This window comes from Crinia signifera, chromosome 2, assembly GCF_055691185.1.
Source record: "Crinia signifera chromosome 2, ASM5569118v1, whole genome shotgun sequence".
NCBI classification, from domain to species: domain Eukaryota; kingdom Metazoa; phylum Chordata; class Amphibia; order Anura; family Myobatrachidae; genus Crinia; species Crinia signifera.
The window spans coordinates 188,123,731-188,350,298 of record NC_139218.1 but is presented as its reverse complement, the minus strand read 5'-3'; the positions used below and the strand labels follow the sequence as shown (position 1 = coordinate 188,350,298).

The 226,568-nt window shown below is 43.2% G+C and overlaps 2 protein-coding genes across 4 annotated transcripts; both read left to right on the top strand.

Moving 5' to 3' along the window:
* The first annotated feature begins 1,894 nt into the window (after nucleotides 1-1,894).
* SERINC2 (serine incorporator 2) lies at nucleotides 1,895-64,884 on the top strand. The gene is made up of 10 exons (XM_083173378.1): nucleotides 1,895-2,028; nucleotides 22,655-22,816; nucleotides 42,353-42,531; nucleotides 51,768-51,847; nucleotides 51,989-52,126; nucleotides 56,712-56,881; nucleotides 57,571-57,661; nucleotides 60,247-60,382; nucleotides 60,657-60,863; nucleotides 64,266-64,884. Exons 1-10 carry the CDS (start codon nucleotides 1,990-1,992, stop codon nucleotides 64,402-64,404), a joined length of 1,341 nt encoding a protein of 446 aa, XP_083029504.1. The 5' UTR covers nucleotides 1,895-1,989; the 3' UTR covers nucleotides 64,405-64,884.
* An 8,784-nt stretch (nucleotides 64,885-73,668) lies between these two features.
* On the top strand, nucleotides 73,669-202,221 carry HIVEP3 (HIVEP zinc finger 3). Of its 3 annotated transcripts, none has more exons than XM_083173377.1 (8): nucleotides 73,669-73,913; nucleotides 111,413-111,474; nucleotides 159,251-164,384; nucleotides 169,400-169,533; nucleotides 185,263-185,438; nucleotides 186,061-186,159; nucleotides 192,254-193,074; nucleotides 197,011-202,221. In XM_083173377.1, exons 3-8 carry the CDS (start codon nucleotides 159,669-159,671, stop codon nucleotides 197,458-197,460), a joined length of 6,396 nt encoding a protein of 2,131 aa, XP_083029503.1. In that variant the 5' UTR covers nucleotides 73,669-73,913; nucleotides 111,413-111,474; nucleotides 159,251-159,668; the 3' UTR covers nucleotides 197,461-202,221. The 3 variants fall into 3 exon arrangements, with proteins under 3 accessions (XP_083029503.1, XP_083029501.1, XP_083029502.1); XM_083173375.1 differs by having other exon boundaries at nucleotides 169,397-169,533; XM_083173376.1 differs by lacking the exons at nucleotides 73,669-73,913; nucleotides 111,413-111,474 and adding an exon at nucleotides 143,995-144,062 and having other exon boundaries at nucleotides 169,397-169,533.
* The last annotated feature ends 24,347 nt before the right edge of the window (nucleotides 202,222-226,568 follow it).

Sequence of the window (226,568 nt, the reverse complement as noted above, 5' to 3'; positions counted from 1 at the left end):
CGCGGCATTGAAATCTGCAGGTGCACAGTTGTATTGATTACACACTGACACATTTGAAAAGATCCACAGGTGGAACTAATTTTGAGAACCTGTGCAATATGCAATCCTATTGGCTGGGTGTGTCATCCAATACCTGCAGGGACAAGGAAACATGTCTTTACGATGTGCTGTGATGGCTGCTGGTGGTACTGTGCATGCCGGACCTCGAAGCACAGAGGCCTCTTCAGGTAGAGGATTCCTGGTGAATCTTGCCAGAACTGCATCCTCCAATTTGCGGAGACCAATATATTGATATGTAGCATTGCATCCCCCATACAAACCTATGAGGGATTTGTCTGCCCGCGGAAATGAAGGGATACTTGCAGCAACCCTCCTTCTTATATTCAAGTGTTACTTAATATTTGCTGCTAACCCCCTGAAAATGGGTATTTCTGGGGATATAGCCACAAATATACTATGATAGAGCAGCACGGATAGTTTAATGGTTAGTATTACTGCCTCAAAGTGCTGAGGTCGTAATACGATTCCCACCATGCCCCTAACTGTGTGGAGTTTGTATATTCTCCCTATGCTTGCGTGGGTTTCCTCCGAGTACTCTGGTCTCCTCCCACAATCCCAAAAATAAACTTGTAGGTTAATTGGCTCCCAACAAAAATTAACCCTAGAATGTGTGTGTGTGTGTGTGTGTGCACGTGGTAGGGAATATAGATTGTAAACTCCACAGGGGCAGGAACGACTGATGTGAGAGTTCAAATATTCTCTGTAAACGCTGCTGAATATGTGTGCACTATAAAGATATCTGGGTACTTGTGTACTAGCACGGCGCCCATCGCATCGCAGACCATGCGATGGTTTGCGATGCGACGCGATATCGGCCGATTTTGTACAATGGCATACAATTTTAAAATTGTATGCCATTGTATATGGCATACAATGCCATACAATGCGATGCGATTATAAATTGTATAAGCACCCTAATGGGTGGTTACAATGGTTAAATGCACCCCCATACCACCCCCAAGTATAAACGTGAACCCAAAGCATGGCAAGCGGCGGCGGTACGCGTCCTACGACCTTTTCATACCCCCACTATCCACGGCGGCGTGGAGTTGAGAATAGAAAGTGTGGCGAGCGCAGCGAGGGGACGCGGATACCTTCACAGGTATCCGCGTCCCCTCGCGGGCTTCACAGGTATCCGCGTCCACTCGCCACGCTTCAGGCTCGCCACACTTTCTATTCTCAGCTCCACCCCGCCGTGGATAGTGGGGGTATGAAAAGGTCGTAGGACACGTACCGCCACCCCTCGTGGGCTCGCTGCGCTCGCCACGCTTCGGGTTCACGTTTACACTTAGGGGGTGGCGTGGGGGTGCATTTAAGCATTGTAAGCACCCATTAGGGTGCTTAAAAGCACCCATTAGGGTGCTTATACAATTTAATATCAAATATGAGTTAAAATCGCGTCGCATCGCATTCGCATCGCATTCGATTAAAAAATCGCCCGCTAATTATCGGGGCGCCGTGTTAGTACACAAGTACCGATAACTGTTAATAATAATAATAATAATAATGATAAATATGCACAATTCTGCGCTGTGCCAATATCTAATCGGCAAAATCCAACATGTTGGTAATGCTCAATTCACAGTTTTTAACCCAATAGCTGTAAACGGCAAATTGATGATTTTATGCCATTGATTCAAATTGCAGATCGTATTGTGTGCATATTGTTCAGTATATGCAACAGCCTGTAGAATCGGTTATTTGGAGCATTTGCATAAGCAGCAAAAAATCCTTACAGTAATGAAAAGTATCAAAGTGTAATTGAATTTGTACGAAAATAATCAGAGCAAATCCGAAAGATTCCGGAAACTACCGAGAGCGCTGCCTGGGTATGGCCGGGCGTGTTGCTGGGGGCGGGGCGGTAGAGCTCAGTGTCTCGGAGTGTGAGTTTGTGGCCGAGCAGTGCTGCTGCTGCTGCTACCCCATAAGATGGGTGCGTGCTTGGGAGTATGCTCGCTGCTGAGCTGTGTAAGTAGTGGATCGTCTTGTCTTATCCTTATTTAAAATAATAATGTAGCCATTCGGTGTGTTTGGGGTTTCTCCCCACTCTGCATCCTTGTGTAGCTTTGTCGTCGCTGATGGACTCAAGTTTCATGGTAATAATGCATAACACTGACTCCATGCAGTAAGGGAAGACACCTTCCCTTATATATATTTAATGTTATGTTCTGTACTTGATCATGATTGTAAACAGGAAGAATACTGTCTGTGTTAAAACTGCATGTATCAGATTCCATGCTAAACTTTCTGGACAGTTTTTCTAAATGGCTACTGTATATCTATAGAATGTCTTTCCAATAATAACCTACTGGTTTGACTTTGACTAATAAAGTCAATGTGTTTGACATGTATACAGCACAAATATATGTACTTAATGTAAATCTGTTTTATAAAGGAGCTGTATACTGTATATCTAATAATGATAACACTTTTTTTGGTACTTGTTTCCTAGCACGGCGCCCACTAAGCAAATAGCTTAGTGGGCTATTTTGCGTAGGAAAATCGATGCACTGCGATGTCCATATCCGAAGATGTCCGAAGCGTGGCGAGCGCAGCGGAGCACGTCCTCTGACCTTTTCATACCCCCACTATCCACGTCGGCATGGAGTTGATTTTATATAGTGTGGCGAGCGCATCGAGCCACCGAGCCCAAAGCGTGGGGAGCGGACGCGGAATACATGTAAAGTAATGCGCATCCGCTCGCCACACTATATAAAGTCAACTCCACGCCGACGTGGATAGTGGGGGTATGAAAAGGTCGGAGGACACGTACCGCCGCCGCTCGCCACGCTTTGGGGTGGCGTGGATAGTGGGGGGTGTTTTAGGAACACATTCACACCAGCCATATCATACATCTGAAGATATGGAACATCGCATCGCATGCAAAAAGCGCATGCAATGCGATTTCACTACGTTAGCTTACGCCGAAAATCTGGGCGACATGCAAGGAAACAAGTACCCTTTTTTTTTCTTTTCATTTTATTAAAAGTTTTTTTTTTTTTATTGATGTTATTCATGAGGCAGACACCAACATGTTGTGCAATGAGATTTTCATGTGACAGCAGTCTTGGGTAACTGTGATATTTGTAATATACACACTGTTGTAGTTCATTGATTGCAAAGTATCATAGCACATTTTGTATATGAGTATTTGTGAGTATTGAAATTATATAGGTTCAGGATCATTAGTTTATTACAGATCTGTGTTCAACCAAATGTATTAAGTCAGAAGTTCTTATCTGCACTGTGATAATCATGTGTCACACAAGTGATCCTTTGGATGTATTTCAATTATTTAACAAAGAAACAGAATTTGAAGGCAAGAAATAACCACTCGGGTCATCTAGTCCAGTGGTTCTCAAACTCTGTCCTCAGGACCCCACACAGTTCACGTTTTCCAGGTCACCCAACAGGTGCATTCATTACTGACTGACACATTTTTAAAGATCCACAGGTGCAGCTATTTATTTCATTTGTGTTTCTGTGAGGAGACCTGCAAAACATGCACTGTGTGAGGTCCTGAGGACCGAGTTTGACATCCTGTGATCTAGTTAAACTATTTAAAAATGAAGATATGATAAATGGGCCTCTTGTATTGTATCTTCTATGTTTTGTTTTTATATCCAATGTGTTTCTCCATAACCTCAGTTGTTGGTAAAACACGTGTTATATGAAATCCCAGCAGAATGCGGTCGCATCCTGGTAAATATTCTAAAGGTCTGCCTGTCATCACCCCCCTCTCACAGTCTTAACCTAACTTACTCCGCTGCTTACCAGAGGGATCTCTCATGATTGGGGGTCTAGCAGAATAAATCCCTCTTTTGGGGTTAACAGGGCTTTTTTCTCCTTAGTGCTATTAACAGAAGGGGTTATTACCATGGAGTAGTTAACATGCTATAGTTCCATGAATGCGATCCATTACAGGATGGAAAGGTCTTCTTTCCATTCCACAGCCGTGTACAGATTCTCCATCTCAGGATGACTTAATGTGTATTAAAATATGAAAAGAACAGGAAAGTTGGTTACTTTTCTTAGCACCCGTTCTAGCCCTGCCCCTGTATATCTCTGCAGCCTCTCCGGACCACTGGCGCATGCATAAGAAAAAGGTGCCTTCACCTCCCCTATTTGCACACCAGACCAGAGACGCAAGTGCCCAAAATATGACTGAAACTAGGATTTTTGTCACCCAGGGTAAGGCGGTAATTTGGCTCTGCTCCCCCAGCCCACCCCATGTGTGCACACATGGGTATAACATCCAGCACCTAAGGCATGCAAACCCCCCCCAGCCTTTCCCCTAGTTGCGGCCCTTGCCTGGGTACCTGTTCGCTTTGCCAGCAAGGTAAGTATACATGATTTGCTACTTAGCCAAGCTATATACTGTATCACATAAAACTGATGCAATATATAGTGAAAAGTAACAATTTATAGAGACCAAACATTATGAATAGAGATGGGCAAAGTGACTCGCTAAAGAGAGTGGAGATCGAAGAGTACTCTGTGAAACGATCCGATTCTTTTGGGGACCTCACTGGCTCACTTTAAGAAAAAAAATTGCTTATTTACAGTTTGAGTGTACTAAATGTAGTATCTGTTAATTTTATTTACCTATTTATTGATTCTAGTAATGTAAAGCGAATTTCATACATTAATCTCAGAACAGTAAGCAGAACAGCTGAAAATGGATAAGATCCCATATGCTGCCGGCCGGACCCACTTGTCCGATAAAGCCGCTAAAATTATTATCTCCACAGCGTCAGGCCTCAAAGTGTTCAACACCACACACACACACGTGTGTAAATTAAGCCAGACGGGGAGACCGTTTGATACCAGACAATGATGTAGCACACGGCTGTTAGAGGTCACTGGTATAACAGAGGTGTCATACACCAGGAAGTAAAATAAGTGGGAAACACAGACAGATGGAGCCCAGCTCACTGGGGGCCAGATGCACTAATCTTTAAAAGTGATTAAATGGAGAGTGATAAACCACCAGCTAATCAGCTCCTACCTGACATGTCACAGACTGTTTGAAAAATGACAGGCAGAAGCTGATTGGCTGGAGGTATATCACTCTCCATTTGATCACTTTTGAAGCTTAGTGCATCTGGCCCATGGTCTTTACTTCATGAATCTGGTGCTGTCAATTGAAAGTTAAAAGTACTACACAGCCCAACAAACGCAGATCTAATAAATGAAAAAAACAAACAAACGTGCACTGCCTAGCCAAAGTCTGTGAGTGAGAATGTGTAGTCATGCTACACACCTTTCTGTGATACTATGCTGCTTCTTAACTGGGTACACTCCTGTGAGCAGCAGCATCAAGTCCTCTGCTGGGACCTGTGGTGCTTCCAGATTGTTCTGCAGCAGCTCTGCCCCTGTTGTGATGTAGCACTTAGCAGCTCTGCCTCCAATGCAATACTCTGGACTAGAGATGGTTCGTTCGTGAACGAACCGGATCTTTCGAACGGATCCCATGAAAGAACGAATGAGCCGCCGATCCCAAAAAGGTGATACGTTTCAGTTTACAATGCATTTTCCTGATCTCAGTGCTGCAACCTGTGGCAGCTGAGATGTACTACCTCTGTAGACTGAGTACAGTGCTGTGACTACAAGTGATAGAAAGATTAGCTGCTGCTGCCAGGGATGGCCGTCGGTGCAGACGCCATCGATGGTTGCCATCGATGGCGATTCTGCACCCAGCCATCGATCAGTGTTTTTACTCGGCCATGTATATTCCCCCTTTTTTAAAAAGCGAGCCGAGGATTTGTCTAAAAGATACGCATCTTTTCACGGAGAGATCCGGCGGATCCCGGCTCAGCTTAATGAGCCGTTTTGCCCATCTCTACTTTGGACTGAGTTAGTACAGCTCAGCTGCCACAGGTGGCGGTGCTAAGCACAAGACATGGTGTGGATTGCACTCTGCGGAGCTGAACTACAGCCCTGAGTCAGTCAGTACACTCTAAAGCTGTGTACACACAGTGCGATTTGGTCGCAGAGCGATTTTGGCTTAAAATGCTCAGCAATATATTGCTTAGTGTACCGTTTTAATCAGCGACCAGCGATTTTGGCTGAAAATTGCAAGCTATTCTGTCTCTACCTCATTTTGACTAGAAGTTTGCTGGTGCATTGTGCACCAGTGACCACCAATTTTTAGCCATAATCGGAGGAGCATGCTCCTGAGACCATGAAGGTATGGCCGTGGGAGTGCGCTCCTGGTGATTTATCTCCCACAGCAAATTATATCACTGGCAATATGGTCGCTGAGTAGAGCGACCATATTCCCTTCTGAGTAGAGATGGCTAACCCCCCTGGAATCCAAATGGGACACAGTCGGTCCAGCTCGCTGTCACTGGTGACATTTGAGGGTAGGAGAGCACAGCTCGGCACACTCCTCTCCTTCCTCTCACTTCCTTCCCTGTGTCTGGGCCGTCAGCAAATCAAAGCTTGTGGGCCGGCTCCTGTTTGGGTGCTGGCCCGCAAGCTCTGATTGGCTGACGGCCAAATCACAGGGATACACTGCGAGGGGAAGGAGAAGCGTGCAATACGCTCTCCTCACCTCAGAAGGGAAGCGGGCAACGGCGGCTGTATTTAGAATATAAAAAAAAGCATGAAAGCTTAATAATTTGATGGTCCCTCACCATCTAATGATTTCTCCAGCCTTCGCTCTGAAAAGTAAGTCTATACTTCAGATCCGCCGAATTGAGGGCATGCGCTGACGTCATGTGATGTCAGCTGCCTGCCCCGAGGATGCATGGGCACTCCTGCATTCGCAGAGTTACGCCCAGCGTTTTCCAAAATGCTGGGTGGTCCCCTGCATCCGCCACATGCCTGTCCCCTTCCTGCGTTCCCTCTTGGGGTATGCACATAATTATAATATGCACAAACCCACACCATCGGCTGGGGGTGCGAATTCGGACCTGAGCGATTATGTCTGAATCGCCCTCAGAGTACCAACCTACCAGCCTGTCAATGGCAGCTGGAAGCTTTAATGATAATGTCTAATGGTATAATATCTCTCTTCACTTTATTCTTGTTCAAGCTTTGATAAATCACCCCTAGAATGTTACCGACTGATTTGTCTTTAAGAACAACTGAAAGAGGGGTTCCCTCTCTTCCTAAAGCCTAAGTTGATAACAAAGTGCTTTATCACCTTTATTGCATGTGTCACTTTGGAGATTTTAAGCAAGTGTCTTTCTATCCACCCTCACTTTCTCCAATCTGAATCCAAACCTACATACTGTGTAGCCAAATGGACATGGACACTGTTTTAAGTGCACTACGTCCCCTCGCTGCGCTCGACAGACTTCGGGCACGGTGTCTCGCTGTGTTCGGCACACTATTTTATTCTCCTACCATGCCCTAGTGCAGCGGTTCTCAAACTGTGGGTCCTGACCCCAAAGTGGCTCTCGACCTTCTCAGCATGGGGTCGCGACTCCATGTTGCTGACCATCAGGATGATGACTTTTCCAATCTCAGTCAGTGATTCAAGGAGTCTGAAATATCTGTTTCATTGTCTGCTATTTTAGACTCCTCCCATCACTTTGTGCCTCCACAATGCTGCCATGTATGTGCCGTCTGCTGACTACACATGTGATGTGATGACGGATCCGATACGATTTCCCGGCGGTCGGGATCCCGGCGGTCGGAATCCCGACACTGGAATCCCGACCGCCGAAATCCCGACAAGGGGGGGACATGGATCCCCCCCCCCCTTGCGGGCTCGCTGCGCTCGCCACGCAGCGGGCCCGGTGCCTCGCTACGCTCGGCACGCTATTTTATTCTCCCTCTATGGGTGTCGTGGACACCCACGGAGGGAGAAAGTTTCGGGATTTCGGCGGTCGGGATTCCAGTGTCGGGATTCCGACCGCCGGGATCCCGACCGCCGGGAAATCAACTGCATCCCGTGATGACCTCCTGCAGTAATTTGCTGGGGGCCTGTAATTTATTTTTATTGTATGATGGAGTCCCAGAACAAAATAGTTTGAGGACCCCTGTTCTAGTGGATGGTAGGGCATAAAATACCGCCTGTCGGCACATGATGGTTTAAAAACCAGTGAAAACCCCCATGTTGACCTTTTGTCTGGCGACCTAACCCATGTGGCGACCTTGTCCCATGTCGAGCTAGACACCTGTTGACCTTGTCCCATGTTGACCTTCCAGTATGTCGACCATCTTAAGATCCATTTGGCCAAAGCAGGACAGGTCCCATCTTAGAGTTAGGTCTAAATTAAAGTGGCCTAAAGGACCTTGTCACATGACAGGGGAGGAGAGGGGGCGGAGAGAGGAGGGGCAAAGCCAGAACAAGGGCCCCAAATGGACCCTCGAGGGATCTCGTCTACTCGGGTAGGGTGGCTCGCTCTGCTTCGCTCTCTACCTGGTTATTAAAGGCAACCAGTGGTGACATAGATAGTGAAGGAGCAAGCCCTCAGCCTTGCTCCTCCTCCTGGGTGTGAAAGGTACTTTAGCCTACTAGAATTTAGCAACTACCATCATCTTAGCTGGTGCCCCTTTTAATTGCAGCTAAACTTATAGCCAAGAATAACTATATAACTTTGTCTTTGAGAATTTAGCACTAGTTTTCAAAACAATATATAATCTCAAACCATAGAACTGATGATTTAAATATAAAAGATCACCGAAATGTAATATTACTTAAATAATGAACTGTATAATATATAGTGAAGGCTCATACACACTATAATATTATCTTTCCAATCTGGCTGGCTGTAATGGAAATCTTGGGAGCAAATGACAATTGACCATTTGATCCTAAACATGGAAAACAGACAAAAATGGTCGTTCAGACACATTTGTTAAATCTGTTTATACAGATCACTGGTTTTGGGAGCAAATGGTTGATTGTAATTTGTTCCCAGAAATTTCCAGATTTACATTACAACCAGCTAGAATGGAAAGATAGTGTTATAGTGTGTATGGGCCTTTAATAAAATTATTATACAAAACCATACTGAAAACCTCAAAACCTGAGCATTGAGGGTCTGGATCAGAAGTGGGCAGAGATGTGGCAACATATATTGGTGGTTGCCTGTCTGTGACTTCACGCAAATGTCGCTACAGAGCCCTTCTTGGTTGTATTCTGTGTTTGAATGTGGAAGAACGGAGACGCTATTGTCGGCAGCCATAGTTGCTGGTGCATCTTCAGACACACCTTTGGTAGCACCATCCATGCTTGTACCAACCCCATTGTAGATGCAGTTTTACTGTCCTTGTGTTGCCTTCTCCTAAAGGATAAGCATCTGGCCATGTAATCAATTTTACAAAAGCTCACAAGGCTCACCTATAATATAGGCTGTACATGCACAAAGCCAAGATCCACAAATTCCCATCACTTTTCCTTGGACAGTTAATTGTTAGCTGGTGGCAGGTGCTGTTGGGTCTCCTTCTGTTCTCTAGAGACATGACCGTATACAAGTGTGGTGAAGATAGCAGTGTCCTGATAGGTAGCAACCAATAATGTTGTACCTAGGGGCACCCTGACCACTAAATCTGCCCCTACATGTATCATTAGATATGTGTTACCTTAGTATGTTGATGACAGAAGGTATCATATTTCCAGCTATGTTCACCGCACCCAGAAACTTGATAATTATTAATGTTATTTTGGCTGATTCATATAATCACATGTTAAGGTCCCGGAAATATTCCTATCACCTCCGGGAAGAAAGTACATATTGTGACAGATTTCTCAAGAAATAGAAAACAAAGAAAAAAGAAACACAATGCAACACTGTGAAGAAGCACAGACTGAAATAAAATCTCCAAGCATCTAGATAGAAGGGATAGTTTTTACAGCAATCAAACACAATTGTAACATAGATTGTATTAGAATACTACAATTACCACATTCAACTGTTGAGCAATTACATAACAAACATTGGTTATATATAAATAATAGGTTGGAATCTGCAGATTGTTTGAGGTATTTGATTGAAGCCATCGTATACTATCAATTTAGCTAGATTGCACTATAGACAAGTGAGCACCCTTTTCGTATGGAGCGACAAGCCAACTATCCCAAATTTTATAACATTTGTCTGGTGTTTTCCTGGAAATATATACACATTTTTCATGACACACTACAGTGTTTTGCCAAGGATATCCAGGAACCTACATCGGGTCCAGTACGAGCCATTCAAGAAAGAGCCACTGATACCCTAGCTATGGCACATATGTTGTCGATGTAACGCTGAGAAGGGGCATCCAGTATTTCCTCATCTATTACAGAGTGGATACAGACAAGGGGAGTAAGGACGTCTGCTGTGATAACTGTAGAGACTAGAATCTTTATTACCGCCTGCCAAAATACATTCACTTTAGGATAGGACCATAGTAAGTGCCAAAAGGTACCCCTCAGTGAGCCACATTTGGGACATGTAGGGTACACACCAGGACGACCACCGTCATCCACGACCGATAGACGACCATGGAACGATTTCCCTTGGACTTCCCGGGAGCTCCCAGGCAGTCCCCAGCAAACGATTAGCAAAAATTGTGGGTTTTTTTGGCGGAACGACCTAGATCCGATCCCGATGCGCCCGTGATGGTCGTTAAGACGGTCGGATCGCTGGTTTTTGTTTTTTTTGCAAGAACACATGCGACCGTCGTCAGATTGGCCTTTGAAATTTAAATGAAGGAGCTGGACTAGCAGTGGGGATAGGAATAGCAGCAGCCATTTTTAAACCAGTGTATTTCTGCTTTGTTACTAGTGAGGCTTGGTTTATACCTGCTGAACATAGCTATTTACACATTACTTTGTTTTGCCTGCCATTACAAAGTGTCTTTTAACCCTGCACTATGGAGAATGCAGTGATGGGTAGTCACCAGCAACATTACCTGCTCTATTATGCAGTGCTGAACCTCAGGCGTCAGAGGGCCCAGCGCAGGAGAGCAAGATCATGCTGGACAAAGCAGTGGCTACTTCAGCGTCAGACTCGTTCGCACATGCCACTGTTTAGGGACATCAGGGGAAATAACCCAGACGACTTCCGGAACTTTTTGAGGATGGATGATGCCACATTCCAGGAATTGCTGCGTCTGGTGACTGCCCACATCGAGAAGCAGGATACCAAGTATCGTGTGGCTATCCCTGCTGAGGAACGGCTGGGGTGACCCTGAGGTTTCTGGCGACAGGACGGTCTCTTGCTGACCTGAAGTTTGGATCCCTCATCTCCCCGCAAGCTTTGGGCCTCATCATCCCGGAGACCTGCAAAGCCATTGTGAAGGTGCTGCAGTACCAGTATTTCAAGGTAAGGATGAAAAATACACCGTACACTTTATTGTGCAAACAAAATTTTTTTATTTATAATTTAGGCCTAGGACAGAAACAGGTTATTTAGGCCTTTCATATGTAAAACATGTGTAAATAGTAAATAGATTTATTGTGTCAACACAAATATATTATAATACCATATAAAAGATATTGTACAAAAAAACACACTATATATAAACATTTAAGTATGTATGACCCAGTTTAAACTTTCCCAATAAGTACGGGCTACTGTGTGGCAGAGGATGTTTGCTGCAGATATGTATAGGCTGCGGCCCACATGGCGCAGATGTAATGGTCCCGGCCCCATTGATGTGCGCCATACGCCATGTGAGCAGTGGCCATCACATACCTGCAGCTGAGACCATGTCTGTCGCACAGTACCCCATACTATTGGCAAAGAAAAAAGGGCAATAAATTGAGTTTGCTCTCCAGATTAAGGAGAATCCTGTTCTCCCTCTGGTAATGCAGGTACAGGTAGCAGCATATACGTAGAAAACAAAGAAAAGACACTCAGGTAACTTATGAAACAGGCCCTTGTGTGGCAGAGGATGTCTGCCGCAGATATGTAAAGGCTGCGGCCCACATGGCGCATGGCGCAGATGCAATGGTCCCAGCCCCATTGATAGAATAGAATAGAATAGAATCAACTTTATTGGCCATGTGTGCTTGCGCACACTAGGAATTTTTTGTGGATTACAGTGCAGCATCAAGCAGGGATGAAAAGGGGGGGAGGGAGACATTACATATATTACATAAAGACATTACAAGCATTTCATTTCTAGCTACGACTATGGTGGTCAGGTCGCCAAGTAGGGACACGTTGTTTGGCTGTTGATATTGGGATTGCATTCGCTTTGGTTGGATTGTTCAGGTGATGGACGGCTAACGGAAAGAAGCTTCTTGCTGATCTGGACGTTTTGACGGGGATGGACCTGAACCGTCTTCTGGATGGTAGGATGTCGAACAGGTTGTGACCGGGATGCAGCTTGTCGTTTGCAATCTTCTCAGCACGTTTCCTTACCCTGGATGAGAACAGATCCCTTATCGGGGGGAGGTCGGTCCCTATGATCCTTTCCGCAGTCTTCACTACCCTCTGCAGTTTTTGTTTGTCGTTCTCGCTTGCGCCACCATACCAGATTGTGATCGAGGAACATAAGACAGACTCCACGATGGCGGTGTAAAATACGCACAGCAGCTCCTTTGGGATGTTGAATTTCCTGAGTTGCCTCAGGAAGAACAGGCGCTGTTGGGCCTTTTTGATGTTTGTGGTTATGTTTAATCCCCATCTTAGGTCACTGGACATGGTTGTCCCTAGGAATTTAAAGGAATCAACCCGCGACACCACTGCGTTGGCTATTGTTAGCGGGGCTAGTGCATTTGTTTTTTTCCTGTAGTCGACCACCATCTCAACTGTTTTGGTGGGGTTTAGATTGAGGTTGTTGCTGCTGCACCACTGTGTCAGCTTCTCCACTGCATGCCTGTACGCGGTCTCATCACTATCCTTGATTAGGCCGATGATAGTGGTGTCATCTGCGAATTTGATGATTTTCACTGACTGCTCAGCTGAGGTGCAGTCATTCGTGTAGAGAGAGAAGAGCAGAGGGGAGAGGACGCATCCTTGGGGGGCTCCAGTACTGATTGTTCGTGTGCTGGACGAGAAGGCGCCGGCTTTGACCACCTGTTCCCTTGCCATGTGAGCAGTGGCCATCACATACCTGCAGCTGAGACCATGTCGATGGTAAATGATAAAATAGCCTATATTTTAAGACAGATCCTCAAAAACAGGAGACTCTGGATCTTTTATCAGTAAAGAACTGTAGAATTGACGGTACTGGGAGGGTTGAGAAGGCTGTGTAGGTGTTGACTGGGTATGTGTTGGAAGTGTGCTCGACTGGCCTGGTACGGTGGCAGGCGGAGTAGGCACTGGTGATTCTATTGACAGAGGTGGTTCTGGTGCACTACCCATGCCAACTATTTTAGTGCCACTGTTGAGATACCCTAAACTGCCATTATACACCAACTCCATGCATAACTTTTCAAATGTAAGTTGCTGGTCCGGAGCCATGTTGCGAACACACTCTGCCACATAAGTGAAGTAGTTGTCATGTTTGTCCGGGTTTCTTTGCAGGACTCACTGTGCCCGCATCATAAATTCTTCATGTGCTGCTGCTTCTCCTTTTTTTCCTTTGCCACATATTTTTTTTGCACGGAGGAGTGGTGGAGTGGGTTCCAGGGTGGGTGGCGGAGTGTGTGCCGGAGTAGGAGCTTCGCTCGATGTACATGCATTATCTGATAGGACAGACAGGTCTGGGGTTGGAGGTGGGTCGTCAGCAAGCTGTAAAAAAAATTGAACATGTTTACTAATCAATTCTATTTACTTCTAATTTCAGTTCCCTACCAGCGTGAATGAATGGAAAGTCATCGCAGAGGAGTTTGAACAGCGATGGAACTTTCCAAATTGCGGTGGAGCCATTGATGGCAAACATGTCCGCATAGCCCAGCCTATCAATAGTGGTTCCTACTACTTTAATTACAAGGGCTATTTTAGCATTGTACTAATGGCTGTGGTTAATGCGAACTGTGAGTTTATCTTCCTGGATGTAGGAAGGAATGGCCGTGCTTCGGATGGTGGCACGTTCATGGACACAAAGTTCTACGAAAGGCTCATAGCGAACACCCTTCACTTGCCGTCTGTCCAGGAAACTAAACAGGAGCTTAACTTTGTGTTTGTGGCAGACGAGGCTTTTGGCCTGCACAAGCATGTCATGAACAAAGGGGCCTGAACCATGACAAAAGGATCTTCAAATACAGGCTATCCAGGGCACGTCGTGTTGTGGAAAATGCTTTTGGCATCCTGGCTAGCCGGTTTTGCATTTTCCACACTGCCATTACCTGAGGGTGGACAAAATAGACTGGGTTGTCACGGCGTGCTATGTCCTGCACAATTTGCTCCCCAGAAAAGCCACACAGCAAAGGGCTACAGGCACAGCACTCCAAGAAGACCAAGATCTGCCAGAAGAGGTAGTGCAGATATCCTCCTTGCAAACCCCAACACAACACTTCACAGGGAGTGCACAAGCCAAACATGTGAGGGAAGAGTATATGGCCTACTTTAATGGGGAGGGGGCTGTGGATTGGCAGGAGGAATCAATTAGATAGCCAACAAAGTAGACTCACCAATACAGACTGCGAATTATCCTCCTCATGCGCCGTGACTTCTTGGTTTTCATGTTCGACCATCAGGACTACTCCTGTCCTCATCGACTCCTGGCTGAGGGTGAACGTCAACCTGTCGTAGTACCAGAGCAATGTTTGATACATCTCGTCGACTCCAGTACCAGACTTCTTTGCAGCCTCCACCTTCTTGTGTTCCTTCAAGAAAACCGTGCACAGATTCTAGATGCGTTTCCGCACCCATTCTACATTGGCCTCTGGGTGAAATGGGAGACTGTAGCGAGACAAGTCCTCCAAGGCTTGGTTTCTTTTCATTTTATTTGAATACTCCTTGGACTTGGTTCGCCACAGGCATTCATGGGAACGATACTTCTCGATGAACCCATCTAAAAATTCCTGTTCTTTTGCGTTGGACATTGGGACTGTAAAAAGATAAAACCATTTTAGTTTATTATAGTTATAGCCATGTTTTGTTTCATATTTAAATTTTTATAGTTATAGTTACAAATTTACCTAGTTCATATGTTTTAAGTATTTAAAATGTTAATAAACTTTTATGAAAACCACTATACATTTTATTGTGCAGATTGCTATTCACACAAACAGGTGAATGGGGCCTAGCAGAGAGGAGTGCATGGAATACTGCAATGGCACACACACACACACACACACACACACACACACACACACACACACACACACACACGTGAATGGGGCCTAGCAGAGAGGAGTGCATGGAATACTGCAATGGTGGACAATGGTTATATCTATATATATATATATATACACACACATGGGGCCCACCCAAGCAAACAGTGACATGGTCGGGTGCACGGTTGCCAAACCAGTGCTCTATACACACTATATACTGGTGGCAACAGTGGGCATGCATAGGAGAGCATTGCGAGTGCAAACATACCAGGTGGTTGTTCTGGGAGATGAGACAAGAAGGAGAGTCCAACTGCTGCGCCAGCACTGTTTTGCTATGTTGAAAAACATGGCGCCAGGGGGAATGTTTAGAAAATGACACTCAAATAGGCTGGATCAAACGACGGACGCACCGACGGACGAGACTGCAAAAAACACTCACGATCTGCATGCGATTGACGGATCCTACCTGCAGCACGTAGGACCAAATAAATGACAAAAATGCACAAAAGTACATACAATCTGCATACAACCGGTCGGAATTGGATCTAAATTGACAGAATCGGGCCCTAGTCGTCCTGGTGTGTACCCAGCATTAGAATCATTACGCCCACCAATTCACCAATTAAATGAACCAGAGTAATATATACTTTATGCAAAATAATTAGGTGTACTTTTTGAAAACGAATTGAAGTTGTGGCAAGACGAGAGGCTCCCAGAGCATCTTCCCATACATCTGATAATAATGGACCCAGATCGGCTTCCCATTTAGACTGAAGGGTAGGGAGTGCATCAACATGATGAGCCCGGAGCAGACCAGTAGATGACAGATGTTTACAAACCAGCGTAGGTGGAATAGAGTGGAATTGAGACATACTGTACATACATGCCAAAGCTGTAAGTAACGATAAAAGTGAGCTGTAGGAATATTAGGTACTTGTGTAATATCACGGCACCAGGCTATGCTACGTTTTCAGTGCGTAGTCAGCATAGTGACTCAGCAGCAGCCCTGCATAGTCAGCTTACACAGTGCCCCTGCCAGCTCTCCCGAGGGGGGGCAGATTGTGCTGCCTGTGTCCCTGGGAGCCCTCCTACTCCGGTGCAGGCAGCGAGGCTTCCATCTCTCTGCCGGCTCCCTGCGGCGTGCAAATTTATACCAAGTCTTGTGTACTAATTATACCTGGTGTATTTTAAGTGTGTTTAAGTACTTAGTACTGAGAAAGGATACCGCTTACCTAAACTGTGAAATTCACTTATTGTCCATCAGTTTGGGATTAATCTGGCAAATGCCTCCATCTCAAACCCCCACTAACCATGCCAGCCCGAAGCGTGGTGAGCGCATGCGTTACCCATCCTCCTGACCTCTTCATACCCCCACTATCCACTATCCACATTGGCGTGGAGTTGATTTTATAAAGTGTGGCGAGCCGCCGAGCCCAAAGCGCGGCGAGTGGACACGGAACACATGTAAAGTAATCGCTTCAGCTCGGTGGCTTACTGCACTTTTTAAAATCAACTCCACGCCAACGTGGATAGTGGGGGTATGACAAGGTCGGGAGGTCACGTAATGCATCCCCACGCTTTGGGCTGGAGTGGATACTGGGGGTGTTTCAGGAACACATTCACACCTGTCATGTCAGCCAGGTTTAAATGGTCAATGGTGCCCACACAATGTAATAAGCGCTGACTACGCTAACTGCGTAAAGCTGACTGACTACGCTAACTACGTTAGCTCTGGCTAGGCGTGAATGGGTGGGAACACTATTCTACACTGACTGCGTTGGGTGTGCGAACACTACGCTGATTCTGACAGCGCCACTACGCTAACTGTGTAACGGGCGCCATGCTAATACACAAGTACCGAATATTATAATCTATTTGTAATTGGCCAAAGATTTTTAAAAGTACCCGACTGGTAAATTGACCAATTGACTAGACACCCCAGCAATGCTAAGCTTCTTTAATCTACAGGGAAGAAAACTCCCAAAAAGTATGTGTGTGAATCAAAGGTGTATTTCGGTCCCAACCCTTTCCCTGTAACAAGTATGTATTTGTTGCTAGATCGGAATTGCTTGCTTTATTGACTACAGATTAGCTTTTAAAAACAAACAAAGCTCTTAAATACATTTTTTTTTTTAGAATAAGTTAGTGACCTATTATTCACTTATATTATTTATTTCTTATGTCCTTGCCATTCATGATATAAATCCATAAAAAGTTTTTATGTGGACGTTGTAGTTGTCTTCTTGTAATGGGGATGTTACCACTTAAGGCCCCCTTACACTTGTTCAATTTATTGTTCAACAAATTGGACCTGATTGACTCGAGATTTAGCCTATGTGCAGGAGGATCAATCTCTTGGTTCTACCCAATAGCACAGAATAGAGCATTGTGTCCTACAAATCAGGCACATAAGATTTTGTCAGACAGGCACATCAGATCTTGTCAGATAAATTGACTCAATCCACCTGAATTGGGTCAAATCTCACACAATCTCACAAGTGTAAAGGACCCTTTACACCCCTTTTCCAACCGAGACAAAAATCCAGGGTGGACCCCGATCAGCTTCGTGTGTAAAAGGGATCCTGAAGAAAAAAAACAAAAAACACTGGTCCATTTCCCCACGAATCCTACCCTAGTCCTGACCAGGGTTGAACACAGGACCCAGGTGGTGGGCCCAGGTGGTGGGCAGTGTAAACAGGTATGCCGGGTCATCCGACCCGGCTCCCATTTACAGCAATGGGGATGCCCAACCTCCAGACAACAGTGTCCTGCGGTCAGTATGGAGGTTGAGTGGGAGGTGCACACAGCCTCGTCTGCTGTGTTGTGCAGACAGCAGCGGAGGCAGGGAGGAGGTGAATGGGTGCCTGTGTGGCATCCATTTGTCTCGGTGGCTAGGGGTGCACAGAGGCTGCGCGCAGCCCAGCAGCTTACCTTGGTGCTAGGCTTCCCCCCCCAGCGTGAAGGTCCCAGCAATCGGCAGTCCCGGCGCTTGGAGATGTCATCCTGCACTCATGTACAGTGTAAACGGTGCCATCCAGGGAATGTTCCGGGTTGGCACGTGGTCTAATTGGGGAAAATCCCAGATCCGACCCATCCGATTGGAACAGTGTTCTAAATACCCGGTCGGATCTGGGATTTCTGTGCAAAAGCAGTATTAATTATACTGGCGATCAATTGGGACTAGGGATGCCAATCCCGGGGCATTTTTTTCAATCCCCGGATTCGGGATTGAAAAATGCTCAATTCCGGGATTGGCTTCCCTATTTAAAAAAATGCATCCGGGCGGTGTGGCAGCTGTCGACCAAAGTAAATGTGTCCGTGTCGGGGAGCGGCGGTGCAGCTGTCTGGTCTGCGCAGCGTGACTATGACATTGTGTCACGCTACGCAGAGCAGCCTCGGAAGAAGCCAGGCAACATCTGAGTAGGAGCTTAGGCGCTGCCCGACATTAGATGGCGCATGCGCCATCTAATCCCGAAATCCCGGGATTGGAACTTCCAGTCCCAGGATCCCACCGATCCCGGGATTGGCCACCCTAATTGGGACTTTTGTAACCAGTAAAAATGTTATGCTCTAATATTCAAAGTAGAATAGAGTTGTGTTTATTTTTCGACCCTTCTATTTTATACAGACCTGGTGGAGCTATATTTATTTATTTATTACCAGTTATTTATATAATGTGCGCATATTCTTCAACGCTTTTTACAGAGAAAAGTTGAACATTCACATCAGTCCCTGCCCCAGTGGAGCTTACAATCTATGGCCCTTATTCAGATCTGATTGCAGTACAAATTTGTTCTCAAAATGGGCAAAACCATATGCACTGCAGGAGGGGCAGATGTAACATGTATAGAGTTACATTTGGGTGAGGTGTGTTGAAACGGAAATCTAAATTGCAGTGTAAAAATAATGCAGCCAGTGTTTACCCTGCACAGAAACAAAATAACTCACACAAATCTAACTCTCTATACATGTTACATCTGCCCCACCTGCAGTGCACATAGTTTTGCCCATTTTGAGAAAAAATTTGTACTGCAGTCAGATCTGAGTAAAGGCCTGTATTCCCTACAACATATGCATGCAGATGCATTCATTCTAGGATTAATTTTGTTGCAACTAATTAACCTACAGTATCAGTATATTTTGGATTATGGGAGGAAACTGGAGTACCGGGAGGAAACCCACGCAAACACGGGGAGAATATACATATTCTGCACAGTTAGGGCCATGGCGGGAATCAAACCCATGACCTCAGTGCTGTAAAGCAGTAATGCTAACCATTACACACTCTGTGCTGCCAATATATCATTTAATAAATTTTCTTTTGAAACCTTGTTTGTCAACATTTAAATGGATGTATACAAATGCCCAGAATGATATTTCTGCCTCCTGGTATTTTTATAATTCTTCAGAATTTAATCACTTAAAAGCAGAATTGTGTATGGATGACCCATAATCTCTAACTATGTTTAACATTCACATAAATCCAAAGTCATGTGTGCTCCATTTAACTTTCAAATGATGATGCTAAACGCCTGAGGGTAAGAAGTATATCAGGAGAGCAACCTGCAGGGGTGTATGCTGAATGTCTACAAAAAACATATTCATATTCATATATTTGGTTCATGCTTCATATTTTACACATCTGTTATCATATGACTTGTTGCTTCCTGCTTTAAATAGTCATTTTTATTCCATCCAACCAACTAGTTGGATGGGGTGTGGCTCAGTTGGTCACCAGCAAGTTGTTAGACAGTCATCAGATCAACACCATTAGGTCGACAGGGTCATAAGGTTGACATGGGTTCGGATGACAGTCAAAAAGTTGACATGGGGGTTTTTCCCACCACGCCCTAGTGCAGCGGTGGCCAACCCGCGGCTTGCGAGCCGCATGCGGCTCGCCACGCTGTAATGTGCGGCTCCCGTCCCATCGGCGAAGCGGGGTTTTGAATTTGGCGCCAATTCAAAACGCAGCATCGGCGGCCAATAGGAAACGGCCGCGGGGAGCCAATCAGCGCTCGCCGCGCCGTTTCCGCCCCGCCCCCCGCGTCTGACATCAGACACTAGGCCCGTGGGCACATTCGGGCCCTTCCGGCCTGTGGGCGCATTAGTCGGGCCCTCTTGGCCCGTGGCTCATTTGTTTGTTGGGCCGTCCTGGCCCTTTAGTTAGGAAGCTGGGCCCTCCAGCATAGGTGTTGCACTGTGGGCAACACCTGTGCTGGAGGGCCCAGCTTCCTAACTGTGGGGGCATATGATGTTTAACACTGTGGGGGGCATATAATGTTTGGCACTGTGGGGGGCATATGATGTTAAACACTGTGGGGGGCATATGATGTTTGGCACTGTGGGGGGGGGCATATGATGTTTGGCACTGTGGGGGGCATATGATGTTTGGCACTGTGGGGGGGCATATCTGGCACTGGGGGCATAAAGTTTTGTCATGTGGCCACTCCCCTTGTGTCATATGACCACGCCCCTGACCTCTCCCCTGGTCACGCCCCTTTTTGGCGCGCGCGTCTTCGGCGGATGTCGGCTCTTTACCTCTGACCGGTTGGCCACCCCTGCCCTAGTGGATGGTAGGGCATGAAATACCACCTGTTAGCTAAAAAAGACATTGAAAAACCCCATGTCGACCTAATGACCCCATGTCGACCTAATGACCCCATGTCGACCTAATGACCCCGTCGACCTAATGACCTAACAACTTGCTGGTGACCCAATGACTATCACCTTGGATGAACGTTTGTGTAGTGTATGGCCACTATTAGTGTGTGAGCACGTTTTAATAATAATAAATTCAGTGTAATGGAGCCTACACACAGAGCGATTTAGGGGCATTTTCTAAGCGATCTCACTAGATTAACAGATTATTTTGAAGATTTTTTTTTTTTTTAAGTTCTTGTAATCATCTATATATGATTAGTGTCCGTGAGTCTCTGAAACACTGCCATCTGCTGGCAGGGAGTGATACTACATCTCTTTCTCACACATGCACAACCACAGAAGGTAGCAGACTATGGGGCAATCATACATTTTTTGTGTAAAGCTGTGTACACACGGGGGCCACATATCGCTGGTAATATGGATCCTGAGCGACCATATTGCCAGTGATTTCATGTGTTGTGGGAGATAGTCAGGAGCAAGTCTAAATAGCTCCCACTGACAGCCCTTCATGGTCGCTGGTCGCATAGCCTCCGATTATGGCTAAAATTTGCTGTTGCACAATGCACTGTGCACCAGCGACCAGCGATTTCTACTCAAAATGCGATAGAGACAGAATGAGCCAGAATAGCTTGCAATTTTCAGCCAAAATCGCTGGTCGCTGATGAAAACAGTACACTGAGCAATATATAGCTGATCAATATATTGCTGAGATATTGCAAGTACACTGAGCAATATATTGCTGAGTGATTTTAAGCCAAAATTGCTCAGCGACCAAATCGCACCGTGTGTACACAGCTTTAAGCCGTGTACACACGGCAGTGATATGGGCTATAATCGCTGGAAATATGGTGACTGGCAACCGTATTGCCAGTGATGGGAGTGTGCCATGGCGATAAATCGCCCCATTCTAATCGCTGGTCGCAGGAGCTTGTTCCTGCGATCAGCTAACTACCTCTGCGGCACCCCCTGGCAGAGGTTCCTTTTCATCTGCGACCATCTCTGGTCGCTGAGCAATATATTGCTGAGCAATATATATCCCCCGTGTGTACGCACCTAGTGTTTTATATATCTGTGTTATTTCTCTTCACAAGCTTAGCAATACCCTCTTGTACCCTGCTGTGTGTTAGAAATTTCCTAATGAGTTCTTGTTATGTATCTGATATTAGAATATATGAACTGACCCGTTGATAGTTACAGAAATGTATCCACTTTCTAGAACCCCTGCTCTATACAGTAGTTTTCATTCTGCCTGAAAGCCTTGTAGTTTTTATTCACACACAGCTATTTTCAGTATCTTGGTATCCTTTACCCTCCTTGAGGCCTCCATACCTCCCAACTTCTGTGATGATGAAGCGCCCGAAAAGGAGGCGGGGCATATGCAAATGAGGATGTGGTTTATGCTAATTAGCCGCTACCTCATTTTCATACGAGAATAGACGCTGTGCGCATGCGCACAGCGTCTATTCTATTAGATTGGGGGGGGGGGGGGGGGTCTCCCAACTGCCAACCCCGGCAGCAGGACAATGCCTGCCGCGGGTGGGACAGGACCCGAAAATCGGGATTGTCCCGCTGTAATCGTGACAGTTGGGAGGTATGGGCCTCTCATGCCTGTGCATCAGCTGGCCCCCATAGGCCATCATTACCCATTCATCATTGAGAAAGCTTCAGATTTGTACTGCAGAGTTTCCTGTGCTCTATAGTTCATCACAATCTTCTTTCCAAGTATGCATTTAGTACATTATTTATTTTTCTACCTACATACATGTCACAATGTAACCCACTTAGTACTTATTGTTGAATTCCTGTCTCATTCTGTAGGCCTCCTGTCTCTGCGGTACAGCACCATGCCTCCTATGTGGATGTTGCCCATCTACCAAGAATTCAACAGTTACCCGCCTGACGTTCTCCTTCTTCCTCCTCCTTGGAACACTTGTGGCCTGCATTATGATCATACCCGGAGTGGAAAATGGAATTAATAAGGTACATATACAGGATGGTATAAAGTATGGGATGTGCCTAGCCTTAGTGGGCTCCCATGCTTCTATATGTACAGCATGCTCCTGTACATTGCCACTTGCAATCAGCCATACATTTTGGTAGACCGGGTAGGATATGACATTGCTGATCACTTTTGAGCAAATTGTTTCAGTGAATATTTCTGTATGTGTGTTAAAAAAAATGACAGAAGTGTGACCGGATGAAAAAATGCCTGATTTACAGATGTCCTCCGTGCGCAACACAAGGTACCTGGTGTGCAGGACCTTTGCTAATGTGGGGATCTCTCTTTTTTTTTTTTTTTTTTACTTCTGAAAATGCTTCTTAATCATAATGCAATGTGACCAGGATGTATGAGGAGATCATCCTGTATAGTGTGTGTGCGCTGCGTCTGCATGCTGAACAGAACTTGTATTGGAGAAAACTCAGTTGTTTACAGATGTACAAGTGTTATGCATCAAATGAATCAGTATCCTTGTGTGTCCTACTCACATTGCATTGTGATTAAGATTAATTTTTGGTAAAAATATGCCCCACCAATTGAAGTTTCTCTCTCAACATGGTGTTTCAATTGAGGTAGTTTAGTGCGACTCGGCCCTAGACATGTTGGCTTGAACATGCTGAAAAACTTTATTAAGGTATCAGTACCAGTAGTAGTGACCTTTGTCAGTTGGGGGAGGTAGTGGGGTGCTGGTGGTAGGAGGACTGGGTTGGAGGAGTAGTAGTAGTATTGACACATGGCTGAGATTGGGAAGGTGGGGAGTTGATGGTGATAGGAGGGAAAAGATAATGGTGGTAGTAGTGACAATGTCAGCTAGCGGATGTGGTGGAGGTGATGTGGCGGTAGTAGTACACATAGTAGCTGGGGGAGGTAGTGGGAACAGGTTAGGAGTAGTAGAAATGACACATGGAAGTTGGTGAGGTGGTGGGGGTAATGCAATGAGTACAGCGCTGAGCTGTGCTCCTCCCTGCTTCTGCGGCTGTGTTTACCCTCGTCTATGGTGACAGGAGAATGCTGCTTTGTCAAAGGCCATATCAAAAGCTAGCTGCAGTCACAGCCTTGGTAGGGGAGTCCATGCTGGGACATGTAGTTCTACAGGGCTACAGGTTTCTTATATTCACCTTCTCCTGTACACTAAGACAGCAGCAACTTTCCACACAGTCAGGTGTATGCAGCTCTGTGGCAGCAGCTGTCGTACAGGAGACTGAGAGCACAGCAGCCCCCAATGTTAAATGTCAGGTGGTCTACCCACATGGTGCCACTTCCTGTGACCCCAGCCCACAAGGCTGATTCAGGCCTCCTCCTGCACCTGGCATGGGTCCCTGAAGCCCAGCTGTAAGAGGCAGTCATTCTGCATACTCTCATACATAGAATCCGATGGCAGATAAGAACCACATGGCCGGTTTAGTCTGTGTACAGGCAGATGTTCTGTCTGGCGACACCCAAATAGTACCAACTATAATAAAACAATGAGTAAATGGAAAAGGATTGTCCTGCAACCTTTTTGGGCCTACACACGTAGCAATGGGAGCTTTGTGCTGAGCGATCCAGCATCACACAAATCACTCAGCATAGATTGTTTAGCACACAATATTTATCCCAGTGATAGCGATGCGCAGGGTCACTTAGAAAATAGGCAAATATCGTTACGCGTGTAGGCCCCATTTCTTTTTTTTTTTCTCATTATTTATTCATTTATACCCTGGGCGTTGGACTAATACCCTAAGGGGGGTATGCAATGTGCCGCCGCTATTTCCCACGTGGGAAATAGCGTCGGCTCCCTATTCAATGCTGTCATTAACGACAGTATTGATGCAGGATCACGGCAGATCTGCCGATAAGAGCCGTGGATTGTCGCGATCCCGGCCGCAGCTCGAAAATCCAGTGTGTTTTCATGGCTACGCCCCCTTTGCGCCCCTCGGCTGGTGGGACATTGAATCCCGTTTGTCGTTATGTGGTCAATCCGACCACAAACGGGCCAGGATCACGGCTGTCGGCGGGGATCGACAGCCGTGATCCCAGATTGCATACCCCCCTAAATCTTCTGTATACCTTTGTATATTAATAGTTTCTGGAGTGAAGATATGAACACCCATTACATCTGTGCTTCTATTTAACCCAATTAAATAAATCTATAAATAATCTATCTAAGTTACATAGACCCCTATAGAGCAGTGTGTAAGTGCACGCGCACAACACCAATTGAGTTGTAGGCATGGCTACATCTGTACGTCTTATCCATTGCCAGAGAAACAAGCATACACGCAGCCATCCATTCTGCTTACCACCCAGCACTCCTAATCTGTCCAGCCCCCTTAATATAATATAAATGTACTGCACCCCTTTTCACTTAATATAAATGCACAGTAGTCTGCAACCCAATACAAATGCACAGTATCTCTCAGTATAGATGCTCACATAACACTGCACCATTATGCCTTAATATAAATGTTCTGCTCCCATACAGCACAATAACATAACTACATAGTTCTCTGCACATATAAATGTTTTGTATGACATAAGAACTTTGCGCCCAGGTACTCTACATATAAATGTTCTGCACCCTATATAGAAGTTTTCTTAATTTCTCCTAGTTAAGGCACCCATAAACAGCGTGCAATGTGATGCGTTGCGTGCTCCCACGGGCATCACATTGCACAGTACAAAATGTATGTGCTGCACATACTTTTTGTTTTGCCCACGGATCACATAGCACTCAAAATGCATGCAAAACGCACACGTGCGATCCACGGCCATGCGATCCGCCCGATAACGCGTTTCATTGTACGCTGTTTATCGCAATGTGTATGGGCACCTTTAGGCTCTCTACCGCATGAAAATAATTGTTCTGCACCCCAGACAAAAATACCCTGAACCCCAGGTAGATATACTCTGCTCCACAAATGAAAATGCTGTGTGCTTTACATAAAAATGCTCTGCATCCCCACAGCCCCCGTAAAGCCCCCGGGTACTCACCCTCCACAACCAGAACCAGGAAAAACAGCAGCCAAAGAAGGGAGTTAGGAGCTGTAAAGGGGTGAGAGCAGGAAATATAAAGCAATGGTGGGGGAGGAGCAAGCCACTGAGGGCATCCTGTAACCAGGCGCGGCCGGCCTGGTTACAGGATGCCCTCAGTGCCCACACACAGCCCTGGGGAAAAGACTGCCTATGCCACTATAAAACAGGGTTGACGACTTTTTAAATCTCCTCTCCGGGAGAAGCCAGGAGAGAAGACTTTCAGGAGACGTTCTGGGGCGGAGCTTGAGCATGACATCTTTAAGCCCCGCCCACATGTTGTAAAATTACCCGATTTGCCCATGAAAACGCTGGGCGTACGTATGGTAATGCGGCCGTGACGCACGTGTAGAGGGCGGACAAATGACATTGCTGGATGTCAGCTGCCCGCCCAGATCCCTGCTTTTGCACGGAGAAATGCCCGTGTGGTCTGAGGTGGTTGCGGGAGCTGGCGGACCACTCGGTCCTGCATTCGATGCTCTGCGACCATCGAATGATGGGGGAGGTTCCAAGAGATGGAGGAGGTGTATCTGTAAGAAATACACTCGTGCTCCGTGCGGTCAGCGGATTACCGCATTCGGACGGAGTGAGCGATCCGTACGAAAGGCGGGGTTTAGGACGCACGGTCATGGCCGCATATTCGGCTCCGGCCGCACCGATCAGAATAAGGGCCCATGTGTACTGCTGGTGGGGCTAATGTAACTCGTGCAGAGAGAGTTAGATTTGGGTGAGTTATTTGGTACTTGTGTATTATCACGGCGCCCATCGCATCGCATACCATAAGGCATACGATGGTATGCGATGCGATACAATGTTAGCAGATGTTATACAATTTCAAATTATATACCATCGAATTGTATGGCATATACAATGGTATAAGATTTTAAATTGTATAAGCACCCTAATGGGTGTTTTCAATGTTAAATGTGCCCCCTATAAGATAAATAATTGTATAAGCACCGTAATAGGTGCTTACAATGTTAAAAGCACCCCCATGCCACCCGTGCTATCAACGCCAACTCGAAGCGTGGCGAGCCCACGAGGGGCGGCGGTACGCGTCCTCTGACCTTTTCATACCCCCACTATCCACGTCGGCGTGGAGCTGACTTTATATAGTGTGGCGAGCGCAGCGAGCCACCGAGCCCGAAGCGTGGCGCGGACGCGAAATACATGTGAAGTAATGCGCGGCCCCTCGCGGGGCTCGCTGCGCTCACCACGCTTCGGGCTCAACTCCGCGCCGACGTGGATAGTGGGGGTATGAAAAGGTCGGAGGACACGTACCGCTGCCCCTCGCAATTTTAAATCGCATCTCATTGCATTGTATGCCATATACAATGGTATACAATTTTAAATGGAATACAATGCCATATGACTGAATATCGTGGGCGCCGTGATAATACACAAGTACCAGTTATTTTGTTTCTGTGAATACTGACTGCATTATTTTTACATTGCTATATAGATGTAAATTTGAAGTACAAACCCCACCCAAATCTATCTCTCTCTGCACATGGTTTTGTCCATTCAAGAGAGAATTTGCTTTTGCAAATGAACCAGAATCAGGGCCTATGTCTGGTATCTCCCAATCTAGGATTGGAGAGCTTTGACAGAGCCAAATTCAATGTGAAAGGATTAACGGCAGCAGGTATGACCTAATGGGAAATGATCCAATGATGTCTAGAAATGTCGAATGGATTTTGAGTACTGATTTGTTTCACTGGGCATTCTAGTTAAAGGCATTTAGAATAGTACAATGTAAAGACCTAACTTACTATGGTAGAACTAATAGTTCCTTTTTGCATCAAAATCAAAAGAATTATTGAGAGGCTACAGACCTGTTTGTTTTGAATAAAGAATTTTATGACCAGAATTTAAGTGAATCTATATCTAGCACAGCTTAACCATGAACTCATTTTCCAGATTCTTATGTAGGGTACACAACATAACAATCATGATCGGGAGATGATCATATGATGGTCGCACGATCTGTTGGAGCACATGGGGATTATTCTAGTTCACTTGCAAAGGCACGATCACTCTGTAATGGACAAAACCATGTGCACTGCAGGTGGGGCTGATGTAACAGGTGCAGAGAGAGTTAGATCGAAAAACAATATTAATCTCTCGTTCTTCAGGAGTGAGATGTGACTGGCCCAACTGAATGGGTTTTTGGGATCTGTAAGTGGGACAGAGAAATGAGGAGTAGTACATTTAAAGTTTTTTTATTGTTGGGTTGGTCCCTTTTCCTTGGAATGCGTCCTGAAGCAAAGATTCACTTTTATACAGATGAAAATGAATTCATACACAGTGGATAGTGATTATATTGCAGCAAGTTCATTCTTGATATGCTTTGTAAACCCCTGCCAAAATAAATTGCAACCAGAGCATTGTACAGTAGTTCCACTGACTGACATATATAAGTCTTCAGAACTGTATGGCATTTTGCCCAACCAATTCCTTCTCTGAAATAAATGGAGAGCTGAAGATGAACATGTCACATTGTTAAAGGCATCCATAAATAGCTCAATGGTTTACAACCACATTTAATCTGTGTCATGTCTTCCTTGTTATATACAACATTGATGCTGGACTTCCAGGGCTAATACACACATTTGCTAACCTTTGAAAATAATATAAAAATCCATCTGTTAGTACAGTAAATGTGTGTTTTAACCCAGGACGTCCAACATTAAGATTGAAATTATTGTTACAGATGTACCGGGTCTCATCTTTGCCGCCAGGCCGCCATGGCGGAGGCTCTGGCGCATCGATATTCTCCTGGCGCTGGCGTCCGCCAAGGGGTGTGGGAGCCACCACTGGGTGGCTAATGCTCCATCAAGCTACAGTCGGAGTGATGTGCCAGTGGTATCCCGCTATTCGCCGTAAAGAGCGCGCTTACAGTATGAGACGCTCGTGCACAATGAGCCGCTCGTAGGAAATGAGACGCTCGTGGCCGTAGGAGTGAGCAAAAGGGCTACAAGCTGTTCACGTAGCCGTAATGTGTAACAGTAATGTGTAATGTGTACAGTATGCAGCTGAAGGCAACCGCCTCCTCCCCTTCCAGACTTGACCTACAGTACACAAAAGTACAATACATTATATTACAGCGCTAATCCATGTAAGGGATGCAGGGATTCGTGTTTCGCTGCTAGGGCTGCAGATGCCACTGATTGTATGAGCAGCACTCCACAGCCTGTACATATCAATGTGCTGCGTAGGTTAGTGGTTAGCTGCGCGGCTCTTCATGCTTGGAGACCCGGGTTCGACTACAGTGACATCCTTTTTTTCCCTTCTATTCCAATATTTTGTAGAGTGATATTTAATAAAACCAGACCATTAAACGTAAAAGTGTTATTATACATTTATAATGTTTCCCTATAGATTGTAAGCTTGCAGCAGGGCCCTCCTACCTCCAAGTCTGTCTGTTGCTACAGTACCCAGTTTGTTTTATCACTGTCTACAATTGTAAAGCGCAACGGAATCTGCTGCGCTATATAAGAAACTGTAAATATATAAATAAATGTGTCAGTCAGTAACGAGTACACCAGTGTCCCAGCTACTGCATTGTGTGGGTTCATGAAGTGTTGGTATACTGTACAGTAAGAGGACTTGATTTAGCTACAGTACCATTGCACTAGTGTTGTCTCTTGCAAGGAGTGATGTCTATGCAACTAAAGTCAATCGCCTCCTCCCCTCCCCCCCAGGGGTGTAGGGGGTCGGCTAATACAGGACATTACACCACAACATCTCCTGCAGAGCTAATGTAATCCACGAAGGGGCGTGCCGTCTCAGACGCTGCCGCGACTCGGGACTCGCAAAGGGGTGGGCCGTCTCAGACGCTGCTGCGACTCAGGTTGCGCCAAGGGGCTGCCCGTCTCAGACGCTGCCAGGACTCGTGTTTCGCCGCTAGAGCTGCAGATGCCACTGATTGTATCAGCACTCCACAGCCTGTACATAGTGTATCAATGTGCTGCGTAGGTTAGTGGTTAGCTGCGCGGTTCTTCATGCTTGGAGACCCGGGTTCGACTACAGTGACATCCTTTTTTTCCCTTCTATTCCAATATTTTGTAGAGTGATATTTAATAAAACCAGACCATTAAACGTAAAAGTGTTATTATACATTTATAATGTGTCCCTATAGATTGTAAGCTTGCAGCAGGGCCCTCCTACCTCCAAGTCTGTCTTGTTGCTACAGTACCCAGTTTGTTTTATCACTGTCTACAATTGTAAAGCGCAACGGAATCTGCTGCGCTATATAAGAAACTGTAAATAAATAAATGTGTCAGTCAGTAACGAGTACACCAGTGTCCCAGCTACTGCACTGTGGGTGTTCATGAAGTGTTGGTATACTGTACAGTAAGAGGACTTGATTTGGCTACAGTACCATTGCACTAGTGTTGTCTCTTGCAAGGAGTGATGTCTATGCAACTAAAGTCAATCGCCTCCTCCCCTCCCCCCCAGGGGTGTAGGGGGTCGGCTAATACAGGACATTACACCACAACATCTCCTGCAGAGCTAATGTAATCCACGAAGGGGCGGGCCGTCTCAGACGCTGCCGCGACTCGGGACTCGCAAAGGGGCGGGCCGTCTCAGACGCTGCTGCGACTCAGTAACTCAGACTACAGTAACATCTTTTTTTCAGCCTGAATTACTGCACAACAGTACAGGTAGAGTACTACTGTACAGTATGTTACAGGGTGGACCTACACGTACAGTACTTTCCGGTACACGTGGTGGGAGCCCTGGTGTTACACTGTACAATACTTACCAACCGCACTGGGTCCCGTCTCCTGCTGGGTGGAGGTGGAGGCCGTCAGCTCCTCCTGGCTGGGCGGGAGGCTTTCGGATGCTGCAAATGTAAAAAAAAAAAAGACAAAATAAAGAGACTGTACCGTACAGTAGAGTACTGTAGCGAGGCCGGAGGAAAATAACTTCCGTACTGAATTAGTGTAAGAATGGGATTCTTCACCATTAGAGCAGTAACATTCTGAAAGTCATTGGCGGTGGGGGCGGTTACAGCAACTACTGCTCATTAATTTTAATCAAAACTGGATTCATTTTTCTTCTACGATCCCCATGGCAGCCATACATTGGGATATTCCCTTCCCCCATCAGAGCAGACAGGATTGATTTCTCTCGGGACCGCCCACCTTGGGTATAATAGACCCCTCCTCCACCTCCACTGTATCTTTTTTCCTGTCTCCGAGTTAGAGTAGACAGAGTAGACTATTATTTTTTGTTTAAAACAGGGTTACCTCGGCAGCATGGAGCTGAAGGGGTGGCTCCCCGGGGAGAAGAGGGCGCAGGTGACCAGTATAACTTGTCTCCCTGCGTACACAGACCCTGCCGCTGGCTCAAGGAGGATTCTGAGGTAGACGCTCCAGTCAGGACAACTGGTCTCCCACGTGTGGTTTCCCCGCAGCGTCAGCCCCGCTGGAAGCCGCGGCTGCACGCGACAGCATCTAAAGGCAGAAGGGGCGGAAGTGTCGGGTTCGCGTCACTTCCGCCCATAGACGCTGGTAGCGCGTCTCACAATTCAGTCCCCTGGAAACACGGGACGGCGGAATTGGTGCCGCTCGGCTATCCTGAAGTACACGCAAGTTTTGGCGGCAACCCAGGGGTTAAATAGCCGCTGCAATGGCTACTTCAGCGGCGTGTATGGTGATTCTCAGCGTGGAGTATTACACTGTGTGCTGTATTTGCTACCATGGATGCGCCTTCTCCCCAGAAGCCGGATGATGCCCCAGTGAGGTAAGCCCTTTGGTTTTGGGCATCAGTTGTTTATTTTCAAGGTAGATATTGAGTGTAGCTTCTCTCTTGTAGTGTGCCTGTCTCTCCTGTGCACAAGAAAAGAACAGCTAAGAAGAAATTCATTGAATCCATATGCATGACATGTGATCAGTCCTTCGCTTCAGCACAGAAGAAGGCAATTTGTGATATATGTGAAATAGCACAATCTAAAGTGTTAAAGAAATCTGAACACACGGAGGTCATTAAGGAGTTAATGACCTGGCTGAAAGAGAACTTTGTCTCTAAAAATGAGTTTACCCAGAGCCAGTCAGTAAAGAGGTCTCGAGTGCAGGCTGAATTCACACCTGAGGAGGATTCTTCAGAGGAATTAGAATGTGAGGATAAGGGTTCGTCGGAGGAAGGCGAACTAGAAGAAATCAGAACATTCAACCTGGACCTGGTAGAAAACCTGTTAAAGCACATATACAAGGCCATGAACTTTAAAGAAATTGCATCTACCTCTGAAACTAAGGACCCACTGTATGAAGACAGGGACAAAAGAGGCAGAACCTTTCCTGTAAATAAAGTCATAAGAGAAATGATACTTAAGGAATGGGTCAGCATTGACAAGAGAGTCACCCTTGGGAACAGGGTGGAAAGGATGTACCCGTTTAAAGATGAAGAATTTCTCGGCTGGTGCACTACACCCAAGGTAGACGCGGCGGTGGCTGAAATTACTTCAAAGTCCACCATTCCGGTAGAGGACGCGGCGGCATTTAAGGATGCCATGGATAGAAAAATGGAAACTTCGCTACGCAAGGTTCATTCAGCGTCAGCGGGCTCCCTGAAAACTAATGTGGCGGTGGCATCGGTAGCCAGGGCGATTAGATTGTGGACCTCTAATCTAAAGACAGATATGGAAGAGAAAATATCTAAACAGTATCTTATCAAAAATCTGGACGTTATACAGAAGGCTGTTGACTTCCTGTGTGAAGCTTCTCTTGATGGGGTCTCTTTTGCAGCAAAGACTATGGCGGCAGGGGTAACAGGCCGCAGGGCGCTCTGGCTAAAACCCTGGAATGCTGACGCTAATTCCAAAAATAAATTAGCAAACTTACCCTTTGAAGGAAAATTTCTATTTGGATCCAAACTGGATTCCATGATACAGAGGATTTCAGGGGGAAAATCTGTCCGCTTACCCCAAGAGAAGAAGAATCGGTTTAATTTTCCCGCCTCCACAAGACAAACGTACAGAGAGGCAAAGACATATCGTCCGGGGAAGACGTATTACAAAAGAGGAGGTACAGGTACCTCTAGACAGGCATTTCGTCAAAACTTTCGTGGCAGGTACCAACCTGATAAGGATTGGAACCAGAAGGGAAAATTATGACTATCTTCAAAAGAACTGTATTGGCGCCAGACTACTGAGGTTCGTGACGACCTGGGAAGAGATAATAAAGGACACTTGGGTGCTGAATATAATCCGTCACGGCTACTATATCGAGTTCGAGACAGCACCTCTCCATCACAGATTTCTAAGATCAAGGATACCAAGCGTACCCGAAGAAAAGAAAGCCCTACTTCTCAAATTAGAGCAACTCCTACAGACGGAGGCCATAGAGGAGGTTCCAAAAGAAGAACAGGGAAAGGGCTTTTATTCGAATCTGTTTCTGGTAAAGAAACCGAATGGAACGTTCAGAACTATCCTGGATCTCAGAGATCTGAATGTCTACATAAGACAAATAAAATTCAAGATGGAGACCCTGAGTTCCATAGTTATGGGAATAAAGAGAGGAGACTACCTCGCATCAATAGATCTAAAGGATGCATACTATCATATCCCGATAAATCAGGGGCACAGACAATTCCTCAGGTTCTCGGTGGCCGATCAACATTTTCAATTTACCTGTCTGCCATTTGGGCTGAAAACTTCTCCGAGAGTCTTTACCAAAGTACTAGTTACAGTGATTGCGACGTTGAGACTCAGAGGGATTCAGGTATGGGCCTACCTAGACGACCTACTCATCGCAGGAGACTCTGTGAAAGAAACAGAGGACAATGTAAGGAAGACTATAAGTCTGCTACAACTTCTAGGTTGGGTGACAAACACAGAAAAAAGCCAGACGGTTCCGACACAGAAGATACAGTTTCTAGGGGCTATGATAGACACGGTCCAGTTTCAGATATCCTTGTCGGCCGAAAGATGTCTGAAGATCCGAGAGCTAACAAATCTAATGTTACAGAAAGACGACTGCCCTCTGAGTATGGCTGTCCAGATGTTGGGTATGATGGCATCCTGTATCAGGATCATCCCGTGGGCGCAGTGGAGAATGCGACGACTTCAGTGGGCCATCATCCCATTACAGAAGAGCAGCTATGCCGATCATCACCGGTTCAGACTAAGTCAAGAAGTAAGACAAGACCTAAAGTGGTGGCAACAGGGTCTAGAAGAAAGGAGTACCAGTCTAAAGGATCCTACATTCCGAATACTAACTACGGATGCCAGTCTGTCCGGGTGGGGAGCTCATATAGAGGGAAGATCTATACAAGGCTCCTGGACAAGGAAGGAAGCAGGGAACTCCTCAAACATGAGAGAATTACAAGCGGTCTGGGAGTCCATACAACTCCTAAACGAAGACATTCGCCATTCACATCTGAGAGTAATGTCAGACAATGTGACAGTAGTGTCTCACATAAATCACCAGGGGGGCACAAGAAGTATCAGACTCATGCAGATGTCAGAGAGGATACTGACCTGGGCAGAAGACAACCTGGAGTCCTTGTCAGCAGTGTATATTCCAGGCAAGAGGAATGTACTAGCAGACTTCCTGAGTCGAGAAGTGATATCGCCAGGGGAATGGGAGCTGAATACAGAGGTCTTTTCTCAGATAGAAAAGATATTCGGTACCCCAGAAGTAGACATGATGGCCAACTTTCGGAACAGAAAGGTGAACAACTTCTTCTCAAAATCATTTCATCCGCAAGCCCTAGCCATGGATTCCCTTTCTGTGAAATGGGACTTCAAACTGGGCTACATATTTCCCCCCTTTCCGATGATCGGGAGAGTCTTAAAAAAGCTGAGGGAAGATCGGGTCGAAGTAGTGGCGATACTGCCCTACTGGCCGAGAAGGCCCTGGTTCGTCAGTGTTCTAAAGATGGCGGTGCAGGAGCCGTGGTCACTTCCCAACAGGCAGGACCTACTGCATCAGGGTCCGGTCTATCATCCAGAGCCAGCAAGGTTGTCGCTAAAGGCATGGAGATTGAGCGGAGCATATTAAGTAGGCATAGCTTATCATCCCAAGTTGTGGAAATGATGCTGAAGGCCAGAAAGAACATTTCTTCCTTATCCTATTATAGAACTTGGATCAGGTTCATTGAATGGGGTCAGTTCAATGGTGACTTTTCATCGATACCAACAGGTAGAGTCCTGCAGTTTCTATATGATGGCTTTCAAATGGGTCTTGCCCCAGCAACAATAAAAGCTCAGATCTCTGCCCTTGCAGTACTATTAGATAGGCCTTTGGCTGAAGAAAGACTAATAAAAAGGTTTAATAGAGCCATGAGGAGGATCAGGCCGCCAGTCAAGGCTATAGTGGCACCGTGGGACCTAAACCTTATGTTAGCAGTATTAGCTAAACACCCCTTCGAACCGTTAACAGAGTGTCCTCTAAGATACCTAACATGGAAGACGGTGTTCTTGGTCGCAGTCACCTCGGCCAGAAGAGTAAGTGAGCTCCAAGCTCTATGGATAGAGGAGCCTTATCTTATTATCTTCCCAGATAGAGTGGTACTTAGAACACATCCTGAGTTCGTACCTAAGGTAATATCTTCATTTCACCTCAATCAGGAGATTGTGTTACCTAGCTTCTACCCAGAACCGGAAAATGAGGAACAGCAAAGTTGGCATACACTGGATCTTGTCCGGGTCATTTCAATATACCTGGAAAGAACTAAGGCCCTTAGATCGACCAAACATCTATTTGTCATTCCGAGTGGTGTCCGTAAAGGGAAGGAACCAGGAAAACAAACCATATCCAGATGGATAAGAGAGACGATCGTGGCAGCTTACAAACTGGAAGGAAAGAAAGTACCTCCCATAGTACAGGCACATTCCACTAGGGCAGTCTCGGCATCATGGGCGAAAAGGGCCAAAGCTTCAGTGACCGAGATCTGCAAAGCCGCTACCTGGTCGTCAGTACACACCTTTGTAAAACATTATGCTCTTGATGTTTCTCTGGCCCACTTTGGGAAGCATGTTCTCCAAGAGGCAGTATCTGCGGATTCCTCTGTATAATAAAAATATTCATGCATAAATTTACCCTCCCGTTTATTTGTCTTGGGTATGTCCCAATGTATGGCTGCCATGGGGATCGTAGAAGAAAGAGTCGAATTATACTCACCGATAATTCCTTTTTCTTCCTAGAGATCCCATGGCAGCCACTGATTACCCTCCCTTGTATTATGATGTGTTTTCTCTAGGGACCTTGGTACGGAGACACTCAAAAGATACAGTGGAGGTGGAGGAGGGGTCTATTATACCCAAGGTGGGCGGTCCCGAGAGAAATCAATCCTGTCTGCTCTGATGGGGGAAGGGAATATCCCAATGTATGGCTGCCATGGGATCTCTAGGAAGAAAAAGGAATTATCGGTGAGTATAATTCGACTCTTTGGCCACTAAGGGAATCCTACAGTACTGTATACTGCACTGTACAGGTAGATACTGCACTGTACAGTATGTTTTTACTCAAGTCAACCAACTGAATTGTAGTGGACAGTATCTACAGTAACTTGTAACTACTGAGTTACAAGTTACTGTAGATACCGTACTGTCCCGTACAGTTCAGTTGGTTGAACCTGATGGACTACAGTAACATCTTTTTTTCAGCTTGAATTACTGCACAACAGTACAGGTAGAGTACTACTGTACAGTATGTTACAGGGTGGACCTACACGTACAGTACTTTCCGGTACACGTGGTGGGAGCCCTGGTGGCCAGTGGCAGTTGCAAAGTTGCAGGGCTGCAGCACAGTCCAAAATTCAGATAGGGGAGCACAAACTACTGCCACCCCAAACACCAAAGTCCCTATTTGAACTTTGAACAATTGTGCAGCCCCACCTCTGCAAGTGGCACTGGCAAGGAAGTCCAGGAGCAGAGCATTTTGTGGCCACTGGAATGGGTCGTGTTGGTACTGTAGGTCCTGTACAGTATGCCACATGTTTGAAAGTCAATATGCAATGTTCTGTACTACAGTATACTGTACTTTAACTGCACCAAGAATACTGTACTGTACTTAGTGGCGTTGACGCCTCTCCTGCGCCGTCATCCTGCTGATCCCTGGAAAAATAATAAACAGTACAGTACAGTATAATGACTATTTGAAGAGTCCTCTCAGATGTACAGTACAGTACTGTAGCAGTACACACCCACACAGAGCCGCCAAGAGAAATCCTGGGCCCCGGTACAACAATTTCCTGTGGCCCCCACAGACAGAGCTCCTCTGAGGACCTGTTGTTACGCCACTGCTTCCAAGGTGGATACAGGGACACACATTTACGCCGTAATGCCTATTACAGTACACATGTCACACATCCATTACATACTGTATTATACCACATGCCATAATGCTCGTTACACGCTACTGTATGCCATACACGTAATACCTACAGTTTTACATATTTTACAACATACCATAATGGCAATTACACATTATTCCACACACCATAATGCTCATTGCATATTAGGGGGTTAACATGCTCGTTGCCATGGGATTAACCTGCTCTGCCAGGTGTTACATGCTCTGCCAGGGGGTAACATGCTCATTGCCAAGGATTTACAGTACATGCTCTGCAAGGGGTTAACATGCGGACATCCAGAGTTGGATCTCAGCCCCAGCAGCATGCAGGGAGGCAGCAGACACAGAAAAGCCAGCCACCCACCTTCCACCCACCTTCCACAGTGACCTGGACATGGGTTGGGAACCAGGGCTGCTGGGATGGGAATGTGGGGAGTGGGGTGGGCTGAATTCTGCAGAGTGGGTGTATTAACGCAGGAGTTGGCCTCTCTCTGACCCAGCTCCTCCCAGCACCCAGAGACTCCCAAGTCACGTGGCAGGCCTTGGAGATGGAGAGCGGAACAACGCTCAGAAGGACCTCTGTGATACTGCTGCCCCCACATCTGCACTCCCAATGCCACTACTGAACAGCTGACTCTGGTGCACTCAGACCCGGCGCACTCGCCAACATTTTTTTTTAAAAAAAAACCTCTGTCCAGATCAGGGCACCCCTGACAGGTCCAGGCACAGATAAATTGTACCTGCTCCCCTCTCGGCACCCCTGCCCCCATGCTTCTACTGTAAGTGCCACATTCACAATCTCTTTTCACAATATCTCCATACTGTTTACAGTAAAGTATGGAACTAGACACACCTGTGCAAAATTCTACTAGCAACTACTGTATAATCTCCCTGAAACTCATTTTCAAAAGGAGGCAAGTACAGTATGCTGTACAGTAATCAGCACATTAAAAACAAATATGAAATCCACCATGGCAACAAGTAGAAAATATACAGTAGCACTCAACATTGTACAGTACTTACTTTCCCTTAGGGAGTCCAGTAGTTGGGGCTCCCGACGAACCAGGTCGCTCCACCTGCGCTGGAGGCTCCTGACATTCCTGTCCCTCCGGAATCTGTCCCTGATGGCCTGGCTTGCCCCCTGGTAGGCCTCCACAACCTGACGATTGGAGACCAGGGGCCTGTCCCGCCAAGCCACCAGGGTGAGGAGCTCCCCTGTCCCGAAGGGCCTCGCTCTCTGCCTGCGGTCCGCCATAGTGCAGCAATGCAATATTCAGTACTATATATTACTACTATAATGGCGCTCTGCCCACGTGCGTCCTGAGCGGAACAGCGTCGCATTTCTGTGCGCCCGCAAGAGTAGTGAGTACAGTAGTTTATCACTGGCCAGTGATAAACTACAGTACTTTATGAACAGTACAGCTTGCCGGACGCAGCATTGTTGTATTAAAGTACAGTATTATACTGTATATTGTAAAAGAACTTTAGAACACTACAGTATACTGTACTGAGACGTACAGTATTAGCGTCTGTGCCGCTCCGGTATACACCACAAGCGCCCATGACCAGTACAGCTTGCTGGACGCAGCACTATTGTATACAAGTATTATATATTGTAAAAGCATTATATTTTATATAATACTTATACAATATACTGTAAACTGTAATACTATAATATAAAAAGTTTGGCTGTACACTATCTACAGAATACTATAGTACAGCTTGCTGGACGCAGCACTATTGCATAAAAGTCTTATACTGAATATTGTAATAGAATTACAGTATACAGTACTGTTTATTAGTGAACTCAGTGGCTGTTTATTAGGAATGTCAGAGACGCTCCTGCGAGGCAAATAAAATGCAGCTCCTCTCCATCTCCTCCAAAGATACGCGATCACGCTCGTGCAGGCGGCGTAAGAGAGGTGGTGACTTGGCTTGCAAGGGATAATAAAGTTCCTGTGCCTCATGCACGCGCTGCAGCACAAATTTTACGCATGCACAAATGAGATTTTCAAAAGTGACATCTGGTGGTTAATCTGTGGTATTGCACGCCACGGCGAATCGCCAAGCTTGTAAAAGATATTGCTAATGCCGAGCGCCACGGCCGCCATGGCGAAAAAATCGCCATAGGCTGCAAAGATGAGAACTGCTACATCTGTACTATTATTTTTTGTAAATTGACCTTTAGTAAATACATCCCCAAGTCTCCATTGCATTTTACTCTTTAACATGGTCCTCAACCACAAGCGATTACAGGTTAATGTTCGTTAGATGACAAACCTTGTTTGAGAGAAGGTCATTGATAAAAAAAAAAAGATACAAAAAGTAATACAGACAGAATGATATATCAATTGTCTGGTACCCTATCTATTTAGGACATATGTATGATACAGTACAGTATTGCTAATGTTGCATTAAAGTCCTAGCTTATGTATGTTTAAAGAAAGAAATGCAGTGGGACTTGTGAATCACAATTCACCATGTTAAGGTGCATACCCGCTTGAATGTTTTTTTGACCAATATCGTTCAGAAGGGACCTTCTGAATGATATGGTCAACATATCGGCAAGTGTGTATGCTACAAATGACCATGGAAGTACATGCCAGGCGTTCATCGAGGTTGGTCGTCGACTGTGCTGGCAGGTCAGTTTAGTATATCTATTACAAAAAGCTATAGCATCTAGCTGTACTGTTTGTCACATCGTTCAGTGTGAATGCACATTATCTTTCGTCTAGGACACTGGGGAAGTTCAACATCTTGCAATATACACATATTCCAGTGTGTATGCCCTTTACGGTTACTCATTTCGCAGCCAGATCTCTTGCTACCATTAGTAAGACTGCAGAACAGGAAAAAGAGGGACAGTGATAGCAACCTCTCCAGCAGCTAAATTCAGATCCTATTCCATTAGAACATAATAATGGCTTTCTACAGCGTACACAATGTTGTTTTTCCTAGAGATACACTTGAGTATGAACTAAGATGGTTCAAATTATTGATTATTTGTCTGAGCCAGTACCAAAGTTGTTTGTGTGCTTCTATTGGACTGCACTCTTGACGTCCAATCCACTTTGCTGGAGCACATTGCTGCTATGTTCCAGCCTTTCTGCAGTCTGCTGTTGTATGCTGCAGGCTGCCGGAGCTCTGCAATGTCTCTGATGTGGGGAACTGATGGTGGCACTAGGCATCCACCACTGCACATACTTGTTCTGAAATCTAGCGGAAAACCCAGCATTGGTGTGGCTGCAGAGAGGGACAACTAAATATTAATGCCTATAGTTTTGTTCAGCTGTCCACATACTTTGGGCCATATAGGCTCCTACATGCAGTAAATGATGACATTTGCTTGCACATCAGTTATCTATAGGTATAATATAAAAGCATAACATTTGTTTTATAGAAATAAAAAGATCTGTGTCTAGTTCCCGCAATCTACTAAGACTTGGAAAAACCTATCTTGGCAATAAAACACATTGGAGCAGATCTATTAAGCCTCAGCAAGAGACAAATGCAAGGGTGATAAAGAGAGATAAACGTCCAGCCAATCACCTGCTAACTGCCATGTTACAGGCTGTGTTTGAAAAAAGACAGTAAGGAGCTGATTGGCTGGAGGTTTATCTCTCTTTATCATCCTTGCATTTTTCTCTTGTTAAGGCTTAATACATCTGCCCCAATGTACTGCTTGATTCTCACTGAATACATTTTACGTCCACATACCTACATTAACCTTCATTATTTGTTCCACACTTTTGTTTAAATTTTAGCTGCATGCAATTTAAATCTGTAGTTAACAGTCTTCATTTAATCATTGTCTGAATTGATCACAATTGTAAGTGTTTATTTCCTTAGTAAATGTAACAGTGCTACATGAGAGATATTTGTATATTAATCGCAAAACAGAATCTAAATTTTATCTTATCTGGTCCCGTTGGCTTTCATCAAAATATTCATCGCATAAGATATAATTTTATTAATTAAAGATTAATTATTAATTCATGTGAATTTGATAACGCTATCTGTTCGATTGGAAGATACCACTACTAATGTAACATATAATTTATTACTGTATTGATATGTGTTTTTTTACTTTATTTATTTATTTTATTTAATTTTTTTTTTTGATTATTTATTTTATTTATTTTCCTTCAAATTCAATCGATAAAGTAGTTTATGTTTGCTATGTTATTCTGTGTATCGAAAAATTTAAATAAAAATCACTCAATGGAAAAAACAATTGTAAGTGTTTAGCACACTACAGGGTAATTCTATGGGATTGCTAATTAAATACAGAGCACATAAGTTTTCGTTGGACATCATTTTTCAATAAGTTCATGTTTCCGCTGTGTTCTCTTCCAGTTAAAATATAACTAGTGCAGTTTAGGCCTGCATTTATTTTGTCTACCTTGTGTGTTCTGTTTTGGTGAACACTGTGACTGCTTGCATATCTAAAATCATAATTGTCCTGACAAACAATTCTATTTTTTACCCCTTTCAACATGAATGTGCATCAATGAGTTTTTGCTCATTGTAATGACCCCTTAAAAAAAAAAAAAAAAAAAATCCCTGCATCGGGTTGGACAGTGGACACTGGTAATAATTGTGTTAAGGGGCTGCGTAAATTGGTAACCTGGGTCATCAGACATGGGACCTGTTTACAGCATGGTAATTGGTCAAAAATTCAATGATCTGAACAGTGTCTGGGAAGGGAGAGATTACAACCTCCCGGTATGGTTTGGACCATACTGGTTGTTACCCAATCCAGACTTCATACTGGAAGGTTGTAATCTATCCATCCCATCCATCCTGGTAGGACCCCCACCCCATACATAAATTGCCAGTTCAGGGTACATTCGGCACTTGGTGAGGACATCATCTCTTAAGTGCTGACACTGCACCCATGTGCAGTGTGTATGGCCCTGATCCAGGAATATCTAGGGTCTGTTCAGCAGTGGAAACAGGGTATGTCCCGGGTTTGACCCGGTTTGAAACACTTTTCCAAGTCCTGTGTCAGACCCGGGACATTGGTGGAAAAGGGATATTAATCAGTTCTTCTACAGTAGGTCTTAAATTCCCTTCTTTATGGGAACTCGCTCTGTTGGACAATTAGATTGCATTAGATTCCTTTTTTATATATTGATGTAAGATTCTTGAATAGATACATATCTTGCCGCCTTTATATCATTGTTTCTCTTCTATTCTCAGGTCCCTTGGGTCTGCTCCACATCTACATCCGTTGCTGGTTCTGTGAACTGTGGCCTCTTTTTTGGTCACCAAGCTGTTTACCGTATGTGTTTTGCTCTAACGGCTTTTTTCTTCCTCTTTGTCATAATAATGATCTGCGTACGGAGTAGCCGGGACCCAAGAGCGTATATACAGAATGGGTGAGTGTGAGATTCTACAAATGAAGACACAGTGTACTGAGATTCTGTTGAATTCAGAATTATTTTAATCTTTTTTTTTTTTTAATAAACATTTTTATTAAATTTCATAAACATTTCAGTAGCATACCATTTTTTTTTTTTTCATTTCATGATTTACGGGTTTATAGTGCAGTTTGCTCAGTTTACAAGATGCAGACTTGTTTATCAAAAGAAAGTACACGTGTGAACATAGAGGCTAAAAAGGAAGTCGGTGTTCTATATCGGATACCATTTATGTGTGTTCCAAATGTCAAACTTTTACAAACACAACCTAAATTAGACCTTTTTCTTACCTATACAGTCTAGTTTACACAATAGAAAGTGCAAATTATACATGATTAGTCTCTACACCTATTGACCATATCGACCCATTGATTGCTACACTAATAACTTTCTGGATCCCGTAGGAAAATGTACTATGCAAAACGTTAAAAAAAAAACCAGTAAGATTTCCCGTTCATTTCAGTGGACACTGCATTTGATTAGAGGCTGAAACACCATACAAAGTATTCCAAAAAATGCTCAATACGATTATAGAAGAAAAATAGATGTACTAAGTCCTAGAAAACCTTGGCAACCAGTGCCTACTGGAACAGTTCCAAATTAGTATTTTATTGCTGTGCACCAGTTTTTTATTTTTATCAGTGAGGCTGAAGTCCAGCCAGTCTTTACCAGGGAGAGATGTAAACATAGTTTGTGATTGGCTGAACTTTTCCCATTCATTTAAAAATATAATGCTGTCGATTTTGAATAGGCATTGTGCCCATAAAAATGCTTAGACTACTCAAAAAGGAAAAGCAACAAATTTACTTATTACATGCTGTATGGTTTTCATTTTTAAACAAAATCACCCTGTAGCAGATTCTTAGTGATCATGGGATGTGCGTCATGGGACAGATCAGAGAGTGAACTCTAGCAACTGTAGAAACTAAATTTAACTCTTCTCCATTCTTGGAGTAAAGCTGTTTTGAGCGAACACTATAATTTAAAGTTTAAACTATGTACATATGCTTGAGCACAAGTGATGTAGTATTAAATATATATATGTAGTAATTGCACCCTATTGCTTCCAGTTCAATATTTGCGTCTAGCACTGTTCTAGAGTGACTTACATTCTTGCGCCAGTGTTGAGTCTCACTATAAAGCATGACAAATGTAGGAGAGCTACTTCCAGGCTGTGGGTTATATACAGAGCCAGATTAAGGTCTAAATGGGCCTGGAGCTGAAAATGATCAAGGGCCTATTATGCGCAATAATAGGGGTTGTGGCCAGCACCTAATAATGTGTGGGGCGTGACCAGTGTTCTGGTTGGGAGGTCTGCTCATGGGTGTGTCTGTATTTGTTTAAATACTTTCAACTAATTATATATGCCTGGAAAAGGCAGGGGGCTGGCATAGGAAAAATGCAGGATGCCGATGTCCTAAGATACTTGCGGGGTGAGGCAGCACTCCAGTCATAAAAAAAATACTGAAAGCCGAAACTTGGTAGACAACATTTCAGCACCTTTTATGTGGTCACCTAAGTTTACCATAACATATACCCCTTATACAAATCATGACACACAATAGTAACCCCCTTATACTGTACTTGCCTCTTACACATTATGCAACATGGAATGAGCCAAAATTCACACCGATTGAGCCAAAATTCACACTATGCCACATGGATTAAGGCAAAATTCACATTTTGCCACATGGATTGAGCCAAAATACACACTATACCAGGCATGTCCAAACAGTGGCCCTCCTGCTGTTGTGAAACTACACGTCCCAGCATGCCTTGACATAGTTTTAGCATTCCCTAATAGCAAAACTGTGGCAATGCATGATGAGACTTGTAGTTTCACAACAGCTGGAGGGCCATAGTTTGGACATGCCTGCACTATACCAAACAGATTGAGCAATAATGCACAATATGCTTCCTAAATAGGGTCATTGCGCGCCAAAGGTGCACATTAAAAATTTACACCATAATGCCCATTACATGATAAGCCTCCCACCATAATCTCCATTACGTATTATGTCAAACACCATAATGCCTATTAATAATTATGATACATAAGTGTTGCTTATCTACATGTTCATTGCCAGGGGTTCCATGCTCGTTGCCATGTGGGATTACATGCTCATTGCCAAGGGGAATACATGCTCGCGGTAACTGGGGTTCAGCCGCTGCCGGGCAGAAATGTCAGCCATTGACAGCCGGGCAGAGAGCAGGGGGCTGCCCAGCTGTATTCAGAGCACTGCATGTCCCGGCTATTTGAAATAATACCCCTTTCACACCAGAAAATGCAGGGATTTACCCGGGAATATGGTCCCAGGATCATGCAGGGACATTCCCGGACTGGCCCCTTTTGCACCAGCCTAGTCCCTGCATTTTCTGGTGTGAGGGGGAGAGAAAACCACACCCGGCCCCTTTTAAACAACCAGCTATATCTTCGGAACCAACTGAACCATTTACATGTAGGCTTCGAATGATTTTGGTCCCGTGAAACTGGGCCGTTTGGTTCCAGATAAATCTGTCCTCAAACAACATGAACAGCCATGAAATTACATTTCAGAAATGAAAAAAAATTGGTTTACCCGCAATATCTCTAGAACCAATGAACCCATATGGACCAGGTGTCAGATTGAAGGCCCAGCAATTTGGGTTCGACTGAGATCAACCTCGAGCTGGAGGGGGAACTGGCAGCCGTTGGAACCGGGTGGAGGTTGGAATTAGCGGGTCCCATGTTATCCTATGGGGAAAACGTTCCAGGTTTGCCTGCCGGTATCTCCAGTTCCCGGGGGCTAGCGACACTGGGCTGAACTCATTGGAAAGCCCTGACCCTCAGCTACAAAATGGGCCTATTTGGAGAGTGGCCTCTATAAAGACTGTGGATGTACTGAGAGCCCTACTGAGGGAAGGTACATCGCATGGCACTCCAAGGACTTTACACCACTGAGAAAAAACTGTGCTTTAATCACAACGTTTCAAGGCTCCTTGGCCCCGTCTTCAGGTGTACAGTGTGTGTGTGTGTGTGTGTGTGTGTGTGTATATATGTATATATGTATATATATATATATATATATATATATATATGAGATAGCAGCGGCACTCAGGACTTAATCAAGCAAACAAACGACTCGTAGCCAAGACCAGTGACGTTTCAGCCCCTCAGGGCTTTTATCAAAAAACAGCTTACACAAATGTAAAGAGTGAGATTACCTCTATTTATAGTGCAACATCAGTGCTGTAAGCAGGGACCGCGGTCACACGTGGACGCCGATGGCGCTGTGTTGGTGACGTCACTGTCAGTGAGACCGTTGCCGCAGCAACACGTCTGTTCGTTAGAGAGAGCACTAAAGTTTTGTTGAAACTGAAGAAAAAAAAGTGAGAATGTGCTTTTGAATGCTTGTGTATGTGAGCCGCTGTCACTGCTTACAACACGGGTGCTAACACACAGCAATAGATAAAACAGTTACGTGAAAACAAACAACTTAAACATGAGTAACATAGGATAGAAATGGACAATATACTTATAGATGAATTAAGAAACAAAGACAGTGTCATAGAGCTAATCTAAATGAAAAAAAAAAAAAGAATGTAAAGAAGCCTAATTTCAAACTCCTGTTTAGCAAAAAATGAAAAATGATCAATATTGTAAGCATGGATCATTAGAATAATCAAAATCTATAACTGCTTATTTGTATATTTTCAAAAACAAGGGTATATTGCTTAATACTTATTGCTAAATTTATTTAAGTATTTGGGCCGCTATTTAAGCTCCCAACTGTCAGCAAAACATAATGTGATGCTGCATTAGTAATATAATGATATAAAAAACGCAAATATGAGCACTGCGCTCCAGTATTCGTGAGCACCAGCTACATTCGGTGTCATCTCACTGTGGGACAACTCCTGCTATCATCGTATTCACAAGAACCAGTGGAGACCCAACTGTTCGTTGAGGCCTCGGGGGGCCATAGTACCCAACTTATGGATCCAGCGGGTTTCAAGCTGCAACAACTTTCTCCCCCTGTCTCCTCCTCTCACCAATGGTGGAACATGGTCAAGAATCATGTATTTGACTGTGGATAAAAATAAAAAAAGTAAAAAAATTTTGGCCGATAGTCAGGTCTGATCCAGACCTTAATCTGGGCAACAAGTCACTGATGCCAGCGTTTAGGAAAGGGAAAAGTCTACGGGACCATCTGGTAAAAACAGATATTACCAACATGGGTAAAGCACCAGTTACCACCTTCCTTGGCAAAACAAGGAATGGGTGCTTTAAATGCCCAAACTGCACTTCTTGCAGTTTTATGCAAACGGGCTCCTACATTACCCATCCCTACACAGGGAGACAGTTCCCCCTAAAACATTTCCTAACATGTACAACAAAATTTGTCGTTTACATTATCTTCTGCCCCTGTTCTATGGCCTATATAGGCAAAACTGAGAGAAAATTTAAGGAGCGCATGTCTCAACATCGCTCCGCTATTCGGGCTGCCATAATCAAGGGCACTAGTGATCAACCACTGGCCCGACATTATGCCAAAGCTAAACACCCACTATCCACAGTCAAATACATGATTCTTGACCATGTTCCACCATTGGTGAGAGGGGGAGACGGGGAGAAAGTTGTTGCAGCTTGAAACCCGTTGGGTACTATGGCCCCCCGAGGCCTCAACGAACAGTTGGGTCTCCACTGGTTCTTGTGAATACGATGATAGCAGGAGTTGTCCCACAGTGAGATGACACCGAATGTAGCTGGTGCTCACGAATACTGGAGCGCAGTGCTCATATTTGCGTTTTTTATATAATTATATTACTAATGCAGCATCACATTATGTTTTGCTGACAGTTGGGAGCTTAAATAGCGGCCCACATACTTAAATAAATTTAGCAATAAGTATTAAGCAATATACCCTTGTTTTTGAAAATATACAAATAAGCAGTAATATATTTTGATTATTCTAATGATCCATGCTTACAATATTGATAATTTTTCATTTTTTTGCTATACAGGAGTTTGAAATTAGGCTTCTTTACATTCCTTTTTTTTTTCCGTTTAGATTAGCTCTATGACACTGTCTTTGTTTCTTAATTCATCTATAAGTATATTGTCCATTTCTATCCGCTGTTACTCATGTTTAAGTTGTTTGTTTTCACGTAACTGTTTTATCTTTTGCTGTGTGTTAGCACCCGTGTTGTAAGCAGTGACAGTGGCTCACATACACAAGCATTCAAAAGCACATTCTCACTTTTTTTTCTTCAGTTTCAACAAAACTTTAATGCTCTCTCTAACGAACAGACGCGTTGCTGCGGCAACGGTCTCACTGACAGTGACGTCACCAACACAGCGCCATCGGCGTCCACGTGTGACCGCGGTCCCTGCTTACAGCACTGATGTTGCACTATAAATAGAGGTAAGCTCACTCTTTACATTTGTGTAAGCTGTTTTTTGATAAAAGCCCTGAGGGGCTGAAACGTCACTGGTCTTGGCTACGAGTCGTTTGTTTGCTTGATTAAGTCCTGAGTGCCCCTGCTATCTCCTATATGCATTTGGATCTATGCTTTGGCTTCATCCCCGCTGAAGGCACCAGGCGCTAAGAGAGTATTTCATGAATGGAGTGCCAGCCTTATTGCACCTTGTATGTATGTGTATATATATATATATATATATATATATATATATATATATATATATCTGTCTTAATAAAGCTACTTTTTACTTCGATGATTCTGTCTGGAGTGCTGCACACCAAGATTTCCTATATATATGTATGTGTGTGTGTGTGTGTATATATGTATATATGTATATATATATATATATATATACACATATACATACATACATACAGTGGTCGAAGTGGAAATTTTTAAGTGGGGGTATGGAAAAGTAAAGAGTGAATATAGTGCGCACCTTCGGACACCCCCCTGTCCATCAACGTCCCCTGCCAGACTGCCCCGTTGTACAGGGGTATTACAAAAGCACAATATGCGCTGCTGAGTGATCAGAGAGCATCTTCAGATTAAAGTGGCGGTATGGCATACCCCCGTATACCGCCCCACTTCGACCACTGTATATATATATATATATATATATATATACATATATAATGTGTCGTGTGTGTCTGGCACTCAGTTCTGCAGACCCCACTTGTCGGGGTAATCCAGTAATGCCGGGGTGCCTTCCCACAATAAAATAAAAGTGCAGGTGTTCCTATAAGAAAGAACCAGGCGGCACTCCACGGGCTTGTGCAAAAGAGCAATGATGTTTATTTGCTCATCATCAACGTTTCAAAACCCGTCCGGGTTTTTTCTTCAGGATAAACAAACAACTAACTTATAAGCACTTGCGGCAGGCATAATAGGATAGTCTTTGGCGAACCTATTAGCCATCGCAAATTACTGTTGTTAATAACATATCCCTCTAGGTATGAAGTGTTTTTGTTTATTGTGGGTCCATTCCCTAACACATCTTAGTTTAAAATTTAGGGGGAGATTCAACTCCATTGTTGCTCAGATCGGGCATCCATTATTTTATTAGCACCCACATAGCATTTAGCCCTGAAAATCAGCTTATCCCATCTAACGTGGTTACTCATTTGGGCACCTACACCATAAACATATTTATTTACTGCCTCAGGGAGTAGGGAGAACAGATCTCTCTCCCGTAGCTAATCAGTGTGCCCCCCCGCCCCCCCCCCCCCCAAAAAAAAAAAACCTTTAGTGCCTCTCCCACTTTAGTGCTTCTCAAATTATAGCACACTAAGGGTACATTTACTAAGATGGGATTTACATAGAAGCATAGAATTTGTCGGCAGATAAGAACCACTTGGCCCATCTAGTCAGCCCCTTTTTTAAACATGTTACCTCAAACCATATTTGATCCTTATCTCTTTGTAAGGATATCAATATGCTTATCCCAAGCATGTTTAAATTGTTCTACTGTATTTGCCTCTACCACCTCTGATGGGAGGCTATTTCACTAATCCACTACTCTTTCTGGGGGAGATTCTCTAAGAATCTCCGCCCCCCTTCGCCGCCCATCGCATACTTAATTATCGCATATGTTGTAACATATGCGATAATTAAGGCAAAGGACAGCTCTTGCGTTAAGAGCTGTCCTTTGCGGTGGGAGTCGCCGGGTCCCAGCAGGTCCCGGCGGCTCCCCCCTCCCTCACACACCCGGCGCTGCTGCTGCTGCGCCGGGCTCTCCTCCTCCCTGCACCCGGAAGAGGATCAGTGCAGGGAGGAGGTCACAGGTCCGGGCAGCACTGCGCTGTGCTGCCCGGACACAGGTGAGGGGGGAGGGGGCGATGCAGGGCGGCGGGGGGCCGGCGGGGGGCGGCGGAGGGATGCGGTAGAATCCCATTGGCTTCTATGGGGCATCGCCAGATTTACAGCATCCCAAAATGCGGTAAAAACCCCGATAACGGGGTTTTTACCGCATTTCTTGTTTAGAGAATCTCCCCCTCTGTGAAGTAATTCTTCCTCAAATTTCCCCTGAATCTTCCTCCCTCTAGTTTCATTGCAAGCTCCTGCAACCAGCTGATCATAAGGGGGCTAAAAACGGGAGCGCGCACCCAGTGATTTATCACCGGTGCACACTCCAATCGCTGGCAATATGGTCGCTGAGCCAGTTCTCCTCTCCTCATACCATTCAGTATTTTTAAGTGTAGCTTCAATCTTTTTCTGAAATTCTAGAGGAAGGGTGGACACATAACGCTCCCAAGTTTAAAAAAATGTAGGGGTACGTTTCTCCCTTATAGTGAAAAAATGTTGTCACTAATAGGATACCCTCAGCCCTCTAAAACTATGATAAGAGAGTACTGTTAGAGGACTTACTATTTTTTAACACTATCCTCACTGTAACACTGCTCTTCATCTATGTTCTGTTGGATTTCCCCCACAATTTAGATCTCCCCTGTTACCTATTTGTTGACCTTTTTTGTTAGGAGGAGGGGCAGTCATTTCCTTCTGTTTAAACCAAGCCTGTGTGGGTCATAAGTCTGTTTAAGGAGTGTACTTTGGTGCCAAAATAATAAAGAATTGTGGTCATCCCATTCACCTTATGCATTTATTCTATTGTAGAATCCTTACCTACTACTCAAGTGTCACTGTCTACAAACCAGTAAAGGTGTGGAGTTCTAGAGTCTAAGGAAAAAGAAGTGACAAAAAAAATAAAAATACAATGCTCACATTACATGTCCAGAGCACACAATAAGTCACAATGGAAATTAATAATCCTTTATAAAATAACTATTCCCTGAGAATATCTAGAGGTCTCCTTGTTCTTTAAGTTCTACTGTACTAACCATTTATTTTTATTATATTATTATATTATCATTAGCTCCTATTTGAAGGGTACATGTTTAGTGTGGCAAATAATTTTTTAGGTACTTGTTTCCTAGCACGGCGCCCAATCTTATACCATCGCATCGCATGCAATATAGCGGCATGCTATTAGACTTTTAATTGTACAAGCACCCTGATGGGTGCTTTCAATGTTAAATGCACCCCCATTGGCAACGCCACCCCCACTATCAACGCCAACCCGAAGCGTGGTGTGCGCAGCGGTACGCGTCCTCAGACCTTTTCATACTCTCACTATCCACGTCGGCGTGGAGATGATTTTAGATAATATGGCGAGTGCACCAAGCCCAAAGCGTGGCGAGGGGACACTGATTACTTTCCATGTATTCCGCGGGGCTCGCTGCGCTTCGGGCTCGTATTCCGTGTCCCCCCACGGGGCTCGCTGCGCTCGCCACGCTTCAGGCTTGGTGGCTCACTGCACTCGCCACACTATCTAAAATAAACTCCACGCCGCCATAGATAGTGGGGGTATGAAAAGGTCGGAGGACGCGTACCGCCACCCCTTCGCGGGCTCGCTGCGCTCGCCACGCTTCGGGTTTGCGTTAATAGTGGGGGTGGCGTTGACATTGGGGGTGCATTTAACATTGTAAGCACCCATCAGGGTGCTTGTACAATTAAAAATCGCATCGCATGCCATTTGCTGGCATGCAATGCTATGCGATATTTCATTGTACAAGCACTCCTGTTAATAGAACATGAATATCGCATCGCATCGCACACCACTAACTATGCTATGCGATGGGCGCCGTGCTAGGAAACAAGTACCATTTTTTATTGTCACATATATTTAATATGTTCTGTAATGGTGTTTTTTTTTGTATGTTTTTTCCATCCAGGTTTTGGTTTTTTAAGTTCCTGATTTTGGTGGGAATCACTGTTGGGGCATTCTTTATACCAAGCGGAGTATTTAATACAGGTAACTTTTCCTGCTTTTTGTCCTCTCACCTTTGTGTTTGCTTGTATTACTTATTCCTCTCATTAACATAGTCAATGTATCACATGCTGAGCGCTTCTAACTTCTCTACTTTTCGTAATTATGTTATTTCCTCCCATACAGTGTGGTATTATTTTGGCATGGTTGGTGGTTTCCTATTCATCCTTGTCCAGCTCATCCTGATTATTGACCTTGCCCACTCTTGGAGTGAGTCCTGGCTTCAGCGGGCTGAAGATGGCAACACCAAGTGTTGGTATGCTGGTAAGGCTGGACGCTTTCTTTTAAAATACACAAGTACATTGTTGTCATCAAATAAAGGATCATTTGTGGAAATAGTGATAAATATTGATATTTTTTTTAATTGTTTTTTGTGTTTGATGTACAAAATGATTTTTCTAATGGTCAGGTCTATTGACATAAAATTGACCTATAATTGAAAGCCTTCCGAATCTTCTAAAACAGCTGCTGTCTACAATGGTTCAATGTTGTATGCACATACTGTATATTCAAATTGCCGTATTGAAATGTGTATATTGTCTTTTTATATTTTCCTTTTTGCTAACTACTGTAGCGTAACATTAAAGCATACTTTTTTTTTTTTTTTTAAGTACTTATTTTTGTTTCCATGTAGCTGGAGGACTCCCACAGAACTGTTGCCTAGTCCTCTCCCTCTTTATTAGAGAGTCTTTAATTAGTTTGTTGATATTCTGAATATGCTCAATATTATGAGATTACAACCATTTCATTACTATAATTACAGTGGAAACTTTAAATATTGAGCATAATCACAGTCTTAAAATAAATTAACCACTCTTTCGCAGACTCTGCATCAACCAAATAGCTTTAAAAAAAAAAAGTATCTTTTTATGTGTAAACCCTAAACTAGCATTACAAACAGATTAAAAAAAAAAATCAAAACAGACAAAAAATAAATATATAAACATAACAGACAATTAGAGCCATATTTATATTGTATGAGACTCCCTGCACAGCCGCCGGACCACACAGACTGGCAACTCAAAAAACGTGGCAGCCACCGGAGCGTGGGCTGGCTGCCGCAGGACGATTTGTACGTTTTTTTTTTTTTAAATGGCCCCCGAGGCATTATGCCTCAATGCAAAGGGCCCTTGGAACCCAAAAAGTTCCCCACCCCTGCAATAACAGAATAATCATTGCATAGATAAATAGAAGTATACACTGTGATAACTGCTTAAATGCATAAAGTGACAAAATCTAAATTCTTACATATTGAAATATAGTTACATAGTAGATAAGGATGAATAAAGACTTGCGTCTATCGAGTTCAACCCGGGTTTTAATAGCTTATCCCTTGTAAAAGACAGAGTGTGAATCATTTTTAAAGACAGAATACGATTCTTATTAGTACCCCTGGATGTTACTTATTTTATTTATTTATTGTGTGCGCCGACACCACCTCTCCAGGAAGAGAGTTCGACTGCACAGTTTGACTGCTCTGACTGTAAAGATTTTTTTTCTTTTGAGGGAACAAAATCTTATTTTTTCTAATCTAAACTCGTGCCCTCGTGTCCTAGATTATTTTCTTGCAGTAAAAAAGTGTGACTGACAGTTCCTTATATTGACCCTTGATATATTTGTACATGTTGAGCATGTCCCCCCTTAAACGTCTCTATAACTATAACGTATGAGTTATAGTTACTTGCAAGCCCGCTCAAAGAAAATTATTCAAAAGCTAGATGTAGTTTCACTTGCTGGCAACAGATGGCAGTGTTTCAGTGACACACAGACACCAGATATATGCATTTAAGCCTGCATCCCCCTTCATGGGACCCCACTTTTTTGCAGGTCCTAACACTATCGCTCAAAATGCCTACAATACACATAGCTATGACATTAATGTTGGTCTAAAGCTCACAGCAGACTGTGCTTTTAAAGGTGAGCAGTTACCAACACACCTGTCACTGGTTAACATAAGCTATGAAATATAGGTTAAAAAACAGGGTGCATGAGAGAATGTGACCACAATAAGACTAATAAAAAAAAAATGAATCTAATAAACAATATATGCACTAAACATCGGCACTCCTGGGGTCTAAAATAACTCAGTTACGCGTGGCTTCTTAAGGCAACATTTCAGTGACCACTTTATTTCTGCGTCACTTTTGTCAAGACAAAAGTGCCGCAGAAATAAAGTGGGCACTGAAACGTTGCTATATATATATAGAGATATATATAGATAGATAGATAGTAGGATGGATAGAGAGCGCCAGAGGTTTCCACCACCTTATGTGCAGTTGTTAGATATTTCAGGTATACAAATAATAAAGAAGTTTTCAAAAATTTAACATATTTTATTAAAACGTTGTAAAAAACGTGTGGTATCTCAATTATTTTGAAGACCGTAACAACCCAACGCGTTTCGTCTTTAGAAAGACTTCATCAGGTTTTTTTTAAGATAGACACAAAAAGAATACATGGAGATGGATCAAATATTTTCAAATCATATGATGGAACTCAATTTTATGAAAGAAGTCACAATCTTTAGTTGGTAATGAAACTGATTTTGAAGATTACAGATCCATATGAAGTGAGACGATTGTTAGTCCCATATTCAGCCCCTTCTAGATGTAGAGAATCTTAAAAGGATAGTCAGCACTTGCCGTATGGTAAAAATATGACTCGAAAATTTCATGGACTGGACTGTGTATACGCTCTTAGGGGTCAAACGTGGACCTCAGTCTCTTCCAGATGTTATCTATGGATAGGCAAGATGGTGAAGGTGGATCTAAGTCCGCACAAAAAAACGCTGCTATGTAGACACTTGTGTAGTGGTTTTTTGCAATAAGGTTCTGCACACAAGTAGCAATGTGGGCATCAGCAACGTCCAAAGATTCCCACATTGCTACTTGTGTGCAGAACCTTATTGCAAAGAGCCACTACACAAGTGTCTACACAGCAGCGTTTTTTTGTGCGGACTTAGTTCCACCTTCACCATCTTGCCTATCCATAGATAACATCTGGAAGAGACTGAGGTCCACGTTTGACCCCTAAGAGCGTATACACAGTCCAGTCCATGAAATTTTCGAATCATATTTTTACCATACAGCAAGTGCTGACTATCCTTTTAAGATTCTATACATCTAGAAGGGGCTGAATATGGGACTAACAATCGTCTCACTTCATATGGATCTGTAATCTTCAAACTCAGTTTCATTACCAACTAAAGATTGTGACTTCTTTCATAAAATTGAGTTCCATCATATGATTTGAAAATATTTGATCCATCTCCATGTATTCTTTTTGTGTCTATCTTAAAAAACCCCTGATGAAGTCTTTCTAAAGACGAAACGCGTTGGGTTGTTACCGTCTTCAAAATAATTGAGATACCACACGTTTTTTACAACGTTTTAATAAAATATGTTACATTTTTTAAAACGTCTTTATTATTTGTATACCTGAAATATCTAACAACTGCACATAAGGTGGTGGAAACCTCTGGCGCTCTCTATCCATCCTACTATCCATACCTTTTCATCTCCCACTAACAGGGGGGGGGTCTTTTTAGAGCAGCAGCCTTCTGTGTGGTGCGATTAGAGTCACTCCTAGTTGTATGTATGTATATATATATATATATATATATAATAAAAAAGGGGTTAGTTGACCCCGAAACATTGGGATTTTTACCACTAAATTATGCCTGTTTTGCAAAGACCTTGAGAGTGCCTCCGTTTCTTTTTTACTGTTTGCTATCCATATTATCGGGAAGGCACCTGGGCAGCTGATTGCATTTGCGGAGAGTGCCGGACTGATTCATGCTCCTATATAATAGCTAAAGAATTAAATCATTGCCAACACTGCTGTTGATAAGTATATTTATGTGAGAGACTCTGCAATGGAATAAGCAGAGTCTAACCATCTTGTCCAGATTTGGTCAAACTTGAGGTGCTTACACACGGAACAATGCCAGATGCGATCTGACATCGTTCACCAGTGTATGAAATTGTTCATCGTGCATACACACGGAACAGTTTAAAGATTGGCAGGTACACACATTGTTAACGATGCAAGGAACGATTGGTTGTTCCCATTGATCGGGAACACACACATTGTCCTTCAAATTGTTCCGTGTGTACACACCTTTTAGAGCTGGCTTTATTTACCATATAGACCCATTTTCTCATGAGTAATAGACTATTAGATTACCCTATGCTTTAAAGGAAGTGAAATCAGGGCTGTGATGTGCCAACCACAATCTATCAATACAGACTTTCACCAGGGCACACATATTAGTGACCTATTGTGTTTCTTCTATGATCTCCATGGCAGCCATTACTTAGGGACATTCCCATTTTCCTAGATTTAGACCTGATGATTTTTTTCCAATAAGGACTGCCCAACTAGGGTATATTGCAGTAATGGCTAACCTTGACACTCCAGCTGTTGATGAACTACACATCCCAGCATGCCCTGCTACAGTTTTACTACTTGGCCATGCTAAAACTGATGCAGAGCATGCTGGGATGTGTAGTTCAACAACAGCTGGAGTGTCAAGGTTAACCATCACTGGTATATAGCCTCACCCCTCCTCCTGCTCTGTGTCTTTTCTCCTGTCTCCTAAATGTTTAGACAAGGTAGAATAGATTTCCCACTTAGACCATGTATCTGTCTCACTAGCCCCTAAGATACATCATTTGGGAGTAAGCAATGTGGAAGGTATGGTCGTTTCTACAGGTTTAATGAAAATGTTGGATAAATAACCTCCCAGTGCTCTTGTCATTGTATAGATGAAAGAATAGATGATACTTTCTGTAATTATCTGTCTCTGTATGTGGTCGTAGAATAACTTTTATTTTTTTGTCGTCTCTAGGTCTCCTAATATGTACAGTGCTGCTCTATGCTGCCTCAATCACGGCTATTGTTTTCTTATATATTTACTACACCAAACCAGACAATTGTACACCCAACAAAGTGTTCATTAGTTTGAACTTGATATTCTGTGTTATTGTTTCTATAGTATCAATCTTACCCAAAGTTCAGGTAAGAAACTCCCAGTAAGTTGCCATTATCAGTACTGTACTTATTGGCATGGAATACTAAGCAGTATGTGACAAGTGTGTATAGCAGACACGTCTAGAATGGCTCACATTTATGCTGTGATTAGCACAAGGAAGTTTGAAATTTACCAGAACCTCAAGTGAAAGTGTTGAGGTCTATGCTATGTTGACATTCTGTACTGTGTAGGTAACAGTGATACAGAATGAGAAGTATCGCTGCAAATTGGTGCACATACACATTCAATATAAGAGGGGGGGGGGGGCTTATATTGAATGTGTATGTGCACCAATTTGCAGCGATACTTCTCATTCTGTATCACTGTTTACCTATGCAGTACAGAATGTCAACATAGCATAGACCTCAACACTTTCACTTGAGGTTCTGGAAGGTCAATGTCAGTGGGTGGCAGTGGGAGCAGTAAGCTAAAGTTTTGTATGCCTAGGGTGCTGAAAAACCCTTCACCAATCCTGAAGGCACCCCCCCGACTTCAGTACTCCATGGGATATTATGGTGGATATCACAAACTTGTATTTACTTGTGTCTTTTAAAAGACATTCTCTTCAATATGTTACAGAATAGCAAATACTATAATTTTGTTCAGCCATTGTATACAGGCTATTTTTCAGTCATTGATCCTTCAATTAGCCTTTATTGTTCTCATTGTTTTATAGGAGGTTCAGCCACACTCTGGATTATTACAGGCATCGGTTATAACCTTGTACACCATGTTTGTCACTTGGTCTGCTATGGCGAATGTGCCTGGTAAGTGTGTGTGTGTGTGTGTATGTATGTATGTATATATATATATATATATATATATATATATATATATATATATATATATATATAAATATATATATATACTGTGTAACATCCATTCGCAGGCCCTGCGAATGAATATCCCTTGCGAATGGTGGGCCGGCGTACCACCATTCGCAAGGCGGGATCTGGTTGACTCACAAGGATGCAAAATGTGCATCCGAGCAAATGAACCAGAATAACCCTCAAAGACCAATATGTTTAGAAATATCCATATCCCGAAAAGAATAATGAGTTCTCCTGTTGAAACATTACTACATTTTGCTGTCTCTTATGGCTTGTGCACTGGATACCGGAACTCCCACTTCGGTCCGGACCCTTGCTGATGTCTGCTCCATCACATTCCCTGTAGATATGGAAACACGACTGCAGGGGTGCAAAGTGTAAACAAACTTGTAAAGCACCGTGTGTGTGTGTTTGAGATACAGGGAATTTTGGATGATACTGTAGAATCAAACTCGCATTAAGAGTGCTAATGATAATAATAGAGAACATTTGTTACAACATATACCGGCACAAGAGTAACTTGGCATAAAGCCCGCTCCGAGCCACCGTCAGGCGGACCCACTTCATACTGGTTCTTTAATGCTTAATACCCTGCTGTAGCTGGATCTGCCTGCTGCGTTACTAGCTGCTGGATGGAATCCCTGCAGTTGTCAGAAGGTATTCTATATATATATATATATATATATATATATATATATATATATATATATATATATATATATATATATATATATATATATATATACGGCACCATAAGATCCATGGTGTCAGTTATACCTCCCAGTGTATGGGCCAGATGCACTAGGCTTCAAAAGTGATAAAATGGAGAGTGATAAAAAACCAACCAATCAGCTCCTGCCTGACATTTTTCAAACACATTCTGTGACATGGCAGGTAGAAGCTTTTTGGCTGGCTGTTTATCACTCTGTATTTTATCACTTTTGAAGCTTAGTGCATCTGGCCCTATGTCTTAAAAAGAAAAATTACTTATTGAAATGAAGAACCTATAGAAATCTGCCAATCCCTCCTTGCACAAGTCCTGCTGCTGAATACCATCAGCAGCTGTTTGTTTACACTTTGCGCCCCTGCCCCGGGTTTCCATGACTACAGGGGACAATGATGGAGCAGACATTAGCAAGGGGCCAGACCGGAAGTGGGAGATCCGATATCCAGCTACTAAGCTGTGCGAGATACAAAGATGGAGGGACGGTCGCCTTTTCTCTTTGTACTAATGGTATTTAAGGTAGAGGTCGTAATGTATCACGTTTGCATGGTTATGCACCTTCACAAGGGTTGGTGAACCCCCGAACCATTGGTTTGTCCATTATTATGCACTTTATTTGAATAGAAAAACTTTTTCAACCTATTGCCTGGTCTCTGAGTGGACCATCTAGATGCTGCAACCTTTTCCAGGAGGCACCTGAGGAGTTGTCACAGTGCAAATACCAATCCCCTTGTTAAAAAGAAAAAGAACACAAGCAGAGCTGATTATACTGACCAGTGTAATGTGCATTTAAATTTCCCAAGTGCCTAAGTTGCAGTGATATCAATAGCCTACTCTATAACATTAGCACTTGCTAGCTGTTCATAAGAAATCTTCAAGTTTTATATAGACCTCATACAGTTCTAACCAAGCGATTCATATAATAAAAAGTACCTCAGTCTTAAATCAGAGTTGTTCCAGATCCTCATGGGCGATCTATAAGGGCTCATCTATAGATTGACCAGAAGGCTCAAGTTTTACAGTCCCAAACAAAGGTACCCCCTCATTTGGATTCTCAATCTGCATCCATGAAGATACCAAAGTGTATGGATTAATTCAGTCCTCTTGATCCTCTTCACTGTGTAAGGTATTACAATCTGTTGGTTTTAGGAATAGGCAGTGAACTTAGCCAGTGTTGGTAGTGTCTACTACAACATCAGAATGTAGACATTGATTTCAAATTCATAGTAAATCTGATGGGAAAATCTAGCCCATTCCATGAATGCTCTAAAGCTGGGGTGTTCAAACCGGTCCTCGAGATGTACCAACAGTTCAGGTTTTCCAGACCACCTGAGGATCTATAGAATGAGTCTGTTGGGAATGAATGCAGCACATATTTGAAACTGTGATCTTTCGTAACTACTACACCTGTGTTGCAGTTGGGTCGTCTGAAACGTTGGTAGATCTTGAGGTGCTGAAACTTAGTGATTCCCAACCCCTCTCCTTAAGGCACGCTAGCAGTATAGGTTTGAAGGATATCCATGCTTGAGCAAAAATGCTGAAATCAATATTACTGAGGTACTAAATAATTCACCTGTGCTAAAATATGGCTAACCTTAAAACACTGTTAATGTGTTTTGGAGACCGAGGTCGGGATACACTACTTTAGAGCCAGAGGTTAATGTGCTTCCTAAGCATGCATAAACTAAGAATGGAAATAGAAGTTTAGCAAAGGCTCTATAGTTTGTTTTTAGACAAATAGAGGGTGTTGAAGTAATATACTTAATTATCCGATGCTTTGCTGTGCTTGTTTTCTCAGATCAAAATTGCAATCCCACATTACTGGCTATTGCGAGCAATGGAACCGTGCCAGCAACCTCTACTGCGGTTCAGTGGTGGGATGCTCCAAGCATTGTTGGACTTGTGATCTTCATTCTATGCACTCTGTTCATTAGGTGAGTTGTATATGGAAAAAAAATCAGCCTGTCCCATAGAATTACAGCTTTGGGTGGTACCACAGTTCTTGCCATTTTCCTGTGTCCAAGACCCCTTGTGCCTCCTTCTGCTACACAAGCTTCTTGGGCCATGCCCTCAACACCAGGAATATAACGAAATATTTGTAGGTCCCTTGTAAGGGCTGGTGAAACCCTGTGCACAATTGCTAGTCCTTGGCCGAAACCTTGGGTTTATGTCGCCACTCTTATTGTGTTATCTCTCATATGCTTACAGCTTCCGCTCCTCCAGCAACCAGCAAGTGAACAAGCTGATGCAAACAGAGGAAAGCTCTGGAGAGGGTGCAGTCCACAGCACTGAAGATGGGGTGCACCATGCATATGACAATGAAGAGGATAACGTATGCTACAATTACAGCTTCTTCCATTTCTGCCTTATGCTCGCCTCCCTCTACATCATGATGACGCTAACAAATTGGTATCTGTGAGTACATCTCTTTTCTTATCCAATATATAAACAATACAGAAGTATATGACCATGATCACATTTCACTTACTCCAAAGCAGTGGTTCCAAAACTGTGCCTTGGAAGTATATCCTGTTCACATAAGAGCAGTAAGCTATTGCTGCATGCCACTGCCATTGCATACATGGCATGGCATTCAGAAAGCAGGTATAAAGGAAAAGAATCCTGGCATGCTGGCCACAACCCTGAAATGTGACCATGGACTTGCAAGATCAAATGTGCATTCTTATCTACTCTGTTTTATGGGAGCGCCGACCTGTCTGAAACCAAGTTGATTCACAGAATAGCCGCTGATCCACATGCTTATGTCAGAAACGTGTGCAAATCCAACAGGTTTTGGCCCCGCTTCCGACAATCTCAATCCGAGATACGGTACTTGTTTCCTAGCACGGCCACAATCTTGTGGATCGTGTACCTTTAAGTTAAGGTACACGATCCACACGATGGACCCGATTTCCTTTGAAATCAGGTCCATTTTGCCGGCTAAGGCACAATATCGGGGGCATCGCGTCGGTCGGGACCATTAACATTGGTCCCGACGCGACCGACGCGATGCCCCCGATTTTTCCATAGGCTTCAATGTTAAAATATTTTTTAACATTGAAATCGTGAGAAAATGTGAAAAATGTGAAATGGGCCAATATGACCCATTTCACATTATAGATGTCCCCGTCGTCAACCCACGATAGACGCCAACCCGAAGCGTGGCGAGCACAGCGAGCCCACGAGGGGCGGCGGTGCGCGTCCTCCGACCTTTTCATTCCCCTACTATCCACGTCGGCGTGGAGTTGAGAATAGAATAGTGTGGCGAGCGCAGCGAGCGGACGCGTATAACTTCACAGGTATACGCATCCCCTCGCGGGGCTCGCTGCGCTCGCCACGCTTCGGGCTCGGTGGCTCGCTGCGCTCGCCACACTATTCTATTCTCAACTCCACGCCGACGTGGATAGTAGGGGAATGAAAAGGTCAGAGGACGCGCACCGCCGCCCCTCGCGGGCTCGCTGCGCTCGCCACGCTTCGGGTTGGCGTCTATCGTGGGGTGGGGTTTACGCCGTTAAATTTGGGTGGGTTGGGAATATTTTACATTGAATCCAATGTAAAATCGGGTCCCAGGGACCCGATTTACATTTCATTCAATCAAAAAATCGGGTCGGTCGCGTCGATCGCATCGCATGCGACCAAATCGCATGCGATGCGATCGACGCGATTTTTCCGACACGACCACCCCGATGTAAATCGGTGTGGCCGTGCTAGGAAACAAGTGCCAAAAAATAATAATAATTGTTCCCCTTATGAATAAGTCGGAACCCATTCCGACCTAAATCAGTTGGAAACTGTCATCTTTCCGACAAGACAATAGTTTTGACTATAATTGAATCTAACCCTATATGCTTTTTTGGCAAGCATTGTTTTAAAAGACCACCAAAAAAAGAAAAGGGATACGGTCATTTGGTCTACAGCATGATAGTCGACAAGCATTAGGTTGACGTGGCTCTAGGTTGACATGGCTCTAGGTTGACATGGCTCTAGGTTGACATGGCTCTAGGTCGACACAAGCATTATGTTGACATTGCTATAGATCGACACAAGCATTATGTTGACAGTGTCTATGTTGACAGTCAATAGGTCAACATGGGATTTTTTCATGTTTTTTTTGAGCTGACGTACCAACAGGCGGTATTTCATGCCCTACCATCCACTAGGGCGTGGTGGGAGAATAAAATAGTGTGCCGAGCGTAGTAAGTCACCGTGCCCGAAGCATGGCGATTGCACGCAGTGTTTTTTTCGGTGTTCATGTCGACACGACGTGCTGAAAGGGGGTATTTTATGCACTACCATCCACTAGGGCGTAGTGAGAGAATAAAATAGTGTGCCTAAAGAATACTTTACTTCCATGTTGACTGTGTTGACATAAGGGGGTCAAAAACCCCATGTCGACCTAATGACCTGTCGACCTAGTACCATGTCGACACATCCCCATGTCGACCTAATGCTTGTCGACCAACTTGCTGTAGACCAAATGATCCCAACCCAAAAGAAAAAGAGGTAAAAACAAAAATGGCAACAAAAGGTGTTTTAATATAGAAAAAAATATTCCCAAATAAATGCCATACAATAAATTTTTCCGAAATTATACTTCTGCAGTATACATTATTATAAGGGCAGTGTAACATGGCAGGTTGACCATGGCCACCAATCCGGTACTCTTGGCTGTCTTTAGTCTGTCTATACGAAGGCAGGCATTCCCAAAGTCAGTCTTCGAGGCACATTAACAGTCCAGGTTTTAGCAATGTCCATGCTTGAGCACAGGTGATTAAATTAGTATCTTATTTTGATTTATCCATGTACTGAAACATGGATTCCACTAAAACCTGCTCTGCTGGTGTACCCGGAGAACTGAGATTGAGAATCCCTGTACTAAGGGTCTGATGCTAAGCGGTAAGCAAAAAAGAGCAAGTGCCTCTGCCAAGACCATGCACTGTATGTTGTGTTGATGTAATGTTTGCATGGAGTTCTAGATTTAAGAGGGGTGTGTGCAAACTGAAATACATTGCAGTGTAAAAATCTAACATTGTGGGCTACAGCAGCCAATATTTGCTCTGCATGCTAAAGAAAAATAAATGTTTTTGCAGTGCTTGCAGAGTACCATGGTTTGTTCAATGTTATTTGGTTTTATCACTTTGCTACAAACTCAAAATCTGCCACTAAATTGCTAAATCTGCTATCCTATTTCTTCCCTGGAGTTATGGAATAATATCATCTGATTAATATTCCAAAAGTTTTATTTATTAACTGTAGTAAGGCTGGGGCCACACACAGCGGCGCAGCAGGTATTGTTCAGCAGGAGCCGGAAGGAGTCTGCACGCAGGATCCTATGTGGTCGCCCAGGCATTCGCGGCAGAGTCGCAGCTGCTGGTCCTACCACAGCATACTGTGGTTGGACCGGATGGCGGGATGACAGAATTTCAGGGAGAACACAAACAATTCAATGTAAGTGTTTCCCCTGAAATCAGATTGGCAGTGGCCGGATTCTGTTCTGCAGTGACCCCCACACAGCCTCCTTGCGGCCAAACAGGTTCCACTGAACGGGACCTGTGTGTGGCCTAAGCCTTTAGTTTATTAATGTATAAGTTGTGTCCCATCCCCTCAATGTATGCACAGTTGAAGATTGGGCATTAAGCCCCAAATGCTCCCACTGTGAGGGAAACAAGACAGACTTCAAAGAGAGGTGGAGGGGTGGGGTCAGCCAGAGTGGAAGGTTGGGACTGACAGTTACTGAAGTGGCTTGGCATATGCTGAGTTCAATCAATCACTATATTATATTTTAACGATCAAGCATTTATTGTTTATTATCCCCAGGCCTGGCTCCTCTGATGGCTCCCTAAGCAGTCCCTGGTCAGCAGTGTGGGTGAAGATATCTTCCAGCTGGGTTGGACTCCTCCTTTACCTGTGGACATTGGTTGCTCCCGTGATACTCTCTGACAGGGACTTCAGCTGATCTAATATAGCAACAGACCTTCATGTCTGACTGATTCTGTTTTTGTTTCTTAAATCTAAATACCTCATTCTGCAACATTTGGTTAATTTCCTTTTAGACCCAAACTAGGTAAAATGACATTCTAGAAGCTGCTAGAATTAAATGTCATCTTTAGATTAAGTGTTGATCCAATCATGCATCCCACATGTTTTGTATTGAAGGCAGTCCAAAGCACATGGCTATGTATTTTTATTATAATTTTTTAACATCAGTTTTGCATAATAATGTCATACATATTTATCTAGTTTGGTCCTTACAGCCCTGCAGCGCTGCCCCTAGGATGGAATGAAATGCACAATCGTGTAACTGTAGAAGACATTAAACTATTACCGGAAGCCTTACAGGAAGTCTTGAGTCCTGATTTTATTTACTTTTGTAAAATATATTTTTGTATTATGTTTTGATGTCTGTAACATTATAAATAAACTGTTGTAAATGTTATTTTTGTCACGTTTCATTAAGACAATATGGGCCAGCTGTATCAAGCTTCAAAAAGTGATACAATTGAGAGTGATAAACCGCCAGCCAATCATCTCCCAACTGCCATGTTACAGGCAGGGGTTTGAAAAATGACAGGTAGGAGCTAATTGGCTGGTTGTTTTATCACTCTCCAGTTTATCACATTTTGAAGCTTGATACATCTGGCCCTTAAGCTGTAACCACAGTGAATACACTTATCATTTCACATCTTGAAGTTCAATGTGTACAGTTGTAACACTTCAAGAAGTGGTTGCGCTAAGGCGTATTGTTCCTGTCGGAATCCTTGGTAATATCACTGTAAATTTTATAGGCTGTGTACTGGTTTTGGCCACAAAAGCTCGGTTTCCGATGTGTGTAGATAAAAGGGTCCTTTTGACAATATTTCATATACTGTATATGGGGAGCAATATTAGTCGGCCATATAAATAAAGACATAAGTTACTTTGGGCCAGATGCACAAAGCTTCAAAAAGTGATAAAACGGAGAGTGTTAAACAACCAACCTAATTGCCATGTCACAGACTGTGGGGCGGATTTATTAAGCTTGGAGAAAAGATAAAGCACCAGCCAATCAACTCCCAACTGTCTTTTTCAAACACAGCTGATTGGCTGTGCTTTATCTCCTTTTACCTTTTCTCTGCTTTATCTCCAGTTTATCTCTACTCCGAGCTAAATAAATCTGCCCCTGTGTTTGAAAAATGTCAGGCAGGAGCTGATTGGCTGGCTGTTTATCACTCTCCATTTCATCACTTTTGAAGTTTAGTGCATCTGGCCCTTTATCACTAGAGGGTAGCAAAGAGCAGTTAATGGAAACAACATCACTCTCATGGATGTGCTGTATGAAATGTGACAAACAGATGGCAGTAGTAACAATGCCATGGTAAGGCACAGAAAATCCAAAGTGTGACAGTCATTCCAGGTCAGTGTGGTGAGGTGTCAACGGAAAGACGCTATAGAGGTTAGGCTTTTAGCCCAGGACGTTTTCTAATTACTTTTAAAGGCCTATTTATCCAGAGAAGAGGTCTGCAATCTGTGTTGTTGCCCTGCCACCCCCCACCCTGATATATCTAAATTATCCAAAACATTTATTTAGTTTGTTTCTTATATAGCGCAGCAGATTCTGTTGCGCTTTACAATTGTATTAATGCACTACTAAGGCATGCAGTACTTACTTTATGCAGAAACATGAAAATATGACCATTTCTTTTATTGATCTGACATAGAAGGTGGACCGCTGTTGCCAAATTGTTACTACTTCCACAGGAATCTCTATTTGGACAATAGTATATTACCTACCAATGTGACTGTCAGAGCTGATTCTTAAGCTGCCCACACCCAGATCAATATATATAATAAATATGGCCACTTCTGACCAATTGGATTGACCGATCATTTAAAAACTTCCTTTGTGTAGGCATGATAACAATCCAGTGCGCTCCCCACTGGTTGTTCATCTAGCTCACTGATCCATTGAATATGATGAACAATGTGCCAGTGATGGGTTAATGTTTGCAGTCATTAAACAACCCATCTAATCCGTGTGTATGTATATGATATTGTTTGGCCAGGAGTGTTCTGGATTTCAAGTGAAAGTGACACGTAGGATTTAGGCTACCTGATTTTCCTGGGAATCATATATATCCCATAGCAGGGGAAGTGTGATAGAAGCCCATAGGCTTCTATTGGCAACTCTGGTTTTAAAATAGTGTTGCCCACTGCATACAAGCCATACGGCTTGGTGCATAGGGGTGCTGCGGCCAAATTTCCAAAAACTGCATCTTCTTGGGGATTTGGCTGCATTTTTTACTTTGCTGCATCACTCCCAATGTGTCTGAACAATACCACTTTGTCTTGGCAAGTTAATGAATGTCCACATTGCAGTCCACATACACTTCTGATCCATTACTGCTGACTGCAGGTAATGTGTTCTACATATGTTTTGTGCATTAGCCTACTATACCATACCCTCCAACATCTGAAGGGCAGAAATCGGTACACATTTGGAAGGGGCGTGGCCATTGACAAATGGGCGTGGTGAAAGGGGCGTGGCCCCTTTCCGAATGTGTACTAGGCTTTTTTTTTTTTTTTTATAGTTAAACGAATGGGATATAGCACCCGACTGAGGAGAGAAATACAGATGAATTTGCTGTCAGCCTGCAACTTGCAAACACATTAGTGATCCTCTGTTGTTGGTCAGCGTTGCATTGTGTTTATTGGTTGGTGCTGGGGTTATCTGTGTGGGGGGGGGGGGCTCCCCCTTATCCCGGGGACCACAACTTCTGGGAGTTAGTGGGCTCCTGCATTCCGTGCCCCCTCCTCCGGCTGCTGCTCCCCTCCCTGCATCCTTTGTGTGATGCGGACAATATGGTCGGGGGCTCGCAGGCTGTGAAGGGGCCAACCTGTGGCTGAGGCTTCCCAGGTGCACTACATTCTCCAGCATGCTGTGCCACACCGCTTGCTGAGACTTGCAGTCCCACACTCTAAAAGAACTAGTCACTACTTGCCAAAGTCTGCTGGTAGTAAGATGGCAAGGTGGGGTAGTTACATCTGCTGCAGAGGTCTCCATCTCCTTATACAGACAGAGAGCTGTGTGCTGCTGGTTCGGTTCACTTTACCTTAGCCGGTGCCGCCTCCCACCTCCCCCCTGCGCTGTGAATGGCCGCAGTGCAAGCCTAACTCTGCAGCCAGCCCCTCTTCTCCTGGCGCCGCCTTCAGTAATGGCAGACAGTGTATATATGAATCGTTTACCCAGACCGTGACGGAAGGAGGCGCATCCTTCCGAACAGGAGCACCGTGATCTTCAAAAACCGGTACATTTCTATTTAGCCGTACAGACCGTTAAACGGTACTGTACCAGCTAAATCAGGGTTGCCGACTTATAAATGCTCCTCTCCGGGAGAAGCCCGGAGAGGAACTTTCCTTACCCGATCGGGGGGCGGGGCTTGACTGTGACGTCATTAAGCCCTGCCCCCATTATGGGAAACAGGAAAAATGACTGATCTCTATGGAGGGGGCGGGGCTAAAATGACGCGATTGTGCCATTTTAGCCCCGCCCCCTCCTCTGAGACCCGGGGATTGCTGCATTTAAATGCCGCGATTCGGGGGGCTCAGGAGGGTCCCCCAGATTCCGGGAGGGTTGCCCACCCTTCCGGGTGGCCGGGGGGAGGACCCGATTTTCGGGAGACTCCCGGGAATTCCGGGAGGGTCGGCAACCCTGAGCTAAATCGGTACAGTTGGAGGGTATGCTATACAATGTTCTTTTTTTTTTTCAATTTGGTTGTATCATGGACTGTTTATGGTCCGCCCGTTTAAGGAGTGAAGCTCCATCCAAATTAAAAACGCATCGGCCTGATGTTAGAGCTCCAGTTTCACATTAGCCACTTTGGATTTTCAAATTGGAACTAGAAAGAAGCAGGATACATTATATTGCTAAATAGGGATGTGTATGGGTCATTGGATAGACCGATATTAGGTCGACATGCATTGGGTCGACCACTGAAGTTTGACATGCTTGAAAGGTCAACACAAGCATTATGTCGACAAAGGCTAAGTTGAAAAGTTTTTGTTTTTTTCATGTCGACATGGTCACCGTCTACGTGTACTGAGTCGCTGCACTCGCCATGCTTCAAGCGCGGTGCCCTGCTCCAATCGGCACATTATTCTAGTCTCCCTCCGTGCCCTAGTAGATGGTAGGGCATGTCAGCATGCCAGTTAAAAAAAAAAGGTGCAAAGTCCATGTCGACCGTGCCATTGTTGACCTAAGGCAGGGGTTCCCAATGGTTTTGAATCACGGCACCCCAAAGCATTAGAAATGTTTTTGCGGCACCCCTAGGCTATAGGTTTCTCATTGAGAAAATCAGAAACAAATATTAAGTTAAATAAATTGTGTATATATCTCATCCTTAGGATCAGTTATGTGGTAATGGACAGGATTCCCTTCTGTTTGTCCACAATTTGACTATTATAATGGACATAAAAACTTTAATTTGGTCCTGCACCCCTGCAAGTCCCCCAAGGCACTCCAGGGTGCCACGGCACACAGTTTGGGAACCACTGGCCTAAGGCTTGTGTTGACCTTCCAACCATGTTGATCTATTTCATGTGTCCACCTAAGCCATGATGTCCTTCAGTAGTTGACCCAATGCATGTCAACCTTGTATGTGTCGACCTATGACCGGATACCGTGGGGATATCCATACCAATTCCAAAATATAAAAATGTGTCACCATATTGCAGTGGTTCTCAAACGCGGTCCTCAGGACCCCACACAGGTCACGTTTTCCAGGTCACCCTGCAGGTGCACAATGGCTTATGGCCGATGACTAATACATTTGCTATCGATAGGGGAGAACCAGATGGTTTTCCTACATCTATGGCACAGCAGAAAGATGTTTCTTTTTTCTTCAAGGTGCCGGGGCATATTCGAAGGAATAATAAGAGATAGGTGGGCCTTATTCAGATCTGATCGCAGTACAAATTTGTTTGGAAAATGGGCAAAACCATGTGCACTGCAGGTGGGGCAGATGTAACCTGTGCAAAGAGAGTTACATTTTGGTGGGGGGGGTGCTGAAACTGAAATCTAAATTTCAGTGTAAAAATAATGCAGCCAGCATTTACCCTGCACAGAAACAAAATAACTCACACAAATCTATCTGTCTCTATACATGTTACATCTGCCCCACCTGCAGTGCACATGGTTTTGCCCATTTTCCAAACAAATTTGTACTGCGATCAGATCTTAATAAGGCCCAGTATCCAAAATTTCTTAGAACAAGAGAAGGTGATAAGTAAGGCTCTGCATGGGTTCGTCAAAAATAATTGTCAGACTAATTTAATTAGCTTCTATGACAGGGCTGGGCAACACCGGCCCTCCAGATGTTAGTGAACTACACATCCCAGGATGCTTTGCATTAGTTTAGCTATGTGACCATGCTGAAACTGATGCAAGGCATGCTGGGATGTGTAGTTCATCAACATCTGGAGGGCTGGTGTTTCCCAAGGTTCAATATTGGGACCCACATTGTTTAATATATTAATTAATGACATAGTGAGTAAAATCGCAATATTTGCGGAGGACACAAAATTGAGGAAATTAACTTGAGAGGATGAGGATACACTAAAAGGTACTTAATAAACTGAAAAGGTGGGCGGAAAGGTGGAAAATGCAGTTAAACGTTGATAAATGTAAAGTAATTAATTATGGGAACAAATGTTAACAAGCTACTTATAGGCTAAATTGAGTTATTATAGGGAATTCTGCTGTTCAAGTGCAGCAGCAAAAGCAAACAGGACACTGGCATGCATTAAAAGTGGAATGGATCCAAGGGATGCCAATGTGATAGTGCCTCTTTACAAGACATTTGTGAGACCACACTTGGAATATTGTGTTCAGTTCTCGGCACCGCACCTTAAAAAAGGACGTAAATTAATTGGAACAGGTACAGACATCGGCGACTAAGCTAGTAAAAGGCCTTGAATCACTAGAATACAAAGATAGGTTAACCAGGCTGAATATGTTTTCACTGGAGAAATGGAGGTTGAGGTGATATTAGTATGTTCAAATACAGGATTGGGAATTATATGGAACTGGGAGATGATTTGGTCACTAACAGCCCTATACTTAGGACACATGGGCATGTACTTAGGCTCGAGGAAAATAAATGGTACTTATATGTTAGTTGGGCGCCCACTAAGCTATTTGCTTAGTTTTATGCATCCCCTCACCACGATTCGAGCTTGGTGGCTCGCTGTGCTCGCCACACTTTAGAAAATCAGCACCATGCCGACATGGATATTGGGGGTATGAGCATACTTACTATAGTGGGCGCCCTAGTTTTAGCTATCGATGGTCATCCTTTCTCTGACTGACTGGCCCAAAGGCAAATCAGAATGTGGGGGCAGGGCTTCCAGGTTGTCAGGGGCGGAGTTATGCTCCATGTCATGGTAACAGTAATTAAGGTTGAAAAACCTGTTAGTCCATCAAGTTCAACCTATTTGACTTGTAACTACTGACTTGAGTAAGTCATATCTATAAGATTCCCCTAGTGACCAAAAATGTATCGAGTTTTGATTTAAATTAATTAACATTAGTTGCTGTAACCATCCCCACCAGCAATGAGTTTTACTGCTCTAATGGTGAAGAATCCTCTTAATTCAGTATGGAATTTATTTGGTACTTATATGTTAGTTGGGCGCCCACTATAGTATTTTGTGAGGAGACCTGCAAAACATGCACTGTGTGGGGTCCTGAGGACCGACTTGAGAACTTGTGCTACGTAGTATAGTCTAGTGATAGTAGTATAAACATGGGGTGAGCAAATTTAAGTAAAGGGAATGCAGTGTAATCAAACTCTGCTAATGTACACTACCACAGTTATAGGTGCGTGGTTCTTTTATACTGCTGGATACCAAGGTTTTTTTATTGTAGATATGTATTTTTATTTTAGAGGTTGGAGGGCCCTGCTACAAGCTTACAATCTAATTTGGGTAGAAATTTTTGTTTGTCATATGATCCCATACATTTACAGGATTTTGTTCCCACCAGATAGATCAGACAGAAAATCTGTACGTGTGTACGCATCTTTAGTGATATCCAGGCTTGAGCACAGGTGATTTAATTAGTTCCTAAGTGATTCTGCTTAAACCATCTGTGCTGAAGCCTGGCTATCACTAAAACCTGCACTGTTGGTGGGGTATGGGTAAAAACCAGACCAGGACAAAACCCCTGAACCAGACATCAAACTCTGCATTTTGGAGCTTGTAGCGTCCGGTCCGGGTGGTGTCCTGTCCTGGGGGGCTGCCTGTGACACCTGTCACCAGGTAGAGGAGGAGGGGTAGAATAAAGTCTCCCTGTATGGTCCGGGCATGTAGAAAAAACCAGACGGCCAGACCACACGTGGAGGCTGTAATCTCCCCTTCCCCATGTCCCCGGTTATAGCTATCACAGGGACCCCCGGACCCTACAAGCTCCGGACTGCAGATTTTGATGTCCTGTCCGGCGGTTCGGAGTCTAGTCCGGGTACGGTTTTTACATAGTCCCCTGTTGGTGTGCCTTGAGGACCGTGGTTGGGAATGCCTGAGCTACAGTATCAGGGCCGGACTGGCCATCTGGCACTTCTGGCAAATGCCAGAAGGGCCGATGGACTTGTGGGCCGGTTTTGTGCATATTACTAAGGGCAGCGCGGTCATTACAGACTACAGATTGACGTCATGACGCCGCAGCGTCATGATGCACCAGTGTCAGAGAGCCGCGCCAGCGGGGGTAGCTGAGCCTGAGGTGCCGGCCGCGGGTGTCAGAAAATGAAAGGTCCCATGGAGAAGGCAGAGAGAGCCGTGTTCCCCGCTCTGCATCCTCTCTCTCATTTCTGCTGTCCTGCCGGTCTGCGCTGCCTGTCACAGTGTGTGTATGACAGGCAGCAGCACCAGAAGCCTTACACACAGAGCTGATCTGTACCTCCCAAATGTCCGCGCAGGCTGGCTGTAATAACTGCGTCTGCCTGCTGCTTGATGGATTTCTCTGCTGCACGGAAGTTTTCACACTGCACTCTGATTACAAGCCCGGCCCTCCCCCTCTACAAGATGATGCTGCTGCTTAGAAAGATTTAACCCTCTGCCATCCTGGTTTTTACAGTAAGCTTCAAAAGTGTGTTTAATTTTTGTATGTGTGTGTGTGTGTGTGGGGGGGGGGGGAGTAATAGGAATAATGTATTGTGTCATATTTTGTAGTGGGCATTACAGTTTGTGCCACAGTGTGTAACGGGCATTATGGTGGGTGCAATGATGTGTAGTGGGCATTATGATGTGTGCCAATGTCGAAATGTGTGATGGGCATAATGTATTGTGTCATAGTTTGTAATGGGCATTACAGTGTGTTCCACCATGTGTAATGGGCATAACTGTGTGTGCCACCATGTGTAATGGGCATTACAATGTGCTGTATAGTATGTACTGGGCATTACAATGTGCTGTATAGTATGTACTGGGCATTACGGTGTGCTTTATAGTATGTAATGGGCATTATGGTGTGTTCCATAATGTGTAATGGGCATTATGGTGTGTTCCATAATGTGTAATGGGCATTATGGTGTGTTCCATAATGTGTAATGCCTCCTTTTTGTGATGCCACGCCTCCTCTCCATGAGGTCACGCCCCCTTTTCACAGCGCAAGGGTCATGTCTGTATCAGGTGGGCCTGTGTGCTGAAAAATGCCAGGGCCGATTTCTGATCCCAGTCCGGCCCTGTACAGTATAGGATATTATTGTTGGTAACAAACAGGCTCGAATGCTCGTCTGAACTCTTTGAAGGTTCTGGGTGTACAGAGAGATTACTCCCTTGAGTCAGAGGGATAAGAAGAGGGGATCTGTACCTGCAGCATGCGGATCATGTGGCACACTTGCTAAATACAGTAGAGCGCAGGCTGCACTGCAGCCTAATGGCCAGCCCGAGGCCCTGACTCCCGCAGCCAGCCCCCATGTCCCACGCACAGGCGCTGTCATTTACTGTCACACAGCGGCCGCTGCTCCTCCTCCCCCCGCGCCCGCACATCGCACAGTCAGCGAGGGGACGCATTACTGGGAGTAGGTCACATAGGGTTCCCCCCTGTTATGGGCGCGACCCAGCACACACACTACACACGCCAGACCAATTCCTGTGGGCTGTAAATATCTAGCGAGCTACTACTACGTTTCAGACGGTGGCTGCTGCTGCTGCTGCTGCCGCCTCTGCCACTCTCCCCCTCTGCACCGCCTCCCCAGTGGGCGCGGCCAGGCTCTGGATGACAGCGCCTGAAGGCGGGCTGTACCATTTCCCCCTTGCAGGGGTTCTCCATGTAGGTTGTAGCGGCTGGGCACCAGGTGTGAGGTGGTGGGATGTGAGCGGACATGTCAGCCCCGGCTCATCCAGCTTCTCTGCCCGGGGCTGCCTGCTGGGGAACGGCGGCTGCAGCAGCGTGACGTCATCACAGCTCTGGGCTGGAGACATGACATCATTTGCGTGAGTGCAGCCTGACAGGGCCTCTCTGTGTATACAATGTCATCTGTGCATTGTGTTCCCGCATATGTAGCTATGGATGTGTGTGGTCATGTAATTTGCATGGGTACATTGCATTAAAGTGACCCTATACTGCTGTCATTCATCTTATTCTATTCTGTCCTTAGTAGTGGGCTGCGAAATCTCTTCCAGCAGGTACCAGGTCTCATTGTAGTGGTCTCATTGTTTATGATGACACCTGTCATATGGTTCATTTCATCATGGCACACATGTTTACATGCTGTAATAATAATATACAGCAGCCGGATCATAGGTTACAGCTTGTTTGATGTTTTTCTTAAAATACAGTCCATGTATAATTCTCATTGTCTGTTACCAACTTATTCTCATTTTGTTTGTTTTTTTTTGTCACATGAAGCCTGTTCCATTATATACAAAGTGGTTTGCCACTAAGCATAACAGCTCATCCCTCTCAGGACACACATCATTTCCACAGGCGATTAGGTCCTGCTTAAATGATATGTAACCTTGGTGTAATCACCTGGCCCCAAAATAAAGTGACCATTTATATAGCCATACCTGACATAGGATTGTATGTAACAAGCATGATTCGTATGTAACTAGCATGTTTTATAGTTAATTGTATATGATGTGCTCAACTCACTTCAATTCTGTCATTAATGTATCTATTATTTTATGCCCCATTATTATTATTATTTTATTTGTTATCTGTGGGTCCTGTTGTAAAAGGTGCATGGCCTTTATTTACTGTACTACTGCTGTAACCAATGCATGCTCTGTAATCTAATCACAGCTGCATTGCAAACATTACCAAGTATTTCCTGTCAATCTACAAATACCTGTAGCCTCTTGGTTATTCCATTAAAATATTGATCATTTCACTATATAAACAAACACCTGTAAAATAATTCCACGGGTACTGCAAGTACTATATGAATTTTATACATCTCTATCACAAGCATAACACGCTAGCTAAGAAGCTTTCTTTTAACTGTCAGCTTAGTGTTCTGGACTGTAATCCAAAGGACAAAGAATAGTTGAATAGAATTATTGTGTTGGTCAGGTGCCTGTGGAGATGGGTTTGTCGGGCTATTTTACACTCTTGTCTTTCTAGTCTTTCTTTGCTGTAACAGTACAAATAACCATTGTGTAATTTAGGTTGTCCTTCCAACAAAATATTTTCAGGTCTATATTGAAACCCCTCCAGCGCAGATGTTTGGGCTTGGAGAGCGATACAATTGTGAGAAATAAAGTTCTAGCCAATCAGCTTCAACCTTGCATTTAACCGATGTGTTTGAAAACTCACAGGAGCTGAATGGTTGGTACGTTATATCTCTCCAAGCTTTGATAAATACCCAATTAATGTACTGTTCCCAACAATGGCTTGCACCATTTTAGCAATGCATTTAAAATGATAGAATGAGACATGCCTTATTTCTGATGCACTAATGGTATACATGCTGACTGTTTTATGATCCCCTCAGATAGATCCCAGGAGTAGCTCATTGTGGAATGCTCCTGTGGTGCTATTCCATTTGTATGCAGACGCTACTACAATGACCCAAACCGCTTTTAGCCCCACTTCACTTATTACCGTCAGGCTGGTCTACTCTACCAGACATGCAGGAAAACTCACCAAAATCTGTGGGTGTACCAGACATTCCAGGAGAGTAGGCAACTATGGTTAGTGATGAAACAAGCCAAAGCATTTTTTCTATAATTTAGCCTAAATGCGATTTCAGCTATTTCTATACCTTGAGTATAGTGAACATCTTGAGTGGCAGGTTGAACATCCTATATTTTTCTTAATAATTAAAAATGTTATTCTTAAGGCTTCATACCATATACTTACAGTATATAGTTTTTTTTTTTAAACAAACAAGTTTGGTACTGGTTTAACATTTATTTGATAATTTTTTTTTAGAATGTCTTCTAAAACATAAGGAGAGAGTAACTTCTTAAGGTGCTCATACCCGTTTCGATTTTAGTGTGCTGTGCGTTTTGCACTTTATTGTTGCTGTGTGATTTTGGCACTTGCGATTTTAGCCTTTTTTTTTTTTTTTTTTACGTTTATAGTCACCTAATGGACATCGCATCGCATCGCATGTACTACAAATGTGATGCGATGCGATGCACAAAAAGTACTGCCTGCACATACTTTTTGTGCTATACAATATTGTACCTGCGCATCGCATCCCCGCAGGAACACGGTGCGATTATAAGCACATGCGATGAGTTTTGAACTTTAAAAGTTCAAAACGCATGCTATAATCGCAACGTCTATGGGCACCTTTAGTCAGAGCCTTGCTGTTGATGAGAAAAACATCCTGAGGGCTGTCAATGAATTTTGCAAGGGCAGGCAGGTCAAGCGTATTCATATTGAACGAATAACCACAATCAGGGCTTAAAGTGGTCCTGGAGAAGTGCTGGAACCCACTTCCCTATGCCATATAATTCCTCTCCCCTTTCCTGTTAGGCAGAGCCAGGGCCTGTGGTAGGATTTTTGGCATCTCCCTGCAAACTATAATGCATATCTGTTAGAATGACTGTGCAGGGCCAAGGTGAAGGTTGCACGAATTCCATTTAACCATTACAGATGGTGGAACTCATGGCCTGATTCAGATATGATCGCACAGGCACAAATTCACAGTAAGGTTAGCATCCGGCCCATGCCAGTGAAAACCTGCCTTGCAAATGTATTATTTATTTATTAACAGTTTCTTATGTATAGCGCAGCATATTATGTTGCGCTTTACAAGAGGAGACAGTGATACAACAATTTTGGTATTTACAGTCAAAATGTCTGAGGGGCCTGCTTGCAAGCTTACAATCAAATGAATGTGTACGTTGTGCAAATGCATGTGTATGGCTGTACATTCGTAAAATGTCCAAAACCCATTGCAACAGGTTCACCTTGACTAATTTTTAACCTGGTCACAAGTCATTGCAACTGCGGACTTACTCGGCAGATACAAAGAATACAGGCATATACACCATGCTACTGATGTCACAAACCCTACCATAACAGGCTTTGGCACCCCTGCGTTTTCCCTGTCACTCCCAGCGTTTTTCCCGACACACCCATCGTTTTTCTTGCCACTCCCAAAAAAAGATGGTTTTCATGCCCACTCCTTGCAATCAACTTGCGAACGGCCAGTGAACAGAACTAGTTGCATGAGTTCATTGTAGATGGCCCTTGCGCATGCATACTGTGAACCATACGCAAGCACGGCTTTGCGTATTCATGGTAGTGCAATCAGGTCTGAATCAGGCCCTCAGGTCTATGATAATTAATAACCATTTATGGTGCATCATACTAACAAAGCACATCAAGCCAACATATATTAAGCTTTCTGTTATAGTTGGTTAAAGATTTGGTTTACCTACACTACATGTATCAGGCAATTTAGGCAATGTAGAAAACCGCATCTCCTCACATGGCTTGCTTTGCTTCCACGTGGATTTTAAGTTTGAATAAGTCTGAAATTTTTTTTAAAGAAAAGAATCACAGGTAGGGTGAACTTAACCCCTCGAGTGGTAGATTTTTCTGGGGTTTCCCTGCTGCTGCCACTACTGCCATTCACAGTAGTGACTAGGAAATGTTCTGGGTGGCTCAGGAGGACTCAAACTCCCAAGCGCTCCTGAGCAGCCCCGAACTTTCCTGTGTAATCGCTGGAGCAAAGAGGTGGGGGGGGGGGGGAGGAGGGAGCGACAGGAGGGGGTGTGACAACGGGGGTGGGGAACTATTGGTGACATACATATGGTGGCACCATTGGCGCACACCTACATACTGGAAAAATGTTAGAGTTTGGTACATAGTGGACAGAACATATTCCCCATTGATAATAATGGACACTGTGGTCTGTAGCACTAATTAGCTGTCTGGAGAATATTTCTGTGAAATCTTCTGCATTAGGCTATTTGTACATAGCATCACGGATGGAGTAATGGTTAACATTACTGCCTCACAGCGCTGAGGTCATGGATTCAAAACCCACCATGCCCTAAATGTTAGTTCATATATTCTTTCTGTGCTTGCGTGGATTTACTCCCACAATCCAAAATTATACTGGTAGGCTAATTGGCTTCCAACAAAATTAACCCTAGAATGTCTGTGTGTGCATGTGGTAGGGAATATAGGGGCAGATGTATCATAGCAGCGCTTATCGCGCCGCTATGATACTTCCTGCTTCGCCTCAATAGCGAGGCGAAGCAGGAAGGGACATCGACAAGATGTATTAACATCTTGTCTGCCGAAGCGGGGGAGCGTTAACTCCCCCCTTCGGCGATGTCCCTTTCTGAAGATAGCACATCAGTTAATACTGATGCGCTATCTCCTGTACCCCGGCCGGCCGCACTGGGCATGCGCGGGATCTCGCTGTTACGCGAGATCCCCAGCGCAGCCCAGACCTAACAGAAGGGACAGCGCTGTCCCTGCTGTTTAGATAGGGCTTCGCGAGCCTGATGCTGGCGAAGCCAAACCCGGCTTCGTGCGGAACGGTCAGCGATGCTGACCGTTCATACATTCGGCCTGCTATCATTTTGATAGCAGCGCCGATATGGACAGGGGAGCATAGCGCCCCTGTCCATTACCGCACGCTAGCTCCATCATACATGGGGGAGAAGCGGTATCAGTGCACATAACGTGCGCTGATACCCCTTCTCCCCCATAACGACGGATCATACATCTGCCCCATAGATTGTAAGCTCCACTGGGGCAGGGACTGATGTGAATGTTCAAATATTCTCTGTAAAGCACTGCGGAATATGTGTGCACTATATAATAAACTATTAATAAATAATAAATAACAGAAACAATTTAAAAAAAAATACACTTGATATATAGGACCCTTAGTGAAAAAAAAAATCTTAAAAAATGCAAGAGCAGTAACCTTTTTAGTACCGCAAAATTGAAAAAGTTGAAAACCACTCTATTAACGATGGGCATGATTTAGAGCTGTAGAGCTAATATGCTAATGCCACAACAGGTGTCTAGTATATATAACAGGCCTACTGCCTGTTTCCATGTGCTGCGGTTGTGTCTTACGATGCACTATAACATCACTTTGCTTGACAATTGGTTAGTCTCGGGACCGCAGCAGAGGTAAGTAAATCTGCATTGCCAGACACTGACTTCAGCGCTCCTACAAGATGGAAGTAACTCGCCTCTGTTTTGAGGAACAGACCAAGTTGCCACCCCTTCCTAATTCCCAAACACCCTCAGCCTAGGGACGGCCATCAACCATCGATGATTCTAAATCATTGATAGTTTATGGACGATGTAGAATAGTTTTGCCATCGATGGTGGAGAACCAGATGGTTTCCCTCCATTGATGGCAAGTATAACCAAATAGTCACCCCCCCCCACACACACACACACGGGGGCCGGAGCACAGTAAATCGCTGCCCCTGGCACCCGTGAAGCTCTGCCGCCATGTTCTGATTGGCCTACAGGTCAATTAATCAAAGAAAATGGATGACCATCTATAGGTAAAACCATCGATGGTCATCTATTGCATAATATACCACCATCGATGACCCGTTCTGCACATACGCAGTGTCCTTTCTATTGCATTTGTACAATAACCATCGGATTAACGTACAAGTCTGAACCAGACCTGATAGGTGAAGGAGAGTTGTTATAATAATTTGTAATTATCTTTTTGACCTCTGGGAGACGATGTCCTCTTCTGATGTCCACAAAAAACAGTATTTCCCTCAAAAGTGGTCTGGTGTATGGTTCTCTCGCCTCTCGAGTTACTCCAAATGGTCCTCATGTGGCATCCCCCAAACGTTATTTGCCTGCTAGAAAGAGAGATAAATGCTTTGCAATGATCCCCCAATGAACAAATGAGTGAGGTAAATGAGGCAATGGAGGAACTAGTAATGGAATAAATACCATTTATGGCGCTTCATTTTATTTAGTTATGTAAACAAAGAAGAAAACCAAACAATTTGAAATGAGGTGCCGTTCTTGTTGTTCTTTGTATTAAGCAAAGTAAATGTTTTTTTTATTTTGTTGGGGCTAAATTAAATAGGCTTACTTCTTACAGAAAATAGATGCAAGTCACAAGGCAAAAATTAATCGATTGATCGTTTTTGTGACTCTGATTTCCTGTATTCAGCACTTGTATCATGTAGAGACGTCCTTTGTGTTTCTAACACATTTCCAGTTTGAGTGAAGCTTCCAGTGCTTTATTGTGTATTATGTGTATGTATGTATGTATGTATGTATGTATGTATGTATGTATGTATGTATGTAATATATATATCTATATCTTATCTGCCGCTCATTGCCTATAGATGCCTGTTTGATTATTTTCCCCCTCCCATGTACAAACACTATATTCTCTACTGTTCTGCTCCATTATCATCACCTTACTTTCCCTAATTACTTCCTTTTCATTTAATTGCTTTACATGTTTTGTACATTTAAGGGTTTCTCTTGTTAGATATCTATGTATTACTAGTAAGCCCACTCAAAGCAAAAGCTTCGTAAGCTAGTCTGCTACCTTCTGTGTTTGTGCATGTGTGAGAAACAGATGTAGTTTTAGTCTCTGCCAGCAGATAGCAGGGTTTTGGAGACTCACAGACACTAGACATACATTATATATAGATGATACAGCTTACCATCAACCTAGTTATAACTCCAAACACTCAAAGTGCTTTTGTGGTTATAAGCTGTAACTCATATGGTATTATAGTGCTTGGTTTCTTTTGTATGCACTACATTTACTAAAAAATGTGTTTGACTTCTAAACCAAATAGTTTAACATCACATCTGCATTTTTGTATAAGTGCAGGATTTACTAAGCATTGAACTTTAATGTGAACAATACCTTCATATGTTTTCTCTGATTGCCCCTTCACGATAGTCTCAACTGGGAAATAGAAGTATACATTTGCCATTACTGTGTTGGAATTAAAAACAGAATATATGTAAAACAATAAGTGGTTTAAACAATGCATGGCACCTCCAAATCAGAAAGCAGCCCCGGTACTCTCATCCTGGGCTGGTATAGGGATGGCCATCATTGCCTTTGCCATTGATGGCAGTAGTACAACTGGCCATCAATAGTGTCATACTATGAAATGGATTACTATAGATGTTTTTTTCTTTCGATGGTTGTCCATTTTCTTTGACTGATTGGCCTGTGGGCCTTTGAAAACATGGGGCGGGGCTTCATGAGTGTCGGAGCGGGGCTATGCTCCGTGTCCCGGCCCCTTGGTGAAAAAGAAAAGCAAAACTATTTGTTTATGCTTTTCATCGATGGAGGGAAACCATCTAGTTCTCCCCCATTGATGGAAAACTATTCCACATTGGCCATAAACCGAATTGAATCATCGATGGTCGATGGCCATCCCTAGGCTGGTATGGGGAAATAGGGGGAATAAGCAGTGTGGGATTCCTGCTATTTTCCCATACCAGCCCAGGCAAAGAGGTCTGCGGCTGCTTGCTGATTTTTGTATATGACCTATTTATACTATTCAGTTATGAAATTTATGCAATGTTCTAAAACCCAGTGATTAGTAATTCTGGGACTTTTATTACTTTCTTTTGAAATGGTCTGTTGCTGTATAAAGTCTGCTTTTTATTTCTTTTGTGATTTCATGTCGGATTTGCGTTTGATAAATCTCCAATTTGCTAAATTTGAAGGAAAATTTACAATAATTTTATTAGAAAGGCACAATATCAGTATGGGCAGTCTAAAACCTAAACTCAATAATTCCTGTCTGTACAGTGCTCAGGTTGGGTACACATGCTGGCAGTTAGAACAGGGCTGAAATTAGTCTTTTCATCACCCAGGGCAAGCCAGTAGTTTGGCTCTGCTCTGCTTCCCCCCGCATGCACGTATGGTTATCACAGTAGGCATCAGGGCTAGTCAACCCGTAGCCCCTCCTGCAGCCCTTGGCATACCTGAATTCGGGATTCTGGCTGTTGAGATTCTGGCGTCAAGATTGTGACAGGTGTCATCAGGATTCCAGTGCCGGTTTCATGGTTGCTGGCATCCCATCCGTTAGGATGCCAACTACATCCCCAATGATCATTTACATCTCATGACACACAGAAACATTTAGCAGAAGTTCAGCGCACAGAATTTAATGTAACATTAACACATAACTGTGTTATTTACAGTAACCATTGTATGTTTTGTTACCTTACTTGCATAAACATCTCTGCATGTACAGCATAAACCTTGTCTATGCACTTTAATTACACACTATCATATACTAAATTCACATTACAGAAGTAAGAATTTCTGTAAAGTATAATGTTGCAGTTAAAACACACTTTTTAATTTAGTCTCTGTGTGCTGCAGTAACTTTATGGGGCCTACACATATAGCGATGTGTGTAAACGAGCATTCTGAGTGATGTTAGATTGCTCAGGGCACATAGATCGCTCAGCACACAGTGCTGCACAGCTGTGTGTGCTGAGCGATCTGTCAGGGCCAGTGTTCTCCGGTGAGAACACTGGTCCCAACTGACTAATAACCAGCATGCAGGGTATTCATCTCCGGGAGATTGCGATGCACGACCCCTACACACACACAGTGATGTAGGGCCATTTGCTGAGCAATGTCGTTTTATATGAAGTATAATTGCTCAGAAAATGCCTGTATATCACTACGTGTGTAGGTCCCATGATTGCACGTTGGGGCCCTTTGTTGAACTCCCATAGAGTGGAAGTAAGTAAGCTGTTTCTCTATTTCACATGTTCTGAAATGGTTAACCGTCGTATACAGCACTTACAGGTGCAGTCTAATGCATAAGTTTTACACTGCCTGTATAGCCAAATATCACAGCCTTAACTAAGTTAATAATGCTGATGTCCTATTTGTTTGGTAGTGTAAGATCGCTCAGCACAAAGGGGGGTGGGCAGTGGCAAAGCTTGTGGGTTTTGGGCCTCCCTCCTCCACCCCACTCAAGTTCACAATACAGTATGCAACATAGCAGTAGGTGACAGGAAGTGGCAGGGGAAGGCAGAGTGTGACGGGGAAAAACAGTGGGTGCAGCAGTGAGCCCCATACACTATGCGATTTTGGGCCGATTCCATGCGATTTCGGCACGTAAATCACGCGGCCGCTGATTGGCTGAGAGTGTGCTATCTCAGCCAATCAGAAGGCGGATAGTCATGTGACATGTTATTTTAAAGATGTAATAGCCGCCGCTGAGTGACAGCATGAGGATTATCACCGCTGCCCGGCCCCACTGTCACTGGCATCCCCCGCTGCAAGAAGAGACGCTGCTGCCAGCAAGCTGCACAGTGAGAGCACGGTGATTATCACCGCCGCCCGCCCCACTGTCACCGGCATCCCCCGCGGCACCCAGAGATGCTGCTGCCAGCCCCCACTGCCGCCGCTGCTCACCGGCACCACCGGTGCCCGCCCCCCCCTGCTCCTCACCGCCCGACAGCTCCCTGGTTTACTTTATATGTCATAAATCTTATGCGATTTATCACATACAAGTGGGGAAGGGGGGGTTTTGGGGAATGGGGGAAGGGATAGAACCTGAGCACAAGCGACACTGGAAGATTGTGCAGATTAGTCTAAAGTATAGTTATAGGAATAAGTAATTACCACAGTGTTTTACAGTCAAACAACCAATTGTCTGGTGTGTGGTGACGTGGCGGTGCTCCCCTGAGAGTAAAGATCATGTACCGAAGATTGAAGAAGAAAAAGTACTCTCTTTTGTTTGGGGGCACTCTTTTAATTAGTGTCTAGATATTTCGTGAAAAATAAAATTTAGCTTTTAATAATTTCATTAAAATATTTTGGTCAGACCGACACACAGACAAACAACATGAAACATAAAAATGACAGTTGAATGGTATTCACACTTTATAGAATAAATTTGTGATCAACTGTTTAAAAGGACCACATTTGTTTATCTGATAGCAAATTACACAGTGATCAGACAGTACAGCTTATTTTTGTATATCAGCCTATGTCTGAGTCAAGGTACACTGTGTCTATCTTCGTGGTAAGGAAGTAACAAGTAGCGAAATATTAGACAAAGATAATGACCAGGCAGAAATTGTTCTGCGCTGGTGCAGTCCGGATGTTTGCATATATATCGCATATGCAGTATTGCTTCGTAAATATGTATAATTGATCTATCAATTTTTTTGTAAATGCTGCTATTCAAAAATATGCAGAGCCGTGCCTGGATACTGTTTTGCGAGGGTAATCGCTACGACAGAGGGTGTCAGATATAGATTGGTATGAAAGAAAAAGTGACACTCACAGTTGAAAAGATTGCGGAGGCTGCTGCTGAGTCTCTCAACCGTCCTGGTATATTGAGAGTCAGTGAGCGTTCGGCAATTTTATGACTGTATGAACAGAGTGTCAGAAATCAGAAAATGGGGCATCTGCTTTCTCCAGTTAGTAGTACAAGTACCTTGATGTATTCAATACAGTGCAGGGTTAAATGTTATCAATACTGATTGGGAGATGAGAGTACCCCTAAAGGTGAGGGTAGTGTAAGTGGGGTATAGTAAATCAAAACGTCTTACTTGCGGGAGCAGGTGTGCTGCTTTCTGCTATGTGCTATAAGGTAAAGCATTGATAGCCGATGAGCGGCACCTGCTTCCTGTCAGCGTGAAAGAGTATGTTAGATTAGAAAATGAAATGTCCAGCCTGACGGGCAGGAAAAAAAAAAAAAAAAAGGGAGGGAGAGGCTGCTGTTAGCAATATATAGTGTGTAATATTACAGCAGTAGTGAAGATAAGGTAGCGATTACCGCCGCTTACCAAACAGATCCTGCAGGGTCTTCTGTAGAAATAGATCCGGATCTGCTGCAGCCGCAAGTGCGGCGGGGAGTAGGGGAGAGCCGCTAATACGGCTGGATCAGACGGCCGTTTCGCTGGGGGTGGAGCTTCCTCAGTGTCCGTGACCATGGTGGTCACAGTCAGGTTTATATAGGCTTTTAATTGGCTGATTCAAAACAGTGCGAGTGCACGTCGGAATGGCTGATTGATAGTAATAGCATTACTTATTACAGCTGTGATCGGGAAGAGGTTTCTTGTCAGTAATTAGGAAATGTTTTGTGTTGTCTCTAGTTTAGTTAAAAATATGGTAGTTATGCATTGCATTTTATCTTTACTAAATGTAGTATTGAAGGGTTAAATATTGGTTTAATTGACCTGTAAGCAGGTATCAATTATATGGTAAACATTATGTTTGATCGCATGTTTAAGGAGAGAACCTATTTGCACCTGTTAAAACATATATCTGTCTTACGGGTAGACAATCGCTAATTGCGGGTAGTTATAACTGGTAAATGTTGTGAATTGTTTATAATTGAATGATTTGAACTTAATAGATGTTAAGAAACATTGTTAGAAATAACTGATACATATTATGTGATGTTGCTAAAGTCGGCTACATATTGCGCTCTCAGTCTGCTCTCTGCTGTTGAGTGATTCTACATGTGGATATCACATGTAAAAAATGGCACATCAAGTGCCACATTGTATGTGAGCTTCCCGGGGAGCTGCCGGGCGTCTCGCAGGAGAATTTAGTCCGACTTGTCCCTAGGACAAGTCGGCCTAATGTATGGGGGCCTTTAGTCCTCAGGAGCCCTGCACCAATTGTAGTTCCGCCTCTGGGGGTGGGTGAGCACTGGAGAGAGGGAACTCCAGACTGTCAAGCTGCTTCTGGCCTCCAAACCCCTCTGTTGTAGGGGTAGTCTTTTCCCATCGGCTGCCCCACATATAAATATAAGCACAGTTTTAATATGTGAGTGTCTACTGTATATCCTTTTATTAGGTGTCTAGGGTACAAAGCAGCCTGACATGGTTGGCATACAACAAAACAGGCTCCTATCTTGGTAGTGTACAAAGCAATTCCTATGGCTAGTATTGGAAACATAACATAATCTTAGCAGCTAATTTACAAAACTGACTCCCAGCATAGGGTTCATATACAAAGTAGTCTCCAATACTGGTAGTTAGTATATAAAGCAGACCACAGATTTAGTGGGATTGTATGCAATATATATACCATGCAAAAGGACCGCATGCAATATATGGCATGTGATCCTGCTGCACGGGACCTTCCCGTGGCGGCTTCTGCAGCTGGGGCGACTCGTCATTCTGCATGACCATAGAGTTACACACATGATTGATTATGGAAGGATCTGCAGCTGCATGTATGTACAGAAGCTGAGATTTAGGATGACTTAATTGATGTGTCAAATCCATTTCCAGGTGGCAACAGCATTAGCAGATTAGCAATGATTCTATTGGCCAACAAACTCGGCTCCTGATTGGCCGCTAGGCGGCCAATAGAATCATTCGGAGGAGAGACGTTGAAGATGGAACATCAGCCTCTCTCCGTATAGTTCGTCACACGGGTACCAGCGGGAGTAGATGCAGAAGACTTCACGCGGGGAAGAAGACCTGGACTACGTCGGATCAAGATGACAGATCTTCTCCAGAGGAACTTGGTGAGTAGGATTTTTTCCACAGGTCCCCCTATGGATTTCTTCGGATCCTGGACCCCGGACTCTTCAGCCCTGGAGCCCCAGACCTCAGAGCACCAGACCCCGGACCCAGGGACCAACCTACGGGCTCAAGATAGGCAAGTATCAGTATGTGTGGGCTTTGTATGTATTATTTGTAATGGGTGTCAGTGTGTTTATTTAACTATTTCTTTTACTGTGGAACTACAAGTGCCGGCAGGCCCTTTAATGCCCCGCATGCTGGGACTTGTGGTTCTCCAAGTCCCAACATGCGGGGGAGGCTTGCTGGGACTCCTAGTTCCACGGTATAAGATAATAGTTTTTCATCTATTTTTTTACACAAAATCAGCTCGATGCCCACGGGCATCGAGGACAGCCCCGGGCTTCAGCATGGGCAGGTAAGTTCTGGATGGGGGGGACCCCACTCCCCCAGGACCCCTGCCCATGATGACCGGTCAGGGGGATGAATGCTTTGGCCGGGGGAATTTGTATAAAAAGTCTCCCCCCCCGGCTGTGGCATTACCCTGCTGGCTGGTTGGGCCCGGTGCTGGTTCTTGAAATATGGGGGACCCCTAGTCATTTTGTCCCCCGTATTTTGGGAACCAGGACCGGCCCTTGAGCCTGGTGCTGGTTTTAAAAAATCCAGGGGAACTCTATTTGTTTTGCCCCATGATTTTATGAAACCAGGACCGGCTCTTTGAGCCCGGGGCTGGTTATGCTCAGGAGGGGGGACCTCACACCATTTTTTTTTACATTTTTTTTTTTACCAAAAATCGCAAGTTTTGAAATGCCTTAAAATCTCCACAAATCGCACCATATCGCAATTTTTCCCTGCTAATTCACATTTCATTAAATATGCGGATTACAAGGGAAAACTGCGAAAAAAAAGTGCGATGTGTGGTGATATGGTGCGAATTTAAAAATTGCGAAAAACTTGCATTCTATTAAATGTCACCCTTTGTTTTTTGTACACTTGCACTTTCTGTAACATACAGAGGCATCCCACTATAGTCAGAGCCATATTCTATTTTTCTTATTGTCTATTCAGAGGTATAGGGGATTACCTCATTGGCACTCACCTATAGAATGGCAGCCACTGACCTGTGTGCACCTTGTGGCTCAAGCATTTTCTTTTTATCCAAAATGTCCAAACCTGTCCTGTGGCGGGACCCCTGCAAGTGCAAAGGTGCGTGCCCAGGATTAGGAGTGTGGCAAGGCCACGTCCCTTATTATTGGTGCTGGTGGGAGCAAGGCCAGCACTATGTGAGTTTCTGACAATGCCCTCAGCCCCTCTTCATGCGCACAGCATCTGTTCCCCGCTCCTTTGCTAAGCAGACAGTGGGTAGCAGGGGGGACTCCCATCTGCCCCCCTTCCCTAACTGTGGGACACTGCAAGCCCTGGGTGGGACATAGGATAGTCCCAAAAAATTGGGAATTTCCACAGAAAATCTGGAAAGTTAAGAAGTGTGTCTATGGAAGGGTGTGGCTTCACGGCGTAACCTCCATCCTTATCAATCTGGGGGTCCAAGAGAAATGACTGTGTAGGCTGTGTAGGCTTGATGTCACCCCATAGCAGGTGATAACATGCAGCCCTCACCCTAATGATAATACTGGATGCACACAGTGCTCCTGTTGTGTATCCCTGTGATGTGAAAAGTGTTATTGCAGTGTTGACAGTGTTTATATAGTGCATATGGGGTTTGTGTGGTATGTACAGTGCTCCTGTGGTGCATATAGTGTTCCTGTGGTGTGTACAGTGTTCCTATGGTGCCTAGTGTTCTTGTGGTGCATATGGGATACGGTCGTATTGTCGACCCAACTTATGTCGACAGTCATTAGGTCAACACCATTGGGTCGAAAGGCAACAAGGTCAACATGGAAGTAGGTCGACATGGGACAAGATCGACCTGGGACAAGTTTGACAAATGCGTTAGCTTGACATGGGTTAGGTCGTGAGGTCGACATGGGTTTTTTCACAGTTTCTTTGAGCCGACATGTGCCGACAGGCGGTATTTCATGCCCTACCATCCACTAGGGCCTGGTGGGAGAATAAAATAGTGTGTCAAGTGCAGCGAGGCACGGTGCCCGAAGCATCGTGAGCGATGCGAAGGGCTGCGGTTGACTTCCAACTGTGCCCATGTCGACTGTGTCGACATTCAGGTAAAAAACAGAGAAAAAACCTATGTCGACCTCGCAACCTAACCCATGTCGACTAACGCATTTGTCGACCTGAACCCATGTTGACCTTGTCCCATGTCAGCCTAGACACCTGTCGACCTAGAACCCTGTCGACTTAGTTGCCTGTTGACCCAATGGTGTCGACCCAATGATTGTCAACCTAAGTCGGTTCAATACTATGATCCACAGCCGTGCGTTTAGTGTTCCTGTGGTGCATGGTGTATACAGTGTTCATGGGCCGGCTTCCCATGCTATACACACTTGGGGACACCTGGCTCACCAGGGCTGCCATCAGAAATGATGGGGCCTAGAACTGATATAGTCACACCTGCCATACCTCCCAATGTTTATAAACTAGAAATTGACCTGCCAGGACGAGGGAGCGGTGATCTGAAAAGGGGGCAGGGCTACACAAGAGGTAGGCATGGCTTTGATTGGAGGCGGCGTGCTCTAGTGCTGCAACCCCTGTTTACATCACTTTGGAGGCATGTCTAGAGATCTCCTAGTAGTTGGCCAGCCCCTGGCTCCCTCACTTCACACTCGCTTCCTCCCTGCACTGAACAGATGTCACATGCACAGCATTTCTGCAGCAACCACCGGCTGCTCTGCATAGTGGGACTGTCCTGCTGTAATTGGAACAGTTAGGAGGCATAGGCGCCGATTCTGTGGGTGCTCAAGGGCCAGAGCACCCACAGAAAACTATGAGCACCCACTTGCCCTGCAAGTCCCACTGCAAGGCCACATCCACCTGCTGATTCGTGTCCGCTGCACCCACACCACTGAACCTGCCGCCCAGCGAGCAACAACCAACAGGCAGTGCAGCATGCGTGCTGCCCAATGTGTGCTCTCCCCGTACACACACCGCCCTCTCCGTGCAGCATATGTGCCCACAGTGGGAGGCAAGCACACCACCATGTGCCGTGTATACAACTTGCAGCACTAGCCACTGCACACCATGACACAGGACTGCCCAGGCCAGCACACTGCAGGGCCACACCCCCTCCACAAATGACATGCCCCCTCACGAGGCCACAGACCCCTGAGCACCCTCCAGAAAAAAAAAAAACACAAATCGGCACCCCTGTTAGGAGGTACTGTATGCACCTACAATTTCATATGAAGAATTGTAACTAGATTGTAACAGAAGCTGTTCCATGATGGCAGTTCCCATAGTATCTTTTGCAGCTAGTATCAGGAGGGGATGCGGGACCATTTGTCTACAACAAGAAGATAGACAGCCATTAGGTTGACACCATTAGTTCAAAAACTCAATAGGTCGACATGCCATTAGGTCGACATGCCATTAGGTCGACACTGCCATTAGGTCGACACTGCCATTAGGTCGACAGTGTCTAGGTCGACAGTCAAAAGGTCGACATGGTTTTTTTCACTGTTTTTTTACCCAAATGTCGACACAGTCGACATGGACACAGTTTGCAGTGAACCGCAGCCCCTCGCTTCGCTCGCGATTCTTCAGGCACAGTGCATCGCTGCGCTCGGCACACTATTATAATCTGACTCCACGCCGTAGTGGATGGTAGGTCATGAAATACCGCCTGTCAGCACATGTCGGCTCAAAAAAACTGTGAAAAAAAACCATGTCGACCTTTTGACTGTTGACCTAGACACTGTCGACCTAATGGCAGTGTCGACCTAATGGCAGTGTCGACCTGAAGGAATGTCGACCTATTGAGTTGTCGAACTAATGGTGTTGACCTAATGGCTGTCTATCTTCTTGTTGTAGACAAATAGTCCGGATACCATCAGGAGGAGGAAGTGTGCTCTGATGAAGATGGTTAGTAGCAAACCAGGCATACACCTACATGCAGTTGCATCTGGCAACTCTAAATACAGGTGGATACATCACCAAATGGGTGCGGGATGACGGCCTGACAGTCTGGATTTTGACAGTCAGTATACAGACATTAGAATCCTGACTGTTCAAATGCCCGACAGTCAGAGTACCAACTGACAGGGCCTATTCTCCCTCGTGGGGTCCACGACCCCCATAGAGGGAGAATAGAAGCTGTGGCTATTGCAGCAAACCACCAAGCCTGCAAGGGTCTTTTTTGCGTACGCCCCCCTGTTGGAGTACCGGCACTTGGGATTCCGACATCGGTATACTGAGCATCAGAATCCTGACGGTCATACCTTATCCATGCCGAATTACTTCCAACACTGCATCAGAATCATGATTTTACCTATTACTTTTATTAGAATCAGCTCTGTAAATCAAATTCTTTTCCATACGCTACAGTTAGAATACAGTGACCTAATATGCACAGGACTCAGCTGTGACCAAACTTGCACTTTGTGGTGTTTAAATTGAATCTGAGCTGCATAGTCTTGTCATGTCTAGCCCTGTAAGGTCCTTAATGGATTAGTGTGTGTATTAGCACTAAAGTAGATTAGCAAAGAGTGGACTAGTTACAAGAAACGGGATAAAGGTTTAGAAAAAGGTAACATAGCATAAACATTTGTTCCTCAGAGTTCGCATGCAATTGCATGGCTTCAATAGAATTTGATATAATAAAAATGTGATATAAATAAATGTCATTGTGTGCTAAGTGCCCCCCCTCCATCCTTTCTCTGATACCCCCTCCCTTGAAAAAGAGGGGGCATCATATTGAGCAGCTGTAATTCCTAAAACCTTCATCCAGTTTGGGTGTGAACGCCATCAATTAAAGTTGGTAAGTTTAAAAAACATATTTGTTATATACAGTAATTGTAAGTTGAATTTGTTTAGGTAAATGGCTAAAACAACAAAAACGGTGTCTTATACTTGGACCTTAGTGTTTAATTTGATTAAACAAATCAAATTGTATGTGTGTGTCAGCCAACTGATTTAATTGTTGAATCATCAACTCTTTGGATTATTCATGCTTTGTATATAGTTTAAAATTATCTCACTCAATGGTCTGATATTTGATTAGCTGGATCCATGTCCATAATGCACAAACATTGTATATAATATTACACATATTACTCTATTCTCGGTCGGTTCTCAACCTCGGTCCTCAGGACCCCCCAACAGTGCACGTTTTCCAGGTCTCCGCACAGAATCACAGGTGAAATAATTAGCTCCACCTGTGATCTTTTATAATGTGTCAGTGAATAACGAGTGCACCTGTGCTCCTGCAATGCAAAAAAATTAATTATACAGCGGAGTCTATACATTGTTTAAATACCATCACACAGCCTATGCCTAAATGCCCATTTATCACTCATGCTCTCATTTTTGAACATTTCTAGTGGTTTATTTTGCGTTGCAGGAGATCTGCAAAATGTGAACTGTTGGGGGGTCCTGAGGACCGAGGTTGAGAATCACTGCTCTATTACATTCTGGATACCATTAAAAGTGTGTTGTTGTGTAGTACTTACCATTCAGTTTATCTATGTCCTGATTTTCGGTGGGTTCAATTGGAAGGCAGTTTGGGTGTGCATCAGTTTATTCTACTCATGAAGGTAATCAGTACCATGCAAGGGGATGTACGAAAACGCATGCCCTTGCATGTGGCCGAAGGGGAGATAGATCATTGGATGGTCGCCGGTGGTTTTATTTCTGTTGGAGTCCGCCAAAGACAGGGCGGGCAATAACATCATGTGACATCAACCGCCCGCCCCAAACACGGAACGCCACACCTGTGTTGCCTGGGGAACATCCAGTGTTTTCATGGCAATGCCCATAAAACACTGGGTGTTCTCCACCAGCTGTCGAAGTCAATAGTGGCTGGGGGCAGAACGGTCAGTGCTGCTATCTGTTCATACATTTGCTCTGCATATAGGCCTGTTGTCTTTTAGATAGCATAACGTGCACTGATACCACATAACACAGCATCATACATCTGCCCCACTGTCTTCTGTAGTCAGCAGAGTTGTAAGGTATCCGTATCAGAGGTTAACAGTCGTCAATAGGTCATCACCTTAAGGTCAACAGACACAAGGTCAATCATGTAAAAAATTTAGTTTTGCATGATGTATGATTTTTTATTGTATTTCTTTATTTACCATCCACATGGCTTAGCCATGGATAGCCAAAAAACTGAAAAACTAATTTTGACCTTTTCATGTTTCGAATATTTTGTTGTGTTCACCTATTGACTGTCTAGACACCATCAACCCTTTAATCCAAAACCAATCCCTTTGGGGGATCTGTTGCCACTGGGAGTTGAAGGTACTTTTTACACTGGGAGCATCATGGATGATGAGAGACACCATCTTGACTTTTTCATGAAATTAATAAAATACATTTATATAGATAAGTTACAAATTCAATGGCATTTTTTTTTTTTTAAATCTAAGCATTTTTTTTTTTGGGGGGGGGGGGGGGGGGGTTAGCTACTTATGTGGTTAATCTGAATTTTACATCAAATTAGTATTGAGTTTTATTGTCCCATTTCTCTTTACAACATGGCTTCATGTCATTGGTGGTTGAGTACATTTGTGGATGAAGCATCTCAATGGGACTCTATCTGGACTTTGACCTGGTCTTTACGAAATTTTATTTTTACATCTGTTAAGTTTTGTGAGCTTGCTGATGGTTCTAGAACTTTTGTATTGGGATGTGATTCAATTTTGACCAAATTTCATCTGTTGGATATTTTCCTTTAGAATGCCCTTGTCTTCATCATGAACTCAGTGGGAATGGTCGTGGTTCTGTGGCTGAAAATTATCACCCTTTTAGCACTGTACTTGATGGTTGAAATGAAGCTGTTAAAATGATTTGCAGTGTTTGCTTTTCGCTAAACTTGGTTTAGCTGTACTACAATTTTTATTTTTGGATAGAATTGCTTTTTCCTCCCGACTTTTCTCCTGACTACTGTTTTATAACAAATGACTCCAGAATATCAAATTCATTAAATCTACTTAAGTAGCATCACCTGGCTCAAATAAAGGTATATTACTTTATCATGGGATGTGGTTAACATTCCGGCTGTTGGGATGCCGGCAATCAGAAAACTGATGCCTAAATCCCATCTTGCAGCCAGAAAACAAATGCTGGAATGAATTTAAGATTTGTAATTCTAAAACACAGAAATAAATGGTGTACTTCACTTCCTACATTATTATTTTTCGAATTATCAATCTGTTGGTTCAATTCAATTACAGTGTGCAGTGAATAGCGCTGGGAGAGAGCTCCTGGGGGTATTCTAATCAGCATGTTGCTTACACCAACTAGTGGATTTCATCTCAAACCCCTCCTGGGGTGCAAGAAGAAATCCAACAAAACTAGGGCGGCAATGCTGTTTTGTGCCTTATTGCGGGCCAAACAGCATCATGGGAGGCACTTAAGTTGGAAAATGCTGCAGACTTAGCAGCCAATTTCTTAGACGTTTAGCAGCTGATTCTCAGACTTTTTTTTTAAAATTGAGTAATTTTTATTAAATTTTCCATGAAAAGAAAAACAAACATTAATAATACTACAGACAGCAGTGTAACATTAGGTGCGTACAGGAAGTATGCAATGATCAGAGAATTATATATACAGGATTAGAGTTAAGCATCCATATGTGGTCACGTACAGGATAAGAATGGCAAATTTAGGATGAATATCAACTCCCAAGGATAAATTCAAATACACTCTGAATCCAGTACCCAGAGGCGCCATCCGGGTCCCCGGAAACAGAGAAGCATGAGGAGGCACGGTTACAAGGACATATTGCATAACAAAACATTAAGCACCATTGATTCTTATCATGAGATAAACATCCAGCAAATACACCGCTGTCCAATCCCAATAAACCCACTAACCTTAATAGGAAGAACAAAAAACAGAAAGAAAACCTCCCAAAGGACCCAAATCAAACCTCCTACATAACCCCCCACCCTGTACTACCCACCCCCAACTCTGGCGTACCTGGAGCCCTATAACCGAGTTACCCCTATACCTATTGTAGACTCCCTCCCCCCCCCCCCACTCTACTAGCTAGTCTAGCTAAGTTGAATCCTACCTGTAACCACCCCACCCAGACATAAACTAACCCTCCCCTTCTCCCCTACCCCCCCCCCCCCTTCTTGAATACAAAATATAAATGAAATTAAGAGCAGGATGTGTTGGGGGCTGCAAGGATATGACCCAGGGGAATATTAGGATATATATCAAAACTTCTCCCTAGGTATAGTACTGTATTAAACAAATTAGAATCAAAGGATAAAATTAGACATGTATTGGCTGGGGCGATAAGCCAGCAACTTTAGCCAGGGCAAGCATGACCCTCCCACCAAAGTGAGGATCTGAAGGTCAGGCGATACCTTAGCCAAATAGTATCAACATGGAGTAACGTAGTATAGTAGGATAATTAAATAACAGAAACAGCTTAGTGTCAGGAGGTTAGAGTAGGCAGAATACTAATAACTGTAAGCCGAGCCGCCTCCAGCCCTTCCACAAAATACGGATATAGGAAGACCTTGGTGTATTGTACAGAGAATCGATATAGCAGGAAATTTGCAGGGTAATAAAAATAAAAACAAAGGATATTAAAGCAAATAAGAAATGAAATCCAGTATAACAATAAAGTATATAGAAGAGCAAGAATTATCAGTCTGGCCAAGCCTGTGTCCCCTGCAATAGCAAAAAGATGACAAATCTTGTGTGGACCCAGGTACCCCCACAGTGGAGCTGAAGATGTTGAAATAGAAAGTCACTAATCGTCCAGTCCATCCAGGAGTGCATACACAGGCATGTGAGGTATCCAATAGTAGAATTCCCGAGCTTAGAGTTATCCATTGCAACTGTAGAAAAGTCTCCAGTGCCCAGGGTAAAAGAAAGAGCAGATGAGGTAGAAGGCACCTTCGTTTGAGGCGGTATAGGCGGAGTATATACCTGAGTTACAGGATAGAAAGATGATGGAGCCTCCACTTGTTCAAATGCAAGGAGGAGTCGCTGAGTAGATGCAGTAATGGCCTGAAGTATGTGTTGTACAGATACAGACATCATGAGACAGGAATAGTGTCCAGGCTGAAATGTAGTGACAAAATGGCGGCGGCTAGCACACCACCAAAGCTCACCACCACAAATCAGAGTAGGGTAACAGACTGGTGTGACACTGCAGGTCCTGAATACACAAGATAACGAAAGGCAGTTGGGGATATTGGCAGGGCAGTCACTGAAGTATGAGCCGGAGCTTCCAAGGTGTCATTCGGCCTCTTATACCCCTTTTACACCAGACTTTGGACCCGGGATATTGCCGCTCCAGTCCGGGGCAGGGCATGGTGTAAATGGGGTGAAAAAAAATAACACGGGTACTGTTCCCCGGGAATCTGACCCGGCAAATGTTCAGGGTCGGACACGGGGCTTATCCGGGGCTCAGGGCAGTGTAAACGGCCATTATCCGGGTTATTTGGTGGGTAGAGGGGCGCAAAGAGCTGATTGGAGCTTCTGCGGCTCTGGCAGATGATGTCATCAGCTGGAGACCCGCACAGGGCGCATGTAGCAGCGCAGCAGCAGCGTTAACGCGCTACCACGCTACAAGCACACTCCAGTCTCATCTGCTGCAGCACACACTGCCTGTGCAGTGTTAACCGCTTTGCCTGTGCATTGTTAACCGCTTTGGCTGACCCCAAGCCTGATCTGACACACTGCCTGTGCAGTGTTTTCCACTTTGGCTGACCCCAAGCCTGATCTGAGCCATCATGTCCAATACATCCAACTGGTCTGACAAGGAGGTACGTGAGCTCCTGCAAATCAGGGCAGATGAGGAGATTCGCCGCCAAATGACCGGCACCGTTCGGGATGCAGTGGTGTATCGCAATATTGCAGAATTGCTGGCATCCAGAGGTATTCATCGCTCCCAACAGCAGGTTGTAAACAAATTAAAATCTCTGCGGAAGCAGTTCTGCAAAGTGAATGACCAGAAGCGCATTATTGGTGCCGAGATCTAGACCTCTCAGCCAGGAATTGTGCTCTCCTACTCCAAGTGTGAAGCAAGTAGCACAGGGTGAGAAGCTGCTTCAAACTCTCTATTGCAGAAAAGTACAGCACAAACTGCAACACAGCTACTCCGTCTGCCATCTTTGCTGCAATGCTGGGAGCAGAACCCACCCCCTCCCTTTTCCCTTTCTTGTGACCTCATCTCAAACAGCCCAAAGGTCCATTTTTAATGACACCAGCAAGGAAAGACAGGGCTGATCCGTTTTCAGTGTGAAAGGGCCTTACCCGGGAATAACCCGGATTGAAGTGCAGTGTAAATGGGGTCTGAGGCAGGGCATGCCCTGGCAATATCCCGTGTTCAATTTCCCGGGTCCGATCCGGTATTCTGGTGTAAAAGGGGTATTATTGAACGGCAAGAAGACAGTGCGCACTAGTCGCTAGCTGTCAGGCACCCTCCCATCCAAGAGACCCGCTCACCAGTCTTGGCAGCTTGATGCAGGAGCGAATATACTGCGGGTACAGCAGCCGTTCGCAGCGGAGAACGCCATGGGATATATCTTCCAAGATGGCGCCCGAGCTTGCAGGACCCAGAGAGCCAGCGGTATCAGGCCAGAGTTCCCATCACGGCCGCACCATACGCCGCACCAGGATAAAGAGGAGCTCGTCTGCAGCAGTAAATCTCCAGGGACACAGGTGAATGGATCAGGGGAGCCCAAATTACCTTAAACAGGATATTTAAGAGGATTTTTCCCGGAGCTCCCGCACCCTGCTTCCTTCCCCTTGCTAGGTCAAGCCACGCCCCCCAGCTGATTCTCAGACTTAAGGGGAATAAACACATAGAGATGTGCGCTAAGCAATTTTGCTAAGCTATTTAGGGTAGGCTATTTCCTGGTGTCCAGATCTCCCATGGGGAGCACATACACATGCAGAGATTTGTGCTAAGTGATTTTGCTAAGCAATTTCAGGTAGTGGTTCAGAATGAGAGATCTCGATCATTATCTCTCATTCTGTAAACATAAGGGGCATACACGTAGAGATCTGTGCTAAGCAATTTTGCTAAGCAATATTGCTGGTGTCAAGATCTCCCATGCAGAGCACATACACACGCAGTGATTTGTGCTAAACAATTTTGCTAAGCAATTTTTCTTAGCAATTTTGCTTAAGCAAAAAAAGGCCGGGTAGTTGTTCAGAATGAGAGATTGCGATCAGTATCTCTCATTCTGTACACACAGAGAGATTTGCAGTCATGTGCTAAGCAATCTAACTAGATTGTGACTGCATGCACTGACTTAGTTAGCAAGAGATATTTAATCTCTCGGAGCATACATACGGAGAGATCTGTGCTTACTTTCTAAGCAATCTAGTTAGATTGCTTAGAAAATAGCACAAATTTGCTCCGTGTGTACACCCCTATAGAGAGATTTGTAGTCACTTGCTAAGCAATTTGACTAGATTTTGACTGCATGAACTGATTTAGTTAGCAGGCGAGAGCGACGTGTGGGATGGCACATTGTAATCATTCAGGAGAGATCTGTGCTTACTTTCTAAGCATTCTAGTCAAATTGCTTAGAAAAGAGCACAAAAGGGCTCGGTGTGTATTCCCCTTTAGGGCCAAAGGCACTAAGCTTCAAAAGTAAAAAAAATGGAGAGTGATATAGCCGGCCAATCAGTTCATGCGTGACATTTTCCAAGCACAGTCTGTGACATAGCAGGTAGAAGCTGATTGGCTGGTGGTTTATCATTCTCCTTTTCATCACTTTTGAAGCTTAGTGCTTCTGGCACTTAGTCCTGGTTAGAATAGCTCCTTCCCGGTACTATTCACAGCACTGAGAATTGAATCGACCCCTATATTAGTCTACCTATATCCATAGGAGCAACTTGTGTGTTCTCGCTCCTCTTCCCCCCTTCCATGTGACTGAAAAATATCATGCATAAAAATGGTTGAGAGCACAAATATTTGTGACTTACATACTATACATACTGTATATCTATATACAGTAGAGGTAGAACTATCATATTTGTAGCAGGTGCAGTGCATCTGTGTCCCTGAGTGCTAAGGGGCACACTGCTGCCCCTGTTACCCTCTTTCTGTCACCCTCTGCCATGTTGCATATTGTGAACTTGGGTTGGGGTGGAAGAGGGGGGCCAAAATTATATTTTTGCACCTGGGGCCACAACCCACAAGACACTACCACTGATAAACAGGTATGGATAATCTTTTGCTGGTAAATATTCAGTTTTACCACTTAATGGTAAAACTTCACTTTTTTCCACATTTTGTTATGTTGCAGCCTTATTTCAAAAATGGAAAAAAAAATCCATCAAAATGCTACACACACAATACCACATAATGACCAGAATAAAAAAGTTATTTGGAGATTTTTAAAAATGTATTATAAAATAAAAAACTAAAGGTGCCCACAGACGCTACAATTGTACTGTGCTATGCATTTTTGACTGTACAATGGTTCTATACAATTTTTCTTCCAGCTTGCTATGAGATGTGCACTTGGATGCATGCGATGCGATGTGATGAACCCATGTTTGTAATGTTAAATTTCAGATGTAGTCTAAAAAGTACGTGGAGCACGTACTTTTTTAGACATACAATATCGGGCTCCCGGGAACATAAACACCATCCAATAATTGTACATAAGATGCAATTTGTGCTTAAAAAGTACAAAACGCATTCGATAATTGATGCGTCTGTGGGCACCTTTAGAAATCACATGTACAAATTGAGCTCAGGTGCACCCTGTTTCTACTGATCATCCTTGAGATGTTCCTATGGCTTAATTGCAGTCCACCTGTGGTAAATTCAGTTGATTGGACATGATTTGAAGAGGCACGTACCTGTCTATATATAGATTGTAAGTTTGCGAGCAGGGCACTCCTACATTTTGACGTTCTGTAAATACCCTGTTTGTTGTATCACTGTCTCCTTTGTAAAGCGCAACAGAATATGCTGCGCTATATAAGAAAATGTTAATAAATAAATATAAGGTCTCACACTTGAGAGTGCATGTCAGAGCACAAACCGTATGAAGTCTGTAGACCTCCGTGAGAGGATCGCTCTGCGACATCGCCGTGTGTGTAGGCCCCTTTAGTTTTCAACTAATACATTAATATACATTTCTGTAAGCTTGAAATTTACATTCATTTGTGAGGAGCCCAAATTGAGGTATATAAAACTACTTGTGACGTATTCCTAAATTATTTTTTATATTCACAGTTTTTTCCCTATATTTTTACTTTTGATAGAATCTACTTTTTTTCCTCCCAAAAATGGAAATATCCTGAGTCAGTTGTCTGAGATTAGCACTGGCTGCAAGCTGCTTCTAGGCAAACTGGATGTGTCTCTGATCAGGAGGATGACAGCTAGCGGCCATCTCATTAGGAGCTGCAATCTTAGCGTGTGAGACAGTAAGACGCAGAATCTGCAGTGTACAGGGTATACTGGATGCGATTGTTCAGTTGGGAGATGGTAATTTTACCTGTTTGTAATGGCTGTATGCCTGTATGCATGTCCAAATGTGTGTGTGGGTTACTGATATTATTAACAATAATGTTATCCTTTATTTATATGGGGCCACAAGGGATCCACAGCAGCCAATTACAGAGTACATAATTGAATAAGAATAACAGAAGACTGTGACTTACAATAGAAGACAAGTGCAGGGTGCATAAACATAGCTGAATCAGCAGACGGCACTGAAATAAGTATTGGCGGCGGGGGGGGGGGGGGGGGGCAGAATTGTGCAGGATTTGGTGCCATCAAAGATGGTAGGAAAAGCACACGAGGATAAGGGCCATGCTCGTAAAGGGGAGGGGGGCGGACAGTCAGAACTGACACAGATGGGGTAGACAGTGAGCATGGAACAGAGGTTTAGGGTGAGATTTGGCTGGGTTTGGTGACGAAGTGGGCCTTAAGAGGCCTTTTAAAGTTTTGAAGGAGAAATGTAGAGAATTCCAGAGAAAGGGAGTAGCACGTGACAAGTCTTGGAGGCAGGAGTGGGAAGAAGTAACCAATTGGTAGGCGAGGCAGACGGACATGAGTGTAAAGGGAGATGAGGTCAGAAATGTAAATGGAAGAGGAATGGGTGAGGGCTATGTAAGTGTGTATGAGAATTGTCTTCAAGCTTATCACAATTAAAATAAGGACACTATTGGACATAGTTTATTGCACATATTTTAAGCCATGTGTCTTACTGACCTATAATTAGATAAATGTTTCTCTAAATGTAACTGGTAAATATACCAATGTCTTATTTGCCAGTGCTCCCTGATTAAGCGGAGACTTGAGTGAATGTGATATTGGTTCCCTGATGAGTAACAATCTAGCAAAGGCTGGCTGCAGTGAACACAGCAGAGTGATTCTATCTGCCCACCATTGAGTAAACACTGGGCAGAAAAATAAGGATATGTCTTTGACAAAATGGCAGCTGTTTTGTGCATACCAATGGCTACATGAGTGGCTGTGTAATGAATTGCAAGAAAAATATGCTCAAGGAAGTGTGCTAATTTTAGTGCAGATGTGTGCTCCATTACATGGATGTTGGATTACAGGGTTATGCAGTGGCTTAACTATAAATTTTGCTCCCCCTTCCAAAAAAGTCTCTGCTACCCCCTGACAATCCCCTTACACATTAAGCTCCTTGCTGCATGTTTTGCAGGTCTCCTCACAGAATCACAAGTGAAATAATTAGCTCCATCTGTGGATCTTTTTAAAATGTGTCAGTGAGTAATGAGTGCACCTGTGCATCAGCCAGGTGACCTGGAAAACATGACTTGTGTGTGGTCCTGAGGACTGTTTTGAGAACCCATGTCCTAGATGCCTGTTGAGGTCCTAGCACAACAGTGGGCAGCAGCTGCAGCCTCATGCTGACAGACAGCCGGCAGGGAGATATCGTTCCTTGCTGTCTGGTGTCCCTGCAGCAGTGTTCCCCATTGACCCTGCTGGCGCTGGCTCCCTCAAGCCACTGCGGGGTCTGCTGCATCATTGTTACACAGGTATATGTGCTTCATTAAATGGGAAGAGGTAATTTAAGATGCTAGAAAATAGTGTGATGCAGCATATTTGTCATGCCTATGGTAAAATAACTTCATTAGTGGGATCATGGACTTAGAACAGACTAATTGGCTATCTGTGCTGGTTTCTTCTGTGGCCATTTATTTATTTATTAACAGTTTATTATATAGCGCACACTTTCTCCGCAGCGCTTTACAGAGAATATTTGAACACTCACATCAGTCCCTGCCCAAGTGGAGCTTACACTCTATATTCCCTACCACATATACACGCACACACAAACATTCTAGGGTTAATTTTGCAAGGAGCCAATTGACCTACCAGTATATTTCTCTCTCATGCAGCAGGAGACACTGGAGATTACATCGGGGTTTAGAGCTGGGAATGCTGGGAGCTAGGCACTACTAAATTTGTTTCAGGGCAGGCTGGCTCCTCCCCTAAGACCCATCAGACCCCCAGTTAGAAAATTGTGCCACGGGAGCTGGTCACAGTTTTTTTACACTGCTTCAACGGAGAAATCTACAGAGAGGAACCCTTCCCTGCTTCTTTAAAAGCGTGGGTCCGGGTGTCCTGCGCCCTTGGTTTTCTGCCAAGCAGCCTGTCAGAGCCTCACTAAAGGCGTCTGCCAGACTTTCAGTGTACCTGCGGCCGCCTACGAAGGGACCGTCAGACACAGACACAGTGAGTACCGCCATTACTGCATCGCGACCACGCGCTATCCCTCAGCAGACGCGGGGGTCAGAGCCGCGCTCCCCCGGTCTCCGGCGGTGCACGCAGTGGTGCTTGTCGGAGGCTAAGGGACAGGTGCGCGGCTGGAAGCCCGGAGCAGCGCGTCGGAGGGAGCGCGGGAAGCCGCCATTTTGGGTGAGGGTGCAGGCGGGAAGAAGCCTGAGGCTGTATGTTAAGCGGGCATGGCGCGGCCATAGAACACACTAAAGCCTTGTTAATGTCTGCTTCTCCCTATAGGTGTTCAGCAGCATTGGGCTACACAGCACAGTAGTGTGGGGTATTTTTATGTCCCTGTGAGGACAGTACAGGGCAAATAGGTGGTGGTTTCTAACCTCCAGGACCCAACACCCCAAGTTACATTGAACTGTGTTGTGTGTGTGTGTGTGTGTGTGTGCGCGCAGGTGTGAGTGAATATAATTCTCAGACCGGGTTTGTGCTGTAAACATGACCAGCAAATCAAGCACCAAGGCTTCACAGAAGCTATATATTTGTACTTTGTGTAATGCTAGATTTACACAGCACTCTGCTGATGGAAAGACAAATATATGTAAAGCCTGCACTGTTTCCCCACCAGCTTCCCAAGCAGGTGATTCAGGGGAGGCACCCACACCACAATGGGTATCTCTCTTGTCAGGTACTATGGAAAGGTTGTCTGCCGAATTAGCAGAAAACCGTAGTGCAGAACCTCCATGGGTGGCTACTCTGGCTAGAACTGTAGACACCCTGGCTACATCCATGCAAAATCCCCAAAGAGCAGCACCTGTGAGACAAAAACTTCCTCTACAGGTTGTATACTCTGAGGGGGAGGGTGATTCAGAGGAGGATCATGCTCCTTATAATGAAATGGAGGAAGGTACAGGAGGTTCTTCCAGAACCTGAGCCTGAACCTACACACATGGGAGTGGAAGCTCTTATTGTAGCGGTAAAACAAGTTTTAAAATTACCAGACGATCCAGCTGCAGAACCACAGGAGTTTGACCTTTTTGGACAGACAAAGAAATCCTCCATAGTTTTTCCCTGTCCAAACCAGGAAAAATTGTTAGCAGCATGGAAACAGCCTGACAAACGTTTCCAAATTCCAAAACGTTTTCCAGCAGTTTATCCTTTTGAAGTTTCTCCCCTTGGAAAATGGGAGACCCCGCCTCCAGTGGACGCATCGGTGTCCAGACTATCAAAAAAGACTACTCTACCGGTCCCAGGTGCATGCACCCTAAAGGACCCGTCAGACCGTAAGTTAGAGTCCACCCTTAAAACTATTTACATGGAGGCTGGGGCTCAACTTAGACCAGCTATTGTCTCCGCCTGGGTAAACAAGGCCAATGCCAAGTGGGCGGATATGATTATAGAGGGCTTAGACTCAGGCATACCTCCAGAAGAAATAAGACAACTGGCGGAACATATAAAAGAGTCAGCTAACTATTTAGGAGAGGCGGCTAGAGATATTTCTTTGATATCCGCACGCATTTCAGCAAACGCAATATCCGCCAGAAGAGCGTTATGGCTCCGCTCATGGCAGGCAGATGCTGAATCTAAAAGGGCAGTAGAGGGTCTCCCGTTTACGGGAGAGGTTCTCTTTGGCCCAGAATTGGACAAATGGATAGCCCAGGTGGAAAATCTGCCTTCCTGCCAACAGCACCTCCACCTGCTAGACGCCAATACACAGGGCCGTCTTTTCAGTCATTCAACTCCTTTCGCCCGCAGAATTCCTTTCGAGGAAGGGGGCGAGGTTTCCACTCCACAAGAGGTACTTGTGCCAGAAGTAGACCTCAGGCCGCTGTCAACCGTACAGAGCCCAAGCAAACTCAAAAACCAGTGGCATGACAATTTGCCAGCTTTCTTAGGAGAGTCAATAGTGGGGGCAAGGCTACTGGACTTCAGAACCTAGTGGTTCTCTCTAACGGAGGACCCTTGGATTCGCAGCCTAATTTCAGAGGGTTATCGGATTCAATTCGATTTTCCTCCCCCCACTCGATTCTTTACTACAGCTCTCCCCATTGCGCAAGACAAAAAGATTGCACTTCAGAGTGCAGTAGACACCTTACTTGCTGCACAGGTAATCATCCCAGTGCCTTCTACCCAAAGGAGCAAGGGATACTACTCCAATCTCTTTGTAGTGCCCAAACCGGATGGGTCAGTTCGACCCATCTTAAATCTCAAATCACTCAATCTGATGGTTGCTTACCAACCCTTCAAGATGGAGTCCATTCACTCCGTCATAGCATCCTTGGAACACAACGAGTACATGCTCTCGTTGGACATCAAGGATGCTTATCTACATATACCGATATGGAAGCCTCATCAGGCGTATCTGCGATTTGCTATAGGAAAAAAACATTTTCAGTTCAGGGCCCTGCCGTTCGGCTTATCGTCGGCACCCAGGGTCTTCACAAAGACACTGTCGATCATTATAGCGTACCTCCGGAACCAAGGGGTCACTATAATACCGTATTTAGACGATTTACTCGTCAAGGCACCATCTCCAGCAGTGCTGGAACAACATGCTCTGTTGACGGTCCAGACCCTGACCAGATTGGGCTGGATCATCAACTTCAAGAAGTCCTCGCTCTGACCAACACAGAGGATCCTGTTCCTGGGACTCTGGCTGGACACAAGAGAGCAGAGAGTATTTCTGCCGAACGACAAGATCAGCGACATACAGAGGCTCATTCGACAGACTTTGAGTCACCGTCGGGTCCAGTTACACTTGTGTGTAAAACTTCTAGGAAAGATGGTGGCAGCCTTCCCCGCTATAATGTGGGGACGCTTCCACTCGAGGCCTTTCCAGTTAGACCTACTGAGGAAAGGAGCGGGATCACATCTGTTTCTACACAGACAGATCCAATTATCCACTCGAGCCCGCCACACCCTATTGTGGTGGCTTCACTCCGACCATCTCAGGCAGGGGCGCCGATTTGCAATATGGGATTGGATCCTATTGACAACGGATGCCAGTCTCCGAGGGTGGGGCGCAGTGGTACTCCACCTTCGACTTCAAGGGCGATGGAGTGTGGAAGAGAGTCTATTGTCGATCAACGTACTAGAACTAAGGGCAATCTACAATGCTCTAATAGCAGCACAGGATCTCCTTCAAGGGAAGTCTGTAAAGATCCAATCAGACAACGCAACAGCAGTAGCGTACGTAAATCGACAAGGCGGCACAAAGAGCCGACAAGCAATGGCAGAGGTCACCAGAATCCTTCAGTGGGCGGAGGATTGGCAAGTTCATCTGATAGCCATATTCATTCTGGGAGTGGAAAATCTCGAAGCAGACTTTCTCAGCAGGGAGGATCTATACCCGGGGGAGTGGTCACTGCATCCCGAAGTGTTTCTGGAACTCACAGAGCGATGGGGAACTCCCGAAGTCGACCTAATGGCGTCAAGGAAAAATCACCTCCTGCCAAGGTACGTAGCAAGAACAAGAGATCCGCGGGCCATAGCAACCGACGCATTGGCAATTCCGTGGACATTCAGCCTAGTGTATCTATTTCCACCTCTACCCTTACTGGGACAGGTGCTAAAGAAGTTGAAGAGAGAAAGAACTCAGGCAATTCTAATCGCCCCGTTTTGGCCGCGGAGAAGTTGGTTTTCGGACATCCAACAGCTGCTGGCGGACCGACCATACCCACTACCGCAGAGACACGACCTACTACTACAAGGACCATTCCATCATCAACACCTAGCCTCCCTCCATTTGACGGTGTGGCTATTGAATCCGAGGTCCTGAAGGAAAAGGGGCTTCCAAAGGCAGTCATTCCCACTATGTTAAAAGCGCGTAAGCCATCTTCAGCTGCTCACTACCATCGCATTTGGAGATCTTACGCGGAGTGGTGCACAAGCAAGAGGTGGCCTTTTCGGATATTCAAATTATCCAGGCTTTTACTATTCCTTCAAAGAGGTCTAGACGGGGGCCTCCGCCTAGGTTCACTTAAAGTACAGATCTCTGCGCTGTCTATACTATTCCAGAGGAGGTTGGCCCTCATTCCGGAAATTCAAACTTTCTTACAGGGGGTTCTTAGGATACAACCTCCCTTTGTTCCACCGGCTCCGCCGTGGGACTTAAATTTAGTCCTGGCGTTCCTACAATCAGAGATGTTCGAACCTCTGGAAGAAGTTCCTTTAAAACCTCTGGTCTGGAAAACAGTACTTCTGCTCGCCCTGGCATCAGCACGTCGTGTGTCCGAGCTGAGTGCACTATCCTGCAAAGCACCGTATTTAGTATTCCACGAAGACAGGGCAGAATTGAGGACTCACCCGTCTTTTCTACCTAAGGTAGTGTCCTCTTACCACATAAATCAGCCAATCGTGGTCCCTTCCTTTCAAGGTACTCCTACGTCTCAATCCTCCTTGGACGTAGTTAGAGCTCTAAAGATTTATGTCAAAAGAACCGCACAGATCCGAAAATCGGATTGTTTGTTCGTTCTATACGATGCTTTTCGCAGAGGATGGCCAGCGTCAAAACAAACATTGGCCAGATGGATTCGGCTGACCATTCGGCAAGCATACATTCACGCAGGAAAGACTCCGCCGTCAGTGTTGACAGCTCATTCAACCAGGTCAGTAAGCACATCATGGGCTGCCAGGCGAGGGGTTTCGGCTTCTCAGCTTTGTAGGGCAGCCACATGGTCATCAGTGAACACGTTCGTTCGCTTTTACCAATTTGACACGTTTGCAGCACCGGCGACAAACTTTGGTCGGTTGGTGTTGCAGGATCCACAGAGCTCACCCGCCCGGGGAACGGTCTTTGGTACCTCCCCGATGTAATCTCCAGTGTCTCCTGCTGCATGAGAGAGAAAAGAGGATTTTGGTACTCACCGATAAATCCATTTCTCTGAATCAGCAGGAGACACTGGACGCCCTCCCAGCTCTTGATCCTGTTGGTTGTGGGGCCAGTTCAGGCCCGGTCTGTTCATATATGTTACATATGACTGTTGTATGCAAGTTGTTATAATTCAAGTTGTTATAATTCTGTTTTTTGTTACCATCTCCTCGAGTAGGACAATTTCCTAACTGGGGGTCTGATGGGTCTTAGAGGGGAGGAGCCAGCCTGCCCTGAAACAAATTTAGTAGTGCCTAGCTCCCAGCATTCCCAGCTCTAAACCCCGATGTAATCTCCAGTGTCTCCTGCTGATTCAGAGAAATGGATTTATCGGTGAGTACCAAAATCCTCTTTTTTGGATTGTGGGAGGAAACTGGGGTACCCTCAGGAAACCCACGCAAGTACAGGGAGAATATACAAACTCTGCACAGTTAGGGCCATGGTAGGATTTGAACCCATGACCTCAGTGCTGTGAGGGAGTAATGCTAACCATTACACCATCCGTATTTATTATTTTGGCACTTTTATTATACCATTGTAGATGTTTATGTTTCTAACTGGGCCAACTGCCCTCATCATCTCCTCACTATTTATATTTAAATATAGTTATTCAGAACTGACAATATATTGAGATTTCAATATTTGATTTTCATATTGCTGAATAATTTAGATGCTGAATGTTGTTTTATTGTTTTATTATTTACATATTGGATGGTTTTGAAAGATGCTTCCTCTCTTCTTTATTTGATATATTTTAATATGGTGTAATATACCTATTCAAACTGTTTAATTTATTTATAAGTACAACTCAAGTGCTGTATACACGTATTTCACTGGTATATCAGATTGGGTAGGTTTAATAGGGTTCTGTCTGATGAAATACAGGCTTCAATTTAGCCAGATACAGAACCTGTATAAATTAGAAGTATCCTGGATTAAAGGAATATTATAGTAAAATTAAGTTTTAAGTCTACATTGCACGATCAAAGACGAACATTTAAAAAAGTTAAGAAAACGTATACCTGTATTTTCTAATGATCAAAAACTTTGTGTTTATTTCTTGATTTATAATTTCAATTTTTAATCTCAATGGATTCTATATTGCAGTCAAAATATATATATTTTTAAATATTTTGTATAATTAAAAAAAAAAAAAAAATACAGTTTCTTGGAGTATATTACTTTCTTATTTTTCACTTTTATTTTCACCATAATTTTGGTTCATAATCTGTTTTTTATCTTGGAAACTAAAACATTTAATTGATAATTATATTAGAAATTGATAAACGATTTAGGTAATTTTATACATTATGTTATACAAATTTAAATCCTGGAAGATGCAGGCCTTCATTTTTGGCAGGGACTTGGATTAACAAGTTTAAACCAGTCAGCTTTCATATGGTTAAAAAGCAATTACCTGTACTCCATGTGTGTTGCAGCATTCATTTTCTTTTTATTCAACCTTGGTATATGCACTGGTTTACAGTATTTTGGGTGTACATTGCAGTATTTAAAATATGTTTATAGATACACTTGTTCTTTAATTAGAGATTCAGGTCTTATGCAGGAATAATAGAATTAGTACCTGCAGTGTAAGCTAATTATTGCAGTGCTAGGATTTCTACTTGCTTTAAAGCACACTGATGTTTTGTCATTTTATTGATTTGTTGTTTGTTTTTTAAAGGAATTTTATTTTCTCTAACTTCAAAGTTGTTTTTAGATTATATTTCAAATAGGCAAAATAGCGCAAATTCATCTAACAAACCCGAGTCTAAAGGTGCGTACCCACGGTACGATTTATGTTCCGTAAGATATCATATACAATTCCCCAGAAAAGTCCTGGTGGTTAAAAAGCATAAGATTTGTGCTTAAAATAAGGTACGATGTGCATAAGATATAGCAAACGATCTGACGTCACAGCTATACTACACTATACTATCTTATGCTTTCTAGACAGAATTGGGTTGCATGTTCACCCGATCAGCTCCCTCCCATACGACCTGCGGGAGCGCGCATCGTACGTCGGATAGTGCATACACACGGTAAGATATAGTGCACTATCTAGCATGATATTCGAAACTGGCTAGATAGTGTGCTAGATTGTGCACTATATCTTACCGTGGGTACGCAGCTTTAAATATGCAGTATTAAGCAGACAATAGTATTTATAACAACACATTATTATTGGGAAATATTGTCATTTTGTGCACCCACAGAAACTTTTTTGGCAGGGTGGAGTGAAATTTAAGGTTACGCCACTTGTTCAGACACTGACCCATAAAATAGTTGTTCCTACAGAGAAACTAAGGTCCTTATTCTAGTTCACGGTTAGAGGCAAATTCCTTCTCAAATGGACAAAACCATACGCACTGCAGGTGGGGCAGGTGTAACATGTGCAGAGAGAGTTAGATTTGGGTGGGGTTTTACTTCAAAGTGAGATCTATATTGCAGTGTAAAAATAAAGCACCCAGTATTTTCCCAAGTTACATCTGCCCCACCTGCAGTGCACATGGTTTTGTCCATTTGAGAAGGAATTTGCCTTTGCCAGTGAACCAGAATAAGGGCCAATATGTCATACATTGTAATGCCCCTTACATAATTTGCCACAGACCGTAATGCTTCATTATTTATTTTTAAATTACATGCTCATTGCCAGGGGTTTCAAGGTAGAAGATGCAGCTTTCTGCATCTTCTCCTGATGGCTCCTGCACTTTCGGGGGACACTTTACGCTAAGTGGCATAACTGTAAATCATTGTTCTGTTCACGTGGTCTGTCAATCCTCTCTATAACTGATTACATGTTGATTGACTCCGAGAAGTGCATGGAAATATAAAGTGACCCAAATTGCTGCATATCTGTGGCTATCATTTGACTTTGAAGTGAAGGGACATATCACTATAGTAAGAAGTTGCTTGATGCACTGGTTCAGTGCCATTTGTTCACATGTGAATGGGCCAAAATATTATTTGGTACTTGTGGAGTATCACGGCTCCCATCGTATGGCATCGTATGCCATATGTAGTGGCATACGATGCGATACGATGTTTTACAGATTTTTGACCATTTTTGCTCAAAAATCGTATGCCATCGCATGGCATTGTATGCCATATGTAGTGGCATACGATGGCATACTATGCGATACGATGTTTTACCGATTTTTGACCATTTTTGCTCAAAAATCGTATGCCATCGCATGGCATCGTATGCCATATGTAGTGGCATACGATGGCATACGATGCGATACGATGTTTTACCGATTTTTGAGCATTTTAGCTCAAAAATCGTATGTGATTGCATCGGATGCCATACGATGGCATCCGATGCGATGCGATGGCATCCGATTTTGCATTGAAATGCATCAGAATGCATTGAAATGTGTATTAAACTTGTGAAATGCCCCCAAATGCCATTTTTCATAGTGCACCACCCCCACTATCAACGTCAACCCGAAGCGTGGCGAGCGCAGCGAGCCCGCGAGGGTCGGCGGTACGCGTCCTACGACCTTTTCATACCCCCACTATCCACGTCGGCGTGGAGTTGAGAATAGAATAGTGTGGCGAGCGCAGCGAGCCACCGAGCCCGAAGCGTGGCGAGCGGACGCGGATACCTGTGAAGCCCGCGAGGGGACGCGTATAGCTGTGAAGGTATCCGCGTCCCCTCGTGGGGCTCGCTGCGCTCGCCACGCTTCGGGCTCGGTGGCTCGCTGCGCTCGCCACACTATTCTATTCTCAACTCCACGCCGACGTGGATAGTGGGGGTATGAAAAGGTCGTAGGACGCGTACCGCCGCCCCTCGCGGGATCGCTGCGCTCGCCACGCTTCGGGTTGACGTTGATAGTGGGGGTGGTGCACTATGAAAAATGGCATTTGGGGGCATTTCACAAGTTTAATACACATTTCAATGCATTATGATGCATTTCAATGCAAAATCGGATGCCATCGCATCGCATCGGATGCCATCATATGGCATCCGATGCAATCGCATACGATTTTTGAGCTAAAATGATCAAAAATCGGTAAAACATCGCATCGTATGCCACTACATATGTCATACGATGCCATGCGATGGCATACGATTTTTGAGCAAAAATGCTCAAAAATCGGTAAAACATCGTATCGCATCGTATGCCACTACATATGGCATACGATGCCATTCGATGGCATACGATTTTTGAGCAAAAATGGTCAAAAATCGGTAAAACATCGCATCGCATCGTATGCCACATGCGATGCGATGCGATTTTTAGCATACGATCTGCATACGATGCAGGTCGTGGGAGCCGTGATACTCCACAAGTACCTATTATTTTTAATAGCTTCATCTGTGAGTAGCTTTATAAAGGAGAAGATAATAATAATGTAACCATAATAATTTTTGTAATTTCTGCTTTCAGGTACTTCATTTTGTGATACTGGGGCATAATTAAAGGTCTATTTTTGACAGCCTTCGTAAAAGGTAAGACATTTGCTTCTCTTGAACTAATAATAATTTGTAAATTTTGGTAGATTAAAGTGTGCACCATTATACATTTTCCCAAAAAAACCCTGTACATTTAAAGATGCTTTTGGCAACACGATTGACATAATGCATAAATGACTGCCTCGCAGCAAGGGCTGCCATCAAGGGGGGTACTGCAGGTAGTTTTCTCCTGTGTTCCTAAAGACATGGGGCCCAGGCTGTGGTCAGGGTGTGTAACTATATGTAAATGTCCTCAATTTATAGGTTTTCGGATAAGTACCAAAGAAAGTGTTTCAACAACACTTTATTACTTAGCACACATAAGGGGTGATTCAATTGTTGTATAAGATGCCATAATTATTGGGCGCCCATTGGTGCAATTCAAATATTTTGTGCACCCTTTAATTATCGTGCTCAATTAGACAGCATTAAGCAGTGGTTTAGGACTCCACACAGTTCACGTTTTCCACATAAAAAAAAAAAAAACAGATGGAGCTAATTATTTCACTTGATTCTTTGAGGAGACCTGCAAAACATGCCCTGTGTGGGGTCCAGAGGACCGAGTTTGAGAACCTGTGGCATAAAGCATTAAAACCTGATGCACGATGGGAATAGTGCAGTTTGCACACTCAAGCACCCAAATGTTAGTAAGTGTGCAGCTGCGGCTATTTTGTGACAGAACTAAGCAACCATCCAATGATTCCTTGTTTACTGCCATTCACACTTTCATTAAATTTTTAAGGACAATGAGGGTACAGAAATATAAAAAGAGAGAGGCGGCAGCAGCATGCTTATATGACACAGCAAATTTTTAACAGAATATGATACAGGATGAGTATCCCTTATCCAAATATCCGTTATCAAAATTATTACGAAAACCATAGTTTCCCAATTATCTTTGTTGCTAAAAGCACTACTGGGGACATGATATGTAACTGGCGCTACTGGGGACATGATATGTACCTGGCACTACTGGGGACATGATATGTAACTGGTACTACGAGAGACATGATATGTAACTGGCACTACTGGGGACATGATATGTAACTGGCGCTACTGGGGACATGATATGTAACTGGCACTACTGGGGACATGATATGTAACTGGCGCTACTGGGGACATGATATGTAACTGGCACTACTGGGGACATGATATGTAACTGGTACTACTGGGGACATGATATGTAATTGGTACTACGAGAGACATGATATGTACCTGGCACTACCGGGGACATGATATGTAACTGGCACTACTGGGGACATGATATGTACCTGGCACTACCGGGGACATGATATGTAACTGGTACTACGAGAGACATGATATGTAACTGGCACTACCGGGGACATGATATGTAACTGGCGCTACTGGGGACATGATATGTAACTGGCGCTACTGGGGACATGATATGTAACTGGTACTACGAGAGACATGATATGTACCTGGCACTATTGGGGACATGATATGTAACTGGTACTACGAGAGACATGATATGTAACTGGTACTTCGAGAGACATGATATGTACCTGGTACTACCGGGGACATGATATATAACTGGCACTACTGGGGACATGATATGTACCTGGCACTACTGGGGACATGATATGTAACTAGCACTACCGGGGACATGATATGTAACTGGCGCTACTGGGGACATGATATGTAACTGGCACTACTGGGGACATGATATGTAACTGGTACTACGAGAGACATGATATGTACCTGGCACTACTGGGGACATGATATGTAACTGGTACTACGAGAGACATGATATGTAACTGGTACTTCGAGAGACATGATATGTACCTGGTACTACCGGGGACATGATATATAACTGGCACTACTGGGGACATGATATGTAACTGGTACTACGAGAGACATGATATGTAACTGGTACTTCGAGAGACATGATATGTACCTGGTACTACCGGGGACATGATATATAACTGGCACTACTGGGGACATGATATGTACCTGGCACTACTGGGGACATGATATGTAACTGGTACTACGAGAGACATGATATGTAACTGGTACTACGAGAGACATGATATGTACCTGGTACTACCGGGGACATGATATATAACTGGCACTACTGGGGACATGATATGTAACTGGTACTACGAGAGACATGATATGTACCTGGTACTACCGGGGACATGATATATACCTGGCACTTAATACTTGCAAGAAAATGATTGATTGGTATTCAAGGTCAGTGCCTGAGTACACAAACTTTGTTTCATGCACAAACAAAATATATTTGTGTGTATTTCATGTGTTTGCTGTATTTATACAACACAAATGCAAGATACCTCTTTGAAATATAAAAATAATCCGTTATCCAATTCCGGAGTAAGAGAAGTATAGGGACATTGTCGTAACCTGAACAATGAAACTGTGGACCTCGTGCCAGAAACCTGCAGTATTGAAACAAATCAAATACACATGGGAAGATGACCTGAGGCATTCCCTCCAAACACAAGATTCAGAAAAACCCCAAGACCAGTCGAACGAGATACCATGAATAAAATTGTTTTTAAGTTCCTTGTTTAGTTCATCAAATCAACAATTTTGATATACATTCACCCTGATGTCATCCCTCTTTAACTCATAGGGGTCCTTGGATGGCTTATTATATACTAATTGGGTGAGATATAGGGGGTTATTCAAGTTTGTTCTCCACGCAGTACTGATGTTGCGCGTCTGCGCATGCACAGGTGGGTTTCTGCGCATGTGCAGACACGTGGTGCGTGCACCCACGGCAAACTTTCGGTTCGCCGGGTGTACGCACCCATGTCGGGGTGTGGGGGGCGGAGAAGGGTGGGGGGGCGCCGGGCTTCCTCATTACCATATGATAACGCCCAGCGTTCCATGGGCATTCCCATTACATCGCTGGACGTTCTCATGGTAATGAGGTCGTGACGCAGGAGCAAGGGGCGGGCAGATGATATCACCGGATGTCAACTGCCCGCCCATATCCGTGCCAGCATGCACACATATTTAAGTGGCTTAAAAGTCACTTATATATGCGTGTACCTTCCACATCTTTCGATGGTCGGCGACCATCGAAAGATGTGGGAGGTTACCTGCAGGCATACGAATGGATGTTAAACATCCATTCGCAGCCTGTGCGGGCGAACCCATGCTGCGAGGGGGGGCGTTCATTCGCCGGTTGGGGTTTGGTGGATTTGCAAGGCTGCGAATTTGCAGCCTTGCGAATCAACCAGAATAACCCCCATAGTGTCAAGATGAAAAAGGGTCTAATTATTTGTATGCAAATGCGTGCGCTGCAGTGTTTTTCTCATTTGTGAAACTGCTAATCATCACAGGGGAAGCTGCTGCCCAGAAAAGAAGATAGATCCCCACCAGAGCCATTTCAAAGTCTTTCCCAGTAGCGTTCTCGTACTATGCACCAACTTAATAACTTCTATTGTTGACCTAAGGCCACTCAGACTAGTTGCAGCATTAGCGAAGCTCGCACCCTTTCCCTATGTATTTGATTGCAGCTGACAGCAGATACATGCCTCGAAAGTGGCCATGATGCTCCTGTTTTTTTGCGGCCACTCCCACATTAACTCACCAAACAGTCCCTTCTTGTCAATCAATCTGCATATAAAAAGGCACTGCAAGTAAAATCGCAAAGGTACCTAGGCTTGTGCGCAATCCAGACTGCAGATAATGACTACTGTATGTTGGCAAAAACATCTGCATCGCTTACAAACATGAGATTTGCTGGCTAAAACAAGGGTATTGCTTACAAATATTAGATTTGAGAATGGTGGGCTGGGGTAGAGAATGACACAAACAAATAGAGAATGTATCCACAATGTGAATATTTAGAATTTTATTTCAATAAAATCTTGTGCTGCAGTGCAGGTTTTCAGGTTTTCCCAAAGACAACTTCTGTATGCCACAATAGGGGAGTTACTTGCTCTGTACAGAGAATATATCCACATTGTGAGTAATTAGAATGTTACTTCAGGAAAATTATTTGTTGCTGTGCATGTTTTCAGGTTATCCCATGGACATGTGGATATATTGTCTGTACAGCGCTAGTTACTGACCTAATTGTAGTATATAGAAGTCTTTCAGGTCAAGGTGTAGACTTGTGGCCATATACCAGCTGCCATTTTAGAAAAGTGCAGGATTAACCATTCTGTCTGATGAAATGAATAGAAGTACTGACATGTCTAATTTGTGAATAGTTAAAAACAAGTAAATCAAGTATTTTCATATTGTTGCTGGAGTTGGTTGAAATCAGCTTTGTGAGTGAGGTTCAGTGGATTGTTCACACATGGCTCATTCTTGCCACTGACATTTAAGGTCCATATGCACTGGGCGTTTCTGCCCAGTGTGTATGAAGTGCACATCGCTGGCTGGAATATCGCTCGGTTCATGCACACTGAGCCGTTTTCATGGGCGTGAATGACTTTCCATAGTAGGAGACTATGGAAAGCCGTTCACTCGTCCTATAAAACAGGATGACACACGGCAATGATGCGGCAGTGCGTATCAACTCACCGCTCATCGACCGGCCATAAACACTAGGCGGATTTCAGTTCAAATGGCAAAAAAGCGAGCTGCTTTCACCTCAAAATCGACTAGGGCCAGCTATTTGTTTTGTGCAGATATGGTCTATATCTAGAATGGCAGATTAGCATTTCGTTTGCATTATACACAAAATCCTACTCTTCAGTTTACATAAATATTTTACCCAGTTATTGGAGTTCAGCCTGTCAGCTGGCATTCCTTCTGAGTTTTGAGTATAACCATGCTGATGTAACCCAGACATAATTCAGTAACAGAATTACATCACTCATTAGTACTCATTCAGTTTAATGATTTTACTCTGCAAAACAACAAAACCAGACCCATTGGTGCCGAGTTATACTACATTATCTGTTGCCCTATTGTTTTCTTCTTTCTTTTGGTTTTGTAGTCTTGCTAGAAAGACCTGGACCTGATTCAGAGATGGAAGCAGTGTCTGTGAGGGGGGAAGGGCGGGTTCTGGCCCAGGCCCGATGGAAGGGCCTGGTGTGGGCCCTGCTCTGCTGCACCCCTTCCCTCCCGGGCACAGAACAGCACACACAGGAATGTGCTGTGCTGCAGTGAGGCTGATGCTGCTGAGCCTCTGCCTGCTGCTTTGCAGGTAGAGGGGGGAGGGGGGGGGGGTCACACTGATCGCTCTCCTCCTCTCCAATTGCCATTGTCTGAGATGCTTAATGGTCCATGGCTGCACCAATAATTATTTTACTAAATTTTTCCATAAGGGGATGTGACCATGCCCCCAAAATTTTACCAAGGCCTCACAGACCTCTTGGCAGCACTGCCTCAGCAGTTGCATCTTTGGACACAGCAAATGCCATAGAAGGAGTCTGTTATGAATATATTCGTCCTTTTGGCTTCTGTGATCTTCTGTGTTCCAAGGTGCTGCATTGGATCAACCTGCGTGAACATCAGCCAGCTGAGTAACTCTCAGGGAATTCATGCTACTGTCCCCTCCCCTCTGTTGGCAGCAGTGCCGTGTTCTAGAGTCAGAGCACTAGGGGGCTCAGACTTTAAAGCATATGCAAATATCTCCAGAAAAATGGCTCAGTGGACATTTTTCCAGCATATTCCACAGTGCTGCTGCCTTCATCGGTGAAGTGCAGTGGTTTAAGCATTAAAACAAATGGGTGCAACGTGTGGCGTGCGCCCCCCATTAAGTGCACCACACATACTGCACCCATTGTGAATACACCACGGACCATGCTGCTTATTTGCATTGTCTCAAGGGAGAGTTCCTCCCTACTAAACTTTCCTCTTACCTCTTTCTTACACCTCATTCCTGCATGACTGCAGCTGGAATGTCTGCCTTATGGTTCTTATACATTCTGAGAATGATTCTGAGCTGGGAGCATAGGAAAAAGAGCAAGTAACTTTGTACATTGGTTAAACCATGTTGTATTGTGGGGAGGTGTAGGATGTGCAGACAGATTTTGCACTTTTAATCTTCCCAACATATACTGTATATACACACACACACACACACACACACGTGTATAAATATAGATAGATAGATGTGTATATATATAAATATCAAGTTACCAGGTCCCAGCAAGAACAAAGCTCTACTCAGTGACCACGGCTCACATGCAGTGCTGTCTCAAACTGGATGTGTACGTCAGTATCAGAAGCCACGCCCAGCGCTTTTCATATTAACCCATTTGCGCACTTGGACTATTGTATTTATGTGTGTATATGTATGTGTGTGTGTGTGTATATATACATATACATATATAAGCAGAACCGCACTCAGTCCATCATAGGAAGACACAGCGGGGTGCTCCACATTAGAGGATTATCCATCCCAGATATAGCATATATATATGTGCAACCTTTTTATTGCAACATGTTTCATGGTGGTTCTTGTTTATAGATCGACACATGAAATAGGTCGACATTGACAAAAAGTTGATATGGTCAACACATGAAAAAAACATGTCGACATAGACAACAAAAAACATGATAACCTTGTGCGGACCTTTCTTGGGTCTAGTTTTTTTTCATGTGTCAACATTTTGCCCGTCGACCAATTCTGATTGCCCTATTGACTGTTGACCTAGACATTGTTGACCTAATAATCCACACCCGTTCATGGTTTATTTCAGGTTTCCATACATCTATGTATGAGACTAGAGGATGACACAAGACTGATAGTCCTGATTTGTCCATATACTGTCATTAACGGGATGCAGTCATAATCCCGTCGGTTGGAATCCCGGCGTGCAAAATCCCGACGCGAACCACGTCTCCCCCCCCCCCCCCCCTTGTCGGGATTTCGGCGGTCAGGATTTTGAACGCCGGATTTCCGACCGCCGGGATTTTGTATCAAACCCTCATTTAAAATTATCTTAAAATGACTCTGAAACCACATTACAGTCTTGTATGTGAGTACAATATCATAGTGACGCAACATCTTCCCTGGAATATACAAAATATTTATTATTGTAAAACAAGCAACACATTCTGGAGGTGTCCGCTTCCCTTAGCCAGAGGTAATAGTTGGAAAAAGCATCACTTTATGTCGTTATCTGAATTAAAGTGATTTATCTTGGGTAATATAGACATTTTTATCCAAATTGCTCAGATATTTGTCTGTGTGTGGGGACACAATTAACAGCATTCAAAATACTGATTTGCTTCCTTATTGGCCCCCATGAGCAGGTCTCTGTCTCCCCTTGTCTCACATCTGCATCTCCTTCATTAACCTACTATGTGCTTGTTCTGTTTGTTATACAGACTGGCTGGCGCTGGAGAGGCTTGTGGTGCCTCACGATTACACCACGATGACTTAAATTTGATTTGGAATATTCTAGATAATCCTGATTGTCAATTACTAATTTATGTGTCTGTCATTGGCAGACCACATTATTTGGTTTCCAAGTAAATGGACAAATTAGCCACAGATCATGTTTTTGACACTGTACTGACAATAAGAATGTCTGATTATATTTCATGTTTAGTTCTATGGTTTATGCTCCCTTTCACTATGAACTTGCATGTATGTTACTAAGGGCCTCATTCTGATGCAGTGACTACATGTATTTCTACTACACGTGTATGCCGATTGTGCATAGAGTCACACTACTTCAGAAGCATGGTATCTGAAATGTGTTAGAAATGTATTGGGCGTTCCTGAATGGAGACAGGGAGGCAGCTATGCAGACTGCATGGAGGTTCCGCATTCTATGGGAGTGTCACTTAATCACTCACATTAAGGTGCAGAGAATCTGCACCTAGCGGTATTTAATCATCTAAAGATACTCAGATTGGGAGCTCATTTGGACACACGGCTGTACATCCTGCAAGGGCTTTGTAGTGGTATTTGCATAAAGTCTCAGATGAGACTGTGGCAAAACACTTTGAAAAGGACATTGATGCGTCTGACTTAGAACCTGCCACTATGCATACCCTTCAAAATGCTCTGTTCCTGGACTTCCCTGCCAGTGGCAGTTACAGTGGTGGTATTCCAGCACAGTCCAATATTCAAAGAGGGGGGTCACATCAACTGCCAGTGAGTCCAGGACAGTGATGTTTGGGGTGGCAGTAGGTGTGACCCCCCCTTTTAATATTGGACTGTGCTGCAGGCTCACATCTGTAACTGCCATTGCCAGGGAAGTCCAGGAACAGAGAATTTTGTACCTAATGGAGTTGGAGGGTATGCACTATGTGGTCTAAAGTGGTATCCTTGAGAGTGAAATGCTTCACCTAAGTAAAATGTCTTTAGCAAAAGTAACCAAATGGGTTTCCATTTCTTTTATGCAATATAAGGAACATGGGGGTTAATAGCCCTGATTGCACGGCTACAAATGTGCAGTGGCCATCAATCTGGTAGACTGCGCCCCGCTATAATAAATTCTTGCCTTGCGAATTAATGTGCACACTGTTTGAATGGATGTGTACACCATGCAAAGACTTAACAGCCTAGTGAAAATTACCAAAATCCTTCTTTAGTGGCTCACCATCGAATGATTTTTCCACTGGGCACCAGTCATCGCAAGCTAGAAGAAGCCAGAGACTTACTTGGCGGTTGCTATGGAAACAGGCATACAGTATCTGGCCTGGAAGTGACATCACAAACTCTCCACTAAACGCTTGAACACACCTGCATTTTCACTGACACGCCCAGCATTTTTTTCTAGCACGCCTAGAATTTTTCTTGGCACTCCCATGAAATTGCCGATTACCACCTCCAGACGCTTTTTTCCTATAAAACACTCTTTGAAAGGCTTTCGAATAGAAAAAGTAGCAGGACTTCAACCGTCCTCTCTGTGAATTTGCATCATGTGATCACGTCTGAATAAGGTACATGATCCTGACACATGACAGAGGTAGAAGCAGTCAATTAAAAGCAGTAAAATGCTAACGGAAACGTGCTTTTTTTTTTTTCCTTCTCCTATGTATTTGTGTATAAGTAATTTATATAATTGCTTAATGCCCTATGATCCTGACTCCACTTTGTTAACAAACCAAAAAGAATTCAAATGGACCAAACCATGTTGCACTGCAGGTGGGGCAGATGAGAATGTGCAGAGTAATTTAGATTTAGGTGATGACGTGTTCGATGTGGGTTCAAACTGAAATCTAAATCTCAGTGTAAATAAAAATAAAGCAGCATGGCTTGTTCCAGACACAAAATTGCTTGCTTTTTTACTTAATCTGGCCCAATAATACCGATTCATAATTATGTATATTTTAAGTCTTCTCTCTGGAAGGAGACCCTAACGTCCCCATCCCCAACAGGTTAGTTGTGATACAGGAAACATTCAAAAAAATGTCCGTATATGAAGCTGCCTCAAAAACATTCTTCACCCCGCCAATTAATTAGCTCAAGAACTTTGAATTCTGTGAATGACATAACGGATAGTGAGGCCCATGTGAGCTTCCTCTATGGTACTGGAGGATTCTCCAGCAACAAAAGGAATGCCAAATTCCAAAATGTAAAGCAGGTAGGCAGGAAACTGTAATTGGCAGCTCACATTATAATCAGAAGTAATCCTTCATTGTAAACATGATAATAACCTCTAGCCAAAAAGTGATTAGATCCTGGAACAGTGTGAGGAGAGGGTGTATAAATACACAAGCAAAAACAGATATTTGAGATCTATTCATATGTGGATTTCTTTATTGTCAATTACAGCTTTATGTTGGGTTGCCCTTACTATACATGCCTGCTCTGGTTTGTGGTGCAGCTTGAATGCCACTCCTAGGTCATTCTTCCTGCGTTCCAGGCACCAAACAGTAGTTTCTACATTGATTATGCAGGAAATGTGAAAAATGATGCGAGCCCTCTACTGTATGTAACATTTGTATGAAATGCATCAGAAATAACACATACATAAATGGCAAATGTAACACTGTGCAGAATGTATTTGAAGAAATATGGAAAATGAAATGTAATTGAAAAAAGAAAGAACGATACGTAGAGATGCAACAATTTGCCTGTGCATAGTTTTGTGATGAGTGCCATTGGCTTATGCCTCTGAGTCACTGCCGTCGTATCACCCTGAACTTCCCCTGTGCTCTGACCACATCCACTCAGCTACAGTGTGAAGGAGAGATATTTGTCAGGCAGCTAAAAATAGGCTGTGACAGGAGGGTGCGTGGGCACATGAGAGAATTGCAGGGGAGGAAAACCCATCTATATATAGGTACTTCCTCTCCACTAAAACCATGTCATATACAAAGCATTATCATGTCACTAGATTGTCATTATGTGTTTGTTGTTGGCATAATGGATCTGATGTCATCACTGAGGCAAACATACCTGTGAGAAAGAGATGTAGTTTCACTTACTGCCAACAGATGGCAGCGTTTCTGTGACACACAGACACTAGACTTTTATTTATATATATATATATATATATATATATATATATATATATATATATATATATATATTATATACTGTATAGATGATTGTCTGGATTGCCAGTGCAGTCATTTGTGGTGTCCTTCTTGCCTATTACTTTATTCACCTGATAAATGTATTTTCTTTTGGAAATATTATGGGGCAGGATTTAATTTACACCCAACAATATAGCTGTAAATTGCATCCCAAAATTTTGTGAAGCTGCGGGTATCTTTATAAATGGACAAAGTATAATGGCCCTTTATTCTGGTTCACTCGCAAAGGCAAATTCCTTCTCAGATGGATAAAACCATGTGCACTGCAGGTGGGGCAGATGTAACTTGTGCAGAGAGAATTAGATTTGGGTGAGTTATTTTGTTTCTGTGCAGGGGAAATACTGACTGCTTTATTTCTACAATATAGGTCTCACTTTGAAGTAAAACTTCACCCAAATCTAATTCTCTCTGCACATGTTCCATCTGCCCCTCCTGCAGTGCACATGGGCCCTTATTCTGTTTGGTGCGGATATATCCGCGTGCGTTCGGGCCGCCGATGTTTCGTCTCTGCGCATGTGCGAGCGGGGCGTACGGCCAAATCCCGCATGATATGTGAACACTCCGAACAGGGGGTGGAGAGGGGCGTGAAGAGCTATTTGTGCTCATTACCATATGCATACGCCCCGCGTTTCATGGGCGTTCCCATGCAAACGCTGGGCGTACGTATGGTAATGCGGCCGTGACGCACGTGTAGGGGGCGGACATATGACATCGCCAGATGTCAGCTGCCCGCCCAGATCCCTGCTTTTGCACGGAAAAATGTCCGTGTGGTCTGAGGTTGCGGGAGCTGGTGGAGCACTCGGTCCTGCATTCGATGGTCTGCGACCATCGAATGATGGGGGAGGTTACCTTAGATGGAGGAGGCGTATTCCGTGTAAAATACACGTGCGGTCCGTTCGGCCAGCTTCTTACCGCGTACGGACGGAGTTGGCGATCCGTATGGAAGGCGGAGTTTCGCACGCACGGTCCTGGCCGCATAATCGGGTCCGGCCGCACCGACCAGAATAAGGCCCATGGTTTTGTCCATTTGAGAAGGAATTTGCCTTTGCGGGTGAACCAAAACAAGGACCTAAATGCCTTTTTTTCTATAAGATGTGTTTAAAGCATATGGTACATTCTAAGGTTATCAAGTTTATAAAATAAACTAACCCTAGATGGTGGTCTGCACTGGGGTAGGGACTGATATGATTGAGTAAATTTTGTGTGTGACAGCGCTGCTGAATATGTACGCACTATATTGATTACAAATAATAAATAATCTATTACAGTGCGGCTTATGCATGCTTTTACGTCTGACCATGGGGAAGGTGCACAGTTATAAAGAGAACTAGAAGGCCGTCTCCGGCTCCTTCTCCTTCCAGCTCCTAATGGAACCTGTATATGATGTTCTATGTGTTAAGGTTTTTTTTTTTAATGCATATAGTGGCAACAGGAGTAGGCCCCATGTAAATTGGTCTGGGTTTATCATTATGGCTGCAAACTTCCCACTGTGTTGTTTGTGCCCCCAGTTTTGCATATATCAATCAAAGCAATTTGCTAGTTGTACTTTGGGATGTAAGGGTAGGGAGTGTTATTATTTTGTTTTAGCCCTTTGAATGCCAACATTTGTGAGAGATTTGCAAAATATTGTCTAAAAATGCCATTGTTACTCACACTTGTTAAAATTTCAAATAAAAAAACCTTGTGCAAAGAATAGATTATATTTCCTATTTAAGGTAAACATTACATGTCATTATGATGAATAAAAATGGTTGCTTGTCAATTTTCACATCTATTTTAACACTCACTTGGCAATCAAAGGGTTAAGTACAGAAAAAAAAGGTACTTGTTTCCTAGAGCCGGTGCTCTCCCCTTATCCTACCTCTCTGGCACTTCCGGGGCTCAACGTCACTGTCTGGTGACCAGCCCCGGCACGAAAATGAAAGAGCTGTATTGCTTGCTACCTGTGCTCTGCAGGAAACCCAGAGCAGGCAGATCTGATGATTTGGAGACCCAGTGCTGGAGAGGAGTCCTGGCGCTGCTGTGAAGTCCCGTCCCTGCGCAGGAGCCCCAGCGCTACAGAGGAGAGCCAGGGCCAGCTCTTCCGTGGAGACCCAGCGCTGCAGAGGATACCCGGGGCCAGCGCTGCTATGGATTCCCTGGGCCGCAGAGTAAGACCCGGGGCCAGCGCTGCTGTGGAGTCCTGGGGCTGCAGAGGAGACCCGGGGCCAGCGCTGCTGTGGAGTCCCGACACTGCAGAGGAGACCCAGGGCCAGCGTTGCTGTGGAGTCCCAGGGCTGCAGAGGAGGTACACAGTGCAGGTTATACTAAGGAGGAGGCACAGTTCAAACCTGTACTGGGAGGATGGGGTGGATTAGGGGTACATACATTAAGTAATGATTGTCTCAGTTCATTCAAACTCCTGCTCCTCCAACCACCCATAACCTTGTCCCCCTCCTATTTTTTTCTGTCTTGCACTATCTCCCTCCCCCAGATTTCCTGTATGTTCCCCTCTCTCTTTTTTTAAACTCTCCTCTCTCTCTCCTGCCCTCTCTCACCCTCGTCTCTCACCTCCCCTTTTCCCTCTCTCACCTCTATCCTTTTTTGCACTCTCTCACTCTCCCCTTCTCTCTGACACCCCCTATTGTTCTATCTCTTGGTCTCCTCACCTTTCTCCCACTTACTCTACCCCCTCACTGTCTCCCCCACTTCTGTCCCCCCAGCCCACATAATATGTTTCTCCCCCCTTGCCCACCCTCCCCGTCTCACCGGTCTTCTCTTTATCTCTCTCTCCCCCTGCCCTATTAACTCTCCTTTCTCCCCTGCTCTCTTTCCCCCTGCCCCTTCGTTCTCTCAAACCTCTCTATTACTCCCCCTCCATTGCTCTGACCCTAGTCTTTTTCCTCATCTTTCCCCTCTCTCTTTCCTTCCTTTCCCATTCTCCCTTTGTCTCCCTAACTGGCGTTGAGTTGACTCTCCCAGACTCCCTCCCTGACATTATCTCTAACTCCATCTCATACCTTTCTATATCTTGCTCCTTCCCTCTCTATCCAGCACCATTTTTCTCCTCTCTCTCACATTCCCTCTTTTTCCATGAAGTCCTCTTTCCCTGATGCCCTCTCACCTCTATTTCCCTGACACCATATTTTTCTGTCACTCCCCTTACTCTTTCTTCCACACCCTTCTCCCTTAATGGGCATTGTAGCAACAACGGTACAGGGGGGCCCCTTTCAAAATGTTCTATAAACATATCTATAAACACTGTGGTTTATGTTACTTCTAATGATTATAGAATCAAAACGTTGCTGTTCACTCCTGCATACGTAAGTCTTTTGTCCTGAACCGGGTGCTGCTGTTGGAGGATATATTTGACCCCTGTCACAGGGTCTGCAGCTGGCACCGGTCTCTGTTACAAGGATATTTGGGTGTGCCTGGCTATCTGGACTGTATATATGTATGTATGTGTGTGTATATATATATATATATATATATATATATATATATATATATAATATATATATATATATAGGTGTGTGGACGGCAGCACTCAATATAATACAACAAATAATGACCAGTAGATTTTGGATTAGGGCTTCCTAATATAAGGTCTCCTGGTCATTATTTGTTGTATTATATCGAGTGCCGCCGTCCACACACCTCTGCATTAAAGCACCTGTCATCTGCACATTTTTACAAGCTTGTAGTTGGAGTGCCGCACCTATGAAAATTGATATATATATATATATATATATATATATATATATATATCGCCTACACTGGATATGATGATGTTTTTATTTTGTAGCAGGTACACAGCTTACCAGGTAAAATCAGCATGAGCAACAATGGTTACATCATTGCAGCATACAGGTGTCACAGTACAAACTCTTCAGAAAGCTTCAGTGGTCTCTACCATAGTCCACACCCAGGCCTCACTTGAACAGCTAGTCATCATCAAGAGCAATTAAATACTTTTAATAGGAAGCTACAGGTGCTGCTTAATCAGCCCAACTTTGATCACAACAGTTTTCTTGCTGCTGCTGCTCTAAAACCTGGACTGGATCTTCCACATGTGAAAAGATGTTGTCCCTGCCACAACCTATTTTAACTTATTCATCATAGCTTGTGTCAACTATTTCCCTAGGTGCTTTGCAACAGGTGTATTGGTAACTGCCTCACCTTTTAAAGCAAAGCTCCCGATTTTCCATATTGTCCTTTATTGAGCACCCCGGCAGTCATTTTGTGGGATATCGGAGTGCCGCTTTTCCAGGATTCTATACACATAAACAACAATTTTCATTCTTGTGTATTTGTATTTTTTGCTGTGAATTGTTCTGAATGATGTTTACAATTTTTAAATAAATGCTAACGAGGATTCTAATTGTTCTGGGATTTAGGTATTCTCTTCTATTTCTCCCATGGGTATGAAAAGAAGGGTGGAAATCAGGACACAAATGCTTGTCATTGTCTTCTGTACAGGGTGAGGAAGGGAGGTGGGGGGTGATATGTCATGTCATATTGTCATTGCTGTGGTCAGCCTGTTTCTGTGGCTGTCACCCCTCGTCCCTCATTCATCTGGGGAAAACACCATGAGGATACCAATGCTTTGATGCATATGTATTACAGAACAGGAAATTTTATTAGTATGCTTATATGATAAGATTGTACATTTTGTGCATTGCATTATTAGGTTGTATTCTGCAATGTAGTGTTTTTTAGTTTTACATATACTGTCATTTCAGTAATAATGCCTCAAAGTGGAGCAACAACATTTACAGTATCTTTTGAATAGTGTGTTTAATCCTCCATTACTTTAAGTGTTCATAAGCCTGTAGTAAAATGGTAATTAAACATTAACTAGGATCATGCAAATATAGTGATACATTGTTACAAGTTTGTATTACCAAGTTTAAAGTACATGTCTGACTGAATTGAGGCTAGCTGATGTGGAAAAAAATACCATTGAAATGCAATTTAACCATGTAAAGAGTTAAGGTGCCCACACACGGTGTGATATGTGCGGTGTACGTTTTGTACTAGATTGCATCAAAACTAGTTCAAATCACGTGCTATATGCTAAAATAGCGTGCAAATTGAACTAGTTGTGATACAATCTAGTACAAAAAGTACTGCCTGCAAATATTTTTTGTACTTTGCAATATACAATGTGCGGGAGCACGCATCACAAGCCATATAGAAACACATATAGAACTACATGTGATGCGTTTTTTAACCAAATAGTTAAAAACACTTGCAACCATTGTACCGTGTATGGGCACCATTAGATTCCAGAGTGCTATGATGGCCATTTCCGGGTTCGGTATCAACTGGATCCCAGGATTTGACCCCAAAATGTCCAGGATTTAAATTCTGGGATTGAAGTATCCAATCCTGGGATTTTGGGCATGGACTGCATCTATTCCCGGGCAGCACCTGAGCACATGCTCAGATGCCGCCTGGCTGTTCCCTACCCTGGTGTGCCGCCTGCACAGCGTGACTACCGACTATCACGATGCACCTACCGCAACATCTCATCCCTGCTCCTGGCAGCACTGTCAGCTCTCCACTGAGCCAGCTGAAACTGAGGCACTTGACTGACTGATACTGCCGCCACTCGCCCGGAGGCACGGGACCCCCAGCGCAGCTGCTCTCTACCCCACTCCAGGCCGCCTGCCTATGTAAGTAAATCTACGGGGCAGCCGGTAGGGCGATGTGAGGCGGATTTTGTTAGGGTCCCGGGATTTAAAAAATACCCCGGGATTAGCATCCTTACAGGGTGCCTAACATTTCCTTTTAATGTGTGGCAAAGATACGAGTGTTGTTTAGAAATGTTATATTTTATTGTAGCTAAATACAAATGTACAGATATGATAATAGTTACAAAATCGCAGCTGATATTTGTGTGTAAAAATAGGCTATATAAAATGGAATAAAAATAATACCTTCTAAGTGGTATTTGCTAAGGGCTGCAGGCCTCAACATTACATAACAAATGACACATAATATTCATTAACCCTTTGAGTGCTATACATCATCTGTATATATACATCCAGTCTGTGATCTACAGTATTTGTATACTGCATAGCTCTTAATGATATATTCATATTTATGAAGACATGCTTATCATATAAACATCAACAAACACTAATTAAAAAGAAAAATGCACACATATTTACTACCTGCCCATACAAACAGGTACCCATATGATTAATAACATGGATTGCAATGTATACAGCAGCTGCTGTGTATAAATATTCTGATGCTGCAGGAGGCATCTTGTGTGAGTAGACACCTCCAACAATCTTCTGTGATATGCTGCTGTGTCCCATATAATCACTCTGTGCAGACTTCTGCCACCTGAGTAACTTTTATAAGATAAGATGCAGACCCTGGCCTCGGCATGACTAAAAAATGGGGACGTCACACCCCCATATTGTAAAATGGTTATTGATGCAGGCTGGTCAGACCACCCTATCAGCCTCCACATGCCATCAGACCACCCTGCGATATACCTTCACATGCCAATCATACCACTCATCATTTCAGTCAGATTACCCAATGTGCCTCCATATGCCACCCAACATGGCACTGAGACCACTACATACAACACAGACCACTGCTTACTACTGTGATCTTTCCATATCTCATCATAAATGCCAATGTGATCTCGCCACTTGCATCTACATCACTCTCTCACTGTCCTCAAACACTTTTTAAATATATATATTTTTTAAATAACCTAATTATGAATGGAGATAGTTTATGAACACTGACTCTTACATCTCAAGAGATTAAGTGGGTGCTGTGGCAAGGTGGCTTCAGCTGCTGTTGTCTGGGTTTAACACTCCGGCCAATAAGACTGATGCTGGTTTTTGAGAGAGAGAAAGGGATTGGAAGCATTATTCAAATGGATGGACTGTAGGTTAGCATCACTCTTCTTTGATGGTAATTTGCCCAATGGTGCATTACAACTGCGTTGTTTTTAGAGGAGTAGCGTTCACTGTAGGCGTAGGGTGCTGATCAGTGAGAAGCACTTGCTTTCATGTTGAAGGGGAAGAATTTAGATGTGCTGTATTGCTACAGCTGTAGTTATGCACTGTGTTCAAAATGTTATCCTTCAATGTTAAAACATGCCCTTCTAACCAATCAGTAATCCTGGACAGACTGTCATCAACCCACCACCGATTCCCCTCTTGATTAGAAGTGAGAGCAGATGCACTTTACATCCACTCTTATTGCTCAACAATGCATGCCCCCACCAGTGTTCCAGCATTGCCTGTGGGAGCTGAGCCAGCTTTTACAAATGGCGAGCCCTCTTTGTTACATTCGGGTAAAACAGGGCGGGTGGGTATGCAACTACCCATGGTAATTTACAGCGGGTAATTTGATCACCAGGGGCTCTTCTATTGTCCCCAAAAAGCAGGTAGGCAAAACAAAATTTCTTATAAGCACCAGATTTTTTTATGGATGCAAGTGCAAAAAAACACAGAGGGCTTACTGAACCTATGTTTTTTTCAAGTGACCTAATAATATTGTCTGGAAAAAAAAAAAATTAACATAAGGAAAGTTGTGAAAAACGTCATTTTTTTGTGGCTGATTTTTTGTCACTGATAATTGGATAACCCCTTCATTTTTGTGGGTGTCCTGCAAAAACTAGTGATTTTAAGGAATATGCTGCAAATATTGAATTTAAATAAGTGCCAAAATTATAGTTTTCTGTAGTTTTATTTCTTGAATGAATTACAGCATGGGTCCTCAAACTGCGGCCCTCCAGATGTTGTGAAACTACATATCCCAGCATGCCTTGCCACAGTTTTAACACTCCCTTATAGCAAAACTGTGGCAAGGCATGCTGAAAATTGTAGTTTCACAACATCTTGGGAGCCGCAGTTTGAGGACCCATGATCTACAGTATGGCAGTATCTCCCTGTAGACCAGTGGTTCTCAACCTCAATCTTCAGGACTCCACACAGAAACACAGGTGAAATAATTAGCTCCACCTGTGATCTTTTCAAATGTGTCATTGAATAATAAGTGCACCTGTGCTCCTGCCGTTGGGGGGGGGGGGGGGGGGTTTGAGGTTGAGAACCACTGCTGTAAACAATGGCATTATGTGTAAATAAGGGGGGGGGGGAGTCAAATTACACATCAGTATTACTAAGGCAAATATGGCTTCTGTATATTATAAACATTAATGTCAGTAATTGCATTTAAAGCTGTAAACTGATTTTTTTTTGTATTGCAACTAAAAATGTTACATCCTGAGTGAGTTACTGATTTGCTTTGAAAATATTTATATTTTTTTACAAATATATTTTTCTATAGAAATGTCTTTCTTCCAGTGTAAAAACCTACACTTCTTAAATAGAAAAAAACCTTGAAGTATACAAATCATAGTAGCAGCATAGATGATATTTCGGTGCTAGGTAAAATTCTGAGATTACTCATTTTTCTTAAATCTAAAATTAAACATGTGTTTCCTGCTGCTACCTTTAAACCCCAAACCCCAGTAAAAAAGGGGAAAGAAGGTGGAAAACACATGAATCATACCTATTTTTAAGATGCTCTAGTTTTCCCTGGCTATATATAGCGTTCCCTCTCTGTATATAAATTTAGCCTGATCGCACAACATCTCTACAGTGTAACATCGCATCTGTGCTTGCCTACGAACAGCGCCGTTTTACCATATAAAAACCCCAACATGTTTTGAGAGATAACATAGGAAGAGCATGTTTAGCTATGCCCGTTGACTAGAGTTTCAGTGCTGCCTGATTAAACTTGTAAACCTGTCCATTTATGGAATGTATGCCAGCTTCTACCTGCTAAAGAAATGAAGCACTGTTGCTTGTAAACTAGAGGTTTTGTTTTTGTCATATGGCTGGATCTTAATTTTGACTAATAATTAAATGTGTAAAATCTTAATGATCTATGTTTTCTACCTTTTCATAATATGCTTCAACTGAACTGATCATTGTTATCAAATACAAAGCTGTACTATATATTGCACAAAGGGTTAAGTGGGATCCTGTTGCTATAACAACAAGATGCAGTATCAGTTCTGTGACACTGTTGCTATGGAGACATGACAATGGTTCTCCAATTTAGCATCTTCTCTACCTCTGAGAGAGCTGCATCTCATTAAGGAGGAAGCAGCGAGTCATACCCGATGCTGTCCTCACACAACCTTTTATCCAACAAAGAGTTAAAGAACCTTGAAAATCATAAAATAATAATATGTGCAGCCATACACCTGTTTTTAGACTGGCTGTGCCTGTTGAAGCCTGTTTTATACAAATACTAATCATTTTTCACTGGTATCAAAATCTCTTTTACTCGTATAGTTATTGACAGGACTACTGACACATCAAGGGAATCATTTTTGGGCAGGTGTTGAGTATGTGTTTTGGCAAAGGTTTGACCTTGTTCCCACAGTTGCCCATTTTTTTTCAGTTACCATGCAGGAATTTGATAAGACCAAAATGCAGATGTCTTTATTGTTTAGGTTTGATGACTTTCCTAATATAATATAGGTCATGGTCTTATCCAAAGTTGTCCCCAGTCCTAGCCAAAGGGCGACATATATTGTGTACATTGACACACTGTTCATCTTTTGGAAAATATTATCAGTTTATAAAAGTCCTTCTGTAACTTAATATTATGATAATGACAGCACAAACAGTCCAATTTATTTTTATTTTTTTACTATTTCTAAAGATATTAGACATGTAAAAGACAAATTCATACAAAATAGAAGGAACAGTTCAAAAAGGAATCTATTACAACCAACATAATGCTTTATTATTGTCATGAGTACAATTACAGTGAACTGTAGAAAAAAAGGCTAGTTCTAGTTATTTTACTATTAATCTGATTGTGTTTCCTGTACTCTGGTATGCGACACTGACCCCGGAAGCATTGACTATTGTGATTATATGGGAACAAAGAGCCAGTATGCATAAGTTGTCATTTCACGTCACCTACAAATGCTGCTTGACAGGTCCTACAATGATATGCAGGCAAACCGCATGCGGTCCATGGGCCGCCAGTTGTAAACTAGAAGTTTGGTTTTCAGTTTCTTTGTTTCCCTCTTGTGTCTGGATTCTTGATTTCCCATGTTACTGTGTATCTCCTTGAAAGCACATTAGAGGACTCGCTTTCCTACCCAGACAGACTTATCACTCATGATATCCCTGACCTAGCAGTAGGAAGCAGCACTGCCTATGGATGATGCCTCACTCCCACGGCTATACCAGTATGAGTGTATGTACATCTGTAGTGGGGTTAGCTATGATTCATGAACATTTATCTTGTAATCAAACCCATTGTCATGCTGCCATTTACCTATTTTCTCTGGGGCCTTCACTGCTAAGAAGCACACATACAATAATGTAATTGCGTATATGAAGTGAGTTTATTAGTATAGGTGTTACCACATAAACTCCTCCTTAAACAGCCCTATTATGCACGCAATGAAAAATGCGACCAAGCCACATCATGAATAATTTTTGCCGACTGGCTTTTCAATTTGCGTCTATTTTTCAAACTGCTTATGTGATAATTTATATGTGTGCTTTATACACCACTACTAGATTTGCATTCAACAGCAATGCGATAAAGGAAAGAGAGAGGGTATCAATACGACTGAGCCTCGCCATGCATCCCGCCACTTGGCATCCTGCAAATTTACAAAGCCTTCATTCTAAACAAGTGCCCAGTGTGTGTGCAAATGTGGTGTAAAATACAATAGAATCTCCGGGCCGAACACAAAATTTCCATGGGTGTTGCGATCGATTGTGTGCACATCGTGATTAATATCGGTATGATGCGTGGTCCTGCGGGTCGAGAGGTTGCGCCTCAGATTATACCCGCTGCACGTATGATCCATCGGCTTTGCTTGCGGTCGTAAGCAGATCATATGTGTTTTAAAGCACATATGATCGCTCATACAATTGCTTTTTCGACCAGCATACGATCAGGTCGTATGCAGGTCATTCTAGTGTATGGCCAGCTTTAGTCACACCATGCGGGGCATGCCTTATGGCACAGTAATGCTAGGTGAAGGAGGACACATCTGTAAAGTGATATGCACAGAGTTTCTGTCCTATGTCGGATTGAAGAGTAGTGTACAGTCAAAGGCAATAGCTCAGTTTACCATGGAACTGATTAGTGTACAATGGAAAAGATCACTACCTGATGGTAAAAAGTTACCGTTAATGTATATTAGTCATGCATATTAGTTTTGGGTAAACAGTTTTGCATGCATTGCTATCAAAATGAAGAACTAGCCAGATTGTGCTTCTCTACGAAAACCGAGTTCTTACCTATGTATACAAATGGGGTTACTGACATTGCAGGATCAGTTAAGAATACAGTATATCTAACAAATTATATTATTTTTTTATTCTTTTGTTTTATATTGTGTGTGTGTGTGTATATATATATATATATATATATATATATATATATATATATATATATATATATATATATATATATATATATTACATGTAATAAATGCCAAGTTATCCGCATCCCGTCACGGGGCTCGGTGGCTCACTGCGCTAGCCACACTTTATAAAATTAACTCCATGCCTGCGTGGATAGTGGGGGTATGAACAGGTCTTGAGGATGCGTACCGCGTCCCCTTGCGGGGCTCGCTACGCTTCGGTCTGGCGTGGATAGTGGGGTTTGAAATGGAGGTATTTGCTAGTATGTAACATGGAGCACTGATATATGCGTCCTTTATTGTGCATGAGACGCACTTGTGCACGTACCCCTGCTTTGTGCAGGAGACAAGGTGGGAGAGTCTGTCGCACAGGATTGGGTGTGTTGATAGGACAATATATTTGGTGGCCCCCTGCTTGTGTTGATGACACGAAGTATCAATATTATCCTCAGGGGTACCACAAACAAACACAATTGTAATGGAATAATAGATAGGACAGGAAAAGTGTGTCGTGGTGTGGTGCACCTTAATCAATTAATCACAACAAAATAAAATTTGTAACCTTTATTTCAATATCTAAAACTGCAAAATATTAAAAACATACATTTATTGACAAACACAGTGAAAATAGTGCGTGTTAAAAACAGCACGAGCGGGGGCTCCTAGTGTGAATCAGGGGTCTATGTTTTATGAGACTGCAGCATTTCTAAAATGGCTCTGTTCTAGGTGTAAACTATATTTCCAGTGATTTCAGCCCTTATTGCCCCCGTGTGTACACAGCTTAAAAATTGCCAGAAATCTCAAGTGATTTTTGACTTTCTCTAAAAATTTGCACCTTATTACATGTTCAAATTTCGGTGAAAATCGCACATTTGACATGCAGTATGGTGCGATTTTATTTTTATCTGCACCCTATTACATCTTGCCCATGGTCTCTTTTTATGGCATTGTGGCATGGTGCATGCAGTCGGGCACTGTGTAAATCATCAGTTTTTATATATACAGGTTGAGTATCCCTTATCCAAATATGCGTCGTCCATATTATTCCAAAAAACCATATATTCCAAAATGTAATTTTTTTTTTGTTGTTGCTAAAATCACTACTGGGTACATCTGTAACTTTCACTACCAGGGATATGATATGTACTGTAACAGACACTAAATATATGTGAGAAAATTATTGCTTGGCATTCAAATTCAATGCATAAGATAGAACCCAAACTTTGTTTCATGTTTTCAAACCTTGTTTCATGCACAAATCAAATATATTTGTGTGTATTATGTGTCTGATGTGCTATTACAACATGGATGCAAGAAATGTAAAAATATTGTGAAATACAGAATAATCCATTATCTAAAATGCATCTGGTCCTAAGCATTTTGGATAAGGGATACCCAACCTGTATTATAATATATGATTATTACAGTGTGTATATACTATAAATGAAAGTGTGACCGTGTATGAGTGTGACATGGGCCCTTATTCTAATTCACTGGCAAAGGCAAATTTCTTCTTAAATGGACAAAACCATGTACACTGCAGGTGGGGCAGATGTAACATGTGCAGAGAGAATTAGATTATGGTGGGGTTTTACTACAAAGTGAGATCTATATAGCAGTGTAAAAATAAAGCAGCCAGTATTTTCCCTGCACAGAAAAAAAATAACTCACCCAGCGCACTTCTAGAGATTTATCTCCCACAACACAAAAAAAACATTTAGCCAGTGGTAACGACTTAAATCAGCCCCATGTGTACAGGGTTTTAGATGTATAACTATAACTTGTCACTTTACCTTTACTGATTCTGAGAAGAGCATGGCAGTCCAGTGCATAAAATGTTGAATCTATTCTTTAAAAAAATTCCACATAAACTTTTTCGTACAAATGAGCGTATGTTTCACTTGCACATGTCTATTGTCTTGACTATGAAAGTTTGGATTCCTTAAATATCTAAGACATCATGTTTTTTGTTCTTCTTTTTTATTTTTAATTTTAGCAGATATTTCTAAAAATATGTCCCAAGTCTCGGACATGTTCACTGTGCAGTAAAGTGGTCCTATTCACAGCTAAATTCAGTGTGGTCACTAATGACAGGTTTCTAGTTATTTCTACTGGTGGTTTCTGCTTGTCCTTAAATCACTTTCCTCAGAAACAGTCAGCCACTGAGTGCACTTTGGCTGCAAAAATGAATGTGGCTGTGAGGAGCTACAGCTGAATTTAGCCAGAGTTACACAAAACAGTGCAACACCCACTAAGGAGTTTTTATAGTTTGACTGACACCATTCAACCAGCAGGTGAACCAGCACAGGTCAGGAAATTGCACTCTAAGCATTAAAAATAGCAGCACTCTGTGGAAAAAATATTTCCATCTTTTGATGTTTTGAGAGAGAAATATAGTAAACTTACAAGCCATGCATAGTTTGTAGATTATGGGGCGGGGGTCTTAGAATGCACACCCTTTTTATATGAGGTGCTATCATGCTGGGACTTGTAGTTCTGCAAAGAAAAGACACGGTGCAGATGCACACTCCACATGGTTAATCAATAATCATGGTTCTTGGTGTATTCATTGGTCAAGTAATATTTGCCCACAAACCAGCATCGTATCTGTAGTGGGTCCCTAATACTAAGTGGCCTCGTATCTCTGGTGGGTCCCTAATACAAAGTCTAAATCCGGGGCGGGGGACCCCAAAAAAAGCCAGCATAAGCCAGACATCCCAGGGCAGCACACAGATGAAAAACTAAGCTATTAGTGTGTTAATAACAAGGAAGCAGAAGCTAGGGGTTAAAAATATTTCCTTCTTTGGATGCTTCTTTGTGGAATGCACAAGAATGCATTCTATGGGTAGTATTCAATGCCGGAATGAGCGGCCAGTGAGGGGGTTAAATGGCGGGGATCGCAGAAAACCAGCATTCCTCGCTGTTTAACACCCTTAGAGGCCACTCACCCTATTCTACATTCCGTTACATTTAGACGCAGGTCTCGCTGTTTCTGCAGCGCGTACACCAAATCAGCATATGCGAGGGGGGTCAGTTGAATACTGATGGGGCGAGGGGTGACAGCGAGCAGGCAGCACTGCTTGCTGTCATCGCTCTCCCCCGGCATTGAATACTACCCTATCAATTTGCCTGAAACCGGTGACCTCATTGAGGCTCTGTATAATCATCAAGCCTGACATAATGAGAAGTAATAACAATTAATGTAATATTATTATTATTATTATTATTATTATTATTATGTAATATTAATAATGGGAAATGGGATTTGGATGCATTTACTAAAAAATAAAGGTTAAAAAATTAATAAATAACCCAGTAGGGATAAAACCATGAGCTTCAGCTGTCAAAATCAGTTTCTCAGTACCCTGAGCAAAAAGAACAGGTACAGTTGCGCATCATCTGCATAGCAATAGTAGACCAGAACATGGCGCCTGATTTTTTCATCCAATGGTAGTATGTGTACTGCAAAAGAATGGGGGATAGTATAGAACCTTGTGGGAAACCACATAGCATTCGCATTGGTGATAATGAGGATACTCCGGATAAAACACCTATTGATAAGAAATTATTTGGAATGTGCCATCCAGTCCACACAAAATATTCAGGCTCTAAATCAGAAGTCCATGGTATCAAAATCTGCAGAGATATCCTTAAAGGTGCCAATACAAGGTGCTCCCGCACACATCACATGGAACAGCACTAAAAGTATGTGCATGTGTTACTGTAAATTATCTTAAAATCACAAAAGACTGCTCAATCTTAAACCTTAAAGTGCCCATACAGATGAACTCTTTATTTTTTGTACTAGATTCCATTGTACCTAGTACATAAAGCACGCTGCTGTAGCACATAGTATGCTTTTTTGTACTAGGTGCGATGCAATCTAGTACAAAAAGTACAGAGTTCATTGCCCCGTGTATGGGCACTTTAAGGATTAAGATTGAACAGTCATCTCTGTCTCTTGTGATTTTAAGATAATTTACAGTAACACACACTAGGTCTGGTTCAGTACTGCCTTCTCCTGAATCCTGATTGGAATGGATCATAATGTCATGGGTTGTCAGGTGGGTTTCCAGTTGATTCGCAATCATGCGGTCAGGATTTATATTAGTTTTTTAAGAAGATGTCTAGCAATTGCTTCTTTTAGGGGTTCAGCAATGAAAACCCTGTGGCGCGAGTATAAAAAAGTAGAATAAAAAATATATTCACCTGCTCCTCCATCTCCCGACTGGGAAGGGGTTGCTGGGAGACTCAGGGGCTGCTGGGAGATTTAGCTCTCTCAGTGGCCAGCTCCAGTGGAACTGCAAAGGGGGGAAGGGGTCATAAACAGTGTTACACACACATACACACACACACACACACACACACTACAAAAAAAACACTACATGATCACTGCTGCTGCAGAGGACAAGCTCCTGACGATGGATGCAGAAGACCGTTTTGGAAGGTAATTGCATTTTTATTCCTGTAATTTATTTGGAAACCCTGCGGCTATGAGAAAAACCATGTACCAATTTTTTAAATTTCCCGCTGTCACTTGAATTCCCTGCATACAATATAGTTGTCCTGCTAGACAAGCTTAGCCTCAGACATGCCAAGTGAAACCAAAGTGAGAAGAGGAAGGGTGATTTCACAGTGAACAGTTCATATAGAGGTCAGAGGGGTATTCCAAAGCCACTCTGCACACTGCACAATGTGCCTTGTAACTGTAATTAGTATAGTAGTACATGACACTGCATAATATAAATCACAAATAGCAGGCTAACTGGTAAATTACAAAATATAGAGGTTCTTTCTCTAGGCTGCCACAGTGATTTATGTAAAAAAAACAACACATACTTTTCTTTAATGGAAATGCAGTTTTCATGCTTAAAATTTCATGAATAAGTTCAACAAAAAATGGTAAGCCAAAGTGTCATGTAAAACTTACAAGTGATGTTCCTTTTGTAATGGAGGATTAAATGTTATTCTGATAAATTATATATTAAAATGAGCCGTAAAAGGTGAAGATTTGTGCATTTTTTTCATTGAGTAGTTTTTTTTTATTGGTAACAATAATACAACTATAACAACAAAAGAAAGAAATAGTAAAGCACATGCATCAACCTTAGACAGTTAAGTAGGTCAAAGACAATCAATGAAATCAGTACAGTCATGACATATAGGGTATGAAAACAAGAGTGCAGTACTATATAGTATTTGTGCTTATGCGAAGAGTAATTGGACATTGAATCGAAAAAATAGAGGGAAAAAGAAAGTGATGCACTGACTAATGATAAAGAAAAGAAAAAGAAAAATGGAAGGGGTACATCCTGCCACTATACTTCCATAAGAACAGAGAAGATTGGCCAGAACTAGTAGGCAGAGAGTCACTCCTCCGCTCGAATGGCCACATGGTGGATTCAAGCCATCGACCCTCAGATACGATTAAATTTGAGCTCTGTGTTTTGGCTTTTTTTTTATGTAGTAATAAACCAGAAATGTAAGTTTTAAAGATGGCCTGAATCTAAACATGAATTTCATTTTCTCAATCTGGGGGCCTTCTATAAAGCCTACACCTAATGGGCGATTCAGTTAGTGAGGCTCCTTGCACCAGGAGTATATCAGGTGGAACGAAGCATTGTTTCAATGAGCTGTAAGCATGTGCGGTATGATGCAGTAACCGTGGTACGCAATGCAGGGAGACGCAGGCAGGGCCGGATTTAGGGGTCAGGCCATCCCTAGGCAAAACATTTTTGCCATGTGGCATGAGGATGTCACACAAATTATTCTGGACTGGACCTGGATGGAGAGAGGACCCGGAGGGAAGAACAACACACTGGGCTCGTGCGCACCGCTTGCGCTCGGCTGATCTGTCTGCATGACATGCACATAATAAGAGTCCGATTGACTCAGACTGACAGCTGCTGCCCGTAATAGGTGCCACTACCTAAGCCCGTGTCCTAGACGACGGACTGGGGAGGTGCTGTCCCCACTGTGTCAAAGTACTTAAGCACAAAAGTCCCATGCTGATATAGATACCTACCTTGAACAATCCCCACACTAGAGCATGGTGGCCACCCAGTGCTGGTGTCTGTGAAAGCACTGGCCCTGACTATTATGGTACCAACATATTTGTCTTTTCACAGTGTTTGGTGTTTATGATATATTTTGCATATTTTCTAGTGCAGGGCATGACAATTTTAATATAGGAGCCAGACACATATGTAGCACTTACCTACATGCTCGTTGCAACGGGTTTCATGCTCGATGCCAAGGGTTGCATGCCCTTTGCCAAGGGTTGCATGCTCTTTACCAGAGGTACATGGTCTTTGCCATGGGGGATTACTCCTCCTCTTCTTCCTTCCGTACTCCTCCCCACCATTACCATGTGCGGTAATGGAAACAGCCAGGCAGAGTGGTTTTTTACATTAAAAAAAAATGGGCCACGGGAGGGCTGCACGCATGCCTGATTGCACGCAGCTCCTCCCATGGTCCTTTGCGGAGCGTAAGCAGTGCACCCCTGGCGTTGCACTGCTCACATGTCCGCCGGAGCAGCAGCACGCCCTCCTCCACATGCTGCGGATAGCGTGCTTGACAGTAGCCAGCCAGCAGGGACCAGACCGGATCACGCGGCGGGGGTCCCGTCTCCTGACTCCGACTGAGGACGGAAGCCTCCTTCTGAAGTGGGTGTCAATTGGTAGTGGTGGTGAAGGTATTTATACTTTCTACAGCCTGCTAGCTTATGTTGCCTTGCCTGTGACTCTACCTGCCCTGCCCTGTCAGGCAATTACCAGCAAAGCTGTCTTTGGGAATTGCCAAGTGGAAATATTTACTTTGATAAAAAAGGTGTATTTTTCTAAAAAGTGTTGTGAAGTATAGGTCTGGGAACGGTTGTCTATTTAGAGTAAATAAGAGGTAAAACATCAGTTCTGAGTGACATCCATAGCTGGATCGAGTTAGTTCTCAACTTGAATTTCTCTCCAATTTAAAAACAACACTCTCACATGCCCTCACAGCAGTGAAAAAATGGGGGCGTGACTTGCCCCATGTTAAGCCACACCCCTTAAATTAGGCCATGCCCTTTTTTGCGCAAATCCACTGTTTATATTCTGGGACCACACAGCAAATTTCTAGATTCGCCTATGTACAGCAGGATGGGTTGTTCACCACTCTCCCCGGCTGTAGCCATTGCCGAAAGCTCTGCCAAGCCACGAGCAGGATCTGCTTCCTCCCTCCCTGCAAAATCTGGTCACCAGGAAGCAGAATCTGGTCGCCATTGCGACCCGGCCCTCTGGATTTGTCGAGCCCCGGTCTAGTGTGTATGCACTATATCGTTAACGATGCAGGTCATTGATGATGCTGTCCATTGTTTGAACATGCAGTCAAATTTTGACAATATTGTCAAATACTTCATGTTCTAAGTATGGCCTGGTGATGTCACTGAACAATATTGTTCAGTATCTCTAAACAAGATTGTTTGCTGGTACATTGCTAGCGATATTGCTTAAGGACTAGCTCGTACAGTGTGTGCCTTACTTTACACTTGTGTATTGAAATACAAGGGATTCTGGTAAGACTAGTTATTTGTTTTCCTTTGCCAAATCCTTTTGGCTGAAAAAATAGATATATATTTTCTAAATGAAGGGTATGGCTTAATTTTCTCTGGGGTAAATGTATGAAGATTGGATAAGTGGTATCTATCCCCCATAAAGAACATTATGTGCAAGGAGATAATGCTCCAGCTACAATATATAAATTGACAGTTAGGGGCTGATTGACTGACTAGATGTGGCGGGCGGCGCTGATCTGCTTGCTAGGCTTCGAGTGTATTGCTGCTTAGTGAACAGACCTGAATCAGGCCCTCTATTCCTGTTTTGCTCCATTATCTTCTGTAGTAACACAATCATGTGGTTTTAATGACAATTGGCGAGATTTAATTGGATGAGAGATTCAGAAAGTGAGAGATTTGGTAAGAAATCTCCAGTTTTTTTAAAGCAGCAATCATTTACACTTCAATACCAGTTTGATTTTGCAGTGTAAATGATTGCCACTTTAAAAAAACCTGGAGATTTCTCACCAAGGGCCAGATGTACTAAGCTTGAAAAGTGATACAATGGAAAGTGATAAACCACCGGCCAATCAGTTCCTACCTGCCATGTCACACGCTGTGTTTGAAAAATAACAGGCAGTAGCTGATTGGTTGGGGGTTTATCACTGTGTACATTTTATCACTTTTTAAGGCTTAGTACATCTCGCCACAAATCTCTCACTTTCTGAATCTCTCATCCTATTAAATCTCACCCTATATTTCTATATATTGGCATCTTATTAAATAATGAGTGTTTAATAGATAAATAGCTTTTGGTTAAAAGTTGGTGTGTAAAGAAGTCCCAGTACATGTATTTTTGTGATTACAAAAATGGCAGTAATATAAAGCTTAGTGTATGATCACTACAATATCGTAGCTTCCCTGTCTTCCATCACACTGGACCAGTGCAGAGACATCTAACCAGGGGCGTAACTAGATATTCGCGGGCCCCATAGCAAAAGTTTGTAAGGGCCCCTATATACCAAATATTGGCGATAAATGTATATAAAAAATATAACTTATACAGTAAAGATGGGCCCCCTTCAGCTCTGGGCCCCATAGCAGCTGCACCCCTTGCACCTATGGTAGTTACGCCTTTGCATCTAACATTGCTGCAGCCCACAACAACAAATCTCACAGTTGCTTTTCATTCTCTAAAGCATTCCAGATAAAATATGATAGTATTGGATTGGTTGCTATGAGCAACACATTTCCTGCACAGTCTATTCATAAATATCCCTCAATGTGCCTAGAGAAAAACCCTTGCACAAATTTCTCAATGCAGGCTTTCTCTTGTAGGAATATTTGATTTAAATTACAGTTAACGCTATTTTGTTCTTTGTATAGTTGATTCACTATAGTAGAAATGTAAAATGGGTAATATAAAGAACATGTTCCTAATACTGACTACAGAAATGATTCCCAACCCCAGATGTACTGTAGCTTACAATCATCATCATCTGTCTCCGGTGTAGTGTGGTAGAGGTAAGCAGCATTGGTGGGAACAGTAGCACCACTGCATGCTCATGGGGGTATTACTATAGTAGACTGAAGGATGGGTTTGATTTTTACAGTCCTCCCTTAGTTTATTCCTTACAGACGCCTGTCTACTGGATGGCAGTAATGTTCTTGCAGTGGGCAGCACCGCTGTTCTTGAAACTTCCTGAGTTGTCTGGACATTATATTCAGTTATACAGTATTACAGCTAAAAACTCCCCAGAGCTGTTATTTAACCACCATGTCATTAGAATGCAGATTATCATTACTATTTGTTGTGAAGTTTCTTATATAGCGCAGCACATTCCCTTGCGCTTTACAAAAGGAGACAGTGATACAACAAACAGGGTATTTACAGACAGTCTAAAGGTATGAGGGCCCTGCTCGCAAGCTTACAATCTAACATCCTATAGGTGTTACAGAACTATTCTGCAAACTAAAGGAAGTAAAGAATCTTATTTAAATAATAGTTTTTTGAATAGTTAGTGTTTTGAAAAAAGCCATAAGAAATGACTGAAACATCAACCTTATAAAGAGGCTACGTGTTGATTTATTTTACTATAAGACCCAAGTGCCACGTATTTCCAGGACAGTTCATTTGAGTGTCATTGAGACACCCCACAGCGAAGGCACGGGGCGAATACAAGTCATTAAGGAGCTGAGTGCCGGCACCCTTTGCATCATTCTACATATATATATATATACTATACTATTGCGGGGGCACCCAGGCCATCGACCGCCTTACCGGGAGTGCCGGATCGCGAACTGTCTGTCTGTCTGTCTATATATATATATATATATATATATATATATATATATATATATATATATATATATATATATATATATATATATATATATTACTGTGATGTTATAATGTATCATGTAATAGTTGTTGAGAAGAAAGACTATAATTTTGAGGGACCAATTATATGTTTGCATGTTGTGGATTGGTCTAGTTATGTTACATCGTATAAGGTTTCTATCAACACTGCCTACATTACATTTTTATATTAGAATAAACTTACTGGCTCAATGTTTTCTCATTGAAACATTTATCATTAGAAGTTACCCATGAATATTACATGTTTATATTCTATATTTTGCACACAGAAAAAAAGAAGTGAAAAGCTTACCTGATAACTTTGGAGTTAATAAACAGTGTGACAGTGCAAGTATCTACCTGGTGTAAGGTGGTGGTGCTGACCCAGGAGTGACATTTCCTCTCCTGACAACCTTTGTCTCGCTTCCCCCTCCCCTCTCTCTCTGTCTCTCTCTATTGCTCTCTCTCACTCACCGTTCTGCCACCTTATTCACCCTTTTTAGTCTATCTCACGGTTTCCATTGACTGTCTGCATTCCTTATCCATAAGACATCGGCCCCTTAGAGCAGAAAACTGTGTGAATTGATTGGAAAACAAAATTGTAAATGAAAAGAGCTAGGGACTGGAGACATAGAGAGGAAGAGAAAGAGACAGAGGGGGGCGGTTGTGGGAGCTGGGGGCGGTTCTCAAATTAGCAATTTCCCCCCTGACATCACGGCCCAAATAAGGAGCTTTGAAATAAACGTGTGTTATTTTCTTTCATGCTTTCCTGCTAACACTGTAGATTCACTGCAGGCAGACCAGACTCGAGCAGGGAGCAGGTGAGACATGCATACTACCTGTTTTATTATCCCAGAATTCTGTTTCGAATCACACTTACAGGCTGAGGAAGGGTTAACCGAGCAGAATCCCATCAGACAGCTTCTTTAAATGAAGGCGCTGTGTGAGTTAAGACTAGATGGGAGGGGTGCTAGCTGAGGTTCCCCCATCTGCTGCAGAATGAGGGAGAATGGGTCAGCAGGGATTACAGAAGGTCCTTGTGGTACTGCTACTGTGCCTGATGACACTTTTAGAAACATTATAGGAGTATCATTCAGTCCTTCATCTCTTTCGAGTGTTGTGACAGCATGGGTTATGCCTGCATCCTTCATTAAAGATATTTTTTTTTATATTCCATTTTTTTCCCCGTTACTTCAAAATTGAACCCCCCCCCCCATTCAAAATCTCCTTTTGTATTAACTGCATTGTACATTTTGTTGATCATTTCCTTTATGTTTTGCTATCTCTCGCTTTCTCCATTTTTCCAATATTTTGTCCTTTATCTGTCTTCACTTTCTCTTTGTTGCAGGGCTTCACAGTATTTGATGTTGTGTGGGAAGGTTTTTTTCCGGTATGTGCAATTCTACAAACGAGACTTTAGGGGTTACATTCCGTATCGTTCTGCTTTTCCTGATAGATTTAGATACATGTGGTGCATTGCTGTTTAATACTGTAGCATGTTTTGAGTTTAGGAAGGCAATATCTCTGTCTGTAGTACAGTGTTAACAGCAGGTCCATTATATGCCATAATATATATTTGTCCTATGGTGTGATGATAGATTGTTAAGTATTAAAATAATATTCCATACATATAGATATTGTATTTATATGAAATGTGGAAAATAGTAAATGGTCCTTTTATGTTAAGTCTCATACACAATTTTTCACTTCAATAATAACACTCTGATTAATCTGTGTAAACAGAGAGCGAATCAAATGCTGCATTACATTATCTTTGTATAGTTATCTATAGTGTAAGGTCAAGAAATGGCATCAGTTGTGTTTTGGAAGTAGTGCAAGTTTAATGTGAAAATACCTCTCTTCTTAGCCAAAGCATTTCTGGCAACAATCTATAGACGTTTTCTTCGTCTCAACAATACTGGCTGTTCAGTCTGCATATATAATGGTTCTCTGTGCATACAGCTTTTTTCAGTATATGGCCATTTTATTATAAAAAAATGTTCTATATTGCAGAGTAAGCAATGTAATTTTCCTATATGTTGTACATTTAAGGCCATATGATTGTGAGCTCTTGAGCACAGAGCAGGACTGTGTGTTTCATTAAAGGGGAGGTGTATTTGGGAGGCAACCCTCTGTAAGGGCTCTGTCCTGGGATGAGAAGCTCTCTTGTTATTTGACCAAATTACAGCTGTGTCAGGACCAGCAGTTTGAGTCAGGATGTAGGGAAACCTCTTGCTTCCCCCACCCATGCCATCGTCACAGTACACAAGTAAGAGGTGTCTAGTTAAGAATCTGAATTGATCCTATGCTGTCAACAGTCCATTTTATGCATGAAATAGGGTCACATTTGTGGATTGCGTTGAGCAGTGTTTTGATACTCTTCTTCAACATGCTGTTTTACCTCAGGTAGACTTAAAACTGCATTATTATTGTTTGTCTAAAATTGATCACTAAGCATAAATGTTCATATCCTCTACTTTGTATACTGTATTTAAAATGAGCTTTGTTACATTATAAAATATGTATACATACGTTTTATAATGCCAAAAATTGGGTTTTGTAGAGCCACTTATAGTGACTTGACCCAGTTTGGAAGCACTATACATTTCAAATCAAACTTCCTGGCAGGATGTGGTAGTGTGCGCTGTTTCATTTGTTTGCCATAAGTACCAGCTATACCAGCAGAAAATATCCAGGCCCAAAATAATATTTCAATCAATATTGTTACACAGTGTTTATCAGCAGTTGTGTACTGAAGTTTAAGTACTATTATAGACTATATGAAATATTATAGAATATATTAAAGAAAATGCAACAGTTATTGACCCTGCTTAGTGTCATTCTTAAGGGCAAACATACCTTAGAACTTTAGAACGTGCTCTCATTTTCATACCAGCAGCATTGCAGAGAAGTTATGGTTCAGACTTTTAATTCAGAGGTTTTTGTTCCGATATTTGGACATATGTATGATGTATTTTTTAGAATGAAATACAGTGCGTGTGTGTGTGTGTGTGTGTGGCTTTAAAAAAACAAATGTAAACAGTCGTCACTGAGCCAATTTTTTTCTTTTTGACCATCTTTAGGTCTCGGTCTGTAGCCCCGTATTGTGACGTTTCTTGTGAGTCTTTAAGTTCTCCCATAGTTAAATGGAGTTTGAAATAAATAATGTGCAAAATAAAATCCTACTTTGCTGTCTGGCGCTATACCTGTGTCAGGGTATACTTGCAGGAGATAAGGCTAATAACACTACATAAGCTTTCCCATCACATCTTCTCCATGATTAGCCATCTTCTCTGCAAGCACTTTACATTTATGATACTAAAAGCTTCCATATGAAAAGCCCATGCCACGGATTTTAAAACCATGTTTGTAAATTGTAATGGATAACGCTTCTAAATTATTAGGTGCTTCTTCCTCTCTGACTTCACCTTATAGAATTCCACTGATTCTTGGTAAGGCTCTAAAGAAAACTATGAAAGCTTTGCTAATATAAATAGCTATCACATATGAGCAGTTTGAGGAATAAGGTGGTTTCAAATGACATAAAGCAAAGGAAAATGAAAGCCGAGTACACATTAAAGTGATTTGTACCTGAGTGATATGCATGTACACTTGCGAACAAAGGGGGTGACATTGGAGGCCATGATATTTGGCAGCATGGCATCACTAGTGATGTCTTTTTGGTTGTCCTTGCTGCAGGGTTGATCAGAAGCCATCGCTGGCGACTGCAGATGCACCGAAATCACATGTACATACTGAACGATTTAGGCCATATGTCTTTCTTATTTATCCAGAAGCGACATAATGGGCAGAGATCACTGTAGTGTGTACCCGGTTTAACTCTGTGGCACAAGCATTAGACCTACTGAATATAAAGAAATAATCGCAGCTTTCTTATGTCGATCAGACTTATAGATATATATTTATATATCTGAATTGCCTTTTTTGGCAGTTTTCCAGCATTTGGAAGCAAATGGTCAACTGTCATTTGCTCCCATAAGTTACCAGATTTTTGTTCCAACCAGCCAAATTGGACAATAATCTTTAGGTGTATGACCAGCTTAAAGCGACGGGAGTTCACACTCCTTAAGGACAGGGTTAGCCACATACAGCTGCTAAACCTGACCAAACTAATGGGTGCAAACCAAAAAGTTCAGTTTGAGTCATCGGACAGGTGACTCTTCTCTCATTTCAGCGCGCCACCACCAGTAGCTGGATGTGCTTGAAGGAAGCTACATTTGAATAGATCCATTGGGTACCCTCTAGGCAATTGTACCGTGTACACACCTTTTGGAATCAATGCAAAACTTGCAAAAATGTTGCAGTATATTGCTGTTGAAGGGGCTAGGAATGCATATGACAATAATCTTTATAAATAGGTATTGTGTAGGTGTCGGTTTCTCCATTTAAAACCTAGAATATCTTAATTATATATGTATGTAAAGTATTTTGGTCATTTATGTCATTGTGGAATGGGGCAAAACACTATGTTTTAGTGATAAATTTACTTATGTGACTGGTCCAGGCTCTGGTCATATGGGGTGGATTTTCCAGTTACACTGCATGGACGATGTGATTACATTGTTAAGGTGAGGTTGTCCAAAATTACTTAATAGGGGCACGTTGTCCGCACTGTGCTCAGAGTTCAGCAATGCTTTTTTGCTCCTGCCAAGACTGTGTTGTTCTTAGTCTAATGAAGAAAGATTTGGCAGGAGCATGTTGCTTTCCCTCTTCATCTGCTGAGAGCAGCGTTTTATGTTGCTGATAGCTTTAAGGATACAAACGCTGGAATGCAAAAGACATTGTAGGGTCCGCTGGATAAGGAACAAATTGAATATATATCTCTGATTGGTTAACATAACCACTTTTTCTATAGTTACCCTTGAACCATTTTTCATAAGTGCCATCTGAATTTAGCAATTTCCATTGCAGTTGGTAGGTGCCTATCTTAACTTTGGATTTTGAACATTGTGATGCTCAAATGTGCTTTTATTTGTTTCTAACTCCATTCATTCGTATGTTGTTTACCGAAAAAAAACTTTGAATGCAATAGGTACTGCAGTGAAATGGCCCTAAAATGGACCATACAGTATATAAAAGAAAATACAAATAGCCGCAGTAAAATGTATCTCCTGGGGTGATTCAATTAGACCCGATAGCCAGCACTTATCAGGGATTTTTTTCATCATCCCCAGGCAGGCAAAATAAAATCCCCAGTAAATTACCTATATTTACAATCGCAACCTAGAGAAGAAAGTGGAAGAGATGTAGCTGAATTAAATATTTACATTGATAGGTACTGAGGGGTAGATGTATGAAGCAGTGGTAAGGGAGTAGAATTTATAAAGTGCTTGGTACTTTATCACCGGCCAATCAGCTTCTAACTGCTTATTTAAACAGAGCCTGTAACTTAACAGTCAGGAGCTGATTGGCCAGTGATAAAGTACCAGGCACTTTGGGGTAGATTTATTAAGCTCGGTGAAGTGATAAAGTGACTGGTACTTTATCACCGGCCAATCAGCTCCTACCTGTCATTTTTCAAACCAAGCCTGTAACGTCACAGTTAGGAGCTGATTGGCCGGTGATAAAGTACCAGTCACATTATAACTTCACCGAGCTTAATAAATCGACCCCTTTATTCCTTCTCCTCCCTTATCACTGCTTCATATACAGTATCTACCCCTCAGTACCTATCAGTTTAAGAGCTGAATCGTGCCTAACTGTAACTCCCGCACCCCACCACCTACACCTAACACAGCCTACCCCTAATCCACCTTTTTAAGTGCCTACCCTAACTCCCCCTCATTACAGCCTAAAATGAACCTAAAATGAACCTTGCCCGCACTCACCACGCCAAAGCCTATCCATCAAACAAGTGCCTTAGACCTAATCCCCAAAATAACGCTAACCAGCCCTGGCATCATAGCAGTCAGGATTCCGTTGCCATAATTCCAACTGATGTCAGGACTTCTGTGGCAGTCCCCCAGAAGTGGTCAGGAAGCTGGCTCTGGCATCTCGACTGCTAGAATGCTGAACACATCCCCATATCATCATACCTAATGTTTATACGGATGCCGGACAGTTTCCCGACAGTCGGGATCCCGACAGTCATTACCCCAACGTCAGAATCCCGACTGTCAAAACCCCGACAGCCACCGGCTATTCTCCCTTGTGGGTGTCCATGACCCCCATAGAGGGAGAATAGAATAGGTAGCGAGCGTAGCGACCCACCGTGCCCGCAAGGGGCTTTGTTGCTCTTGCCCCATTGTCTGAGTCCAGACAGTTGGGATAACGACTGTCGGGACCATATACCACACCCGCAAATACAAATTAAAGTGTCTCACCCAGTGCGCACTAGCAGCTGGGGTATGCGTTCCCCTGGGGTGTTTCTCAGGCACCCCAAAGAAAGTCAATAGTGATACAAAAAGTTGGGATTGCCCACCACCAGCGCTAGATACAATATAACACTGTTACTTCCCTTTCTCCTATGTCCTTTTTTAGGGATCGGTATCCCTCTCCGCTCCTTCCACTCAGTTGGACATGTAAGAAGAGCATATATTTCTCATAGTGCATACCGTTTAATAATCACATAGAAATCATATACAATGGAAAAAGGACATGTACATCAGGGTACAAAAACAAATCACAATAGGGGTAAATGTCACACACATATAAAATCCAATGGTAAAGTGCCAAGTGCAATAATGGAAAGGTGCTTGAATCTAGTTACCAGATGTTGTGTGAACCGTAGAATATACAGTTCAAAGTGCGCATGCATATAGTCCTAGTTGCCCGGGCACAACCTGGATCAAGATGCTGCTGCCGGTCCCACGATCCTGCACCAAAGTCCACCTGCTGGAGGCCGCCAACGCGTTTCGGATCCTGTTCTGGATCCTTTTTCAAGGCATACATAGTGTGTGTAGAAGTCCATATATATAGTGTCCCGGTAATTGTCCACAGCGTGACGCAGCCGCCGGACATCCCTCTTCCGGGTGCCGCGCGGCTCTCGCGTCATCGCGTCAAACACGTCACGCGGCCTGAACCCACCTCACTTCCGGGTGCGGCGCGTCATCACAGCACGCGTATCCATGGTTACCTGGTATTCTCGTCATATCTTTTACTCTGCTCCGGTCATGTGATTACTCACAACCCACATGATCGGCAGAGATTGCCGTTGCATGGAATCTTTGTAGTACTTCCGCCCATACATACTATTGGCACCGTAAAAAACCTTATAAAAAGAGGATAAAAACCAGTAAATATCTAAAACACATTATAAAAAATACCTCATAAAAACCATTTTAACTCAAAAAATGCTGATTTTGTATATCATCTGTATATAATTTCTATGTGATTATTAAACGGTATGCACTATGAGAAATATATGCTCTTCTTACATATCCAACTGAGTGGAAGGAGCTGAGAGTGATACCGATCCCTAAAAAAGGACATAGGAGAAAGGGAAGTAACAGTGTTATATTGTATCTAGCGCTGGTGGTGGGCAATCCCAACTTTTTGTATCACCATATACCACACCCATTTATACTTGAGTGTGTCTGCCACATAATATAAACCAAGAGTGTCATAACCTTAAAATCGGTAGAGTCCATTGTGGAGAAGTGTGTGGCAATCTACAGAAAGTTTAATGGTCTACAATGGAGACTCAAATAATGTAGAATGTTTTGCTTGTATGTTAGGTGGTAGCACACATGAGGCTAGTAATTTATACTTGAAATAGAGAAACATTTAGCAGCTCAATTTACGTTTGTTTAATGGTCAGATCTATTAAATGCATTGCTTAATTATTTAGCAATCAATATATTATTGATATGTTACTTGACTGTTTTTTTGTGGTTTGTAATACCTTACATACAGTACTAACTAAGCTAGCTGTTATGGTATGAACATAAAGGGGGAAATTTACTAAAGGAAATTTGTAAAAAATAGGTGTATTTGTATCCAGAAATACACTTATTTTTGACATTTACTATCCCGAAAATACGGCAATTCGTAGTCGTATTGATGTGCTATCAATAAGAATACGAATTTCAGTATTTTCGGGATAGTAAATGTCAAAAATAAGTGAATTTCTGGATACAAATACCCCTTTTTTTTTTACAAATTTCCTTTAGTAAATTTCCCCCAAATTGTGGTCAGTTTTGTGTATGGTAACTCTGGTATATTTGTAAACATAGCTCAGATTCAGCTAACAGCCCTGAGCAAGCCTTCTGCATCCCAGTACTCCAAACCCGCAGCCTCAGGAGCTGTGAGCAAAAATACTCGCTAAATGCAACCTCTGGGAGGTAACACACAAGGTAACCCATAGATTCCTGCACTTATAGCTGAGTCTATGGGTTAAAAATGTTACCTTCAGTTTTACTGAGCAGGGGAATTGCCTAAAAACTGAATAGCTGTGGGTGTTAAACTTATAGCCTTACTCGTGGAGTAAACTCCAATTGAATATAACCCATTAATTCCGTCAATAAAAAATCATATAATCCAGCATTGTTTTAGGCACGGTCATTGGTGACATTGCCTTTGCTATTTAAAAGAAAGTGAAAACATGCCACTTGCAAATGCAAATACAATAAATTTGTGTATATTACTATTTAGGTAATTGTAGGCCAATATAGTGTATTTCAGTGTGTTTTACTCATGGTAAATTTAAAAAAGCATTAAAAGCACTAGTAAAATGCATGAAATTGAAGCCAGTTTATATGACCGTTTAATGGTTTCATATTTTCTTAGTGCACATGGCATCAGAAAAAATGTATCCTTCGGAAGCTTCCCTCATAACATGTTATTATGGGGGAAATTTACTAAGAATACGAATGCAAAAAGTTGCATTCGTATTCTTAATACGAATTAATACGACAGCATACCTCGTATGCTTTGTCGTGTTCCGGAGGGGGATTTACAAAGCAGTCATATACGACTGCTTTGTAACCCTCCGATGGCGTATAAATTTGTATTAACGGCCGTATATATGGCCGCTAATACGAATTAGTGGAGGCAGTCTGCACGGATCAGTCAGATCGGTGCAGGCTGCAAAATGTAAAAAAAAAAAAAAACCAGGCTGAAGCCCGACAAATAGGGGTTCCCTGATTTTTAACAACCAGGCTCCAGGTCCGGGGCTGGTTCCCAAAATACAGGGGACAAAATGACTAGGGGTCCCCCGTATTTTAAGAACCAGCCCCAGGCTCAACCAGCCAGCAGGGTAATGCCACAGCCGGGGGGAGACTATTTATACAAGTCCCCCTGGCATTAACCCTCTGACCAGTCAGCCTGGCCAGGAGCCCTGGGGGAGTGGGACCCCCCCCCCAATAAAGGGGTCCCCCCCCCCTCCAGGACTTACCTGACAAGGCTGAAGCCTGGTGCTGTCCTTGATGCCCCTGGGTGGTGGGCATCGAGCTGTTTGTGTGTAAAAAAAAATAGAATAAACTATTGTTTTTAACTGTGGAACTATGAGTCCCAGCAATCCTACCCTGCAAGCTGGGACTTGGAGAACCAAAAGTTCTCAAAAACTTATCCCTGTCAAGTTATCTGAATAGATCCCATCACCCCTGATGAAGTCCACTATGGACGTAATGCGTAGGGTCTTGTTTAATTGAAGTAATTCAGGTGTTGAAATTGAATTTTCTTGAAAAATTTACTATTTTACTTACCTGTGGCAGTTGTTGAATAAAATATTATTTTATTCGACTACATTTTATTTATGATTCCATTAATGTTCACTTTGGTCATGTTTTGAATATATAGAGTGCACTTCTATACTTGTATTTCTTCTATCTATCTGCTTGATCCTCAATTAACAGCGAGGTTCCATAGAAGTGCTGCCATTTCAATAGCGCAACACAAAGGGCCACATTCTTTGTGTGATATATATATGACACAATCTGTTGGTACAGTGTGTTTTATTTTATATACTGAGTGCCGCACCTCCTGCCTGTATATTGATTCATCCTTTAAGGCACGGGAATTATTGAGTGCCAGTCCCCTTGGGTTATATATATATATATATATATATATATATATATCTATCTTATATATTTGGCTACATCTGTCACTCAAAGTGTGTGAGTGTGTCTGTAACGCTGGGTGGAGCCTCTGACCCGAATCGCGTGGGGGGGGGGGGTGCCGCGAATTGCTGGAGGGGGGGTTGCGGGGGTTGGGTGCCGCGAATCACGGGAGGGCGGGGTTCACGGGGGTTCCAGTGGGGGTTTGCAGCGAATTGTGGGAGGGGGGGGCGTGGGGTGGTGCCGCGAATCGCGGGGGGGGGTTGCGACGCGAATCGCCATAAGAAAAATTCAACACATAAAGGTCAACACATGTAAATGTTGATAAAGGTGTGGCACTTCATAGGTGTCCATGTCGACCATAGCCATGTCGCGGGGGGGTTCTTTTTGCCACGAGTCGCGGGGGGGTTTGCCGCGAATCGTGGGAGGGGGGGTTGCGGGGGAGGGGGGGTGTTTTTGCCGCGAATCGCGGGAGGGGGGGTAGCAGGGGGTGTTTTTGCCGCGAATCGCGGGAGGGGGGTCTGGGGGGGTGTTTTTGCCGCGAATCGCGGGAGGGGGGGTGTTTTTGCCGCAAATCGCGGGAGGGGGGGGTTGCGGGGGGGTTTGCCGCGGATCGCGTGCGGGGGGGTGTTTTTGCCGCAAATCGTTGGAGGGGTCCCGGGGGGGGGGGGCGGCAGGGTGCTGTGGAGTAGCAGTGCTGGGCAGCATGGGAAGGCAGAGGGTGTCTGGCACTGTCTGTGGGCTCACTGTGCTGGTTCTCTGTCATATGAGTCAGTCATGTGAGTCAGAGGCTCCACCCAGCATTATACACACACTCACACACTTTGAGTGACACATCTAAATCGCATATGATATCGCATACGATTTAGAGGCCGATTTAATCAGCGATGCGATTTAGCTGCCGATTTTCCACGATTTCCTGCCGAATTGTATGCTAATCCATCTTTGCACACCCCCACAATCCAAGTCACCCTGAAGCGTGGCGACCTGTTCATACCCACACTATCCACGTCGGCATGGAGTTGATTCCATAAAGCGTAGCAAGCCACCGAGCCCGAAGCGTGGCAAGCGCAGCGAGCCCCACGAGGGGACACGGAAAACGACCACGAAGCGTGGAGAGCAGACGCGGAATACACGTCAAGTAATCCGTGTCCCCATGCTTCGAGAAAGTTTTCCGCATCTGCTCGCCACGCTTTGGGCTCGGTGGCTCGCTGAGCTTGCCACACTTTATATAATCAACTCCACGCCGACGTGGATAGTGGAGGTATGAACAGGTCGGGAGGACACGTACCGCATCCGCTCACCACGCTTCGGGCTAACTTCGATAGTGGGGGTGTGCAAGGATGGAATAGCATGCAAATCGTCCAAAAATCGCGGAAAATCATCCAAAAATCGTCCGCTACATCACATCCGATTTTTGCATGGGGGTCCAGCGTGGCAGTACAGGACGGTGGCGCTGAGTCAGTGTCTCCTCCTACTGGGTGGGAGTTAGGGTGCATGAGAGCAGGAGGCTGGGCTATGAGGCATGATAGGGGTATGTGGGCAACACAGCATCAGCGACTCCCCAGTGGTGGAAGTTACGGTTCAGGAGAACAGGAAGCTGGGTAGTGATAGGGGTGTGTGGGCATACGGGGGGGTGCCGGGAATCGCGAGGGGGGGGTCGCGGGGGCGGGGGTTGCCGCAAATTGCGGGAGGGGGGGTCATGGGTGGGGGGGTGCAGCGAATCGCGAGGGGGGGGGTTGCGGGGGTGCCGCAAATTGCGGAAGGGGGGGATCACGAATCGCCACAAGAAAAAATCAACACAGAAAGGTCAACACATGTAAATGTTGACATAAGTGTGGCACTTCATTGGTGTCCATGTCGACACCTGAGAATGAATATGAAAACATTCAAAAATGTAAAAATAAATCTTCAAAAACTCATGTCAACCTTTTTCATTGTCGACCATAGCCATGTCAGTGTTTTGCATGTGCCATTTAATCCTGGAGTTGCCGTGAATTGCGCGCGGGGGGGGGGGGGGGGAGGCAGAGGGTGTCTGGCACTGTGGGCTCACTGGGCTGGTTCTCTGTCATGTGAGTCAGTCATGTGAGTCAGAGGCTCCACCCAGCGATTCGCGTCCCACCCCCACCCCCCCCCCCCCCCGCAACCCCCACTCCCGGGATTCATGGCACACACGCGACCCCCCCTCCCGCGATTCTCAGCACCCCACCCTGTGAACCCCCTCCAACGATTCGCAGCACACCTTCGCGACCCCCCCTCCCACGATTCGCCGCAAACCCCCCTCCCGCGATTTGCGGCAACCCACCCCTCCTCCCGGGATTCGCAGCAACCACCCCCACCACCCCCCGCAACCCCCCCTCCCGCATTTCGCGGCACCCCCTGCGACCCCCCTCCCGCAATTCGCGGCACCCCTGGCGACCCCCCCTCCCGCGATTCGCGGACACCCAAGTTGCAATACAGGGCATCTTTCATACAATTCTAACCATATTTCTCATATACAAACGTTCACAAATTAAGGGGGCGCAGCCCCTTACGACGGTGTGAAGAGCGCCCGTAGTATGTGTGTGTATATATATATATATATATAATGAGGAATGAATATAATATAAAAGAAGGAGAGGAGGAAATCTCTTCCATCTGTGATTACAAGACCTTACTCCAAAAGTTGGTTCAAGGTAATTCTGCCATCTCTTGTATATTTAGCTGCATGTGTCAATCATTCTGGGAGTGTGTCTATAACGCTGGGCGGAGTCAAGGCTCAATTAGAGCCTCTTACTCCGCCCACACACAGTCCCAGAATGACAGACAGGACTCCATGCAGCAGCTTCCTACAAACTAGCCTGCAGTGTCCGGGGATCCATTTGCACCCCACTTCCTGCAGGCAGATAAACTATTGTGCGGAGGTTGCAGCTGGGGACACTTACAATCAGAGTCCCGCTGCCACTCCCCGCAGAGAACCGACCCCGTCTGCCCCCTCCTTCCCTGTCCTCATCATGCTGTCGGGGAACTTGCTAGCTGCCAGAGCTGCCCCGTCCCTACAATGCCTCTATGCTCTGCAAGTGACCCCCCCCCACCACCGCTAAACAGCTTACCCGGGTACAGATGGGGCATTCGCGCAGGAAGCAGATCTTTTGGACGGATCGGCTAACCGAGTGAGTGAGCCATCACTCCCAAACAGATGAGCCGTCATTCTTTCGGTTTCGTTTTCCATTACAATGCATATGCCTGAGCTTAGCACTGCCACCTGTGGCAGCTGAGATGTATTAACTCTGGAGACTGAGTACAGTGCTGCGACTGCAAGTGAAAGAAACAATCACAAGGCTGCTGCTGATAGGGATGGCCATCGGTGCAGGCGCCATCGATGGTTTCAATCGATGGCGATTCTGCACCCAGCCATGGATTAGTGTTTTACTCGGTCATGTATGTTCTTATTTGTTCAGCTCACTGTTTAAAAAAAAAGACTGTTGCTTTTACCGTTTCCGCCATGGGTCCTTAAACTGTGGCCCTCCAGATGTTGTGGAACTACATGTCCCAGCATGCCCTGACAGTTTTGGCATGCTCTTATAGGAAAAAATGTGGCAATGCATGTTGGAGCATGTAGTTTCACAATATCTGGAGGGCCACAGTTTGAAGACCCATGGTGTATGCCAATAAAATATTGTACAACAAATAATGCTTCGTTATTATCCAATTACCCCATTTTTAAAAGTCAGCCGGGGATCCGTCTAAAAGATCCGGATCTTCACAGATTGATCACTTGATCCCAGCTCTTTTTAGTGACCCATTCTGCCCATCTCTATTCCCGGCCATGTATATCACTAAGCAAGTCCCCGCTCAAAACCAACCGTCCCTGTCATCGTCCAACCCGCTGCCACTTAAAAGCTGACCCCGCCAGGTATGTGTGTGTGTCCGAAACAAGTACCCACCCAGACCCAACTGTCCCAGTCACCCCGCTCCCGTCTCCCACCGCCACTAAACACCTACCCCGCCCAGGTATATCACTGAGCAAGTCCACGCCCAGAACCCCCCTTCCCTGTCACCACCCACCTCACACCCCTCTCCCACCACCACTAAACAACTGTGTCCGGAGAAAGTCCCCGCACAAACCCAGCTGTCCCAGTCACGCACCACCCGCTCCCATCTCCCACCACCACTAAACACACACAACTACTACACCACCAGTATTTCCCCACCCGCCCCTCCTGCACCATATTTCACGCAATAACTGCTTTCCCCGGTTAAGGGGGCGGAGCCCCTCAAAACGGTGTGAAGAGCGCCCGTAGGGCGCGATGAATCACCTAGTTCTCTAATAATTTGTTATTTGAGCGCAATTGGGTCATTCATATCGTACGTTGTGTTTTCTCGTATGTTTGGGTGAGAAGGGTTTCTCACTTTTGTTTGATTCCTGGTAGCTGCTCTTACTGCAGTAGGAACTGTAGGGACATCTTGTGTATATTACCAGCAAAATATGTTTTAGCGGTATGCTGTACCACCCCATACCGCCACACTTGCACCCCTGTACAAGGACTTGATGCTCCATTTTACACTGCATGCATTTCAGGGAGAGACACTAGAAAGGAAGGAGGAATACTTGTTGGTGTCTGGAGGCCCAATGTTAGGGATGGCGACTGTCTCGTGGCACAAGCGGTCCAAAGGTCACATATTCAAGGCAATCATGTGACCAAAACTGTACATTCAACACAAACATCTTGCGGTCAGCTCATACAATGAGATGTATATTTGTGTTAAACTACACATTTACAGACTGGAATATACCTTATAACATGAGGTTCAGGGCAGCTTTGTTAGTAATAATAATAATAATTTCAACAGAAAAGTTCAATCTTACAACTCTTAGGGAGTATTCAAACAGGGATTCTGACTGTTGGAACGTCCTGACGGTAGGAATCCCAGGCTGTTTTAGCTCAGTCGACTGCAACTTGATGCCCGTAATTCAATGTTCCGGCTGTCGAGTGTTGGAAAGTGGGTAGATCCGTAAAAACGACCATGGATTGTGGAAAAACTTCTGTGAATTCAACAATCAGTGTCCGTTTCCAACAAAACAGATCCGACTTGTTTTAAACTCGGATCTGTTTTGTCGTAATCTGTTATCAAGGCTGTCGGTAACGGCAGCATTGAATAGTCGATGATTTATTCAATGCTGGCCTACTCAATATAGTTAGTCATGTTTCTGGGCACAAATCCATTAATCTTTCATATAATTTCTGTTAAAAATAAAAAAATAAGGACATTTGATGTGATTGACATGTTAGAAGTAGATAGTCTAAACTTTGGATTAATGCCACTTAAAGCTCCTTCTCTCTTGGTGGTTCAATACAAGGTTTTAATGAAATGGAACATGATTCCCTCTTACATTCGTTTTATATCTTCAACTTTGATGTAAGGGCTGCGGCCATGAGGAGACTGTGACCTACATACAGTATGGTATTTATGTCCTAGACCTCAGCTTTTGATCCCTTATCTATTGATTTGTTAGGTTTGATTTGGTTAGCTAGTTTAAACCCCCTCTGCTTTTGGTTGGGCTGCATAAAAAGCACTCACATCCAACCTGGGCAGCAAGGGACACTGTAATTAAGAAGGCAACTTTACCAGCCCAAAAGTATAATGTATCCAGTTCTATAAGAGTCCCTGCCATCATAGCATTGTGTAAAGAAAAAAATAACACACATACAACATTTTCAATGTAATTTTTATTAAATAAATAATACATCATCACTCTTCACAGTTTTCACTTGTGTTTTTACCACTACAGGAATGCTAAATGATTATCTATATATTAGCAACATTTTCCAAAGCTAATATAATAAATGTAATGTATCTTCCATGAACTTTTTGTTTGGTTTATCTTTCTGGCATTGATAATGTATGTATGTGATTCTTCGCATCTCTTTAACTTTCCTTGTTCTTGGATTTCTCAAATTTATCTTTTCTCTTTCAACAGTATTTACATACTTTTGTTTTCTCTTTTACAGATCTGTGGTGCTACCACCAACTTTCTTGAACACCCCAAAAGAAATGACATTTTGAATTCACAAAGCTTTACAAGCAAAACATCCAATGGTGGAATTATTACTGTTACCTGGCAACAATGTCAAGAGCCAATCCTGCCATGGAGCTAAATGGAATACTTGTACTCTTCATTTTGCAGTTTGTACTCTCATTTAAGTGACTGAACATGGATTACAAATGTTGATATTGGCACTATATTTATTTTATTTAGTATTTCCAAATAGAAACTTTATGACCAAAAACCTTAAACTGACTTTCTGCTCCTAAAGATTCTCCATCAAAGGTGCAATGCATATTATTTTCCTATTTTATCATGGTTGTTAGTAAGTACCACTCCCTAGGACTTTGCAAAAATAGCACTGGGAGCTTCTGGTGTAGGTGATGGAGCCAGAGAAAGGCCAGAAGAGCACAAGGAAGTCGGAGGAAGGTGTGAGGAAAAGGCCAAACAAAGGAGACGTGGCTCAAAGTACATCAGCTTCGATAGAGTATATAGTTACTGGTGAGGAGGACACCTTAACACAGCAGCAGCATTTCCCAAGTTCCTTGAAGATAGCAAGAGAAGGCCCTCCTAGGAGAGTGGGAAGACCGTGCAAACCAAAAGGTCCGCTGCCTGAGCAGCTGCACGTTTCCAAGTCTCAACCGGTTTCACCAGCATTCATGGCTCCCCGGGTAGACACAGAGCACCACCTTGATGTGCAAGCATGGAAAGTTGTAGATCCAATACAATCTGGTCCGTCCAGGTCTTTTTCTTCCTCTGCACTACATGCCAGACATAGTCGTTCGGCAGAAGACCCCACACAGAAAGCTCACGTCCAGCGGCCAACTCAGGTTCCTGTAAAGCAAGTGGATGAGCCTCATAAAAAAGAGAAGAAACCCCAAAAGCCAGGCAAATATATATGCCAGTACTGCAGCCGGCCATGCGCCAAGCCAAGTGTTCTACAAAAGCATATCAGGTCTCATACTGGTGAACGCCCCTATCCTTGCATTCCTTGTGGGTTTTCTTTCAAGACAAAAAGCAATCTTTATAAGCATAGGAAGTCTCATGCTCACCGGATTAAAGCAGGTCTGGCATCGGAAATTGGTGTAGAGACATATGCATCCAGTTTGGATATGGAACGACTTGGCGGAGAAGAGATTGATGATCCATCAGAAGGAGAAAGCACAGATTCGGAGGATGAGACAAGCACAATGTCGAACCTTGTGGAACTCTCACCCCAGCAGAAGCATACTTTGTCAACATGTGATTCCCAAGGAGTATCAAGACAGCAAGGTACAAGCCATGATCTTTTCGCTCTGTCACAACAAAACATATCCCGTACATCTGACGAGAGTGTCACATTTACTGATCCTTCACCTGAACTCAGCCATAAGTCAGAAGATACTCACAGTATAAAACAAAAACTGGCACTTAGATTAAGTGAGAGAAAAAAAGCCAGCGAAGAACAGACTTTTCTCAGCCCAGGAAGTAAAGGAAGCACAGAATCTGGTTATTTTTCACGTTCTGAAAGTGCAGAGCAGCAAATAAGTCCACCCAACACCAATGCTAAGTCTTATGCAGAAATTATTCTGGGTAAATGTGGAAGGATTGGTCAGAGAACCTCTATATTAGCTACTCCTTCTCCACTTTTAGGCACTGCGGAGGAAAAAACTAGTATGGTGCCAATGTCTGTACCTAGAACACAAGTAATTGAACATATTACCAAACTCATTACTATTAATGAGGCTGTAGTGGACACTAGTGAGATTGATAGTGTTAAACCAAGAAGAAGTTCACTGTCTAGGAGAAGCAGTATTGAGTCTCCTAAAGCAGCTTTATATCGAGAACCTTTCCAGTTTGATGTCAAGTCTCCAGGTTCAATTTCCCAACTAGATAGTAAGATTTCTGAGAAAACACAAGCTGAACATTCGTTCTCTTCCATCAAGCACTCCCACAGTGCCACAGAGACAGTGCCTCTTCTTCGAAGCCACTCAATGCCTTCTTCTGCCTGCAGTGTAAGCACTCCACATCCATTCAGAGCTAGTTACTCTTTTGATGAACGAATTGTGGATTCTGAAGTTTTAAGTCACAGTCAGATGTTTTCTTCACACCCTCGACTATTAAAGAGACAGCCAGCAATAGAGCTTCCTTTGGGAATGGACTATTCATCAGAAGAAGGTAGCTCGATAGGCAGAGATACTGCTGGAAAAACAACTGATGACCTTGAAGGAAAAGAGAGTGAGTTTTCCAAAAAGTCAAAAAAAGTGGGTAGGGTAAAGGGTCTGATCTATGAATGTAACATTTGTGGTGCTCGTTACAAGAAAAGGGGCAATTATGAAACTCACAAGAAATACTACTGCTCTGAATTGGAAATTTTAAAACCTGAAGCTTTGGCAATTCAGAGCTCTGTAGAAAGGAAAGGACATTCGGAGCAAGAAACTTGGCCTCAGGGGCTAAATTACAAGTTTGGACCGGGTTTAGAGTTATCCACTTTACGAAAAAGGAGAAAAGAAAAGAGTCTTGGGGATGATGAAGAACCACAATCTGTTGATTGGTCTGAGTATCCAGCCTCTGCAACACCACTGGAATCTCACTATGCCTCTTCATCTTTAGCTATGTCTAGTGATGCAGTCAATCAGACTGTCAATATAAGTGAATCTTCATCATTGTCGGATGTCCACACAGTTACATTATCTCTAGAAAATAAAGAGAAGACTACAATGTCTAAGGAAATTTCTGTCATTCAGCATACTAGTTCATTTGAAAAATCTGAGTCCATGGAAAAGAAGAGTAGTTTTGATGAGGAAGACATGACTGTTGCACAAATGTCTTCTCATACTGTAAGATCTCATACGCAGTCATCTCACCCATTGCAGCCTAAGTTAGTCCGTCAGCGCAACATTCAAGTTCCAGAAATCTTAGTCACTGAAGAACCTGATAAGCCAGAAGCTGAGCTTGAAGATCCTCCAAAAGAACAAGAAAAAGTAGAGGAGTTTCAGTGGCCACAGCGGAGTCAATCTCTTGCACAGCTTCCTGCAGAGAAACTTCCGCCCAAAAAAAAGAGGTTACGCTTAGCCGAAATGGCACAATCCTCTGGGGATTCCAGCTTTGAATCCATGTCCCTTACTCGCAGCCCCAGTCAGGACAGCAGTATTTCCCATGCCTCAAGTCATTCAGTTTCATTTGAGCGAGAAGAGAGTTCTAAATCAGAAATAATGGGTCAACCATTAGAGAGTGCTGCTAAGTCCCTTGGACATCACATGCTCACTGTTCCTGCCCACCATCACCATGCAAGAGAAATGAGAAGATCTGCTTCAGAACAGACACCTAATGTGTGTCACACATTACAAGTTTCAGAGAACAGAAGCAAATCATTTGATTATGGTAATTTAACATCCTCTGCTTCAGCATCGATGCCCACTGCTCAGGAGAGGAGGAAATGCTTCTCTATTCGACAGACTTCTCTAAGCAGACATGTGGAAATTGAACCAGAATTAATGCCCAGAGACTGGAAAGAACCAGATCAGCCCTCCTCTTCAAGCCATACACCTGGCATGAGTTCTTACAAGCAATCTTCCAGTATATCCCCTAAGGAGCAAACAAGTTCCAATACAAGGACTGGTCAGACTGATGAAACTGAAAAGAGCTATTTGTCACAACAGCTATCTCTCTTCCCAGTACAGCCATTACTGCACTTTCCTCAGCACACTTCAGAACCTTTATCTTCTCAAGCTATGAGCAATATTTCTGCTCCATTTTCTCTACAACCAATCGCACAGACTGTGTTTCATACACCAACTCCTTTACAGGCAGCTTTTTTGCATGCCGACCCTCTTCAAATACCTGAGCATTTGACCTCACATGCCCTGGACATTTCTTTCAGGCCTCGCTCTCCATTTTCACTCCTGCCTTACCCAGCATCTACACCATTGCCCCCCACATTCTTGTTGCCTGTGCATCACCAGTTTGCTCTTCCAGTGTCTGCGCAAGTTGGTGGTCAATATCCTCTAACTAAACCAGAAATCTCTCCTCCCTTGGACATATCTAGTATTTCTCAGCGCAAAGATTATTTCCCAGAAAGAAGCCACACTCCAGATTTGGAACCTGCTGCTCAAGTGACCCTTGCAAGTTCAGAAGCAGTTGTATCATTAGTTGTTCCTGTCAGAATTCAGACACAAATGCCTTCATATGGGAGTGCTATGTATACCACACTCTCTCAAATTCTTGTTACACAACCACACTGCAGTCCATCTTCTCTTGTAGTACAAAAAAGTGATGGACGTTCAAAGGGTTATTATGGCTTTGACTTGTCTCATATCTTACCAAAAGAAGACAGTCCCATCTGTGAAGTACCTTTCCTTCGTGTTCCATTCCAAAAAACAGAACCAAGCAGATACATTCCACTCACTACTTCTGTTGAGAGTGTTCTAGGATTTGATGGAAGCTCGTCATCTGTTGGTGGCAGTAAGCGTATGCTATCACCAGCAGGTAGCCTTGAGCTCACAATGGAGACCCAACAGCAGAAAAGAGTAAAAGAAGAGGTAGATCCAGAATGTATAATTCAAGAGGAAATGCTGAAGGAACGATCAGTGCTGGAGCTAGAGTTAATTCCCCCACCTCCTGCCACCCATGAGCCATTGTTGGTTACTACTATTGGTCTCTCACATCCCAAATCTCCTGAGAAACATAGACAACCTGATGAAACCATAAAAATCAAAGAAGAGAAGGATGACATAGATCTGCTCACTCCCACGTCATCAATTTCTCCACCCAGATCCAGGCCATCTGTCAGCTTCATTATAACTTCTCACGAAGAAGCAGAATCTAAAAATGTACAAACTTATCCAACTCTGCACACAACCACTAATGTCAGTTGGTGCTACTTGAACTATGTCAAGCCAAATCACACTCAGCAAAACGACCGAAGGGCTTCTGTTTATTCTAGCTGGTGCATCAGTTTATATAACCCAAATCTTCCTGGAATTTCAACCAGGGTGGCATTATCTCTTCTGAGGTCAAAGCAGAAAACAAGTTCTGAGATTTACACCACTGCTGATGCTCCGCAGACAGATTCAAGTTTGTTGGTACCCTCCAAAATTCAGAAACCTAAAATGACCGAGGTGAGAACAGCTACTTTTTTGTGTAACGTGCTATAATATGGTCATAACATTAATTGGCCAGTTTTGTTGCAAGATATAGGTTGGCCCTGCAGCTCTTTTCTAGGAGGCCACTGTTTTTGTGATTTTTGTTCCCATCCCCCAGTGTAGGCCTACCTATACTTTTGATAACACTGCTGAATGACAAAATATCCACAGTAAAAGTGGATGTCCTTACCACAATTCTCCAACACCAGCTGAGGACCTGAAACAACTTCTTCCCTGGGAATTGGTAGTAGGTCTGCTATAATACAGAAGAGAGTGATAGGTTTATGAAATATCTCATTGAGGTCAGTTTACTAAATGTTAGCTACTTATTTAGAGAAGCTTATATATATGCCTTGGATAAATATAAAGAAGAGTAATCTGCTAACAATCATATATAAGTGCATATATTGAGTTGCATCTGTTTTCTTCTGGTGTACGGGTTTGTATACTTACACATTTTTAGTGTTAATAGTAAATGCTAAAATTGCAATACTCTAGATATATATATATATATATATATATATATATATATATATATATATAATAGAGCAGTATCATAATAACATACAATGGGGATAATTCGGCTTCACACACTAAAGTGTGACAATCCATATTAGGCGTTTTCACCCTTCTGTGCATGTAGGAGCAGTGACGCAGCATTAGGGGGTGTGATCCGGGCAATGCAGTTGTGTCTGCACTGGGGGGGCTGCATAACATCACATGCCGCAGCTGTGAGCCAGAAAATGGAGGCGCTGTGCCTGCCTTCACAGCCAGACTGCACAAATAGGGGGCTACCCTTATGGTAGAGGTCTCATCACAGGCTGGCACTTTACTGGGTTTGAGGCCTTGCCCTGTGCTGTGCGAACCCCAGCATTCGAGAGACAGAAGTTGCAACTGATTCTGAGTTGGGCCCAATGTAACATCATATAGAAGAGAAAAGAGAGAATTTGTAAGTGTAGCAGGTTGATTCAGGTGACCACTGGATACTGAAGTAATTTAAAATAAATGGGCTTTTATTCCAGCAAAAAGGTAAAATCAGTGCAATAGCTTTTTACAAGGAGTACAAACAGCAGCTCAAGAACATAGCAACACAGCATCACTGGAGGACAGCAATCTGTATGTCAGGGTCTGCAACATCCATTACACAGAGGAGTGCCAATAGCATACACACTCTTATATCTATCCCCCTGAATGACCCAGAAAAAAAGGTTATATACTTTAACTCCCAAACTTTTTACACCTTATACCACTTTCACAGAGAAAATGAAATTTCATGAAATACACGGGTCCTTTTTCTGTGTGAAAGAGTCAGTCCGGATCTTAAACTCTGGGTCTCCAACTCTGCAATTGACCAGGGTTGGAAAACTGGAGTTTATGAACCGGGTTGCTCCTTTAACACAGGCAAAAACCCTGTGTAATAAAGCAAATTACCAGGTCTAAATTTTAGTGAGGGACCGGATTCAGTTTGTCCACATAAACTATTTTATTGGAAGCCACAAGCAGTGCTTTTTTCCCATTACTTAACCATAAATAATTTGAGTTGGTCCTGGACCACCAACCTAAGACACCCCTGCAAGTGTCCTAAGGCACAAATGAGGGGAAATTTTAACCTGCCACAATAGATTTATTAATAAAGGCAAAAATCACAGTTTACATACAAAATGTTTAAAAGAAAATGCAAACAAAAATATAAACATTAATACAAGCATCTGTTTTTTATTTGCCTTTAAAAATCAAATGTAAATATTGAACTGTCATTTGGCCACAACATCATGTAATAGCTGCTATGCTATTGATTTTAATCCAATCAGCTGATAGTGTCAATACTCAGTCAGCCAATCAGTGTTTCTGATGGGATACGGCAGCATTCCGGAGGTCAGGATGGTGGGGTTCACGGCATCCCAAGTGTCCTCAGAACACCAGTGTCAGAACATAAATGCAGAATGCCGACAGCTGGCATCCCAAACATAAGTATGATGGGCAGGTTAGTCAATAGCAAGTAGGGTTAAGGCCAGGCTGCAAGGGAGGGTAAGGGTAAGGCTGCACGCAGGGAGAGTAAGGAAGGTAAGGTGAGAGAGCCCCTGTCAGTGTTCGCATCAAAATTTACATAAGTGACCTCTTTCATAATTTCAGCAGGTGTGCCAAGCCGCTCCTAAGAGTATTGTTGGCATCTTTTTTTGATGAAAATGTATCTTAGTCACAATGCGATAGGACTATGATGCACTAGTACATTGTGCTGATTAACTGGGTTCATGACACTTGTATATTTGTGTGCGACTGAGTCTCTGACTCTGCATAGGAATTGCTACAGTGAACCAACTGTTTTCCAATACAAGTTCTGTTGTGCTTCGTATACAGCCAGTCACACAGTACACAATGTTACACATCAAGTTTAGGTACTTGTGTATTTTGGCGGCGCCCATCGCATCGCATACCATAACACATACGATGGTATGCGATGCGACGCGATATCGTACGATAGAGCACGATGGCATACAATTTTGAAATTGTATGCCATTGTACATGGCATACGATGCCATACGATGCGATGCGATTAAACATTGTATAAGCACCCTAATGGGTGCTTATACTATGTTAAGCACCCAAATGGGTGCTTACAATGTTAAATGCACCCCCACGCCACCCCCCACTATAAACGTGAACCCGAAGCGTGGCGAGCGCAGCGAGCCCGCGAGGGGCGGCGGTACGCGTCCTACGACCTTTTCATACCCCCACTATCCACGTCGGCGTGGAGTTGAGAATAGAATAGTGTGGCGAGCGCAGCGAGCCACCGAGCCCGAAGCGTGGCGAGGGGACGCGGATACCTTCACAGGTAAACGCGTCCCCTCGCGGGCTTCACAGGTGTCCGCGTCGCCACGGACACCTGTGAAGCCCGCGAGGGGACGCGTATAACTGTGAAGGTATCCGTGTCCCCTCGCGGGGCTCGCTGCGCTCGCCACGCTTCGGGCTCGGTGGCTCGCTGCGCTCGCCACACTATTCTATTCTCAACTCCACGCCGACGTGGATAGTGGGGGTATGAAAAGGTCGTAGGACGCGTACCGCCGCCCCTCGCGGGCTCGCTGCGCTCGCCACGCTTCGGGTTCACGTTTATAGTGGGGGGTGGCGTGGGGGTGCATTTAACATTGTAAGCACCCATTTGGGTGCTCAAAAGCACCCTTTAGGGTGCTTATACGATTTTTGGTCGTATAGGGGGTCAAAATCGCGTCGCATCGCATCGCATGCCATCGGGTGCATGGCATGCGATGCGATGCGATCTGTTCGTCGTACGACGGACATCGGGGGCGCCGCCAAAATACACAAGTACCCAAGTTTATATTTACAGACTTCTGGTGCTTCCCAGACACATTGCATTGTGATCAAGACACATTTTTAGCAAAAGAAAAGACGGCCAATGCTAGCTTTGCTTTACTAAGGCTAGTTTTACGAAGTCACATCTGTAATTGTGCTGTATTTATAGGAACACCCCAAAACACCTACTCTTAAGAAGATGCAGAATACAATTATACAAAAATATATGTACACTACATATCTAGTGAGATTATTACAAGCATTGGTAGTCTTTTTTTTTTTTTTTCTTGAAATGAATCTTGATCTCAACATGATGCAGATATGGCACACAAGGAGACAGTGCTGAATCCGCTCGGTACACTGCGAGCAGATGTGTACGCTTACACATCTGATCGCAAGCACTGCACAGAGGAAAAATACTTTCATGGTTACTTACCATTAAATGATTTTTCCTCTGTTCGCAGCAGTAAGGTAGCCCAGGACTTACTTTTCAGCTGCACAATCTTCTGCAATTTGGGGATGGGCGCTGACCACCTATATGCATCAGCAGACCCCCACTATCAACAGAGGGGCAGAATTTGTAGAATTAGTATAGACTCAGTCACACACTATATATGTGTTACATATCATATTAATCATCACAGTCTCCTTTCGCATTGTAGTCACAGACACACAATGCTAGCAGAGAATATACTGTGCCAGTCATCTCATGTTGCTTGGTATATAGTGCCTAGATGTATGAGGACATGCTTTAGGGTCAGTAAGACTACATTAGAATACTCCAGTAGACCCAAAATATTTATACTGTATATTATTTTTATCCAACCCCCTTTTACATTTACCCAGTAATATAATACATTGCTTCTGGCAAGACCACTGGACTTTATTTTTCATTTCAAAATGGCACTTTCAGCATGATCTTATGATTAAATGTAAGTGATGCTTTCTACAAAGTTAATTGTTTAAAAGGACAATCTTCAACTAACTCAGTTTGGTCCATGTTTGGAGACCACTTATCCACTGTGGTTTCCAGTTCTATTTTGGGTCTGTGATAATTAACATGGTATTGTAAAGATTTTGTTGGGTTTAGAAAGAGGTGTCACCCCAGGAAAATACATAGTTATCCTCGTATGTGCGGTAGCCAAAATCCATTACATAGAAATTTCTAAAGTTAGTGAATAGATTCTTTTACTAGTATTCACCACATTAATGGCTCCCTGGAGACGCCTCATCTATGGCTGCAACTCTCAGGCAATCACAACTTGTGGGAATAGACTCACTAGAGAAACAGAAACTTCCTTCATTCTGGGAAGCATGGTAACATCCACTGTATTACTACTTAGCTGGTGGTTTTTCCAGGAAAAGCTTATTACTTAGGTTAATCTAAATGGTACAACTGTGTGTGACTGCCATATTATTTCTTACTACATATTATAATAGTGAAATGGCATCCGCACACACATGGCTTAGGTTTCAAAATATCTTTGTGGTATATGCATAGGTTTCATCTGTGACCAGAACTGGAGTAAGGGCACAGAAGGAGAGCCTTTAATGGAAAGTGGCAATTGATATTAGCATGATGTAATTTGAGCAACTATCTGTGAAATTTATGGACAGACTCTTTATCAGTGCATATCGTACCCTTAATTGTATGTTTCGTTATTCCAATGACATGAAAGCAGGCTCATCTTCCCACTCAAGCACCTAAAGAGACACCAAGAACTGATCAAGAGGAAGAGAAAAGGATAAAGCCTGAGGATTCTGGGTCATCCGTTAAGCGAGGAGAGCCTTCCCGCATACGAATCTTTGAAGGAGGGTGAGTGCTTTCACTTTTTGTCTCATTCTAGTGGGCTTATTGAATGTCTAGTGCTTGGCTTTGGTGTTGACACTGAACTTTGGATGAAAACTTTTGCCAGTACAACTACAATGCAGTTGACAGATACAAATATACATTTAAGGGCTCATTTAGAGTTGCTGATTTCTGTAATGTGCATGTTTGCTGAAATTGCATACTCCACACCCATATATAGATCAAAACATATTGCTGACTTGCATTTCCTTATGTACAGCAGCGGTGTACAAGAATAATCTGAGTACAGTAAGGTATGGTCGCATAATTGCAACATAGACATGGACGCATTCTCAAATACACATTTTAGGAGGCCTATCCTTGTAGGTAGCAGTGAGATTGTGCAATATAGCTAATTATGATCTATTGCCACATCTGATTGATGGATTGTATCTTGAGCTGTCCAGCTAATATCACTCTAGTCATTACCATCAAGGATATATTATATCATGTCACATTGCTTCTTTGGGCATTTACATTTGGACTACTGTAGAAGATTCCCATTTAAGGTTAAATGGGAAAGCAACAGGTGTGGAGCTCATTGTATTTATTGCTGCTTTCCCACTGCCTAAACAGGTAATGACCTGGTAATTGTAAACGGGTCTTTAAACGGGTAAAAGCCATAAAGACCCTTTCCCACTGCAGCACTTTAACGGTAAATTGCCGTTTAAATACCATTTTTGTCACATTCACATTGTACCTGTTTAAACCACAAAGCAACCCATTTAAACATGGGCTGTCATATAGAATGGACTTTTCTTGACCACAGGCCAAACATGTTCTTAACCTTTATTATTATTACTAAATACCATTTAAGAGCCTTTCCCACTGGCAAAAAAGGCTCTTAAATGGGTAAAACACTGCTTTTTACCCGTTTAACAAATACCGGTATTTGTTGAACAGTATATTGCCATTTTTTTAGCCTTTTTAAATGGGTAGAGCTGCAGTGGGAAAGCTCCAGGTTGCTTTACCCATTTAAGAGCTGCAGTGGGAAAGAGGTATAAGATTGTGTATGGTGACATGCAGCTTGTCAGTCTTTTTCTACGAGTGTTTAGTGAGAAATTTTTAAATGAACCCTTTAGTGTATGACTGAGCTATTATATGCACATAAATAACTCAATGATGGGACCACATTTATAGTTTTAAAGGACTTGTAGTCCATACACACTGGGCGATTATGCCCAGCGTGTATGGACAGCAATCATTGCTGGAGGGAAAGTTGCTAAGTGCATACACACTGAGCCGCTTCCCCACTGCCCGACGCCGTCAGCGCGGGGGGCGGACGGCTTTGCATAGTGCAGCGCTATGCAAAGCCGTCCTCAAAGCTGCTCATCTGAGGGGTGGATCGTCACAGGCATACACATATATTATTGAAAAATTGTAGAAGAAACATATAGAAAAATACCTGTGTACCTGTGTACCAACATTAGACCAATAATGGCTGTAATTGACAGTGGTGCTGGGTTGGCGGTGAAGCTGATTGAGAAAGGGTTGTCCCAAGAGAGGACAAAAAGGAAGAACAATATAGGTAATACCAGCAGGTGAGCAGCTTTCCCGGCAATGATGCTCATCGCCGGGGCATACACACTGGGCGGCTTTGAGCGGCTTTCAGCTCAAAGTCGCCAAGTGTGTATGGGCCTTAACATATTTATTCAGAATTTGTTGTGGGAGTATATTAGTCTATGTACAGTATGTTAGCCAAAGGAAGTTTTTTATGTGCTCCTGCTTTATATAGAGTCTGTTATATGCTCTCTTTCTACATTCTGTAAGCTGTTATCTTTTTGAAGAGCTCGTGCATCTAGACTTTAAGTCAAAGCTTCTATGGCTATGGTCTTTCTCATCTTTCTCATTGTTCTTTACCTATTTCACCACCTATCCTAAAGCATCTTTTATTAAACAATCTCTCCTTATAACTCCCACACCCCTCCTGTTTATTTCTCGCTCACTCTGTCTCCCTCCCACCTCCATCCTGCTCCTGCTTCTTGTTATTTTCTTTCCTCTCCTATTCCCTCCTCTTTCTGTTCCTGTGAGAGGTAGAGGAGCCTGCATTCTCAAATCTTACATCATACAACCGCAGACAAATATTAACTCAGACTGGATCTCTTTGCAATGATCTCACCACCACCCCTCCCCCACATTCACTCACCAACCAGAAAGCGTCTGCTCTGTGTCCTCAAGGTGATTCTTTCATATTAACAAGCTGGCAGCATGACTACATGCTCCTAGTCCTTCATTTCCATGTTTCCCTATGGGAGCAAGACTTTTCCATAATAGCGCAAGATCTCTGGTCTTACGTTTGTGTGTGTGTGTGTGTGTGTGTGTGTTATATCATTATTATTATTATATTTATCAATTTTGACTGTAAAATTCAATAGTGAAAGATGTTCTACAAAATAAATATGCAATTTTTTACTATATAGTTTTTTTTGTGGAAGTCCTATGTAATGCATATACTTTATTGCTTATCTTAGAAGGGTCTCTACACATTTTCCCTATTATGTCAGTCATGATGATAGATTTATGGCTAGTTGTTAGGTTGCTGAAACTCTTCCCAGAACTGATTCATAATTTTCTGACCTTTTCCCCAGGGCTCAACCATGATCCTCTGACCTTCCTCCCCCCAGATTTCACCTGCTGTCTGACCACTTTCCTAGACCTGCCTTTCTGCTACCCTACTTCCCAGGTACCCTGACTTGCATTCCCAAATTGGACAATTGCCCTTCTCCGGTAGACAGTTATTGGGGTCAATCCAATTATACGCAATGAGTGCTCCGCAGCAGCCGCCGCACTTTACGGCTGCCAGTATTTGCACAAAAGTGCTCGTTGTCCCATTGGGCTTCAGCTATTTGTGAGGATCAAGGCTGATTTCAGTCTATGAAAGGTGCGAGTCGAGTGCCTTTACTGGCGTTAAAATGCTGCGGCAACATCACATCGCACCCGTCGCATATTATTGGATTGACCCCACATAGTCTCTCGTAGACGATTCTTACATTGAGGAAAGTGATAATGTTTAGACAAGGTGTTTTAAAAACCTGTGCTAAATAATTGCATATTTACCAAATTGTTTTGCATGAGCACAGGTAGATCTCACATTATAGTGGTTGCTATTTTCCTTTTTATACAGAAAAAAAACCCATTTAATCCGTTATATGGTATCAGGCAATAATATCTATGTTCTTTCAAACATATTAAACCGTGCATATTAGAAGCTTATCCTCTTGCCTCTCCCAGACAGAAAGCTCCTTGGCTATGAAAGCGTTAAGAAGACTTGCCAACTCTGCTTACTCCTCCTTTCAGCCTAGTTTTCCTGTCTAGAGCATGCAAGCTTCCAGCTGGTAGAAAAGCAGTGACACGGTCATTGTCAGACTCAGGATGGGGGATTCCCGAGAAGAAGGTTGGGGCTTAGTGTCAACATGAAGTGTTGGAAAATGTGTACATATGCAGTATGCAGAATATGAGGAGATTCTTACATAATTAAATATAGCTGGATTAAAAAATGAATTTTTTTAAATAAGTGTTTTATCTTATTGGCCATAATCATAATAGTCTCTTAACCAGATGTGTAATACTGTATAAAATTACTGTAGGATTGTGTCACTTTAACCATTACTCCTAGTTCTCATCACATGCTTCAAATGTCAGTGGTTCCCAAACCTTTTAAATCACTGCACCCTACAGTATAAAAATATTTTTCTCGGCACCCCTAGGCCAAAAGTTTGTTATTGAGAATTTCATAAAAAATGAAATTTAAATTAAATAAGTTATGATGACATTTTATCATTAGGTCCAGTTATGTGGTAAGGGACAGGATTCACTTCTGTTTACCAACATATTTTATAATTGGAAGCCACAAGCACTGATTTTGCCTATTTCATTGACCGTAAATATTTTTATTTGGTTCTGAACCACCAACCTGAGGCACCCCTGCACAGTCTGGGAACCACTGACCTAGTACCTGTAGAGAGAGGATATTTTCCTACAAACAAGGTGTGAGAGATATCGCAAATCTCGCCATAAAGCTGTACAGAGGTAGACTACAAAGATTTGCTGTTTTCTAATGACTCATGTGACATTAATGGTTCAACCATGCTATTATACCTTTGGGTCACAATGATATAACTAGCAAACTTGCAGCCCACACTTCTTCAGTGAAGAATATGCATCATACATATGTTTTGTGTAGAAGTGAGCAGACTGATTTAGTCACCAACCATTCCCAAGAATGTCACTCACCTGACAGCTGTTTGATGGTGGTCGTAACACTAAACTACTCAGATGCTGTTCCATAATTTCCTGTAAATCAGTGGTTCTCAACCTCGGTAATCAAGTACCCCCAACAGAGCAAGTTTTCCAGGTCACCCAGCAGGTTCACAGGTGCACTCTTTATTTATTGACACATTTTAAAAGATCACAGGTGGAGCTAATTATTTCACCTGTGATTCTGTGTGGAGACCTGGAAAACGAGAACTGTTGGGGGTACTTGAGAACCGAGGTTGGGAAGCACTGGTGTAAATGCTTTATTAGTTTTAGATTGGATGACAGAGAAGCCCGTGACATATGGATTGTATTATTGTCATAATCATCAAAGCATTGGTCAACCACATGTGCTCTGATGGGTGAAGACATTGCCATGGTGGAAGGCACTAAATGCTGAAATGTGGGATGAAGATCAGTACCATTCAGTTATTATTAGCACTGACATTGTTTTCTAATGAATTACTGCAACCTTTATGTTGGAACTAAGCAGTCCTTCCCCAATGCTCAGCAGTCTATTGTCTGTGCTCTTTGCACCACTGAACATACAAGGATGAATTAGCTGGTGCGATGATGTGATGAGCACACTATAAACTGATTGTGGTCCTGATTTAGAGTTGTATCCAATGTCAGTATTTACGAAGTTGAGGCGATTATCAGACAAAACTGCACATCAGTAAAGTCACACTGTGCACACTGAAGGCGTTCGCACATTGCGTCTGCACAAGCGCATATATACGAGCATGTGCAGAACCCCTCCATCAAAAATGGGGCCGATCGGTCCCATTGTGCAGCCATGTTATGCGACTATAGGGTTACTCAGATATTTGATTATAGAAGCATCTGAATGTAGCTACTAGAAAACAATGGGTGTCTCTGTACAAATCCTGGCATTTGTGACATTTCTGTATTGTCCTACAGTAGTTGCATACCAAGACACAGATGGAATAATGCATGGGGGGGGGGGGGGCATGACCATGGTGGCGATGGTGTAGGCAGCAAGTGCTAAGGGCTATCGACATGGGATATCCTGCACAGTCCTCCTGAGACCCGGGGACCCCCTCGTTGGCTAAGACTGTGGACGCAATTTGGGCTGCAACAGTCATCTCATCATGTAACCTCACCACATCACCTCACTCCCTCGTCACCACCCCTCCACTCCATCTCTTTCCTTTTTTTTGCTCTCTCCCCGTGCCATGTTCTCTCTCCCCTGTTCTCTGTCATCCTCTCTCCCTTGCTGTTCCTCCTCTTTCTCTCCCTTTGCCCTCCTCTTCTAACTGTCTCTCTCCCCTGCTCTCTTCCTTCTGCCCCCTCTCTTTGGGGGAGATTCTCTAAGAATCTCCACCCCCCATCGCAATTATAATTATCGCATATGTTCTAACGTATGCGATAATTATAGCAAAGGACAGCTCTTGTGTTAAGAGCTGTCCTTTGCGGTGAGAGTTGCCGGGTCCCAGCAGGTCCCGGCGGCTCCCTCCCACACCCGGCGCTGCTGCTGCTGCGCCAGGCTCTCCTCCTCCCTGCACCCGGAAGAGGATCAGTGCAGGGAGGAGGTCACAGGTCCGTGCAGCACAGCTCTGTGCTGCCCGGACACAGGTGTGGGGGAGGGGGCGATGCAGGCGGCGGGGGTCCATGCGGGGCGGCGGTGGGATGCGGTAGAAGCCCATTGGCGGGGGATGCTTAGTGCATCCCAAAATGCGGTAATAACCCCGATAACGGGGTTTTTACCGCATTTTTAGCTTAGAGAATCACCCCCCCCCATATCTCTATCTGCCCCTAATCGCATTACTTCCTCTGTATCTCTCTGCCCCTAGTTTCTCTAGCTCTCTTTTCTCCATGCTTTCCCTCTCCCTCACTCCATCCCCTTTCTCTCCCTGGCACACTCTCTCTCCCTCTTTCTCTCCCTGACACTCACTCTTGCTCCCGTCTTTCTCTTTCTCCCTGACATTCTTGTACTTCTTCTCGCACTACCCCTTTCTCTCTGACACCCTTTTTCTCTCACACCTTTAAGAGAGATCTTCATGCAAAAAGAGAGGGAATCTCTTTTTCCATGGAGCCATCACTTTCTCACTCCTCTTTCTTGCTCTCTTTCCCTGACACCCTCTTTGTCTCTCACTTTACTCACTCTCTCTTCTGCATGATCCCCCTTAAAAGCATTGTAGTGACAGTAGTTTGGGGGGAGGGGTTAACTCAAAAGCATTGCGATGGGACCCAGAAACAGTGGAGGAGGACCCCAACTTTATAAAGTGAGGGGTTCCCGGGACCCACATTTTTTTCAGTTTGCATGATCACTGACCCTTTTTCTATCTTTTTATATATTTGACACACTTGCCAAATGCCTAACTTGGAACGTTTAAGGTATCAATGACCGACTAAATGATCCCTAGTATTAAAGTTGCTTCGATAATATGGCCCTGATATATCTTGCTTGACTGAAACACATCTAGAAGGGTGTAAAACTCTTGCACTTAAAAGCCTAGTACTTCCTCATCAATGGTTGTTTCTATTTTAATCGATATATCTGTCCCATTTGTCTTGCTATCATTACATACTGGTCCTTATTCAGATCTGATCAAAGTACAAATTCGTTCTCAAAATGGGCAAAACCATGTGCACTGCAGGTTGAGCAGATGTAACATGTATATATAGAGAGAGAGAGAGTTAGATTTGGGTGAGTTATTTTGTTTCTGTGCAGGGTAAATACTGGCTGCATTATTTTTATGCTGCAATTTAGATTTCAGTTTCAACACACCACACCCAAATCTAACTCTCTGTGCACATTACATCTGCCCCACCTGCAGTGCACATGGTTTTGCCCATTTTGAGAACAAATTTGTACTCCGATTAGATCTGAATAAAGGCCACTGACCCTTATGGTCGATTTGTATTTCTTGAATGTACAGTTTCCCTGGCTCCTTTGTTTCTTCCTGCCATTTATTTTTGATGTTCTCAGGTGTGCTGCTACCTTCATGGCTAGGTCCCCGAACACACCTGTGCTTTGTTTGGGAGACTTTAATGCTGTCATGGACTCAGCTGTTAATAGATGGCAGGTTTCTCCAGGTATCTTTGATCAGGGTGGGTCTGGATTTTCTAACTTTATTAAAGAATTGGGATGTGGATATGTAGAAGACTAAACATCCTACTGCTAGACTATTTTCCTATTTTATTTTCTCTGAAAATCACTTTTTTTCCCTTATTGATCTAGCATTTGTTTCACCCGTTTTAATAACTAAGGTTTTGCACACAGACTATAAGCCGTGCTATGTCCCTGATCATTTCTCCTGAGTTTACATATACTGTAGATATATGCGGGCCCAAAGGGTTGAGGCTCTGGAAACTCCACCCTTCTTGGCTTACACTGATGGGAGCAGGGTCAGAGTTGTAAGTGTTATGGGAGGGATACTTTGTAGAAACTATTGGTAGTGCCCATATACAGTAGCTACTGTTTGAGATACTTTTAAGGCCTTCCTTTGAGGGTCTTTTATACAGAGAGTAGCGGAGCTTAAAGTATATTATAGAAAGATAGAAACTACATTAGAAACTGACTGGAAGCATTTTGAATCGCAAAACTTGAATAACAGATTAGACTCTACTTGTATCCAGTGACTGGCAGATCAGGAAGCCTGGTGTGCTCACCTTTTGGATAAAGTAAGTAAAACCACTTTTTCAGTCCAATAGATTATACAAGCATGTAGCTAAAACAGGTAGTTTCTGGCATATTAGTTCATGCTGACAGACTGGCAGCTTATGTCCCAGAACTTGTACGAGAGGATGGGTCTCTGGTTGCTGAAACTTCTGCTATAGTTGATGTTTTCACTTCTATAAATCCCTCTACTCTACCTGCCTTTCTTGTGACCTCTCAGCCTTACAGACTTATGTAGCATCAGCCGATCTACCCCATCTTTCTCCAGAAGATGGCGCTTATCTTGACATTAGCGGATGTGGAGACAGCTATAGCTTCATTCCCTGGTGGCAAGGCTCCAAGTTCTGATGGCATACCAATAGAGGTCTATAAAAACATGCTAAACCAGTGGTTCCCAAAAAAATGTAATCATGGCATCCTTGAGTATCAACTTTTTTTCATGGTGTGGTGCCCCTAGGATAAAAAGGTTTCTTATTGAGAAATTTAGAAAAAAATGTTAAAGTAAATAAATGTGTTTATACTGTATGTCATCCTTAAGGTGTGTACACACGGCAGGTTATGCCGTGAGATGCAAGTCCCAATACAATCAGATTGTATCGGGACTCACATCGCATGGCATACATGCAGAGGGACAGATCTGCACTATATAGTCTTGGCTGCCCTCTTTATTTCACTGCCGATTTGCCTTCACACAGGAATGCGCATCGGCAGCGCATCAGGCTTGCAAGCCTTAAAAAAGCATGCGATCTGCATGCGATATGGCTTCCAATGTTCCACTATACTGGCAACATCGGAAGCCATATCGCCCGTGTGTACACACTATTAGATTTAATTATGTGGGGAAGGACAGGATTCACTTATGTTTGTTCATATATATTATGATTGACAGCCACAAGCTCTGGTTTTGCCTATTACAATGACCATAAATAATTTGCATTGCTCCTGAACCTCCAACCTGAGGCACCCTTGAGTTCCATGGCACACAGTTTGGTACTTACTGTGCTAAACTATTTATTCCAGGTCTGTTAGAAATATGCAATGCTATTTTTGAAGGGGGCTTTTTTTCTATCTCCATGTCTGAGGCAATCATCTATGTGCTACCTAAGCCAGGAAAGATCACAAATTTCCAGATTCCTATCTTTCCATATTCCTCCTCCCTACTGTCTCAAAAATTGGATGCCATGAGTATTATTGGTCACAAGACCCCCTCTTAGAAAGTTGCTATTGTAGGGCAATTTGGTAAGAAAGGTATAAATACCACTGCAGGCCCTTCCGCAGAGCCATGTAATTTATATATGTGCCATCTATAATAAACTTTGATGCATTCTCCTTACCTGAGTCGAGATAGAAGATTTTGACTTGGTACACACTTGCAGAATGCTGGGCACGATGGAGTGATGTAGGGTGTCATGCAAAATTCCGCAGCATTGAGTAATGCACAGGGGTGACTGGAAGATATTGCATGCGACCCACTAGAGCTGTGCAATCTGTACACACACTTAACCGTATGCATGATTTTGCATCGGTTTTATCTGGAAACAACAATTCAGCTGAAATTTTTTAAGTACATACACTCCCTTGCAGTAGTTTGTCCATATCTGATGCACATTGAAGCTTAGATTTTTGTAAGGGAGTTCATCTGGAAGATAACAAGATTATAGATGATGCCCTTTGTTATGGGTCTGCAATTGCAAAGAGACTGAAATTAACTTATTGTTAGTGGTATCTGGTCTAATTTAGGAAGTATTGAAATGTTCCGGCTGGAAATGTATGAAAGTCTTCACATCTACAAATGCAACTGTATGTTATTGGTCACTTAATAAAATATAAGAGTTATTATACAATGCTTATACAAAACAAGTAAGCATTTTTAAGTCCCAAATGTTAAGCTTTTTTAAATCCCAAATGTCAGTGGGTTGCGAGCGATGTGATTTTAAGTGCCATATACAGAAGTACTAGATTTCCCTGATATGTAATACAGGTTGAGTATCCCGTATCCAAAATGCTCGGGACCAGGAGAATTTTGGATAACGGATTATTCCGTATTTCGGAATATTTTAATATTTCAATGATGTATTTTGAAGTATCTTGCATTTATGCTGTATAAACACATAATATAGGCCCTTATTCTGGTTGGTGCGGCCGGAGCCGCATATGCGGCTCCGACCGTGCAGGCGAATCCCCGCCTTCCATACGGATCGCCACGGCCGTCCGTACGCGGATATGTGGCGATCCGCATGAAATTGGACGGGGATACGCCTCCTCCATGGTGGGAGCAGCCCCTGCATTCGATGGTCGCCGAACATCGAATGCAGGGCCGCACGCTCCACCAGGTCCCGCAACACAAGACCACACGGACACTTGTCCGTGTGAAATCTTGTATGGGGGCGGGCAGCTGACATCCGGCGATGTCAGATGCCCGCCCCGTACCCACGCGTCACGGCCTCATTACCATGCATACGCCCCGCGTTTGCATGGGAACGCCCATGAAACGCGGGGCGTATGCATAGGGTAATGAGGATAAGTAGCCCCTCACGCCCCTCTACGCCCCCTGTGCGGCGTATAGAGAATCCTTGCGGCGAAATCGCCTGCACATGCGCAGAGTGACCTCTGCACATGCGCAGAAGATAAACATCGGCGGCCCGTACGCAAGCGGGAATATCCGCACCAACCAGAATAAGGGCCCTACACACAAATATATTTTATTACCACATAAAATACACACAAACATATTTTAATTGTTCAAAAAACAAGGTTTCAAAACGTGAAACAAAATGTGTGTACTATCTCAGCACTGAATTTGAATGCCAAGCAATCATTGTCTTGCACATATATAGTGCCAGTTACATATCATGTCCCCAGTGATGCTGTTACATATGTCCCCAGTGAGTTTTTAGCAAAAAAAATTTTTTTTTTCTCTTTCTGGAATGTCCGTATTTCGGAATAATTCGGATAACGGATATTCGGATACGGGATACTCGACCTGTAAATGAATAATTATCCACACTAGGGTTGATTGGTAGACTGGTGCCAAGTTTCACCTCTATTCACCTCAACCCAGATCTTGCATGGCAAAAATGGGAAAACAACAGCTTATCATTGGTGATCTTTATTTGAGAAACTTGATGAAATTTTATATTAATTTTTATTCCTTCAGAGAAAATGTAACAACATTGATCTCATTCAGTGTTTGAAAAAGTGATAAGAGTCTTGAAGGTTTATTTACTAAAGATTGATTTCCATCTATTTTTATTGATTTAAACCCTGATGAAAATCTATCTAAATAAAAGTTGGGTTTCAGGAACTAAAACGCACATTTTCTAAATGTAAAAAATAATACATCATTTGTTTTTAACCCCTCAACACTCAGCATCGATTTGAGATCGGTTTTAAATGGATAGAAATTAATTCTGCCAATCTAAGATATAATTGCTTTTGGTAGCTAAATAGGACCGCCCTTATTCTAGTACTTGGTACTTAGTATTTTGTCCTCACAAAGAAAAACTTCCAAACACGTAATTAAAATAAAAAAAAAAAAAAAACAGTGTTTACAATATCCAAAAAGGAAGAATATATTACAGTAACCCAGACGCTAAGTTATATGTTCTTCCCAGGCAAATTTATAGTTGGATTTTACAAGTTCTGGGTGAGGTAATTTTACATAGAAGGAAAGGGCCACAATCTTTGAGTAATTTGCTTAATAAAAATAGATAACTCTGTTTTCTCTAATTTTATATATATTTGGTAGTCATGTGTAGGGGATGTTAGAGTAAAGAGAACATTGTCAGAAAATAAAGATATATTGTAACGAGCTACTTCCAGTAACTCAAAGTCAATATAAAGATTGGCGAGTGACCACCTTTATCGAGTGCCATTGGTTATGCTAATGTGTTTTGACTATATACCATTTATCATAGCTCAAGTAATGGGATGTGTAAGGTTTGTACAGCTTTCAGAAAATTTCAGCTGAACTCAAACTCATAGGCTAACAGATCCTATTCGGATATGCATTATCTGCATCCATAAAAACTCCCAAAATGGCTGGGATCCTATTTGGATTAATAGTTTGTGTACTCATTACTTATTTAGTGCTCTCTTGTGTCTGTCTCTCCGCAATGAAAATAAAAATTGATTGTTTTGAATTAGCTGGGGCAATACAGGTTTCACATTAGTGGTAAAGGGTTTAAAAAAAAAGAGACCGGGAGCCCTAATGGTCTGAACCAAAAGGTTTCCTCGGTCTATTACCTGGCGCATGTTAAAAAATTCAATGAAATTTAAAATTGGATTGGATAATAATATTTATTGCTGCAGCAACGGGATTATGAGCAGCCAGTTACTCATGCTATTATATGGAAAAACTTACGTTGCGCTGCATAAAATCAGTACTAGCTTGCTGTGCACAAAGAGACCGGACACACTGTGTGATTTTTTCTTTCACCTGATCTGTTGTTAGGGAACAGACACCCATGAGCAATAACACGAAAAGCACTGAATAGCATTGATTATTCAGTTACAGTGGCATCTATCAATGGGTGGGATAAATTAGGTAACAAGTTAACAGTCCATTCTGGAAGTTGCTGTGTTTGAAGTTGGAAAAATAGTCAAGCGTAAGGATCTGAGTGACTTTAAAAAGGATTAAACAGTAATGCCTATATTATTGGAACAGAGGGGGTTATTCTAGTTCATTCTTTCTGACAAATTCCTTCTTAGATGGACAAAACCATGTGCACTGCAGGTGGGGCAGATGCTACTTGTGCAGAGAGAATTAGATTTGGGTGGGGTTTTACTTCAACGTGAGATCTATATTGTAGTGTAAAAATAAAGCAGTCAGTATTTACCCTGCACAGAAACAAAATAATTCACCCAAATTTAATTCTCTCTGCACATTTTACATCTGCCCCCCTGCAGTGCACATGGTTTTGTCCATCTAAGAAGGAATTTGTCAGAAAGAGTGAACTAGAATAAGGCCCAGAGTGTCTCCAAAATGTCAGGTCTTGTGGGGTGCTCTTGATAACGCAATGGTTAGTACCTGCCAAAAGTGCTTCAAGCAAGGACACCTGGTGATCTGGTAACAAGGTCATGGGAACCCAAGATTTATTGATTCTTGTGGGGAGTGAAGGCTAGCCAATCTTTTAGAGGAGCTGCTGTAACACAAATTGCTTAAAAATGTAATGTTGGCTATGATAACAAGGGGTTGTAATACTCAGAGTATCCCAGTGTGATGTGTAAGGGACTGCATAGCTACAGACCAGTCACAGTACCCACGATGTCCTCTCTCTACTGCTGTAAGCGACTTCAATGGGCATGTGAGTTCTAGAATTGGACCATAGTCCAATGGAGTTGCCTCGGAAAGAGATGGCACCAGGTTGCATGAGAAGAAACTAAGCTAGCAGACTAAGTGTAATGCTCTGAGCAATGTTCTCTTGGGAAATCTTGGGTCTTGGCATTCTCTTTGAAATGTACCACTTACTTGAACATTGTTGCAGACCAAATGCACCCCTTTATGGCATTGGCCTCTTTAAGCTGGATAATATATATTCCACACTGCAGAAATTGGTGAGGAATGGTTTGAGGAACATGATAAAGAGTTCAAGGTATTGATGTGGCTTCCAATCTCCTCAGGCTCAATCTGATTGAGCATCTGTGGGGTGTGCTGAAAGAACAAATTCAAGCCATGGAGGCCCCACCAAACAACAGGACTTAAAGCCTTTTGAGGTCTTGACCTTCAAAGGTTTTGTGGAGTCCATGTCTTGCTGGCTCAGAGCTGTTTTGGCGGCACAAGGGGAACTTACCCTATATTAGGCAGGAGATTTTAATGCTATTGCTGATGGATATAGATGCTTGTTTGCGGGCTTTTATAACAGTCATTGCAGTTTTTAGAGACATAGAAAAACAATGCTCAATTACATATGTATTTTAGAGGGTACCAGCTGTATGGCAATATTAATGTCTTATATGGATACAAAGCAAAAACACACATTCTTGCCATTACAGTTGCAAATGTGCATATATAGCAAAATAAAATGGGGCAGATGTATCAACCAGCGTTAAGTGCAAAAATGCACTTAATGCTGGTTAACTGGGGGGGATTACGTTTATCCTAATGTATTACTAGCGCACCTAACGTGCGCTAGTGACAGCCCGTCGAGTTATGCTCGGCGGGGCTGTCCCCTGCAATCCCCCCCAGGGATTAGCGGCCGGGGCGATGTATTAACAGCCTTCAAGGCGTTAATTCGCCCCGGCCGCTTCGCCAGCTCAGGGCTAGCGTTGTCCTATCCCCCACTATGGGGACAATGCTAGCCCTGCGTCTTGGGCTGCGCTTGAGATCTCGCGGTTTTAGCGAGATCTCGCGCATGCCCAGAAAGCCGGCCGGGGGGACGGCGAGTGCGCATGTTTGGGGCGGCGAGGGAGCCGATAAGGAGAGACGTTCACGCTGGGGATAACGGCTCTCCTTATCGGCACGTTATGCTGGAGAAGCGGGAAACGTTATTCTCAAAAAGTTATAGGCAGATTAATACATCTGCCCCACTGGTTCTTGTTTTGAAAACTTTGAAAAATGTAAGCTCACAACTCAACATTTTAATATGTAGTCATTTTTCCAGTTTATCTGTGCTACACTTTATTCCCAAGGATATGTTGCTATACTTTTCAAGGCTTCTGCAAGCCACCAACAAAGCCTTTGTGAAACAAATTAAAATGACTAAAAATTTACATTCATTTTCTGTATTGCCTTTTTGTTTCCTGCATCTAGTCTGCAATTTATCCCTTTGTCTTTGTGATGTCTTTTCCAGTCTGTCTGCACCACGACTGCTTTTCTCTGTTCTAATAACACCACATATATACATCGTTACCAAATTCTCTTTCCCACTGTAGCCCATCATTCATTTTTCCTGCCGCTTTTCTCTCTTACACTACATCATCTGTCACATTTCCATGCATTACTCTCTCCCACTGTCTCCCCATCCTTCCCCTCTACCTATTCTTCTTCTCACTACCAATTGTCTCCAACATTATTCTGCCTCTGACTGTTCCCCATCCTTCATCTTCCCAATACTAATCTTTCACTAGGCAACATACTATTTCCATCCTTGCCTGATTCACTCTCCTGCTGTCCTCATCCCACAACTTGTTTTCTTCTCTTTCTCACTACCTCTGATACTTCACCTTTCCCATCCTTATTCCATTCTCAAATTTTTGTACAATTTTATTCCTTTTCACTGGAATGCATATGTTTTGTCAGTAGTCTAGTAGTAGAATGGCATAATACTGACAGTTGTACTAATACTAAGTTGTTGTAATATTGCTTCAAGTAACATTACCTCTAAGTCAGTATTATGCTGTTGGCATTCTCCTGTTGACATGTTGACTGTCCCTTTGTCCCCATTCAGCATCTTTCCATGCCATATTCTCCCTTCTTCCCTTCCACTGTTTCCCATCCTACATCGGTCCGGACCTTATTCTTTAGTGTACTGTCCCCCAGCATGCACCTTTCTATACCTTTCTCTCTCCCGCTCTTCCCCATCCTGTAGCTTTCCTTACCTTATTCTCTCTCCCACTCTTCCCAATTCTACACCTCTTCTTGTCTTATGCTGTCATCTACTCTTCCCCATTCTACACCTTTCCTTACCTTATTCTTCATCCCACTATTCCCCAACATAAAGTGGTCCACACATTATTTTCTGGTCTACTGTCCTCACCTTATACCTTTCATTCCGTAATGTTTCTAGCTATATTAAATATCAGACTAGTGGTGGAATTAATACTTGGCTACATTTTCAGCTTGTTCTTTAATTCTATAGGTACAAATCCAATGAGGAATATGTTTATGTGCGAGGCCGTGGTCGGGGAAAGTATGTGTGTGAGGAGTGTGGGATTCGTTGCAAGAAGCCAAGCATGCTGAAGAAACATATTCGTACACACACAGATCACCGTCCGTATGTGTGCAAACACTGCAACTTTGCCTTCAAAACCAAAGGTGACTTTTTTGCCTACCAAAGTCTCTTCTGTGGAATCACCTCCCATTTTACCGATTGATACTCAGCTAAGAAAGACAATGGGCTTTATTTACTGAGCATTGATTTTGTGATCTAATGAATTACTGCTTGCAAAACCAACGGGAAGCCAATGATCATAAAGATTTACAATATTTTTAAGTTGCTTTTGGCAAGCTGACACAAATTATAGATTAGTTACTAATAGGGGAGTTTGAACAAAGCACTGGTCAATAGGTTCTGTGCAGTCTTTTATGTTAGAAAATAATAGCTTGAGGTTTGCCTATTAGCCTAGGCTGATGTTGAAAAAGAGTCAAAAGCCAGCATGGGGTACCCCTTATTTGTCCATAATCAGCCCTATGCCCAATTTTTAGGAGGTTCCCATTCTAGGGCAAGTTGACATTATGGTACACTACACAAGTGTGTAATGCTGTTACTTTAGACACCAGACAGCCATCTTTGTCCCTCGGTTTGTAGTTGACCACTAAACCGATGCATAGCAAATTTACACCCAAAGCCATTATCCGATTTTACAGCAACGATGTGTCAACAGGACAGCACAGCTTAAGCAATGGATTTTATTTATAACTTTGTTTTTTTCTCCAGGGAATCTAACTAAACACATGAAATCCAAAGCACACAGCAAAAAGTGCCAGGAGCTAGGTTTAGTGCCACCATCACTGGCAGAGCTGGATGCAGAGGAAGGTACTGTACAAATCTGGCCATTCGTTGTATACACATTCACTTATTTATTAGCCTGTTCGTCTTAGTAAGGACAGGCTTGTTTGACAAGGTCTCCTTTTTTATTGTGGGTGCTCTGATATGGTTTGGGGGTAAATATATACTGGGCCTGATTGTTCGGGAGTACAGCTAAAAAAAATCAAGTCTTTGCACCATGGCCCTGTCTCAGGCCATATTTGAATTTATGTAAATCTCTCTACTAACTGCTTCCCTTGTATACATCTGCATACCCAAATGTGCAAGGCCTGAGACAGGTTCCAAGTTTCTGTAGTCAGTAATAGCAATTGGTATGTTTTTAGACCACACCATCGGTTGCACCAACAAAACTTTCTTTGCCTATGTTTATATGTCTGTCTATGTCTTCTATACTTGCAGCTGCGCACCTGTGTATACTACCACTGTCACTGGCAGGCCCACAATATTATGCCCACTGAACAGAAAATTATTGTGTGCATTTCTAACCATCTCCCAGGCACCCAACACTTTCCCACAAAGCACGTGCCATATACGTTTTTCTAAATTCAGTAATTGTTATTAAAGTTTTTTGTAAAATCAAGAATAAAAAAAACAAAAAAACAACAAATGCAGGTATATGTGATATGCAGCAGCATAACTTTGTGTAATATCTATTACAGGTAAGAGACACATAATGCAATCAGGATATGCAAAATCCCCCACGTGGCAAGCAAGTAATAGACCAATCGAAACCCGAAGGCACCATTCGGGCTTGGCAGAATAAAAATTACAGAGGGGTATAATAAGAGAAGAGTTGCGTCTTAGTGCATACAAAGTTAACCTGTATCAATCTTGCAGAAGAGGATTCCCGCACCAGATTAAATGGGTATCTTTTAGAGATGCCCTTGCTCCAATATTCTATTTGTATGGGTTTCGTACCCTTTACTATATATATGTAGAGGTGCTACCCTTTACTCTGAATAAAGTCCACAACTACACAAGAATAGAAAGTATTGTAGGGTGCACTGGACGTCCTATGTAATGAATATAAAATATAACTTTTAATTCGTTTTAGATAAAATAGGTGAAATAATAAAACATTTATGACAGATGTGAGAAAAAGAAAGAATACGGGGCAGATTTATTAAGCTTGGAGAAGAGATAAACTGGAGATAAAGCGGAGAAAAGGTAAAAGGAGATAAAGCAGCAGCCAATCAACTCCCAACTGTCTTTTTCAAACACAGCTGATTGGCTGTGCTTTATCTCCTTTCCCCAGTAGTGACAGTTACAGATGTAGCCAGTAGGTTTTTAGCAAAAAAATAAAAAATAAAAGTACATTTTGGAGACTATGGTTTTCAGAATAATTTGGATAACCAGTATTTCGATAAGGGATACTCAACTTGTAATATCCCTAACTTTATGGTACATAGTATCCAATCATCTTACCACATTCGTTGTTGCTTTTTCTAATGTTTAACAAAATATACAACCTTTTTAAAACAGCATAAGCACTTCCCATAAACAAGGTCACAAATACATAATCTATGCCCAAGCTTCCAAGGAAGCATTAATCAGTCTCAGTGGAACATTCGCACACAGCCAGACACAAGCAGTTCACTTGTGCCATTAAGAAGCTCCTCATCGTTGTCTATTTGCATATGCCCCTGCCCACCTGCAAATAATATGGATTACCCGGGTATATAAACATCTTTTTCTTGGTCCACTTTTGTTTGCAGTTGCATGATAATATCCATACAGCAGTTGTCCTACATTAGAGTACCAGAATGGGTAGTAGGCATGGGGTAATTCGCAGCAACCCCAAGTGGTGTAGTTCTCGATCTGCATAGCCACTGCAATATTGATGTTAAGTAAACTTTTTCATAATTAAACCTATGAAAACCTATGCCTTTAAAAAAAAATTAATTGCTAAAAAACACCAGCAATAAAACCTGAAGCGTTTAGTTGTCATAAATAAAATCAATAGCTTGATAAGGCGCTGAGGGCCTGATTCAGACCTGCTCGCTAGGCTGCGTGTTTTTGCATCCTAATGAGCAGGTAAACCGAACGCATTGTCAGAGAGGCCGAATTTAGACCTGTGCAAACAGCGCTGAATCGGCCCTTAATCATAATGATCAAAGAACATCCAAAACAAATTGAAAAGGATATTTAAGAGTTTGAAAGGTTGTAAAGACTATTATTATATTCTGGAGCACTGTAAAGTCCGTAATAGAAACATGCACAACAGTGAATTTGTCCAGAACATACTGTAGAGTCCTGTAAAACTGAGCATCCATCAACTCTGACAGTGACAGAGATTGGAGCAACTGTTAATGGGTCAACAATAGTCTTTACAAATCTAAGCTTCAAGAGACAATAGGGAAAATAATTTTGGAGACTATTTGCATATAGTTAGTAATACAGTAATAGCATGTGCTAGCCCCTCATACCAAGTAGTAGATGATATAATCTGTGTCTACCCATACAGGCTCACAGCTGTGTCTGAAGCTTTGACAAATTAATTAAGCAATCGCGTTGAGTGGTCATTAGTTAATGTCTATTTTTTTTTTATAGTGAACTGAGAAAAGGTTACAAGGTCTTCAATGCATATCGCATCAGCATTGTTGCACAGGCGATGGCCAATAAACCTTAAAATATATTGGTGCATTGAAGCTGTAAGAATGGATGAATGGGCAATCCGCCGACCACCCATACACCTACTGCACAAGCATGTGGTGATTGACAGCATAACTGGGCAGCTGCATGTAAATGGCCGCCCAGTTGTGACATCACTCGAAACTGATTAGGCCGCTGTACCCAGCTTAACTGCCTGTTTGTGTTTCCTATACCTCATATGTTTTCGTCAGTGGTAATAATTATTGAAATGAATCAAGTTATAAATATTTATAGTTATACACTATGTGGAAGAAAGCCATTGGACACCCTGGTTTAACTCTGAAATAATGGAATCTTCCTGACAAAGTGAATATGGACTCTTCCTACATGTATAAATATGGAAGCAAGCGTCGTAGCAGATCATTTGCTGATAAAAAGACTGACTGGAAACGCACTTGGTTATCATGGTCGAGCTGCGGCTCACAAGCCTCTGATCACAAAAACCAATACACGACAGAGACTTTGTTGGTGTAAGGAGCGAAAAACTGGACGGTGGAGCAATGGAAACAAGTCCTATGGAGCGATGAATCACGCTTCACATTGTTTCGATGAGATGGGAGAGTGTGAGTATGGCGATTGCCTGGAGAGCGCCTGTTACCCGAATGTGTAGTGCCAACAGTAAAATTTGGAGGTGGAGGCATCATGTTCTGGGGTTGTATCTGCTGGCATGGCGTGGGCCCACTTATACAGGTGCATGAGAACATGACATTGGCGACCTACCGAGATATTCTGGATAACTCCATGTTACCTACTTTGTGGTATTTCTATGGGAACGACGATTGTGTGTTCCAGGACGACAATGCAACGTGTCATGTTTCGAGGGCTACAATGGAGTGGTATGACGGAAATCGCATCACCCAACTAGCGTGGCCTGCGCAAAGCTCTGAATTGAACCCCATAGAACATCTGTGGGATGAACTTGAGCGCAGGTTGCGGTAGCGATCGCCTCGCCCTTCTACACTACCACAGTTGGTGACTGCAGGAGGAATGGCACAATATCCCACTATGTGTGCTACACGAACTGGTGGAAAGTTTACCATGACGAGTAGCTGCTGTTATTTCTGCAAAAGGTGGACCTACCCCCTATTGATTGTAAATAAACGCATGGTTTCCGTTGACATGTGGTGTCCAATGACTTTCTTCCATGTAGTGTATAAGGTGGTCACAGAATAAAACATGTATACTCCTATAAGGTGCTCAGAAGAGATTTTTGTAATGCCTGAAATCCTGTTAGACCTTTTGGCAAGGTGACCTTGTTTAAGCATTATGTTACCATCAGGCATCACAGTAGATAAGGAGTTCTTGGGCTGCTGAGCTGTGTTACAGTTTTGAAACAAACACATGCAGTATCTTAAGCAAAACGTTCACTTCGGTAATCTTGATTAACTTTTGAACATGATTTATATTGTGATTAGTAAAATACCACTGCTAAAGCCTAATAATAAAAGGATTCGCACATCTGTGAAACCAGTATATTGGGCCTAATTCTGTAGCGCTGAGAACAGTGCGAATTCGAGTTACACACTCGCTGGGGAGGCGGGGTTGGACAGGGGCGGTGATGTTGATGGACCACTGGGCGTTACGCCCAGTGTTTTATGGACATCCCCATGAAGGCGCTGGCCGTTCCCATGGGTACACAGGCGTGTCCGCCACGTCTTCAGTGTTGCACTCCTAAATAAAAGTACATTTCTACTGACTTTATTTCTGAAGGCATGGTCGCCGACCGTCAAATGATTTTCCCGGAGGTACATATCCCCTCGCATGCTACCATGGGGATTCAGCAGTGGCGGGGTGTTATTTGGCGTGGCAGCATCTCAGTTGCTTGGAAAGCTGCGATGTTTGCCGCCTACCGAGCAAACCTGAAACAGGGCCATTGTGAGATATATATGTCACTGATTTGTTTGTTCCAGAAATATAAATCACAAAAACCTGCCATTTGAATAAGAGTGCATACTTTTTGTATCTGCTCTGCATGAGGTGAACGTCTACAGGCTTCAAGTGGTCATTGGATTTGGGTGTGGATCGTATTGTCGACCAAACTTAGGTCGACAACGTTAGCTCGACATGGGTGAAGGTCGACAGGTGTATAGGTTGACATGGGTTTAGGTCGACAAATGTGTTAGGTAGACATAGGTTAGGTCGACAGGTTGTAAGGTCGACATGGGTTTCTTTACACAAATGTTGACACAGTCGACATGGACACAGTTGGTAGTCAACCGCAGCCCCTCACTTCGGGCTTCTGGTACAGTGCCTCGCTGCACTCGGCACACTATTGTATTCTCACACCACGCCCTAGTGGATAGTAGGGCATGAAATACCGCCTGTCGGTACATGTCGGCTCAAAAAAATGTGAAAAAACCCATGTCAACCTAACCCATGTCAATCTAGCGCATTTGTCGACCTAAAACCATGTCAACCTAGTCCCATGTCGACCTAGACACCTGTCGACCTTCATCCATGTCGACCTAGAACCCTGTCGACCTTGTTGCCTGCCGACCCAACGGTGTCGACCTAATGACTGTAGACCTAAATCTGGTCACCAATACGACTGTATCCCTTGGATTTATTGGGACTTGGAGTAAATGTAATGATCAGAGATTTGTTCAAAAAACTGGTTGTTTTTTTTCAGTTTTTCCGTCGAGTGTTACTGCTGCCAATGTATTTATTTTTATTCCATTGCAAAACCATCTTTTATATTCTGCTTATTCCTTTCAAAGTCTTGCTCTACTCTTTCAAATAGGAACGCCTGATGTCACTCAGACTGCTTTGGATGATGAAATCAATATCCCTTTCATTCACCTCTATATATTCTTTTTATTTTGATTTATAACAAAACAAAACAGTGGTCTCTGACAGAAGCTTTTCTAGAGTATAAATATTTGCCATAAAAATAAATTCAGCAATAGCATCCAAAAAAGCATCCACACTTACAGGGATATCCTATTAACCATGACTGCTGATTGCTGTCAGTAGACTTGCCCGGGGCTATCTAATGAGCCCCAAAAAGCCAGACATGCCGCAGCTTATCCATGATATCATGCAAATTCCCAAAAATAAGCCACATTTTCCAGCAAAAATGGGGCTGCAACAGCCAAAAACATTGAGCTTATGTGTTTTTCGTGAGAACCCATGCTTTTATCCAATAAAATATGGATTGCCCGATAAAAAAACATTGAGAAGAAGTGTGAAAAGCTGGAATTATTTTCCATCCAATGTTTTAATAGGCATAATAGGATATCCCTGTTAGTTTCTCTTCATTCTTCATTTGTGCCTTTTGTATAACTACATTACAAAACTTTTCTTATAGTGGTCACAAAAGCAGGGTGTCTCAGAGCGCAATGCAAAGTTTTATATTCTAAAGATTGAAAATAATAATCAAGCTATTGTCATTATGAATTTATTACTTAACACCTGTTTCGTCATGTTGCAGGGACGAGTGAGGAGCGATGGCCAGATTGTGATGTGGTGGAAGAGCATCAGTTCTCTGACTTAGAAGATACAGATGATGAGGATGATTCTGATGAAGAAGAGGAGGAGGAGGATGAGGAAGAGGAAGATGAAGATGAAAGCCAGGAAGAGAAAAACCCAGATCCATCACCAAGTGCAGTAACCCCTTACTTGCAAAATGAGCCAAGACAAACCCTAGAGTGTAAAGAGATCCCTCCTATATGCCAATTTTCTCCTCAACAGTTGCAAACTACAGACCCTCCTGAAAAAGATCCCCTACTGATATCTGAATTGTCAATCTCCCAGGAAGTGTTACCACGTAGACGATGGACTCCTGGTAAAGACATGGGCTGTAGTCGGGCGGGTCCTTCCAGAAGACATCTCCTTCAGAAGAGAGAAACATCACCAAAATATTACTCTACAACAGGCTGTACCTCACCCCGCAGGGGAATGTCACCGTGCCAACGTTTGCCATCTACTAGAGAAGTATCCCCACTACGATGTGTTTCCCCTCAGCACTTATCTCCGCACTGCAGTCTTTCACCTCGGACCTATATGTCACCAGAGCGTGGTTCTTCACCACCAGTTAGACATCTATCCCCCAATAGAGAGGTCACAAGTCTACGATATGTCTCTTTCAGAGGTGGCCTTGCCTCACCTCCACGATACCCATCACCAGGTAGAGAGGAACCTCACCTTAGCAGGTCAGATGCCCAGACACATTTGAAAGCTCAGCATGGGGTCTTCCCTTCTTCGGCTCTACCTCAGAGGGCTCCAGAACTTTTGGAGACATCAGAGATCAAGGTAAAGAAAGACAGGAAGTTAAACCTGTACAGCATTTGCAGATGTGTGACTATAATCTAGAGCAGACATTCCCAACCACGGTCCTCAAGGCACACCAACAGTGCAGGTTTTAGTTATATCCAGGCTTGAGAACAGGTGACTTAATTAGTACCTGAGTGATTCTGATTAAACCATCTGTGCTGAAGCCTGGATGTCACTAAAACCTGCACTGTTGGTGTGCCTTGAGGACCGTGGTTGGGAATGCCTGATGTAGAGAGAGAGGGTAGAGCGGGTAGGCTGCACTTAAGGTCTTAAATAAAGAGAAACAAAAGCTCAAGTTGATTTTCAATATTTTGGTTTTATTTGAAAAACCGTCATAAGGAATTCCCGAAGACTGTTTTTTAAATAAAACCAAAACGTTGAAAATCAACTATTTAAGACCTTGGGTGAGATTTAGAGGGGTATTCAATGTCAGGGAAACGGCTGTCGAGCAAGCTAGACAGCCGTGCCCCTGTCCCGTTCACGTTTTGCTCGCCTGGAGCTCGGCAGTCGGGATTCAATGTCCCGGCTGCCGAGCGGCGAGAAGGGGGCGTGGCCGCAAGTTGATGACGAAAATAGACGAGCTCCGGCCAGGAGCTCGCCTATTTCCGGCTTTTCTCGGCAGAACGAGCCCGACAGCTTGTGCTGTCGGGCTCGTTCTGCGCAAGACCCCTATTCAATGCTGTCGGGGAAGACAGCATTGAATAGGGCCCCGCAGCCATCTCCCCCGTCGGGAGATGGCAGCGGGAGCACGCCTAACATTGAATACCCCCCTAAATAGGATGAGAGATTCAGAAAGTGAGAGATTTGGTAAGAAATCTCCCGTTTTTTTTTAAAGCTTAAAAAAACTGGAGATTTCTTATTAAATCTCACCCTTTGAGTGCCGCCTACCCACTTTACTGTACTATCGCATTTGGGAAGGCACCTGGCATATCTAATACCCCTTTCACAACAGCCTAATTTCCCGAGTTGGGTCCGAGAACATCCCACGACTAGTGCTGGTGTGATAGGTTCCAGGGACAAATTCCCGGGTAAATTTGCCAGCATTTCAACCCTGCTAGGTAGCAGGGTTGCTCCTGGGTCCTTCCTGGACTACTGGCTGGTGCGAAAGGTGCAGGTACATGTCCCTCCTTCCCGTGTTGCCTCTGCTAATGCTGATTTGCTAGCAGGGCAACTTCCTGTTGTGGCGGACGCTCACAGACATGCCCAGAAGCAGCATACCGCATCATATGTTAGGGAGACACTGTACATGTTCTGTGGCACCACAGAAGTGCGTTTTAACCCCCTGACAGCCTGAAAGCCAAGAATGTCTGCATTGGTAAGCACACAGCATACAGGAAGACACTGTGCAAGCTCTGTGGCACAACAGACCCCAGCAGTGCTATTTCACCCCTGAAAGCCTGCAATGTCTTCAAAGGCCCGCCCTCTCTTCCTTTACCCATCTCCCTAATTACCTCATCTAAAAAAGTCCATTTTCAATGATATTCTCATAGAAATGCAGGGTCATCCCGGGTTCAGTGTGAAAGGTGCCGACTCGGGTTATCCCTGCTTCAAAAGCATGTGTGAATGGGTCCCAACCCGGGAATGTCTCTGGAAATTTATTCCCATGTTGGTCTCTGCATTTCTGGTGTGATAGGGGTATAAGATGGTTGGTTAATTTGGCACGCCTGGGACTAAAAATTTTCTAAAAGTTTGCTTCTCTAATCTATTACTTTATACAAATTCTACTGCTGCCAACATTTTTTTAGACTCCATCTACTTGCTACATTTTGAAAAACAGCTAAGCCGTGTTTTGCGTGTTGTGCTAAATTGAGAAAAAATAGCCAAGATGCATGTGGACACATCTGTATATATAGATAGATAGATAGGGCTGACATAGAGGTAGAATAGAATAGGTGGAGAGCGCAGCGAGCCCGCAAGGGGCTTGCAGGGCCGGCGCCACCACTAGGCATATCTAGGCATTTGCCTAGGGCGCCGGCCACTGGAGGGCGGTATTTCGCCCCCCCCTTGCCGCCCGGGTATCTGTCCTGCGGCGTAAAAGCTGGCGGCGGCAGCGGGGGGTCCCTGCAGTCAATAAGAAATAACGAGCGCTATCCGCCGGACTATGCGGAAGCGCTTCTGTTTTGGAAACACTGGCTGCACGCGTGCGCCGTGCGGCCAGTGTTTCCAAACAGAAGAGCTTCCGCATAGCCCGGCGGATAGCGCTCATTATTTCTTATTGACTGCAGGGTCCCCCCGCTGCCGCCGCCAGCTTTACAGCGCCGCATGACAGGTACCCGGGTGGCAGACAACGGGGCACCCCACCCCGACTTGCCTGGGGCGCTCTGGTGCCTTGCACCGGCCCTGGGGGCTTGAATGCACTCGCCCTCCCTGTTGGGCTCCTGTAAGTGGAGATTCTGAGGTCAGAGAAATTACCATTGGAATCCCGACTGTCTGGGAGTTATATAATACCCGTTGTATTTATCCTATTCAATTTTATGTGGGAGGCACCTTAACACGTTTTGCAAATATATATATATATATATATATATATATAAATATATGTGTGTATGTGTGTGTGTGTGTGTATATATATATATATATATATAATTTTTTGTTACTTGTGTAGTGTCACAGCGCCGTGTGTCTGAGTCCCCTTGCGGGGCTCGCTTCGCTCGCCCACGCTGCGGGCTCGGTGGCTCGCTACGCTCACCACGCTATCTAAAATCAACTCCATGCCAACGTGGATAGTAGGGGTATGAACTATCCACATTGGCATGGAGTTAAGTTACTTTATTTTAGATAGTTTGGCGAGCGTACCCAACCCGAAAGTAGCACGGCGCCATGCTGGCGCCGTGAAACTACACAAGAACCAATTTTTTTTTTTTAAATCTAACATTAACGCAATAGCTATTGCAGAAAAGTGGGGTCCCGTGGGGGCTGCAGGCTTAACCCTTTGAGTGCCAAGGGAATTTGTCAAAATAGGTGTGAAAATTTACAATCAAACATTTTTGTTCATCATGATGACCTGTAATGTTTACGTCATATAGGAAATATATTTTTCACACAACATTTTTAATTTGAATTTATATAACAAATGTGAGCGAGGCTTGCATTTTTAGCGGATATTTTGCACTTCTCGCACAGAGATGCTGGCACTCAAAGGGTTAAATGCATTGACCAATACATGAACTAAATTTCCAGAATGTAATGAGTGCTGAGTGCCTGTAATTATGTATGTGTCTGTATGTGTGTATATATATATATATATATATATATATATATATATATATATATATATATAATGAATTAGTCAGGAGGAGATATTAATTAGATAAGTTGATTAGCAGGTCTAGTGATTGAATCAGTGAGGTAGGAGTCATATTGGCTTCCATAAAGTGCATGTGCTGCTTGGAGCCTACACTATAGTCGGTGTTCCCAATTTAATTGCTGTGTGTCTGTTCTACTCCTTCTGTCTGCCTGCTTACAGCCAGGAGGAAGCCAACATGCTTAGGAACAGGGATCTTGTCACAAAAGTATAATTAGCATTAGTTATTTGTGACATTAGTGACATGTACCCCTGTTGCATTAAATATTTCACAACAATTAAATATGTAACATTTGGAAACACTTTGCCATTGTGAATTACAGTTCGTTCATATAAAATGTAAATGTCTAATAATATACCTTCGGATAACGTTGTTATCTTATAACACATCCCATAAAAATAAATAATCCTTTTTTTCTTGTTTGTTTTTAAATAAATAACAGTACAAATATGTTGTTACATCTTAATATGCCTGAAAATGTCTATCTTGTCCAGCTACTGTATCATAGGTTATTGATTGCCATTAGTCATTAGTCACGGATTAGTCATTATCCATGTACTAGTAAGGGACATTCATTCCACTGCTTGATCTAACATTTTTTTCTTTTCAGAAACAGGGACCATCTGCTTTCCACGCTTTACCCAGAACTCTCTGCTCACCCCTGATGCCTCACACTTTGACAAGAAGTGGGGAACACTTGTACACTCATTTGCCTCTGCACTCCCAGCATCTTCAACGGACAGCCTACCCAATGATCCCCATTGGAGGCATCCAGATGGTACAGGCCCGGCCTAGCCCCAAACCCTCTCTAGTGGGACCCATGTTATCTGAGCTACATGCAGAGAGTTCTGATAAGGAGACACCCCACCAGCTTCAGCGAGAAGGGAGTGAGCAGACACTTAGGACTACCAGGAGAGAAGAAAAGGAGGACAGGGCGATATCACCTGTCAGCACAGCCCCACAGCATTCCCCAAGCACTTACTGCCAAACCGCTTGCCCTCCACCTGGGATGTCTCGCGCCAGCACTGGCTCACTGAAAGGGGAACAAGGGGAAGGGTGACTGGACCCCATAAAGGGATAACCCCTTTCTCAGAGCTTTTACTATACATCCTTTCCATATAGATTATGGTATGAGGATACAAAGGAAGAGGATTCCTTTTAGGAGACCTAGATTGTTGAAATAATGCAAATATTGAGATGTGAGATATGGATCCTTTATTGGATACAGGGTAAGAATCCTTGAACATGGCATACAGTTCTTTCGAAGGCATCTAGGTATGGAAATGCAGAATTAAAAAAAGTAACAGGATTGGTGACCTTGGATTAAATACAGTAAGCATCCGGGATATGACAGATACATAGGATACATCATTTTGTTTGTTATGGTACAGAATAACAATCCTTTTAGGATGAAAAATAAGGGTTTAAGGTGCACAAAAAGCATCCATAATTATAATATATATATATCCATTTATAGTAAGAGGAATAATTTTACTCCCATTCTGTGCTCAATAGAGCAAATTCATTCCATTCCATTTCTTTGTCCCATTTACCTTTGTCAACTCCCATATGCAGCTTATCTGTGCCTTTTTATACACAATAACTTTTAAAGTAAAAAAAGAGAAAAAAATAGACAAAAATGGAACTTTCTATGCTGTGAAAAAAATGTGAATATTTTCCAATGCGCACCTGCTATTATTTTATTTGTTTTGGAGGCGTAGGGAATGGAGGGGGGTTGTTGATTTCTATGACTCCTTCTTGCTGGGTTCCCTCATATAATGTGACCCTGAGATCTTGGTAGGACATGCACTGAAAAAAATGTTTTTGTTGTTGTTCTTAGCCTACATACATATATATATATCTGAATATATATCTATATATATATATATATATATATTGAACAGGGATAGGTGTCCACAGTGGTGTAAAGATATATTTATACAAGTTTATTTAATTAGCTCTGTATTGTTTTTTCTGTTTTTGCTTTAAGGGTTTTGGGTAAAAAGAAAAAAAAAAGACAGCTTTATTTTTATTTTTTTATGTTATGTAAACAGCCAGCACTTGTACTATGTTATTCTTAGTGGTGTAGCACTGCTGTGCTACTGAGTAATGAATAATGCTGACAGAGAATGCTGCACTACCTAGTAATGGGAAAGCATCTGTTTCTGGAAAAGGATAAAGATCTGTATTGACTATGGACATGCCGGGCTGCACAGTGTCACCAAGTATTCCATACAGTGGTGTCCTGTTGCTTAGCACGTGTCTCTTCCTTCCTACACAATGCATTATACGAGCAGTCCTTTCTGAGACTCATCCTAGATTGGTTGTGTGGGATATAGTTCTTTATTTAAGACTTGTATTGTGATATTAGTTTCCTGATCATAACTTATCTTTGCACTGGTCTTCAGGGAACCTGCCCATGCTTTTCCTTCTTCCACACTTTGTAGGATCTGCTCCCATTTCTCATGGTCTTTTATAGAGTGCAGTCTCTTTTTTTTTTAAGCACTTAGGAAAATGTTTCCACCCAGCACCTTATTTCCCTCATCTCGTGTCCTTTATAACAAGGCTTATTCATTGCCCACTCATACCACAGTGAACACTCTGTTCTTCCGTCCTAGTTTCCTATATCCCCATGCACTGACTCCCTAGCTGCATTTCTGGCAGAAGATGTAGACTTATTGTTCACTCTTATATCAGCTGAGCATCCTTTCTCAACAGAGGAATTACTGGACATAGCTGCAAACACCACACACCCCTCCTTCAAAAAGGATATTATTGGGAATCCCAGCTTCAGCACTTTGTTTTGTCTGTCCTATAACCATACACTTATTATCCTATAATCCCCTTGTCCTAATTAGATCACTTCTGCTCATACATGTAACACATACTGTCTCCATCATACACGGTATGCATAACCTTATTTATATACTGGCCAGGAATACGTTAACTGAAATCCGCTGGCCTCATAGAGTATTAGGTGCACTTCAGACAATTTTACATAATTTTAGGCCTGCTTAGGTCATTATTTCATTAGTATCCATTTAAAAACACATGTACAAAAGCAGGGACTTTCTGTAAGCAGTAACAAATATAAAACTGTGTTATTAGCACTTTTAATATGTACCTTTTCTGATAGGTGATTGTCTTAGGTCTATTGATGAAGGTAACATGCATTTCCTTGGGAATTTAGCATTTCTTGCATCTTTTATCACTCAATAATTCTTTAATACCGTGTTCTTCTGACTTGACCAGCTACATTAAGTTTTTCAAAGAGTTTTTGTTGAGTATCTGGAAGAAGGAAAAGTGCGCTCTCTCTCTGGAGTACTCGTGCTGCATCAGTTGAAGTAATACTGAAGTAGACAACAAATTATTATCAAAGGGAAGATCTTGTGTCGTTCTTGTTTCTTAAAGTAGATAATATATATTGAAGGAGTGATAGTGGACAAAATGCGCCAAACTCCATTACTGAGAAAGCATTGACTAGAAACAGGTTTTAGAGAAGAACTCCAGTTAATATTTCTTTGGTTTGTATGAATATACAAACAGTATCTTACATATTAATACAGCTGTGTCTAATGGTTCTAGGTGTCCCAATATGCTTTGTGAATGTGCCCTTTCTTATGCGCTTTGCCTGAAAGAAGATATTCCTGACCATTTGCAGTTACTAACATTCATAAATGAGCATTTATATTTTGCACTTAATTTAAAATAATACCTACGTGTTTGCTGACTTTGATATTAAATGGAAACCCGACTTCTACCGACGTCTTATTATGACAGGGAATATGGAACAGCATAGACGTGGAAGCCTCACCTTTAGGGTTTATTTTTTCGTAAGGAGAGAATTGCAACCGTATGTACCTTAAAATAATAATTGTATAACGTATGAAACAAATACACATCTTAACTTGTATACCGCTGTTTGGATCACACCAGGCAGTAATATCTGTCAGCATAAGATACCAAATATAACAGATTCTAGGGCTCTCGTGTCTCAACCAGAGCTACAGCTTGTCCTCAGTGATCACATGTTCAAGGGGTCTGTTTATATAATATAATAGCTCAAAATAATACTTCATGGTATTAGCAAAGTTACTGTATAACATTTATAATATAATGGGGTACTTATATGAATTTTATAGACATACTTAAAAGTATTTGGTGAACTTTGAGAGCTATGTGGGGTCATGTAAACATTTGTAAGTGGTACTTTGTAAGAAAAAGTTCTTCTGCATGTACTTAAAGGATCATTTCCATATTTAACTCTTCTATAACACATCTGGGTGTCTGCAAAATCATTTACTTGGAGATGAACCATCGACTGTATGGATGCTGGGCCTTGTCAGATAAGCACAGTATTATGTTACTTAGAGAGAGACATAGATTTAATATTGCTAAACTAATGCACTTAATTTACTTACCCCAAGAGGCCTTGAACAAAGGTTCTCATTTAATAATATAAGAAATCTGTGAATAAATACTTATCACTTTTACTATATTATTGCTATTCAGCTGTCTCATCTTCCAGACAATGTGACAGAGTGCCGAGTTTTCTCTGTCTCAAAAAAATTCCAATGTAACAGGTAAATTAAAACTATACATTTTAAGATATATATTTACACACATACATACACAGATATTGTGTGTGTGTGTGTAAACCCCATCACCTTACTACATTGTCAACGGGAGCACCTGCTATCTCACACACTCTCCATTTTCTTTCCCGGGGCTATTCCTGATTGGTGCATTCAGTGTGTGTGTAAGGGGATGTGTGTGCGCTTTCCTGCCTGTAACTGCTGTCCTCTGGAGCCGACCATTGTAAATACACTTCTCTTATATTCTACATCTGTTATCCCATGGCAGACTGGTACGTACGTGTTACCACTTCGATGAGGAAGTCACGCACTGCACCTTAGAATATATATTCCCTTAAATGCTTTCTTCCTCCAAAGGTCTTTGATATGTATTATAGGCGATAAAGTTAACATGTGTAATGTTGGTCTCTTTTTTGCACAGTATAAATTTATGTGAATGTTTTTTTCTAGATTTGGTTAAATACTTGACTCTGCCACCTCCAGCATTTGTACAGTGGCTGATCAAGAGCTGTATTGACACTCATATGGAAGATAATTATGACATTATTCCTACATAACTTTAATTGGTGAGCAAGCGTGTATTACAGTATATATTCTGTCTCTTTCATGTATAGCCAAGCAAATTTCTTGAAACGTATTCAATGTCTCAGTTTATTGGCCACTGTTTTAGATGTCACTTTATTGTTTTTCACTTTCTGATATTTCTGCACTTACTTTGCTCATGTGTAAAGCATAGAAGTGGTGAAACTATCCGAGTTCTCCCACTTACCCTATTTTGGGGTAAAGGGTATTTTTAATTGTTTCCTAATCTGAAATGGCAATACATTCCTATGTGCACGTGCTAAGGTGCTGTAAAGTTGTATATACATGCAATGGGTTGTGGGTTTCTGGGTGGGTTAAGTGGTTTAGTAGGGAAATGTGGCAGGTTTATTAACAGGCTATATAATGGTGGGAGGGACATGAAGCACAGAATGTCATCTGATTGTAAAAAGTAGATACAGTGGAAACTAGAATAATGTTTGTGACAGTATTTTGGTGCAAGCAAAACCGCATTTTCTGTAAATGACCTGCTCAATGAGTAAAGATCTTTCACCCTGTATAATAACCCTCTTTATAAATATATCTATAAACCCGTCTGGGAAGACTGGCACGGGTACATTTTTAATAACAAAGAGAAAAAATACTAAGAAAAAGAGATGAGCATGTGGAAATAAATTTTTACATTCCCAAAATGTGATGTCTGCTTTTTCATTAACTGTGTGTGTGTGTGTGTGTGTGTGTGTGTTACACAAGCACTTTTGCATGGTAAATTAACTGGAAATGATCATTATGCAACATTGTCCAAATTTTAATGCTCAGCTGTTATTAACACAACCTTCAGGCCACTGTATTTTATGTAGTTTAATTTGCGGATACATTTTAGTTTTGAAGTTTATTATAAGGTGAATTATATCTTTTTCACTCCGCCGCAAAAAAACAGTTTTTTTTTACCTTGTGGACCCGGGTCAGCGGCGGTGTAAAAGGGGTTAAGCCATGTCCCTTTACACGGGACTTCTACCCAGGTCCTGACCAGGGTAGAACACGGGCAGGACCTGGGTAGAGGGCAGTGTAAACGGGTACGCCAGGTCATCCGACCCGGCTCCTGTTTAGATCAATGGGGGAAGCCCAATCTCTGGACCGCAGCATCCGCAGGTTGGATTGGGGGGCACACACAGCCTCCGCTGCTGTCTGTTGTACTGTGCAGACAGCAGTGGAGGCAGGGAGGGGGTGAATGGATGCCTGTGTGCGACATCCATTCACCTCGTGGATAGGGGCTGGGAAGGTGCACGGGGGCAGCCCAGCAGCTTACCTTGGTGCTGGGCTTGCCCCCAGCGCGATGATCGCCGGTCCCGGTGCTTGGAGATGATGTCATCTCCTAGCACCTCCTCCGCAGTGTAAACGGTGCAAATCCCATATCCGACCTGGCTTGGATCTGTATTCCAAATGCTGGGTTGGATCCGGGATTTGGGTGTAAAAGGGGTATTAGAGGTAATGTCCTGACAAACGGTGTGATTCACAGATGCATGCTAATGCATTCACATCTGAATTTGTAGGCAGCTAATGTGTGTACATATGCAAATGCTACCGCGTCCTAGATAGATCTGTATTGAGATACATACTGGTGCAAATTTAAGCTTGTCGTTTAGGCTTCTGTATAGACCTATAGTTGCACACTGTCATGCCTGCAGGAAGTGAGACAACAGAACCACTACACCTGCACATGGGGTCACAGATGTAGGCTGATATACGCCTCAAAAATGGTAGCAAAACTCCTGTGTTTTCTGGAAAGTCCAGTTTGCCTCCCATAGTCATTTCTGCGAGCGCTGCCTTAAGACTGTCTCTTGTCATGAGCAGTGTTGACTAAGATGAGTGTGTAGTCAGCTTAACTGCACAAAAATCATGTTTGCATAGAACTCTTAGGTAGAGATGCATGAAGCCACACATTCTACTGATATATGGATTAAGCAAACACCAGTTCAATGAAAAGAACAGTCAGTTTCTGTATTTCAGTACCTCCATTGAAGAAAGAAGAGGGTATGGTTCTGGTAAGAGTTGCCGTATTATGACACACTAGTAAAGCATCCTCTTGTATAGTACTCTTGGCAATGCTTCATGATGAGCCCTGAGTGGTAGGTTGTACAATTGTGTTTCACTGGTTTCTGAATACACTGTTCCATCTGCAGGTCACATACCTGGATAATTATGCTGTACTATGTAGTTATTTGAGTTGTATTTCCCAATAACCCAAGTTTGCATTTGAAAACAGATTCTAACAAAAATAGCATAAACTTCTTACCATGGCCGTCATGCAGAGTTGTCCAGGAGTTGCAGTTATTTAAATATAAGAGGGGGTTTTGTTTGCGAAGGGCAAACAGAAAGACAAATGTGCCTTTTTGGGAGCACTCTTTTATATGATCATTGTATGATTAGATTAATTACTTAAAACATCACTTTTATTTAGACTCTGCACCTAAAAAATAAGAGGCAATTATAGCTCATACATTGTACAGTCAATTCATATTGTGCACTATTGTCAACACGTGAATAAAAAGTTTTTCAAATAGACTTTATGTTATTGTATAGACTAAGCACTCATTCTAGCTGTCTACAATTATTCAACAGACTTACTCATCATATATCTTTTATTGGCTGGCTTTGTCTCTTACAATATACCGTCTATAAGTGGCACATATTTGTATGTGTGCATAACATGTTTTTTTATATAAGTTTTTACATTTTATTATTAAAATATTCTCGCAAATATTCAAAAAAAGCCCACGTGAAAAATTGCCCCCACAACCGGTGGCTCCTGTGTATCTGCTGTTTGACCACCTTGCCTGTATTACCAGCCGACTATTTGCCAGGAGTCTCCTCACTGGTTACTGGGCCGGCCCCTGATTCGCACCGTGGGATTCTGGTCAAGGTTGAGGCATATGGGTAACCATATGGCATTGGTGTCAAATGAGAGTACCAGGTGGGTTGTATATGAGAGCTAGGGTACAGATCACTTCTACTTTCCAGTCCAGCCTAATAGGTCCCCTGATGCTTTTCAGTATTGCAGGGATAACCTCTTGGACTGGGTGGATGAGAGAGTGATGGAAAGGTGATTGCCAGTAGCAGAGTGTCAGATCACCTATCAACCAGTCCGGTTGATAGGTGATCTGACACTCTGCTACTGGCAATCACCTTTCCATCACTCTCTCATCCACCCAGTCCAAGAGGTTATCCCTGCAATAATGAAAAGCATCAGGGGACCTATTAGGCTGGACTGGAAAGTAGAAGTGATCTGTACCCTATCTCCCATATACAACCCACCTGGTACTCTCATTTGACACCAATGCCATATGGTTACCCACATGCCTCAACCTTGACCAGAATCCCACGGTGCGAATCAGGGGCCGGCCCAGTAACCAGTGAGGAGACTCCTGGCAAATAGTCGGCTGGTAATACAGGCAAGGTGGTCAAACAGCAGATACACAGGAGCCACCGGTTGTCGGGGCAATTTTTCACGTGGGCTTTTTTTGACTATTTGCGAGAATATTTTAATAATAAAATGTAAAAACTTATATAAAAAAACATGTTATGCACACATACATATATGTGCCACTTATAGACGGTATATTGTAAGAGACAAAGCCAGCCAATAAAAGATATATGATGAGTAAGTCTGTTGAATAATTGTAGACAGCTAGAATGAGTGCTTAGTCTATACAATAACATAAAGTCTATTTGAAAAACTTTTTATTCACGTGTTGACAATAGTGCACAATATGAATTGACTGTACAATGTATGAGCTATAATTGCCTCTTATTTTTTAGGTGCAGAGTCTAAATAAAAGTAATGTTTTAAGTAATGAATCTAATCATACAATGATCATATAAAAGAGTGCGCCCAAAAAGGCACATTTGTCTTTCTGTTTGCCCTTCGCAAACAAAACCCCCTCTTATTCAGTCACAATACTGAATGTGTTGGGCGCACCACCAATCTATGACTATAATAATGGTAAAAAGTAGTCCACAATATTGGTAAATAGATGAATTTTTCTGTGAGATGTTCTGAAATAATTCTTTGAGTCTGTGCGGATCCAAAACCCTTCTTTGTATCCAGTTATTGAAATATATCAGATTGGCACGCATCTGCTGCACCACCCCCACTAATCCACTTGTGGAAGTAGCCATCATCACTAATAAAATATAAATGTAAGAATTTAAGATTGTTTCAAGGCATATTAGACGTGGTAGGTCTGGTAATGCGGACATACACCAACCCCATTTTAGGTGTAAGAGATCAGTCTGAAGTCAGGTGGTTCTATTTGTCTGCACTTCAGTGATATACTTCCAGAACACTAAGGAGTACATTTACTAAGGTGTGGGATTTTAGAAGTGGAGATGTTGCCCATGGCTAGTCTAGATACACGTTGAGTATTCCTTATCCGAATATACATTATCCACATTATTCCGAAAACCATACAATCCAGAAAGTGAATTTTTTTTTGTGCTGAGGACATGATATGTAACTGGCACTATATATGTGCAAGACATTGATTGCTTGGCATTCAAAGTCAGTATCTGAGATAGTACACAAACTTTGTTGCATGTTTTGAAACCTTGTTTTATGCACAAATAAAATACATTTGTGTGTATTTCATGTGTTTTATGTGTTTGTACAGCATAAATGCAAGATACCTCAAGATACATCATTGAAATATTAAAATATTCCGAAATACGGAATAAGGGTTACTCAACCTGTATTATATTTAGAAGGCGCAAGATAAATGATAAGTAGAATCGGATTATTTGCTGTGGGCCACATCTCCAATTCTATAAACCTGCAAAGGCACAGTTGCCACAAAGTTACACCCTGAAGTTTTTCAAACTTGTGTATGCACAAATACATAGCATATGCAGTTCTTAAAATAGAAATATCTGTCTGCAGACCTGACTTGAGTGCAACTCTGTATCAAGTTCTATAGCGCTTATCTTTATTTATTACGTATTGCCCTCTACTATCAGAAACTTCTTTCATACACCAGTACCAGTCGACTTTTTGTTGCCCAAAACATCACATTGCTCTATCATTTTGCATTCTGCCCATTCTGCATCTGGTGCTGCTTCTTCCCCAGGTAAATGATGGACAGTCACAAACCCAACCAGCCACATGAAAGAAAACGCGATTCACCAGACCAGGCCACCTTCTTCTATTGGACCTGTTCTGGAACTCATGCTCCAATTGTAGGCACTTGCAGCAGTGGTCTCTGGCTACACAGCAGGCAGCAATGCTCTTTGTGTTCGGACATCCTTTTAACATTAACTTTTTAAGCATTTTGTGCATCGGTAGCTGTGAAATCGTACCGGATGATCTAAGGTACAGTGAGCCTTGGGTGCCCATGACAGGTTCACCGGTTGTCTTCTTTGGACCACTTTTGGTAAGTACGAACACTGGATACCGAGAACACCTGACAAGTTTTGTAGATGTTGTTTTGTAGATGGACTGACCCAGTCATCTAAATCTTTAGAAATTTTTTAAAGAGAGTTCAATCCTTAATGTTTGTCCATTTTTCCAGTTTTCAGCACATCATTTTGAAAAACTTACTGTTCGTTTTACTGCTTAATATACAGTATCCTACCATTTGACATATGCCATTGTAATGTGATAATCAATGTTCTCCACTCTACCTGTCAGTGGATTTAATGTTATAGGGAATTGGTGTATATCAGAATTGAACACAGCGAACCTGATGCTGAGAGAGGTAACGCAGTATTATAAGGGTGTGTGTGCACAATTGTTACAGACAAATAGAAACATAGGAGTAAATTTTCGAAGATGCGATGTTGCCCATAGCAACCAATCATATTCTCCTTATTTATTTTTGTACCTTCTAGAAGATAATAGACAGAATCTGATTAGTTATTATGGGCAACATCGCCTCTTAAATAGAACTCCCATCTGGGGCATTCTACTTTAAATCACCTCCAAAAAATGAAATGTCCATCACCTCAGATTCTTATGATTTTTTTTTTTTTTTGAGAGGATATCAAAACATTTGTTTCTGCCAAATATTTCAACTGTCTGACAGTTTATTAAGTATTCATCCAGCTCTTTATCCAGTTTATTTGAAGGGTGTTTATTATTTAATCACCACAAAATTTGGACCCCTAAGGTAACTTTTTCTGCCAAATCCAAAAATCTGTCTTACATTTCCCATTATGGCAAAAACACGTTTTTCTAACAGAATTAAATACACTAGGTTAAATCAACAATTGATATCCTGATTTTTTCCCCTAGGTGCTTAACAAAGGTATACATAACTACCACATAAAAATCAGCATTGTACCCTCTTTTATAGTGGAGGAAAAGATCAAGAGGTTGATACTTGACTACTGTTGTTGTACTACTTACATAATTAACACAGGAACTTGATATTTAAAAACTTTAATTTAACTTGAGTCCATAACTTTAACAATTTTAATTGTTCTCTTGTTTGGAACTTGTTAGAACAGTCTGTAATTTTCCTTAACGTGTCAGCAGAAAGTATGTACTGCCTTCCAGTACTTCCTTGGATAGTAGGCACTTCCATTACGTGAGTAGAAGGAACAAAAAGCACTTATCTCTTAAAGTCTAGGACAACACATTTGATAATTGATTTAGTTTCATAAAGTGTACCAGCACATATTGTTCCTCCTAACTTTAAAAATATATCCAATGTACTAGATGTTATTATATACTGCTGCCATGTATGTTTCAGGTTGCAGATCACTTTAGACTAAATATATTAGTTTTCAAGACATTCACTAAAGATGACATACAAATACCTAACTGAAATCTTTGTCAATCTCTAAAACTTGTAGGCTTCACCAATGTAACAAATTCCCAGGTCTGGAAGCACTTCAAAAACGAGTTGAAACCTTTTTCATAATAGTGCCATGGATGATGAGGACACAGGTCAGACCTAAATTTTGCAGATCAGTAGATAGCCACTGCCTAGACTGGGTGAAACCCCGTCCTGTGCAAGTCTGCAAGTTAATTGTGAAAACTTGGCAATTTTCTGTTCGCTGCAATACATATGCAGTTCAATAACCCTCAAATGATTTTCCACAAATGTGCGACATATATAGGCTTCTTAAGGCCAACACTGACATCACAGAAACTCCCTGAAAAATGCCTTTGTACACCTGCATTTTTTCCTTCCAAGGGGATTGCAATTAGAGCCAATTTTCATGCTCGTAGCATGTGTGCTACGATCAATGCGCACTCATTTGATAATCGATAGGATGGCAAATTTGCACAACTGTGATCAACTCTGATTCGAGCTCTATAAGCAATCGGTTACAATTACTAGTACCGTGGATCAATTCCGTGAAGTTATTTGTAGTGCTGTTGATGATGCAACAGACCCATCTGTATACATCATAGTCATAGGCTGAATACCTACGCCAGGTGAAGGAAACCATTCGACCAGGAACAGAAATGATTGTGTTACTAGAAATTGCAGAAAACTATTCATTCGCGTGTCCTATTTGCTGTATGTTTAAGGCAAGATGATTATGACACTTTAAACTGTGTTCTTCTGTGCGTAATAAGTGATAACCGTGACCATGTAGCTACCGTGTTTCCCCGATAATATGACACTGTCTTATTTTTTTTTTTAACAAAAAAAAAATTGTGGGCTTATTTTCGGGGTAGGGCTTATTTTATAGCCACCATGCCCCCATTCCTGCTTTTATACCCACCTTACCCCCAGTCCCAGTCCTGCTTTTATAGCCACCATGCCCCTAGTCCTGCCCCTCAGCACTTTCCAGTTTTTCAGGCTTTCCGCTGCTGCTGATGTACTCCACTCCCACCTGTTTACAGAAGCCACGTGGATGGTGCGCGGTGATGTCATGCGCAATGCATCCCTGGGACTGGGAGTGGGAAGCTTCAGCGGTACAAGGGCTGCTACCATACTGCAGCAGCATCCCTCATGCAGAGTGGCGCTGTGGGGGATAGCGGGGGTGGAGCTGGGGGCATTGTACCGGAAAATTAGTGCACATACTTGGGTAATGGGGATTTAGATAGCGCTTATTTCCGGAGTAGGGCTTATTTTGGACTAGTTTCCAGAACCAAGGGTAGGGCTTATTTTTGGGGTAGGTCTTATTATACTTATATAACATGGTATAACTGTATGCTTTCTTTATGATAGTTATGAAACACTTAACATACCCCAATTTTGGTAATCATTTTGTTAACTACTATTTAAGTAATGGTGCTAGTGCACAATACATGAACAGAATTTTTGGTACTTGTGTATTATCACGGCGCCCATCGCATCGCATACCATAAGGCATACGATGGTATGCGATGCAATGCGATATTGCGCGATATTGTACAATGTCATACAATTTTCAAATTGTATGACATTGTATATGGCATACAATGCCATACAATGCGATGGGATGTGATTAAAAATTGTATAAGCACCCTAATGGGTGCTTACAATGTTAAATGACCCCCACGCCACCCCCCACTATAAACGTGAACCCAAAGCGTGGTGAGCGCAGCGAGCCCGCGAGGGGCGGCAGTACGCGTCCTACGACCTTTTCATACCCCCACTATCCACGTCGACGCGAAGTTGAATTTATATAGTGCCCGAAGCGTGGTGAGCGCAGCGAGCCCCGCGAGGGGACGCGCATAACTTCACAGGTATACGCGCCCCACGCGGGGTTCGCCATGCTTCGGGCTCAGTGGTTCGCTGCGCTCGCCACACTGTATAAGATCAACTCCACACCGACGTGGATAGTGGGGGTATGAAAAGGTCGTAGGACGCGTACCGCCGCCCCTCTCAGCGCTCGCCACGCTTCGGGTTCACGTTTATAGTGGGGGTGGCGTGGGGGGTGCATTTAACATTGTAAGCACCCATTAGGGTGCTTATACAATTTTTAATCGAATAGAGATCTAAAATTGCATCGCATGCCATCGGGTGTATGGCATGCGATGCGATAAAAACATTGCGCAATCAATATCGGGGGCGCCGTGATAATACACAAGTACCCAAATTTTTTTTTTACTTATGCTTCCATAACGATTTCTTCAAAATTCCAGTAGAATGGAAATGGAATTGGCGGCATTGGAGGGATAGTTAAATGTCTAGCTACCTGCACCAGTCTGCAAGCATTGGAGAACTATCTCTTCTTGACACCTTTGGACCAGCATAGTTAGGCGAACGTGTACAACTTTTTCTATGTGCCACAAAATAAAAAATAAAAATGCAAAACCAAACTGCATAGTCATCTAAAAACAGCAAAGATTGTGGCAGGAACACATTCTTATCACATATTTCAGCCTATTAGTAATAATCATATATTGACTGTCATCAGAGGACATGAAGACAGCAGGAACCAGTAATTTCATGATGACCAAAGTCACAAAAAGTGTAGACAGAAGGAATATAACAGTGAAGAGACTGAGCCATTGGACCCAATATGAATAGTAAGTGAAAATGTGGGTGCATGTTCCAATTTAAACTGAAGAATATTAGTCTGTATACCAAAAAGGCTACTGGTGATTAAACAGTAGAAGCACATCAGCCTAAACTTAATATTCACAGACATATTTCCATGTCTAATTATTAATCATCACCATTGTGCTAAAAGTAAGTTGACCGGTAATTAGTCAAATACAATTTAATTCATGAAAATTGTTAATTTTGGGTACTTGTTTCCTAGCACAACGCCAATCGCATTGCATACCATAAGGCATACGATGGTATGCGATGCGATGTTAGCTGATGTTATACAATTTTAAATTGTATACCTTCGAATTGTACAGCCATTGTATAGCATATACAATGGTATACGATTTTAAATGATATAAGCACCGTAATGGGTGTTTTCAATGTTAAATGTGCCCCCTATAAAATAAATAATTGTATAAGCACCGTAACGCCACCCGTACTATAAATGCCAATCCGAAGCGTGGCGAGCGCAGCGGTACGTGTCCTCCAACCTTTTCATACTCCCACTATCCACGTCGGTGTGGAGTTGATTTAATATAGTGTGGCGAGGGGACGCGGAATACATGTGAAGTAATGTGCATCCCCTCGCGGAGCTTGCCACGTGGATAGTGGGGGTATGAAAAGGTCGGCGGACACGTATTGCCGCCCCTTGCGGGCTCGCTGCGCTCGCCACGCTTCAGGTTAACGTCAATACTGGGGGTGGCGTGGGGGTGCATTTAACATTGTAAGCACCCATTAGGGTGCTTATACAATTAAAAATCGTATAGGGGCTTATACAATTTAAAAACGCATACGCCCGCATGCGATGAGATGCCATACAACTTAATATCGTGGGCGCAGTGCTAGGAAACAAGTACCTAATTTTGTATTGACCTAGATTAAAAGTGAGTATTTACATCAAAATCAAGAAAAAACATTTTTAAAGTTACTAAAATAACTACAATGTAGACATCTATCAAGGTGAAACAATAACTGTATGACTTCAGTTTATTAGGCCTTATAATTTGTGTCTTTTCCTTTTTTAAATTATTTTTACTTAGGTAGTATCACAAGAGTTTTGTTTCACATGTGTATATATGGTCATTGGTGAACTAGAAAATCTGCGCAGCCCCCCACCTGCCCAAGAAATGTTAAACCACCCCAAACCCGCCTTACCTCTCCTATTGCAGCCGTCGCATCTGTAACCGTGACTCATTGATCTATCTATGGTCCTGCCACTCCTCCTGGCTCCTGCTAATAAAAAATTACCTTCACAAAATGGCTGCCCCTGACAGCAGACCATTTTTAAGGATGGTAGCATCCTCTAAAACTGGTGTAAGGGGGCGGACATTTTGTATTAGCAGCAGGAGCCATCATGGGGTCTGCGGGGCTATTGTTATGCCACTGTATATGGTGTAGCATACATCTGCGGGACACAGTTGCAGGAATGATCTGGCTCTTAAAAGAAAGATTGTGCAGGAAACAATGGTTATGTCAATAGGGCTATCTTTCTGTCACCTGGGAACTCTTACAACACACTGAAATAGTATGTGCTATTTGATTGGCATTCCCTGTGTGTCCCGAGTGTTTAATTAGTGATTGGTTTTCAAATAGAAACTTGATTGCTGTTTACCTGTGTCTCCTGGTTCAATTAAGTGTTAATATGTACGGGGAAAAAAACATAAGGGAATGGTATAATATCATTTGTTTAACAGCCTCTTGACTAAGGAGAGCAATTACAAAGGTAAATCAGGCACTACAGTATATAGGGAGTAAAAAGAAGAATGTGCCAGTGCTGGCTGAAATTATTTATAGACGGTTTCACGATTAATTCTTTTAATTCTCTATAATATCTAAAAATCAATCTGAAAATCACATATACTGTACCTAGAAAAAAAAAAAACATAACCTAATAGAGACAAATATAAAAACTGTTATTGTTTTGCTGCTGTTATCACTGGGTTAAAGAATAGATATTTATTTATTTATTAACAGTTTCTTATATAGCGCAGCATATTCCGTTGCACTTTACAAAGGAGACAGTGATACAACAAACAGGGTATTTACAGACAATCAAAATGTAGGAGGGCCCTGCTCGCAAGCTTACAATCTATAGATATGCACTTTTATTATTTTTTATATGTATTTTATGTGGGTTTTTTTATATGTATATGTGATTGTTTCTGTAAGCTCACCAAGAATTGGCAGAAGAGAACTGATAGAGGTACAGATGATAGACCAATGGGAAGACAGTGACAACAATAATTGTAAAACTCTTCACGTTTATTCAGAAGGAGCAGTCCTGAGATCAATTTAAAAAGCTTTGAAAAATTTATAACCATACATCAACAGGATACAATTTTAGTTAAACAGTTAATAGCCTGAATATACAGGGTAAGACCACTACCCTTAAAAAAGAAAGTTGAAAATTAAAAACAGACGTGGGTGCTATATGAAAAATCATATACAATATGTTCCTTCCTTGTGGGATAGGTCATAGGTGGTAGATGGTCTTCCATCAAATTTATCTGTGTTCATGCATGAAGTCCATCAGGAATAAAAAGAAAACATGAGATTGAAGTTATTCCATTATTATTTTGATTGAAGGCATATCACACAGATATATAAACAGTAATAAGTGTATAAAGGATTCTTTCTTCCTATCTTGTGGTTGCTATCACATCGTTCCAAAAGGGCTGTAAAGTCAAACATGTCCTCCAAATATGTATCGTGCAACCAAAGTCTGAGCCACATCCCCAGCAAGTTGCAGGGACCCCTGGAAACATTTTAGAAAGCATGGATGGGCAGTGATACCAATGAGAAATAACTTTAAAGGGGGTTTCTAAGGTTAGTACATTGGTGGAGCTGTTTTACGATTTTTCATAAATGAATTTCCACTGTGACTCACTACTTTTCCTATTCAAGCCACTTTGCCAGTTCTTTGTAAACTTTGGTAAAGTGGAGAAATTATTTTCAATTAAGTATATGTGTGATATATGTATGATGACAAACTCTGTGAAGAAACTAGTTCAAAAAGTGTAAACTCTCTAGAGCAGGCATTCCCGAACATGGTCCTCGAGGCACACCAACAGTGCAGGTTTTAGTGACATCCAGGCTTGAGCACAGGTAACTTAATTAGTATCTAAGTGATTCTGATTAAACCATCTGTGCTGAAGCTTGGATATCACTAAAACCTGCACTGTTGGTGTGCCTTGAACACCGTGGTTGGGAATGCCTGTTTTAGAGCCTGCCAATTGCATTTCTTTAGACTGAAGAAAATGTTTAACTTGAAGGTATCTCCAAAATTCTCATTTGGGGAGAAGCTATTTAGAGTAGACATCTGGGAAAGGCAATACACCCGCAGAGGTGTATAATTGGCCTATTCTCAAAATACCTGCCTTATATCATGACTTAAAGCCAGTTTAGAGTCTTCCAGAGTGAACTTCGGATTATCAAATAATGGTGTCAAAAGGGAGTAGGTTTATGAGATGTATTTCATATTTCGGTACTTATATGATAGTTGGGCGCCCACTAAGCTATTTGCTTGGTTTTCCACCGGGCTCGCTACGCTCGCCACACTTCGGGCTCGGTGGCACGCTGCACTCGCCACACTATATAAAATGAGCGTACTAACTATAGTGGGCGCCCAACTAACATATAAGTACCCATATCTCTATTCTGTTTCCATACCTCGAGGGTAGGACCTACTGTCGGATGTGAGATATTGGGTACTTGAGGTAGCCACGGCATAGTCCTCAGGGAGTTTTCATTAAATACATTTTCTATAAGCACCCATTGTTTGGTTAGGATAGAATTGTCCCATTCGTAAAATTCTACTAAGCATGATAGCATCATAATATAAATCAAAATTGGGAATTTTAAAGCCACACAAGTGTTTCCTTCTATATAAGTAATTATTTCTGAAAGGGGGAGATCTTCCACTCCACACAAAAATTTGCACCATCCGGTGAAGTTCCACAAATTAAACCCTAGGGATTACGATAGGTAGTGCCTGTAGCAGGTAGAGGAAGCAAGGCAGGACAGTCATCTTTATTACATTGACCCTCCATAACCAAGAAATGCCTTTGGAAGACTATGAGGAGAGATTGTTTCAGAGTTTGGTAACAACTGGAGTGAAATTCAGTGAACAAATCGAAGAGAGGTGTTTCAGGAGGAGAACCCCAATATATTTGATGTGTGTGGGGTGCCATCTGAAGGGGGAATGTCTGTTATAGATGAGTGTGTTTATCAGGAGGGGGGGTGAGCTTAAGAGCAATTGATTTGTTATAATTTATTTTAAAATAAGATAAGTAGCTAAAAACTTGGAACTCCTTCATCAGATTCGGAAGGGAGACCGTCGGGTTGGTGATAATTGCTAAGAGATCATAAGCAAATCATGCCAATTTATATTCTATGACTGCTATCTGTAAACCTGTAATGTTAGGGTTTTCTTGGATGGCTCCTGATAGGGCCTTGATACATAAAACGAAAAGCAGGGGAGACAACGGGACGCCTTGGCGCGTTCCATTGGAGTTGGAAACTGGTTCTGATAAGCTTCCATTAATCTTAATTCTAGTGGAGGGATTCTTGTAGATTGCTAGTATTCTATGTAGGGAAGTGGGTTTAAAACCTATATATTCTAACAGACTTCTCATAAATCCCCAGTTAACCCTATCAAAAGCCTTTTCGGCATCAGTAGATAATAGCATTATATGCATGGGAGACTTGGTCGACTGATGGATTTGATTTAACCTTTTTCCCTGATGGCGTGAGTTTAATCGCCTCATTCAGTTCCTCTCAAGTAAAGGTTCTGTCTAAAAGTTGTGCCTCATTTTCTGAAAGTTTTGGGAAAGCTAAATCTCTAAGGTAGGTCAGGAAAATATCACTTTTTTGGTTGGAAGCTTCCAGAGTGTTATCCATTAGATTATAGAGATTGGAATAATAGGACTGAAAAGCCTTCACAATCTCAGCTGTCAAGTGACACTTCTGCCCACTGCTTCACCACCTCCTGGATATGTATGGTTTGTTGCCCCATTGGAAAAAGCGACATTTACTGTAATCCAATGTAATTTTGTCTGACATGAGTTTAAAGCATATCTAGCCTCAGTTAGTTCCTCTTTTTGTTTTTGTCACATATATGAGCCAAGTTGAATCAGCTTCCCTCTAATAACACATTTGTGCACCTCCTATAATGTGACGTCTGAGGTGTCGGGAGAGTCATTGAAAGTAATATATTCATCAATGCATTGTTTTAATTGGTCTATACCAGTGGTCGCCAACCCGTCGCTCGCGAGCTACCGGTAGCTCGCCTGAGCGAAACGGGTGGCTCGACCACTGCTGCCTGCCCGGTCCGCCCGCCCGCTGTTGCCGCTGGCTTGCGGCGCTATAGCCGCCGCCTTGCCCCGCTGTAGTCCTCCTTGTTACGGGGACCAGAGGAGACAGCAGGCGCTAGAAGTCATATTTGACCTCTAGCGTCTGACAGGGAGCACCGTGCTAAGCGCTCCCGGCATTTCCGGGTAACGCTGCAGCAGCGCAGCTCTGTGTTCCCAGTCATAGGCTAGAAGTCAAATATGACTTCTAGCATGGTGTGGGGCTGTGGGGGGAAGAACGGACGGACTCCAAGTCCAATTGCCAGCAGGGTGATGATGGAGCTGAGCTCCGAACGCACCAGCAGCCAGCAGCAATGACTAATTTATTATGCCCATATGAAGACGGGCATAGTGGAGGGGGCAAGCAGTGACCCCCTTGTCAATGAGCATTAACCCCTGGCAACAAAAATGAACCCCTGACAGCAATCAGGTAATTTACATTTTTTTATTAGAAGCCTTACTGTGGGATATTGTGTGCAATATGTGTAATGGGCATCATTTGTGTGGCACATGTTTAATGAGCATCAAGGAGTGGGGCTTATGTATAAAGGAGCTTCACGTTGTGGGTCATAGGCATAATCGGCATCACGGTGTGTGGCATATGTATAATGGTGCATCACGGTGTGTGGCATATGTATAATGGTGCATCACGTTGTGTGGCATATGTATAATGGTGCATAACGGTGTGGCATATGTATAATGGTGCATCACGGTGTGTGGAATATGTATAATGGAGTATCACGGTGTGGCATATGTATAATGGAGCATCACGGTGTGGGGCATATGTATAATGGACATCACGGTGTGTGGCATATGTATAATGGAGTATCACGGTGTGGCATATGTATAATGGAGTATCACAGTGTGTGGCATATGTATAATGGAGCATCACGGTGTGTGGCATATGTATAATGGAGTATCACGGTGTGGCATATGTATAATGGTGCATCACGGTGTGGGGCATTTGTATAATGGAGTATCACGTTGTTGGGCATATGTATAATGGGCATCGTGTGTGTGTGTGGAAAAAATGGGGGATGTAGCCTCGCAGGAGTTCCACGGTAGTAGCTGAACCTTCTAATTTTTGGCGCGTGCCTTCAGCACGTGCAGATGACTCTTCTCCTCTGCCTCCAGTGTTGGGAGGTATGTTTTGGGGCATTGCAGTGTGTGGCATAATGTGTCAGGGGCATTACAGTTTGTGGCATTATGTGTAAAGGGCATTTTTTGGGATATTATGCAGATTTTTTAATTTTTTTTTACTTTAGTAGCTCCTCGGGCGGTTTATTTTGTCGCGAGTAGCTCCCGACCCAAAAAAGGTTGGAGACCACTGGTCTATACAGTACGCATCTTGAAGAAGAAGCTCATTCAATCGCCATGTATAAAAAGCGGGTTGGCTCTGAGAAGACTGGAGAGTAAGAAAAACAGGGGTGTGGTCTGACCATATGTAAGTGGTGGTGTTCTCTTATTAGATAATCTATCCTTGAGTAAAGTTTTAGGATGTGAGAAGGTGTAATCGCGATCTGTTCGTTGATACAGTCACCATTTGTCGACAAGCTGGTGCTCATTTAGCATACAGCAAATTTCACAATGCCATTTATCGGGTGGCTGGAGTGGGAAGAGGATGAATCTAGTGATGGGTGCATTAGCCAATTGAAGTCTCCTCCAATAATCAAAATACCAGTCTACAGGACATGTACCTGGTCGAGAATATTACTGATAAAGATATGTTGATTAGAGTATATAAAGTTACAAATGTATACAATTTCTATAGTTTCTATAGTAAGTGGGGAAAGCTTATGATGGAAAAGTCTCTCCACTCCCTGTGTCTTATCCAAATTATTGTTGCTAAAATATGAGTCTGGATAGTCTTGGTTGTGTAAAGATGATGAGGAAAATGAGTTTCCTGGATAAAAGCAACATCTGCTTTATCCAATCTGAGTTCTCTTGAGAGTCTGGATCTCTGGAACATTTAAACCCTTAGCGTTAATAGATACGATTTAAAGAGTTGGAATCATCAAAGGGGAAGCTCAGCGGAAAGATGGGCCATAGTCCAGAGCTCTGAAACATTGTTTAGAAACAGCATGGCGAGTAACAAGTGTTGTATAAGTGATTCCTGGTGACAGGGTGGTGGTTTGGAGCAAGGGGGAGATCAGAAGGGGGAAATGAAAAGGAAGAGGGGGGAAGAAAAGAAAACATTAATAGAGAAAGTGAGTAGCAAAATAGTAAAATATATTACACAAAAAAAACACGCTTCTAAGCTGCATGGTGAGAACATACAAACTCCCCCCATAATTAGGGAAGATACTGGTGGTATAGGGACACTGGGAGATTAGTGCCAGTGACCACACCTATAAAAACACACTTATGAACTATAAGTCAAGCATTAATTTATAAAAAAAAAATGTATAGAAACATGGGGTGACATTTAATGGGATGAGAGTTTTAGTCACTTTCCAAACTCGCCCATTATCGCACTTTTTTAAATCACATTTTTTGCAGCAAATTTGCATATTTAATGAGCTGCGTGTTTTGGGCAAAAAAGAGGGATATGGTGCGATAATGTGCGATTTTTAGTCATGAAAATGTGCGAATTTGAGGAAATGTGCGAATCTGTGTTAAAAAAAAAAAGATAAAAAAATGGTGAGAGGTCCCCCCTCCTGAGCATAACCAGACCCGAGCTCACAGAGCCTGACCTGGTTCCAAAAATACGAGGGATAAAAAATCTGGGGGTCCCCCCGTATTTTGAAACCAGGTCCGGCTCAATGAGCCCGGGGCTGGTTAGGCTCAGGAGGGGGGGACCTCATGCCTTTTTTTTTTACTTTTACACATTTTTTTAAGACAGGACCATGCACAGATCTCAATGATCTGTGCATGGTTCTGGCAAATTCACCTGTAAGAAACTGGTCTGCATGTGTGGTGATTTTTAGTGACATTTTCCGTTTTTCGCATCTCATTAAATATGCGATTTGTATACTTTATAAAGGGAAAACATCTGGATGTGAGTTCGGGCATTACTAAAGAGCGATTTTGTGGCAAAATCCGCATTTTTTGCGGTTTTCGCATCTCATTAAATATGTGATTTCGTAAAAACGTGCGATTTTGGCAGTTTTTGGCAAAAAAAAAACAATCTAATTTCCGCATCTCATTAAATGTCACCCTTTGTGTCTGAAAAAGAATGTGTGGTGGGCTTAGATTAATTGTTAAACATTCAAACCAACAGTCTAACCTGGTCAGTAGACCAGGTAATTTCCACATATCAATCGCCTAGCGAATAAAATGGCCCAGTCATTTGAACTCTGTTGTGTCCAAAGATGGGTAAACCGCTATCATATCAAGTAGGACGTTGAAGATGGACAATAGCAATAAGGGATCACAATGAGTCTGTATCAAAACTATAACCAACTGATCATTACCTATCCCAATTGCACACTGCGTGAGAAATATCTACATAATTATCACATAATACAGAGATTTTGGTTGCATATATCTGCAGATATAGGGCTAAGCCCCAGGCCATAAGTCAAGTCATCTATGTGTCACTGGGGGTCCCTAATACTGGGTATGGGACTGGGGTGTGAGCCCCCAACATGCCAGCACAGGCTGAGTACTCCAGGGCAGCACACAAATGAAAATTAGTAGGGGTTAATAAGAAGCACATACGTGCTATGTAAGGAAGTGAAGGTGTGATTAAAATAATACAAAATATATACAATGTGATAGGGAAACATAAGTGTTAATAAAGGGTGTGCTAACCTGGAGCAGACCAGCCCTACCAACACAGGGGGAACCACACTCCCAAACCCATCCTATAAACAGTAACATATATGTCTGGGTCTAATAGCCCAGTGTAAGGCCACATGATAATGGCTTATAACATCTGAGAGCCAGCTTACCTGGAGATACCCCTGGCTTCTCCAATAGCGCTCTGGAGACAAAGATCTCTGTATTATCTGATTATTATGTAGATATTTCTCACTCAGTGTGCAATTGGGATACAACATGTTTTTTTTCCTAGCCAGAATTACCCCTCCCTTTTGGCAGTGACATCACCTCTGATTGAGCAGCTTGCCAACAAATGTGCGGATTGCTGACTCCAGAGTGCCATTGGAGAAGCCAGGGGTATCTCCAGGTAAGCTGGCTCTCAGATGTTATAAGTCATTATCATGTGGCCTTACACTGGGCTATTAGACCCAGACATATATGTTACTGTTTATGGGATGGGTTTGGGAGTGTGGTTCCCCCTGTGTTGGTATGGCTGGTCTGCTCCGGGTTAGCACACCCTAACACTTTATTAACACTTATGTTTTCCCTATCACATTGTATATATTTTGTATTAGTTTAATCACACCTTCACTTCCTTACATAGCACTTATGTGCAGGGCCGCCACTAGAAATGTTGGGGCCCGGGACTGACCTTCAGTCCAGGCTCCCAGGCCCACAGCAGCACGGCACAGCTGCAGTACATTCAGGGGTTTACTTAATATTTGCGGCTAACCCGCGAACAGGTGTTTTCTGGGATTTAGCCGCAAATACTGCCTATTTACTACAGTGCATCAGTGGTGAAGAGAGTAGGGCCACAGGTGGAGAGTGGGGGCAGAGACACAGGTGTGAAGGGTGCAATATCACAAGTGGGGAGCGAGTCAGAGGCGCAAGTAGGAAGGCACAGGAAACAAGAGAGGTAGACACAGGTAATGAAAGTGGCATTGCAATAGGTGGCAGAGACACATGTGGAGTGAGAAGCAGAAGCACAGGCAGAGGTAGGCAGAGACATAGGTGGGGAGAGGGTAGAGATAGAAGTTGAAAGGGGGCAAACACAGGTGGGAAGAGGGTAAAGACACAGGTGACGAGGAGCAGAGGAAGACTGAGATACAGGTGGAGAGGCCAGGCAGAAGTACAAGTGATGATGGGAACAGATACACAGGTGGGGGCGGAGATACAGGTGGAGTTTGGGAAGTGAGGAAGGAGTTGGAGATGCAGATGATAAAAGCAGTGGCACAGGTATGAAGGGGTAGAAATAGCTCCGGAGAGGAAAAAAGACATTTAATGTCCCAGCCAGCCAGGCATTTAGGTGAAAAATCGACCTGATGGTACATTATACGATTGGAACCCAGGAGATGAAGAGCATCAGTGGACAAGAAGGGGGAAGGAGCTCAGAAACAGGGTCAGAGGATGCAGCATGTGTACAGGAAGAGCTGCAACCTCTGTGCTAACTGCTGATCAATGTACTAAATGGTCTGTTGCTCAAATGTTACTGTGACACTCTCAAACCTCCCCCCAGAAACAGTACTGTGACACTGTCCCCCATACCCTAGCAATGTCACTGCCCCCTCCCCCCAACATTACTGTGACACTCTCCCCACGATTATCTTCATCTGAACTTGCCTGTTCTCTGGCTGCTGCTGCTCTTCACCTGACTGGGCTGAGGGCTCCTCCAGTGCACACGGTGTGTACCATGTGACTTCCTGGGTTAGATCAGGAAGTCGGGCACAGACGAGAATGTGCTCATACTGAAGTGAGGGAGTGACGCTGCGCTGCCTGCATGTTTTCTAGCATGACAGGGGCATGACAGGAGCAGCCAGCGTGGAGAAGAAGGAAGGAGCAGGTTGGGGATCCTGCTGCCGGCGCTGCTGCTGCCTGTCATAGTAGTATGACAGTTGGAGGCTACAGCCACAGGCAGCGCACAGTAACTCCAGCGCACCTGACTTTCCGCTGCGCCTCTGCATGTGAGGTGCTGTGCCACTGTGGGCAGCTGTCCGGACCCTTCCAGAGGCCGGGGCCCGGGACAGCAGTACCCACGGCACCCCCCTGTCGGCGGCCCTGCTTATGTGCTTCTTATGAACCCCTACTAATTGTCATTTGTGTACTGCCCTGGAGTACTCAGCCTGTGTCGGCATGTTGGGGGCCCACACCCCAGTCCCATACCCAGTATTAGGGACCCTCAGTGACACAGAGATGCCTTGATGTACGACCTGGGGGCTTAGCCCTATATCTGCAGATATATGCAACCAAGATCTCTGTATTATTTGATTATTATATAGATATTTCTCACTCAATGCAATTGGGATCCAAAATGTTTTTTTTTGTACTTGTGTATTATCACGGCGAAATCGGCCGCAAATCGCATGCCAAAATTGGATGCGATTTAGTGGCCTATTTTCTGCCGATTTGCATGCTATTCCATCCTTGCACACCCCCACTATCCAAATTAGCCTAAAGCGTGGCGAGCGGATGCGGTACGCATCCTCCCAACTTGTTCGTACCCCTACTATCCACGTCGGCGTGGAGTTTATTTTATATAGCGTGGCGAGCGCAGCAAGCCACCGTGCCTGAAGCGTGGCGAGCGGACACGGAAAATGATCCCGAAGCATGGCGAACGCAGCGAGCCCTGGCGAGGGGACACGGATTACTTGACATGTATTCCACATCCGCTCACCAAGCTTCAGTATGGCGCTCGCCACGCTTTGGGCTTGGTGGCTCGCTGTGCTCGCCACGCTTTATAAAATCAACTCCATGCCGACGTGGAGAGTGGGGGTATGAACAGGTCGGGAGGACACGAACCGTGTTCACTCGCCACGCTTTGGGCTGACTTGGACAGTGGGGGTGTGCAAGGATGGAATAGCATGAAAATCGGCAGGAAATAGCAAAAAATTGGCTGCTAAATCACATCGCGGATCGAATCAGTCGCAAATCGGCTGCAAATTGACCGCTAAATCGTATGTGATTTAGTTTAAATCGGGCGACGTGATAATACACAAGTACCGTTTTTTGTCCTAGTCAGAATTACCCCTCCCTTTTGGCACCTGAGTTGCATCACCTCTGATTGAGCAGCTTGCCAACAAATGTGTTGATCATTATCTCTATCACCTTCAGTAGCATGGCATTTAAATAAGGACAGTTACTATTTAAAAGGGACCAATCATCAGCATAGTCAAGGATATCCGATGAAAAGGAGAGGTCAAGTAACATTTTGTAGTTTGTCACATGTGCGAGTCGTCTCCTGTGCTGACTTCCAACTGGTCCCGTGGACCAGTTGGAAACCCTTCTCGGTGGAATTAGATCCCAGAGAAGGAGGGACCAAGTAGGTTTCTTTACATTTGGGAAGATCTGGAACAGGGATTCCCAATACTGAGCAGAAGTTGGAGTGGTCTCAAAATATTGCAGATTTACCGTTATGCGTTAATTGAAGGCCAAAAGGAAACGGCCATTTATACCTCCTATCTTTTCAGTGCAAAACTTCAGTTAAAGGTCGAAGTAGACAACATAGCTATAGGGTGTGCCATGTAGATTTCTGACCAACCAGCCCTAAAACCACCCTATTTGGGCTGGCTCAGACTACCTGCTGGCCAGCTGCACTTCGGAGATCCACCAGCTGCGATTAGACCTGCAGGAGCGCATAGGGTGTACATGGAAGCAGCTGTAGCTCTACCATAGATTACTCGGCTGGGGCAATGCTACTGGGGACGTGGTGAAGGTGGAGATGAATGGGGTCAGGGTTGGAGCTACACAGAACTCAGGCTCTTGCTGCTGTTAGGGACAGAGAGGAGAGGCAGCTTCAAATCCATGGCTCAAACGCTGCACAGACTGGACTCTGCAGATGTAAAAGAGTTTAAGCACTAGCATGGGACCTATAATTATTTTAGGTTAGGGAGGGTGGGGTCAGTGGGTCATTACATTAGTGTGGTAGATCGCAGGATAAGGCAGCGCCTTAGCTGAGTGTAGGTTGCACGGTTATAGGGCATCAGTGGGATAGAGCGCAGACCCCAAAATGAGATAGACCCCTTCCATCGGTTGTGTACATGCCAGTCAATTTTTGTCTATATTACTGCAATGTCGTCCACCTTGATCTCCCAGCAAAAGAACTGCACCAATTACCGCTGATACAAAACACAGCTGCCAGGCTGTTAACCAACCAGCCCCGTTCTAGCCACACAACTCCCATTATCTACTCCTTCACTGGCATCCATATGATACTTAATCATCTTCAAGGTCAAAGTTTCAAAGCCCTACATGACCAAGGCCTTAGGTACCTGAAGCACTTTTTGATTCCATACTGTAACTAGGTTACTCTGATCTGTATATGAAGGACTTTGAGCAGTACCTAGAATCTCCTGCAATTTATCTGGGTTTGAGCTTTTAGCCATGTGGCTCAGAATCTATGGAACTCACTTCCCCGCACAGTTCAAGAAGCCACCACACTAGAATTCTTAGAAAACAGTCTCAATACTTTCCTGTTTACACAAGCATTTCTGTAATTCCCTTAAGAACTGTATCTTCATGCTCTCTGTAGTCTATGAAAAACGTTTCTGTACTTCACTGTTCCTGTACTGTATTACGTTCATTCTATCTGTTAAGAGCCCCAAGTCCTATTAGCAAAATAACACTATTTAAATAAAATTATTTTTGTTATTATTATTATTATTACTATATGGGATGCTCTATAAAATTCTGCTTTTTGAACTCTTAAAAAAATAGTTCTTCCCAGGAGCCAAATGATTAGAAGTGCTCTCAACATACACCCCTTAATGACTTAAAAATGTCAGAGACACTTTTGTTTTTATTGATTATACTGTATTATATCACAGAAAACAAATAACTTTCTGTTAATACATGAATAAAATACACCTACCAGACAGTCAAAAATAATAAATATGAACAATGCGATAGTACAGAAGGAGTGTGTGACCGGGTGACCTCACTCTGCCAGAGGATCACTTATTTTTTACAATAATGGTATAGTGGTGCTTACTTGAGTAACATGAGAGATTCCCACACCATCAGAAACTACCTGTTAGTGACTCCTCTCACTGTGTAATGGGTGGGTGACTTGATGCCACCACCAAGCTGCACACCAGCACCTGGAGCTACTTGTTCCACACAACTTCTACCACTGGCACCTGCAAATGTCTATTTGTGGGCATGTGTGGATAAGCTGTTAGTTAGGGTTAGGTAAATTATGCTAATTCCAAGCTATAGACCAGCCTGCAATAGAACATCCAAGGAATAAGTTGCATTTGGCACTATTCTTGGAGTCATAGGATCCAAGTGCAAGATGTTTATTGCTCAACTTAAAAAAGTCCAGTTACTCGCTGAAGGTCCTATGGAACAATCACATCATACAAACAGGGCTGCATTAACCCATTTCCCGGTTCCTAGGCTTTAAGGTATTCCAAGCCACCTCCAGCATGCTAATCTTTCACCCCACTACAGTTGATGTTTGGAAGCCAAGCTTATGTCATCAATTACACATTTATTATTTAAAAGGAATGGATACTCAGTTGAAAAGAGGTCTGCTGACCGCTTTTCTTACAGCACAATTCTTCTTTTTATTTTCTCACACACACTCTCAAGGTCACAACTAGACGGGAGGAGGTGGAGGCAACATGACATCACAATCCTTGCGCTAGTATGCTTGTGGTCTGCGGTCTTCCCCCTCCCTCCATTGTCTCAAATCAAACCTCAGCTCACTACGACTGTAGCTGCAGTGGAGAGTGCAATGAATGCAAGTTTAACATTTTCCATAAGGGACAGTGGGAAGGGGTCACTCTAAATATTCTTTCTCTTACAAAATGTAAGAAGGACATACTGGGGCAGATATATTAAGCCTTAACAAGCGATAAATGCAAGGGTTATAAGGAGAGAAAATCGTCCAGCCAATCAGCTGCTAACTGACCTTTCTCAAACACAGCCTGTAACATGACAGTTACCAGGTGATTGGCTGGGCGTTTATCTCTCCTTATCACCCTTAGATTTATCTCTTGTTAAAGCTTAATACATCTGCCCCACTGTCTGCAAAGCTGAACAACAAAAGCACAAACATTAGAAATAAGACCAACTATGTTCTGTGTTCACAATAGATGTAATATATCCCGGGCAAGATGTATCAAGTATTGCATACACATTGTGGTACATCACGCCACCGACCACTTACATAATAATCACATATGTACTTACAAATGTGATTAGTATCACAAAGGACGGCTCTCCTGGTAAGAGCTGTCCTTTACAGTGTGTGGACTTCCGAGTTTAGAAAAAATGGCATGCTGAGGGGGTCCTGACTGGATCCCTCTCATGGGGAGTTGCAAAAAGTAGTTGTCACAACATTCAGTTATTGTTTGGTTCTTACCTGGTTTGTGGCTTCTCCTGTCAGTTCAGCCCTGCTCCATGCTGCAAGGGAGTTCTGTGTAGCTTTGCTAA

Excerpts from the sequence above, each read along its gene's own strand:
- SERINC2 (XM_083173378.1), top strand. The coding sequence starts at position 1,990 with ATGGGTGCGTGCTTGGGAGTATGCTCGCTGCTGAGCTGT. Across the intron at positions 2,029-22,654 it reads TATGCTCGCTGCTGAGCTGT|GCCTCCTGTCTCTGCGGTAC; the intron begins GTAAGTAGTGGA and ends CTCATTCTGTAG. Across the intron at positions 22,817-42,352 it reads TGGAAAATGGAATTAATAAG|GTCCCTTGGGTCTGCTCCAC; the intron begins GTACATATACAG and ends TTCTATTCTCAG.
- HIVEP3 (XM_083173375.1), top strand. The coding sequence starts at position 159,669 with ATGGAGCCAGAGAAAGGCCAGAAGAGCACAAGGAAGTCGGAGGAAGGT. Across the intron at positions 186,160-192,253 it reads AGAGCTGGATGCAGAGGAAG|GGACGAGTGAGGAGCGATGG; the intron begins GTACTGTACAAA and ends GTCATGTTGCAG. Across the intron at positions 193,075-197,010 it reads TGGAGACATCAGAGATCAAG|AAACAGGGACCATCTGCTTT; the intron begins GTAAAGAAAGAC and ends TTTTCTTTTCAG.